The sequence below is a fragment of the Bos indicus genome, chromosome 8 (genome assembly GCF_029378745.1).
Source record: "Bos indicus isolate NIAB-ARS_2022 breed Sahiwal x Tharparkar chromosome 8, NIAB-ARS_B.indTharparkar_mat_pri_1.0, whole genome shotgun sequence".
Lineage (NCBI taxonomy): Eukaryota > Metazoa > Chordata > Mammalia > Artiodactyla > Bovidae > Bos > Bos indicus.
This window is the reverse complement of record NC_091767.1, coordinates 92,621,030-92,909,387: the sequence shown is the minus strand read 5'-3', so window position 1 is coordinate 92,909,387 and position 288,358 is coordinate 92,621,030. Positions and strand designations below refer to the sequence as shown.

The 288,358-nt window shown below is 37.0% G+C and overlaps 1 non-coding gene across 1 annotated transcript; it reads left to right on the top strand.

The window, feature by feature from the left end:
• The first annotated feature begins 166,985 nt into the window (after positions 1-166,985).
• On the top strand, positions 166,986-167,057 carry TRNAC-ACA (transfer RNA cysteine (anticodon ACA)). The gene has a single exon. It is a non-coding gene; the product is annotated as a tRNA-Cys (tRNA).
• Positions 167,058-288,358: the final 121,301 nt, after the last annotated feature.

Sequence of the window (288,358 nt, the reverse complement as noted above, 5' to 3'; positions counted from 1 at the left end):
TTCCCTGGTGGCTCAGATGGTCAAGAATCTGCCTGCAATGCAGGAGACCGGATTTTGTCCCTGGGTTGAGAAGATCCCCTGGAGAAGGGAATGGCTACCCACTCCATTATACTTGCTTGGGGAATTCCATGGGCAGAGGAGACTTGCAGGCTACAGTCCATGGAGTGGAAAGAGTTGGATACAACTGAAGGACTAATACTTTTACTTTTCACTAGGATATACATTTCCATGCTGCTGCTGCTCATGCTAAGTCACTTCAGTCATGTCTGACTCTGTGTGACCCCATAGACCGCAGGCGGCCCACCAGGCTCCCCCGTCCCTGGGATTCTCCAGGCAAGAACACCGGAGTGGGTTGCCATTTCCTTCTCCAATGCATGAAAGTGAAAAGTGAAAGTGAAGTCGCTCAGTCATGTCTGACTCTTGGCGACTCCATGGACTGCAGCCCACCAGGCTCCTCCGTTCATGGGATTTTCCAGGCAAGAGCACTGGAGTGGGTGCCATTGCCTTCTCCATATATACAATCAAAGGAATAGCGTTGTTTTTTTTTTTAAGTGTAATGTTAATGACACTTATAAGTCATGACTGTGTAAAGAAAAAAGGAAATTTATGCCAGTTAATACAGCAAACAGAACTGAAGACAAATAGTAAACTAAGACATAATATATGCAAAACATATAAAATGAGTTAATTGACAATTTGTGTGTTTTAATTTATGCCTGATATTGTTCTAATTGGATGTAGTAGACATAACACACAAGAAGCTTCAACAAAAAAAAAACAAAACAAAACCCTAATGATCCATGTATTGGACATGAATTATAAAGAAAAAAACCAGAAATGGCTGATAATATACAAAAAGTTGCTCAGTCACATCAATAATTAAACATGCAAATAAACAATAGTATGTAGATCTCTCCTTTCATGATTAAAAATTCTCATAATAGCATTATTTTTAACAGTAATAGTATAGGATAAATCAAGATGTTCTTACAAGAACACTGTTAGTTGAAAATAATGAAATAAATTAGGGTTTGAAATGTTTTGTAACTTATCCATCAATGTGAGAAAGTGAACAGAGCATTAAACAAAATGTTGTAAATAGCACATTTTATGTATGTCGTTATGTATATGTAGAGACTTTCGTTCTATATGCAGTATCTCAGATGAATACATACATATCAAATATTGGAAAGGATTCAAATCACAAATATTTGTATTAAACCAAAGATTTTATTTGGAGAATCCAGACATGCTTATTATGAAAATATTCATTTTATAGTAAATTTTGGGCAGGTTCTACAACTACAGAAGAAAATAAAATTATTAATATTTTTGCAAAAGTATGAAAATACTTTCTAAAAAGAATTCTGATTAAGATAACCCTTTTGAAACTTTTATCTCTTATTCAATGTTAATTAAGTACGATTGGGACAGAAATGCCACAACATTAACAAGTATCCTTTCAAAACACAGAGCAGAACCTCAAATCTAAAAGCAGCTTTTCTCATGTTGTCTGTTAATCTTCAAACAAGGAAGACAAAGAAAATGCTAAGCAGGTGGCTCCATTGGGAAACCAACAAGGTAAACAGAAGAACAGATCAGAGCATTTAATTTACATATCTGCAGCTGCTTTAAATGCTATTTGATAGGTATTGCACTTATAAATCTGTTGGAAAGAACTGATTGGTGATCCAGAACATACACACACACATACACATGTCTTATGAATTCCATTCTATGTGTGTGTGTGTGTGTATTTCTGTTAAGTAAAAGAGCTATAGGGTATTTGTGGTTTACAGCAAAGATATTTAAATCCTCTATGTCATTATGTTACCTTCAAAGATATTCTTAGAAAAAAATATTTATGTCCCTTGTACCAAGCTCTAACAGAAAAATGCTGTCACAATTCGGATTGCATAATCCCACAAATAAGTCCAACAGGAGCATTTTACAAAAAGTTTTTTTTTTTTTTTCTTGGCTGCAGCACGAAATCCACCGAACTGTCTCTTTTCTCAAACATAACTTATATCCACACTGATTATTTAGAAACAGATTACCCAGTTTATGGGTTTTCTGGGTGTTTAACTTCTTTCTTCTTACAGTTTTTCTTATTCTTCAAGCGGGTCAATAGCTATGGTACTACCCTTAGAATGCAGCCCAAATGGAGCATACATTTTGAAGGTCAAACAGATCATACTGAAAATATTAACTAGGTCACACATTAGATATGAAACCTTCAACGAACAGTTTTGAAAAGTCCATTGTCTAGGAAATAAAAATAGTGACTATGGACTACTTATTATGCACTGGTCACTCCTCTAAGCCACATTAACTCTTGCATCTTGTGTTTCTTGCCCAGACTCTTGAACAAGTTGAGCAAGTGCGTGGACTTCTGATAAAGCTTTTCCAATATCACTATAATATGAAGGAACCTTGAAAACATTATGTTAACTAAACACCAAAGGACAAATATTGCCTGTTTCCACTTATATGAACTGCCAAGAATAGTGAATTTATAGAGGCAGGTAGCAGAGTACATATTACCAGGGACTGGTCAGGGGTAATGGGAATTACTGTTTAATGGTTACAGGACTTCTGTTTGATGGTGAAAAGTTTCTGGAAATGGAAAGTGGTGATGACTGCACAACATTAAGAATGCAGTTAATGGCAATAAACTGTACACTTAAAAATATTTAAAATGGTAAATTTTGTGTTATATACGTTTTACCACAAAATAATTGCCCCCCCAAAAGTCATTTTATGGATTCCATTCTACAAAACAAATTTTAAAACACCACTTCTACCTGTCATCATTTACCTCCTTACTCCAAGTCACTCTCATCTTTAATCTAAAGTTTTGTATTGACCCCCACTGATTTTTCTATTTCTGTCCTTGGTCACTTCATGCAGCTCCCCACAAAACATCTAGTGCCAGCATTTTAAAGCACAAAACAGATCATGTTATGCTTCTTGAAATCTTCCAGTGACTGTCTGTTTTGCATAAAGTCACCCCCAAAGTTCTTCGCATAGTTTTCAAGGACTTACATAATCTGATTTCCCCATTAACTTTTTGTCATACCAAAGTAAGAGTGATGGAAGTGGTCTGCCCTGAGGACAGGTAAGTTTTGTCATTGACATTGTGTATGGATACATGATGACAGTTGAAAGCTAAGCTGCTTTTAGTCAGTTTTATTACAAGTTATAAATTTTCTACCCCTTTAGGCTTCATCCAGGATTGGGCATCTGCCAAAGACTCCTTGCTATCCCTTCGGACTCGAGCATTTTTCCTTTTTACATTCCACTCTGTCTACTTTCATTGCATTACCTATTGATTTAATTGACTAAACAAGTGTATGACTCAGGGCTATTGCACTTGCTGTTCTCTCAGGTTGGAACACTAGGCTTCTGTTAAAGAGGCAAGCTTCATCATCTACATCAGACATTATTTCACAAATCACTTTCTCTATATGGTATACCTTGACTACTCTTTTGCAAAGTACACTGTCACCATCACGCCCTAAATTCTTTCCATATTCATTTCTTTGCAGGTTTTACCATCTAACATATATCTTTCACTTATTTACTGTGATTATTGCTATCTTGTCCACAGAAGTAAAAACTTTTGAGTGCAAGGATTTTTCACCTGAGGCTTCAATGTTATAAGTCCAACAAAGAAAGTACAACCTGGCTCACACTAGATATGTGATAAATTATTGTTTAATGAATGAGTGAAGGGAAGAAAGAAGGAAGTCATTGGTGTTTAACCATATACCCATTATCTAAATACAGATCAGATCAGATCAGATCAGTCGCTCAGTCGTGTCCGACTCTTTGTGACCCCATGAATCGCAGCACGCCAGGCCTCCCTGTGCATCACCAACTCCCGGAGTTCACTGAGACTCACGCCCATCAAGTCAGTGATGCCATCCAGCCATCTCATCCTCTGTCGTCCCCTTCTCCTCTTGCCTCCAATCCCTCCCAGCATCAGAGTCTTTTCCAATGAGTCAACTCTTCGCATGAGGTGGCCAAAGTACTGGAGTTTCAGCTTTAGCATCATTCCTTCCAAAGAAATCCCAGGGCTGATCTCCTTCAGAATGGACTGGTTGGATCTCCTTGAAGTCCAAGGGACTCTCAAGAGTCTTCTCCAATACCACAGTTCAAAAGCATCAATTCTTCGGCGCTCAGCCTTCTTCACAGTCCAACTCTCACATCCATACATGACCACAGAAAAACCATAGCCTTGACTAAACGAACCTTTGTTGGCAAAGTAATGTCTCTGCTTTTGAATATGCTATCTAGGTTGGTCATAACTTTCCTTCCAAGGAGTAAGCATCTTTTAATTTCATGGCTGCAGTCACCATCTGCAGTGATTTTGGAGCCCAGAAAAATAGTCTGCCACTGTTTTCACTGTTTCCCCATCTATTTCCCATGAAGTGATGGGACCGGAGGCCATGATCTTTGTTTTCTGAATGTTGAGCTTTAAGCCAACTTCTTCACTCTCCACTTTCACTTTCATCAAGAGGCTTTTTAGTTCCTCTTCACTTTCTGCCATAAGGGTGGTGTCATCCGCATATCTGAGGTTATTGATATTTCTCCCAGCAATCTTGATTCCAGCTTGTGTTTCTTCCAGTCCAGCGTTTCTCATGATGCACTCTGCATATAAGTTAAACAAACAGGGTGACAATATACAGCCCTGATGAACTGCTTTTCCTATTTGGACCAGTCTGTCCAGTATTAACTGTTGCTTCCTGACCTGCATACAAATTTCTCAAGTGGCAGATCAGGTGGTCTGGTATTCCCATCTCTTTCAGAATTTTCCACAGTTTATTGTGATCCACACAGTCAAAGGCTTTGGCATAGTGAATAAAGCAGAAATAGATGCTTTTCTGGAACTCTCTTGCTTTTTCCATGATCCAGCAGATGTTGGCAATTTGATCTCTGGTTCCTCTGCCTTTTCTAAAACAACTAAATACAACTACCTCCTTATCCAGAACACATATGAAAATATTTATTATCACTAGCAATTGAAACAAAATAAAGTTAATGATAAGCTTGCATTTTATCAATTATCAAACTGAGAAACATATATAATTGCAAATGGGTTAGTAAAGGGACTTTATCCATCAGCGGGCAGACTGAGTACTCATATCTTTATTCATTAGAGAGCAGATAGAATGAAAACCACAATCACAGAAAACTAACAAAACTGTTCACATGGATCACAGCCTTGTCTAACTCAGTGAAACTGTGAGACATGCTGTGTAGGGCCACCCAAGAGAGAGGGGTCATTTTGGAGAGTTCAGATGAAATGTGGTCCCTTGGAGAAGGGAACAGCAAACCACTTCAGTATTCTTGCCTTGAGAACCCCATGAACAGTATGAAAAGGCAAAAAGATATGACACTGGAAGATGAACTCCCCAGGTCAGTAGGTGCCCAATATGCTACTGGAGAAGAGTGGAGAAATAGCTTCAAAAAGAATGAAGAGACAGAACCAAAGTGACACCCAATTGTGGATGTGACTGGTGAAAGAAGTAAAGTTTGATAATGTAAAGAAAAGTATTGCATATGAACCTAGAATGTTAGGTCCATGAATCAAGTTGAGAGAGTAAATTCTTAGGTAGATTTATAAGAAGCCCAGGGTCCCCAAGGAGGAAAAAGAACGTCTTAAGGAGGAGAAATTGACAAACATTTTTTTCCATTTTGCTTTGTCTTCAGTTAGGTTCAGTTCAGTCACTCAGCTGTGTCTGACCCTTTGCGACCCATGGACTGAAGCACACTAGGCCTCCCTGTCCATCACCAACTTCCAGAGTTTACTCAAACTCACATCCATAGAGTCAGTGATGCCATCCAACCATTTCATTCTCTGTCATTGCCTTCTCCTCCCGCCTTTTTATCTTTCCCAGAATCAGGGTCTTTTCCAGTGAGTCTGTCACTGTTTCCACTGTTTCCCCATCTATTTGCCACGAAGTGATGGGATCAGACCCTTTAATCTTCGTTTTTTGAATGTTGAGTTTTAAGCCAGGCTTTTCACTCTCTTCTCTCACTTTTATCAAGAAGTTCTTTAGTTCTTCTTCACTTTCTGCCATAAGGGTGGTGTCATCTGAATATCTGTGGTTATTGATATTTTTCCTGGCAATCTTGTTTCCAGACTGTGCTTCATCCAGTCCAGTACTTCTCATGATGTACTCTGCATATATGTTAAATAAACAGGGTGACAACATATGGCCTTGATGTATTTCTTCACAATTTGGAAACAGTCTGTTCTTCCAAATTCCAGTTCTAAGTGTTGCTTCTTGACCTGCATATAGATTTCTCAGGAGCCAGGTCAGGCGGTCTGGTATTCCCATCTCTTGGAGAATTTTCCTCAGTTTGTTGTGATCTACACAGTCAAAGGCTTTGGCATAATCAATGAAGCAGAAGTAAGTAGACGGTTTTCTGGTACTCTCTTGCTTTTTCAATGATCCAACGGATGTTGGCAATTTGTTCTATGGTTCCTCTATCTTTTCTAAATCCAATGTGAACATCTGGAAGTTCACAGTTCATGGACTCTTGAAGCCTGGTTTGGAGAATTTTGAGCATTACTTTGCTAGTGTGTGAGATGAGTGCAATTTTGCTGTAGTTTGAGCAATCTTTGGCATTGCCTTTCTTTGGGATTGGAATGAAAACTAACATTTTCCAGTCCTGTGGCCACCACTGAGTTCTCCAACTTTGCTGGAATATTGAGTGCATCACTTAAACAGCATCATCTTTTAGGATTTGAAATAGCTCAACTGGAATTCCATCACCTCCACTACCTTTGATGGTAGTGATGTTTCCTAAGGCCCACTTGACTTCACACTTCAGGATTTCTGGCTCTAGGTGAATGATCACACCATCATAATTGTCTGGATCATGAAAATCTTTTTTGTATAGTTCTTTTGTGTATTCTTGCCACTCCTCTTAATATCTTCTGCTTTTGTTAGGTCCATAACATTTCTGTCCTTTATTGTGCCGATGTTTGCATGAAAGCTTCCCTTGGTATCTTTAATTTTCTTGAAGAGATCTCTAGTCTTTCCCATTCTCTTGTTTTCCTCTATTTCTTTGCACTGATAACTGAGGAAGACTTTCTTATCTCTGCTTGATATTCTTTGGAACTCTTCATTTAAGTGGGTATATCTTTCCTTTTTTCCTTGACCTTTCACTTCTCTTCTTTTCATAGCTATTTGTAAGGCTTCCTCAGACAACCATTTTGACTTGTTGCATTTCTCTTTCTTTGGGATGGTTTTGATCACTGCCTCCTGTACAATGTCACAAACCTCTGTTCATAATTATCAGGCACTTGGTCTATCAGATTTAAACCTTGAATCTATTTATCACTTCCACTGTATTGTCATAAGGGATTAAATTTAGGTCATACCTGAATGGTCTAGTGGTTTTCCCTACTTTCTTCAACTTAAGTCTGAATTTTGCAATAACGAGTTCATGATCTGAGACAGAGTCAGCTCCTGGTCTTGTTTTTGCTGACTGTACAGAGCTTCTCCACCTTTGGCTGCAAAAATATAATCAATCTGATTTTGGTATTGACCATCTGGTGATGGCCATGTATAGAGTCTGCTTTTGTGTTTTTGGAAGAGTGTGTTTGCTATGACCAGTGTGTTCTATTGGCAAAACGCTGAGAGCCTTTGACCTGCTTAGGTCTGTATTCCAAGGCCAAATTTGCCTGTTACTGCAGGTATTTCTTAACATCTTACTTTTGCATTTCAGTCCCCTATAATGAAAAGGACATCTTTTTTGGGTGTTAGTTCTAGAAGGTCTTATAGGTCTTCATAGAACCATTCAACTTCAGTTTCTTCAGCATTATTGCTTGGTGCATAGATTTGGATTACTGTGATATTGAATGGGTTGCCTTGGAAATGAAAAGAGATTATTCTGTCATTTTTTAGATTGCATCCAAGTACTGCATTTTGGACTCCTTTGTTGACTATAATAGCTACTCCATTTCTTCTAAGTAATTCTTATTCACAGTAGTAGATATAATGGTCATCTGAGTTAAATGCACCCATTCCAGTCCATTTTAGTTCGCTGATTCCTAAAATGCTGATGTTCAGTCTTGCCATCTTCTGTTTGACCACTTCTAATTTGCCTTGATTCATAGTTTCCCTGATAGTTCAATTGGTAAAGAACCCACCTACAATGCAGGAGACCCTGGTTTGATTTCTGGGTTAGGAAGATCTGCTGGAGAAGGGAAACTCATATTCTAGCCCAGAGATTTCCATGGACTGTATAATACAGTCCATGGGGTTGCAAAGAGTCAGACATGACTGAGCTACTTTCACTTTCACTCTGTACCTAACATCCAGGTTCCTATGCAGTATTGCTCTTTACTGCATTAGACCTTACTTCCATCACCAGTCACATCTACAACTGGGTGTTGTTTTTGCTTTGGCTCCATCTCTTCATTCTTTCTGGAGTTAGTTCTCCACTGATCTCTAGTAGCATATTTGGCACCTACCGACCTAGGGAGCTCATCTTCCAGTGTCCTATCTTTTTGCCTTTTCATACTGTTCATGGCAAGTATGAAAGGCAAGAATACTGAAGTGGTTTGCCATTCTCTTCTCCAGTGAACCATGTTTTGTCTTAGTCAATATGAAAAGTACCTTGCTTGAGGAAATGCTTCTCTTTAACAAGAACCTTCTGACTAATCTTGTTATATTAAGATATATATTGTGGCAGACCTTTCTATTGTTAGTTCTAATCTTGTTCATTTAAGACACTTGTTGTGGGAGTGGGTCTGTTAAAAGTATATAGCTCCCTTGCTAAGACTAGCAAGGGGGGCACTCTCTGTACCCCTTCTGATGAATATATCAGAAGATTTCTCTGTACTTTTTATACTTTAATACAACTCTGCTACACAGAAGCTCTTGAGTGATTAGGCCTGGTCCCTGGTCCTGAACTAAATCTTCTTTTTTAGAGATCATGAATCTGACATCATTCACTGTAAGCTATCAAAAGTAAATTGGAAGTGATCAAACAGGGGATGGCAAGAGTGAACATTGGTGTTTTAGAAATTAGTGTAATAAAATGGATGGGAATGGGTGAATTTAACCCAGATGACTATTAAGTCTACTACTGTGGGCAAGAATCCTTTAGAAGAAATGGAGTACTCCTCATAGTCAATAAAAGAGGCTGATGCAATACTTGGGTGCAATTTCAAAATGAAAGAATGACCTCTGTTTGTATCCAAGGCAAAGCATTCAATATCACAGAAATCCAAGTCTATGCCCCAGACAATAATACCAAAGAAACTAGAGTTGAACAGTTCTATAAAGACCTACAAGACTTTCTAGAACTAACACCCCAAAAAGATGTCCTTTTCATTATAGGGTACTGGAATGCAAAAGTAGGAAGTCAAGAAATACCTGGCGTAACAGGGAAGGTTGGCCTTGGAGTATAAAATGAGGCTGGGAAAAGGCTAACTGTTTTGCCAAGAGAATGCACTGCTCATAGCAAACACCTTCTTCCAACCACATTAGGCGACTTTACACATGGTCATCATCAGACTGTCAATACCAAACTCAGACTGATTATATTCTTTGCAGCCAAAGATGGAGAAGTTCTATACAGTCAGCAAAAACAAGACCGGGAACTGACTGTGACTCAGATCATGAGCTCCTTATGGCAAAATTCAGAACATAAATTGAAGAAAGTAGGGGAAACCACTAGACTATTCCAGTATGACCTAAATCAAATCCCTTATGATTCTATAGTGGAATTGAGTGGCAAATAGACTCAAGGGATTAGATCTGATAGAGTGCCTGAAGAACTACCGATGGAGGTTCATAACATTGTACAACAGGTGGTGACCAAGACCACCCCCAAGTGAAAAAAAAGGCAAAATGGTTGTCTGAGAAGGCCTTACAAATAGCTGAGAGAAGAAGAGAATGTAAAGGCCAAGGAGAAAAGGAAAGATATACCCTTTGGAATGGAGAGTTCTAAAGAATAGCAAGGAGATATAAGAAAGCATTCCTCAGTGATCAATACAAGGAAATCAAGAAAAACAATAGAACAGGAAAGACTAGAAATATCTTCAAGAAAATTAGAGATACCAAGAAAAACATTCCCTCCAAAGATGGGCACAATAAAGTACAGAAATGGTGCAGATCTAACAAAAGTAGAAGATATTATAAGAAAGCTGTGGTATATATACACAATGGAGTATTACTCAGCCATTAAAAAGAATACATTTGAATCAGTTCTAATGAGGTGGATGAAACTGGAGCCTATTATACAGAGTGAAGTAAGCCAGAAGGAAAAACATAAATACAGTATACTAACGCATATATATGGAATTTAGAAAGATGGTAACAATAACCCAGTGTACGAGACAGCAAAAGAGACACTGATGTATAGAACAGTCTTATGGACTCTGTGGGAGAGGGAGAGGGTGGGAAGATTTGGGAGAATGGCAATGAAACATGTAAAATATCATGTAGGAAACGAGTTGCCAGTCCAGGTTCGATGCATGATGCTGGATGCTTGGGGCTGGTGCACTGGGACGGCCCAGAGGGATGGTATGGGGAGGGAAGAGGGAGGAGGGTTCGGGATGGGGAACACATGTATACCTGTGGCGGATTCATTTTGATGTTTGGCAAAACTAATACAATTATGTAAAGTTTAAAAATAAAATAAAATTAGAGAAGTAAAAAAAAAAAAAAAAAGAAAAGGTGGCAAGAATATATTTTGCCAAAGCCTTTGATTGTGTGGATCACAACAAACTGTGGAAAATCCTTAAAGAGATGTGACTACCAGACAACCTTATCTGCATCATGAGAAATCTGTATGCAGGTCAAGAAGTAACAGTTAGAACCAAACATGAAACAATGTACTGGCTCCCATTAGGAAAGGAAAATGACAATGCTGTGTATTGCCACCTTTCTTATTTAATATATATGCAGAGTTCAGTTCAGTTCAGTTCAGTTGCTCAGTCATGTCCAACTCTTTGCAACACCATGAATCACAGCACGCCAGGCCTCCCTGTCCATCACCAACTCCCGGAGTTCACTCAGACTCACATCCGTCGAGTCAGTGATGCCATCCAGCCAGCTCATCCTCTGTCGTCCCCTTCTCCTCCTGCTCCCAATCCCTCCCGGCATCAGAGTCTTTTCCAATGAGTCAACTCTTCACACGAAGTGGCCAAAGTTTCAGTTTTAGCATCATTCCTTCCAAAGAAATCCCAGGGCTGATCTCCTTCAGAATGGACTTGTTGGATCTCCTTGCAGTCCAAGGGACTCTCAAAAGTCTTCTCCAATACCACAGTTCAAAAGCATCAATTCTTCGGCACTCAGCTTTCTTCATAATCCAGCTCTCACATCCATACATGACCACTGGAAAAGCCATAGCCTTGAGTAGACGGATCTTTGTTGGCAAAGTAATGTCTGCTTTTCATTATGCAGAGTACATCATGTGAAATGCCGGGCTGGATGAAACACAAGCTGAAATCAAGATTGCCAGGAGAAATACCAATAACTTCAGATATACAGATGACACCACCCTTACAGTGGGAAGCAAAGAGGACCCAAAGAGCCTATTCATGAAGGTAAAAGAGAAGAGTGAAAAACCTGGCTTGAGAGTCAACATTCAAAAAATGAAGGTCATGGCATCTGGTCCCATCACTTCATGGCAAACAGGTGGGGAAACAATGGAAACAGTGACAGAATTTATTTGGGGGGCCTCCAAAATCATTGCAGACAGTGACTGCAGCCATGGAGTTAAAAGAGATGCTTGTTGCTTGCAAGAAAAGCTATGACCAACCTAGACAGCTTATTAAAAAGCAGAGCCATTACTTTGCTGACAAAGGTCCATCTAGTCAAAACTATGGTTTTTCCAGTAGTCATGCATGTATGTGAGAGTTAGACTATAAAGAAAGTTGAGTGCCAAAGAATCATGCTTTTAAACTGTGGTGTTGGAGAAGACTCTTGGTAGTCCCTTGTACTGCAAGGAGATCAGACCAGTCCATCCTAAAGGAAAGCAGTCCTGAATATTCGTTTGAAGGACTGATGCTGAAGCTGTAACTGCAATACTTTGGCCACCTGATGTGAAGAACTGACTCATTGGAAAAGAACCTGATGCTGAAAATGATTGAAGGCAGGAGGAGAGGGGGATGACAGAAGATGAGATTGTTGGATGGCATCACTGACTCAATGGACATGAGTTTGAACAAGTTCTGGGAGTTGGTTATGGACAGGGAAACCTGGCATGCTGCAGTCCCTGGGGTCACAAATAGACATGATTGAGCGACAGAATTGAACTGAGATGAATGCCCATAATACACACACACACACACACACATATACATACACACATACATTTTTTGGTGTATGCATGTTTACCTGTGAGCCATGAAGACACTCATTTTCCAAGAGACTCTTCAGAGGCACTCTGTTCATCTTTTATTATATTTCTGTGCATTAATTGGGGCTTCCCTGGTGGCTCAGATGGTAAAGATTTTGCATTCAATGTGGGAGTCCTGGGTTTGATCCCTGAGTCAGGAAGATCCCCTGGAGAAGGAAATGGTAGTTCACTCCCATATTCTTGCTTGAAAAATCCCATGGATGGAGATGCCTGAAGGGTTACAGTCCATGGGTTGCAAAGAGTCAGGCATGACTGAGTGTCTAACACTTGTGCATTAATTATGTGAGGCTATTACTACTTCTTATGAAAACAGATGCTGTATTCAAGAGTAATTTGATTACTTACAAAGGAATCTATGGCTCACTAAATTAGACTTCTGCTGAAGCATGTTTTTGGTTTAGTTGCAAAACAAGAACCTATGAATGATGACATTAAGGGGAAGTTGGACATCTGGAATACTGGAGCATATCTGTGCTTAATGCAGTGTCCTAGACACTACTAAGACCTGATTTAAACATGTGTTTGATTCTCTCAAAATGTTTGAGAGTTTCATATCATGTCGGCATATTTCCCCACATTATTTGGGTATCCACATCCTTTAGTCACTTGATAGTGCTTTCTAAAAGTGCTGCTTTTTTTTTAACCTAGAAGTTACTGAAGCATTTTTAAGCAAGAAGAAACCTTATAAAATTATTTATTTATAGATTCAAATAAAAAAATGTAAATGAACTTTAGGACTAGAAATCTCATATGAAAATGAAAATCATCATTTCAGAAATAAGAATTAAAAAATCCGAGTGTCATATAGGTAAGTATCAAGTAAAATAGGCACGTTGTTGTTCAGTCGCTAAGTCGTGTCTGACTCTTTGTGACCCCATGGACTGCAGCATGCCAGGCTGCCCTTTCCTTCAGTAACTCCCTGAGTTTGCTCAAGCTTATGTCCTTTGAGTCATCGATGCCATCCAAACATCTCATCCTCTGTCACCCCCTTCTCCTCTTGCCCTCAATCTTTCCCAGCATCAGGTTCTTTTCCCATGAGTTGGCTCTTTGCATCAGGTGGCCAAAGAACTGGAACTTCATCTCCAGCATCAGTCCTCCCAATGAATATTCAGGGTTGATTTCTTTAGGATTGACTGGTTTGATCTTGCTGTCCAAGGAAATCTGAAGAGCCTTCTCCAGTATCACAGTTCAAAAACATCAATTCTTTGGCGTTTGGTTTTCTTTACGGGAATAATCTATAAATTAGTGCAAAAGCACTCTAACTCATATTATATCTATAATTATCACTATGGAGTAGCGTTAATTTCATAATTATAAATGGTGCCCACATTACATCATAAAGGTCAAGGAATGGGATCAGTCCCTTCAATATTTCACTAATTTTTAGATAGACTTTGTGTGGCTTAAAAAAAAAAAAAGTACAATACTTACATGACATTGTTTGATAATTTTGCAACATTTCACCTAGAAGCAAATGGTGAACTCAAGTTGAATGAATTAACTGATAATGAGTGAATGCATGAATTCATTAATAATCTAATAACTTCTAATAATAATAATAATAATAAAATTTCTAATAATAATAATAATCTAATAACTTATCTTACCCATTTGGGCTGTTATAACAGAAATATCATAGACTGGGTGGCATATAAACAAAAACATTTATTTCTGAAAGTTTTTCAGGGTGGAAGTCCAGTATCAAGGCACCAGCATGCTTGCATTAGGGACCACTTCTGGTTCTGAGTTTTCACTGTATTTACAAACAACAGAAAGATAAGCTAACTCTCTGGGGTCTCCTTCATAAGGGCACTAGTTCCAACCATCAGAACTCTGTCCTCATAACTTGCTGCTGCCAAGTCACTTCAGTCATGTACGACTCTGTGCGACCCCATGGACTGCAGCCTACCAGGCTTCTCTGTCCGTGGGATTCTCCAGGCAAGAACACTGGAGTGGGTTGCCATTTCCTTCTCCAATGCGTGAAAGTGGAAAGTGAAAGTGAAGTCACTCAGTGGTGTCTGACTCTTAGCGACCTCATGGACTACAGCCCACCAGGCTCCTTCATCCACGGGATTTTCCGGGCAACAGTACTGGAGTTGGGTGCCATTGCCTTCTCCATCCTCATAACTTAATCACCCCCAAAGGTGCCACATATTATCATTTTTGAGTATTAGGATTTCAACATATGAATCTTAAGGAAACATATTCAGATCCTAGCAATAATTTAAAAACCATTAAAAAAAAAAAACCAAATAACTTTTCTCTTACTATACTATAGTATACTATACTATACTCTACTATAACATATAGTGTCACTAGTAAGCTTAATAAAGACTCATCTTCTTTTCTGCTGGGGCTTGGAAATGAATCTCAAAAATATTTCTCAGATAATAAAGTTATTTTGTTGTCATTGTCCTTTTAAGTTATTATGATGATTGTTATATTTCACAAGCTACCCCTATACTCTAGGTGTCACTATTAACATAACATATAATCTTTATATTGTTTAAAGCCATTTTGAGTCATAAACATCATCCAGCTAGAAAACTGTGGCATTGTCTCTCAAATTCCTATTAAACTATTTGAAAACAAGAAATAAATTAAAATTGATAACTCCAAAAGGGAAGTCTGAAAACCAACACAATGCCTGATTATGAGTGGTATTTTCAGTAACTACAGGACAATGGTATTGAAGTCAGAATTCTCAGTGATGGACACAGGCTTTCCCACTGTAAAAAGTTTGCTAGACTTAAAGGAAAATGGGTGCCACTTCATCTTTCTGCCTCTTCCTGATATCTAGTTCAGTCACTCAGAGTCTGTACCAAAGAGATAACTGGGCAGTCAGCCATCTATTTCTCAACCATTGATTCTTCTAGTAGCTAGAGCTTTGTCCTTATATCCTAACAAATACCTTTATTTCTACGTGAATTTACTGCCTGAAGCTCTTCCAAAACAATTGCATAGAAAGTGAAAGAACCAAAGGGAGCAGAGTGGATCCTAAGGTGCTCATGCACAGTGAAGTTTAGTTCTAACAAGCATATAATTTAGGTAGGGTTGAAATTAGGAATACATTTGTTGTGGAATGCAGCTTGAAAGTTTACAAACGTCAGTCACATTTTTCATATAAAAGTATTTAGTAGTTTTAATAATTACCTTTAAGTCATACATACTTTCCAGTAATACATGTTCCAATGTGCTGGCTCCCAAGAGAAAAACTTTTAATAACTCTACCATATTCTCTTCGCTCAGCATGAGTAAAGGTGTTGTTAATCACCTATCTACTTTTTTCAAGTACTTGACATGTTCAAATATTAATTCTTTCCACTTTGTAAATGATATGATCCATATCCAGCATAGTGTTTGGTAAATTTTGTACTAGTGTTAAAGAAAGTACAAGCATTTAAACCTAGCAGCAACTTTCTATAAGGGGGAAAAATAAAGAAGGTGGACCATGAGGCGGGTGTGTGTTGGCACCAAGAAAAGTCACAATTATCATCAGGATAAAATGAGAGATTTGGTGTCCCCATGAGAAAGATAAAGAAGAACTGACAAGAAGGGAAAATAGAAGCATGAAACAATCCAGTGAATTTCAGGCCTCTGCTGCTGCTAAGTCACTTCAGTCGTGTCCGACTCTGTGCAATCCCATAGACGGCAGCCCACCAGGCTCCCCATCCCTGGGATTCTCCAGGCAAGAACACTGGAGTGGGTTGCCATTTCCTTCTCCAATGCATGAAAGTGAAAAGTGAAAGTGAAGTCGCTCAGTTGTGTCCGACTCTTTGCGACTCCATGAACTGTAGCCTACCAGGCACCTCGATCCATGGGATTTCCCAGGCAAGAGTACTGGAGTGGGTTGCCATTTCCTTCTCCAGAATTTCAGACTACAGAGGTTTAAATAGGTATTACAAGTCCTCAGGAGTTTCCCAGGTGATGGTAGGGGTAAAGAACATGCATGCCAAAGCAGGAGATGCAAGAGATGCATGTTTGATCCCTGTGTCAGGAAGATACTTTGGAGGAGGTCGTGGCAACCCATTCTGGTATTCTTGTCTGTAGAATCTCATGGATAGAGGAGCCTGACAGACTACAGTACATAGGGTTGCAAAGAGTTATACACCAATGAAGCAACTTACCATGTAAGTAAGTCTTACCATGTAAGTGACTTACCACACACAAGCCCTCAGTGGCCACACGAACTTCATGAAACAGGTTTGCTAATATTTAACTTGAATGTGTTTATATTTCTCTGATATCAAATTCTCCTTACTGTCTTTTTCCAAATCTTCAATAACATTTAATAAACAACTGCATTTCTTGGGTTAAAGTGATGTGTGTATTTTTGTGTGTGTGCAGGTGGTGGTTTGTTTTGCTTTATTTTTCCTCAGTTGAAAGAGTGACTCATTTTCAAGTCCTGGTTGACAGTATTCTGGTCAGATTCTGCATATATTGCATGGCAAGAAAGCATATAAATCAATGAAGTAAAGAAATCATGAGAATATGAATCACTTTTACCATATTCCAAGCCACTTCAAAATGCTTAGGGCCAATTCTGGAATTCCAGAGCATGAAAATTTCCATTTAAGCCAATCATATCTGGATCTCAAGTGGGAAGGAGGATATAAGACCCATGTAGCATGTGAGTTACAATGAATGAATTGATAAATATTTATAGCATTAAAGAGACCAGTGAAATCAAGAGACCATTTTCTAATTTTACATATAGGAAGGCGAAACAAAAAGAAGTGAAGTGATCTGAATAAATGCATCAACAAGAAAGGGGCAAAACCAAAAATATAACCCAGGATCTCTTCTTTGTAGCATTCAAGGGTATCAGTGCTCTTTCCAATAGTCTAAGATTCTGTGATTCAAATCCCTCTGGTTTAAGACTACATACTCTGAATCTGCTTTAGATAAGGAACAGTCTTCAGATTTCCTATCTTAATGCATTTAGGTGTATCAATGGATTTGAATATAAGGTCATATTTCAGAAATCATGCTCAGAATCCAGTGTTTTTCCCTGTCAGTTTATCCTGGTTTGTATGATACATGCTCAACTAGCATACTAACTTGGATAGAAATTTTCTTCTTTGGGTCTCTTAACATTAGTAGTTTTTTTTTTTTTTTTTTTTTAATCTATAATGCTGAAGAAAACATATAAAATGAAAATAGCTTTTCTAATCTATTGTTTCCTAAGTTTTAATGTAATGCCTCCCTTAGGTAGGAAAGTTATAAGTAGCTGGAAAAAGGGAACTACAATATAAGTTCTATTACTAAGAATACTGAAATACAGACAGAATTGTGCTAGATTCTTTCAGAATTACTCACTTTATATTGTCTGCTTCCATTCTTTTTATAAGCATTAATATCAAGGATGTTGAGAATAGCAGCTACAGCATTTTCTACTAGTAAAAATGGACTGTGTTTCTATAAATAATGCATTTCAAATTAACTAGCTGAAACATCACTGACATGCAAAATCCTTCCTGGATCCAAGTTCCACACATATAAAATATGTATACAATATATAGCCACCACCATCCATTACTACTACAGAACTTTGTTCTCTCCCAGTTGATTGCTACCCAGTTTATACTAAGAAATTATTCAGCTATATAATTTAAATGGCATTCATATTTATATTTTCCAACTTCATAAATATTATAGAATATGAATAATTGTTTCCTGGAGGAAAAAATGGTACCTATTTCTAAAATTATGCAATCCATTTGAAAAATTTTGATACACTGAAAAAGTGAAACAATTAATATAATATAGCTTCTTATACCTCAAATTTAAACTAGTAAATTCAGGAGTTTTTGGTGATAAATATTTGTGATTATATTTACTGGACACTAAATTCTCAGAGACAAGAGCTCAGGTGACTTAGTTATCTTTTAATTTCTTCCTTTCAAAGGTGTACAACCATTTTCTTTATACTTCCCCTCTATATTAACATTATTAAAATATTTGTAATTCTGACTGTGTCCCATATTTCTTATGTAAAATGATAATTTAAAGGGTAAATTCTTATAAAACTTAAGTGTTTTTAAAGTGCCTTAAGCTTAAAAGACGCTTACTCCTTGGAAGGAAAGTTATGACCAACCTAGATAGCATATTCAAAAGCAGAGACATTACTTTGCCAACAAAGGTTCGTCTAGTCAAGGCTATGGTTTTTCCTGTGGTCATGTATGGATGTGAGAGTTGGACTGTGAAGAAGGCTGGGCACTGAAGAATTGATGCTTTTGAACTGTGGTGTTGGAGAAGACTCTTGAGAGTCCCTTGGACTGCAAGGAGATCCAACCAGTCCATTCTGAAAGAGATCAGCCCTGGGATTTCTTTGGAAGGAATGATGCTAAAGCTGAAACTCCAGTACTTTGACCACCTCATGAGAAGTGTTGACTCATTGGAGAAGACTCTGATGCTGGGAGGGATTGGGGGCAAGAGAAGAAGGGGACGACAGAGGATGAGATGGCTGGATGGCATCACTGACTCGATGGACGTGAGTATGGGTGAACTCCAGGAGTTGGTGATGGACAGGGAGGCCTGGCGTGCTGTGATTCATGGGGTTGCAAAGAGTCAGACATGACTGAGTGACTGATCTGATCTGATAAATGATATCTAATTTGATCATTATTATGATATGTATAGATATGATATCATGAATCTTAATAAGAAATATATTGCTAGTCTTTGTTCCTTCTTGGGACTAAACTGAAATTTCTTAAGTGATACAGTTAAAGTTGTCTTTGGACGTATTAATGAGGTGACTTTTGAACAGCACCTACGGATGAAGGCTGGTTACCAGGAGTACCAGTCAAATGATCAGAGGGTTGAACTTTACAGTCTTACTCACTCTGACCTTTCAGAAAGAGCAGAGCTGGAGGTTGAATTTATTGCTCATGGACAATGATGTAATCAATGATTCCTGTGTAATGAAGTCTCAATAGAAATCCAAAAGTACTGGGTTTAGAGAGCTTCTGGGTTGGAACACGTGATGATTTGGGGAGAGTGGCATACTTTGAACATGGAAGTTTTGTACTCTGCCCCATATACCATGCCCCATTCATGTCTATCATCTGACTGTTCTTGAGTTAGATACATTTATAATAAACTGTTGATCTAGTAAGTAAAATATTTCTCTAACTTTTGCGAGCCACACTAGCAAATTAATCTAACCCAAAGCCTTAGAACCTCCAATCTGTAGCTTGTCAGTCAGAAGCACTGGTAATAAATATCTGGGTTTGTCACTGGCAGTGGAAGTGGGGGTCAGAGGGGCAGGTAGTCTTGTAGGACTGAGTCCTCAACCTATAGAAATTGATGCTATCTCTGGGTAGATAGATTTAGAATTAAGTTTAATGGAGGGCACTCCATTGGTATCTGAGAATTGCTTATTGGTATAGGGAACCTCCTTGCCCCCTAATACACACATTGGAATCTCAGGGACCCAAAAGAGCAAGATAATGATTCATAAATGAGTAAATAGTTTTCCAAATTTGTCAGTAAAATTTTAATGACCTTGGAATCTTCTGTTCTTGCTGTTTCAGAAAAAGAAATAAATTTCTGTGATTTTGAATGGTCAAATTCCCACCAGTTTGTCCAGATACACCAGGTTCCTGAAAGAAATGTGTGGAAGAGACACTCAGGGCAAAAGGTCATTTTATTTCTATTAAACTTTGGGAACTCATAACCAAGGTGTATTGGGCTGAACCACATATGAGCACAATAAATGATTTTAAGATTCATTTCTTGAAAACAAACAAACAAACAAAAAAACAGGCTATCCATTCTGTCCTTGAGGCCTTAGTAGAGTTTATATGTAGGTATTCTGAAGGCAGAATCCTACCTCAGGTACTTCCAGGGTCTATGGCCTTGAACCTGTTACAAACTTATTTAGGTTTAGGTTTGCTCTGTATAACCCAAGGATTTGAGGTCAAGGATTAAGAAGATGAGGCTTAAGAAGTGCCTACCATAGAGTGAGACACAGAATTAGGATTCAGTAATAATACTTAATGTTATCATTTTCATTTTTTTATGAGTTCATGAACTCAGTATTTCAATGCTAGAATAAAAATATAAGCAGACAAACTTAAAAAAAAAAAAAAAAAAAAAGCCAGAGACTTCTTAAGACTCAAGCACGGATGAAATAACACACCATTCTCCAGTCATTTGTAGGACAGATCTCAGTTCAGTTCAGTTCAGTTCAGTCGCTCAGTCGTGTCCGACTCTTTGCAACCCCATGAATCGCAGCACGCCAGGCCTCCCTGTCCATCACCAACTCCTGGAGTTCACTCAGACTCACGTCCATCGAGTCAGTGATGCCATCCAGCCAGCCCATCCTCTCTCGTCCCCTTCTCCTCCTGCCCCCAATCCCTCCCAGCATCAGAGTCCTTTCCAATGAGTCAACTCTTCGAATGAGGTCTACAACCAAGCAAGAAACAGTCCCAAACAGTCCTACCGTATGTTGGAGAGCTCTTTGACTTCACATGGTACAACCAAGCTAGTCTGTTTAAATATAGTTCATGGTCTTATCTCCAAATCACTTGTGAAATTTATTATAAATATTAAGTGGCAATGATAATATTATCAAGTTCACCAATGCAAAAGTTTGGGTTTAGATAAGGAATATTTCAAAATTTTATTCTGAATAAATAAGTGGAATATATAAATGCAAAACTTATTTATATCATAACTCTTAACTTCAAACTTGGACAAAATGACAATACACACACAAATAGAAACACATTTAAGTAAACTTAATCACTGTTAATTACTGTATTCAGGTTAATCTGAGTTACATTTGTTACATTATGGACATCTTAGTTATTTAATATGAATCTAATTTACTCCCTCTTCTTTACCCCACTTTAGACTGATTCTATATTTCAATAATAAAATAGCACTGAAAAAGGTCTCTCCAGTCCTAGTTTGTATTCTTTCATCAGGCTGTCATCAGATGAAATGCATGTTATTATTTTGGCCACGATACTTCCATATTTCATAACGTTGGTGACTCTTAATTTTATGCACAATTACATCTAAGCTCCTTAAGCAGACACATAAAATCCAACATTGACCTGGCTTTCTTCTACCTTCTCATTTTCTTTATTTCTCTGCTTCAGTTTCTATCCAGAAACACTGAACTGTTTCATGTTGAAAACACAATATTTTACTGAATCTATGTCTTTGCTGATCTTTCTCTTTCTACTTGGAATAGTTTTATCTTGCTTCTTCGGTTGGCCCATTCTTTTTCATTTTTAAGATTCAGCTCAGGAGTCACACTTAAGAAAATTTTCCTGACTGCCCATCTGGATATACAAACACAAAGGCATACCCCTTTTGAGATGATGCTCCTATTCTGGGTCTCCATGATACTCTGCCATTCACTAATCACAATACATTTTAATTACATTTTAAAGTTTATGCTTTACTGCTTGCTTCACAGGAATATGACTCATGAAGTTGCATACTGCTCAATTCTCAGAAGGGTTCCACATCTAGGTTTCAATGATATACAGTCATTGCTTTGAAAATTTTGATAATTTTATCTTGAATTTGTGTTTTGTAAGTGAAGTCTAATAGGAAAATGAAGTGAGTGCGTGTGTATGTGTGTTGTGGTGGAGAAGGGTTTGGAGCCTTGACTAACAGGTATCTGGCCTCTTATTGCCTTCTACCTCCACTGAATGGGTTCTCTGTCCCCATTCCTCTGCCACCTCTTTCCCTGGGCTTGTTCCCTGGGCCCCACTCCATATTCCCCTCCTCCTTCTATTCAGTGATGACTGCAACTCTGTGCTCTAGGTGAGGCTAGCAACTCTGGGTCAGGTGTATGGCTCTAGAGTGTCTCAGTTGGAAAGTCTCCACCCTAGGCTGGCATATCACTGTGCATTCAGAGTGATTTGTTCATTGCTGGTCCAGAAATCAAACAGTGCTTGAACGGATCACAAGCTCCTGAGTGTAGGCTATCCCTTGGGGGTTGGGTCAGTGAGCTACTGGAAATAAGGACGAAAGAAATAACAAGTTTAAAAAAAATCATGGGTCAAGAATGACACTTTATGTTTTATTACATTTAATGTCACCTCTTTCCTGTTTTTGAAACAAAGATCTCAGCTTTTTTTTTTTTTGCTTTGAGCCCTGAAATTTATAAATTTGTCCCAATCTGTCTAAGACTATGAGCTCCTTAAGTTTGGGACTTTCCTATGGGACCCTGTAACTGCTTCACATAGCCTTGTACCTATTACCTAATGAGAACACAATATATATTTGTTAAATGAAAAGAAAAGAATAATTATTGAAAAATTCATTTCAACATCTCCCACAGGAAGGTGTGGTTGAATAGTTAAGCTCTCTGATGAAGGTCTATTTGTAGAAAACTTTTGATTTGTACATCACAACACATAGTAAATAGCACGTAAAAGTTGTAAAAATGGAAATAATATTTTCTGTACACTAATAAAATTTACTTCATGCCTAGTCTCCTTTCAATGTATAAGAATAAAATCTTTTTGCAAAATAATTTTGCTTTCTGCCACATTTTAGGGGGAAAATGTTCTAAATGTTTTCTCTTTGATTTGGTAGTATGATTAAAGAAGTAATTCTCATTTGCTTTTATCAGTAAAGGGTTTTGTAATTACATCAAGAAGCAGCACACCAGTACTTGGGTAGAAAATGTATTCATAAAAGAAATACATATTTACAAATGGACAGTAGTGATTAAGTAAATCAAGAGATGAACTTTTCAATGTACTCTAGAACCTAAATCATTTGGCAATTTAATATGCTTATGATGCCTATTTTAGCACTATGTATATTGATTTCAGTCCTGTTGAAAAGGGAAGAAAAAGCTTGAAGGTATAGTGGTTTTATAAATAAACATGCCTGCACTATGGCTACTGAAAACTAGGTGAGTATCAATTTGCACTCTTTCAGTATTCTACTACCAGTTGCTGGTGATACAATATTGAAAGGTATTACAGTTGGGTCTTAACTAGAAAAACTCACAAGCATTACAAATGCAGATAGCTGGATAAAATACTTTGAATGTAAAGGGAATTGTGCTAGAAACACTAATCTTTATTTTACAGAACCATTTTCTTGAAAACAGTTTTGTATATCAGGAAATGCATGAGGCACTTCTGACCATTTGTGACTCCATGGAGTATGCCAGGCTTCCCTGTCCTTCACTATCTATCAGAGCTTTCTCAAACTTATGTCCACTGAGTTGGTGATGCTATAAAAACATCTCATCCTCTGTTGTCCCCTTCTCCTCCTGTCCTCCACCTTCCCCAGTGAAAGAGTTAATTCTTAGGTAGGTTGATAGGGAGTCCAGGGCCCACAAGGAGTAAGGGGTCCATGGCCCTCGAGGAGGAGAAGAGTCCAAGACTCTTGAGGGAGAGAAAGGACAAACATTTTTTCCTACACTGTTTTGTCTTATTTACATAAGATATTTTTTCTTAAACTCTGAGTTTCTATGACAACAATCTTTAAGACTAACTTTCTTTGAGTCCACAGCTAATGATTACACAACAAAACAATTCATCTTGCTCAAGGACAGTTACTCCTTCTTAACTAGAACCTTCTGACTAATCCTATTATTTTATGTGGGAGTGGGTCTGATAAGACCTTCCTATTGTTAGTTCTAATCTTGCTAATTTAAGCTGTATATTTGGGAGTGGGTCTGCTAAAAATAAATAGGGCCTTGATCAGACTAGCCAGGGGGGCATTCTCTGTTCCCCTTCTGATGTCTATGTCCTCTGATTTCTCTGTCCTTTGTCACTGTAATAAAACTTCTGCCCCACGAAAACTCTGAGTTATCAAGCCTGGTCCCTGATCCTGAAGCTAAATCTTCTTTTGGAGATCATGAATCCAAAACCTTTCATTGTAAGCTATCACCAGCATCAGGGGCTTTTCCAATGAGTCAGCTCTTTGCATTAGGCGGCCAAAGTATTGGAACTTCAGCTTCAGTATCAGTCCTTCCAATGAATATTTAGGATTGATTTCTTTAGGATTGACTAGTTTGATCTCCTTGAAGTCCAAGGGACTCTCTAGAGTCTTCATCACAACAGCTCAAACTCAATACTTTGGCACTCAGCCTACTATGGTCCAACTTTCACAACTCTACATGACTATTGGAAAAATCATAGCTTTGACAATAAAAAATTTGGTCAGAAAAGTGATGTTCCTGCTTTTTTATATTCTGTAGAGTTTTGTCTCAGATTTTCTTTTCTCCAAAGAGTAAACATCTCTTAATTTCATGGCTGCAGTCACCATCCACAGTGATTTTGGAGGCCAAGGAAATAAAATCTGTCACTGTTTCCACTTTTTCCCCATCTATTTGCCGTGAAGTGATGGGATGGGATGCCATGATCTTAATTTTTTAAGAGTGGTATCATCTTTATATCTTAGGTTATTGATATTTCCCCCAGCAATCTTGATTCCAGCATGTGCCTCATCTAGGCTGGCATTCTGCACAATGTACTCTGCACATAAGTTGAATAATCAGGGTGACAACAGATGTTGGCAATTTGATCTATAGCTCCTCTGACTTTCGTAATGGATTAGATGTAATGTACAAGATGTAATGTAATGTACAATGGATTTCGTAATGTACAAGATGTACATCTTAAAGTTCTTAATTCAGTTCTTAATGTAATTTGAGCATTACACTGCTAATATGTGAAATGAGGGCAGTTGTGAGGTGGTTTCAACATTCTTTGACATTGCCCTTTTTTGGGATTGGAATGGAAACTGACCTTTTCCAGTCCTGTGGCCACTGCTGAGTTTTCCAAATTTGCTGGCATATTGAGTCCATCACTTAAACAGCACCATATTTTAAGATTTAAAATAGCCCAGCTGGAATTCCATCACCTCCACTAGCTTTGCTTGTAATAAGGCTTCCTAAGACCCACTCGACTTCATACTCTAGGATGTCTGACTCTAGATGAGTCACCACACCTTCATGGTTATCTGGATCATTATGGCCTGTTTTGTATAGTTCTGTATAATTTTGCCACCTCTTCTTAATGTCTTCTGCTTCTGTTAGGTCCATTTTGTTTCTTTTTTAATTATTTGCTGTGCCCATTTTTTCATGAAATGTTCCCTTGGTATCTCTAATTTTCTTGAAAGGGAGAAAGGGAAGTTGCTCAGTCATGTCCGACTCTTTGTGATCCTATGGCCTGTAGCCTACCAGGCTCCTCCGTCCATGGGATTTTCCAGGCAAGAATACTGGAGTGCATTGCCATTTCCTTCTCCAAGGGATCTTCCCCACCCAGGAATCAAACCGGGGTGTCCTGCATTGTAGGCAGACGGATCTCTAGTCTTTTCCATTCTATTGTTTTCCTCTCTTTCTTTGCATTGTTCACTTAAGAAGGCTTTCTTATCTCTCCTTGCTATTCTTTGGAACTTTTCATTCAAAAGGGTGTATCTCTCCTTTTCTCCTTGGCTTTTTGCTTCTCTTCTTTTCTCAGGTATTTGAAAGGCTTCCTCAGACTACCATTTTGTCTTGTTGCATTTCTTTATCTTGAGGTTGGCTTTGGTCACCATCTCCTATACAATGTTGCAAATCTCCATCCATTGTTCTTCAGGCACTCTACCAGATCCAATCTTTTGAATCTATTTGTCACTTCCACTGCATAATCAAAAGGAATTTGATTTTGGTAATATATGGATGGCCTAGAGGTTTTCCTTACTTTGTTCAATTTAGGTCTGAATTTTTCAATAAGGAGTTCATGATGTGAGCCACAGTCAGCTCCAGATCTTGTTTTTGCTGATGGTATAAAGCTTCTCCATCTTAGGCTGCAAAGAACATAATCAATCTGAGTTCTGTATTGATCATCTGTTAATGTCCTTGTGTAGAGTCATCGCTTGTGTTGTTGGAAGAGGGTGTTTGCTATGACCTGTGCATTCTCTTGGCAAAACTCTGCTTGTCTTTGCCTTGCTTTATTTTGTATTCCAAGGCCAAACTTGCCTGTTACTTTGTGTAACTCTTGACGTCCCACTTTTGCAATCCAAACTCTATGATGAAAAAGACATTTTTTTCTTTTTTTGCTGTTAGTTCTAGAAGATCTTGTAGGTCATCAGAGAACCATTCAACTTCATCTTCTTCCCCATTAGTGGTTGTGGAATATACTTGGATCATTCTGATGTTGAATTGTTTTCCTTGGAAACAAACTTTGATCATTCAGTTGTTTTTGAAATTGCACACAAGTACTTCATTTTGGATTCTTTTGTTGACTGTGAGGGCTGCTTCACTTCTTCCAAGGGATTCTTGCCCACAGTAGTAGGTATAATGGTCATCTGAATTAACACTCTTGCCATCTCCTGCTTGGCCACATCCAATTTACCTTGATTCAAAGACCTAACATTCCAGGTTCTCTTGGCAAAATTCTATTAGCCTTTGCCATGCTTCATTCTGTATTCCAAGGCCAAATTTGCCTGTTACTCCAGGTGTTTCTTGACTTCCTACTTTTGCATTCCAGTTCCCTATAATGAAAAGAACATCTTTTTTTGGGTGTTAGTTCTAAAAGGTCTTGTAGGTCTTCATAGAACCGTTCAACTTCAGCTTCTTCAGTGTTACTGGTTGGGGCATAGACTTGGATTACTGTGATATTGAATGGTTTGCCTTGGAAATGAACAGAGATCATTCTGTTGTTTTTGAGATTGCATCCAAGTACTGCATTTCAGACTCTTTTGTTGACCATGATGGATAATTCATTTCTTCTAAGGGATTCCTGCCCACAGTAGTAGATATAATGGTTATCTGAGTTAAATTCACCCATTCCAGTCCATTTTAGTTCACTGATTCCTAGAATGTCAATGTTCACTCTTGCCATCTCCTGTTTGATCACTTCCAATTTGCCTGATTCGTGGACCTAACATTCCAGGTTCCTATGCAATATTGCTCTTTACAGCAATCAAATTCAAGCAACCAGAGATCAAATTGCCAAGATCCACTGGGTCATTGAAAAAGCAAGAGAGTTCCAGAAAAACATTTCTGCTTTATTGACTGTGCCAAAGCCTTTGACTGTGTGGATCACAATACACTGTGGAAAATTCTGAAAGAGATGGGAATACCAGACCACCTGACCTGCTTCTTGAGAAACCTGTATGCAGGTGAGGAAACAACAGTTAGAACTGGACATGGAACAACAGACTGGTTCCAAATAGGAAAAGGAGTACGTCAAGGCTGTATATTGTCACCCTGCTTATTTAACTTATATGCAGAGTACATCATGCAAAATGTCAGGCTGGATGAATCACAAGCTGGAATCAAGGTTGCCAAGAGATATATCAATAACCTCAGATATGCAGATGACACCACTCTAATGGCAGAAAGTGAAGAGGAACTAAAGACCCTCCTGATGAGGATGAAATACAAAAGTGAAAAAGCTGGCTTAAAGCTCAACATTCAAAATACTAAGATCATGGCATCTGGTCCCATCACTTCATGGGAAATAGATGGGGAAAAAGTGGAAACAATGACAGATTTTATTTCCTGGGGCTCCAAAATCACTGCAGATGGTGACTGCTGCTATGAAATTAAAAGAGTATTGCTCACTGGAAGAAAAGCTATGACAATCCTAGACAGCCTATGAAAAAGCAGAGATATCACTTTGCCAACAAAGGTCTATATAGTCAAAGCTTTGGTTTTTCCAATAGCCATGTACAGATGTGAGACTTGGACCATAAAGGAGGCTGAATGCTGAGAACTGATGCTCTCAAATGGTGGTGCTGGATAAGACTATTGAGGATCCCTTGGAAAGCAAGGAGATCAAACCAGTCAATCCTAAAGGAAATCAACCCTGAATATCCATTGGAAGGACTGATACTAAAGGTGAAGCTCCAAAACTTTGGCCACCTAATGCGAACAGCCAACTCATTGGAAAAGACCCTGATGTTGAGAAAGACTGAGAGCAGGAGGAGCAGGAGGAGAAGTGGGCAATGAGAATGAGATGCTGGATTGACATCACCAACTCAATAGACATAAGTTTGAGCAAGCTCTTGGAGATAGTGAAGGACAGGGAAGATTGGCATGCTGGAGTTTATGGTGTCACAAAGAGTGGGACACGACTTAGTGACTGAACAACAACAGCAGGCCATGTGTGAGAATCAAATAATTACACGGAAACAGGACATTAAAGTTGTTATTCTATACTACATAATATGTAATCAACAGATTTTACTTTCTTTCTTTATCTAATCATTTATCTTTTAATTCTGTTGATGAACATAGATGAAATTATCTGCTCTTCCATCACATGTAGCATAAAGATTTTATAGCCAAATCAATATATTTTCAAGTTGTATCTGTACTGCTTAGTGGTTGCATAATTGTGCATAATTACATAAATTCTCTGACCATTTATTTCTATGTATTTGAAACAGAAATAATATCCTTCAGAAGCATTGTAAGACCAATTGCATTATATATCTAAAATCAACTAGCAAGTAAAATTTATGTCCAGCAAATTCTTGTTTTCTTCTACTTTCCATTATTATTTATTAGACATTGTGATAGGTATAGTGGAGAAAAATATGAATTAATTATCATTAATTATCATTAATTATCTCCTCATGGAATTGATGTACTCATATGGGGAAATAACACAAATAATTCAAATATATCCTAATATGTGCATTTTTACACTAAGAAAAACATAAAGAGAAAAATAAAGTATAATAAATATTCAAAAAATGAAGTAACTAAAATGAAGAAATAGTATTGTCTTCCAGAGAAAAATATTTTTATGTTTCTGTTTATCTTATTTGTATCAACATTTATTTGTATTATCTTGTTAATAAAATGCAGTTAATTTTCAAGAAACTATGCTTGATTCAAAATAGGGATGTTAGTTTAGTATGGTAAATGTTTTGTTAAAAATAATTTGGTGAATTTAGAATTTAATCACAGAAATTTGTATCCTCATACTTTATATCATGGTTGTCAACTTTATTTTTGATGTTACTGTCAAATAAAAGGGAACTTCAATTTTACCAAAAGGCATTATTTTTCCGTTATTAATTTCAACTTCTACCTATTATATAATATGGATGATCAATACAGTTAAGAACTAAAAATGGTGGAGAAATTACAGACACAATTTTAAGGCCTAAGAGAGCTGTGCGAGCAACAAGGAGTAGAGGGACTAAAAATTTACAGAGGAAAGCAGCATTTAAGAGTAAACTCATGATTTCCAACACCTTTTTTCTTAGCAGGAATTTACTGAATCTTGTGCATTTGGCTTAGCTCTCCTGGAGAACAGAGAAACCAGCAAAGTTCTTGGTAGTCAGAAAGTAATGGAAAGTGGTAAGTTCCACACTTGAAGGGTCTAGGCAACAAGGATACTTCAAATATTCAATATCTGAATAATATTTCATTCTGTTTACAACCCTTGGTTATTCTTATTGTGTTAGTGTTATGTCAGGACAGAAAATCTGAAGGGAGAAGGGGTGAGACACACTGCTTTAAAACGTAAAGTTCTGTTTACTACTAGGATTCAGGCTTCCCTGGCAAGTCTGGCTGCCTAATGTGATAGACCTTTAAAGACCTCTTTGCATAATGGTTAGAGAAAAGTGAAAAATAAGTTATTTTAACCAAAAGGAAGTTGACAGACACTTTGGGTCAACCAATAAAACATTTTTAGTTGTCAGAGAAGAGGGTCTCTTATAATACTTCTATAACTGCAATATACACTATGCAATGAAAGAGGTATTTAGGATTCTATTTTATGGTAAATATCAACCAAGTGATCATTTGTATTAAAGATAGCTGAATAAAATTTTACTCTATATCACATTATCTGAGGAAGGACAAAGCTGGCTAAGAGAATGCTATCTTAGCAAGTGAGTAGAGTAGGCCTGTAGAGAGTGAAAACACCATTATTAAAGGAAACGGTAACACTGTGCAATGCACACTAGAATAAAGAAATATGCCCACAACCAACTGCTAATTAAATTTTGTTAGAAAGTAAATTTCAAGTTTTATTTAGCATCATGCTTTTTCTAATATTTTAATTTTCTGTTAATATTAAAATATTAATATATTGGATATTGGAAACTAAAAACACTTTTCTGATTAAGTACATATCAAGCTCATTCTATTGCTCTGATGAAGATATTGTAGTAAAAAATTTAGACCTATATCATTTTTTTCTTTCCAATCACAGCTATATAAAGTTTTGTATATTTATACAATAAAATGTTATGCGTAAAATGAAATAATGTATTAGGAAAATATATAATGACATTTGGTCTTTAATTTTCCTAGTAGTAGCCCCATCCCATTCCAACCTGAAATGACTGAAATCAAGAAATCAGATGTCAGTACAGAGGTGCAGATGGAGAGAGCTCTAAGTAAAGCCCTCTAGCATAGGCTGAATTGTTGGAGATAAAGCTTCCAAAAAAGAGACTACATTACTGTTCTTGTTTCCTTCCTTCCTTTTTCCTTCCTTCCTTCCTACTCCATTCTTTCCTCCTTCCTCCCATCCTTTCATTCCTTCTTTCTTTCCTCCCTTCCTTCTTTAATATTTTTCTCTATTTCAGCCCCAAGAAACATCATGGGACGGGGGGCAGCATTCAGGAATGTGAACCCAGTGGAGTCAAATTGAGGAAAGCAAAATTTCTTTTCCTTTGATGGAGCTACAGTTCCAAGAAAATTGAGTCAACCTTCCCTATCCTCTTGCTTATTTTCTCTCTGTGTCTTTTTACAACTTAAGAGTCACAAATTTCTGTTCAAAGGAACAAAAAGGGATCCCAAGGGAATCAGAAGATATCATAGAGATTACACAGAAGGATGAGATCAGGAAATATGGACCAATAAGATTTATGAATTTTGGTGCTCACCTCCAAGGTATACATGCACAAATGTGATGCTAACGAACACACAAAAGACACTGAGAAACTGAACTAAGAAAGAGATCATCTTGAGGTTGTTCATTGACCATGAGGTGGAACATGTCCAGGAAAGATTTGAAGAGCTCCACAAAGGCTTTGAGAACTAAACTAATTTTGAAACCATAGCCAAAAAAAGGGGAACTGGTATTTTTGTTCTATAGCTAAACAGGTAACGTTGCCTGAACACACACACAAACACAAAAAAGACATTTTCCATAAGATTTAAATGATGCAGGGTTTCATAGTGTAATACTTAAATAATCTAGAAAACAATCCAAAGTTATTTGGCAAATGAAACACCATCTGCACTTCTGTTCACATAGTTAAAGATAAGCAATGGACATGGATGCATTCTGACAAACAAAGCAGCTATTACAAGCAAGCTCAAATGAGCGACCAGGAACACTCTTAATACCAAGCAATGATAGAATCTTTTAACAATAAATAAATAAATAAAGGATATAAAGAAGAACCAAGTAGAGATTTAGAACTGAAAAAATGCAATACCTAAAATGATAAACTTGCTGGGTGGATTTAATAACAAAATAGACATGGCATAAGAGTCAACTTAAATCTAGATGAGTGCAAATTATCCTATGTCAACAGTAAAAAGAATAAAACAAATAAGGGGAAAAAGTCTTATTTATTTGTGAAACTGAAAGTGTTAGTCACTCAGTCATGTCTGACTCTTTGCTACTCCATGGACTGTGGCCCCTCAGGCCTCTGTCCATGGGATTCTCCAGGCAAGAATACTGGAATGGGTTGCCATGCTCTTCTGCAGGGGATCCTCCCAACGCAGGGATCAAACCCAGGTCTCCTGCACTCCAGGCAGATTTTTTTTACCATCTGAGCCTCCTGGGAAGCCCATAACAAAACTCTAGCATTTTTGTCAGAGAAGGCAATGGCAACCCACTCCAGTACTCTTGCCTGGAAAATACCATGGACGGAGGGGCCTGGTAGGCTGCAGTCCATGGGGTCGCTAGGAGTCGGACAAGACTGAGCAACTTCACTTTCACTTTTCACTTTCATGCATTGGAGAAGGAAATGGCAACCCACTCCAGTGTTCTTGCCTGGAGAATCCCGGGGACGGAGAGCCTGGTGGGCTGCTGTCTATGGGGTCGCACAGAGTCGGATACGACTGAAGTGACTTAGCAGCAGCAGCATTTTTGTAATTGGAATCTCAGAAGTAGAGGGGGAAGTGTCATTCTGAAAAATTATTTGAAGAAATAATGCCCCCGGAAATTTCTAAGGTTAGAAAATACACAAACTTTGAGAGTCAAGAGGCTGAATGAACCTCAAACTTATAATTCCATAGAAATGGAGGGTTAGATATAATATGATCAAAGATAAGAAATCTAAAGACAAAGATAAAATCTTAAAAAACATTTTTTTAATTGGAGGATAATTGCTTTACAATGTTGTAGAAAGATAGAATCTTGAAGCATCTAGAGAAAAAATAATCTATATCCTATAGGAGAACAATGAGTAAAATGACTGCATATTTCTCATCAGATATTGTGGAGTCCACAAGGATGTGACATAACATTTTAAAGGACTGAAGGAAAGAAACCCATAAATCTGTAATTCTACATTTAGTAATAATATTCCTCAGGGATAAAAGTAAAATAATGACATTTTCAGATGAAAGACAGCTAAAACAATTCATATTAAACAGATTGTCTCAATAAATGTTTTCTGAAGGAAATTCTTCAAACTAAAGAACAATGACCAGGAAAGATGCAAAAACAATGGAAAAAGTAAACATCTGGTAAATATAACAGATTTTTCTTATATTTTTTAGTTCTTTAGAATTTTTCTGAAGATTCAGAGCAAAAAAACATAATTTCTTCTGGAGTTTTCAATGTGTAGAATATAATATATGAAGCAAGTATAGAGTAAATAGCCCCACATGGTGGTAATATTTCTACATTAAAATTGAAGTGCTAAAAGATGATAATGCTTAATAGACTATGAAAGGTTAAGTATGTGTAATCCCTAGATTACAATTGAAAGCAATTGAAAGAAAAAAAAATAGATAAGGTAAAAATCATAATAGATAAATTAAAACAGAATACAAGAAAAGGTCAAATAACATTTTCCTCCCCCAAAATGGAAAAGAACAAAAATAATATAGTATATCTAAATCTACACATATCAATAATTATACTAAATGTAAATAGTCTAAACATACTAATTAAGAGACAGAGATTGTCAGAATGGAAAAAAATGAGTCATGTATGTCATATTTACAAAAAACTGACTTCAAATGTAACAGTGAGCTAAATTAAAATAATTGTCCAGGAATAGAAAACTAGAACAAAAGCCCTAAATCTGGAACAAAACCAGCATGCTTAATGATATTTTGCTAAATACATTATAACTGCATTAAGAAACCAGAGTTTATACATGAAAAAAATTTAAAGACAAGTAATTCCAAGTTATGAGATTAGAGAACCATTTTTTATTTTCCTGGTGCTTTTCTCTTTTTTTTTTTTTTTGTATTTTTTTACATTTTCTAAAATGAATATTACTGATTTTTTTCCTGAAAAAATTTTTAATAAATGCTTGAGAGATAAAATGGAGAAACAGATTTCCTTTCTTTTTTTTAATCTGTGGTTAAAAATTTTAAGTATCAATTAAGGAAATTGCATGGAGGCAGGGTTGGGGGGGCGGTAATGGGAATGAGGAAAATTCGTGTTTTAGAAGATGTCAACAGTACATATACTCAAGAACTTATGAGAAAGGATATATGTACTGGAAACTGATAAGCTCAATTTAGAAAACAGTGAGGGAAGCTTTGGACTGAGAAGTTAGTAATAATTAACTGAAAGCTGGAAGTTTAGGTACAAATTTCAAAAATGTTAGAGGTAGAAATATAGCTTGGGAAAATGAACAGATAAGTAGAATATAGCTTTAAAGGGCATGGTTTAAAAATCTGTTTATGAAAAGATAATTTATTTAAATGGCTGAATATATATCATGGAGTTTTATATTCTGAAGCAGTGGCATGAAGAGATTTATTACTAACATTAAGTGGGAATGGTAGATGTTATATCCTAAGGGCAGTGGTGTTAATATGCATATTTATAAGAACAAGAACTTCCTTCTCTATATTTTACCACTTAAGTATACCTCTGATTGCTACAGTAATTTAACCTTCACCTAATTTCACTAAATTACTTGTAAACATCAGCTTGTAAAAGTTAATTGAAGAAAATGTAATTGGATACTTTAAGTATGGCCCTACTACTCTATTAAACAATTCTTTGTGACTGATAGTTTTAATGAGACATCAATTTAAAGAAAAGCTTGGAAATATATATTACTGATTTATGTTACTGGGTTTCAAATGAAGCAAATCCTGATGGGAAAAATAGCTTTATATTTTAGTCAAGAAATATTTATTGAGTATTGGCAAGGAATAAAGCAATCATTCATTAGTAGCCTCAATATAATTTTTTAACATTTATTCAACTACCACTGGTAGTTCAAAATTAATACCAGTATTTAAAAAGGTAATTGATTATGGAGGGGCCAAAATATTGATTATATCAGGAATACCATTTTTATTTAATTGTATAATTTTGGAATATGTCAAGGATAAGAGAAGTGAATGAGTAAGACTAGATTAAAGGCTAGCAATGGAAGGAACATATAGCACAAAGAAATACAATCAATGTAGGTGCTATATTTAGTCTTATATTTGAGCAATTTCAACCAGAGAACTTGATGTCAAACCCTAAACACAAGGAAACAGCTATTCCAATTTATATCTGTGAACCCATAAATGAGATGGTTTTCACAATAGGACCTACAAAAATATAGTGTAGAGGAGCAAAATTTGCCACCCCAATTTTTGTCTGTTTGGTATGGGAGTTTAAGTTGATTATTTTTTAAAACTAGGGTACCCATAAATTATTTCTTTTTAACTCTCTGTTAGCTCTTTAAAGAACTTAAATAAAGGGTCCATTTCTGGAACAGAGCTATTACCAAAAATGTCTATGAATATAGTGACTAGTAACTAGGTGTAGTGAGGGAAACTCAGCAGACCCTAGAGATCAGTGTCTCCTCTGTGTCTCACAGTCTTGGCTTGGCCCAGCAAACATTTTTTTTTACCATCTCCATATGAATTGGTTTCCTCTGAAGTCCCCAAAACACTACCTCAACACCCACTTTTGTCTTTAGATATATAGGTTATTTAATGTGAAGTTTTCAGTCATTTTAGTGAGGTACTCAGTTTTCCTGGGTCTCTCCTAGGTTTACATGTTACTAAACTTTTGTTTGACTTTCTCCTGTTAATCTGTTTCGTGTTAATTTAGTTCTTAGGTCAGCCAGAAGAACCTGGGAGAACAGCAGAAAATTTATTCCTCCTTGACAATGTGAAGCGCACAAAATAAGAACTGCTTCCAAGCTGGATCAAAGAGTTAGTTTTAGTCATAAGTGAAAGACAGTTTCACTATTTCCCAATGAGGAAGGAGCAAAATCACATTCTATTTACTGCTTGATATGTTAACATTTGGCTAAATAAATGTTGCTTTCATTACTTACTAGTGTTAAAAGAAAAAACAAAATAGAGTCATTTGGCCCCCAGGACAGCAAACCTAAGAGCACAACCAGAAGATGACTTTAAACAATCAACTGAAACTTCTTTTTAAATTTTTTTTAATTTATTTATATTTTTAATTGAATACTAAGCACTTTACAGAATTTTGTTTTCTGTCAGACGTCAATAAGAATCAGCCATAGGTATACATATGTCCCCTCCATCTTGAAACTCCCTCCATCCCCTTTCCCATACCACCACTCTAAATTGTTACAGAGCCCCTGTTTGAGTTCCCTGAGTCATACAGCAAATTCCCATTGACTATCTAATTTACATATGGTATTGTGAACTTCCATGTTACTCACTTTATACATCTCACCCTCTTCTCTTCCCTTCCCCTTGTGCCCATAAGTCTTTTCTCTATATCTGTTTCTCCGTTCAGTTCAGTCACTTAGTCATGTCCAATACTTTGTGACCCCATGGACTGCAGCACACCAGGCTTCTCTGTCCATCACCAACTCCCAGAGCTAGTGAAAACTCATGTCCATCGAGTTGGTGATGCCATCCAACCATTTAATCCTCGGTCGTCCTCTTCTCCTCCTGCCTTCAATCTTTCCCAGCATCAGAAGCTTTTCTAATGAGTCAGTTCTTCGCATCCAGTGGCCAAAGTACTGGAGTCTCAGCTTCAGCATCAGTCCTTCCAAAGAATATTCAGGACTGATGTCCTTCAGGATGGACTGGTTGGATCTCTTTGCAGTCCAGGGGACTCTCAAGAGTATTCTCCAACACCTCAGTCCAGAAGCATCAATTCTTTGGCATTCAGCTTTCTTTATAGTTCAACTCTCACATCCATACATGACTACTGGAAAAACCACAGTTTTGACTAGACAGATATTTGTCAGCAAATTAATGTCTCTGCTTTTCAATATGCTATCTAGGTTGGTCACAGTTTTCTTTTAATTTCATGGCTGCAATCACCATCTACAGTGCTTTTGGAGACCAAGAAAATAAAATCTATCACTGTTTCCACTGTTTCCCCATCTATTTGCCATGAAGTGATGGGACCAGATGCCATGATCTTAGTTTTTTGAAAGTTGACTTTAAAGCTTGCTTTTTCACTCTCTTCTTTCACTTTCATCAAGAGGCTCTTCAGTTCCTTTCCATTTTTTTTTGCCATAAGGGTGGTGTCAGTTGCTTATCTGAGGTTGTTATTTCTCCTGGCAATCTTGATTCCAGCTTGTGTTTTATACAGCCTGGTATTTCACATGATGTACCCTGCACAAAAGTTCAATTAACAGGGTGACAATATATAGCCTAGATGTACTCCTTTCCCAATTTGGATACAGTCTGTTGTTCCATGTCCAGTTCTAATTGTTGCTTCTTGACCCAGGAGGCAGGTAAGGTGGTCTGGTATTCCCATCTCTTGAAGAATTTTCCACATTTTGTTGTGATCCACACAGTCAAAGGCTTTGGCATAGTCAATAAAGAAGAAGTAGATGTTTTTTGGGGAACTTTCTTGCTTTTTCTATGATCCATTGGACGTTGGCAATTTGATCTTTGGTTCTACTATCTTGTCTAAATCCAGGTTGAACTTCTGGAATTTCTCAGTTCACGTAACGCTGAAAGTGCTCGGAGAATTTTGAGCATTTCTTTGATAGTGTGTGATATGAGTGCAATTGTGCAGTAGTTTGAACATTCTTTGGGGTTGGAATGAAAAACCCTCTCCAGTTCTGTGACCACTGCTGAGTTTTCCAACTTTGCTGGCATATTCAGTGAAGCAAATTTCACAGCATCTTCTTTTAGGACTTGAAATAGCTCAGCTGGAATTCCATCACCACCACTAGCTTTGTTTATAGTGATGCTCCCTAAGGCCCACTTGACTATGAACTGCAGCATGTTTGGCTCTAGGTGAGTGATCACACCGTGGTGGTGGTCTGTGTCATTAAGATCTTTTTTATATAGTTCTGTGTATTCTTGCCACCTCTTCTTAATGTCTTCTGCTTTTGTTAGGTCCATACCATTTCTGTCCTTTATTGTGCCCATCTTTGCATGAAATTTTCCCTTGGTATCTCTAATTTTCTTGAAGAGATCACTAGTCTTTCCCATTCTATTGTTTTCCTCTATTTCTTTGCATTGATTGTTGAGAGGCTTTCTTATGTCTCCTTGCTATTCTTTGGAACTCTGAATTCAGATTGGTATATCTTTCCTTTTCTCCTTGGCCTTTAGTTTCTCTTCTTTTCTCAGCTATTTGTAAGCCCTCCTGAGACAAACATTTACCTTTATGCATTTCTTTTTCTTGGGGATTGTCTTGATCATTGCCTCCTGTACAATGTCACAAACCTCTGTCAATACTTCTTCAGGCACTCTATCAGATCTAATCCCTTGAATCTATTTCTCACTTCCACTGTGGAATTGTAAGGGATTTGATTTAGGTCATACCTGAATGGTCTAGTGGTTTTCTCTCCTTTCATCAATTTAAGCCTGAATTTGGCAATAAGGAGTTCATGATCTGAGCCACAGTCAGCTCCTGGTTTTGTTTTTGCTGACTGTATAGAGCTTCTGCATCTTCAGCTGCAAATAATAAAATCAGTCTGAGTTCCATAATGACAATCTGGTGATGTCCATGTGTAGAGTCTTCGCTTGTGTTACTGGAAGAAGGTGTTTGCTATGACCAGTCTGTTCTCTTCAAAAAACTCTGTTAGTCTTTGTTCGCCTTCATTTTGTACTCCAAGGCCAACATTGCCTGTTATTCCAGGTATCTCTTCACTTCCTACTTTTGCATTCCAGTCCCCAAGATGAAAAGGACATCTTTTTCTTTTTTTGGTGTTAGTTCTAGTAGGTCTTGTAGGTCCTCATAGAACCATTCTCAACTTCAGCTTCTTCAGCATTATTGTTTTGGGCATAGACTTGTGTTACTGTGATATTGAGTGGTTTGCCTTGGAAATGTACAGAGACCATTCTGTCATTTTTGAGAATGCACTTAACTTCTGTATTTTGGACTGTTTTGTGTACTGTGTGGGCAACTCCCTTTCTTCTAAGAAATTCTTGCCCACAGGAGTAGATGTAATGGTCATCTGAGTTAAATTTGCCCATTCCAGCCCATTTTAGTTCACTGATTCTTAAAATGTTGAAGTTCATTCTTGCCATCTGCTGTTTGACCACTTTCAATTTACCTTGATTCATGGACCTAACATTCCAGATTTCTATGCAATATTATTCTTACAGCATCAGACTTTACTTCCATCACCAGATACATCCACCACTGGGCATTGTTTTTGCTTTGGCTCCTTCTCTTCATTCTTTCTGGAGTTGTTTCTCCACTCTTTTCCAGTAGCATATTGGGCACCTACTTCCCTGAGGAGTTCATCTCTTATTGTCATAAATTTTTGCCTTTTCACACTGTTCATGGGATTCTCAAGGCAAGAATACTGAAGTGGCTTGCCATTCCCTTCTCCAGTGGACCATGTTTTGTCAGAACTCTCCACCATGACCCATCTGTCTTAGATGGCCCTACATGGCATGGCTGTCCTCCAAAAAATTCATCAGTGCCATCTTTCTAGATTCCATATATGTGCATCAGTATACAATGCCTTATCTTTCTCTGTCTGACTTACTTCACTCTGTATAATAGGCTCTAGGTTCATCCACCTCGTTTGAACTGACTCAAATGTGTTCTTTTTTTATGGCTGAATAATATTCCATTGTATATATGTAGCACAGCTTCTTTATCCATTCATCTGTTGATGGACATCTAGGTTGCTTCCATGTTCTTGCTATTGTAAACAGTGCTGCAATGAACATTTTGGTATGTGTGTCATTTTCAATTTTGGTTTCCTCAGGGTATATGCCTAGTAATGGGATTTCTGGGTCACATAGTGGTTTTATTCCTAGTTTTTTAAGGAATCTCCATACCATCATCCATAGTGGCTATATCAATTTACATTCCCACTAGTAATGCAAGAGGGTTCCCTTTTCTCCACACCCTTGCTGACATTTATTGTTTGTAGACTTTTTGATGATGGCCATTCTGACTGGTGTGAAGTGGTATCTCATTGAGGTTTTGACTTGCATCTTTCTAATAATGAGCAGTGTTGAGCATCTTTTCATGTATTTGTTAGCCATGTGTATGTCTTCTTTGGAGAAATGTCTGTTTAGGTCTTCTTCCCACTTCTTGATTGGGTTGTTTGTTTTTCTGGTGAAATTTCTTGGTCAGCACTATTGAAGATGAAAATCTCTGCAAGATAGAGACTCCTGCCCCTTTCACCAAAAGAAAATGGCCTGGCTTGAAACAACCTTTTCTTTTCTTTTGCCAATATTTTGTTGTCTTATCCACCTCCTGCGTATGAAGTCTTCCATTTTGTACAGCTTCTCAGAGCACCTACTTACTACTTGAGATTCTGTCAGTTCATGAATCTTTGAATAAAGCCAATTAGATCTTCAAATGTACTCAGTTGATTTTTTTTTTTAATACTACAAATGAATTACGGTGTGACTCATCATAATATTTATTTTTACTTTCTGACAAATATTTAAGTATTTATTAAAGTTGTCTACATTAAATATCTGTGAATTCAAAGTAATGAAATGTACTGATTAATATAAATAAAGAACTTTCATTATTTTTAAAATAGACTAGGCTTGACACACAATATTATATTAGTTTCAGGTATACAATATTTGATATTTTTTACATTATGAAATGATTACTATATACTTCTAGATACCATCTGTCACCATAAAAAGTTGTTACAATATTACTGACTATATTCTCTATGCTGTACTTCCTGATGACTTATTTATTTTATAGTCAAAAATTTGTACCTCTTAATCCCCATCACTTATTTTTTCAGTCCCCCACCTCTCTCCATTCTGGTAGCTACGTTTGTTCTATGACAATTTTTGTTTTGTTTTTTAGTGAAACATATAAATGAAATCATACAGTGTTTTGCTCTGACTAATTCACTTAATATAATACCCTTCAGACCCATACATGTTGCTGCAAATGGCAAGATTCCCTTCTCTCTTATAGTTGATTAATGCTCCATTATATGTGTATTCATATTTTGTTAAATGTGTCTATATGTACGTACATGTGTTTGTAGCACATTTTCTTTATTCATTCACCTATTGATAGATAGGTGACTCCATACCTTGGCTATTATAAACAGTTCTGCAATGCCCATATGGTTACATCTTTTTGAACAGTGTTTTCATTTTCTTTGGATAAATACCCAGAAATGGAATTGAGGGACTGTATGATTTTTGCTTTTTTTGAGAAATTTCTACACTGTTTTCCATAGTGGCTGCACTATTTACATTCCTACCAACAGTGCAAAAGTGTTCTCCTTTCTTCACATCATTGCCAACACATTGTTTCCTTTTTTGATAACAGCCATTCTGACAGGTGGCTTTGATTTGTATTTGATTATTGATATTGTGCATCTTTCTATTTGTCTGTTGAACATCTATAAGACTTCTTTAGAAAAGTCTATTCAGGTCCTCTGATCATTTTTTAATCAAACTTTTTTTTTCACTGAATTGTATTAGTTCTTTATACATGTTAGATATTACACTTTATTAGATATATCATTTGCAAATATCTTCTTTATTTTGCTTTCCCTTCATCACACAAAAGGTTTTTAGCATACCATATTTTTATTCATTTTTGGTCTTGTTGCCCTTGCCTGAAGCATGTGGGATCTAATTCCCTGTCCAGGGATGAAACCCAGGCCCTCTGCATTGACAGCACAAAGACTTAGCCACTGAACCGCCAGCAAATTTCCTAAAGGTCTTTCAATTTAAAAGTGAAGCTGGCTTGTAACCACAATTCTGCCTTTCCTAAATATGCTTCAAATTATTACTAAAGTCAAAAAAAGGAAAAAGTAGTAAACTCAGGCCAGAAAAAAAATGATGGAATAAAAAAAAAAACACACTTTACATGTATGAATAAAACTCTAAGTAGAAATTTAAACAAAATATTCCTTAAGAGCTTAGACTGCAAAATTCCATCAACAAAAGTTACACTAAGACTTTTCTTTCATAATTTTAAATTACTGAATAAAAGGGAAGTTTCCAATGGATTATGAAGGAGAAATATTATAAACCTAGAACTTTATATTAGCCAACTCTCTTTTCTCTATAAGAGTAGCAGGCTTATAGTTTTGGATATAAACCGTCTTATTTATTCTTATTAAATTGTCATTCAGTAGAGTGAGTCATTAATTGAAAATGAAAATCTAGTCTGTGAGAGTTATAATAAAAAATATCTGGTATTCTCTTAAACCATCATTAACACTGCCACGTAGAACAGTATATCATGAATAACACAAGATGAGGAGTTGATTTCAACTCTATAATTTTAAACAAATTACTTATCTTCACAATGATTTATGCAAGCAGTAGATCAGTATAATCAGCCTCTGTATCAATAGGTTCTGCACTCACAGGTTCAAGCTATTTTGGATTGAACTGAATCCATGGATGGTGAACCTGGATGCAAACAGAGGGTCAGTTGCACTTCTCCATTTTATATGAGACTTTAGCCTCCACCAATTTCGGCATCTGCAGGAGTCCTGAAACCTATAACCCCTGATGCTGAGGAATGACTGTATCATAACCCCTGATACTGAGGAATGACTGTATCACCTTCTTTCTAAGTCCTATTTCAATGTGAAAGAGAGTTAAAATGCTATAAAGATAAACATACTTAAAATGTCAATAAGTAGCAACGATTGTTATAAGTAGTTCATATAATTAACTTATTTAGTACTAGAACAGCACTGTACGGCATGTAGTATTTTTACTGACTACTTTGCAAGTAACAAAAACTGGTACAGAAATGTGAAGTCAGCGAGCATTTAATTGGCAGAGCCAGTTTTCAGGCTTAGGCATTCTGGACCTATATTCTGTGTTTTGAGTCATTATAGAAAGATATTCTTAATACTTAGAAACTTGCAAATTATAAAGTATTCTCTTATACTTTGGTATTTTTTCAGCTTTTTAACCTAGATTTTATACACTTATTTACTTCTTTATAAATGTAGTTGGCATTGTATAAGTTTCTCTATAAACTACTCTGTTAGGTTAAACTACTAAAACAACTATATTTCATATTTATGAAAAACTAAACTTTGTCTTTTTCTCAAATTTTAACCTTTGATCTTTTTTCTCAGATTCTTTTTTTTTTTTTTTTACTGTTCAGAATCTGATCCCAAAACATCTCTGATTTCCTTCTCTCTATAATACAGAAGATGTAGGCTTCTTCTTTTTTCTATGTCTCCCCTATGTCATAGATAGACTTCTCAAATGAACATGAAAACTCACATCTTCTGATGTACAAATTCTGATAATTTCTCCCCTTTGAGTTCAGGAAGAAACTGCACATATTATGGGATACTGTGCTTGTGATTCAGTAACCTTATTATAGCAAAGATGTATCAATATTGCAGATATAATAAAAGGCGCTAATATATTGACTTTCTGGATATCAAAGATATCAAAACAGTCAATCCTAAAGAAATCAACAATAAATATTCACTGGAAGGACAGATGCTGAATCTGAAGCTCCAATACTTTGGCCACCTGAAGCAAAGAGCCTATTTATTGCAAAAGACCCTGATGCTGGGAAAGACTGAGGGCAGGAGGTGAAGAGGGCATCAGAGGATGAGATAGTGGGATGGCATCATCAATGCAATGGACATGAGTTTGAGCAAACTCTGGGATAGAGTGAAGGACAGGGAAGCCTGCTGTGCTACATCCCTGAGGCTGCAAAGAACTGGACATGACTTAGCAACCAAACATAACAAATATATTGACTTTAGGTTAATCAAAAGGGGCATTTCCTGAGTGGGCCTGATCTAATCAGGTAAGTACTTTAAAAGATAATCTAGAGGTTAGCAATGGAAAGAATCAGGGAGAGCTGAAATGAGAGATTCTCCTGCTGAATTTGAATCAATAACCTTCCAAGTTTCAAGAAAACCAAGCGACTGGACTCTAGGCTCTGAAAGTGAGGTCCAGCTAATAACATGCAAGAAAATGTTGACTTCAGATTTTCAACAGCAAGGGAATGAATTCTGCTAACAACCCAGATCAGCTTGCCAACAGATGTTTCCCCATTGATGCCTCCAGATGAGTAGGCTTTGATGTCAGCCTTGTGAGACCCTGAATGAAGGATCCAGATAAACTGTGACCAGACTTCTGAGCCATAGAAATTATATGGTTATAATTTTTTGTTCTTTTAAGCTTCTCACTTGGTGGTAATTTGATATTCAACAAATAAAAAGTCAATATATTCTATATTCTTTTGCTTTCTTGAAGCCCTTTTATAAGTTCAAATGTTTTTTGGTACTGATTGTCTACTATTTTTGGGAGAAGGCAATGGCACCCTACTCCAGTACTCTTGCCTGGAAAATCCCATGGACAGAGGAGCCTGGTAGGCTGCAGTCCATGGGGTGGCTAATAGTCGGACACGACTGAGCAAATTCACTTTCACTTTTCACTTTCATGCATTGGAGGAGGAAATGGCAACCCACTCCAGTGTTCTTGCCTGGAGAATCCCAGGGACCAGGGAGCCTGCTGGGCTGCCGTCTATGGGGTCGCACAGAGTGGGACACGACTGAAGCGACTTAGCAGCAGCAGGAGCAGCAGTCTACTATTTTTATAAAAAGTGTCCATTTTATATTCACTGTTCAATTTTCCTCCACTCAAAAGCCTTTCCTGATGATTTCAAATCACTGGTCTTCCACAATCTTCTTGTAACTTAACAATCTGACATACATAATTATGTATTATGTAATGCTTTTTCCATGATCAAGCGGATGTTGGCAATTTGATCTCTGGTTCCTCTGCCTTTTCTAAAACCAGCTTGAACATCAGGAAGTTCACGGTTGACATATTGCTGAAGCCTGGCTTGGAGAATTTTGAGCATTACTTTACTAGCATGTGAGATGAGTGCAATTGTGTGGTAGTTTGAGCATTCTTTGGCATTGCCTTTCTTTGGGATTGGAATGAAAACTGACCTTTTCCAGTCCTGTAGCCACTGCTGAGTTTTCCAAATTTGCTGGCATATTGAGTGCAGCACTTTCACAGCATCATCTTTCAGGATATGGAATAGCTCAACTGGAATTCCATCACCTCCACTAGCTTTGTTCATAGTGCTGCTTTCTAAGGCCCACTTGACTTCACATTCCAGGATGTCTGGCTCTAGGTCAGTGATAACATCATCATGATTATCTGGGTCATGGAAAAAGCAAGACAGCTCCAGAAAAACATCTATTTCTGCTTTATTGACTATGCCAAAGCTTTTGACTGTGTGGATCACAATAAACTGTGGAAAATTCTGAAAGAGATGGGAATACCAGACCACCTGATCTGCCTCTTGAGAAATTTGTATGCAGGTCAGGAAGCAACAGTTAGAACTGGACATTTAATAACAGACTGGTTCCAAATAGGAAAAGGAGTACGTCAAGGCTGTATATTATCACCCTGCTTATTTAACTTGTATGCAGAGTACATCATGAGAAATGCTGGACTAGAAGAAACACAAGCTGGAATCAAGATTGCCAGGAGAAATATCAATAACCTCAGATACGGAGATGACACAACCCTTATGGCAGAAAGTGAAGAGGAACTCAAAAGCCTCTTGATGAAAGTGAAAGTGGAGAGTGAAAAAGTTGGCTTAAAGATCAACATTCAGAAAAGGAAGATCATGGCGTCCGGTCCCATCACTTCATGGGAAATAGATGGGGAAACAGTGGAAACAGTGTCAGACTTTATTTTTCTGGGCTCCAAAATCACTGCAGATGGTGACTGCAGCCATGAAATTAAAAGACACTTACTCCTTGGAAGGAAAGTTATGACCAACCTAGATAGCATATTCAAAAGCAGAGCCATTACTTTGCCAACAAAGGTTCGTCTAGTCAAGGCTATGGTTTTTCCTGTGGTCATGTATGGATGTGAGAGTTGGACTGTGAAGAAGGCTGAGAGCTGAAGAATTGATGCTTTTGAACTGTGGTGTTGGAGAAGACTCTTGAGAGTCCCTTGGACTGCAAGGAGATCCAACCAGTCCATTCTGAAGGAGATCAGCCCTGGGATTTCTTTGGAAGGAATGATGCTGAAGCTGAAACTCCAGTACTTTGGCCACCTCATGCGAAGGGTTGACTCATTGGAAAAGACTCTGATGCTGGGAGGGATTGGGGGCAAGAGGAGAAGGGGACGACAGAGGATGAGATGGCTGGATGGCATCACTGACTCGATGGATGTGAGTCTGAGTGAACTCCGGGAGTTGGTGATGGGCAGGGAGGCCTGGCGTGCTGTGATTCACGGGGACGCAAAGAGTCAGACACAACTGAGTGCCTGATCTGATATGCTCTGATCTCATGTAATGCTAGTTCTATTTTCTACTTTTATCTATTGCAAAATTGAGAAATTTTTTATTTTATATGAACTTTATTGACTGCTACTTTCAATCTGTGTAAGGCTAATAATGTTCACTGAACACTGTAATAGCATAGACAGTTGTACTGTAAAGTGTTTTAGTGATTTTCACTGTATAAACTATAAACAATGCATTTTTATTAATAAAAGAGGCATCTATTAAACTTACTATAGTTCAGTTATAAAAAGTATAGAAGGGAATGTATATGCATGCACATGAACAAAAGAGATGCTGAATGAATTATCAACAAACTGTTGCTAACAGTTATCAGTACAATGAAATTTTAGATGATTTTTATTTTCTTCTAAATGATAGTAAAGTTCAAATTATTTGTGATAAACCATACATTACTTTATAATCAAAGCAGTTCCCTTGTGAAAAATAGAAAGGGAATTGTGAGAAAATGTGTACTAAAATATTGACAGTGATTATCCTTGATTGATGAGAAAATGAATAGTGTTGTTTTCTATGTTTATTATAGCAATTTAAAATTACAACTTGAATATATACTCTATATAAACAATTTAAACAACACAGAGTACATAGAGTTGAAATTGAAAATATTTACCATAACACTTGCATTTCTATACTCAATTCTAATGTAATGCTTCTTTCAATTTAAATACACTTTTTAAAAAACAGTTTCATTCCTTCACATACAATAGTTGTGGGGGAAAGAATAGCAAATAATCTATATCCTGAGAGGTGGAGAAACAATTTAGTACTATCTTTACATATTTATTATGTAATCAGTTTCTTTGTATTCATCTAGGTCCCAAAAGAAAGGGAGACATGAAAAGAAACTCCTAGGCAAAGCATGCAATTTGATGCATTTTGACATGTATATACATTTGTAAAATCACTGCCGACATGAAGGTACAGAATATTTTCATCACCAAGTGTTTCTTTGTACAATTTTGCAATCTTTGCACACTGTTTACTGTCATTATAAGTTGATTTTCTTTCTCTAATATATATATATATATTAGAGAATGAATATATATATATATATATATTAGAGAATGAATATATATATATATATATATATATATATATATATATATATATAAAATCAGTGATTATAGGCTTTTATTTCTGGCTTTCTTCACCCAGCATAATGATTTTAAGATTCATCATGTTGGTTTTTTGCATCAGTAACATGTTCATTCTTAGTGCTGAGTAGCATTCTTTTGCATAGATATTTCACATTTTGCTTAGCCATACACCAGTTGATGAACATGTGCTGTTTTCAGTTTTTCACTACTATGGATAATAGTTGCTATGAATATTCTTATGCAGTTCTTTGTTAAAAAATGTTTTCATTTCTCTGGAGTATACCTATAAGTTGAATGGCTGAATTTGTGACACGTGAATATTTAACTTTTAAAGAAACCACTGAACCAGATTTCCAGAGTGGTTGTACCATTTCATATTCCTACCAGCAGGGTATTCTCCAGCAAGTTGTTCTCTATCTTCACCAATTTTGGTACTTAATTCTTTTAATTTCAGCCATTCTAAGAGTTGTACATTAGTATCACATTGTGTTCTTAGATTGTTACTCCCTCATGACTAATGATGCTGAGAATGTGTGCTTATCAGACATTTGTATACACTCTTTTATTAAATATCTGTTCATATCATTTGCCAATGTTTCTACTGGACTGATTCTTATTACATAAAAGTTCCTTAATATTATGGATACAGGTCCAGTCTTTTGTAAGATTTATTAATAATATTTTCTTCAAAACTGTGTCATGCTATTTATTTTCTTCATGAAATTCTTTCACGATCAAAGGTTTCAACTATGATAAATTCTGATTTGTAACTTATTGTTTTAATTTTATGCTTCTTCCTTTATACTACTACCTAATAAATATTTGACAATGTTAGTCATAAGGGCTTCCCTCATAGCTTAGTTGATAAATAATCTGCCTGCAATGCAGGAGACCCGGGTTCGATTCCTGAGTTGGGAAGACCCCTGGAGAAGGAAATGGCAACCCACTCCAGTATTCTTGCCTGGAAAATCCCACAGACAGAGGAGCCTGGCAGGCTACAGTCCATGGGGTCGCAAAAATCAGATGTGATTTAGTGACTAAATAATCAAAATCATAAACATTTTTATAGAAATTTTGTAATTTTAGCCTTTATATTTAGAACCATGGCTCGTTCTATGTTTATTTTTGTGTAGCTGCTGCTGCATCACTTCAGTCGTGTCCAACTCTGTGTGACCCCAGAGACCACAGCCCACCAGTCTCCCCCATCCCTGGGATTCTCCATTCTCCATTCTCTATTTTTGTGTAGAGTAATGAGGTAAAGCTTAAGGTTCTTTTTTATTCATATGGCTTTTCAGTTCTTCAGGCACCAATTATTTCCAAATCTTTCCATTCTCCATTTAATCACATTGAAATCTTTAGGGAAAATCAACGAAAGATCCATCCCAATTCTATTTCTATACACTCTATTTTTCTTTTGATTTAGCATCTATCATCTTGCCAAACCACCTTCTCTTAAACAATGAAGTTTTAGAATAAGACTTGAAATCAGGTAATATAAGTTCTACAACTTTTTCTTCTTCTAAAAATACCTTTGAGAGACTTCTAGTATGGACAAGTTCATGTAGAACCATTTTTCACCCCCTCTGCTTATCAAATATAACTATAAAATCCTAGACATGACACAAGAAATAAACATACAAGAATTCTGAAGATAGTAACAGAAAGGTAAGAAGTTGGCTGTTCACAGGAATGGAAGAATAGCATTATTTCAGTGTGTCTGGTGTTTCCCAACAGAGGGAAGCAGTATATTAACAGGTGTCTCCCACACCCAACTTAGCAACATAGGCAGCCCAGGTAAGCTCATCCTTTCCACCACCAAAGACAATTCCCTATGGCAACATCAGGCAAGCTTCACATAACTGTCAAGGGGTGCCAATTGGGAGCTCCACAAAGAAGTGCCCAGGGGAAGCATTCTTGATCCCACTGAGGCTTAAATACTCTTTATTGTCAAGAGATAAAAAGGTGGGAGACTGGACTTGGCAAGAGAATCAGCCACACCAGATTTTGCAGCAATTCACAATCTTGGTATTCTCCTCCCCTGCCCGGGGACATAGGCAGAAAAAGAAACTGTGCCCTAGTCTGGGAGGCCCGTTTATTTCCACAGGTTAAAACTTTTTCTCCCAGCTGGGGATATGAGGGCAGCCAAGAAGCACTTATCTCCATACATGCCTTCTCCACCAAGAGACACTCCTGGTGATTCTGGAAAACCTGTTTTGCCTACTCATGCAACATCAGCAGAGACCAGTTTATCTGGTACATAAGCAGTACCAGATAAACCGAACAGACCAAAATAAGATTTCAAAGGCTTTCAAAATTAAGCTCCCACTGAAAACACAGCCTCCTCTACTCAAATACATAATTTTAAGACTCCAAAGAAAAGGGTGGTATAATGATTCTAAATGTATACACACCAAACAATGGAAACTCAAATGGCATGAAGAAAAACTGATAGAGTTGAAAAAAGAAACAGACAAATCTGAAATTACACTTGGGGACTTTAATCCACCTACCCCCATCTTCAAAAACTAAAGGAACTCTTAGAAAATCAGCAAACACATAAAGGACCTTAACAATGCCAGCAACCAAATTAATATATTATACATATATAGCATATCACCCTTAACTGCATAAGACTGCACATTTTTTTCAAGTGCTCTTGGAACATTCAACAACATTAGCCCTATCCCAGTCCATAAAAAAAAAAAAAAAAAAAAAAAAAAAAACTTCAATACATTGAAAACATACAAAATGTGTTCTCTAACCATAATCAAATCAAATTAAAATTAATTTAAAAAAAGACAACGGTCAGATGACTTTATATCTTGATTATACTGGTAATTAAAATAATCCACAAGGGTAGTAAACTTGCATATTTTTATGCACATATATCAAGCTTAAATACTTGAGTATAGTGTTAAATAAATGGTAGAACAGGCATCATTGTCTTGTTTTTAATCTTACAGGAAAAAACATTAAATATTTCAACATCAAGTAATTATGAGCTTTATATTTCTCTTAAGTGCTGCTGCTGCTGCTGCTGCTGAGTTGCTTCAGTCGTTTCCGACCCTGTGCGACCCCATAGACCACAGTTCACCAAGCTCCCTGTCCGTGGGATTCTTCAGGCAAGAATACTGGAGTAGGTTGCCATTTCCTTCTCTAATGCGTGAGAGTGAAAAGTGAAAGTGAAGTCGCTCAGGCTTATCCCACTCTCAGCGACCCCATGGACTGCAGCCTACCAGGTTCCTCCGTCCATGGGATTTTCCAGGCAAGAGTACTGGAGTGGGTAGCCATTTCCTTCTCCAGAGTGACTTTTACCAAATTGAGAGTTTCTTTTTGTTTGCTGAGTGTTTTTTTTTTTTTTTTTTTAAGAATTAATAAGCAGTGTTGAATTCTGTCAAATTATTTTTTCTGCAGTTATTGAAATAGGTGTTATCTCCTTTGCTAATGATGAATTATATGGATTAAGTACATTCAACTGTCTTTCTATTCCTATTTGCTCAAAAGGTACTATCCTTTTAATTATTGTTGGATTCAATTTGACAATACTACTAATGATTTTTTTGTTTATATTCATGGTGGATATTTGTCTGATTTATTTATTTATTTATTTTGGTATAATTTTATTGTCAGGATGTATATTCAGAGTTGTGAACATGGTAAGTCGCTTCAGTCGTGTCCCACTCTTCTTCCCTCCAAGCAAGATTACTGGAGTGGTTTGCCATCCCTTCTCCAGGGGATCTTCCCCACCCAGGGAGCTAATCCTGGACTCTCAGTCTCCTGCATTGACAGGCGGGTTCTTTACCACTAGCACCACCTGGGAAGCCAGAGTTCAGTTCAGTTCAGTCGCTCAGTCGCGACCCCATGAATCGCAGCACACCAGGCCTCCCTGTCCATCACCAACTCCTGGAGTTCACACTGACTCACGTCCATCGAGTCAGTGATGCCATCCAGCCAGCTCATCCTCTGTCGTCCCCTTCTACTCCTGCCCCCAATCCCTCCCAGCATCAGAGTCTTTTCCAATGAGTCAACTCTTCACATGAGGTGGCCAAAGTATTGGAGTTTCAGCTTTAGCATCAGTCCTTCCAAAGAACACCCAGGACTGATCTCCTTTAGAATGGACTGGTTGGATCTCCTTGCAGTCCAAGGGACTCTCAAGAGTCTTCTCCAACACCACAGTTCAAAAGCATCAAGTCTTTGGCACTCAGCTCTCTTCACAGTCCAACTCTCACATCCATACATGACCACTGGAAAAACCGTAGCCTTGACTAGATGGACCTTTGTTGGCAAAGTAATGTCTCTGCTTTTCAATATGCTCTCTAGGTTGGTCATAACTTTTCTTCCAAGGAGTAAGTGTCTTTTAATTTCATGGCTGCAGTCACCATCTGCAGTGGTTTTGGAGTCCCAAAAAATAAAGTCTGACACTGTTTCCACTGTTTCCCCATCTATTTCCCATGAAGTGATGGGACCAGATGCCATGATCTTTGTTTTCTGAATGTTGAGTTTTAAGCCAACTTTTTCACTCTCCTCTTTCACCTTCATCAAGAGGCTTTTTAGTTCCTCTTCACTTTCTGCCATAAGGGTGGTGTCATCTCAGTATCCGAGGTTATTGATATTTCTCCCGGCAATCTTGATTCCAGCTTGTGCTTCTTCCAGCCCAGCGTTTCTCATGATGTACTCTGCATATAAGTTAAATAAGCAGGGTGAAAATATACAGCCTTGACGTACTCCTTTTCCTATTTGGAACGAGTCTGTTGTTCCAGAGAGGGAGAGTTCCATTCTCTTGTGCTTTATCAGAAAAAAGAAAATAAAAAAATCAGGATTGAATGTTTGTTGGCACTCTCAGTGAAAACATCTATCAAGTTTTCTTTGTGAGAATTTTTTTTTTGATAATTCCCCCTTTTTTACATACATATATATGGGGGAAAGAGAGAGGGAGGGAAGGAGAGAGAGGAGGTCTGCTGCTGCTGCTGCTAAGTCACTTCAGTCGTGTCCGACTCTGTGTGACCCCATAGATGGCAACCTACCAGGCTCCCCCGTCCCTGGGATTCTCCAGGCAAGAACACTGGAGTGGGTTGCCATTGCCTTCTCCAATGCATGAAAGTGAAAAGTAAAAGTGAAGTTGTTCAGTCCTGTCCAACTCTCAGTGACCCCGTGGACTGCAGCCTTCCAGGCTCCCCTGTCCACGGGATTTTCCAGGCAAGAGTACTGGAGTGGGGTGCCATTGCCTTCTCTGGAGAGGAGGTCAAAGATCTGCAAAAGTTAGAATTTGAGCTAGCAAAGATTGATTGCTTGTTAACCATCTGTTGGCAAGAACATGACTTGGCTCTTTCAGCAGCTCCTGGAGCATGTGCAACCACTGATTCACTGGGATTATTAAGTACAGCAACCTGGAGACTCATTAGCCACAAGTCTTGCTGGGATGAGGAAAACAAATTCTGGAAGTTTCCCGAGCCCACCATCATAAAAACCAGTCTCCCAGTAGTTTCAGAAGGGCCACAAAACAAATCAGGCCCCCAAACCTCAGCAACCAACAGCGGCTAATGAGGTGTGCAGGAAGAAAACCACTATAAGAGATTGCTCAGTTGGAGAGACCATGAAAATACTGCCACAACTACTTCTGGTCTAAGCCTGCCAGCCAACCCCAGCCAGCCTGCCTCTGAAGAACCTCAAGTATCACCACCGGTCGCCAGGCCTCCATGCCTGCCACAGCAACAGCTCTGCCATCTACCCACTTAGGCTCCTGAAAGGTGCCAGTCTTCGTCCTTTGCCTCGAGCCCTCAATATTGCTGGGGTCCAGCCCCAGTAGGGTCCAAGGATATCCTCAGGATGACAGTGTCAGCGATAAGAGAGAAAGAGAGAGAGAGAGAGAGAGAGAGAGAGAGAGAGAGAATGACACGGGGAGACCAAGCTTCGGCGAGTGAGGCCCATAACTTTATTTTCAAAAGGAACTTTTATACCTTGACTTGTACATAGAGGGAAATGAAAGATGCAAAGTCATACAGAGTCAGCCCAAACATTACATCTGTTTTGTCTTTATTGAAACCAGGATTTTTTCTGCATACTTTCCCACAAACAATGTAGTGTACATTATCTTCTGGCCTTGGAGGCCTGTGGACATTTTATGACCATTTTTTGATAAAGGCTGCTCAACCAGAAAACTTATTTTCCTTTGAAGTGTTTTTTCTTTATATTTCTAATCTATGTCAGCCTCAGAAAGTACTAAACAGAGTTACATTCTCACAGAGCAAAGGTGCAGTGAGTTACAAGAAAGAAATAACCAATTAGCTCAAAGGTCTGATGTGGTTAATTCCAAGGCTACTACTTGTTTTTCTTACATTCCCACTATGCTAACCAATGCACTCCCAGGTGCACAATGGATAAGGGATATGGGAACTTGGCAGCAAGCATTGGCTCAACAATGAAATCCTACACCAGCACTACTCTAGTAGTTTTTAACTCTTCGAAAGGCTCTATATCTTTAGAATGTTTTAGGCTTCCCGTGTCTCTCACAGTTGGGAGGCTGTGAACAATCACATATGTAGCTGCAAGAGTCTAGATAAACCCATCAGAGTCTAGAAAGCCATCAGAGGGGTTTTAATTGAAACACTCCTATCATGCCCAGGAGACTTATTAACTAAAGCCCTAAGTTGATTTTTTCCAGAGAAAGTTGGTCGGGGATAGCCCCCTGTTAATGTCAGAAGAGTTGGTGAAAGGCACAAAATAGTAAGAGAGACAGATAGATTCTGGTTTTGGGGTAGATGCTCAAGCAGATCCAGGGAATCCCTCAAGGCCTAATCCGCTTGTGCCTGTCAGGTTCTCTCCGCATGACCTTTGTCATGGGTAGGATCTCCCGTGGTAGCTCCCGGCACAACATCACCTTCATGGAGGCCAAGCTAAGGAAGCAATCGCAACTCTGGCAGCCAGCCTCGGCAGGATAGCTGCCTTGAGGCTTCTGTGAGGCTGCAGGCCCATCCCCTGGCCACATAGTGACCCAGAGGCCCGAGGGGGCCCAGGCTCTGGGAAGACACATCCCTCCCATGTTCTGTAGGGAGCCCACCCCTGTCCAGGGTGCGAACCTTTTGGAGGCTGGCCCATGTTCCTTGGAGAGGCCAGTCAGATGTTCAGTACCTGCCATTTGTGCCCACCAGCTGCGGCGTGAACCTCAGCAGACTCAAAGGCTCAGCTCTGCCTCACAGTCTCATACAAAACAGGGGTGAACTTCCACGTGGTTCAAGCGCAGCATCAACTGGAAATCGGGGGTCCCTGACTGACAGGCCTCACATCCTGAAGCAAGCCCTGTGGAGGTACTGGAGGAGGCCTGGAGCCGAGGTCCAGTGCAGCCAGCTCATAGCAGCTCTGTGCCCTCAGGTCTTTGCACTCCAGTCAGCAGCTGTCAACTGCTCGGGTGGGGTTGGGGAGGGCACGTAGTGTCTTCGGTAGCTCTGTCCTCCTACCTCAGATTTTCTGAGTCAAAAAGACAGCTTTTCTCCTTTTTTAATTTTGTATAGAATCTTCCCTTTCTGTTTTATTCATGTGTACTTTTATCTTCATTTTATTTTTCATTTCTACTTTTAGTTTTTATTTTCTTATTTTTTTAAATGCAGAACTTTGTGTTATAAAACCACTGTTTATTTTTTGCCTGCATCGCTTGGCCTGGGGGATCTTAGATCCCCTACAATGATCAAGCCTTCACTCTAAGCAATGGCAGTGCAGAGGCCCAACCACTGGACCACCAAGAAATTAATTCCCTTGTCTCCTTAAGTTTTGTATGCTGTATTTTGTATAACATTAAGATGAAATTATTCTATAATATCTCCTTTGGTTATTGTTGGTTTATCTGATGGTTTTTTAAAAACGGATTTAATTGTAAACATTTAGTTTTTCCACATATGGTTAATAATAAATATCTAATTTAATTATATTGTGATAAGAGTTTTTTCCCATGTTATTTCAATTCTATTAAGTTGATTTAGACTTAGGGCCCAGTTTATGGACCATCTTGGTGAATATGAGTGCTTAAAGAATGTGTATTCTGACATTGTCATATGTAATATTGTATAATAACTTTTAGAAACAAGGTGGTGGATGTTGATTACATTAAAGTTTGTTTGTTTGTTGGTTTAGTTCAGTCAGCTGTTCAAGGGGACTGTTAGTTCCAAAGTTATAGTAACAGATTTTAACTAGTTTTTTCTTTAATACTGTAGGTTTTGCACCATGAACATTATCTTATCTCATATTAAAATATGTAATCCAGTCTTCTTATGCTTATGGTTTGTACTATACATAATTTCTACACATTTACACTCACTCTATCTGAGCTTCATATTTAAATTTCATCTCATATTTAACATAGGTTCTGCTTTTAGTAACTATTTTGTTAATCTGTGCCTTTTAATTAGGGGTTCATCAAAAAACATTGTGTGTCATTACTGATGTCATTTGGTTAGGTTCACCATTTTATTAGGTAATTTCTGAATATATTTTCTATTTTATTACCCTTTTGTGATTTTCTGTTTCTTTCAGTGAATTTAGAATTCCACTTCAGTTCAGCTCAGTCGTTCAGTCGTATCCAACTCTTTGCAACCCCATGAATCACAGCATGCCAGGCTTCCCTATCCATCACCAACTCCCGGAGTTCACTCAGACTCACGTCCATCGAGTCAGTGATGCCATCAAGCCATCTCATTCTCTGTCGTCCCCTTCTCCTCCTGCCCCCAATCCCTCCCAGCATCAGACTCTTTTCCAACGAGTCAACTCTTCACATGAGGTGGCCAAAGTACTGGAGTTTCAGCTTTAGCATCATTCCTTCCAAAGAAATCCCAGGGCTGATGTCCTTCAGAATGGACTGGTTGGACCTCCTTGCAGTCCAAGGGACTCTCAAGAGTCTTCTCCAACACCACAGTTCAAAAGCATCAATTCTTCGGAGCTCAGCTTTCTTCACAGTCCAACTCTCACATCCATACATGACCACAGGAAAAACCATAGCCTTGACTAGACGGACCTTTGTTGACAAAATAATGTCTCTGCTTTTGAATATGCTGTCTAGGTTGGTCATAACTTTTCTTCCAAGGAGTAAGTGTCTTTTAATTTCATGGCTGCAGTCACCATCTGCAGTGATTTTGGAGCCCAGAAAAATAAAGTCTGACACTGTTTCCACTGTTTCCCCATCTATTTCCCATGAAGTGATGCCATGATCTTCGTTTTCTGAATGTTGAGTTTTAAGCCAACTTTTTCACTCTCCACTTTCACTTTAATCAAGAGGCTTTTTAGTTCCTCTTCACTTTCTGCCAGAAGGGTGGTGTCATGTCTGTATCTGAGGTTATTGATATTTCTCCTGGCAATCTTGATTCCAGCTTGTGCTTCTTCCAGCCCAGCGTTTCTCATGATGTACTCTGCATATAAGTTAAATAAGCAGGGTGACAATATACAGCCTTGACTTACTCCTTTTCCTATTTGGAACCAGTCTGTTGTTCCATGTCCAGTTCTAACTGTTGCTTCCTGACCAGCATATAGGTTTCTCAAGAGGCAGGTCAGGTGGTCTGGTATTCCCATCTCTTTCAGAATTTTCCACAGTTTATTGTGATCCACATAGTCAAAGGCTTTGGCATAGTCAATAAAGCAGAAATAGATGTTTTTCTGGAACTCTCTTGCTTTTTCAATGATCCAGCAGATGCTAGAAATTATCAATTTGGATTTTTTTTAGTAATTGATCTAGGATTAAGTCTTTACAGACTTAATTTAATACTTTACTACCTCAAATGATACATAGAAAACCTACAACCATGTGGATCCATTTAGCATAAATTCATCATTCTATGTATGTTAATTATAATTAATGCTAAAAAATGTTATACACAGAAAATACACTCTTAATATTTTTTGCTTTAAATAGTCATGTGTGTGTTAGCTAAACTAAGAGAAAATTATATTTTATCAATATATTTATTACTTATGTTGTTCTTCCCAGATAGTCCCTAGTTTATTTTCCCACTAGGATTTTTTTTTCCAACTGCAAGAAATTCTTTAAGTATTTCTTTTAGGTTCAGTATTGGTGTAAAAGTTTCTTATTCTTTTATTTGAAAATGTCTTTATTTACCATCCATTCTTTGTTTTAAACTTTTTATTTTTTTAACATATAGATTTATTTTAATTGGAGGTTAATTACTTTACAATATTGTATTGGTTTTGCCATACATCAATACGAATCTGCCACAGGTATACACATGTTTCCCATCCCGAACCCCCCTCCCACCTCCCTCCCCATACCATCCCTCTGGGTCGTCAGTGTGCCAGCCCCAAGCAACCAGTATCATGCATCAAACTAGGACTGGCGATTCATTTCATATATAATATTATACAAGTTTCAATGCCATTCTCCCAAATCATCCCACCCTCTCCCACAGAGTCCAAAAGACTGTTCTATACATCTGTGTCTCTTTTGCTGTCTCGCATACAGGATTATCGTTACCATCTTTCTAAATTCCATATATATGCATTAGTATACTGTATTGGTGTTTTTCTTTCTGGCTTACTTCACTCTGTATAATAGGCTCCAGTTTCATCCACCTCATTAGAACTGATTCAAATGCATTCTTTTAATGGCTGAGTAATACTCCATTGTGTATATGTACCACAGCTTTCTTATCCATTCATCTGCTGATGGACATCTAGGTTGCTTCCATGTCCCGGCTATTATAAACAGTGCTGCGATGAACATTGGGGTACATGTGCCTCTTTCCCTTCTGGTTTCCTCAGTGTGTATGCCCAGCAGTGGGATTGCTGGATCATAAGGCAGTTCTATTTCCAGTTTTTTAAGGAATCTCCACACTGTTCTCCATAGTGGCTGTACTAGTTTGCATTCCCACCAACAGTGTAAGAGGGTTCCCTTTTCTCCACACCCTCTCCAGCATTTATTGCTTGTAGACTTTTGGATCGCAGCCATTCTGACTGGAGTGAAATGGTACCTCATTGTGGCTTTGATTTGCATTTCTCTGATAATGAGTGATGTTGAGCATCTTTTCATGTGTTTGTTAGCCATATGTATGTCTTCTTTGGAGAAATTTCTATTTAGTTCTTTGGCCCATTTTATGATTGTGTCGTTCATGGATCGGAAGACTCAATATAGTGAAAATGAGTATACTACCCAAAGCAATCTATAGATTCAATGCAATCCTTATCAAGCTACCAATGGTATTTTTCACACAGCTAGAACAAATAATTTCACAATGTGTATGTTTTAAACTTTTTAATTACATTGGTGTACAGTTAATTAACGGTGTTGTGGTAGTTTCAGGTGGATAGCAAATGGACTCAGTCATACATATACATGTATCCATTCTCCTCCAAACTCCCCTCCCATCCAGCCTGACACACAACACTAAATAGTTTCCTGTACTATATTGTAGGTCCTTGTTGGTTACCCATTTTAAGTATGGAAGTGTGTACTTGTCATTCCAAACTTGCTAATTATCCCTTTCTCCCAGATAACCACAAGTTTGTTCCCTAAGTCTGTGAATCTGTTTTGTTAATAAGTTCATTTCTATCATTTCTATTTAGATTCCTCATATAAAGGATAGCATACAATATATCTCTTTCTTTGTCCTACTTTCTTCTTTCAATATGACAATATCTAGGTGCTTCCATATTGCTGAAAATGGCATTAATTCATTCTTTTTAATGGCTGAGTCATTCATTCAGTCAGTTCAGTCGTTCAGTCATGTCCAACTCTTTGCAACCCCATGGACTACAGCACTCCAGGCCTCCCTATATAACACCAACTCCCGGAATTTACTCAAACTCATGTCCGTTGAGTCGGTGATGCCATCCAACCATCTCATCCTCTGTCATCCCCTTTTCCTTCCACCTTCAATCTTTCCCAGCATCAGGGTCTTTTCAAATGAGTTAGTTCTTTGCATCAAAGGTGGCCAAAATATTGGAATTTCAACATCAACAACAGTCCTTCCAATGAATATTCAGAACTCATTTCCTTTAGGATGTACTGGTTGGATCTCCATGCTGTCCAAGGGACTCTCAAGAGTCTTCTCTAACACCACAGTTCAAAAGCATAAATTTTTTGGCATTCAGCTTTCTTTATAGTCCAACTCTCACATCCATACATGCCTACTGGAAAAGCCATAGCTTTGAGTAGATGGACCTTTATTAGCAAAGAAATGTCTCTGCTTTTTAATATGCTGTCTAGGTTGCTCATAACTTTTCTTGTAAGAAGCAAGCATCTTTTAATTTCATGGCTGCAGTCACCATCTGCAGTGATTTTGAAGCCCCCAAAAATAAAGTCTGTCACTGTTTCCCCATCTATTTGCCCTGAAGTGATGGGACTGGATGCCAGGATCTTAGTTTTCTGAATGTTGAGTTTTAAGCCAGCTTTTTCACTCTCTTCTTTCACTTTCATCAACAGGCTCTTTAGTTCTTCTTTGCATTCTGCCATAAGGGTGGTGTCATCTACATATCTGAGGTTATGGAAATTTCTCCCATAAATCTTGATTCCCAGCTTGTGATTCATTCAGTCCAGCATTTCTCATATGTACTCTGCATGTAAGTTAAATAAGCAGGGTGACAATATACAACCTTGACATACTCCTTTCAAAATTTGGAACCAGTCTGTTTTTCCATGTCTAGTTCTAAATGTTGTTTCTTGACCTGCATACAGATTTCTCAGGAGGCAAGTCAGATGGTCTGGTATTCCCATCTCTTGAAGAATTGTCCACAGTTTATTGTGATCCGCACAGTCAAAGGCTTTGGCATAGTCAATAAAGCAGAAATATATGTTTTTCTGGAACTCTCTTCCATTTTCTATAATCCAACAGATGTTGGCAATTTGATCTCTGGTTCCCCTGCCTTTTCTAAATCAGCTTCAACATCTGGAAGTTCACAGTTGACATATTGTTGAAGTCTGGCTTGGAGAATTTTAAGCATTACTTTGCTAGCCTGTGAGATAACTGCAATTGTGGAGTAGTTTGAGCATTCTTTGGTGTTTCCTTTCTTTGGGGACTGGAATGAAAATTGACCTTTTCCAGTCCTGTGGCCACTGCTGAGTTTTCCAAATTTGCTCACATATTGAGTGCAGCAATTTCACAGCATCATCTGTTAGCATTTGAAATAGCTCACTGGACTTTCATCACCTCCACTAGCTTTGTTTTTAGTGATGTTTCCTAAGGCCCACTTATCTTCACATTCCAGGATGTCTGGCTCTAGGTGAGTGATCACACCACTGTGATTATCTGCATCATGAAGATCTTTTTTTGTATAGTACTTCTGTGTATTCTTGCCACCTCTTCTTAGTATCTTCTGCTTCTGTTAGGTCCATATCATTTCAGTCCTTATTATGCCATTTTTGCATGAAAAATTCCCTTGGTATCTCTAATTTTATTTAAGAAAACAGAAGATGATCAGAGTGAACATCGACATTTTAGGAATCAGCAAACTAAAGTGGACTGGAATGGTTGAATTTAACCCAGGTGACCATTGTATCTACTTCTGTGGGCAAGAATCCCTTAGAAGAAATGGAGTAGCCATCATGGTCAACAAAAGAGTTTGAAATGCAGTTCTTGGATGCAATTGCAAAAACGACAGAATGATCTCTGTTCGTTTCCAAGGCAAACCATTCAATATCACAGTAAATCTAAGTCTATGCCCCAGACCAGTAATGCTGAAGAAGCTGAAGTTGAATGGTTCTATAAAGACCTACAAGACCTTCTAGAACAATACTCAAAAAAGATGTCCTTTTCATTATAGGGGACTGGAATGCAAACGTAGGAAGTCAAGAAATACCTGGAGTAATAGGCAAATTTTGCCTTGGAGTACAGAATAAAGCAGGGCAAAGGCTATAAGAGTTTTGCCAAGAGAACACACTGTACATAGCAAACACCCTCTTCCAATAATAAAAGAGAAGACTCTACTCATGGACATCACCAGATGGTCAATACCAAAATCAGATTGATTATATTCTTTGCTGCCAAAGATGAAGAAGCTCTATACAGTCAGCAAAAACAAGACCGGGAGTTGACTGTGGCTCAGATTATGAACTCCTTATTGCCAAATTGAGACGTAAATTGAGGAAAGTAGGGAAAAACACTAGACCACTCATGTATGACCTAAATCAAATCCTTTATGATTATACAGTGGAAGTGAGATATAGGTTGAAGGGACTGGATCTGATAGAGTGCTTGAAGAACTATGGATGGAGGTTCATGACATTGTACAGGAGACAGGAATCAAGACCATCCCCAAGAAAAAGAAATGCAAAAGGCAAAATTGTTGTTTTAGGAGGCCTTACAAATAGCTGAGAAGAGAAGTGAAAGGCAAAGGAGAAAAGGAAAGATATACCCATTTAAATGCAGAGTTCCAAATAATATCAAGGAGAGATAAGAAGGTCTTCCTCATGATCAATGCAAAGAAATAGAGGAAAACAAGAAAATGGGAAAGAGAGATCTCTTCAAGAAATTTAGAGATACCAAGGGAAATTTTCATTCAAACATGGCACAATAAAGGACAGAAATGGCTGAGTAGCATTCCAGTTTATATATGTACTGCATTTTTAAAATTTATTCCTCTGTTGATTAATGTATAAGTTGTTTACATGTCTTGGCTATTATATTTACTAATCATGCTGATTGATAGTTATACTTCATAGAAAATTCTGTACTTACCTGTTTTCTGCCTTCTTGCCTCCATAACTTTTGATATGGAGTCTGTGGTGATATAAATTATTCTTTCCCTGTGTATAATATGACATTTTTGAGTTAATTTCAAAATTTTCTCTTTCTGTTTGATTTTTAGCAAGTTGATTTGTCTTTACTAATATTTAGTTTTATTTATATTATTCTACTGTGGATTTACTCAGCTTCTGGTTTGTATAAAAGTATGTCTTACATACATTTGGTAAGTTTTTGTCCATTATTTTTCCTTTTTTTTTTTTTCTGTCTTGATGTTGCTTAACTAAAGCTTCTTTTGCTCAAATTATATATAATTTATACTTTTGACATGTCCCACAGGTTCCTGAAGCTCTTCATTTTTTTCCAAACATGTCTTGGCATTCTGAAGATTATATTATACAGTGGAAGTGAGAAATAGATTGAAAGGATTAGATCTGATAGAGTGCTTGAAGAACTATGGATGGAGGTTCAAACCAGATTGACCTTCAAGATTACTGATTCTTTACTCTATCATCTGTATTCTGCATACCCAAAGAATGTTTTATGTAGATGTGTATTTTCTTTGAATTTTTCTTTTTTTAATAATCTTAGATTTTCTAGATTTTTATGAGTACTTCTTCATTTACCACACACATATACCTTCCTCAACACACACACACACACACACAAACATACACATGCCAGCTGCTTTAAAAGTCCTTCTATGATAATTCCAATATCCGGATAATCTAAGGGTTCAGATATGTTGATAATTTTTTCCTGTAAGAATGAGTACCACTTTAAAAAAATATTTATTTGACTGCACCAGGTTTTAGTTAAGATGTGTGATCTTTAATTGTGTCACGTGGGATCTAGTTCCCTGACCAGGAATTGAACCCCAGCTCTGCACTGAAAGCATGGAGTCTTAGCCAGTGGACCACCAGGGTAAGTTCCAAGAATGAGTAACACTTAATTCCTCATACATGGGTAATTTTAACTATATCCCACTAATTGTGAATGTGATGTTATACATGTGATATATTTGCATTACTCATTGGAAAAGACTCTGATTCTGGGAAGGATTGGGGGCAGGAGGAGAAGGGGACGACAGAGGATGAGATGGCTGGATGGCATCACTGACTCAATGGATGTGAGTCTCAGAGAACTCTGGGAGTTTGTGATGGACAGGGAGGCCTGGCGTGCTGCGATTCATGGGGTCGCAAAGAGTCGGACATGACTGAGTTGACTGATCTGATCTGATCTGATCTGATATTCTTAAGAATGGTGATATTTGTTTTGTTTTACTAGGCAATTGGTTTGATTACGTTTAAATTTTAAATATTGCATCTCAACTCTAAGTTCAGTTATTTTAGAATCATCACAGCTACTTTGAGTCTGCACCATACATTTATGGGTTAGGAGCCAGGCAGTCTTGGGTAGAGCTTATACTCATAACTTGGGTTTCCTCCTCTGTGACATTCTCCTTTCCAGAGGTCTCCTCTCAAGTTTTTCAAAATACAGTTGCTTTGAAATATGTCTTCTGGTTTTTCAGGTAAGGAAGTCTGCAGAATTTCTCTAAGAATTATAGTCACTTCACACATTGAAAATGTTTGCCTAACTTTAAAGTATAATAAAAGCCAGGAGAAAAAAGCCATGTATTCACACAGTACCATTCTTTTTTGACAAGTGTCAGTTCAGTTCCTGAATGTACCTGCATTTGATTACTCTCCATTGCTTTCTAGACATTCTTTATTTTTGTTTTTTTGTAGTTTGTCTGGATTTTATAGTTATACACAAGTGGATTGGGTTCAGTAGGAGCTACTTAATCATGTTGGCAGTGGTAGTCCTTGTCTTAATTTTTTTTATTATTTCTTATTTCATACCTCCATGCAGGGAAACAGGAAAAGAGGAGCCAGAAGTTTCAAGAATTGGGGCTGGCATGAGTTTCCTACAGTGAATGATATGTGTCCTCAATTTTGGGCAATGCCGATACATTTGCCCAGATTTCAACAGTTGCATTATATGTGTATGTGTGTGTGTATCTGTGTGTATGTATGTGTGTATATAGGAAAGGAGTTCTGAATTATATCTTACAACATCTCTTTATAACTTTTTATCCTCAATATATATTAATATTATTTCCTGTTCTAAGTGAGAGTAATAGAAGGGTTGTAATTTGAATGTATTTAAATGTTCACAAAATAACAAGGCTTCAAATCAATTATTTTATCATCTCATATTTTATTCCCCTATAATAATTAAGTTAATCATATTATTCCATTATAATAATATAATGGAATAATAATTATAATAATATAATATTGTTATATAATTTTAAATCTTCACTAAGCTCTAAAAATATGGAAATATCTTCAGTGACAGCATATTCTGGATATGTCCAGAAAAATAGCTTGGATTAATTTAGATCCGTAGAATTATCAGCAGAAAACTCAAAATTGCTTTCATAAGTATTCCAGGGGAAGTAAAATCTATATATAATCTTTATATTGCCATTTTATTCTTCAGAAATGCCATATGCTTACTAATGTAAGACAAAGTAGACACCTTAAACTTATTTGTAAGGGAAAATAGCATCTCGGTGTCAGTTCCTATGGTGATTGATTGACGAGCACAAATTAAAGCTCATATCTGTATTAATTAATGACTTGCAATGAATCAATCAAAGATGAATAGGTCAACCAAATAAATTTTTCTAAATATACTGCCACTGGTATGTCATTAGGAAAAAAATCACAGCTATCAAAAAAAATTGGTTCAGACTTCAAATGCTTATTGAGTTATTAAATATTCAAAGATACATCCTCATTTTCAACTCTTATGTGATACAGTGAGGCAACTCCATAAAATTTGAAAATGAGGGAATTAATTTTCATGGACCTCTGAATAGTTAAACAGTGAACAAACATTTAATAGGGGAATTTAGTAAATTCTTAAAGATTTAGGAAAAGTTTATGGATTTCTGCTAGTCAAGCTGTTGGAGTATAGCTTAAGGCCAAATTGCTCTGTAGAAGCAAGACAAGTTTAGGTCATAGAAAATGACATTAATAGTCACAGAGGGAAAATCAATAGCCAGAGAAGATAAAACAACTTAAAGGAGTCTATTTACTGAATATTGAAATATTCTAATAAATGTTTAAAATAATTGTTTTCAGTTTCATTGAAATTGCAATATTCAGTACATATTGAGCATGGTCAGTGTGAAATCAGAAAGTCAAAGAAGATATTATCATTTGTATTCTTATGTAACTGGAAAAAATAGTAAAACGGGTAATAACTGATATGTGTATTAAGTGCTCCCTGTATTTCAGGCTTCACATGCTTTATCTTTCAATGCTAATGGCAGTGCACTGTTTTTCAATTGTTGTTGCTCAGTCAGTCAGTCGTGTCCGACTCTTTGTGATCCCCGTGGACTGTAGCCCGCCAGGCTCCTCTGTCCATGGAATTTTCCAGGCAAGAATACTGGAGTGGGTTGCCTTAGCTTTGTGTAAATTAATAAATTGAATTTATGTTGCCTACTCTGATATTATATACATATATTAGTTTATATTTGTTAGATGAGGCACATAACAGATAGATTTTTTTCTGGGCATTGAACAGTAAGCCTGAACTTTCAAATAACTTTTATAATAGTGAACATGTCCAAAGTAGTTGAGATAATATTTATTGTTGCTGTTTAAATTCATCATTCTACCTCTTGCTCTTTAATTCAGTGACATTAATTCTTATGTAAAAATATATTAAAAGGTATATAAAGCTTAAAATTTGTATATTACTAACAAGCATAGTATGCATTTCAAAAAACATGACTATAATAAAATATAATTTGCCTCTCACAGAATAAGTTAAATGGTGAGTTATGGAACTGCAATAATAGCCAAAATCATCAGCAGTACTATACAGAATACGCAAATTGAAATTAATAGAGGACAGAAAATGTCACAGTGTTGGAGCAATGAAAATAACAAGAATAAAACATAAAACTGGACATATGCTGAGCTGTTAGCCCAAGAAAGAGATTTTGAAATGCAAGGGAGTAAGCCTAAACTGTCTCATGAGGGAAGATAGAGGAAAGGAGCTTGGCTGGAAAAAAGGGTGAGATTCTGGGTATTGCATTCAGGTTAGAAACTTGTTTCCTTTAGTGATGAATGATTGTTTCTCTTTCTGGGTAAATTTAGGATTTTTTTTGTCATAAGGAATAAAAATTTTTCCAATTAGTTAAATATACTATAGCATATACAAGAATTTTATTCATGTAGAAGGAAGAAGCTTACTTATATTTTTCAATGGTTCCTGTTTGAATAAGTACAAACTTCTATTATTGCTGCTAGATAATTTAAAATTCATCCATGAGAAATAATATTTTTTCATATTTTATATTTATGCAGGTGTGTATATTTATGCACTGTAAGAAAGACTGATTTCTCCCAGATTACACACTTATCTAGAATTCATATTGAATGCTTCTGACTTTGTCTGCTTTTCACTTCTTTATAATGCATTTGCAGTGTTAGGTTGGGTGGTCCTTGATTAGGAGATGAAGTATATGTCCCTTCCAGGCTTGAATTCTTAATTTTATATATATATATATATATCTTATCAGAGGGCTTCAGTATTTATAATTTCATCATCTGCAAAAAGCAGGTGCTGTTATTGCTAATCTTTTGAGTATTTGAGAGAATTTTTATTTCATGCTGGAAAAATATAGTTGGATTTATATTACTGGTTTGTAATATATTCATATCAAGGTATATTAACATGTATTTCATTTTATTTTTGACTTTAATGTTGTAGAGGCAAATTCTGAAGCCAGTTTAACAGCTGTTGCTTTTTTGCATGTGACTTGTTTTTAGGACATATTTAGTAATATTGTTAGTTGATTGGTTGTTTACCTTGCTTTGTTCCTTTTCTTTTTGTCTTGTTTTTATTTTTCTGATTTTGCCCTCATTTCTCCTTAAGATTATAGTGCTTGCATTAAACCTTCATAAATTTCAGGACAAGTTTTAGTTGGTACTCAAATGTATACATTTGAATACATTACATTGAATACATTACAATACAATACATTACATACAAAATAAATAAATAAATAAATTAAGTAAAACAAACCTCTCTGAAATTAAATTGTTTGCAGTTAACACATAGATTCCTTACATTTTGTCCCAAATAAAAAGTTGTTGATAATCAGGAATTATACCAAACCATTTAAAATATCTCAAGAGCATTGTTCTTAATTAATGTATTTGTGTATCTATGTATGCATACATAATCTAATTTAAAATAATTGAAAATGTAAAAATATGAGATTAGCTGACTCTTTTGTGATTCAAAGTGAGAGAGGAATATAAAGCGGGCATATGTTTAACAGTAAGTTATTAACAAAGGTACAAATAAAGAATTATGGATGCCCAAAGGAGAGATTGTTATTTACTCACTTGAAATGAGTAATTAGTTGCATGTCTTCCATAACTGTTTTAATATTCCAAAAACAAAAGGTCCTTCATAGGAAATCCATATAATCCATTTACTTATTACAAAACTTATATATTACTATTCTAGAACTAATAATTTTTATTTGTATGTGTCAATTAAAGATTTAGGTTAATTACTATAATTTGAATGATCTGTATTTTTGGTTGAAAATAAAGATTATATATGTGTTATTTTAACTTTTTAAATGGAAATTTTAAATAATGCCATAAAGAAGGGATGTATATTAAAGTTTCTTCCTTCAAAATAAATCCTCCTATAGAGAAAAGAGAAGGAAAGGAGGAAATATTTTCTTCTTTTCTTCTTAGTTTAGGTCCTCAGTCTAGTCATACTAACCTGGTCTTACAAGATGCTATTGCTTATATGTAGGCACAAGTATCATCTTATTGGTAGAACTAACTCAGAATTTAATATGAATTCATATATTTATTACTTTTAAAAATTTTCCTCATTTCTTTAATTATTATCATCAATTTATTAAGAAATCACATTAAAGTATATGATGAATATAAATCTAGATGTTTTCTTTGTCCCTAATACATTAAGTCTGGTTATAAATAGGAAAAGGAGTATATTTTGCTTCCAATATACAAGGCTATATATTGTCACCCTGCTTATTTAACTTATACACAGAGTACATCATGAGAAACACTGGGCAGGAAGAAGAACAAGCCAAAATCAAGATTGCTGGGAGAAATATCAATAACCTCAGATATGCAGATGACATCCCCCTTATGGCAGAAAGTGAAGAACTAAAGAGCCTCTTGATGAAAGTGAAAGAAGAGAGTGAAAAAGTTGACTTAAAGCTCAACATACAGAAAACAAAGATCATGGTATCCAGTCCCATCACTTCATGGCAAATAGATGGGCAAACAGTGGATACAGTGTCAGACTTTATTTTTTGGGGCTCCAAAATCACTGCAGATGGTAATTGCAGCCATGAAATTAAAAGATGCTTACTGCTTGGAAGGAAAATTATGAGCAACCTATACAGCATATTAAAAAGCAGAGACATTACTTGGTCAACAAAGGTCTGTCTAGTCAAGGCAATGGTTTTTCCAGTAGTCATGTATGGATGTGACAGTTGGACTATAAAGAAAGCTGAGCACCAAAGACTTGATGCTTTTGAACTGCGATGTTGGAGAAGAATCTTGAGAGTCCCTTGGACTGCACGGAGATCCAATCAGTCCATCCTAAAGGAGATCAGTCCTGGGTGTTCGTTGGAAGGACTGATGCTAAAGCTAAAACTCCAATACTTTGACCATCTGATGCAAAGAGCTGACTCATTGGAAAAGCCCCTGATGCTGGGGAAGATTGAAGGCAGGAGGAGAAGGGGACGACTGAGGATGAGATGGTTGGATGGCATCACCGACTCAATGGACGTGAGTTTGGCTGAACTCCAGGAGTTGGTGATGGACAGAGAGGCCTGGCATGCTGCGGTTCACGGAGTCACAAAGATTCGGACATAACTGAGCAGCTGAACTGAACTGAATACATGAAGCCAAATGGTTAAGATAAAATGTTTATCCTCATTGTAGTTCAATGAAAAACAAAGTATCAAAAAGTGGTATATAGTACCAAATGTATATTCTGTACCCCAGTTACCAGGGAATGTTTTCCCACAATAAGCTAAGCTCTGATACTGTCTGGGTGTCCTGTGAACTCATTCACCGTGTCTGACTTTATGAGACCTCATGGACTGTACCCTGCCAAGCTTCTCTGTCCATGAGATTTCCCAGACCAGAATACTGGAGTTGGTTCCTATTTCCTCCTCCAGGAAGTCTCCAGACCCAGGGATCAAACCCACATCTACTACATCGGCTGAATTGACAGGCAGATTCTTTACCACTAAGCCACCTGAGAAGCGCCCGTGGTGTCCTACAGTGCAGCTCAATTCTGGCATTGCATCCCAGAGATAGCATCAGATCCCACAGGTTAAAGACTGTCCCTTAGATTGTAACCTGTCCTAACCAATGGACTATAAATCAGAAGTTCCTATAACTCCTTCCTTGGATCGATTAAAGTAGCACACAGAACTCAGAAGTATTTTACTTACTAGGTCTTCAGTGTATTATAAAATAATACAATTCAGAAACAGGTAGATGAAAGAGATGTATAGGGAAAAGTATGTGGGAAAGAACGCAGAGCTTCAATGCCTCTCAGCATTTTTCTCCCTAAATCTGCACATATTCACCAACCCTAATATATGCAGAACCTAGTCCTTTTAAGTCGGAAGAAACACAAGCTGGAATCAAGATTGCCAGGAGAAATATCAATAACCTCAGATATGCAGATGACACCACCCTTATGGCAGAAAATGAAGAGGAACTAAAAAGCCTCTTGATGAAAGTGAAAGTGGAGAGTGAAAAAGTTTGCTTAAAGCTCAACATTCAAAAAATGAAGATCATGGCATCTGGTCCTATCACTTCATGGGAAATAGATGGGCAAACAGTCGAAACAGTGTCAGACTTTATTTTTCTGGGCTCCAAAATCACTGCAGATGGTGACTGCAGCCATGAAATTAAAAGGCACTTACTCCTTGGAAGGAAAGTTATGACCAACCTAGATAGCATATTCAAAAGCAGAGACATTACTTTGCCAACAAAGGTTCGTCTAGTCAAGGCTATGGTTTTTCTTGTGGTCATGTATGGATGTAAGAGTTGGATTGTGAAGAAGGCTGAGTGCCGAAGAATTGATGCTTTTGAACTGTGGTGTTGGAGAAGACTCTTGAGAGTCCCTTGGACTGCAAGGAGATCCAACCAGTCCATTCTGAAGGAGATCAGCCCTGGGATATCTTTGGAAGGAATGATGCTAAAGCAGAAACTCCAATACTTTGGCCACCTCTTGAGAAGAGTTGACTCATTGGAAAAGACTGTGTAGCTGGAAGGGATTGAGGGCAAGAGGAGAAGGGGACGACAGAGGATGAGATGGCTGGATGGCATCACTGACTCGATGGACGTGAGTCTGAGTGAACTCCGGGAGTTTGTGATGGGCAGGGAGGCCTGGCGTGCTGCTATTCATGGGGTCACAGAGAGTCAGAAACGACTGAGCGACTGATCTGATCTGATCTGATGGAGAGTTGTGTTACACTGACATTTCGGATTAAATCACAGGCCATTGGTGATTGATTCAACCTCCAGCCCTTCTCCACTCCCAGGAGATGGAAGTGATGATGGGGAGACTGAAAGTCCAAACCCTCTTGTCAGGATCACATGGTCTGCTGTCCAAGTAACCAGCCCCACCTCATGAAATACTAAAGACACTTTTCTGGTCTTGTCACTTGGGAAGTTATAGGAGTTTTGGGAGCTCTGTGCCCAAAATGGAAATGAAGGTCAAATATATATACATATATATATATATTAAATTGTGTATATATATATATATATATATATATATATATAATTTTTTACTATAAATCAGAATATCACAGTACTATTTCAGCATTCTGGCTACAGATGTGTAGTAAAAGCATGTGTTAGGAGCCAGACAAACTATGATTTTAAGGTCATAATTTACTTCTGTGACCTTCAGCTTTCTTACTTCTGAAGACTAGCTTCCTGAATATGCTGTTGTATTGATTAAAACTATTAAAAATAGAGTGATTAGGAGAATGAATTAGTAGTATTCTGAATGCTTCAATTATAGAGCAAGGCCAAATCCACTGTGAAAAATGGAGGTTCTTTTAGACTTTAAAAAAAAGAAAGTATTCATAGATTATTGATATTAATTATTTGTTCCCTTCTGGAATATTTTTAAAGTTTTTGTGGAGTCATTTAACTTGTATTTGTTTAGCTGGAACTCTATCAACAAAAGAAAAATCTACTGTAAATGGTGCAACTGATTTTCCATGCTTCTTTTATGGAAAATATGAGCCAATCTGTCACCCACTTATGGTAGATAAAAAGGATATTAGGTTTTTGTTTATGCTTGATGCTTTAATCCTGGCTTCATCTGCTAATCCTCTGTCATGGTGGTGGGATTTTTAAGCCACTTAAACTCTGCTCCAATTAGCTTAAGCTGCATGAACTTAAGTTACCTTAAATCCCTAGGTCTGATTTTCTATGTGATAGAATAGAGTTAAAGGTATCTAATTGAAGAGGTGTGTGAGGATCAAAATATATGATGTATACAGAGTACATGCTAAAGTGCCTAAAATTATGCTAAAATTAGATAATCACTATTGCAGACAAGCAAAGGCTCACTACTCAACTGGAATAGAAGCCAATGCCATGGTACCAGCTTTTAAGATATTAAAAAGCTTTATTTTGAGGTCAACTGACAAAGACATGGAGAGGGGAGAGCTAATATCTGTCTCCTTGCTCTGGCTTTTGGTCAAAATTAAATGAGTTAGGGCAAGAGAGTGGAGATGTAATAGCACTGGCAGGGCAAGTTTCCATTGGAGAGCTTGGGAACTTAGCCATTTATAGTAAGATATGACAATACCATTATACAGTGGAAGTGAAAAATAAATTCAAGGGATTAGATCTGATAGAGCACCTGAAGAACTATGGAAGCAGGTTTCTAACATAGTATAGGAGGTGGTGATCAAAACCATCCCCAAGAAAAAGAAATGAAAAAAAGGTAAAATGGTTGCATGAGGAGGCCTTACAAATAGCTGAGAAAATAAGAGAAGCTAAAGGCAATGCAGAAAAGGAAAGATACACCTGTCTGAATGCAAAGTTACAAAGAATAGCAAGGAGAGATAAGAAAGCCTTCCTCAGCGATCAATGCAAAGAAATAGAGGAAAACAGTAGAATGGGAAAGAAAAGCAATCTCTTCAAGAAAATTAGATACCGAGGGAACATTTCATGCAAAGATGGGCATAATAAAGGACAGAAACGGTATGGACCTAACAGAAGCAGAAGATATTAAGAAGAGGTGGCAAGAATACACAGAAGAATTATACAAAAAAGATCTTAATAACCCAGACAACCATGATGGTGTGATCACTCACCCAGAGCCAGACATCCCGGAATCTGAAGTCAAGTGGGCCTTAGGAAGCATCACTATGAACAAAACTAGTGGGGGTGATGGAATTCCAACTGAGCTATTTCAAGTCCTAAAAGATGATGCTGTGAAAGTGCTGCACTCAGTATGTCAGCAAATTTGGAAAACTCAGCAGTGGCCACAGGAATGGAAAAGATCAGTTTTCATTCCAATACCATAGAAAGGCAATACCAAAGAACGTTCAAACTACCACACAATTGCACTCATTTCACATACTAGCAAAGTAATGCTCAAAATTCTCCAAGCTTGTCTTCAACAGTATGTGAACCAAAAACTTCCAGATGTTTAAGCTGGATATAGAAAAGGGAGAGAAACCAGAGATCAAATTGCCAACATCCATTGGATCATAAAAAAAGGCAAGATAATTTCAGAAAAACATCTACTTCTGCTTTATCGACTACATCAAAGCCTTTGACTATGAGGATCACAACATAATGTGGAAAATTCTTTGAGACTGGAATACCAGACCACCTTACCTGCCTCCTGAGAAATCTGTATGAAGGTCGAGAAGCAACAGATAGAACTGGACATGTAACAATGGAGTGGTTCAAAATTGAGAAAGGAGTATGTCAAGACTGGATATTATCACCCTGCTTATTTAACTCTTATGCAGAGTACATTATGTGAAATGCTGGGCTGGATAAAGCACAAGCTGGAATCAAGATTGCCAATAACATCAGATATGCAGATAACATCACCCTTATGGCAGAAAGCGAAGAGGAACTGAGGAGCCTCTTGATGAAAGTGAAAGATGAGAGTGAAAAAGCTGGCTTAAAACTCATCATTCAAAAAATGAAGATAATGGCATCCTGCCCCTTCACTTCATGGCAAATAGATGGGTAAACAATGGAAACAATGGCAGACTTTATCTTCTTGTATTCCAAAATCACTGCAGATTGTGACTACAGACATGAAATTTAAAAATGCCCCTTGGAAGAAAAGCTGAAACAAACCTAGACAGCATTTTTAAAAGCAGAGACATTGTTTTGCAGACAAAGGTCCATCTAGTCAAAGCTATGGTTTTTCCAGTAGTCATGTATATATGTGAGAGTTGGACCATAAAGAAAGCTGAGGGCTAAAGAACTGATGCCTTTGAACCGTTGTGCTGGGGAAGACTCTTGAGAGTCCCTTGGACTGCAGGGAGATCCAACCAGTCAATCCTAAATTAAATCAATCCTGAATATTCATTGGAAGGGTTGATGCTAAAGCTGAAGCTCCAGTACTTTGGTCACCTGATGGATAGAGCTGACTCCTTGGAAAAGACCCTGATGTTGGGAAAGATTAAAGGCAGGAGGAGAAGGGGACAACAGAGGATGAGATGGTTGTATGGCTTCACCAACTCAATGGAAATGAGTTTGAGCAATCTCCCAGAGATGGTGAATAACAGGGAAGCCTGGCATACTGCAGTTCACAGAGTTGCAAAGAGTCAGACATGACTGAGGGACTGAACAACAACAATGATAATCAGACTTCAACACTGGAGCTTTCCTGGTAGCTCAGTTGGTAAAGGCTCTGCCTGCAATGCAGGAGACCCGGATTCAATCCCTGGGTTTGGAAGATCCCCTAGAGAAGGGAAAGGCTACCCACTCCAATATTCTAGCCTGAAGAATTCCATGGACTGTACAGTCCATGAGTCACATACAACTTGGCAAATGGTGCCATAATAATTATGGCATCACTGATGTAATGAACATGAACTTGGGCAAACTCCTGGAGATGGTGAGGGACAGGGGAGCCTGGCATGCTGCAGTCCATGTGGTCTCTGAGTTGGACTTGACTGGGCAAGTGAACAACAACAGTAATAATTATGTATATTTTAGCAACTTATTAATTTATATTCTTATATTTGTTTTTATGTAAGAAACCCTATATTCGAGAACTAGTTAAGACATAAATGAATAAATAAACTCAATGTTGCAATGATTTTACTTCCTTCAGTTTGACGTTACTCTAATTTTGAAGTTAGTCATTTCTCTTTTACCTTCCCTATATTAATATTCCTAATTTCAGATAAAAACATCAGAGATCAGTTTTTTGTTTTTTTTTTTTTAGCTCAGCATCCAAGCCTTCCCTGATCCCTCTGCTCTCTAAATTTGAATAAGGCAAACATTTCTTTCTTTTCTTTCCAAGTATTGAAAGCTAAATCTCGGAATGAAATAAAATGGAAACTAAATGAAAAGCCAAACTAATTTTACTTAAGCAGTTACAGCTTTCACAGTGAATGATTTGAAACTCTTCAGTGTTACTTAGTGAATGTAATCACATGTATTTGTCTTGTTGAGAATTATATTGTGACATATGCATGGTAAGCGGGACTGCTATTATATAAATTTCCCAAGATTTATCGCTTGCAGTTGCAGAGTACAAAGTGAAAGCCTGCTTGAAGTTTTCTTGACAAAAATATTTTCATTATTTAAAGAAACCTTGTGTATGTAAGTTGTTAACTAATTAATAAGACTAATAATCTCATTAAATTTAAACATTATTTGAATTCAGTGATAGAAATGCCTAAAATATTTAGTAAGTGAAATAGAAGGGGAAAATGGGATGGTGTTCTGAAGTGCAGGCTGCTGCTGCTGCTAAGTCGCTTCAGTTGTGTCCGACTCTGTGCGACCCCATAGACAGCAGTGCACCAGACTCCTCTGTCCCTGGGATTCTCCAGGCAAGAATGCTGGAGTGGGTTGCCATTTCCTTCTCCAATCTGAAGTGCAGGACAGCATTCAAAGTTCACTGGTGGCAAAATATAATAGTCTATGATATACTTTTCCCTTCTTTTTTTCCCTAGTTGTTTTAATTCATCTATTTTTTTTTTCCAGCATACACTGTTACGTGTCTTCTTATATTTTCTTCTTATTGCATTTCTCCTATTAGGATTACATTTCCTTTCAGTTGATACTTCAGTATTATTCCTTTTGTCTTCTTGAAATGGCAGCTTTGCATGCAAACAGAATGAGAGGAATGTCATGAGGTGAATGATTTGGATTGAAGTAAACAGATAAGGGGGCTTCCCTGGTAAGTCAACTGGTAAAGAATCCTCCTGCAATTCAGGAGACCTCAGTATGTTTCCCGTGGTGAAAAGTTCCCCAGGAGAGAAGGGATAGGTTACCCACTCCAGTATTCTTGGGCTTCCCTAGTGCCTCAGATGGTAAAGAATCTGCCTGCAATGTGGAAGACCTAGGTTCAATCCCTGAGTTGGGAAGATACCCTGGAGGAGGGCATGGCAACCCACTCCAGTATTCTTGCCTGGAGACTCCCCATGAACAGAGGAGCTTGGCAGGCTGCAGCCCATGGGGTCACAAAGAGTCAGACACAACTGAGCAACTAAGCACAGCATGTCACAGACACATAAGGAGATAGCATATTAAAAAGCAGAGACATCACTTTGCTGGCAAAGTTCCCTATAGTCAAAGCTATAGCTTTTCCAGTAGTCATATACAGATATGACAGTTGGACCGTAAAGAAGGCTGAGCACTGAAGAACTGATGATACTGGAGCAGACTCTTAAGAGTCTTTTGGACAGTAAGGAATTCAAACTAGTCAATCCTAAAGGAAATCAACCCTGAATATTCATTGGGAGGATTGTTGCTGAAACTGAAGCTCCAATAGTTTGGCCACCTGATGTGAAGAGCCAACTCATTAGAAAAGACTCTGAAGCTGGGAAAGATTGAAGGCAAAAGTAGAAGAGGACAGCAGAAGATGAAATGGCTAGATTAAATCACTGACTCAACGAACGTGAATTTGAGCAAACTCTGGGAGATGGTGAAGGAAAGGAAAGGCCAGTGTGCTGCAGTCCATGGGGTCACAAAGACTTAGTGACTGAACAACAACAAGCACATAAGGAAAGAAATTCGGCTCAAATCCATGTTTGGTAGAAACCCTAGGATACATAAATCAGGAAAAAGGCAATGGTGAAAAGAGGCCTCTATTTATGGTCTTTCAACTGATTTATTTTTTCTCCAGTGGTTAAATATTTGCCATTACTGTTCATCAGTGCCACAGTTGGTTCCATAATTATTTGAAGAATATCCAGAATTCAGGTAAGCAATGAGCACTAGCTTTATATTTTTTAAACTAATATTGTGATTAAAGAAAACATTTCTGTTTTATTTTACTCCCAAATAACTTAAATGAGTAATTAAGAATCAGTAAATACTTAACTAACAGTAAGATATTGTCTTGAAACTGAGTTTATTTCTACATTTTGGCTAGTAAATTCTTGGGGTCATTCATCCCATATAAATTCAATTTTATCTCCATAATTTAATAAGAGTGTAGCTTTAGGATATCTACTGCTTAGGGGAAACAATTTCATTGTTAATATTATCTTAGAATAGAAATTAATTTCTAACTATGTACTGAGAAACAATTCCTTAAAAATCCTCTGAAATAAGGTCAATATTATTTCCAAAGATGAAGCTTTAATTGCTGCTTTGTCATTTAACCTATTTTACTGGCAAGACTCACTGTATATGAGTTGAATGATTATAACATTTTATCTGTACTCTATTTCATACTCATAGGCACCCTATGTTCAAGATAGGCTAGTAATATTATTTCTACTTTTAATATGAACGAATAATATCTTAGTAGCCCACTAGCATAAATCTAAAATATTCAGTTCAGTTCAGTCGCTCAGACATGTCCAACTTTTTGTGAAACCATGAATCACAGCACGCCAGGCCTCCCTGTCCATCACCAACTCCCAGAGTTCACTCAAACTCATGTCCATCGAGTTGGTGATGCCATCCAGCCATCTCATCCTCTGTCATCCCCTTCTCCTCCTGCCCCCAATCCCTCCCAGCATCAAAGTCTTTTCCAATGAGTCAACTCTTCGCATGAGGTGGCCAAAGTATTGGAGTTTCAGCTTCAGCTTGGTAGGCTATACATAAAACATAGGTCTTGTAACACCAAATAATACGTATGTCTTTCCTAGCAAAAAATACTTTGTCTATTAGTAGGGATTTGTTTTCATTTTAGAAGATATATTTTTCAGCACTCTGTTTAAGAAATCAGTTTATGGTTGTATTTGTACACGTTCTGCAAACCAGTTGGAAATACATCAAATGATCACTTTTATAATGTGAAATTATTTTTTAAAATGTTCACCATTTTTTATTTTGCTATTTACTAGCCATGTGACCTTAAACGTTGCTTAACAGCTCAGAGTCTGTTTTCTCATCGCCCCAAAAATGCAAATAATAATTTTACTAACCGCAGATAGTTTCTTTGTAGATTATATGAGCCAATATATTTAAAGTACTTAGCATAGGGCCTGGCACACTGTAAATGCTATATAAATGTTACTTATTAATAGCATCATCATCATTAATCCTTTTTAAAATATGGCATCAATACTTGGATGAGGAATAAAATTTGCCAGTGTGTTTACATGATCTTTTAAGACAAAGAATAAATGTCAAAGTTATGTAAGTAGTGAACAAAATTGGTTCTAGGAAAAGAATAAGAAAAGTTATAATTAAGGAGTAAATCTAGGTCCCAACTTTCTGTCAGTAAATCAAAAGTAGGAAACATAAATTGTATGTTTGTAGATAACTGAATAATAGAACAAAGTCTAGATTTAAAATATAGCCATTAAAGAACCTATGTGAGGACTATTACACAGTAATTATTGGAGATTTTCCTATGTATGTTAATATTGGTTGCCTTCAAATGTCACCTGAGATGAACAGTTATTAATCAGGATATTAATAGGAAAATGGTAATTCAGTATGGTGCTTCAAACACTGATCCTCATTCTCATGGTGATATAGTGATGTAGCTAGAGATGCAGAAAGTGGTATAGTTGATCTTAAATCTATAAAATAATTAAAAGATTAGCACAGTTCAGTTTAGTCGCTCAGTCATGTCCAACTCTTTGCGACCCTATGGACTGTAGCACACCGGGCTTCCCTGTCCATCACCAACTCCTGGAGCTCACTCAAACGCATGTCCATTGAGTCAGTCATGCCATCCAACCATCTCATTCTCTGTTGTCTTTGAAAATGAATAAAGAGGATTATAGACTTCAGTGTTCAGTTTGAATGTAGTCATAATCAGCTGTGGCCTCTTTTTCAGCTATAGTTACAAAGTGGCCTTGAAAGTTTATCTTCTTGGGCACATGGCAATGATAACCAAAATTCCCAGTAAGTTAAGTCCTGTGGCAATAGTTGGATTAGGAATAAACCTTTGCAACTTCAGTACTTTTGTGGAAAGGAATTCAGAGATATGGTCTGCAACTGTTCAAGAAATTCCCAGCTTAAGGAGCAGTGTAGAAGATCCTAAGTGAGTGAAAAGGTACAGTAAAGAAAATAATTATAGTGAAGTTGAGCAGAATTCAGTAGGGAATCTTAAATAATACAAAAAACAAAATGTGCATGAAGAGTTCTTAACCCTGACTTTCCAGAAAAGAAAAAAAAAAAAAACAACTTAGTTCTAGCTATGGGCTATGTTAACAGTTAATTTATTTTTCAGATTATTTTCTCTAAATATTACAGATAGATCTTTAGGGAGATAGGTACAATTGATATTCTCTGAGAGTTGCACGTGTACCTTCTCTTGAGTTCAAGAAAACATCTTGTATTCCTAGCTTTTGATCTATGATCTTCCCAATTTTGAATCCTTTTCTAGTAACCAGATCAAATATTTTAGTGATATTATTCAGAATTTTGGCAAAGTTTTAACTATGACATATAGAACTCTGTGTAATTTTTATGTTCCTCTTATGAATTAAAGTGAGACCTAAGTAAGGCAGATAACAGCATTCTAGTAATCTGTGGATAAGGATAATCAGATTGTCTAAGTTTATATCTAGTTCTTAGTATTCTTTTTCCAAAGTTTAATGCTTTTAATAAAGTGAAAACTGTCTTATTGTAGTCTGATCTCTGACATTGACATTGTAGTAAGAGGTTTGCAAATCTTTAAGAAAAATTTGGTGATACTGAGATCATAATATTGCTCAGAATGAACAAAAATAAAAAGTTCTGTATTTTCCCTTTAAAAAGATTTGGGTAGTTATTTCTTTAATTCATGGCCAGGTAGAATATTCCAACTGTAATAAAGGTGGCCTGAAATATGTTTTAAAAGGAGGATATTAAGATAGTATAAGAAAGTACAATTTTTATAGTCAAGAAAATATTTTTCAATAGTTTTTTTTTTTTGCCTTTATTACACATTATTTCCCTGGATATGTACTCATAGGTAAAAAATGTTTTGGTTCTTGTTCTCTATCTGCTCAGGGCTTTGCAAACATTTTAGTGATTTATATTTTTCTTAGACATGAGTGAGATTGAAAACTTTCCTGCAGTACTTCTACTGTTTTTAGTTCCAGTTTTCCATATATTTCCAGTTGATCAATTTGTTTAAGAAGTTTGCCACCTCTTCAAATAAATGGATTTTCAAATAGATCAACAAGTATTGCATCAATTTCCCAGACAGCATCAGACAGGGAGAATACACAAAGCATGTTTTAGCAATCAATGCTCACACACACACACATGATCATATATTTGTCATATATATTATGCATTTATATTTTACACATAATTCAACAGAGTAAATAATGTATTATTTATTATATAGGTGTTTCGTAAATCTGACTAAACAGCAGCATTCAAAACCAGTTATAACTCTTCCTTCAAATTGGTCATTGGACATGATATTGGTCTGTGAAATAGCATATATATTTCATATATGTGGCTCATATTTCTCTTCATTAGTAGCACATACAAAGATATGAACCCAATCACATTAATAGTAAAAATTCCATTAAAATAATTCTTTATTCACTGTGTGTTGTTTATGCTCATGACCATTCATTATTGGAAAGGAAGGAATTAGCACTAGGCCTACCCAACTTAATCATTCTGATTATAGAAGTTCTGATAAGTATACCATTAGGGCTTAGTAGAAGGAATGAGCTTTTCTATGAAATGCTTTTAGCAGTATGTACCTGTCTGCATGTATCTTACCTGTCAAACTTTGAAACCCTTCTGAGTTATGAAAAGGAAGAAGCATTAGCAAGTATGCTGTTATTAGTCACCCTGTGGGTGACCCATATATCTGAGCTAGAAAAACCCTACCATGGTGGGAAGTATGTGGATCCAGAGAAGGGATAAATTATGGAAAACAAAGGATGTTCATTAGTGAATCATGAACTTAAATAAGAATACAATCAAATTATTTACATAGGAGTACCTCAGAGCAAGAGAAGATTGCTAACTATCTCTGTCCAATCTGGCATTCACTAGTGGCAGATGCTGGAAGAAACCTCTGAATCTGTTTTTCCCAGAAAAGAAGAATCCGGCTCTTGATGATTTATTGACTTTGCCCCAAAACTCCACCTAGATAATTTGGTGAAAAGAAGTGACATAGTACCCTTGATAACTCAGCTTATCACTAGCCACCTACTACCATTTGATTCATGGTTTATAGTCTATATTTGCCATTCTGGTTATTTTTCTGATTACCCGGGGAAAATACTACCAATGAATCAAAGAGGGTGGAGAATACTGAACAGCAGAGCTTCTGTCATTTTGTGGGGCTGTTAATCAAAGTGATACATTGCTGAGACAGCTGCCTGGGTGTGACAGAAAGCAGATTGCTCTGCCTTCTCAACATGTCAGAAGTTTGTTTGCTACTTTGAATATATGGAATGTCAATGTCAGTGGAATGCATTTAAAGAAGGTGTAAATGAAACCTGAAGAGCCTCAAGAGAGTTTGCATGTGCTTTGGTCTCCTAATTATACCAACAATACCCTCTGGAGTTATATAAGGGATATTTACATGATACCTTATATCACAGAAGTTGGGGATACACTAGGGGGTCAATATATCTAAGAGTTTCACAGGGCACAGTGTTTTAGGGAATGTTGTTACCAAAAACAATAAACAAAATGTAGTGAACAAAAACAATAAAATATAGATAGCAGTAATATATATTTTAGATTGATAGACCTGACCATCCAGCCTAAGATAATCTGTGAAAGATTTAAGGAATTAATCTTGTAATACTAAGTGTGGCCAAAATGAGACTACTAAGATTTGTCATTAGGTGCCAAAGACTTGCTAAAACAAATAAGAACACTAGTGAGAACTAGAGGGATCTCTATTTCGGAGAATGACCATGACTGGAAGATTTAATAAAGATATAAGCAAATGGATAAATTGAATAATAATTCTCATGGAAAATCAATAGCAATGTTGGAAGAAATCTTGTACTTTCATATAGAAAGGACACGTGGATATTCTAATATTTATTAGAATATAGTATTTTTAAAAGTCAATGGTTGAGAGTGCTAGAGGGGAACAGGAAGTTGTATTGGTGGGATATGTTGCAAGTCTAAATTAAGGCATGTTGTCAGTGGAAATTGTGGCAAATACTATTCTCTCATGCCATTGTTCACAAAATAGCACTGAACTTTTCTTCTCTATGATAAGTTGATTGGAATTAGGTAGATCAAACAATGGCACTTTTTTCCTATTACAATATTGCATAATGGCACTTGGAAGCCAGTACTTGTAAAACCTATATGATATATTAGGAATATGGTTATGACCACCAAAAAGATGAAGTCCAGAATTTACTGAAATAGGAGTGTACCAATTAATGAGGGTTTTGATACATAAGAATCTCTGTTGCAAAGAATAATTATGCTATATATTTTTTCTTTTAATGAAACCATTGGGGAAAGGGCAGTAAGCCCCATAAAACACAATACAAAGATGAAGACAAATTGCCCCTAGAGAGAGAATTAAAAATAACCTCTATAGTCAATAGAGAGGGGAAGGAAACCAGCTGTGTTCATATCATTAGACATCTCCTACCACTGGGGAAGGGTTAGAAACTATGAAAATCTCAACTTCTTAGACCCAGGGAGATATATAGATATAGATAGATGTATGGAGAAGGAAATGGCAACCCACTCCAGTATTCATGCCTGGAAAATCCCATGGACCGAGGAGTATGGTGGGCTATACAGTCCATGGGGTCACAAAGAGTTGGACACGATTGAGTGACTTCACTTCACTTCATATATATTCGTATATATATATATATATTTTTTTTCTTTTTTACCTGTTTGCTATCACCATCTTAGCAAATCTGAAGCAACTGTCAAGAACTTAGCTGAGCCTGGTAGAGCTGAGCTGCCAAGAATCAGAGTGGGCAATACAGATAACAAGCTGGAATGAAAGTAACATTGAAGCCCTTAATCTCTTACTGCAATAGTGTAGAAAGAAGTTAAACTGGAGAAAGCAGCTCTCTGTTCCATGTCCTCATATGGAATGGCTCAGCTGCTGAAAGTTGAGTCAGCACAGATATTTTGGCCATCTCACTGTAGGGTAGGGACCCTGAACAAATAGTGCTTGCAATCTGATGGACCTGAATGCTAGAAGAGGGATAGAGAAAAGGACTAGAAGTGGATAAATACTGAGTCAGAGCAGTGTCTTTAACATTTCCTTTCTTTCCCTAATAAAGAGGCCTCAAAACAGGCTTTAGGAAGGTGTTTGCCAAATGGCCCAGGTAAAGAAGCTTCTTATGAAACAAAACTAGTGGAGGTAACAAAATTCCAGCTGAGCTATTTAAAAGCCTAAAAGGTGAGGCTATTAAAATGCTGTGCTCAGTATGTCAGCAAATTTGGAAAACAGCAGTAGTCACAGGACTGGAAAAGGTCAGTTTTCATTTCAGAAGAGCAATCTCAAAGAATGTTCAAACTACCATACAATTGCACTCATTTCACATGCTAGCAAGGTTAGGCTTGAAATCCTTCAAGCTAGACTTCAACAATACATGAACCAAGAACTTCCAAATGTACAAGCTGGGTTTAGAAAAGGCAGAGGAACCACAAATCAAATTGTCAACATTTGTTGGATCATGGAGAAAGCAAAGAAATTGACTTCATTGCTTCATTGACTATGCTAAAGCCTTTGTCTGTATGGATCACACAAATTGGAAAATTCTTCAAGAGATGGGAATACTAGGCCACCTTACTTGTTTCCTGAGAAACCTGTATCAGGTCAAGAAGCAACAGTTAGAACCAGACATGACTCAATGGACTGGATCAAAACTGGGAAAGGAGTACTTCAAGGCTGTATATTGTCACTCTGCTTATTTAACTTATATGCAGAGTACATCATGCAAAATGCCAAGCTGGATGAATTATAAGCTGGAATCATGATTGCCTGGAGAAAAAGTCATTAGAGTTGTTACATACCATCTTACAGAAAAATCCAAACAAATTTTTTGGCAAACCCAATGATTAAATAGCAGAGATTTCTTTTTTTGGCTTTCTCTTGAATCTGAAGTTATCAAGATTTGCCCTTACTTTAAAAATAAAAAGATTCTTGAAAAAAACTAGAAATACGATACTCTTGATAAAACAAAAGGTTAAAAATGATATTACTAATATAAATCAATAAAACTACTGAGAAAATGCATTCAAAACAAAAAATTCACTTCTATGAATTTTCCAGGTTTAAAGAGTAAACTATAGTGCTGAAGGAATGGTGCTAAAGATCTTAAAAGTATATCAGGAATCTCAGTTTTGCTATTGTAGACATTATAACCCTAAACTTGTGAAACTTTGCCAGCAAAAATACTTAATATATTTAAAATCATAGTTACAATCAGCTTTAAGAGTATGAAACACTCCTCAAAGAACATTTCTTTTATTCATGACACTTAAAAAGCAATTTATTTTCCTGTAAAGATATGAGCAGATCACTCAAGCCTTTTATATACGCAGAGTTTCAAAGTTGGTATATACATTGTCACCCTACTAATTTTAGCATGATGGTAGTGATGATTCCCAAATGGTGCGGTGGTAAATAAAGAATACGCCAGCCAATGCAGGAAACACAAGAGACACAGGTTCAACTCATAAGTTCAGAAGATCTCCTAGAATAGGAAATGGCACCCCACTTCAGTATTCTTTCCTGGTAGCTCAGTTACTGAGTTACCAGTGATTGAGCAGGTAGCTCAGCTGCCTGCAATGCAGGAGACCCTGGTTCAATTCCTGGGTCAGGAAAATCCACTGGAGAAGGGATACACTCCCCACACCAGTATTTCTTGGGCTTCCTTCGTGGCTCAGCTGGTAAAGAATCTGCCTGCAGTGCAGGAGACCTGGGTTTGATCCCTGGATTGGGAAGGTCCCCTGGAGAAGATAATGGCTTCCCACTTCAGTTGTCTGGCCTGGAAAATTCCACGGATTGTATAGTCCCCGGGGTTGCAAAGAGTCGGACATGACTGAGCCACTTTAACTTTTTCCAGTATTCTTGCCTGGGAAATTTGATAGGCAGAGAAGCCTGGTGGGCTACAGTCCATGGGGCCACAAAGAGTCAGGCACGACTATCTGAGCACAGAGCACAGAGTTGATTTACATTGATAGTATTGACCAATTTGGTCCTGAGAATTTTCTTTAATGTTACTTCATTTAGTTTTTCTTTAACAAGGAAGAATAGGAGTTAGTCACATGCCATGTGATGTTGGAGAAGACTGGAAGTTCCCTTGGACTGCAAAGAGAGTCAATCCTGAAAGAAATCAACTCTAAATATTCATTGGAAGAATTGATGCTGAAGCACCAATACTTTAGCCACCTGCTGTGAAGAGCCAACTCATTAGAAAAAGCCTTGATGCTGGGAAAGATTGAAGGCAGGAGGAGAAGGGGACAACAGAGGATGAGATGGTTGGATGGCATCACCATCCAACTGATATTAATGGATATCAGTTTGAGCGAACTCCGGGAGATGGTGAAGGACGTGGAAGCCTAGCATGCTGCAGTCCGTGGGGTTGCAAAGATGGAGCAACTGAACAACAACAACAATAATAATCCTTATAAAAGTTAACTTTCCTATCAGTGTCTTCTTCCCAGGAAACTCAACCTAAGATAATTGATATCAGAAATGGATCAAAAAAACTAGGTGATAGGGTGATGTGTTATGGCTGGATTGCTTGCTTCCAGACTGGCAATAAGGACCTTTCACTGATGATTCCTATTGGTGGACACAGATCCTGGCACAAGATAAAAAGTGCAGTTGTTAAAATTTTCATTTTTGGCAAACTGCAATGGTATTCTGCTGAGAAGAAATGTGCTAGTTGTTATGAAGTATGCAGCATTTGAAAATATAAGAAAAATAGTAAATGTAAGGTCAGTGGTATTAGGTAGTTATTACTAAGCACTGTTAATGTTGCAAGTGATCAAATGATGAGAGAAATTTTTAGGCAAATAAAATTTACATGTAAAAGTCACAGAGTCTCTGTAGTTTAATTTTGTATGTCCATCATCCCTTTCAAGGGAGAGCAGAGAAAACTGAAGACTTGTCTCAGGGATAAACCACCAGATTAGCTGAGCTTCCAATGAGATAGGTCTGATATGCCAAGGCCAGGGTCCTGTTTGGGGTAGAGAGGGACCTCGATCTGTGAGATAGGAAATTTGAATTGGTGCACTGAAAAGTCTGAGAAGTCCATGTTCTTCAAACTCTCTGATCTTGTATAAATGGCCCAGTGTGTGCATGCTCTCAGTAAGTTATGTCTGAGTCTGTGACCCTGGGGACTGTGGCCTGCCAGGCTGCACTGTTCATGGGATTTCCCAGGCAAGAATACTGGAGTGGGTTGCCATTCCCTTCTTCAGGGGATCTTCTCATCCCAGGGATTGAATCCACATCTCCTGTATTGGCAGGCAGATTCTTTACCACTGAGTCACAAGGGAAGCCCCAAATGTCCCAGTATTTCCTGTTAAATTCTATCACTGCGACTTGGTTGAAGAACTCAAAGAAACTTCTCCCTAAGAAAATATGCATCTCTCAAGATATGTACTCGGTTTCCCACCTTGACTAAATACCAGTAAAAAGAGTTGAATTACAACTGGTTTATTTAAGGATAAGCAGGGTGTCATTAAAAATGAAAGGAACTATAACTTCAAAAAGTTAGACTTAGCTAGTGCATACTAGCAGAAGCTGGGAGAATGTGCAGAGGATACATTTCTGAGTGTGTTTGATCAAGGGATGTTGAAACTAAAGTTGAACTAAAGCTTATTAGCCTATGGGTGTCTTCTGGAATACAAGATTTAATATACTAACAGAACCCTAGGAAATGATATAAACGTGCTACTAAGGTGGCTTTTAAAAGAATGAGAAAAATGGCCCTGTAACATAATTCAATTACTAGTTTTGCCAGGTTATTTTGTAGATTAACTTGGATTTTCTACCTCCACATTTTATGTAAATAATGATAATAACTGCTATTATTGTTAATTGATATCCAAATTATATTTCATGACCCATCAAATTTATCATGAGCTTGTCAAGACTAAATTCTCTTTACTGTCACTCTAAATTATTCATCTTCTTCATGTTGTTTGAATTGGGATTCCTAATGTCCTAATTCTTCTGTCACACCTAACTCCTATCTTATATTTATAACTTAACTTCTCTTTGTTTCTCTTTGTTGTTGTTTAGTTGCTAAGTCGTGTCCGATTCTTTGGGACACTCATGATCTGTAGACCGCCAGGCTCTGTCTATGGGATTTTCCAGGCAGGAATACTGGAATGATTTGCCATTTCCTTCTGCAGGGGATCATTATCTAAGACTAATCATATCATATTAGAAAAGGCAGAGGAACCAGAGATCAAATTGCCAACATCTGCTGGATCATCAAAAAAGCAAGAGAATTCGAGAAAAACATCTATTTCTGCTTTATTGACTATGCAAAAGCCTTTGACTCTGTGGATCACAATAAACTGTGGAAAATTCTGAAAGAGATGGGAATACCAGACCACCTGACCTGCCTCTTGAGAAACCTATATGCAGGTCAGGAAGCAACAGTTAGAACTGGACATGGAACAACAGACTGGTTCCAAATAGGAAAAGCAATGTGTCAAGGCTGTATATTGTCACCCTGCTTATTTACCTTATATGCAGAGTACATCATGAGAAATGCTGGACTAGAAGAAACACAAACTGGAATCAAGATTTCCGGGAAAAATATCAATAACCTCAGATACAGATGACACCACCCTTATGGCAGAAAGTGAAGAAGAACTAAAGAGCCTCTTGATGGGAGTGAAAGAGGAGAGTGAAAAAGTTGGCTTAAAGTTCAGTGTTCAGAAAACTAAAATCATGGCATCTGGTCTCATCACTTCATGGCAGATAGATGAGAAAACAGTGGAAACAGTGGCTGACTTTATTTTTTCTGGGATCCAAAATCACTGCAGGTGGTGATTGCAGCCAAGAAACTAAAAGATACTTACTCCTTGGAATGAAAGTTATGACCAACCTAGACATCATATTAAAAAGCAGAGACATTACTTTGTCAACAAAGGTCTGTCTATTCAAGGCTATGGTATTTCCAGTGGTCATGTATGGATGTGAGAGTTGGACTATAAAGAAAGCTGAACACCAAAGAATTGATGCTTTTGAACTGTGGTGTTGGAGAAGACTCTAGAGAGTCCCTTGGACTGCAAGGAGATCCAACCAGTATATCCTAAAGGAGATCAGTCCTGGGTGTTCATTGGAAGGACTGATGCTGAAGCTGAAACTCCAATATTTTGGCCACCTGATGCAAAGAGCTGACTCATTGGAAAAGACCCTGATGCTGGGAAAGATTGAAGGCCGGAGGAGAAGGGGACGACAGAGGATGAGATGGTTGGATGGCATCACTGACTCAATGGACATGAGTTTGGGTAAACTCCGGCAGTTGGTGATGGACAGAGAGGCCTGGCATGCTGCGGTTCATGGGGGTGACAAAGAGTCAGCCACAACCGAGTGACTGAACTGAACTGAATCATATCATATGCTTGGAACATATTGCTTCTTGCATAGAGATTACCTCCTCAGTCTTCTGAATATTCAACTACTGTTTCTGAAATGAATATTTCCCTTTGGGTTTTCAGTACCCTTAGCACTCTGCCCTTTGAAAAGAAAATTTTAAAATAATAAAATTTTATTTCTTCTATTGTACTACCATCTCAAGATGATATCCTGTTTTTTTTTTTATATCTTTTCCATTCTAGCAAAACTTTTAAAAAGTATTTGAAGTATTACCTCCACTTATTTGTTATTTATTCAGTCTTAAAATTACTATAATTCTAATTCAAAAAAGTATCATCTACACAAATTGTTCATCTCAAGTCAGCAATAAGCTATTACGTAACTAAGTACAGTAGACATGCTTTATTATTTATCCTTATACAGCCTTGATACTTGAAACTTTTTCTTCCATGACTTAAATAAGAAACCAATCTCCTACTTTTCCTCTTGTCTTTCTAGAAGCGTGTAATTCTTTATTCAGATGTGAAATACTTGAGTTCCTCAATACTAGTCTTCTGTTCTATCCCTCTTTCCTTACTTGATATCCCTGGGAAACCTTATTCATATCCAAGATGAAATTGCCACTTATAAAAAGAAGCCATCATAACTTCCATGCCTGCGATCTATCACTTCTCTGAGCTTGAGTCTTATATTTAATTGTTTACTTGAATTCTCCTTTTGGATCCTTAAAAAGCAGGTAAAATTCAACATGTCTAAAATTGAATTCTTGAGTTTTCCATCCAATTAATAGGGTTATTTGTATTGTTTTTAAAGTTCACTAATAGCACTGTCATCCAACTATAATGTATATAAGTAGTGCAAATATAGGCATTATTCTATCCACCTACCTACCTCTCCCATAACCAGTGTATTATATATAAAACTTTGGTAGATTGGATTATAGTTCCAATTCTTCAGTTCCCTAGAATAGGGTAATTTATTCATGCTATTTCTCATTTTATTTATAACATTTGCCTCATACTTCCCCACTCTATGGATGTGATTAATTTTTCCCTCTTGTACTTTTGTGAACACAATTAAAATAGCATGTTCCAGGTAGCTGTACGTCTTTATCCCTAGCCTCGGAGGAAAGGCACATAGAACAGACATGAACCCAGCCAGTAGACCTGCAGTCCCTTGTCTCAGACAAGTCCAGTGGAGATAAAATAAATGCTGGTTAATTTGCATGCCTGCAAATCTATAATCTATAAGCATGAAAATGTTTGTTGTAAGCCAGAAAGATTGTCAAGCTTTTTTTTAAAATAATATTCCATAGAACCTGATGATTAAGATTATCAGTCTTAATTGTACCTCTTCAATATCTCTTGAACTGATCTAATTTTTGCATTTCTTTCCTCTAATCAATTACTATTATCTCTTAAATACTAAAATGATTTCCTAATGACTCTACCTGTGTTAACTGTCTCATCAAGTATTTTTATAACATTGTTCCCAGTGCTATCCTTTGGAGATATGAATTTGATCAAAATACCTTCGTTTTCTTCCAAAACTCCTTTATACTTACACACTTCAAATGGTGTTTTTCTTCCTTTTAATAAAAGAGACAAAATTTTTGAAAGCCTTTTATGATCGGGCTTGTTGCTTACATTTTCTCCCAGGATGCCCCACCCCTTTACTTCAAACTGACTTTGTTTTGTTCCTTTATACTTGCATTTTATGGACATTGGAATTGTACCATGTTATTTCTTCTGACTGGCATATTTATCCAGTTACTATTTTTCTAGTTAACTCTTTGCTTCTGTTCAGATTTCAAGTAAATTATCCTTTTTTCAAAAAATAATCCACGTATTTCCTGACCAGATCAAACTATATCATACCCTCTCATTACATTTTATAGTGCCTTTAACACTTGAAACGGAGAAGGCAATGGCACCCCACTCCAGGACTCTTGCCTGGAAAATCCCATGGACAGAGGAGCCTGGTAGCCTGCAGTCCATGAGGTTGCTAACACAACTGAGCGACTTCACTTTGACTTTTCACTTTCATGCATTGGAGAAGGAAATGGCAACCCACTCCAGTGTTCTTGCCTGGAGAATCCCAGGGATGAGGGAGCCTGGTGGTCTGCTGTCTATGGGGTTGCACAGAGTTGGGCATGACTGAAGCGACTTAGCAGCAGCAACACTTGAAAATGTATATTTATGTATCTTATTTTTATTTCTATTTTATCTAAAAATGTAAATTATTGAGAGCATGATTTATGGACAATGCCTGGCCAATAGGACAATGCCTGGTGTATAAATTTCCTCATTGAATACAAATAAGATTTTGTTTCAAACATTGCCTCCAGAAGCAGTCACACCAAAACTTACTGCTAACAGCTTTTTCATTGATGTCTCACTTAGCCACATCTCACTTATTTTGAACTGAGACATCTTTGTTGAAACTGTTGCTTGGTTTGTAGGCATATATAGTTGCTACATCTGATCTTGCATATATGCAATCAAAGTTTTTTCACTTTGGAAATCAGTCAATTATATTTTATTGTTACCATTGATTGCGTTAGATTACAGTTACTCATTTTTAAAAGAATTTTTTTTTTGATCTCTTAAAATATGGCTCAGAGTGAATGCTAAAATGAAGTTAAAGCCTGGTTTATTCTATTTTATTTCTGTACTTGTCTCTAAATAAGCTTTAACTTCTAAAATGAGGACTTTTTAACTTTATTATTTCTGACATTTTTGAGCCTTATATAATTTCATTCATAAGAGAAAAAAAATTAAAAGGAAATTAAGAAAATTTGTGAAGAACATGCTAGAAATCTATTCAAATTTTTAAGTAGATGCCCTGCAATTTTTTTTTTTTTTTTTTGTCTTTTCACTGTTCAAACAATGGTTAAACCTTCTGGAGAAGGGTTACTATAAGCCATTTAGCTTTGACTGTCATTTAAAATTATTTTTTACTTCCCAGCAAAAATTAATGTCCATTTTTTTCAGATAAGAGGTTCAAAATTACTTTAGCTCACTTGAGCATAACAGTCCATCTCCTCATTCTTACAAACTTGAAAAATCACTGTTGTTATAAACTATAGGATATGGAAAATCATACATGGCATAAAATGTCCCATTAAAACCAGAAGAGGAAGGAGAAAATCCATTTTTTTCCTGATCCGAAAAGAATGGGCCAGAATGAAAGGAAATAGAACAGGAGCAAAGAAATAGAGCATGGATATACCCACCTCTTTAAGCCAAAGTCCAACATGGGAAATATGTTAGAAAGATGAGGAGAAAACTGAAAGTAGAACAGATTTTCACCTGTTCCTGTTTGGAACCCTAAGAAGAAAATCACTGCACAAGAAAGTCTCTTGTCTACATAATACTAGTGAAGAGTCATAAAAGAGCAACAGCAGAGGAGGAAAGCTGGATTATCAGTGTTGCTTTTTGGTGTTTAGGGGATCAAAACACCTCTTTGCACTCCAGTGAGAGGAAAGAGAAGTGCAAAGAAGGCTATTAGACAGTCAAAGGTGTAGTGTACATCCCAGGTTTTAGTCTTAAAAGTTTTAGTCTTAAAATCATGTTCATAACCTGAGAACACTTATTATTAGCAATAGACTTGATAAATAATTTGAATAGTTTGCATTTAAAATGTAGCAAGACTTCCAGTTTCAGCCTGATACATAAATAACATAGACTTCATTACTCCCTTCCTCACAAGAAAAACCTGAACAAACTGAAAATCAAAAACTCTTTTTTGATCCATCACATAAAGTCACAAAGAAAATCACTATCCCCTAAACTAAAAAGGTAGATGAATACAGAGAATCATGTCTTAAGTTGAGTAGCTGCTGGAGCCAAAAACTTATAGGAGAACTTAAAGATAATTTCTGATTTATGGAAACTGAGGCCTGTCAAGTTTGAGAGAGGAAACACCTGAAAGCCCAACTTTAGGAGGAATTCAATACTATTCATGACTTTTAACTCTGGAAGCCCCACTATGTTCTCAGAGTGAAGGTTGGAGAAAAATCCTCTCTACCCTCCAAGAAAAGGAGGAGAAAAGTAACTTTTTTTTAAAATTAAATTTATTTATTGTAATTAGAGGCTAATTACTTTACAATATTGCATTGGTTTTGTCATACATCAACATGAATCCACCATGGGTGTTCACCTGAAGCCCCCTCCCACCTCCCTCCCAAGCAGGATACAGGAAGCTTGGGGCTGGTGCACTGGGAAAAGTAACTTTTTGAAATATGCTCAGATACTTCTGTCTCCTAAACACCCGAAGTCTGCCATTAGAAGAAACTGTGTTACCAGGGCCCAGCTATCTTGGGGGAAAGGAAATATCTGACTACAGACTCCTCTCACTTTAAATATAGAGAAGGAGAAAACCCAGCTCTAATTTTACCAAGCTTTCCTATTTCAACTAAAGGGAGGGAAAAAACAAAACAAAACTGAAAAGCATTTGTGAAGGTCCATAGCCTGGTGGCACAGACTTACTAGAGATTAAGATTTAATTATAGAATTTTAGAATGCTTCACCTGTTGCATTCCTTACCATCACATTAATACTGTTTCTTTATAATGGCAGGGGTTAGAAAGGAAATAACTGCAAAGCTCAGACCTTATTTAACAAAGAGTCTCTTGAGAAACCAAAGACCATAGGGAAGACAAAAACTAGAGAAATTTTAGAATTTGATACTATATCTAAAACAAACATGAGCCACAGTCTAACTTCTAGGCAAACAAGCATAAAATAGCACACTGAAGACTTGTTTATATGCATTGAGTGCATGCTCAGTTGTGTCTGAATTTTTGTGACTCCATGGACTGTAGCCCACCAGTCTCCTCTGTTCACGGAATTTTCCAGGCAAGAATACTAGAGTGGGTTGCCATTTCCTACTCCAAGGGATCTTCCCAACCCAGGGCTCAAAGCAGCATCTCTTACTTCTCCTGCAGTGGCAGGCAGATTCCTTTCCATTGGGCCAACTGGGGAGCCCGTAAAGACCTGCTTGCTTCAGTTTTTTTTTTTTTTTTTTTAACCAATGTATCATGTTGAACTTACAGTGGAAAATCACAAGACATAATGAAAGACAAAAACACAATCTGAAAAAACAAGATACAGCACTGAATATATATATATATTAAAACAGAGATTTTGGAATTATCACAAAAGGATTTAAAGCAACTGTGATACAGAGGATGAGGTTGTTGGATGGCATCACTGACTCAACGGACATACTGCTGCTGCTGCTGCTGCTGCTGCTGCTAAGTCGCTTCAGTCATGTCCAACTCTCTGTGACCCCATAGACGGCAGCCCACCAGGCTCCCCCGTCCCTGGGATTCTCCAGGCAAGAACACTGGAGTGGGTTGCCATTTCCTTCTTCAATGCATGAAAGTGAAAAGTGAAAGTGAAGTCGCTCAGTCGTGTCCGACTGTTCGAGACCCCACGGACTGCAGCCTACCAGGCTCCTCCATCTATGGGATTTGCAAGGCAAGAGTGCTGGAGTGGGTTGCCATTGCCTTCTCTGTAATGGACATGAGTTTGAGCAAACTCCAGGAGACAGTGAAGGACAGGAAAGCCTGGCATGCTGCAGTCCATGGGGTCACAAAATTTGACATGACTTAGTGAGTAAGCAAATGATTAAAATGTAAAGAATGATCATGGAAAATGTAGATTTACAAGAACACATAGGCAATGTAAGCAGAGAGAAGAAAATTCTAAGGAAAGAATCAAATAATAATTCTAGAAATGAAAAAACCTGTGACATAAATGAAAAATGCCTTTGATGGTTTCATCAATAGACTGGACACAACTGAGACTCAGAGAGCTTGAAGACAGGTCAACAGAAACTTCCATACTGAAAAGAGAAGTGAAAAAGTACAAGAAAAGCAACAGAATATTCAGGAGCTGTGAGATAGTTACAAAATGTTCCATGTGCTTAGAGAAAACACAAGAAGAAAGAAACAGAAGAAATATTTGAACTTGTAATAGCTGACATAATTTTTAATTTTCTTCCAAATATATGACAGACAACAAACCCCAGATGCAAGAAGCTGATAGATCACAGACTAAGGTAAATGTAAAACAAAAACAAAAAAAAACACCTAACAGTAGGCATATCATATTCTAACTGTAGGTAATCAAAGATAGAAAAGTTGGAAAAAAAAAAAAAAAGCAGTAAAAAGAAACACCTTATCCTATAGAGAAACAGAGAAAAGAATTAGGCCAAATTTCTCATGACAAACCATACAAGCAAGAAATGAGTGGAGTGAAATATTAAATATTGAAAGAAAAATTAACCTAGAATTCTCGATGAAATTCTAGTTCAAAAGTGAAGAAGAAATAAAGACTACATCAGAAAAATAAAAATTAAGAGAATTAGTTTTCAGTAGACTTGCCTTGCAGGAAATACTAAAAGCTTTCTGAAAAAGAAAAATTACATAGGTCGGAAACTCAAAGCTACATGAAGAAAAGTGTTAGAGAAGGAATATATAAAGGTAAAATAAAATATTTTCTTATTCTTAATTGATATACAATTAAATTTGTTCAAGTTAATAATAGCAATGATGTATTTGGGTTTTTATAACCTATAAAAAGTGAAATGTGTGACAATACTGTTATAAAGTATCAAGAGAAACAAATAAAAAATGCTTTTCTCTAAGGTGCCTGCATTAATGTGGAGTGATATACTGTTATTTGAAATAGACTCAGATTTATTTTAAGTGTATATTACAAACTCTATGGCACCACTAAGAGAAAAAATATGTGTTAACAGAGGAGAATCTGTTCATTGAAAAAGCAAGAGAGTGTCAGAAAAAACATCTACTTTTGCTTTATTGACTACACCAAAGCCTTTGACTGTGTGGATCACAACAAACTGTGCAAAATTCTTAAAGAGATGGGAATACCAGACCACCTGACTTGCCTCCTAAGAAATCTGTATGCAGGTCAAGAAGCAACAGTTAGAACTGGACATAGAACAATAGATTGGTTCCAAATCAGGAAAGGAGTCCATCAAGACTGTATATTGTCACCCTGCTTATTTAACTTATATGCAGAGTACATCATGTGAAATGCTGGGCAGAATGAAGCACAAGCTGGAATCAAGATTGCCAGGAGAAATACTAATAACTTCAGATACACAGATGACACCACCTTTATGGGAGAAAGCAAAGAATTAAAGAGCCTCTTGATGAAAGTGAAAGAGAAGAGTCAAAAAGTTGGCTTAAAACTCAACATTTGGAAAACTAACATCATGGCATCTCATCCCATCACTTCATGGAAAATAGATGGGGAAACAATGGAAATAATGAGAGACCTTATTTTTGGGGGCTTCAAAATCACTGTGGATGGTGACTGTAGCCATGGAAACTGCAAAGAGGTCCAACCAGTCCATCCTAAAGGAAATCAGGCCTGAATACTCATTGGAAGGGCTGATTCTGAAGCTGAAAGTCCATTTCTTTGTCCACCTAATACAAAGAACTGACTCCATGGAAAAGACCCTGATGCTGGGAAAGAGTGAAGGCGGGAGAAAGGGACGGCAGAGGATGAGATGGTTGGATGGCATCACTGACATGATTGACATGAGTTGAAGTAGGCTCCAGGAGTTGTTGATTGACAGGGAAGCCTGATGTGCTGCAGTCCATGGGGTCACAAAGAGTTGGACATTACTGAGTGACTGAAGTGAACTGAACAGAGGAGAAAATATGGAATTATGTAAAATGATCAGTCAAAATCAGAGAAGGCATATAAAGAGCCAAAACAAAAGGAAACAAAGAACAAGGGTAGTTAATAGAAAACAGTTACAAACATAATCAGGATTAGTTCAACTAAGCACTTTAAATGTGAAAGGTCTAAATATAAAAATTTCAAGTTACTGTCTAATAGGGTGGATAAAAACAAATGCAAATATGTCTAATGAAGCTCATTTAAAATATAAAGATCCAAAGGTTAACAGCAAAGGGATAGAGAAAAGGATAGAGACAGATATACCATGAAAAATAAAAGTAATCTGGACTATTAATTTCAGATAAAGCTGATTTCAGAACATGACAAATTGTCAGGGATGAAGATGGCATTAAATATTGATAAAGGATACTTTACTTGAAAACATAGCAATCCCTAATATGAATGGGTCTAACAAAGAAGTGTCAAAATACATAAGGCAAAATCTGAGAAAAGAAGTAAGGAGAAACAGAAGAATTCACTATTATTGTTTGTTACTTCAACAATCAGCAATTTACAGGTCCATCAGGCAGAAATAATACAGAATATACATGAGCTAAATGACACCATGAAATAATTGGATATTATTGACATTTGCAGAATATGTTATCCAAGAGAAGCAGAACACACCTTTCTTAAACTCACAGAAAAACATTTGCCAATATAAACCACAGTCTAGAACACAAAACACAAAATACCTATTTAAAGGAATACAAAGTATTGCAAAGTACACACTCAGGCTACAATGGGATTAAAGTAGAAATCAAGAATAGAAAGATAGAAAATATAATTAAAAAATAAGTAAAACCCTTTTAAATAATACATGGGATGAGGAAGAAGACTTAAGAGAAATTTAAACATATTTAACTAAATAAAAATGAAAAGTTAATTTATTAAGATATGTAGGAGTAAACAATCAGTGCAATAGTCAATTAATTTATTAGGAAAAAATATAAAATAATATGTGCTTCCACCTTATAAAACAAGAAGAAATGAAACAAAAGTAAGCAGAAGAAAAGAAAAACCAAAAAGATGAAATCAAGAAAATCGATAACAGGAAATCACTAGAGAAAATCGATGAAACCAAACAGTGGTTCTTTGAAAAGAACAGTAAAAGTAATAAACCTCCAACCAAGCTAACGAAGGCATGGGGGGCGGGGGGCGGGGGTGGGGAGGAAAGACATAAGTTAATAATATCAGAAATGAAAGGGGTGTCATCACTACTGATCTGAGGGATATTAAAGGGTAAGAAAAGAATACTATGACCGTCTCTATGCCCACAACTTGGTATCTTAGTTGAAATGTACTACTTCCTTGAAAGATACAGCACCGAAACACACACAAGCAGAAGTAAGGTACTCTCAATAGGACAGAAGGAATGAAGAGGCCGAGTCAAAGTGGAAATGACACACAGTTGTGGATGTGTTTCGTGGTGGATGTAAAGTCCAATTCTGTAAGGAACAATATTGCATAGAAACCTGGAATGTTGGGTCCATGAATCAAGGTAAATTGGTAGTGGTCAAATAGGAGACAGCAAGAGTGAACATGGACACAACTATAATTTAGACATGAATAAAGCAATGTATATGAATTGGAAGAATAAATATTGTAAAATTAATTTTCCTCCAAGTGATGCATAATTTCATTGCAATTACATCAAACCCCAAGTAAATTCACTCTGGTATTTTCTCTGGTCACTGATATATTTTGATTCATATTTTTTATCTTAATATTTTGTGCATAAGTTTGTTGCAGAAATATAATTAAACCCCAAATCCTCCCAACCCATAAAGCCTCTTCAGGAAAGTAGAATACAATTTTATTGTTAAATACTGAATCAGAAAGTAGTATGCATCACAGGCAACCTACTAAAGGAGTGCGGACAGAAATGTCACCCATTTATACAGTCAAGCAGATATAACTCCTTGCACACATGTTCTCAAGATCAAGTAACTCGCTCAAGTAACTAGCTCACAAGTATGAATGGTGATGGTGGTTAAGTTGCTAAGTTGTGTCCAACTCTTGCAACCCCATGGACTGTAGCCTTCCAGGCTCCTCTGCCTATGGGATTCTCCAGGCAAGAATACTGGAGTGGGTTGCCATTTCTTTTGAGGACTTTAATAACACCATGTGTCACATATAATTCATCCTAAATGTATTTGGTAGTTGAGGTGATCATCTGTATTAGCTAATTTTCTTTATCCAAGAAAGAACGCTTTTCACAACTTGAACTGAGACCCACTGAAGTTAGGCTGGTACACTCCCACACAAACTGGAGATGGGACACTATCCTTGATAATTGCATTTCAAATGGTTGCTAGATGCTTAAGGAAAATAATCCTGGGTTTCATAGCTGTCAAGAGACTAATTTGGCTTCTTAAAAGATTTATAAGGTTTCAAAAATAGGAAGAATTTAACTTTTCTGAAATAAATACTCTAATACAAATGGGATAAGTAGGGATGGATAAGTAGGGATGGAGGGTGAGTCTCTTCCCTTGTTTTCAAGGGAATTGTCTTATATTTAAGTTGTATTTGCCCTTAAAATATTCTTTCTGCATTAATGTAAAATAGTAACATTACAATTTTGAAGCTACCTCCATTGTGGTTTCTACCTTTCCCTGGGTAAATCTGAGCCATCTAAATATCCAGTAGGTCCATAGTAAAGAAAAGCAACTATCAGAATTATCAGTTCAGTTCAGTTGCTCAGTCGTGTCCAACTCTTCATGACCCCATGGACTGCAGCAAGCCAGGCTTCCCTGTCCATCACCAACTCCCAGAGTTTACTCAAACTCATGTCCATCGAGTTGGTGATGCTATCCAACCATCTCATCCTCCATCGTTCCCTTCTCCTCCCACCTTCAATTTTTCCCAGCATCAGGGTCTTTCGCATTGACTCAGTTCTTTGCATCAGGTGGACAAATAATTGGAGTTTCAGCTTCAGCATCAGTTGTTCCAGTGAAAATTCAAGACTGATTTCCTTTAGGATGGACTGGTTGGATCTCCTTGCTGTCCAAGGGACTCTCAAGAGTCTTGTCCAACACTGCAGTTCAAAAGCATCAGTCCTTTGGTGCTCAGCTTTCTTTATAGTCCAACACTCACATCCATACATGACTACTGGAAAAGCTATAGCTTTGACTAGACAGACCTTTGTTCATACAATAATGTCTTTACTTTTAATATGCTGTCTAGGTTGGTCATAGCTTTTCTTTCAAGGAGCAAGCATCTTTTAACTTCATGGCTGCAGTCACCATCTGTAGTGATTTCGGAGCCCAAGAAAAGAAAGTCTGTCACTATTTCCATTTGTTTGCCATGAAGTGATGGGACTGGTCACCCTGCTTATTTAACTTACATGCTGAGTACATCATGAGAAATTCCAGGCTGTAGGGAACACAAGCAGGAATCAACATTGCTGAGAGAAATATCAATGACCTCAGATACGCAGATGACACCACCCTTAAGGCAGAAAGTGAAGAGGAACTAAAGCACCTCTTGATGAAAATGAAAGACTGTGAAAAAGCTGGTTTAAAACTCAACATTCAAAAAACTAAGATCATGGCATCTGGTCCCAGTCGGTCTCAGTCAGACATGACTAAGCAAATGAACTGAACTGAATGTTGGGCTTCCCTGGTGACTCAGACAGTAAAAAATCTGTCTGCAATACAGGAGATCTGGGTTCAAACCCTGGGTCAGAAAGATCCCCTGGAGAAGGGAATGGCAGTGAAATCCAGTATTCTTGCCTGGAAAAGCCCATGTCCATGAGGTCGCAAAGAGTTGGACATGACTGAGTGACTTTCACTTTTTTTCTTTCACCAATATTAATTACTCTAGGAAACTTAGATTTTAAGACGTTAGTAGGAAACACAGTCCAGTTCTCCTGAGGTGTGACTTCACATGAGAAACATAAAGCCTGATGTTATTTTGTCCGCCTTTTTTTTTTTTTTCCCCTGGTGATCGGCAGGAGTTCTCCCAGTTAGTGACAGACTTCCTTCCTGCAGAACACTTTTATATTGATGAAATATTTTAGTTAGTAGCAGTAGCAGACTTTGTTCCAGAAAGTCCTTTCAGGTTCTTACTATGTTTTATGTCTCAGAATTTCCAGGGAAGAGAGAAGCTGTTTTATGTATTGAATATAATTATGAGAAAGTGAAAGGTGAAAGTGAAAGTTGCTCAGTTGTGTCTGTCTATTTAAAACCTCATGGACTATACAGGAATTCTCCAGTATTCTGGAGTGGGTAGCCTTTCCTTTCTCCAGGGGATCTTCCCAATCCAGGGATAGAACCAGGGTCTCCCACATTGCGGGTGGATGCTTTACGAGCTGAGCCACAAGGGAAGCCCATGTGAAGACTCATCATGGTCTCAGACTCAAATTCATAAGCCTGTCATGCACAAATATAAAAGGTGACATTCCATGCTTGTTTCTTTAAAAAAAAATTATTGAGGTATAGTTGATGTGCAGTGTAAGTTTCAAATGAATAACATAGTGATTCAAATTTTTAGAGATTATATTGGCTATGGAGTATAATATATTTTATAACTATAAAATATTGGCAATATTCCCCTGTGTTGTATAATTTATCCTGTAGCTCATTTATTTTATGTATAGTAGCTTGTACCTTTTAACCTCCTACTCCTAACGTGCTCTTCCGTGCTTCCCTCTCCCCACTGATAGCCACTAGTTTATTTTCTTTATCTGTGAGCCTCTTTTTTCTTATATTCACTACTTTTAGTTTTTACATTCCACATGTATGCAATATCACACAGTATTTGTCCTCCTCTGTCTGAGTTGTTTCACTAAGCATAATACCTCCAAATGCATCAGTGTTGTTGCAAATGGCAAAATTTCATTCTCTTTTTATGGCTGTGTGGCATTTCATTGAGTGTATTTATGTATCTCTTTAAGCATTCATCTCTTAATGAACACTTAGGTTGCTCCTATATATTGGCATTTGTGAATAATGCTGCTGTGAGCATCGGGGTGAATATATCTTTTCAAATTAGTGTTTTCATTTCTTCAGACATATATCCAATAGTGGAATTGCGGTTTTAATTTGCATTTCTCTGGTTATTAAAGATGTTGAGCATTTTTGTTTGTTTGTTTCACTTGCTTGTTGGCAGTCTGTATGTCCTATTTTGAAAACTGTCTATTCAGGTCTTCTCATTTTTATTAGTTTTTTTTTTTTTTTTCTAATTTTATTTTATTTTTAAACTTTACATAATTGTATTAGTTTTGCCAAATATCGAAATGAATCTGCCACAGGTATACATGTGTTCCCCATCCTGAACCCTCCTCCCTCCTCCCTCCCCATACCATCCCTCTGGGTCGTCCCAGTGCACTAGCCCCAAGCATCCAGTATCGTGCATCGAACCTGGACTGGCAACTCGTTTCTTACATGATATTTTACATGTTTCAATGCCATTCTCCCAAATCTTCCCACCCTCTCCCTCTCCCACAGAGTCCATAAGACTGTTCTATACATCAGTGTCTCTTTTGCTGTCTCGGGTTGCATGAGATGTTTATATATGGATGTTAACACCTTATTGGTCATATCACTCCATATCATTTGCAAATATGTTCTCTTACTAAGTAGACTGTCTTTCATTTTGTTGATGATTTCCTTTACTGTGCAAAAGCTTTTAAGTTTAATTAGGACCTGTTGGTTTGTTTTTGCTTTTATTCTTTTGCTTTGGGAGACAAATCAAAGAAAATAATACTATGGATTTTGTCAAAGAGTGTTCTGTCAGTTCTTCTAAGAGTTTTATGGTTTCCAGCCATACATTTAGGTCCTTAATCCATCTTCAGTTTATTCAGAATTGAAGAGTTGTGTTCATCTCCCTACCTTTAACATGAGGGGAGGAAGATGTAGCCACCTAATGTTTTTTCTATTGCAGTGATTTTCCCATGGTTCCAGTTTTAGTTGACCTCAGAATAATTCAGTTTCCTTTGTCTGAGTCTGTTGCTTCTTCAGAAATATAAATTTAGATCCCATGACATATGAATCTCAGGTTTACATTCCACTCTGAAGACACACAGGATTTCTGAGCTATGACAGGTTTCCCAGACACTTTCTAAGCTGGTAGAGATTTTTATTTTTTGTTTATTTATTTAAAATTATTTCTTTACAAAGTCAAGTCAGCCTTTTTAAAAGTTTCCAGTTAAGGATCTTTAGTTCCATCAATATGCTTTACCTGAGTTTAATTCCATCATTTCTATGTTCTAATGGGAATTATGGTCTATCTTCTAATGTCATTGTTTGAGCTTCCTGGGACACCATAGAGTCAAATGATAAGTTAACACCGACTTTCAGCTCTCTTCATTTATGGTAACTTGAGATGTCCTTTTCTTTTTTTCTCCCCCAAATCTAATTGTGAGTTAAATGTTTTACCTTTAATTTGTGATTTAATGTGTGTGTGTGTGTGTGTGTGTGTGTGTGTGTGTGTGTGTTTACAGTGAGGATAGTAGGAGGAAAGGGGAAGGATGTCTATAACATCTTGATAGGTCATGGAGTTAGAAGAAACTGTAAGCCATTTTCTGTAATGTTGTTGTTATTCAGTTACGCAGTTGTGCCCCACTGTTTGTGCCATCCTGGATTGAAGCACGCCAGGCCTCCCTGTCCTTCACTATCTCCTGGAGTTTTCTCAAATTTATGTCCATTGAGTTGGTTATGCCATTCAACCATCTCATCCTCTATCACCCTCTTCTCCTCCTGCCATGAATCCTTCCCAGCTTCAGAGTCTCTTACAATGAGTCGAATCTTCAATTCAGGTGGCAAAAGTTTTGGAGCTTCAGCTTCAGCATCAGTCCTTCCAATAAATATTCAGGGTTGACTTCCTTTAGAATTGTCTGGTTTAATCTCCTTGGTGTCCAAATGACTTTCAAGAGTCATCTCCAGCACTACAATTCCAAAGCATTGGTTCTTCAGTACTCAGCCTTTTTATGGTACAATTTTCACATCTGTACATGACTACTGGGAAAACCATAGCTTTGGTTATATGGACCTTTGTTGGCAAAGTGATATCTCTGCTTTTAATACACTGTCTAGATTTGTCAAAGCTTTTCTTTCAAAGAGTAAGCATCTTTTAACTTCATGGCTGCAATCACTGTCTGCAGTGATTTTGGAGCACAAGGAAATTAAAATCTGTAACTGTTTCTACTTTTTCACCATCTACTTGCCATGAAGTGATGGGACCAGATGTCATGATCTTAGTTTTTTGAATGTTGAATCTTAAGCCAGCTTTTTCACTCTCCTTTTTCACCTTTATCAAGAGGCTTTCTAGTTCCTCTTCAACTTCTGCCATTAGAGTGGTATCATCTGCATATCTGAGATTGTGAATATCTCTCCTTGATTCCAGCTTGTGATTCATCCAGCCCAGCATTTTTCATGATGTACTCTGCATATAAGTTAAATAAGCAGGGTGACGATATACAGATTTGATGTACTCCTTTCCCTATTTGGAACCAGTCCGTTGTTCCACGTCCAGTTCTAATTGTTGCTTCTTGACTTACATACAGGTTTCTCAGTAGGTAGATAAGGTGGTCTGTATTCCCATCTTGTGAAGTATTTTCCATAGTTTGTTGCAATTCACACAGTTAAAGGCTTTGGCATGGTCAATGAAGCAGAATTAGATCGATTTCTGGAATCCCCTTGCTTTTTCTATGATCCAACAGATGTTGGCAATTTGATCTCTTATTTCTCTCCTTTTTCTAAATCCAGCTTGTGCATCTGGAAGTTCTCTGTTCATGAAGACACCTAGCTTGAAGAATTTTGAGCATTACCTTTCTAGCATTTTCTGCATGACATGAGATAAAGCTTTAGAACTCCTGTGGAGGGGACTGGTTCTTGATACTTGAGGGATAAGTGAAGGTCTGTTAAGCAAATAAAACAGAAACTATTATTAAAAGGGGATGAAGGAGTATGCTTGTAAGGGTTTAAATGTTTTGTGTAATAATGAAATTGCTTGAATATGGTGTGTTGGTGTTCTTTACATACTATATACATTTCCTCAGAAGAAATACTTCTTCAATAGCATAGACTTTAGGTTGTTCTGTGCCTGTGACAATATACAGCCTTGACGTACTCCTTTTCCTATTTGGAACCAGTCTGTTGTTCCATGTCCAGTTCTAACTGTTGCTTCCTGACCTGCATACAAATTTCTCAAGAGGCAGATCAGGTGGTCTGGTATTCCCATCTCTTTCAGATCTGATCTGATGTGCCTGTGAAGTCATATTTATTTTTCTGGAGAAGTATTTGCTTTGTGTCATTTTGTTTATGAATACCTTCAAAAGACTGCAGGATAGTGCAGCAGGTCTTATTTCTGAGAGAATCAAGTTGGAAAGATTTATTGAAGTATCTGGATGGAACTTAATAAGTTCTGTCTTGGATTTAACAGATAGTTTTCTGAATTTTATTTTACATGTGTTTTTAAAGAATGGGACATGTAACTGGGGTTTCCCAGTCAATAATTTGGAAAGAGTTTTAGATAGATACTATTATCTTGTCCTTCAAAAAAAAAAAAAAAAAAACCTAATTATATGTAGTTTATCTCCTTGGATCTTCTTGCTAATTTAGAAACTGGATCATTACAGAAAAAAAAATCATTCTTTCAAATATTTTTGAGATAGGATATATGATCTGGGAAGTTGGTCAGTCTTTTGAGTTGAGAAGTAAGTCTTTTCCCTTCTAATGCTTTATTCTCTGAACTGGATTCTGAGCATATTATATATGCTCAAGAGCACCTTGAGGTGAATCTGAATTTTGACACAGAAAGAGTGGCAGGAAGAGAGGAAACTTTTTGACTTGTTAGAAAGGCATCTAGGAAAGTCTTCCTGCTCAAGGCATGGTAAGGAGATCCGCAGCATCACCAGGAACATGTGGCCTACCTCAGACTGACTACACAGTCTCTATCTAGATAAGTTTCCCAGATGATTTATAATGAACATTCCAGTTTAAGAAGCCCTGTGGTTAATGAATTGAACAAGATGTGTCAGAGCTACATATTTTAATTTCTGTCATATCTGTTTGCTAATTTTAATTATTTGTATAATCTGTTTAATACCATCCATTTATTATCCTCGAATCTTTAGTAAAGAGCTATTGAACTATTTCAATCTAGTCTGTTTACAGAAGCAAATTAAGTCATGCATGTGAATCTGCTTTGGGTCAGAGTGACAAAATAGAAATAAGTGCCCTGAGAGGTCACTGTGATAAGAAACATGAACTTTAACACATTAAGTGTTAAGTACTCCAAACTGCAGAAGATACTGAGAGGCTGCACGGTTAGTAGCCTATAGATAAATTAGCTCTTGCGATTCACAGGTAGTGGCACAGACAAGATCTGATTTGACTCTACACTGTGTCAGTGGTTGGAACTGGATAAATATTTGTTGAATTAAGTTGAATATAGTGAATAAAAGCTTCTTGTCATGCAGATTATTTCATTATTTATTCATCAATGTAATTATGTTAAGCCTACCTCTCTGAATCTTCTGCAAATTAATCTTCATTCTGCCCTCTAAAACTTTATACAAGGAACTTATGTTCTTATATAAAAGCAGCCCTTCAGTATTTGAAGCTCTCTGTTATGATATTCCAAGCTCAGGTACCCAATACTTTATCTCTTCTACAGGCTAACCACACACACATTTTTCAAATATCTTCCCTTGGATTCATTTATCCAGACCCTTCATTATTATAACCACAGTACTCTTATCAAGCATTAATGTTTTTGTGTCTCTTTTGAAAAAGAGATACAAGAATTAGATAGACAAGGGAGAGACTGTTTTCCTCTTCATATCCAAAGTATATTCTGAGGATGTCAGAGTTCTAAAGAGTTGAAAGAATTAAGCTGAAGAAAACTCATCTGAAGTGTTTGAATAGACAAAAATCAATGACTGCTGGTTAAATGAGAGGCACATAGAAAATACACTGTAAAATGAATTAAATGGTAATTGAAATACCTGCAGAAAATCTGATTAGAATCTGGGGAATCTCAAAGGTAGCTAGATAATAAGAAATGCATTTCCAAAGCCCATTTAATTCTGTCCGTGTACCTTAGTCAGTAAATTTGCAGTTAGTTTCATTAAATGAATTAATTTACATACATCAAACTTTTCATATTAAAGGTAGTGTTGCAGGAAACTTTTGCATGCACCTGGAGTTATCTTCCAAGTGGCTCTACAGGGATAGGTTGTTTTAACTAATTTTTAGAAGTTTAAAAATGTTTTATTAAACTCAGTCTTCCATACTTTGCAAAATTTATAAACTTAGAATGCCATTTATTTTACATGAATTCAAATTATAAACCTATAGATGTTTCGGGCATAGTATACTTTCTCCTATACTCTAGGAGAGTATTCCAAAATATTATCTTGAAGTTTCATGTTATTATATCATTTTAGTTTGTCAAAAGGAAGAATCAGTTTTTGTAAAATATAAATTCAAGTGTGTATATAAGTCAATAGAAAGAACTTTTAAAATATTTAGGCATGAAATAAGAAAGTCAAGGACTGGAGAAGTAGCTGAGAACTTCCAATATATTGGGTTGGTCATAAAGTTCATTTGGATTTTTCTGCAGCATTTTACTTTTTGATCAATCCTGTACTTGGATATAAGCTAAAATAAACTAACCAATATATGTTAGTAAATCTATTTTTATATGCTCAGTGAGAATATTATTAGGACTCAAATGATCACAAAATAAAATAATTGTTTCCAACATAATGAAATTAAAGCTTATTTGATGTAATAATAAACCCTCAAGGACAGGGACAGAAAGAGCAGAATAAACTGAGAATCAGAGACCCAGGATAAAGAATCAAAATTACAATCTTAAGAGACAACATAAAGCAATGTAATAATAACATAGGAGGTTCAAGAAGACAGTTTTTATCAGTGGTCATTTTTAGATGGATTTGGATACCTGGAAATCTATTATTAGTAGTGAAGATTCAAAGAATGAAAAACAAAATCTTAGAGTAACATATGGATTAATATGTATAGTTGAATTGTGATCAGGTTTAGTAGCCAGCAAATCAGGGTTTACACAGCAATATATAGAGATTAACATTTAGGCTCTAAATGTGGGCACACCTGATTTAGTTGTGAGCTGTGCCTTTAGAGAATACAGGCATGTGGATTAAAGAAAATAATGATTTTGCTTAAATAGTATCACACTGTTCCTGTCCTTGTATAGAAGAGGAAGATAGGGCATACAGAACACTGAGGGTGCTACCTGTGTTAAATAAATTGCTACAGATTTTAATTGTAATAAGTATAGAAAGAGACCAAGGTAAGCAATTGCTACTGGAAAAAAGATAGAAGTTGACTTGGTCATTCAGGGATCTTTGAAGAATGCACTTTCAAGCTGTGTCTCTGTGTGTTTGTTCTAGATAGCGCTGGTATAAATCTTAGCTTGGCCATCTAGATACCTGTGTGGCCTAGGACATGTTACTTAATTTCTCTGTACAACTGCAGAATAAGAGTATAAGTTGTTTTGTCATTATGTTGTAGCTTTCTCATTTCTTTCACTAAAGAATTAAAATATTATATGGAAATAAACTTGAAAATGGTTTTTATTTTTTAATATGTTGATATGTTCTACTATACACCTGGTTTCAAGCCACAGTCTTTAATTAGTTCTGTAATGACATCAGAGCGCTTCCTTGGTGGCTCAGTGGTAAAGAATCTGCCTGCCAACATAGGAGACGCAGGTCCAATCCCTGGGTCTGGAAGATCCCTTTGGAGAAGAAAATGACAACCCACTCCAGTATTCTTGCCTGAGAAATCCCATGGACAGAGGAGCCTGCAGGCTACAGTCTATAGGATCAGAAAAGAGTAGGACATGTCTTAGCAACTAAACAACAAATTATATCAGAGGGGATATGATATAATGTGTACAGGGAGTTATAAAAATGAAACACTGCTGTTAATCTTCATCTTGAAACTCTCAGTCTCTTATGAATCATATTGTCATCTGTAGTGTCCTATGAAGTCAAGAACTCTATTCCACAGTAAGAGAAAATATCTTGAAGAGATTTGCTAAAGGTCACTGAAGATTAAGGCTTTTAGCATCCAAGAGGCTAGGATTAAAAAAAAAAAAAAGGATACAGAGGACTACTTTGAACTCAGATTAAGTATGGTTTATTCTTTGGGAAGAATCTTGTATAATTATGGGCCTGAGATAGAATGCAAACATACGTTTGAGCATGAAATATATTAGACTTCAGAGCAAGATGTTAGGTTACTTGGTTGAGAGAAAATGATGTGATGAATCAGGATATGGTGTGTATTTGACTGTGTGAATGAGAGTGAGGGAATAATATTTTCTATGATTGTGTCAAATTATTACATTCTATAGAAAGAATGATTCAGTGTCAACCAGAGCCAGTAAGAACAACTTAAATCCCACAAAAGTATTAGTGTAAGCAATAATTAAAGTTTTGTTTTTACTTAGGTGGGAAATTCCAAGGCTTCAAGCTTGGAAATAGCTAGCATAGAAATAATTTTTTAAAAAACATAAAGTGTCAATAAGCCCAGGTATTATATAGTACTGGAGAGTCTAAAGGTGGCAATGTAAAGGACAGTAGCTAAAATGAGTGTGAAAACAGAAGCCAGATATGTTTAGAAGTACAAATTTGGAAAGACATATCTTCCGTGGTGGCTCAGTGGTAAAGAATTTCCTGCAATGTGGGAGACATAGGTTAGATCCTTGGGTGGGTAAGATCTCCTGGAGAAGGGAATGGCAATCCCTCCATATTCTTGCCTGGAGAATCCCATGGATAGAGGAGCCTGGTGGGATACCGTCCATAGGGTCACACAGAGCTGGATATGACTGAAGCTACCTAGCACACACACACACATGCATCACAACATAGAAATTCTTGCATGAGAAAAAGTAGATTGATGTGTCCATACTATAGTTTCCAGCATGATCGGTACTGTAGCAATCTTAGAAATAAAAATGCATTCCTGAAGTTAAAATTTTATTCCTTATATGCAACGTTCAGGGACTTACCAGGTGGCTCAGTGGTATAGAATTTGCCTGCCAACGCAGGAGAAATGGGTTCCATCCCAGGCTTGTGAAGATCCCGTGGAGAAGGAAATGGCAACCCATTCCAGTATTCTTACTGGGAAAATCCCATGGATAGAGAAGCTTGGTGGGCTACAATCCATGGGGTCACAAAAGAGTCAGGCATGATGCTGTTTAGTGACTAAACAACATGCAATCCCCAAGGGACATATATCTGATTCTTTTAACATGAAGATAGAGGCTCTTTAAGCTTGTCAATCAGCTTTTTTAAAATTCCCTCTTGATTCCTTTGAATTCATGGATTCCGCATTGACATAACTATCATTGCTTATTTTACTAAATTATATTTACATGTGGTTTTTATATTATATGTTCAAATGATGAATATTTCTAGAGTAGGAAGTGCCTTTTGGAGACAAGCCTAGCAGGGATTGTGTTAAATTTTCTGTCATTTGTGACAAAAGTTATTTGTTAATGCTGGTCAAAATATCTGTGGTTTTTTATTGAATCGTTAGAGGTAAAACATATATAATATATGTTTCCAGCTTGTTAAGTTATAATTTTTCTTTCCACCCCTACATTTAAGGCTTTAAGTTCTGGTATTAAATTTACTTTGTTTAAGTTCCAACTCCAATACTGAGTAGTTTCATGACCTTAATGGAATTATTTCTTCTCTCTATGACTCTGTTTTCTAATCTGTAAAGTTGTGTATCTGCTTCAAATGGTTGTTATGAGGATTAAATGGAATATTACTGTAAATTGATTAGAAGAGTGCTTGGCACATAATATGCATACAACAAATGTTTGATATCATTGTCATTTTGGCAATCAAAAGGAAAAAAATACTCATGAAGTGAAACTAAATATTTTTCACAGTTATGTCAATGCCCTAAAATAAAATTTAAGTAGCCATAAAAGTGAATGCTGATTAAACTACATGGCTTACTAAGATTTTCCTTAAATTTTATTTAAAAATTGATATCTTACAATTGCTGCTGTCATATTAATAAATATCATACAATGCTTTGAATTTTTATATCCCACCTTTACTTTTTGGGCTTCCCTGATAGTTCAGTTGGTAAAGAATCTACCTGCAACACAGGAGACCCGGGTTTGATTCCAGGGTTGGCAAGATTTTCTGGAGAAGGGATAGGCTACCCACTCCGGTATTCTTGTGTTTCCCCTGTGGCTCAGCTGGTAAAGAATCTGCCTGAAATGTGGGAGACTCTGGTTCATTCCCTGGGTTGGGAAGATCCCCTGGGGAAGGGAAAGGTTACCCACTCCAGTATTCTGGCCTGGAGAATTCCATGGACTGTATAGTCCTTGGGATTGTAAAGAGTCAGATAGGATTGAGTGACTTTCACTTTCACTTTACCATTTATCATTTCCTGTGGAAAGCAATACAAAACAAAATTTAGATCATGTTTAATAATTTACCTTAACTAAAATCCTCTGACTATGAAGATAGAGTCTTTTAGTATTTTCAGAGCTGTAGAACTCCAGGTGGGCAATTTAAAATTAACAACACTGGCTACAGATACAATTAAGCACAAACTATTACACTCAGTACAGTCTTGCTCTCTCTGACCATGTATATGCCAGTGCATTTGCACATGCACACATTCTCTGTATACCTTTCTCCTTTCTCACCTCTTCTAAATATTATCAAGGAAAATAAGTACTGAAATAATTAACTATTTTTTCAAGTGATTTTATAATTTACAGTTTTCTTTCCACAGCTGCAGTTCATTGGCATATATGGAACTGTTCACTACTGAAATGTTTCCCTCAGGTTATCTTTGTATATTCAGATATAAGCAGCACTGCATATGATTTTTCTTGTTGGGTGTCAGTAAATATTTTGAGAAATTTCTAGTGTGCAGTACAAAACAAAATTAATTATCATATTTAACAATATTCATTAAAGGATATATTATATTTAAACCTGGTTAAGTTCTGACATACAACAACACTAATTTACAATTGAAATTAATCTTTATGTATGTATTAAAGGAGGCATAACCAAATATATGTGGTTTTTATTGTTGTGATTCCTATTTTTAGTTTTTTTCTTAAACTAATAAACTTTATAGGACTTTTAGGTTGACTGCAGAATTAAGTGAAAAGTGCAAAGAGTTGCCTTATACACTCTATGAACCGCCCACACCCCCAACACACACACATAGGATTAGCATCCTACATAGCACTGGTACATTTGTTATAATCAATAAACCTACATTGATACATCATTATCACCCAAAGTCCATAGTGTACCTTAGGGTTCACTCTTAGTCTTGCACACCATTGTAGCATTTTAGTTTTGATGAATAAAATAACTTTTAACATTCACACCTGTATCTTTATCCATCTTCTTAAGACTTTCTATATGCCCTGAAAATTTACCCTTCTGCCACCATTTTTAGCAAACAAGTATTGAAACCATATCTATACTTCTCAGGCCAAAGGAACTCCAATAGGATTACAGTTTTTATTAATCCCAGAACACAAATAAGTAAAAGTAGTAACATCCATCTAGTCAAGGCTATGGTTTTTCCAATAGTCATGTATGGATGTGAGAGTTGGACTGTAAAGAAAGCTGAGCACCGAAGAATTAATGCTTTGAACTGTGGTGTTGGAGAAGAGTCTTGAGAGTCCCTTGGACTGCAAGGAGATCCAACCAGTCCATTCTAAGCGAGATCAGTCCTGGGTGTTCGTTGGAGGGACTGATGTTGAAGTTTAAACTCCAATACTTCGCCCACCTGATGCGAAGTGCTGACTCATTTGAAAAGACCCTGATGCTGGGAAAGATTAAGGGCAAGAGGAGAAGGGGATGACAGAGGATGGGATGGTTAGATGGCATCACGGACACAATGGATATGGGTTTGGGTAGACTCTTGGAGTTGGTGATGGGCAGGGAGTCCTGGCATGCTGCTTTTCATGGAGTCGCAAAGAGTCAGACACGACTGAGTGACTGAACTGAACTGAACTAACTGTATTCAAAGTCTTATAACTTCAGTAAAGTATGTTTTAGATATTTAATGCATTACTTCACATAAAAAACTCTCAATTTTGTTATCATTCCCAAGGTGGAGCAAATATGCACATTTGGACACATCACAGAAGATGCTTTTGAAAATAAAATACTTCATGTAATATGAGATGCCATCAAAAATGGTTTAAAATATGTTACTGCTGCTGCTGCTAAGTCACTTGAGTCGTGTCCAACTCTGTGCGACCCCATAGATGGCAGCCCACCAGGCTCCCCTGTCCCTGGGATTCTCCAGGCAAGAACACTGGAGTGGGTTGCCATTTCCTTCTCCAATGTATGAAAGTGAAAAGTGAAAGTGAAGTCGCTCAGTCATGTCCGACTCTTCGAGACCCCATGGACTACAGCCTACCAGGTTCCTCCATCCATGGGATTTTCCAGGCAAGAGTACTGGAGTGGGGTGCCATTGCCTTCTCCGAAAATATGTTACTAAGATGATCTAAAATGTTACATCTTTTTGCAAGTTACTATGTGTTCATTTTAACACTCATACACCATGCTTGATTTTGGCTTCACAGGTGACACTTTGATAAAGAACCTGCCTGCCAACGCAGGAGACACAGAAGATGTGGGTTCGATTCCTGGGTCAGAAAGATCCCCTGGAGGAGGGCATGGCAACATACTCTAATATTCTTGCCTGGAAAATCCCATGGACAGAGGAACTTGGTAGACTGTAGTCCATGGGGTTGCAAAGAGTTAAACACAACTGAAGTGACTTAGAATATTGAACTTAATTGCTCAGTCATGTTGGACTCTTTGTGACCCCATGGACTGTAGTCTGCCAGCCTCCTTTGTCCATGGATTTCTATAGGCAATAATACTGGAGTGGGTAGCCATTCCCTTCTCCAAGAGATCTTCCCAACGCAGGGATCGAACCCAGGTCTCGTGTACTGCAGGCAGATTCTTTACCTCTGAGCCACCAGGAAGCTCTTAACATTATATATATATATATATATATATATATATATATATATATATATAAAATATTTTAAAGATTTACTTTATCTTGAATTAGTAATGAATATATTGGTAGATATGTAGATAAATAATGATATTTAAAACTTTTAACATCTTAAAGATATACAGTTATTAAGAGTGCAAGTTCTAGAGTAAGGTTGTCTGGTTTGGAATCTCAGCCAAACATGTAGTATTTGTATAATTTGGGGCAAGTTGTTTTTCACCTTTAAGTTCAGATTAGTCATCTGGAAAATTAGAACAGCCATGGCAACCACAATATAGCATAATTCAAGTGGTAAATCAAAGACTTCCCTGGTGATCCAGTGGTTAAGAATTCACCTTGCGATGCAAGGGATGCTGGTTCAATCCCTGGTGGGGAACTAAGATCCCACATGCCATGGAGCAACTAAGCCAATGCACCACAACTCCTGAAGCTCATGCATTCTGGAGCCCTCACACCATAATTAGAGAGTCTGTGTGCCACAATAAAAGACGCCGTGTGCCACAACTAAGACCCAGTGCAGCCAAACAAACAAATAAATATTTAAATAAAAGGAGTAAACCAGATAACTTGTGTCAAGATCTAATCAGAGTGACTAGAACTTAAGCTGTCAGTCATTTCTATCTGATTTTTATTGTTATATCTGCATTTATTAACTCTCAGTTTAAAGTGTGTGAATTCTGTATCTCCAAAGAGGTAAAAAGATATGTGAATCTCTAATATTAGATGTAAAAATAACTTAAGATGTGCACATATATATATACATATATATATATATATACTTGTATACATTTTTTCTTCCATATCATATTTGGAAGAGTCCAGTGATTATGTGCTAAGCTAATTATATGGATTAAGCAGTAGTACTTGACAGGCATTGAATTTTTGAATGATGACAGCATGCCTCAGGTGGCATTAAAACATACCAAGCTGAAGGCTATCAATTTTACCACCTGAGAGGTGTTCTAATTAACCAAAAATGCAGAACCTAGAGTGGCTGTTCCATTACTGTCAATAAGAGCAAACAGTTGGATCCTTAGATTTATTAGCCTGCAAATTGCTGACTGTCAGTTCCAAAATACCAACTGTGCTTTCCATTTGCAAATTTTTTTCTAGTGTTTTGCTGAAGTATACTGTTAATTGTAGAAGAACAAATATTAAGTGGTAACAGAAGGGCCTGGGAATCAGGGGCAAAGTTACCTGCTTGAAAATGTATCTTTCCCACATTTTGCTATGTGACCTTGGAGAATTAATTAATTACAGCATATTTCCCTATATATGCATTGAAGATGGATAATTTCTTTATAAATTTTAGCAAAGTTTAGTGAAAATACACTTAATGTGTCTGCAATAGTTTTGAACTGTAATAATCACAGATGCTATTTTTTCCTACTTTTGTCTCTCATCCTTCATAATATACCCAGGAATTTAGTCAAACAAATGATTCCATTTAGACAACTGCATGTTTTAGTCTTATTTTTTTTTAACTTATCAGGGGATAAAATTGCCCAGTCTGTAATAGTACAATGTTATTTATTCTGTGTAAAGCATAACTATTTCCTCAAATTCACATTTTTTCCCCTGAAAGCATTAACAGGTTAATAGCAGCAGCAGCAGCAGTGTATCTGTTCATGGGTAAGGAAATCAAAGTTTTCCAAAGAGAGAGACCATTGCTTTTATAATAAAAGTTCTAATTTACTCAGCAGACAAGAAGAATACATGTGATTTCAACCCTACTATTGCATCTAAATGTTTACAGTGACACAGTGACATCTTTACTTCTTTGGTATTTTCAATGATCCATACTGTAGAACTGCTTTAGAGAAGAGCATGGTTTAAAATGTTTCTAAATCAGTAACCAAATCCTTTCCTTTGAATGAAAAACAAAGTACATTTAATTCTATGCTGGATTATTCAGGATGATGAAGGCAGTTTTATGAAGTGTTTTAAGTTTATTTGATAATCAGGAAGCCCTTTGAAATAATAGTATAAAGTGTAATCCTCATAAAAAAGTGAGAAGCAAAAATGTGAACTTATATTAGGAACATGGTTACTATAGTCTTCAGATAAAATAATCAGCAATTGATAAGGATTTTTATCAACTTTTTTGTGATGATATTGTATAGCTTTAGGTCTGCATTCATAGTTCCAGTATACAATTTTTCTCTGGCTGGAGCATGAAGTTATATGTGTGTAGCCATGTGAAAGCTACCCACTCTAACTTCTGAGGCAGAATACAGATTCTCACCATCCCCATTCTTGCCCTAGCTGAATAAGGACATTATCAAAAGGCAAAAATATAGGACACTGAAAGATGAACTCCCGATGTCAGTAAATGCCCAATATGCTACTGGAGATCAGTGGAGAAATAACTCAAGAAAGAATGAAGAGACAGAGCCTAAGCAAAAATAACATCCAGTTGTGGATGTGACTGCTGATGGAATTAAAGTATGATGCTGTAAAGAGCAGTGTTGCATAGGAACCAATGATAGGTCCATGAATCAGGGCCAAGTTGGGAGTGGTCAAACAGGAGATGGCAAGAGTGAACATCAACATTTTAGGAATCAGAGAACTAAAATGGATTGGAATGGGTGAATTTATTTCAGATGACCACTATATCTACTCCTGTGGGCAAGAATCCCTTAGAGGAAATGAAGTAGCCATCATAGTCAACAAACGAGTCTGAAATGCAGTACTTGGTTGCAATCTCAAAACTGACAGAATGATCTCTGTTCATTTCCAGGCAAACCAATCAATATCACAGTAATCCAAGTATACGTCCCAACCAGTAATGCTGAAGAAGCTGCAGTTGAACAGTTCTATGAAGACCTACAAGACTATTGAGAACTAACACCTAAAAAAGATGTCCTTTTCATTACAGGGGACTGGAATGCAAAAATAGGAAGTCAAGAAATACCTGGAGTAACAGGCAAATTTGGCCTTGGAGTACAGAATGAAGCAGGGCAAAGGCTAATTAAGTTTTACCAAGAAAATGCACTGGTCATAGCAGTCATAGCAAAAACCCTCTTCCAACAACACAAGAAAGATTCTACACATGGACATCACCAGATGATCAATACCAAAGTGAGACTGATTATATTCTTTGCAGCCAAAAATGGGGAAGTTCTATAGAGTCAGCAAAAATAAGACCAGGGGCTGATTGTGGCACAGACCATGAACTCCTTATTGCCAAATTAGGGCTTAAATTGAAGAAAGTAGGAAAACCACTAGATCAGTTAGGTATGACCTAAATCAAATCCCTTACAATTATACAGTGGAAGTGAGAAATAGATTCAAGGGATTATATCTGATAGACAAAGGGTCTGAAGAACTATGGACAGAGGTTCCTGACATTGTACAGGAGGCAGGGATCAAGACCACCCCCAAGGAAAAGAAATGCAAAAAGGCAAAATGGTTGTCTGAGGAGGACTTACAAATAGCTCTGAATAGAAGAGAAATGAAAGGCAAGGAAAAAAGGAAAGATATACCCATTTGAACGCAGAGTTCCAAAGAATAGCAAGGAGAGATAAAAAAGCATTCCTCAGCAATCAATGAAAAGAAATAGTGGAAAACAATAGAATGGGAAAGTCTAGAGATCTCTTCAAGAAACTTAGAGCTAACAAGGGAACATTTATGGAAAGATGGGCACTATAAGGGAAAGAAATGGTATGGACCTAACAGAAGCAGAAGATATTAAGAGGAAGTGGCAAGAATACACAGAAGAACTGTACAAAAAAAGATCATCACGACCCAGATAATCATGATGATGTTCACTCTAGGTGATCACTCTAGGTGATCACTCGCCTAGAGCCAGACATCCTGGAATGTGAAGTTAAGTGGGCCTTAGAAAGTATCACTACAAACAAAGCTAGTGGAGGTGATGCAATTCCAGTTGAGCTATTTCAAATCCTGAAAGATGATGCTGTGAAAGTGCTGTACTCACTATGCCAGCAAATTTCGAAAACTCAGCAGTGGCCACGGGACTGGACAAGGTCAGTTTTCATTCCAATCCCAAAGAAAGGTAGTGCCAAAGAATGTTAAAACTACTGCACAAACTGCACTCATCTCACATGCTAGTAAAGTAATGCTCAAAATTCTCCAAGCCAGGCTTCAACAGTATGTGAACTGTGAACTCCCAGATGTTCAAGCTATATTTAGAAAAGGCAGAGGAACCAGAGATCAAACTGCCAACATCCTTTTGGTCATTGAAAAAGCAAGAGAATTCCAGAAAAACATCTATTTCTGCTTTATTGACTATGCCAAAGCCTTTGACTGTGTGGATCACAATAAACTGTGGAAAAATCTTCAAGAGATGGGAATACCAGACCACCTGACCTGCCTCTTGAGAAAAATGTATGCAGATCAGGAAGCAACAGTTAGAACTGGACATGGAACAACAGACTGGTTCCAAATAGAGGAAGGAGTACGTTAAGGTTGCATATTGTCACTCTGCTTTTTTAACTTATACGCCTAGTACATCATGTGAAATGCTGGGTTGGATGAAGCACAAGCTGGGTTCAAAATTGCCAGGAGAAATATCAATACCTCAGATATGCAGATGACACCACATTTATAGCAGAAAGTGAAGAAGAACTAAAGAGCTTCTTGAGGACAGTGAAAGAGGAGAATGAAAATGTTGAATTAAAATTCAACATTCAGAAAACTATGATCATGGCATCTGGTCCCATCACTTCATGGCAAGCAGATGGGGAAGCACTGAAGGATGGGGAAGCAGTGTCAGACTTTATATTTTGTGCTCCAAAATCACTGCAGAAGGTGAATATAGCCATGAAATTAAAAGACACTTGCTCCTTGGAAGAAAAGTTATGGCCAACCTATACAGCATATTAAAAAGCAGGGACATTACTTTGCCAACAAAAGTTCATCTAGTCAAATTATGGGTTTTCCAGAAATCATGTATGGATGTGAGATTTGGACTATAAAGAAAGTTGAGCACCGAAGAATTGATGGTTTTGAAGTGTGGTGTTGGAGAAAACTCTTGAGAGTCACTTGAATTGCTAGGAGATCCAACCAGTCCATCCTAAAGGAAATCAGTCCTGAATATTCATTGGAAGGACTGTTGAAGCCAAAAGTTCAATATTTTGCCCACCTGATGCGAAGAACTGACTCATTGGAAAAGACCCTGATGCGGGGAAAGATTGAAGGCAGAAGAAGAAGGGGATGACAAAGAATCAGATGGTTGGATGGCATCACCGATTCAATGGATATGAATTTGAGTAAACTCCTGGAGTTGGCCTGTTGCGCTGCAGTCCATGTGGTGACAGAGTCAGACGTGACTGAGGGACTGAAGTGAACTGATCCAAATAAGGATGTATTTTTCAAAGTAGTGAAAAGTGAAAGTGTTAGTTGTTCAGTTTTGTCCAACTCTTTGTTACCCCTTGGAGTGTAGCCCCCCAGGCTTCTCTGTCCATTGAATTCTCTAGGCAAGAACATTGGATTGGGCAGCCGTTCCTTTCTCCAGGGCATCTTCCCATCCTAGGGATGTACCTTGATCTCCTGCATTGCAGGCTGATTCTTTACCATCTGAGCCACCAGAGAAGCCCAGCAGGTGAAATAAAAAGACAAATAGTTCTATGGGAAGATCAAGTGTATTTTTCCTGTATTGTTTTTGTTTTGTGTGTCTGTGTTTTCCTACATGGTATGTTTTATCAAATCTATTAAAATTCTACCCTAAAGTGGGATAGCAGCAAGGAGGGAAATTATTGCTTTATGGTAATATAAAATGCATGCTTTTTCTAAGTTTTATTGTGCTGTAGAATACACTTACCACTAGCTATATCTGACCATTGAACACTAAACATCTAGATACAAGTTGAGATGTGATATTAATTTAAAAATAGTACACTGGATTTCAAAGATCTTTATTTTAAAAAAATGGTTAAAAATAGCTCAAATGATTTTCTGTTGATTCCATAATATTTTAGTAAATAAAACATTTTATTAAAATGTTTTGCCTATTTTTATTTACTTCCTTAAGTGTGGCTTCCTGAAAAATTAAAATTATATATGTGGTACATACACATATACACATACATATATGTATCAGATCAGATCAGTCACTCAGTCGTGTCCAACTCTTTGTGACCCCATGAATCGCAGCACGCCAGGCCTCCCTGTCCATCACAAACTTTCGGAGTTCACTGAGACTCATGTCCATCAAGTCAGTGATGCCATCCAGCCATCTCATCCTCTGTTGTCCCCTTCTCCTCCTGCCCCCAATCCCTCCCAGCATCAGAGTCTTTTCCAATGAGTCAACTCTTCGCATTGGGTGGCCAAAGTACTGGAGTTTCAGCTTTAGCATCATTCCTTCCAAAGAAATCCCAGGGCTGATCTTCAGAATGGATGGGTTGGATCTCCTTGCAGTCCAAGGGACTCTCAAGAGTCTTCTCCAACACCACAGTTCAAAAGCATCAATTCTTCGGTGCTCAGCCTTCTTCACAGTCCAACTCTCACATCCATACATGACCACAGGACCCCTCGTCCAAGGTAAGGAGCAATGGCTGCGCTTTGCTGGAGCAGACGTGAAGAGATACTCCACGCCCAAGGTAAGAGAAACCTGAGTAAGACGGTAGGTGTTGCAAGAGAGCATCAGAGGGCAAACACACTGAAATATGTATGTATACATACATACATATCATTTAGGCTTCCCTGGTGTTTAAGACGATACAGAACCTGCTTTCATATAGGAGACTGAGCTCAATCCCTGGGTCAGGAAGATCCCCAGGAGAAGGAAATGGCTACTGATGCCACTGTTTTTGCCTGGAGAATTCCATGAACAGAGGAGTCTGGTGGTTCTACAGTCCATGGGGTCGCAAAAAATCGGAAAAAATTGAACTACTAAGCACTATATATATATATATATACCAACTACAAAACAACTATATATTTAAAATCTGTAAGATGTATAAATAAAGTATGTTTCTAATGCATAACATTGATGCTGCAGGTCACATGCAGTTATGTGAATAGCATATTTAAATTATTATCAGAAATGGCCCACGGATGTGTTTTGTTAGCCTAAAACAACAAAACAGCCAAATATTTTTACTAGCAAAATGGATTTATTTGGGAGGATCAGAGAACTGCAGTTCATCCTCTGCTACCATTGGTGAAGCACAGCATGTCTGGTAGAGCAAAGTAGAGGAAACTCTTTCATAGAGAAGGGGAAGTTGGGAGGGACTGTTATAAACAAAATGTCCATTGGAGGAAACAGAATTCAAGGTATGGGGCTTTTTATTGGCTGAATTATGACAGTCTCTCATTGGTTAAGCTGTTACTAAGCAAAGAGAAAATCTATTTTTCTTCTAGATTGGCAACAATTCTAAACATATGCACAACATGAATAGCAAGCTAATTTGTTTACCTAAGAAATTTTTATTTGAAGGTAAAGGAGTAAGGGTAGTCATAATATTCATAAAATTAAGTGAGACTTTTTTTTCCTTTAAATTGTGAAGCTTGTTATAAAGCAATAGTAAATTAAGAGAGTGTGGTATTGGGGAAAAGAGGAATTAGACTACTCAGCTGTATATTCCACATTTAGAGGGAACTTTGTAAATGGGAGAGGTGTCACTGCACAGAAGAAGGAGAAAAAGCTAATTTATGATGAAAGTGAAAGACGAGAGTGAAAAAGTTGGCTTAAAGCTCAACATTCGGAAAACTAAGATCATGGCATCTGATCCCATCACTTCATGGCAAATAGATGAGGAAACAGTGGCTGACTTTATTTTTCTGGGATCCAAAATCACTGCAGATGGTGAGTGCAGCCATGACATTAAAGGCTGTCAAGGAGTAATCCATGCTTACTCCTTGGAAGGAAAGTTATGACAAACCTAGATAGAATATTAAAAAGCAGAGATATTAATTTGCCAACAAAGGTCTGCCTGGTCAAGACTATGGTTTTTCCAGTGGTCATGTATGGATGTGAGAGTCGGACTATAAAGAAAGCTGACCACCGAAGAATTGATACTTTTGAACTGTGATGTTGGAGAAGACTCTTGAGAGCCCCTTGGACTTCAAGGAGATCCAACCAGTCCATCCTAAAGGAGGTCAGTCTTGGGTGTTCATTGGAGGGACTGATGTTGAAGCTGAAACACCAATACTTTGCCCACCTGATGCGAAGAGCTGACTCATTTGAAAAGACCTTGATGCTGGGAAAGATTGAGGGCAGGAGGAGAAGGGGACAACAGAGGATGAGATGGTTGGATGGCATCACTGGCTCGATGGAAGAGGGTTTGGGTGGACTCTGGGAGTTGGTGATGGACAGGGAGGCTTGGCGTGCTACGGTTCATGGGATCACAAAGAGTTGGACACGACTGAGTGACTGAACTGAACTGAAAATGGTGTAATGGTGTAGAAAAATATTCTTTTTCCACAGGGAAAAGTGAAAGTCGATGTCTGTATAATAACAAGCTGGTATCAATTCCATATAAATAAGGGGCTTTAGTATAAAAGAAAAAAACTTTAAAGCAATGTTAGCTATTAGTAGTGTCTATGAAACTGAAGTAGGAAAATGTTTCAAGCAAAGATACATATATACTTATTCCTGTAACACATATAATAGTAAACTTTAAAGTAAAATATTGATAAATTTGACTACTTTAAAATTAACTTCCATTTATTAAAAGAAGCCATAAAGTAAATTAAATGACATAAATTGAAAGTGCATATTTTCAATCCATCAAACTAACAAAAGGTTAATATAATATTGGCATGGAAATCAGCTAGAGATTGCAGGAAAGAAGAAAGAATCAACCTCAAAAGAACCAGATGGAACTTTGTATGAGGATGGAAATGTTCCATATGTTCATTTTTTGTATTGGGTATGTGAAAAATATACATTTTCTAATAGAATTGTATAAATTTAAAAAGCTGTCTATATAAATAAAACTGACATTAAAGAAAACTGAAGAGAATTCTGTGACCTTCCAGCAGTTAAGACTTAATGTTTCCACTGCAGGAAGGCACAGGTTCAATTCCTGGTCAGGGAACTAAGATTTCCCATGGGCCAGCCAAACTAAACTAAACTAACTAACTAAATTCATGTTGATATATGGTAAAACCAATACAATATTGATTGTATGATATATGGTAAAACCAATACAAAAAAAACAATATTGTAAAGTTAAAAAAAATTAAGCAATCTAAAACAACAAAAAAAATAAAATGTATGAAGTAAATAAATGCATAAAACAACTAAAATACAATATTCAGGAGGTATGTGTATGTAATCAAATCATAAATACAAAAGAATTATAAGCCTATATTTATCATGATAGTAACTGATGTGAGGAATGAAAGGAAGATGGGGCTCAGAGAAAACAGTGATTTTAAAGTTATGTTTGAGCTCCATTTCTTAAGGCTGTTTTTTATGAAATTGTATTATTATTACTACTACTACTACTACTATTAAAATTGTATTATATGTATGAACTACATATCACCCATAATGATATGAACTGTAATATATATATATATATATATATATATGCAATAATTAGGATGGAGTTAAACATAAAAATTGAGCACTTTTTAAAAACTACACAACTATTTATTTATTATCCAATTAGTGAAGAGATGAAGCAAAGTTGTTCAAAAATTTGACCTAAAATAGATATAGCAGTACACATCTATGAGAATGACTTAAAGGATGAATACCAGGTATTAGCAAGGGTAATAAAGGAACTCTTTTTTTTATTCCATTATCGTATAAAACACAGAGAATGAAATCTACCCTATTCATAAATTCCAAGTGTACAGTATTGTTGCACAATGTTGTATAGCATTCTCTAGAATTTTTCCATCTTGCATGACTGAAACTCTGTGCCCATTGCAAGGCAACTCCCAGTTTCTCTTCTCCACAGGCGTTGGCAACCATCATTCTACTTTCTACTTACATGAAATTTGACTACTTTTCATATCTTATATAAGTGGAATCATGTAATATTTGTACTCTGTGATCAGCTTATTTCAATTAGCATGTAGCCTCAAGATTTATGCATTTTGTTGTATGTAACAGGATCGTCCTTTTAAAGGGTGAATAATATTCTGTTGTGTGTACATGCCACGTTTTCTTTATTCAGTTCAGTTGAGTCACTCAGTCATGTCTGACTCTTTGCGACCCCATGAACCGCAGCACGCCAGAACTCCTTATCCGTCAGCAACTGCGGGAGTCCACCCAAACCCATGTCCATCGAGTCGGTGATGCCATCCAACCATCTCATCCTCTGTCGTCCCCTTCTCTCCTGCTCTTAATCTTTCTCAGCATCAGGGTCTTTTCAAATGAGTCAGCTCTTCGCATCAGGTGGCCAAAGTATTGGAGTTTCAGCTTCAACATCAGTCTTTCCAATGAACACCCAGGACTGATCTCCTGTAAATGGGTGCACACAAAAGTTTTTTTCACCTCTTGGCTATTGTGAATAATGCTGAAATGAACATGGGAGTGCCAATAGCTCTGAAATTCTGTTTTCAATTCTTCTGGATAAATAGTCCAAAGTGGGATTTCTAGATCACATGGTAGTTCTATTTTTAATTTTTTTGAGTAATCCCAATACAGTTTTCCATAGCAGCTATACCATTTTACATTTCTACAAACAATACACAACAAGGGTTGTTTTCAGACACTCCTTTTAACATTATATTTTAAATAATGAACATTCTAAGAGGTATGTGATGATACATAATTTCATTTTTTTTAAAATTGTTTTTCTTTAATGGTTAGTGATATTAAACATACTTATTGGCCATTTGTATGTCTTTTTGAATAAATGCCTATTCAGTATTTGCCCATTTAAAAAAATTAGGTTATTCGCTTTTTTTTAATTGAGTGGTATGAGTTCCTCGTTTATTTTGGAAAGTAATCCCTTACCAGATATATGGTTTGCAAATATCTTTTCCCATAAATAGGTTGTCTTTTTAAATGTATTTTTATTTATTTGACTGTGCTGCGTCTTCATTGTTGCACAGGCTTTTCTCTAGTGTGATGTCTTCAGCTTTGTTCTTCTCGATTATTTTGGTTATTCTGGGCCTTTGGTGGTTGGTTCCATTTGAATTTTAGGATTTTTTTTTTTTTTTTTCTATTTCTGCAAAAAAAAAAAAAAAAATCCCATTGGGATTTTGATGAGGATAGCATTGAATCTATAGATGACTTTAGTAGTATGGACATTTTAACAATATTAAGTCTTCTCATCCATGAACACAAATGTCTTTCCATTTATTTTTGTCTTCTAGTTTATTTCAGCACTGTTTGGTAATTTTCATTGTATGTGTCTTGCTTTCTTGGTTAAGTTTATCCCTAAGTTTATTCCTATAAACAAGGAAGAGGGCCTTCACTAAGAAACATACTGTGCTGGAACCCTGAATCCAGACTTTCAGTCTCCAAAACTGTAAGAAGTAAATGTTCATTTATACCACTCAGCCTGTATTTTTGTTGTTGATGTTATAGCACCTTGAACTGGCTAAACAAAGGGTACTTGTTTTATTTGTTCATGTTTTTTTTTTAAATACTATCTAAAAATATGATATAACTGAACAATTACAGAAGGTGAGATGTAATAAGGTTTCACTGCTAATTTATGCAACTAAAGTAACAGGATATCAAACTGTCTAAAAATGAAAGATTGAATAAAGGAAATTAAAACAGACTATAATATCTGTAAATTCATTGTAGTCAAATTTCTTAACTTTAGAAGATCTTTTCTATTCTATTCTATTCTATTCTAATACCCCTAATTGTAATGTAACCATTTATATGAAATGGAACAAATTTCTCTATTTCTCTATTTCAGTTAAATGTTACCTTTATCTATAAAATTAAATTATTTTTAATATATTTAATAGCACTTCTATTCATAAAAGTTATTTTTTAAATTTTATTATTAAAAAGTCTATTTTTCTATCTGTGTATGAGAATGAAGAGAATCTTAGCTTATTTATTTTTATTTACTGAACTTTTTCACATTCTTAAAAATATGCATATATACACACATATGAACATACATATATATGTACATATTTATTTAAATTAGCTATGAAAATAATAATTTGTGCAAGGGCATTGGGTAGACTTATTTTAAAATAGTCTGTATCTTTAATTCTGTAGTTTTAGGTGGTTATCTGCATAATTCTATAATAACATCAGATTATAAAAGAGAATACACATAATCACCAGTACTTAACACATAAATACTGTTTAGTGATGCAATATGACATTCTTTTATACAGAACATCTTTTCACCTAGGTTCTTAATACTGTTTATGAAATCAAATATATTACTTTGTAAGCTCTCACACAAGGTGTAAGAATCTTTACATATTTACTTTCTTCTTGAGTTTTCTCTATTCATTTTATTTGTGATGAATTTCAAGATTTACTTTAAGACTCTGCTCAGATAAAATCTTCTTTCAAGCTTTTCCAAACTTCGTTGTTGAATTAATCATTTCTCCTTTCTATTTCCAAAAAGCTTTATACTTAACTTCTTTGACTGTAATGAAATATGTGCGGTGTCTAGCCAATAGCAGGTCTTAATAATGACAATCATCTTTTGTGTTCTCTACTATGGTACTTTCCCAATACTAAATTGTTAAAAGATCTTCACTGCACTACTGTGACTTCTTAATGTCAGTCTTTTTATTTCCAGTGTTCAACTTAACGCCTACAACATAGCTGATTATTCAATAAATGTTTGCTCAAAAAAATGTTTGCAAAAAATAATGTGTTTAGAGCGACAAAAGAAGAAATGTTCAGAAAAATGAATCATCTGTGTTAAATGATTCCCCATTTGGGGAAGAAATCTGATGCAGAAAAAAATTACATTAAAGATGAGCCTTTTATAAGTATGTGAATAACAAGTATGGGGAAGAAAACTTTTACAAAAATAAAGACTATGAAATTCACAGTTTTTAACAGCATTAAGTAATATAATCTGAGTGCTGTTTTAGTCAACTCAGCTCAATTCTGTAAAACTTAATTGATCTCCATTGCTGCTGCTACTGCTAAGTCGCTTCAGTCGTGTCTGACTCTGTGCAACCCCATAGATGGCAGCCCACCAGGCTCCCCCGTCCCTGGGATTCTCCAAGCAAGAACACTGGAGTGGGTTGCCATTTGCTTCTCCAATGCATGAAAGTGAAAAGTGAAAGTGAAGTCGCTCAGTCGTGTCCTACTCTTAGCGACCCCATGGACTGCAGCCCACCAGGCTCCTCCTTCCATGGGATTTTTCCAGGCAAGAGTACTGGAGTGGGGTGCCATTGCCTTCTCCAATTGATCTCCATACACACACACACACACACACACACACACACACACACACACATCACACTGTGTTGGTGGTGTGATATTTTCAAAGTTGAACAAAATGTGTCTTAAAATTTCTACTACTACTTAGGGAAAAACATAAATGTAGAAAACAATAAAGAAAAACAAAGTACATTATTTCTGTTTTCTATTTATTGGAACACAAGTTTATCTGTGAATTCAAAGAAAATCAGGCATAGACATTTCCCTTAAGTGACATTTTGTATATCTTATGACAGTTTTTTAAGGGAAGTGGGATTAGAAAGATTACATTATTTATTCCCACTTCCCAGGTAATAAATAAATAAATAAATTGAATAGCTTCTACCTTAGATAGTTCTATCAAGAATGAGAAGGATTCTTACATGGGGATTCATCAGAATGTGCAGGCTCTACAGCCATCTGATTACAGTAGCTGAAGCAATCCCTCTAATGCTACTACTTTCAGATTCTTTTTTATGCCTAGAAGTCTTCCCAGTACATTATATGAATTAATCTGTTCAAAGGCTACTCACTTAACCCTCTCCCACTTAGATATCTTCAGTGCCTTACTATGTAGATATTTTATTTATGAACAGAAAGTAGATACATGTTTAGCTATATCTTGAATGATATATCAAAGTTATTAAAGATGAAGTAACCATATGTCTTAACTTGCCCAGAAAGATTCTGATATATGCTGTCAAGCTGATGTAAATATTAATAGCACCACTTTTTATTTTCCAAAGTGTCTCAGTTTGGACAATAAATTATATGGTCACTATCCTTACAGACCTACTAGTATTTCAGCACTTCTGAAACACTTCTTAAGCAGTGAGAAAGGCTTCATATATCATGACTTGACTAATTCAGAGTCATTCTTTCTGGTCTAATTCCAAAGATTCCTACTCATATATTTTTGCACCTTGTTACAAAATTAGTAAATCTGAATTAAAATCTGATCATGCCACTCTTCTGCTGATAAAGTGTAAAAGACTCCACAAAATCTACAGGATGAAAGTTAAAACTCTTCTCTGCATGGAAGATATAAATAATCTGATAACATCAAAATGTTTCCTTCTCCTTTCTTAATACTTACCCGTACTTACTGAACTCTAGACCTATTAAGTTTCTTGTGATTTGTCAAGTATGCCTCTTTCTGATGCTGCTGTGATTTTGCTCTTGCTGATCCCTATATCTGAAATTGATTTCAGTTCTTATTTGTCTACATTCTTTCTCATTTTCATTTTTCTCATTCTCATCAACCTAGCTATAAGATTGTCTTTTTTGTCGAGAGTCAAGTACCCCCTCCTCCTTAGACATAGTGGCATTAGGTACATATTTCTAAGTTTAGTACTTATAATGGGCTCTTCCCTGATAGCTCAGTTGGTAAAAAAATCCACCTGCAATGCAGGACACCCCGGTTTGATTCCCGAGTCAGGAAGATCTGCTGGAGAAGGGATAGGCTACCCACTCCACTATTCTTGGGCTTCCCTGTGGCTCAGCTGGTAAAGAATCTGCCTGCAATACCAGAGACCTGGGTTTGAGCCCTGGATGGGGAAGATCCGCTGGAGAAAGGAAAGCTACCCACTCCAGTATTCTGGCCTGGAGAATTCCATAAACTGTATGGTCCATAGGGTCGCAATTAGTCAGACACAAATGAGCGACTTTCACTCACTCACTCAGTACTTATAATATCCTTGAATTTAAAACTTAGCACTTCTGTTTTTCATTCACAATGGGAACATTGAAGGACTATATATTATTGTTAATGTTTTACTTTGCCAGAAATCACTGATATCTTTGACATACCAAATACTTAATAAACAGTTCCAAAGAGTGAATAATTCTCTTTTTCTATTCCACTGATGGAGTTTACCATCTGCTCTTCAGGTGGCCTGCATTTCCAAGCAGCAGGACTCCCAAGATGATGAAAGCCAGGGGTCTCTGTTGGCTTCAGACCTTCCATCAGAAGGAGTTGGGTTTCCTAGCAGCGCTAGTTCCAGGCAGTAGATGTTCCCTGTGCTATATTTCCAGACTTGCATCGCCTGGCAGGAATTTAGTTCTGACTCTTTGTTCACTCCACGTTACTGAGGGAATCATTAGTATATTTTCCCCTGCTGACTAACATGCTTAGATTCAGTGGGTTGCCTCGTCTGATTTGAGGTGGTGAGACAAATATGTCTACAATGACCAAAAGATAATTATTGAAAGTTAAGAAATAAGTGAATGATATTACACAGTTGTATTGAATTGTTTCCTTTAATATGAACTGAAATATTAATAGAAATAGTTTATATACAGAAATAACAGAAATTTTCTTGTAAAATTTCATGAAAAGATGATTTATTGATTTTGGAGTTGGAAAAACATATAAAAAACCAACTAATTGCTTAGGTTTTTGATACTTCTGGGTCTTGTTGGAGGATAAAAAAACTTTTGAAATTCTTCAGTTTTTCTCTTCTCTGTTAATTTTTCTAAGTGAACTTGCAGTACCAGCTCTAACTGTATTTTACACACTCCAATTTTAAATTAAAAAAAATTCTTCAAAAGTCACAAAGCAGTCAGATCTCATATATTGGAAGGTATGTTTTGAGCTATGTTGGAGTATATATAGTATATATGGAATTCCTAGCTTCTTAGTCATCCAAGATAAAAACCAAAATCAAACATCCTTCTCTCTTGGTTAAAAAATATTTTTATCTGTAATAGAAAACTTACAACTAGAACGTACTTGGTAAACCTGTAAACATTCAGACAGGGAAGCTAAGTGTTATCAGAGTAAAATTGGCAGAAGGCTGCCGAGCTACGTATAGCATTAGCGCACTGTCTCATCTCTGTAACACTGAACTACTGGCATACCCAAAGAGATAAGAAAACATTTTCACAACTGTCAGAGTCCATGGCCATATAAATAGGGAAATAATTAAAAACCACTTTGCAAACTGCCAATAAGAAGGCACTTAGGAATTTTTAGTTTCTTCCTTAATCAACCCCCTTTTCAGACAATTATTTTCTTGATGGATGTCAAAGCAAATAGTTAAGGGCTGGATAATGGTCATGTTGTAATGATTAACTTTCAGTTTATATATTTTGATACTTAAATAAACAAGTTATTAAGAAGCACTAAGTATATTTAAAATTTTTGTAACCACATGATTGTAGTTTATTTCATAAGACTTATGATTTTCTTCAAGGAATTTATACCTATCCAAAAATATCATCAATCTTATTTTCTCAGTAGACAAGGAACTTGAGTAAAAATAAACAATCTGAAAAAATATGAAGTAGGGAACACAGAGGAGACAGAAAATTTATTGATATCCTCAAACTGCCTCAAGGCTGGCTTTAGCTATCACTTGTAAGTTTGAGTGCCACACTTTGCTTTTGAGAAACTAACAGCAGATTCTGAAAGTGCTAAAAATAAGAGATTACATTTAATCTACAAGAATTGGTGCTAATACTGCAGGCCTGATTCTTCCATTGTTCTTCAAATCATAGGCTTGGTATCTACCGTAGAATCTGGGAATTATTGTTTAATTATTGATAGGGCCTACATGGGACTCATTGTTAAAATGGCTCATTATGTTAACCTCGCAAACAAAGGATAAAATTACAGTGACCCTTGAGACTTTCCAAATTGCCCAAACTTCTGTTTTCCTGCCGGTGCCTACCTTCTCAAGGCTACAAGACCAGCAGATTTCAGACCTCCTGCTACGTGACTGCAGGACTCAAGCTACAGGCTAAAAATTCACGATCCCTTCATTTAATTTTTCATTGGCAGAATATAAGAAAGACAGTCAGAAAGGGAGGTCGCCGGTTCTTTTCAAGGGCTAGTCACCCTCCCGTTTTCCCTCTAATAAATTTCCTTTTCTCACCTGACTTCCCGGCTCACTGTTTCTCCACACTTGCCTTAAAATTATATTCTCTAGCCTTGACATAACACTGACATTAGTGTAACTAACTTGTTTTTCTTCTGTTGACCAACCCCAGCAAAATGTCCTTGAGCTAATGTAAAACAGAGTGTATGATTATATGCTCACATCTATAATAATGAGTCTGGTGTTTATCAAGTTAACTTGATTTTTCTAAAACTTTATGGAAATTTCCAAACTTTCTCTTTCTTAAACTAATTAGGTAGCATGATACATTATTGCAGGTTATTATGAGTATGTGGAATTAGTATGTTCTATTCCTCTGTGATTTAAATTCCTAATATTATGGAACAGTATCTGAATTTACACTGATGTATAATAAATCCTTTGCACATGAAAATCTTTCATGTTTGACAAGTTATTCTTGTTGCCAGAATTATTATTGAAGTGGTAGGAAAAATGTGAATCAAACTTTTTGAAACCTTTTCTAGGCAGACATTTATTATATATACTTTGGAACTACACTGTATAAGTTTCATAAATGCAACTTTTATAAGTCATACAAAAGTTATAACACACTTTTTTCTACGAGAAATTTACCAGTTTCAAACAGGGATTGGATGATAAACAATTATCTTTGATTGTTGTGCATGAGTCTTCTGGACATATTTCAACTTTTAAAAGAGAAATATAGTTTTATGTATTTGCATAGTGTTTCAACTTATTTTTCAAAGTAATCAGGCTATATAATATGTAAGTTAACTATAGAGAGATATGTTTGAACATCTTATTCATCTCTGGGATTGTAATATATAGCATATATTTTGCAAATGTACATGCTCAACAATAATTTGTTAAATTTGTGATGGCTTGAAGGAACATGATTTTTAATTTGTATATAGTAGAGAAGCACAACAATTAAATAGTTTGATAACATTTTTGTGAGAATTTTATAAGGGTGGAATTTTAGGGGGAAATCAGTGGGAGAAGACATCAAAGAAGCTCTTGAAATGATGTAAATGCTAGATGAAGAGAATCTAGATTAGATATGTTGTCCAGAAATATGAATATGGATATGAATTCCCAAAATATGGCAAGGGATTGTCAAGCAATTGGATAGAAAAGCCAAAAAGAAGTCTATTAAATGTAAGTTAAATATAACAAAAGATTGGCAATTAGTATTCCTTTTCTACTCTATGGTAAATCTGAAGAGTATGGAGTTTTTCTTGCCTGGAAAATTCCATGGACAGAGGAGCCTGGCTGGCTACAATCCATGGGGTTGCAAAGATTCAGACATGACTGAATGACTGAACATGCATGAGCACATGTACAAGGAAATTTTCTCCATCACCCAAAGCATAAACTGTTTGAGTGCAAGGACTTTGTTTTCCCATATCTATTATCATGCATGTCTTATAATAGTTTCTCACTTATTTTTCAATAAATATATGAATATATATATAAAAAAAAACTATAGAATGTCTCAGGGACAAGAATAGAACTCAGAACAATTATGTTTTAATGTTTGAGAAAATCCTTGAAAAAGCAGCAAAGTACCACTTATATAGGCACAAGGCTTCTATGCCAACAGTGTTAAAAATAGCTTTGTTTATGTACTTCAAAATGTTCAGCAATCAGTATCCAGTGATGGTGGAGCCATTCTTCCTCATTCCTGCTTGGCACATGTCTTATATCTGTGGAGTTATGAAAGAAAAATCAACATTCCATTTTAATTAGCAGCTGAATGTAGTTGTTTTAAGGAAACTCAGAATGTTGCACTGTTCCTGCATTTTGAAAATTGCCCATACCTGAATGAGAACAATAAGTAGACATGAAAGGTGCTTATACAATCCTCAGCTGATTAATCGACTTAGAGTTTGAGACAGCTGTGCAGGCAAACCGTTTTGCATCTGAATATAGCATTTTATGAGACTACATATTTTTGGTAAATAAACCTGAAGAAATGATACACCTGTGCTCTGAGAATGTTGTCAAGATTCTTAGACAGCAGTTCATTTTGATTAAAATGTATCATTCCAAACTTGAGACAGATTGTTGCCTTGGCATTGTCCCACGTGTTTGGGAAGCATAAAATGCTCAAATGAAGTGTTCACCAAGTCTTGAAAATGATAATGACAGAAAAGAAGCATCACAAAATTTGGGGAGAAAGATAGGAAGATATTTTGTTGAAAAAAAAATTCAGTACACAGAGTGAAAGTGCAATTTTTGTAGTATTGTGAGGTTGTTAAATTAACATTTGTTCAGTAGAGCCTCAAAGTCTCTGCAGTTCAACAAAAGACCACAAGGAATTGAAACATAAGTTTATTACAGGTTCTTGGAGGGGGTATACACAGCACAGTCTGAAGGGTCACAAGTAGAGAGAGTGCTGCAGGACCTGTGCATTTTATTAAGGTCTGTGAGTAGAGTGCTTTGGGGTTCCTAGGCTAAGGCTGGATTGGTCAGTACAAACCAAAGAGCAGGTTTTGCTAAGCTACCATGAGACATGCAAGAGGAAGACCCTGGGAAATGGAGGAGACTGCTTATCACAAGGACTACTGTGTGAGTCCTATTAGGGACTTCCATTACTTGTGACTGTGGGCTGTTATCTGGAGAATGTGCTTGAGGTGGAGACTAGTGTCACTTCAAGGCCCCTGCAAGGCCTCTTGGCCACACTAAGTGGGTGTACTGAGGCAAGAACATTATGAAATAATTTAGGTAAACTCTCATAAGTAGGCTTAAGCAAGTACATTGAAGGCGGGCAAAGTGATGTGGATCTAGAAAGTATGCCTGGGTTCAGGAGTTAACTAGGTTCAGACACCTCCAGTGCATTTCTTTCCCTTGTGACCTCGACCAAGTTCATTTATCTTTTCTCTAAACTTTTCCTTTTTATCACTAGTACCATAAATATACTCACTGTGAAGATTTTATATTAAATAAAACAATGTGTTAAGTCTCTGGCTTACTGTGGTCCAAGTATGTCTAACATAATCTCTTAAGCCCCTTAAAAGCATAGAGATTTTTTTAGCTAGTTATAGAAAGGGAACCCAGATTCAAAATGTGAGAGGGATTTATGTGAAGGAGGCTCTCCATCGGTGGCTTTGATCAGGAGGATTCTGTAAAGTAAGGACCTAGAAGCTGAGAACAGTCCCTGATTAAGAGAAAATAGAGACTTTAATGCTAAAATACCAAATAATTGAATTCTGCCAATAATAGAAATAAGCATGGAAGTAAATTCTTGCATAGAGCATAGCCTTGTTGACACCTTGATTTCAGTTTGATAGAGGCAGAGAAACTAGTCAAGTCTGCCTGTACATCTGACCTGCCATGCTATGAGATAATAGGGCTTCCCTGGTGGCTCAGAGGTTAAAGCATCTGCCTCCAATGCTGGAGACCTGGGTTCAATCCCAGGAGAAGGAAATGGCAACCCACTCCAGTATTCTTGCTTGGGGAATCCCATGGATGGAGGAGCTTGGTGGGCTACATACAGTCCATGGGTTGCAAAGAGTCAGACATGACTGAGCAGCGACTTCACTTTACTTTATGAGATAATAAATAGGTATTGTTTTAAACATCTACCTGTGGTAATTTGTCATGAATCAAGAGAAAACTAACATACCTTTTATAAGTTTCTATTACTGTTAAATTCCCATCTTGTCTGTATTTATCTTTAGATAATCATTTTCTTCTAAACTTTGAAGATGTTTCATTTTGTGTTTTGCTTTTTGGCAGAAATGGGTTTATTTGCCTTCTGTTTTAAGAGGTTGAGTTTGGAATTTTTTTGTGTGTGTGATAAGTGTATGATTTTATTGACATGATTTTTGACTGGTAGTCATATAGGCTCAAACACATCCTAGGGGCAAAAAATAAAATCTACATTTTCTTACTCTCCCCCCCAACATCTTATCATTTTGATGTCCTCTTTTACATTTTCATGTTCATCCTTTTGCTGTCCATTGTGGTTATCGTCACTTACACAGAAGTTTTTTTTTTTTTTTTAATCTGTGTACAGGATTATTGAAATGATTTACTTTCCAATTATAATTTTCTCTTTCCTGTAGATTCTTCTATTTAGAGAAGATCTTTCAATATTTCCTTTACAATAGGATAGGCTTAGTGCTGCTGCTTTGTTTTAGTTTTTGCTTGTCTGAGAAATTCTTTCCCTCTCCTTCTATTCTAAATGATAATCTTGCTGGGTAGAGTGTCCTAGGTTGCAGATATTTCAATTTTATGACTTTGAATATATCTTTATACTGCCATCTGACCTGCAACATTTCTGTAAGGAAATAAGCAGATAGACTTCTGGGGATTCTTTTGTGCTTAACTCTTTGTTTTTCTTTTGCTACCTTTAGAATCTTCTGTTTGTCTTTAAGTTTGCCATTTTTATTATAACATGTCTATTTGTGTTTATCTTGTTTGAAACCCACTGTGCTTTGTTGTGAATCCATGCAGGCAATGTCCTGCCCTCTGTGAGTGTGAGCACAGGGAAAAAACGCTACAGTATGCGTCCTGTCTCTCCCCTTGTGCATCCCCATGAAAATGGCAACTAGGCTCTAAGGCTGTCCAGTCTTCCTCTGCATACATCCTCAGTTGCAGCCACACTTAAGCTTGGGAATTTCTCTGTCACAACATAATAAATAGCTGTACTGTCTCTAAGTGCTGACTTTTTAAAAGAAGGGGAGTTTTCAAATTGAACTTAGTTTCATGGTCATTTCCAAGGTTTTGCTTATTGTTCATTATCCAGGCAAAATAAATGAAGGATCAGATGAGTAGCGATTGGTATGCATCTAAAAATCTATGCTATTATATTTACTTTTGGTATGTGAGGGCATCATGTGGTTTTTTGTTTTTGTTTTTTTGCATCTCTATGATAATTTTATAAAAACTATTTTCTTAAATATTGTTTCAATAATTTTTGTATTGTTTCCACATGGAGAGTTTTTTAAGATACCCAGTTTTCTGAGCAGATATATAAGTAGAAAATGTCTTGAATATGATTTAATTTGTAAGGTATGTGATGCAGGAGCAATGAAGACAGTAAACGTAATGAATAGCAATCACATTTGCATTTTTAAGTTATTCTTTCAGTAGTGTGGGGAGTAAATTGAAAGATGTAGCACACTAAGGTGAGAATGAAAGTCTCAGCTAGAAAAACAGGATTATAGACAGAAAACAAAGGAAGATACAGGAGAATCTTGAGTGCTAAACTCAACAAGAATTTGTAAATTGTTGGACTTAAAGAGAAAAGGAGGTAGTTAGATTTTAAATAATTTCTTACTTGTATTAGAAGTTTGATAGATTTTCTTCTAATCAACACAAAAAAAGATTCAGAAAGAGGTAGACTGAGGGATAGTAGTGGCACAGAAGTAACTATTTTAGTAGGAATGTTTTGAGATCAGTTGCATGGAGACATAACAGTTTAACTAGACATTGGCATTGCTGATTTAAAACTCAAAAGAGATTATAGCCAGAGATATATGTATTAAAAAAAGAAAACTATTAACAAAAGAAAAACTTCGCTTTATTACTGGGTAATATTAAACAGGCAGAGTTTATAGCAAACAGAGAAGAGGAAAAGTGTGGGTCAGATCAGTTAATTGTTATATTGCAGAACAGGGATTAGACTTGGGGAAAATGACAACTTTCAATAATATGCTCATTTCATTTCTGCCTACCAGTTTCTCTTTTCTAAATGCCATTGATAATGGAGAAAAGCCAAATTCCCTACATTGTTATGTCACTTATTGTTGTTCAGTCAACTCAGTCGTGTATGACTCTTTGTGACTTAAGGGACTGCAGCATGCCAGGCTTCCCTGTTTTTCACCATCTCCCAGAGCTTGCTCAAACTCATGTTCATTGAGTCGGTGATGCCATCCAATCATCTCATCCTCTGTCATCCCCTTCTCTTCCTGCCTTCAATCTTTCCCAGGATCAGGGTCTTTTCTAATGAGTCAGCTCTTTGCATCAGGTGGCCGAAGTATTGGAGCTTCAGCTTCAGCATCAGTCCTTTCAATGAATATTCAGGGTCGATTTCCTTTAGGATTGACTGGTTGGATCTCCTTGTATTCCAAGGGACTCTCAAGAGTCTTCTCCAACACCACATATAAAAGCATCGCTTCTTAGGTGCTCAGCTTTCTTTATGATCCAAATCTCACATCCATGCATAACTACTGGAAAAAAAACCATAGATTGGACTATAATGGCCTTTGTTGGCAAAGTAACATCTCTGTTTTTTAACATGCTGTCTCAGTTTTTCATAGTTTTTCTTCCAAAGAGCAAGTGTATTTTAATTTCATGGTTGCAGTCACTGTCCTCAGTGATTGCAGAGCCAAGGAAAATAAAGCCTGTCACTCTTTCCATTGTTTCCTTTTCTATTTGCCATGAAGTGATGGGGCTGGATGCCATGATCTGTGTTTCTGAATGTTAAGTTTTAATCCAGCTTTTTCAGTCTCCTCTTTCACCTTCATCAAGAAGCTCTTTAGTTTCTCTTCCCTTTCTTCTCTAAAGCAGTGTCATCTATGTATCTGAGGTTATTGATATTTCTCCCAGAAATCTTGATTCGAACTTGTGCTTCATCCAGCCTGGCATTTTTCATGTGTACTCTGCATGTAAGTTAAATAAGCAGGGTGACAATATACAGCCTTGATGTACTCCTTTCCCAGTTTAGAACCAGTCCAATGGCCCATGTCCAATATAAACTCTTCCTTGTTGACCTACACATAGGTTTCCCAGGAAGCAGGAGAGATGGTCAGATATTCCCATCTCTTTAAGAATTTTCTACAGTTTGTGGTGGTCCATAACTGTCCAAGGCTTTAGCATAGTCAATGAAGCATAAGTAGATGATTTTTCTGGAATTATCTTGCTTTTCCTATGATCCAATGGATATTGGCAATTTGATCTCTCATTCTTCTGCATTTTTTAAATCCACCTTGAACATCTGAAGTTCTTGGTTCATGTACTCTTGAAGCCTTGCTTGGAGAATCTTGAGCATTACTTTTCTAGCATGTAAAAAGATCGCAGTTGTGCATTAGCTTGAACATTCTTTGGAATGGCCCTACTTTGTGATTGGAATGAAAACTGACCTTTTACAGTCCTGTGGCCACTGCTGAGTTTTCCAAATTTTTCTGCATACTGAGTGTACCACTTTTACAGTGTCATCTTTTGGATTTTAAATAGCTCAGCTGCAATTCCATCACCTCCATTAGCTTTATTTGTAGTGATGCTTCCTAAGGCCCACTTGACTTCATACTCCAGGATGTCTGGCTCGAGGTGAGGGATCACACCATTTTGATTATTTGGGTCATTAAGATCTTTTTTTCTATAGTTCTTCTGTGTTTTCTTGGCAGCTCATCTTTATATCTTCTGAACCTATTAGGTCCATACATTTTCTGTCCTTTATTGTACCCATCTTTGCATGATATGTTCCCTTGGTATCTCTAATTTTTTGAAAAGAGCTTTAGTCTTTCCCATTCTATTGTTTTCCTCTATTTCTTTGCATTGATCACTTAAGAAGTCTTTCTTATCCCTCCTTGCTATTCTTTGGAACTCTGCATTCAGATGGCTATATCTCTCCTTTTCTCCTTTGCCTTTAGCTTCTATTTTTTTCTCAGCAATTTGTAAGACCTCCTAAGACAGCCAGTTTTCCCTCCAGAGTTCTTCAGGCACTCTATCAGGTCTAATCCCTTGAATTTGTCACTTTCAATATATAATCATCAGGGGTTTGATTTGGGTTATACCAGACCACTTGACCGGCCTCTTGTGAAACCTCTATGCAAGTCAGGAAGCAACATTTAGAACTGGACATGGAACAACAGACTGGTTCCAAATAGGAAAAGGAAATGTCAGGCTGTATATTGTCATCCTGCTTATTTAACTTATATACAGAGTACATCATAAGAAATGCTGGGCTGGAGGAAGCACAAGCTGGAATCAAGATTGCCAGGAGAAATATCAATAACCTCAGATATGCAGATGATACCACCCTTATGGCAGAAAGTGAAGAGGAACTAAAAAGCCTCTTGATGAAGGTGAAAGAGGAGAGTGAAAAAGTTGGCTTAAAACTCAACATTCAGAAAACGAAGATCATGGCATCTGGTCCCATCACTTCATGGCAAATAGATGGGGCAACAGTGGAAACAGTGTCAGGCTTTATTTTTGGGGGCTCTAAAATCACTGCAGATGGTGACTACAGCCATGAAATTAAAAGATGCTTACTCCTTGGAAGGAAAGTTATGACCAACCTAGACATCATATTAAAAAGCAGAGACATTACCGTGCCAACAAAGGTCCGTCTAGTCAAGGCTATGGCTTTTCCAGTGGCATGTATGGATGTGAGAGTTGGACTGTGAAGAAAGCTGAGCACCAAAGAATTGATGCTTTTGAACTGTGGTGTTGGAGAAGACTCTTGAGAGTCCCTTGGACTGCAAGGAGATCCAACCAGTCCATTCTAAAGCAGATCAGTCCTGGGTGTTCTTTGGAAGGACGGATGCTAAAGCTGAAACTCCAATACTTTGGCCACCTCATGCGAAGAGTTGATTCATTGGAAAAGACTCTCATGCTGGGAGGGATTGGGGGCAGGAGGAGAAGGGGGTGACAGAGGATGAGATGGCTGGATGGCATCACCGACTCGATGGACATGAGTTTGAGTGAACTCCAGGAGTTGGTGATGGACAGGGAGGCCTGGTGTGCTGCAATTCATGGAGTCACAAAGAGTCAGACAGGAGTGAGTGAATGAACTTAACTGAACTGAACTGATACCTGAATGGCCTTAGTAGTTTTTCCTACTTTCTTTAATTTAAGCCTGATATTTGCAATAAGGAGTTCATGATCTGTGCCACACTCAGCTCCCAGTCTTGTTTTTTCTGACTATATAGAGCTTCTCCATCCTTGGCTACAAAGAATATAATCAACTCATTTCAGTATTGACTGGTGATGTTCAAGTGTAGGGTCGTGTCTTGTATCATTCAAAGAGGGTGTTTGCTATGATCAGTGTATTCTCTTAGCAAAACTGTTAGCCTTTGCCCTGCTTCATTTTGTACTCCAAGGCCAAACTTGTCTGTTTCTCCAGGTATCTCTTGACTTCCTACTTTTGCATTCCAGTCCCCTATGATGAAAAGGACATCTTTTTTTTGGTGTTAGTTCTAGAAGGTCTTGTAGGTCTTTATAGAACTGTTCAATTTCAGCTTCTTCAGCATTACTGGTTGGGGCATAGACTTGGATTACTGTGATGTTGAATAGTTTGCCTTGGAAATGTACAGAGATTGTTCTGTCATTTTTGAGACTCCACTCAAGTACTGTGTTTTTTTAATTGAATAAAAACACATTCCACAATTTAATTTAAAATATTACTGTATTCCCTGGGAAAAACTTAAGGTTGTCAGTTTTAAAATTTGCAACCTGGTCTCCCTTAAGAACATTTTACACCTAAATAATCTTTGGAAATATATTCTACCTGATTACTCAGATGGTCAGTTCTTTTTCTCACACTGAAATAAAATTGTACATTCCTGTGGACAGTTATATTTGATTTCATTTATATATATGTGTGTGTGTATATATATATGTATATATATATATATATATATATATATATATATATAAACACCAAATATAGGATGTTTTTCATAGAAACACTTTGATTCCATACTTGTTATAAGTTCTGCAACACAGAATTGCAGATTTTGCACAAGAAGCAGAATAATTCACCCAAGTGCTAAAAATACATTGAAGGCATATTCCCCATCCATAATTCATTAGAAATAGTATTCAGAAAATATTGAAGCTATGAAATGAGGTACATATTATAATGTTATGTTAAAACTGTAGGTGACCTAATTCAGATAGCAATATCAAGGATTTCTCTTATAACATATGTTTTGTTTTCTTTTATGGTACACCTTATTTGCAATATTGCTTGGAGGATACTTTAGAATAAAAGTGTAAAAGCTTCCTTCTGCTCTGGTCTCCAAATCTTCTTTGTATGCACCCTTTGTGAAACCTTAACTATTCACATATTTTCACAAAATCTTCCTCTGCTTATCATGTTCCAACTGAAGATATTTTATACTGATGAATGAAACCTTCTTTCATGAGTAACAATGGTCAACTCACCGTAAACAGTTAGGTGAAGAAATACCTATATGTATCATTGTAAACTAAGAACAGTTGAATTTACAAATGTCTTTTACAATACAAATCTTTTATCACTACATACTTTTTTGGTCTTCAATATGATTTGGTGGTATATTTCTGATTTGCTCTGCAGTTGGTTAGAATTAATTTCTGTTTATTAACTACAATGAGTTTAATCAAGAAGGAGATCCTTGAGAGAAAGATGAGAGTACAAGTTTCATGTTTGATTCCAAGTACACTGTTAGAGATATGTGCAAGTAAAACAACCCAGGAAAGTAGTCAATAAAGGGTGATTATCAAATCAGTTACCACTGGGGACAAAAACTCAATTCAGCTTCGAAATTCTGGGAAACAGTAAAGAACATGTCCTAAAGTTAGCAGAAATAGAGAACATGTGGAGATCTGTCTATATCAGACAACTCTCCTTCTGTCATATGTTGAGACATGCTTTCAAAAGAAATTTCAAATTCCTGCACTTCTAGGTTGCCTTGCTCTGGTTTAGTGTGCTCCTTTAACACTTGGTTGGAGAGTCTCAGGTTTTCTAATAATCCCCATGATTATGTAAGGGTGAATGATGAGACGATCTGGGCAAGATACTCGCAGTATTTCCTGTATGTGCATGATTGCAAGTACATCTGTGCCTCTTTTTTATTAAACAGTCACTCATTTTGAAATTTTATAAATCAAGAATAAAAATCAATACTATCAGTAATTGCTGTAACAAGCAAAAGAATACATCAAAACTATACCTTAATAAATAGACATAAATTTTAAGAAGAAGAGGATGACAGAGGAGAGATGGTTGGACGACCTCATCGACTTAATGGATATGAGTTTGAGCAAACTCTGGGAGATAGTGAAGGACAGGGAAGCCTGGTGTGTTCCAGTCTATGGGGTTGCAAAGAGTCAGACATAACTGAGTGACTGAACAACAATCCTTCACTACTCACTACTGGAGTAGGGATAGGCTACCCACTCCAGCATTCTTGGGTTTTCCTTGTGGCTCAGATGGTAAAGTATCTGCTTGCAATGTGGGAGATCTGGTTTAAATCCCTGGGTTGGGAAGATCCCCTGGAGAAAGGAAAGGCTACCCACTCCAGTGTTCTGGCCTGGAGAATTGTATAGTCCATGGGGTCCCAAGGAGTTGGATGTGACTGATTGACTTTCACTTTTTTCACATTCACCATAGCCAGTGACCAGTTTTCTTACTTCTTCCAAAGTCAGTTATTGGTCACTATATACCTAGTCAGTTCATACACAAACAGCAAATAATATAGTAATAAACCCATGTGATTTTTTTTTATTTTAATAAAAGTGGCTAGTTAAAAGAAGGATTGGCCAACAAAGATGAAAGTGCAGCAAGAAACTAAGTGTGATAAAGCCGAAATTGAAGTTGGAATTGAACATAAATGAAGTTCATCAATGAAACAGATGACCATGAGAACATTGGCCCTACCATAGTTTGAGAGGCTCTAGATACAAGGATAGAGGAACTTAAAAAAGGAAATAAATGAGAAAGTGCTTGTGTGAAAAAAGAGAAGACATCACAGAGGAAGGGATGCCAATAGAAAATTTCACAGTAAAATAATTCTTGGAGATATTTCTTGACATTCAAAGTGGAAAGAATAAAATGTTGGAAGCTAATCAAAAGTTAGGAAGACTGTAATAATTCACTAAGACATAGAAAAGATGTTCACGTTTATCACAAGTTATACAATGAAAAGGAGGCAAGCACTCCTCAAACTATTCTTAATAAGTTTTTACAAAGAAATAGAATTTTAATTATAAATGTTTCTAATATTTGAAATTACAATGTATAAGATAAAATATTAGGGCTTTCCTGGTAAGTACTGGTGCCTCAGCAGTAAAGAATCTGCCTGACAATGCCAGAGATGTGGGTTCAATCCCTGGATTGGGAGAAGGAAGTGTCAAACCACTCCAGTATTCTTGCCTGGAAAATCCCATGGACAGAGGAGTCTGGCGAGCTATAGTCCATAAGGTCATAAAATAATCATATATGACTTAGTCACTAATCAAGATAAATAATATTTTTACTATGTTTATTTTCCTATACGTGTATAACTGACAATAAAATATTTTTAATGCATTGACAAACAATTTCGAAGTTCATGAAACGATTATGAAATTTTCCATTTGCTATTAAGGTTTCTTCACTTGACTTAACTTTGTACCATTATTTTTGTGGTACTACACTCATATCCAGCAATGTGCAAGTGTCTGTGTACATGTTAAGTCACTTCAGTCATGTCTGACTCTTTGCAACCCTGTGGATTGTAGCCTACCAGGCTCTTCTGTCCATGAAATTTTCCAGGCAAGAATACTGGAGTGATTACCATTTCCTACCACGGGGGATCTTCTCGACCCAGGGATAGAAACTGTGCCTCTTAAATCTCCAGCTTGGCAGGTGGGTTCTACTACTAGTGTCACCTGGGAAGCCCTGTGCAAGTGTCTAAGTATACATATATTGTTATATGTTTGTCTTCTATACATATATCGATATTCATATATAAATGAATGTAAAGTTAGGTCTAATTATTTTCCATCTAAATAACTTTCAAACTCAAATGTCTTTTGTAATCAGTTTTTAATGGCTTAGCATTTTGGGGGCTTCCCAAGTGGCACTAGTAGTAAAGAACCTGCCTGCCAGTGCAGGAGACACAGGCTCAATCCATCCACTGGGAAGATCCCCTGAAGGAGAGCAGAGCAACCCACTCCAGTAGTCTTGCCTAGAGAATCCCATGGACAGAAGAGCCTGGCAGGCTATAGTCCATAGAGTTGCAAAGAGTCAGACACAACTGAAGCAACTTAGCACACATGCATACATGGTGTTGCACATAATTTTCATGTCCATATGAACATATAAGCATGTATTCAAATACATTATGGCTTATATTTTTTTACTGGTAACAATTCTACTACTCAAAATTTTTAATAAAATCTTTGTTCTCGTTGTTCAATTGCTAAGACATGTCAAACTTTTTGTGATCCCATGGAACTGTTGCCTGCCAGCTTCCTCTGTCCATGGGATTTTCCAGGGAAGAATATTGGAGTGAATTGCCATTTCCTTCTCCACGGAATCTTCTCAACCCAGGGTTCAAATCCCTGTCTCAGTCATTGGCAGGCAGATTCTTTACCGCTGATCCACCAGGGAAACCATTTTATATATAGCAGTATGTATATGTTAATTTAAAACTCCTAATTTCCACCCCTCCGTTTCCCCTTTGGCAACTGTCTGTTTGTTTCTTAAGTCTATAAGTCTGTTTCTGTTTGTAAACAAGTCCATTTTTTTATCATTATTTAGATTCCACAGATAAAAGATATCATATTGTATTTGTCTTTCTCTGTCTGACTTATTTCACTTAGTATGATAATATGTAGGTCTATCAGTGTTGCTACAAATGGCACCTTTCATTATTTTTTATGGCTAAATAATATTCCATTGGATATAGGTTCCATATGTTCTTCATCCATTCCTTTGTTGATGAACATTTAGGTAGCTTCCATGTGTTGGCTATTGTATACAGTGTTACAATAAACATTGGGGTGTGTGTATCTTTTTGAATTATGACTTTCTCTGGGTATATGCTTAGGAGAGTGATTTCCATACAAATTTAAACATTTTTTTCCTCTAGTTCTGGGAAAAAAAGCCACTGATAATTTAAGGGATTGGAGCTGTAAATTGCTTTGGGTGGTATAGTAATTTTGACAATACAGATGCTTCTAATCTAAAAATATGGTCTTTCCATCTGTTTATATCATATTCAGTTTCTTTCATCAGTGTTGTAGGGCTTTCAGAGTACAGATACATTGCCTCCTTAGATAGCTTTTATTGTTGTTGTTCAGTTCTCAGTCATGCCCGACTCTTTGTGACCTCATGGACTGCAGCACTGCAGGCTTCTTTGTCCTTCACTGTTTCTTGGAGGATGTTCAAACTTCTTTCCAGTGAGTTGGTGATGCCATCCATCTATCTCATCCTGTTGTCCCCTTCTCCTCCTGCCTTCAATCTTCCCAGCAGCAGGGTCTTTTCTAATGAGTCTGTTCTTCGCATCATTGAGTCAAAGTACTGGGGTTTCAGCTTCAGCATCAGTCCTTCCAATGAATATTCAGGAGTGATTTCCTTTAGGATTGACTGATTTGATCTCCTTGCAATCCAAGGGACTCTCAAGAGTCTTCTCCAACACCACAGTTCAAAAGTATCAATTCTTCAGCACTTAGCCTTCTTTATAGTCCAACTCTCATATTCATATGTGACTACTGGAAAAACCATAGCTATGACTATATGGACCTTTGTTGGCAAAGTTGTGTATCTGCATTTTAATACACTGTCTAGGTTGGTCATAATTTTTCTTTCAAGGAGCAAGTGTCTTTCAATATTATGGCTGCAGTCACCATCTGCAGTGATTTTGGAGCCCAGAAAAATAAAGACTGTCACTGTTTGTATGTTTTTTTTTTTCCTGTCTACTTACCATGAAGTGATACGACTGGATGCCATGATGTTAGTTTTTTGAAAGTCGAGTTTTAAGCCACCTTTTCAAGGTCCTCTTTCACCTTCATCAAGAGGCTCTTTAGTTCTTCTTCGCTTTCTACCATTACAGTGGTGTTATTTGCACATCTGATATGCAGATAGGTTTATTCCTAAGAATTTTATTATTTTTTGATGAGATGATAAATGGGATGGTTTCATTAAATTCTCTTTTTGATCTTTTGTTGTATAGTGTGTAGGAATGCAAGAGGTTTTTGTTATTAATTTTGTATCCTGTGACTTTACTGAATTCATTGATGAGTTCTAATAGTTTTCTGAGAGCATCTTTAGGATTTTCTATGTATAGTATCATGTCATCTGCAAATAGTGACAGTTTTACTTTTTCTTTTTTAATTTGGCTTCCTTTTATTTCCTTTCCTTCTCTTATTGCCATGGCTAGGGATTCCCAAAATTATCTTGAATAAAAGTGGTAAAAGTGGATATGCACAGATTTTTTCTTATCTTAGAGGAAATGCTTTAAGCTTTTTACCATTGAGTATGGCACTAGCTATGGGCTTGTCATAAATGGTCTTTATTATGTTATGTTCCCATTATTCCCAAATTCTGGAGAGTTTGTATTATAAACAGTTTGTATTTTTGTCAAAAACTTTTCTGTGTCTATCAAAATGACCATATGGTTTTTATTTTTCAATTTTTTAATGTGGTGTGTCACACTGATTGACTTATGAATATTGAAAAATCCTTGCATTACTGGGGTAAATACCACTTGTTTAGGATGTATGATCCTTTTAATGTATTGTCAGATTTGGTTTTCTTATATTTTGTTGAAGATTCTTTATTTATATTTATGGTGTATTTGCCTGTAATTTTCTTTTTCTGTGACACAATTGTTTTGGTATCATGGTGATGGTAGCCTCATATAATTAGTTTGGAATTGTGCCTTCCTCTGCAATTTTTTAAAATAGTTTTAGAAGGATAGGCATTACTTATTTTCTAAATGTTTAATGGAATTTTCCTGTGATGCTAACTGGTCCTGGACTTTTGGTTTATAGGAAGATTTTTACAGTTTCAATTTCAGTTTTGTGATTGGTCTGTTAATACTTTTTGTTTCTTCCTGGTTCAGTCTTGGAAGATTGTACTTATATCAATAACCTCAGATATGCAGATGACACCACCTTTATGGCAGAAAGTGAAGTGGAACTAAAAAGCCTCTTGATGAAAGTGAAAGTGGAGAGTGAAAAAGTTGGCTTAAAGCTCAACATTCAGAAAATGAAGATCACGGCATCCGGTCCCATCACTTCATGGGAAATAGATAGGGAACCGGTGGAAACAGTGTCAGACTTTATTTTTGGGGGCTCCAAAATCACTGCAGATGGTGATTGCAGCCACGAAATTAAAAGACGAAAGTTATGACCAACCTAGATAGCATATTCAAAAGCAGAGACATTACTTTGCCAACAAAGGTCCATCTAGTCAAGGCTATGGTTTTTCCAGTGGTCATGTATGGATGTGAGAGTTGGACTGTGAAGAAGGCTGAGTGCTGAAGAATTGATGCTTTTGAACTGTGGTCTTGGAGAATACTCTTGAGAGTCCCTTGGACTGCAAGGAGATCCAACCAGTCCATTCTGAAGGAGATCAGCCCTGGGATTTCTTTGGAAGGAATGATGCTAAAGCTGAAGTACTCCAGTACTTTGGCCACCTCATGTGAAGAGTTGACTCATTGGAAAAGACTCTGATGCTGGGAGGGATTGGGGGCAGGAGGAGAAGGGGATGACAGAGGATGAGATGGCTGGATGGCATCACTGACTCGATGGACATGAGTCTGAGTGAACTCCTGGAGTTGGTGATGGACAGGGAGGCCTGGTGTGCTGCGATTCATGGGATCGCAAAGAGTCGGACATGACTGAGCGACTGAACTGAACTGAACTGATGAATTATTCTATTTCTTCTTCTGCTGCTGCTGCTGCTAAGTTGTTTCAGTCGTGTCCGACTCTGTGAGACCCCATAGACGGCAGCCCACCAGACTCCCCAGTCCCTGGAATTCTCTAGGCAAGAACACTGGAGTGGGTTGTCATTTCCTTCTCCAGTGCATGAAAGTGAAAAGTGAAAATGAAGTCGCTCAGTCATGTCCAACGCTTAGCAACCCCATGGACTGCAGCCTACCAGGCTTCTCTGTCCATGTGATTTTCCAGGAAAGAGTACTGTAGTGGGGTGCCATTGCCTTCTCTGCTATTTCTTCTAGATTGTCTATATCATTGGTATATAGTTGCCAGTACTAGTTTCATATGATCCTTTGTATTTCTGTGTTGTTTGTTGTAACTTCTCCATTTTCATTTTTATTTCTATTGATTTGAGCTCTCCCCTTTTCAGTCTTACCAGAGATTGTTGTATTTTATAACAATTTTCAAAGAATCACCTTTTTATCACCTTGAACTTTTTTTTTCTCTTCTATGAGTTTCTCCTCTTATGCTTTTATTTCATACTTTCTAATATATTTGACTGTTTTTATTCTTTAAAAAGTTTTTTAAAATTCCCTAAGGTGAATATGTTCGAAGTACTGCACAGTTGCACTTATTTCACACACTGGCAAAGTGATGCTCAAAATTCTTCAGGCTAGGCCTCACCAGTACATAACTTGAGAACTTGCAGGTGTTTTCAAGTAGCCATGTATGGATTTGAGAATTGAACCATGATGAGGGCTGAGCATGGAAGAATTTAAGCTTTTGTACTGTGGTGTTGAAGACTCTTGAGACTCCCTTGGAATACAAGGAGATCCAACCAGTAAATCCTAAAGGAAATCAGTCCTGAATATTCATTGGAAGAACTGAAACTAAAGCTGAAGTTCCAATTCTTTGGTTACCAGATGTGAGGGACCAATTCATTGGAAAAGACCCTGATGCTGGGAAAGATGGAAAGCAGAAGAAGGGGACGACAAAGAATTAGATGGTTGGATGGTATCACTGACCCAATGGATATAAGTTTGAGCAAGGTCTGGGAGATTGTGAAGGACAGGGAAGCCTGGTGTGCTGCAGTCCATGGGGTCACAAAGAGTCAGACATGACTGAGCAATGGCAACAGTGGTGGATACTCACCCTGAAAATTTTCAGTATTTTTTTTGTAATTTATTCATGTTAAGATATACAGTTTGCTTTCTTTAGCTGTGGTATTTTTTTTTTTAAACTTTACAATATTGTATTAGTTTTGCCAAATATCGAAATGAATCTGCCACAGGTATACCTGTGTTCCCCATCCTGAACCCTCCTCCCTCCTCCCTCCCCATACCCTCCCTCTGGATCGTCCCAGTGCACCAGCCCCAAGCATCCAGTATCATGCATCGAACCTGGACTGGCGACTCGTTTCATACATGATATTTTACATGTTTCAATGCCATTCTCCCAAATCTCCCCTCCCTCTCCCTCTCCCACAGAGTCCATAAGACTGATCTATACATCAGTGTCTCTTTTGCTGTCTTGTACACAGGGTTATTGTTACCATCTTTCTAAATTCCATATATATGCGTTAGTATACTGTATTGGTGTTTTTCTTTCTGGCTTACTTCACTCTGTATAATAGGTTCCAGTTTCATCCACCTCATTAGAACTGATTCAAATGTATTCTTTTGAATAGCTGAGTAATACTCCATTAATTTGTAATATTTTTATTTAGTTAAAATATTTTTAAAAATCCAGTGTGTTTTGTCACTCTATAGGTTACTTATGATTATAATTTTAATTTTCAAACATATCATGAACTTCTAGGTATCTTTTGGATATGATTCCCAGTATATTTGCATTGAAGATAGAATATACACCAACGTGTAAACCATTTATTTTAGCATGCTTATCTTCCCATTTGTGTGATCTCCTTTCAAGAAAGTTTCTTCACCAACACATCTGATCTTGAGCAACTAGTAACCAGTCTCTGTAGATTTGTCCTTTTCCAAAGTTTCACAAGAATGAATTACAAAATACATATGCTTTGTGTCTGACTTTTCTAGGTATTGAGTAGTTTATCTGCCACAGGTTACTTAAATTCAGAAAAAGTTGTTCTCCTTAATAATTTTGAATGTCCCTTTGATGGCTTTAAAGTTTAAATTACATACACTATAAAATTCTTTCATTTTAAGAGTACAGACTGGTGTGTATTAACAATACTAACACTTATGTAACCAATTCACAATTTAAGTAATAAAAATTTTTCATCACTTACAATGCTCCTTTAAAGTAAATCTTCCCATCCCTAGACACAAACATTGTGGGTCTGCTTTATGTCACTTTGAAGCAGTATTTATTGTTTTTAATTTCATTTACATTTCATTTCAAGTTAATTTGTGGGAATGCTTTTTTAATATTTAAAAATATTTAAATTTTATTAATACTAAATTGTATTGACTTAAAATATTATTTTATTAATATTTTTTATTAATTAAAATATTTTTAATGCTTAAAATATTTTTTTAAATTCATTTGTTTAAATACCATTGTCCAGAGACTATTTGGTCTTTGTTGAAGTAACTTGATATTTTGTCAAAAATCTATTCTGAAGTAAATATTCTATTCCATGTGATCTACAAACCTATATTTACATTATATGAAACTCTTGAATGTTTCTTTCTCCCCAGTCTTGAAACAAAGACCATTTAAAAAATAATTTATTGTTTTTACAATTGTAGATATTTTGCAAATGCCTTTTACCAGGTTGAGTGAGTTTCCTTTTTTGAGGTGATGGGATGGAAAATATTTAGCATTCAATTTTCTGGATGTAGAGTGAAGGCCATGATATGTAGCATTTGCCAGTTTCCATGTTACCAATATGACATTAATTGAAATGCAGAATTGCTGAAAGTTTAAGAGTTAGCTCTTGGGCTAGCTCCTTCATAGCACTGATTCCTAGGTTACTGGAAACTTTTATTACTTACTCTCACTGAATGCATCTATATTTAGAAATGGTACATCTTTTTAAAATAAGTTGACCTCTTCTTACTATGCAATATCACTCTTTATCTTTTCAGATAATCACTTGCTTTTATGAATCATTATCTCAGCCAATTTTCTACAGTTCAATTTTATTTCTACTTGCATCTTGATTTCTTATATGCTAAACATTTGTAAAGCTTAAAGATATTGGGAGTATTTATCAGATCACCAAAAATACACAGAAGAAGAAGGGTGACCATTTATTCATTAATTTTCAGTATATGCCTTTTAATAACTAAAGTATTATGACTATACATTTTCCTCTGACTATAGCTTTTACTGTTACACATTTCTCATCATAAACCCATTAGTTTGTAAAGTTTAGTTTTTATTTCCTCTTTGGGAGAAAGTCCACACAGCAGCAAGATTAAAACCTGGGAATGTTGCCTGAATATATTTATCCTTATTAAATTTGCTTTATGTTTTCCTTATGTCTACATTGAACATTTTTCTACATTTTCTGTGGTAAAGATCATTAGTTTACTCTGTAGTACAGGAAAAAGTGAGTGGTTTATACAGAGCTAGATGTATGATTGGCTCATTGAATACATTGTTTCCTTTATCCAAACATATTTATTTACTAGATTTGATTGATTCTGATTAAGGGAAATTAACATATTTCACCCTGATTATTTTTAAATCAAGACTAATGTATATTTTTGACATATTTTGCTTAATATTTCCCTAGTATATTATTTGATTTATTCAATTTTAAGATTTTTAGAGTGGCTTCATGTCCTTCTGAATTTCAAAAGAGCCTCTTATACATTCAGCATGTATATAATTTCCAAAGAAGTATGATTTACTTTGCCTATGTTTGTCAGACTACAGCCATGTTCTAATCTTAACTACATCCTAGAGTGTCTCTTCCCTTGATAGTGTATTTTAATCCTTTGCAGGTGGTGAGGATTGCCAGCCAAGTTGTGGACTTGTCATGTAGTTGATGCTCTAAAATATAATTGTGTTAAGGAGGAAGAAAGTATGTAATACATTATTATAATCTTTTTGTAAAAATACTATCAGGCACTTCTGGATACAAAATGTGCCTAATTCACAATTTTATTTTCCTCTTCTCAATATTTCCTAATGTTTTGCTTTTCTCTAACTTTTCCTTCTTAATAATTTTGTTAATATTTTTATTGATTTTTTATAGTTAGATCATCCTACATCAAGTTGTTCTAGAAAATATTTTGAGTACAAGGATCTGTAAGCAAAATATTAAATTAAGGATCATTCTTTAAAGAGTAAAATTTTGTGGAAATCTCAATTTATTACTTATTACACAATGGATCTCCTTCTCAAGAACATAACTCCCCTATTTGCCAGGAATTTTAGAATAAAACAAGATTTAATTTGACTATATACACCTATCTAACATATTTTTAGATGAGAAATATTTAATGATCTTTTATTGGTAAAGTATTAATTTTCTCAGATGTCAGGATAATTTTGAATCAAAGATGGGGAGGAACTACTTGTCTTACCATACCTGATTCCCTACAGGGTCAGCAACACAACTAAAGTTGCCATTGCAGAAAATATTTTTTAAATGACCTTCTAAATTTTCTTGGTAATTGTTTGATTAAGCAAGTACAGTGATTATACTTTTCTCTGTTGATCAGGGAAAAGGCTGTTTTTGATGGGGAGAAGAGGTATAAAATATCCAATCTGCCACATTTATACTTTTATTCACTATGTTTTTTTTAAGTTTACTTTTTTACAACTTTCACTCAGAGGATTTTGCACTGTGTTTGGTATTGGCAAAAGCTTGATAATTCCCCAGCAGTTTTGGAAGTACAAAATAATGCTTCCAACCTTTAAAACCAAACACTTTGGTAAATACCGCAGATGCCAAATTACTCTAGCAGGTGCTAAATTGCTACTAGTGTATCACCTTGGGATATGATGAAGATAAATGGAGACTATGCATTTCCCCAGTATTCCACAATTACTGGAACACCTGTGCTAAATGATGTGGTGCTAATACACCATAAAGATCCTCACAAGGCACAGAGGACCTTCTAGTTTCACATTTCAACTTGCTAAACAGGCCTCAACTTAATGTGGGTGTTTAAAATGTATCACCTATACTTGACATTGCAACTGTATAGTGAGTATCAGTATCATGTCACTGACAGCTGACTTGCTTCTCTCTCTCTCTCTTTTAATACCCTTACCTTATTAACCTTAATATCTTATTCTGTACATTCTTATCTCGTTTTTGCTGTAAGAATATGTATGTTTTTCTTTGCTTCAAGTGAATCATCTTCACACCTTTGCTTAAATATCAGAGATCAATACCATTGTCAGCAATACTGGATGTCATTAGCACTAAAGTTCTAGGACCTCTGCTTTTTTAACAAATCATCTTTCACACATATAAACCCTCATATGCAATATAAAGGTTTTAAAGATGATATGCTAAATGGAGATGTCTACAAATATATAGCATCAGATATGGACCTAAGTCTATTTTTACCAAATTAAACATTAAAAATCAAACAGCTATGTGTGTATGTATCAATGAGTTTATGATAGCATCCATAGTTATTGGGAATTAAGATTCTCCTAGTCCTGAGGGCAAGAGGAGAAGGAGGCGACAAGGGATGAGATGGTTGGATGGCATCACTGACTCAATGGACATGAGTTTGAGCAAACTCCAGGAGATAGTGAAGGACAGGGAAGCCTGGTGTACTACAGTTCATGGGATTGCAAAGAGTTGGACATGACTTTGCGACTGAACAACAGTTCCTGTTATAGACTATGTTTAACAGCTTTATTGACATGCAGTTCACATAACATATAATTCAACATTTGAATGTATATTATACAGTGTTCATAATATATTTACAGGGTTGTATGGCTATTACCACAATCTAACTTTAGAGTAGTTTTGTCCCCTGAAAATGGAAATCCTCTGCCTCCTTGCAGTTGTTTCCCATTCCCCCCACACGCTGACACCTCCTGTCTAGGCAGTCACTTATCTATTATGTGTGTCTATAAATCTGCCTTTCCTTTCATTGTTTTAAAGAGTTTATCTTTTACTCTTCAGCGGTTTTAACTTTATGCGATTAAATGTGGATTTCCTTGTTTTGACACCCTTCCAAACTTGGATTCATAACATTTTATAATTTATAGCCGTATATTTTGTCATGTTACAAAAGTGAAAGTGAAAGTCGCTCAGTCCTGTCTGACTTTTTGTAACCCCTTGGACTATACACTTCATGAAATTCTCCAGGCCAGAATACTGGAGTGGGTAGCCTTTCCCTTCTCCAGGGGATCTTCCCAACCCAGGGATCAAGCCCAGATCTCCCACATTGCAGGCGGATTCTTTACCGGCTGAGCTACAAAGGAAGCCAAAGAATATTGAGGTGGGTAGCCTATCCCTTCTCATGTTACAAAAACTATCTTCAATTATTACATCTGCCCCACTTGCTCACTCTCTCTTTTAAACTACATCTGCTTTGCTACTATGTGTGTATACCTTCATAGAGCTCATTAAAAAAATATATATATATTTTTATATATTTATTTACTTGGCAGCACAAGGTTTTAATTGTGGCATGTGGAATCTTTTAGGTGGGGGCATGCGGAATCTTTATTTGTGCCATGTAGGATATAGCTTCCCAACCAGGGATGAAACCTAGGCCCCTTGCATTGGAAGCCCAGAGTGTTAGCCCCTGGACAACAAGGGAAGTCCCACTCATCTTACACATTGAGTTCCCATAGTACATTTTGTATAGATCCTATAACTATATTTACATTTTAAGTTTCAGTCTTGAGATGTGTCCTATATTTAATATTCTGTCTGGATTAGCAGTAGTTGGAAAAGCAAGGGGAAATTCTGTGAAACTGTACGTTTTGTGTAGCTCACAGTCCAAACCATTTTTTATGGATTTATTTGAATAACTTTCACAGTTTTCAACCTACTCTGAAATGACCACAAAGGGATCACTAATGAATCTGGAGCATATTAAGCTCTTATCTCCAAAAGTATATATTTTGATCATTTATTTATTTATTTTTGAATCTTGATTAGAAAATAAGAAGTTCTTGTGACTTTCCATAAAAAAATAAACATGTAGAAAGGCATGAATAATGACTTCCATTGCCTTTGAAATCTGAATTAATTCTTGTAATGGATTCAGAAGTCATTTAAGCTTATCCAGGAAGTGATGATTTTTGAAAAATGATACAGATTAGTGGCAAGGTTAAAAAAATCTTTTTTTTTAAACTTAAAAAGTATCATTCTGAATCCATAGATATGGACCCAACAGACCCTAATATGGGCCACAATTAAAAAGTAACTTTTTCAATATTATTTTGAAAAATTTGCTAGTGAACTATAGTACCTGAAACTTTAACTGTAAATTTGCCATTTAAAATGAAGAATGCTGAGATGGAAAGTTTATTATAATTAGGTTTTTTTTTTCTTTATATACCTATAAGGACATAGAATAGTATGAAATATTCATAAAAAAAAGTTTAATAGAATTTTGTTTGAATAAGGTATTTACTTGTATTTGCTTGAAGGCGAACACTCTTCTCTCTATAAAATGAGTAATAAGGTCAGTGTCATAATCTCAAGTTTAAAACAGTAGATAAAGAGGAAAGCTTACCCATCCACTTTTCCTCACCCATCCATTCACTCAACAGATGTTTACAGCAAGACCTAATGACTAACATTTTAACATCCAATCTATTATATGAAATTATTGGTTTGGGGGTCATATAAAGGTCTATAAACAAACAAGTAAGAGACTATGAGCTGAGCTGTCAGAACAAAACCAACAAAACTATCCTGCATTTTATCATCATAGTGCTGCTTTTTTATCTGAAAAAAAGTTCCATTAAAATTCTGAATGAATTTCAATGGTGCAATCATGCTAAAAAAAGACATGACTCAAAATAACCACCTCAGAATGTTAAACATCTTCGACTAAAACAGTAATGAAGTGAAAATAAGTGGAGGATTCAATTCTAGCCTGGGATGTAAGCCCAAGATTTTAATAAATGAATAATGAAAGTGTTTGCCTAATAATAATCAATTCTTCCAATAACAGGTTTGCTGTCAGTATATAATCATTTTGAGTAACTAAATTTCAATGAATTCAGTTGTTAACTCAGGCATATGCTTTGCGTTATCAATATGGCCAGGAATCTCTCCTAGGTACCTTCCTTGAGCCATTTTTTCTGGGTTAGATTAAAGGAGTTTCTACACTGATTGCTACAGTTTCCTTCTGTAGAGGCTTGGCTCATTAGGTCAGTTATTAACCAGTGCCTGCTATGAGAAGAGAAGGAGGTAGGAGCCAGGGCCATGTGTGCCACACTGCCAAATCACAGATCCCTGCCCAAATACGGATACCTAGTTCTGTATTATGGTTCTGGATAAAGTAAATAATGTCCTCTTATAATCTTCCTCTTTTCTCTACCAGGGTCTCCTCAAGCTTCCACTTTCAGAGTAATTTAGTATTCTGTCTCTCCATCCATCCCGTCTCTTCCCCTCTCCTTGTCTCTGTCTCTCTCTCATACACATATTACTTTTTGTCTCTTGTTACCATTATAATTTAGAATAACTCTCAAATTATGATAAACCTAGACAACATATTAAAAAGCAGATAAATCACTTTACCAACAAAAGTCTGTATAGTCAAAACTGTGATTTTACCAAAATTCAGGTACAGATGAGAGGATTGGAGCATACAAAATGCTGAGTGCCAAAGAATTGTTGCTTTTGAATTGTGGTGCTGGAGAAGACTCTTGAGACCCTTGGACAGCTAGGAAATCAAACCAGTCAATCATAAAGGAAATAAACCCTGAACATTCATTCACTGGAATGAATGAATGATGCTGAAGCTGAAGTTCCAATACTTTGGTGACTTGATGTAAAGACTGACTCATTGAAAAAGACCTTGATAGTAGGGAAGTTTGAAGGCAAGAAGATGAGGGGGCAACAGAGGATGAGACAGTTGGATGACATCACTGACTCAATGGACATGAGTTTGAGCAAACTCCAGGAGATAGTGAAGGACAGGGAAGCCTGGTGTGCAGCAGTCCATGGGGTTGCAAAGAGTTGCAAAGGTTGTTTTAGAAGAAACTGACTTCAGTTCAGTTCAGTTCAGCCACTCAGTTGTGTTTGACTCTTTGCAACCCAATGGACTGTAACAGGCCAGGCATACTAAATAAAGCAGAAGTAATAAAGATGGGATAGATCCAATAAAGCAATAAAGATGCTTTTCTGGACCTCTCTGGCTTTTTTGATGATCCAATGAATGTTGGCAATTTGATCTCTGGTTTCTCTGCCTTTTCTAAATCCAGCTTGAACATCTGGAAGTTCATGATTCATGTACTGTAGAAGACTGGCTTGGAGAATTGTGAGCATTACTTTGCTAGTGTGTGAGATGAGTGCAATTGTGTGGTAGATTGAGCATTCTTGGTCATTGCTTTTCTTTGCGATTGGAATGAAAACTGACCTTTTCCAGTCCTGTGGCCCCAGCTGAATTTTCCAAATTTCTGGCATATTGACTGCAGCACTTTCACAGCATCATCTTTTAGGATTTGAAATAGCTCAACTGGAATTCCATCACCTTGACTAGCTTTGTTCATAGTGATATTTCCTAAGGCCCACTTGGTTTCACATTCCAGGATGTCTGGCTTCAGGTGAATGATCACACCATCATGGTTATCTGGGTCATGAAGATCTTTTTTGTACAGTTATTCTGTGTATTCTTGCCACCTCTTCTTAATATCTTCTGCTTCTGTTAGGTCCATACCATTTCTGTCCTTTATCAAGACGATCTTTGTATGAAATGTTCCCTTGATATCTCTAATTTTCCTGAAGAGATCTCTATTCTTTCCCATTCTATTGTTTTCCTCTATTACTTTGTGCTGATCATTGAGGAAGGCTTTCTTATCTTACCTTGCTATCTGGTGAAACTCTGTATTCAAATAGGTATATCTTTCCTTTTCTCCTTTGCCTTTCCCTTCTCTTCTTTTCACAGCTATTTGTAAGGCCTCCTCAGACAACCATTTTGCCTTTTTGCATTTCTTTTGAGGGACGGTCTTGATCCCTGCCTCCTGTACAATGTTGCAAACCTCTGTCCATAGTTCTTCAGGCACTCGTGTCTATCAGATCTAATCCCTTGAATCTATTTCTCACTTTCACTGCATAATTGTAAGGGATTTGACTGAGGTTGTATCTGAATGATCTAGTGGGTTTTCCAACTTTCTTCAGCTTAAGTCTGAATTTGGCAATAAGGAGTTCATGGTCTGAGCCACAGTCAGCTCCTGGTCTTGATCTTGCTGACTGTATAGAGCTTCATCATCTTTGGCTGCAAAGAATATAATCAGTCTGATTTTGGTATTGACCATCTGGTGATGTCCATGTGTAGAGTCTTCTTGTGTTGTTGGAAGAGGGTGTCTGCTATGACCAGTGTGTTCTCTTGGCAAAACTCTTATTAGCCTTTGCCCTGCTTGATTCTGTGCTCCAAAGCCAAATTTGCCCATTACTTCAGGTAATTCTTGATTTCCTACTTTTGGATTCCAGTCCCCTATAATACAATGGAAATCTTTTTTAGCTGGTTAGTTCTAAGTGGTCTTGTAGGTCTTCATAGACAGTTCAACTTGAGCTTCTTCAGCATTACTGGTTGGGGCATAGATTTGGATTACTGTGATATTGAATGGTTTTCTTGGAAATTAACAGAGATCATTATGTCATTTTTGAGACTGCTTCCATGTACCGCATTTCGGTACTCTTGTTAACTGTGATGGCTACTCCATTTCTTCTAAGGGATTCTTGCCCACAGTAATAAATATAACGGTCATCTGAATTAAACTCACCCATTTCAGTCCATTTTATCTCACTGATTCCTAAAATGTCAGTGTTCACTCTTGCCATTTTATTAGTTTCAGGTGAACAGCACTATATATATATATATATACACACACACACACACACACACATATACATATATATGTATACATACGTATATTCAAATATATATACATGGAACAACAGACTGGTTCCAAATTGGGAAAGAGTGTGTCAAGGCTGTTTATTGTCACCCTGTTTATTTAACTTATATGAAAAGTACATAATGCGAAATGTCAGGCTGGATGAAGCACAAACTGGAATCAAGATTTCTGGAAGAAATATACTCAGATGATACCATCTCTATGGCAGAAAGTAAAGAGGTGCTAAAGTGCCTCTTGAGGAAAGTGAAAGAGGAGAGTGAAAAATCTGGTTTAAAACTCAACATTCAAAAAACTCAGACCATGACATCTGGTCTCATCACTTCATGGCAGACAGATGGGGAAACAATGGAAACAGTGATAGACTTTAATTTCTTGGGCTCCAAAATCACTATAGATGGTTACAGAAGCCATGAAATTAAAAGACATTTGCTCCTTGGAAGAAAAGCTATGACCAACCTTGTCAGCTTATTAAAAAGCAGAGACATTACTTTCCTGACAAAGTTCCATCTAGTCAAAGCTATGGTTTTTCCAGTAGTCATGTATGGATGTGAGAGTTAGACTATAAATAAAGCTGAGCACTGAAAAATTGATGTTTCTGAACTGTGGTGTTGGAGAAGACTCTTGAGAGTCCCTTGGACTGCAAGGAGATCCAACCAGTCCATCCAAAGGAGATCAGTCCCGAGTGTTCATTGGAAGGACTGATGCTGAAGTTGAAACTCCAAGACTTTGGTCACCTGATGGAAAGAACTGGCTCATTTGAAAAGACCCTGATGCTGGGAAAGGTTGAAGGCAGGAGGGGAAGGGGACTACAGAGGATGAGATGATTGGATGGCATCACCAGCTCGATGGACATGAGTTTGAGCAAGCTCCAGCAATTGATGATGGACAGAGAATCCTATTGTGCCACAGACCATGGAGTTGCAAAGCGGTGGACACAACTAAGCAACTGAACTGAACCAATACGCACCCACCCACACACACAACCACCCATATATATAAAGTGAAGTGATCGCCCCACCAAGTCTAGCTAATGGGCTTCCCTTGTAGCTCCGTTGGTAAAGAATCTGCCTGTAGTGCAGGAGACACGAGTTCAGTCCCTGGGTTGGGAAGATCCCCCTAGAGAAGGAAATGGCAACCCACTCCAGTATCCTGCCTGGAAAATCTCAAGGTCACAGGACCCTGGTGGGCTGCAGTCCATGAGGTTGCAAGAGTCAGGCACGGCTAAGCGACTATCACTTTCTTACTACATATGGTTACATTTTCTTTACTTGGGATGAGAACTTTCAACATCTACTTCTTTAGCATCTTACAAATACACAGTATAGTATTATTAAATATAGCCACTGGATTTTACATCCAGGATTTTTGAGGCTCACTCTTTCTAGATTTTTTTCTCTTTACTCTCTAATTGTGGGCCTGCCTTAATCTGTGTTCTCTAGTAACTCAATCCAACATACTTCAGTGTAATTGTTGAGGGTTATGTGTGGTGCTGACTGAAGTCAGCCCTCATTTTATAATCCATAAAAACATGAAACACATTTTAGAGTGTATTTCTTCTTTCAAGCGAACATTTCTATTACTGTCAACTGGTTTTGGTCACTATATATTTCACAGCTGTGTATTACATCCCAAGTCTTACTTATTTTGTAACTGGAAATCTGTACCTTTTGATCACTTTCAATCATTTTTTTCCTATTTCCTACCCACTAGCTCTGGCACCGATCAATCTGTTCTCTGTATCTATAAGTCCACTCTTTTTTTTTTCTTTATTGATTCCATATATATAACGAGATTTTACAGTATTTGCATTTCTCTATGTGACTTATTTCACTTAGAATGATGCACTCAAGGTCAGTTTGTGTTGCCACAAATGGTAGAATTTCCTGCTTTTTATGGTTAAATAATATTCTGCTGTGTGTGTGTGTTTGTGTTTGTGCACACATGCACACACAAATTTTCTTTATCCATTCATCTATCAGTGAACACTTAGGTTGTTTCTATGTCTTGGATATTGTAACTATTGCTGCAATGAACATGGTGTACAGAATTTTTTTAAGGTAGTATTTGTGTTTCTTTTGGATAAATGCCCAGATTGGGCATTTATTGGTAGCATTGTTGGTTCATATGGTAGTTCTATTGTTGATTTCTTTGAGGACACTCTATAGTGGTTTCCAACAATTTAATTTTCCATATATACAAGATTTTTGACACTCACTCTTTCTGACTTTTTACTTTCTAGTATTTTTCTCCTTACTTTCTAATTGTGTCCTCTAGTAACTCAGTCCAATATCCCGTTCCAGTTCCAGTTCAGTCATTCAGTCCTGTCTGACTCTTTGTGACCCCATGAATCGCAGCACTCCAGACCTCCCTGCCCATCACCAACTCCTGGAGTCTACCCAAACTCATGTCCATTGAGTCAGTGATGTCATCCAGCCATCTCGTCCTCTGTGGTCCCCTTCTCCTCCTGCCTCCAATTCCTCCCAGCATCAGAGTCTTTTCCAATGAGTCAACTCTTCACATGAGGTGGCCAAAGTATTGGAGTTTCAGCTTTAGCATCAGTCCTTCCAATGAACACCCAGGACTGATCTCCTTCAGAATGGACTGGTTGGATCTACTTTCAGTCCAAGGGACTCTCAAGAGTCTTCTCCAACACCACAGTTCAAAAGCATCAACTCTTTGGCGCTCAGCTTTCTTCACAGTCCAACTCTCACATCCATACATGACCACTGGAAAAAAGACAGCCTTGACTAGATGGACCTTTGTTGGCAAAGTAATGTCTCTGATTTTGAATATGCTATCTATTTGTTCATAACTTTCCTTCCAAGGAGAGAGCGTCTTTTAAATTCATGGCTGCAATCACCATCTGCAGTGATTTTGGAGTCAAGAAAAATAAAGTCTGACACTGTTTCCCCATCTATTTCCCATGACGTGTTGGGACAGGATGCCATGATCTTAGTTTTCTGAATGTTGAGCTTTAAGCCAACTTTTTCATTCTCCTCTTTCACTTTCATCAAGAGGCTCTTTAGTTCCTCTTCACTTTCTGCCATAAGGGTGGTGTCATCTGCATATCTGAGGTTATTGACATTTCTCCTGGCAATCTTCTGTGTAATTGTTGAGAGCCATGTGTGATGCTGACTGAAGTCAGCTCTCATATTATAAGCCATACAAACATGAAGCACATTTTAGTGTGTACTTCTTCTTTCAAGAGAACGTTTCTATTAATATTTTCTTAGTTTTGGCCAGTATATGTTTCACAGGTGTGTTGTTGTTTGTTTGTTTTTGTTATTGTTTTCCAAAAAGCTAACTAGTTATTATCTGTGATAGGTTTGGTCTAATTTGGTTTGTCTACCATCAGAAGAAGTAGAAGCATTTTCTGTTAAAATTAAACTTGTCTATAATTGAAAACTGAATAATCTTATCCTGAAAGTTATATGAGAGGAACAGAAATACTCATAGGAGATTCATCTTAATAGTTAAAATTGTAAGCCATTCAAATTAAATCAACAACAGGGTGAATGAACACATTTTGACATATGAAAGATAAGAACAAAGAAATTATTACAGATGCACTTAACAACATAGAGAACTTTAAAAAGATACTTTAATGAAAGAAAATGATTCAAGAAAGTATACTGCTTGATTCCACTCATAAAAATCCAAAAAAAAATTAGGAAAAAAAGAAAATATGAGCTGTAGCCAGGGTTTTTGTAACTTTAGAGAAACATGAAGGCCACTGTAATTCTGAGTGCCATAAGAGGTGCTTCATCTTTGTACATTTTGTGATGACAAGCTGAACTCACGTTGACTTATTTTTGAATTTTATATTTGCCTATTTCTTATATATGCAATGTAGAAATTAAAAATAAGTGAAAACTTAGAAACACAAAGAAGCCATAATACTATATATAAAATGGAAATTAAATAATTTGATAGAATTAGAGAAATCTCCCAAACACATTGTTGATTTAAAAAAAATCCAAATACAGAACAATGAGTATGCATTAGTTCAGTTCTGTTCAGTCACTCAGTCTTGTCTGACTCTTTGCAACCCCATGGACTGCAGCACACCAGGCTTTCCTGACCATCACCAACTACCAGAGTTCACTCAAACTTATGTCCATCTAGTCGCTGATACCATCCAACCATCTCATCCTTTGTCATCCGCTTCTCCTCTTGCCCTCAATCTTTCCCAGCATCAGGGTCTTTTCAAATTAGACAGTTCTTCACATCAGGTGGCCAAAGTATTGGAGTTCAGTCCTTCCAAAGAATATGCAGGACTGATTTCCTTTAAAATGGACTGGTTGGATCTCCTTGGAGTCCAAGGGACTCTCAAGAGTCTTCTCCAACACCACGGTTCAAAAGCATCAATTCTTCAGCACTCAGCTTTCTTTATAGTCCAACTCTCATATCCATACATGACTACTGGAAAAATCATAACTTTGACTAGATGGACCTTTTTTGGCAAAGTAATGTCTCTGCTTTTTAATATGCTGTCTAGGTTGGTCATAGCTTTTCTTCCAAGGAGCAAGTGTCTTTTAATTTAACGGCTACAGTTACCATCTGCAGTGATTTTGGAGCCTGAGAAAATAAAGTCTCACACTGTTTCCATTATTTCCACTTTTATTAGCCATGAAGAGATGGGACCAGATGCCATGATCTTAGCCTTCTGAATGTTGAGTTTAGTTCTTCTTCACTTTTTGCCATAAGATTAGTGTCATCTTCATATATGAGGTTATTGATATTTCTTCTGGCAATCTTGAGTCTAGCTTGTGGTTCATCCATCCCCTCATTTCACATGGTGTACTTTGCATAAAAGTTAAATAGGAGTGACCGGTTGGATCTCCTTGGAGTCCAAGGGACTCTCAAGTGTCTTTTCTAATACCACAGTTCAAAAGTATCAATTCTTCAACACTCAGCTTTCTTTATCCTCCAACTCTCACAGCCATACATGACTACTGGAAAAAACATAGCTTTGACTAGACGGACCTTTGTTGGCAAAGTAATGTCTCTGCTTTCTAATATGCTGTCTAGCTTGGTCATAACTTTCCTTCCAAGGAGTAAGTGTCTTTTAATTTAATGGCTGCAGTCACCATCTGCAGTGATGTAGTATCTGCAGGGATGTAGTATAATTAGCAGTATTGTACCAATGTCAGCTTTATGTTTCTGATATTGTCTTACAGTTATATATAGCATGTAACTGTTGTGAAGAAACTTAGTGAAGGGGTCATAAGAAGTACATAAGAACCCTTATGTACTATTTGTGCAACTTCCTTTAGTCTATAATTATTTCAAAATAAAACATTAAAAGTAAAGACTTGAGACTTATACTTTAAGTTGTTTATTTTCTACACATAGTATTAGAGAATATATGATTTATACACTTTGGCATAAGTAAATGACAATATTGACTAGATAAAGTAAGAAATAAGTGATGTGGAAAATTAAAGTCTATTGACAAATAATCATGGGTCATTTTTCTAAAGGAAAAAAATATATTGGATTAGGAACCAAGAAGGGTATTTTCTTTAATCTCTATTAACTGAAATTCTCCCTTCTACTCCACCATCTGCACATAGAAAAGCATTTTATTTCTATGATTTCAAATTATTTTCATACTGCACAATTAATAGGACTTCTCCACATATTTTTTTCCTGTTTTATGATCTAGTATGTCTACTTTATGAGTATCATCCCTGCCTTTATATTTGATCATTTTGAACATAATTATTCAAACCTTGAATATATAGGCTTCTCCATATTCTGTAGGGGAATATCTTCCTAGTCTCAAGGCCCTAAGATTTCTATTGTATTTAGGTGAGGAGAAATAAATATGAATTTCTCCCCTAAAATATACACGATATTTTATTGTAATATTTGCAAACATGTTTAAAATAATAATGTTGAGGGTCAAAAATGAAAGAGAAAACCAGAGCAAAACCTATCAGAAAACTTTAGGTCTTTCAGGTGTCAGATGTATATTTTATACTATACAGATTTGCCAGAGGATACATTATATTGAGATTTACTAGAGAGATATTGTGATACTTAATAAATAAACTGAAAGAAGGTAAAAATATTTAAATACATATTACAAATCTTTATTATTTCATGTTAAATTAAGTCCCTATCATGTAGATCATTTAAATTATTATATTGAATAGAAGCAGTACTATTGGCTGCAATTGTCTGGATCCTCTTAGGAAAACAAAACAAACTAATGCTGTGTGTCTTATGCTTATACATCTGTAAAATGTAATTATCATTTACTGTATCTTTTTTTCAGGAGTGATACTCTTATCCATAGGGCTCATGAAATTGTTTTTACAATCATATGCATGGAAAATGAATACAGTATTTATCAATATTTAAATTATTTTAAAAGGTATACAATTTAAGAATGGAGAAACCTATATATTCCATTTCTCTACTGAAATGCTAACCTAGATAAGCAGCTTTTTTTCACCATTTTCCTAAATTATACATTTTCCAATATCTGTGACATTAATATATTTACTGATTTAAAAAACATTCATTTGTACTCTTAGAATATTTAAAACAATATATTTTCATTTTACATCGGTGTATCAAGTTACGTATTAAGCCAAATGTAACATTCCTGGACTAGGTTAATATGCAATTTAATTTTAATGCATAGGAGGAAATTTGATATGCTTATTACAGTTTTTTTTTAAGAAATGTGTTAATATATTTTTATTCAGTCACTCCAAATCATTCTGATTACTACACAAAAACAAACAGAATTAAATTATGTACAAAGTTTTTGTAATTAATATTCTAATTGTACTTAAAACATAAATCTAGCTTTTTTCCCTAACATTTTGTTTTTTTTTTTTAGAAAGCCATTGACTAAATCTGATGTTGTCATCGTTGTTCAGTCTCTAAGTCATGTCCAACTCTTTGCATTCCGAGGCTCTACAGCATGCCAGACTCCCCTGCCCTTCACTGTCTCCTGGAGTTTCCTCAAAGGTGTGTCCTTTGAGTCAGTGATGCCATCTCATCCTCTGCTGCACCGTTCTATATTTGCCTTCAATCTTTCTCAGCATCAGGGTCTTTTCCAGTAAGCTGGCTGTACACATCAAGTCGACAAAGTATTGGAGCTTCAGTTTCAGCATCAGTCCTTCTGCTGCTGAATATTCAGGATGAATGAATGTTCAGGGTTGATGTTCTGTAGCTTTGACCGATTTGATCTCCTTGCAGTCTAAGGGACTCTTATGAGTCTTCCCTGCCACCACAGTTTGAAAACATCAATTCTTTGGCAGTCAGCCTTCTTTATGGTCCAACTCTCACATCTGTATATTACTACTGGAAAAACCATAGATTTGACTATCTTGACCTTTGACAGCAAAGTGATGTCTCTGCTTTTTAGTATTATTTCAAATCTGATGAGATAACCATATTGTTTGCTTTAAACACTGTTTAAAGCAGTTCAAAAGTTTAAAACTGTTTAAAAGTCTGTTTAAAAGTCAGTTCATATCTGACTTTTTCCTTACATTGTACACACCTACACACAAGCTTAAGCTGTATTATAATACCTTAATCTTTCAGGGTTTAATTGTATTATCTTCTGATATTTCTTGGTAGCAGCATTATTTTTCATTTAGGACTAAAAGTTGATTTCAATTCTTCAATTTGCATAGAAAAATGTATTAGATATACTTTTTTCTCTTTCTCCTAAGTATATCTGGAAATGCCCTGGACATTATATGCAAAGCAAACGTAAGTAGACCCTGAAAGGTAGAGAGAAGACAGACTGGCTAAGGACTTGAGGACATGAGGAATAGCATGATGATAAGTTCTTTGAGCTTCATTTTGGTCTGTTGTACTGCAGTGTATGCTAAGTCACTTCAGTCATGTCCGACTGTTTGTACCCCTGTTGACTAGAGCCCACCTTGAAGCTTAAGAAGCTGGAAACTGGAAATGTTATTGAGTGACAGTATCCCTCTTTCCAAAAAAAAAAAAAGCCCCAGCAGAAACCTACAGTTATCTCAAAAATTCTATAAAAAGTTTAAGGTAAAAAAATTAATTAGGCTCATTTAAATATTTGACTGAAAAAAAGTTAATGTCTCATTTTACTTGTTTGTTTCCATAGGTCTTATTAAACAAAGTATTTGGTGTCAACAAAACAATGAATTTGTTCAATTAACATTTTATTGAAAATTATATTGAGATAATTTTAGATTTACATGATAATAATACATAGAGATGCCATGTACTCTGTAGCAGTTTTCCTCAATGGTAACATTTTATAAAACTATAATGTAACAAAGATGCTAACATTGATAACATCCACTGATCTTTTTCAGATTTTCTCAGTTTTATTTGTACTCATGTGGGTATATATTGTTTAGTTTTATATAATTATATAATGTTAATCACATATCTGCATCAAACTAAAGATATTGAGCAGTTCAGTTGTCACAAGGGTCCCTCATGTTACCCTTTTATAATTGCAATCATCTTTCTTCCCCTATCCAGATTCTAACACATGGCAATCACTAATCTCTTATCTATTTCTAAAATGTTATCATTTTTTAATATCATATAAATGGAATACTACAGTAGTAATCTTTCATATTGGCATTTTCCCCCTCAACATAATTCCCTGAAGATTTATTAAAGTAGTTATATGTGCAATAGTACATTCCTTTTTACTCCTCTGTAATATTCTATGTTATGTATATATGTATTGAAGGTCATCTGGTTCTTTCCAGTGCTGAGTTATTAAAGCTAAAATTTCTATGAACATTTGCGTACCTAAGTTTTACTTCCTTGTGGAAAATGCCCAAGAGTATGACTGCTGAGTCATCGGATGGTTTCGTATTTATTTTTATGCAAAACTGCCCAATTATCTTCCTGAGTGGCTATACAATATTACATCTCCATCAGCAACGTATGAGTGATTCAGTTTATCTGCATTCCTGCAAGTATGTGATGTTCTCACATTAAAAAAAAAAAAAATATATATATATATATATATATATAGACATTCTGAAAAGTATGTTGTAATAATCTTATAGTTTTAATTTGTATTTCCTTAGGGTATTTATTTTTCACTTAAGTCTATAATCCATTTTGAGTTAAATTTTATGTAAATTTATGAGAGTTAGGTCAAGGTTCTTTGTTTCTCTAATATATATCCAATTGCCCCAATATCAGTTGTGCCGACTATACTCCCTTCATTAAATTGCTTTTGTATATTTGTCAAAGCTCACTTGAGCATATTGGTAGATAGTATAAGCCTTCCCTGGTGGCTCAGACGGTAAAGCATCTGCCCACAATGCAGGAGACCCAGGTTCAATCCCTGGTCAGGAAGATCCTCTGGAGAAGGAAATGGCAACCCACTCCAGTATTCTTGCCTGGAACATCCCATGGATGGAGGAGATTGGTTGACTACTGTCCATGGGGTCGCAAAGAGTCGGACATGACTGAACGACTTCACTATTCACTAATTTCATAAATACTTTTAATGGTGTCAGAATTATATAAGATGCACAGGATATTGAGGTGAGCCAGTCATAATTTTTTTTCTTCAAAATACTCAAAGTGTTATAGGGGCAAGGAACTTAAGAAGACGTGACAGAATATAAAAGATTCTGCATTTGAAATTTGTATCATTATATTTTGGGGCTAAATGGAGGAAGGAGACAGTACTGTGTAAAGAGGGAACTTTCAGGAAGGGCACTGATGAACCTGCTAAAAAAATAACCAGTAAGTGGATAGAGAAAGCACTTCAGGTATAAGAAGAAAACAATATTTATAAAGGGTTTAAATATGAGAACTTAGAACTTTAACATTATCTGGGGCATTAGGAGAACTGCATAAAGTTTGGAATGGCCTAAGCATAGAGTGCAAGAAGACCGGATGAGATGTGAGACTGGAAACTTAAGAAGATAGACTATGGAAGACTTGCTTAACATTCTAACAAATGTGGCAAAAGGGAAATATTAAAAAATTTTAAGCTAGTGAGTGACATAATCAGTATAAAGAAAAGTATTATATAGACGTATTCTTTTCTTAAAAATCAATTATGCTTATATTTGTATTAGTCTCTCTGCACCTTCTCTTTCAATTTTTACAAATAGATTTATTTAGCTGCTACACTTTCTGATTCAGTTCATACAAATAATATTCTACACATAGCCGTGATAATGAAGGCCTTACAAATTATAGATAAGAGAAGAAATGGCTGTTGGTTCGGGTGCAAAAGAACAAAGGATTCAAAAAATTACAACCATTTAAAGAATGTTTTAGGTAAAAATAGAATGTGAAAGTGTTTACAAAAAAAAAAAAAGTGTTTACAAAAAAGGAAATCCTGTTCTGTAACTAGCAAGAAGGACTGATGCTTAAGCTGAAGTCCAGTATTTTTGTCATCTGATGTGAACAGCTGACTCATTGGAAAAGTCCCTGATGCTGGGAAAGATTGAGGGCAGAAGGAGAAGAGGGTGTCAGAGGATGAGATGGCTGGATGGCATCACTGATGCAATGGACATGAACTTAAACTTACAGCAATGATGAGGGACAGGGAGGCCTGGTGTGCTGCAGTCCATGGGGTTGCAAAGACTGGGACATAACTAAACAACAACAATTAGCAACCATGAAACAGTCTATGTAAAGTTATTGTATGGTTCCATTTTATGGTATCTTCAGTTTAGTCAGTTCAATTCAGTTGCTCAGTCGTGTCCGACTCTTTGTGACACCATGAACTGCAGCAGGCCAGGCCTCCCTGTCCATCACCAACTCCTGGAGTTTACTCAAACTCATGTCCATCGAGTCAGTGATGCCATCCAGCCATCTCATCTTCTGTGGTCCCCTTATCCTCCTGCCCCCAATCCTTCCCAGCATCAGGGTCTTTTCCAATGAGTCAACTCTTTGCATGAGGTGGCCAAAGTACTGGAGTTTCAGCTTTAGCATCAGTCCTTACAGTGAACATCCACGACTGATCGCCTTTAGAATGGACTGGTTGGATCTCCTTGCAGCCCAAGGGACTCTCAAGAGTCTTCTCCAACACCACAGTTCAAAAGCATCAGTTCTTCGGTGCTCAGCTTTCTTCACAGTCCAACTCTCACATCCATTCATGACCACTGGAAAAACCATAGCCTTGACTAGATGGACCTTTGTTGGCAAAGTAATGTCTCTGCTTTTCATATGCTATCTAAGTTGGTCATAAATTTCCCTCCAAGGAGTAAATGTCTTTTAATTTCGTGGCTGCAATCACCATCTGCAGTGACTTTGGAGCCCCCAAAAATAAAGTCTGACACTGTTTCCACTGTTTCCCCATCTATTTCCTGTGAAGTGATGGGACCAGATACCATGATCTTCGTTTTCTGAATGTTGAGCTTTAAGCCAACTTTTTCACTCTCCTCTTTCACTTTCATCAAGAGGCTTTTTAGTTCCTCTTCACTTTCTTCCATAAAGGTGGTGTCATCTGAATATCTGAGGTTATTGATATTTCTCCCAGCAATCTTGATTCCAGCTTGTGCTTCTTCCAGCCCAGCGTATCTCATGATGTACTCTCCATAGAAGTTAAAAAAGCAGGGTGAAAATATACAGCCTTGATGTACTCCTTTTCCTATTTGGAACTAGTTGTTGTTCCATGTCCAGTTCTAACTGTTGCTTCCTCACCTGCATACAGGTTTCTCAAGAGGTAGGTCAGGTGGTCTGGTATTCCCATCTCTTTCAGAATTTTCCACAATTTTTTGTGATCCACACAAAGGCTTTGGCATATATATTGTATATAAAGTACCTCATTTATAATTTTGTCTTCCTTTCTTGTCTATTAATTAATGTTTTTGAATATAACTAATCAAATGGATGCACATAAATTCAGAAAAGTTATTTTGATGACTTTTACTACTCTACTTGTATTTTTATTGTGTGTGAAGTTTCATTCATTTGTTTGCCTTTGATCTCTTAATACAAAATACTAACAAAGGTGCTTATTCTGAAAGAAATTTGAAAAATAAAAGCCATATGATTATTTCAATAGATGCAGAGAAAGCCTTTGACAAAATTCAACATCCATTTATGATAAAAACTCTCCAGAAAGAAGGAATAGAAGGAACATACCTCAACATAATAAAAGCTATATATGACAAACCCACAGCAAACATTATCCTCAATGGTGAAAAATTGAAAGCATTTCCCCTAAAGTCAGGAACAAGACAAGGGTGCCCACTCTCACCACTACTATTGAACATAGTTTTGGAAGTTTTGGCCACAGCAATCAGAGCAGAAAAAGAAATAATAGGAATCCAAATTGGAAAAAAAGAAGTAAAACTCTCACTGTTTGCAGATGACATGATCCTCTACATAGAAAATCCTAAAGACTCCACCAGAAAATTACTAGAGCTAATCAATGAATATAGTAAAGTTCAGTTCAGTTCAGTCGCTCAGTCATGTCCGACTCTTCATGACCCCATGAATCGCAGCATGCCAGCCCTCCCTGTCCATCATCAACTTCTGGAGTTCACACAGACTCACGTCCATTGAGTCAGTGATGCCATCCAGCCATCTCATCCTCTGTCGTCCCCTTCTCCTCCTGCCCCCAATCCCTCCCACCATCAGAGTCTTTTCCAGTGAGTCAACTCTTCACATGAGGAGGCCAAAGTACTGAAGTTTCAGCTTCAGCATCATTCCCTCCAAAGAAATCCCAGGGCTGATCTCCTTCAGAATGGACTGGTTGGATCTCCTTGCAGTCCAAGGGACTCTCAAGAGTCTTCTCCAACACCACAGTTCAAAAACATCAATTCTTCGGTGCTCAGCCTTCTTCACAGTCCAACTCTCACATCCATACATGACCACAGGAAAAACCACAGCCTTGACTAGATGGACCTTTGTTGGCAAAGTAATGTCTCTGCTTTTGAATATGCTACCTAGGTTGGTCATAACTTTCCTTCTAAGGAGTAAGTGTCTTTTAATTTCATGGCTGCAGTCACCATCTGCAGTGATTTTGGAGCCCCAGAAAATAAAGTCTGACACTGTTTCCACTGTTTCCCCATCTATTTCCCATGATTGATGGGACCAGATGCCATGATCTTCGTTTTCTGAATGTTGAACTTTAAGCCAACTTTTTTCACTCTCCATTTTCACTTTCATCAAGAGGCTTTTTAGTTCCTCTTCACTTTCTGCCCTAAGGGTGGTGTCATCTGCCTATCTGAGGTTATTGATATTTCTCCCGGCAATCTTGATTTCAGCTTGTGTTTCTTCCAGTCCAGCATTTCTCATGATGTACTCTGCATATAAGTTAAATAAGCAGGGTAATAATATACAGCCTTGATGTACTCCTTTTCCTATTTGGAACCAGTCTGTTGTTCCATGTCAGGTTCTAACTGTTGCAGAAATATAATCAACACACAGAAATCCTTTGCATTCCTATACACTAATAATGAGAAAATAGAGAAATTAAGGAAACAATTCCATTCACCGTTGAAACGAAAAGAATAAAATACTTAGGAGTATATCTACCTAAAGAAACTAAAGACATATATATATAGAAAACTGTTAAACACTATAGAAAGAAATCAAAGAGGAAACTAATAGATAGAGAAATATACCATGTTCATAGATTGGAAGAATGAATATAGTGGAAATGAGTATACTACCCAAAGCAATCTATAGATTCAATGCAATCCCTATCAAGCTACCAACAGTAATTTTCACAGAGCTAGAACAAATAATTTCACAATTTGTATGGAAATACAAAAAACCTCGAATAGCCAAAGCAATCTTGAGAAAGAAGAATGAAACCGGAGGAATCAACCTGCCTGATTTCAGGCTCTACTCAAGGCCACAGTCATCAAGACAGTATGGTACTGGCACAAAGACAAAAACATAGATCAATGGAACAAAATAGAAAGCCCAGAGATAAACCCACACACCTATGGACACCTTATCTTTGACATAGGAAGCAAGAATATACAGTGGCGAAAAGACAATCTCTTTAACAAGTGGTGCTGGGAAAGCTGGTCAACCCCTTGAAAAAGAATGAAACTAGAACACTTTCTAACACATTACACAAAAATAAACTCAAAATGGATTACAGATCTAAACATAAGACAAGAAAATACAAAACTCTTAGGGGAGAACATAGGCAAAACACCTTCCAACATACATCACAGCAGGATCCTCTATGACTCACTTCCCAAAATACTGAAAATAAAAGCAAAAATAAACAAACGGGACCTAATTAAAATTAAAAGCTTCTGCACAACAAAAGAAACTATAAGCAAGGTGAAAAGTCAGCCTTCAGAATGGGAGAAAATAATAGCAAATGAAGAAACTGACAAACAACTAATCTCAAAAATATACAAGCAACTCCTGCAGCTCAATTCCAGAAAAATAAACGACCCAATCAAAAAATGGGCCAAAGAACTAAATAGACATTTCTCCAAAGAAGACATACAGATGGCTAACAAACACATGAAAAGATGCTCAACATCACTCATTATCAGAGAAATGCAAATCAAAACCACAATGAGGTACCATTTCACGCCAGTCAGAATGGCTGTGATCCAAAAGTCTACAAGCAATAAATGCTGGAGAGGATGTGGAGAAAAGGGAACCCTCTTACACTGTTGGTGGGAATGCAAACTAGTACAGCCACTATGGACAACAGAGTGGAGATTCCTTAAAAAACTGGAAATAGAACTGCCATACGACCCAGCAATCCCACTGCTGGGCATACACACCAAGGAAACCAGAATTGAAAGAGACACATGTACCCCAATGTTCATCTCAGCACTATTTATAATAGCCAGGACATGGAAGCAACCTAGATGCCCATCAGCAGATGAATGGATAAGCAAGCTGTGGTACATATACACAATGGAGTAATACTCAGCCATTAAAAACTGATACATTTGAATCAGTTCTAATGAGGTGGATGAAACTGGAGCGTATTATACAGAGTGAATTAAGCCAGAAAGAAAAATACCAATACAGTATACTAACACATGTATATGGAATTTAGAAAGATGGTAACGATAATCCTGTATGCAAGACAGCAAAAGAGACACAGATGTATAGAACAGTCTTTTGGAGTCTGTGGGTGGGGGGGAGATGATTTGGAGAATGGCATTGAAACATGTATAATATCATATAAGAAACGAATTGCCAGTCCAGGTTCGATGCAGGATACAGGATGCTTGGGGCTGGTGCACTGGGATGACCCAGAGAGATGGTATGGGGAGGGAGGTGGGAGGGGGGTTCAGGTTTGGGAACACATGTACACCCGTGGTGGATTCATGTTGATGTATGGCTAAACCAATACAATATTGTAAAGTAAAAAAAAAAAAAAAAAAAAGAACAACAAAAAAAGGAAAATTAAAAAAAAAAAAGCTTAATTGATGTTCGATGTTGGCACAGGTTCAAATATACTGGAGAATGTTTTTCCCTTGACTCACAGCTGTGTTAGCTGCAGGTAATACTTCTCAGGAAAAAAATGTAATCTTTCCATGAAAATAAGTACTATTTAGTAATTCAAACTTTCATTAAATGTACATCTATTGTGAAAAAAAATTTTGCATTAAATATATAATTGGCATAATTTTATGTATATATCTGGGTTTGTGTGGCATAAAAACAGGTAAATATAATGAGGGTACTGACCGTTTAACAACATCTCTTCCAACATATGCAAATAGGTACGGATATTATAAGGATGCTTTTGAACTGTGGTGTTGGAGAAGACTCTTGAGAGTCCCTTGGACTGCAAAGAGAGTCAACCAGTTCATCCTAAAGGAAATAGGTCCTGAATATTCACTGGAAGGACTGATGCTGAAACTCTAATACTTTGGCCACCTGATGCAAAGAATCAAGTCATTGGAAAAGACCCTGATGCTGGGAAAGATTGCAGGTGGGAGAAGAAGGGGACAACAGAGGATGAGATGGTTGAATGCCAGCACCAACATGATGGATATGAGTTTGAGCAGGCTCTGGGAGTTGGTGACTGACAGGGAAGCCTGGAGTGTTGCAGTCCATGAGGTCACAAAGAGTCAGACACGACTGAGTGACTGAACTGAAACTTTAGACCAGAATGAAATTAAAAGATTCCTGCAAAATTTTTGTGATTAACAGGAGATAAATTAATATGGAATGATAGTATACTAGATGTGTGAGTAGATGCACAATGTATTCTAGTTACTCCCAGGGTGATGTTTTGGAGTAGTTTTTGACAGTGATTAACTCCTTTATTGTAGTATTGTGGTAAAAATCATACTAGACAACATGACTAAAATATATGCCATTTAATAGCTACTAAATAATTCATAATTTTGATTAAAGTGAATTTCATATACCTGGATTCTGGACTGCCAGCCTCACATGTATTTTTAACACTGCCATTACTGCCTCCTTTTTAGCTTTAGACATGCTCAAAGCCAGCAACTTTAACTGTTGCCTCTACATTTGCCTCATTTCCTGTTTGTACTCTGGTGAAACACTCCTACAGCTTACCTACTTAAGTAGCTTTTATTTCTCACTGTTTTCTACTGGATCATCTTCCCCTATCTGCCCTTTAAATCTTGGCTCTTCTCCCAGTTGTATCTCTGGACAAAATTTCTTCTACCTTTATGCACACTCTCTCTCTCTCGGAAATTTCATCCATTCTCATTGTCTTAACTATCATAAACTTTCTGATAGTTATATTCTTGTCCCTGAGCTCTGAAGCCATATATCCAACTGTTAATAAACATTGAAGAGATGATGGTTTAAAGCAGTTTCATTGACAGCTTGAATTTTCCATTTGCTAGCTGCTGCACTATCATATGAATAAAATGAATAACAACAGTTTTGCAAAAATCAGCTTCTTGGAACAAAGGCATAGCTATTAGTACTCTCATGAGCTTATTCTATGCCTATAGACAAGCTTGACTGTGTTTGTTGTTGTTTTTGCTGTGCTTAATCAAGAGAAGATTGAATAGGCATGATGGCAGCAGATAAGAAATATTTAGGCAATCAGTTTCAATTTCCTGAAACTATCATTCAGTTCAGTTCAGTCGTTCAGTCGTGTCCGACTCTTTGCAACCCCATGAACCACAACACCCCAGGCCTCCCAGTCTATCACCAACTTCCGGAGTCCACCCAAATCCATGTCCATTGAGTTGGTGATGCCATCCAGCCATCTCATCCTCTGTCGTCCCCTTCTCCTCCTGCCCTCAATCTTTCCCAGCATCAGGGTCTTTTCCAATGACTCAGCTCTTCACATCAGGTGGCCAAAGCATTGGAGTTTAACTATCATACAGGTGGCTATTAAAAAAATATCACTGATAGAATATGTACAGAAATGTGCACAAATTCTAAAGTGCAACATAGTTATCTATGTGTAACTTTTTCTCAGATTAAGAAATTTAATATTATTGGAATCCCATAACCTCCATTATTGCCCCCTTACAATTATTACCTGTTTCTTCCTGTTACTGTTTCAAAAAGAACATGTAGACTTATGACAACACTTGGAAAACCCTCAGGCAATTGGTTTCAAACTTTTGAGTGCTACACATAGGCCATCATCAGTTCAGATGTGCTGAATGTAAAACACCATTGTAGGTTCAAGTTCAGTGGAGATAAAGGTAACTTGGGAAACAGGGTTATAATTTTTCCCCATCAAAATATATGGACCTTCCTCTTGAGGAAGTATATGTAGCAGCAAGGACAACTAAAATATTACAAGGTCTCCATTAGATTTCTGTGTCTACCGGCTAAGGAGCCTACAGGCAGAGTAATGATATTGGACTTGCTCTCTAATGAGAATGCTAAGGTTGTCTCATGAATTCCTAAGCATTAACTATACAGTGTGGCCTGTGAAGCCCTCAAGTATGTAACTTATGAGAAAAACTAAAATTAAAATTTGGCTCTGGAGACTGATGCGTATTAAAACCAAATTTTGTAAGTTGAAATTGATTTTGAAATGGTTCTTTTGCTGAAACCATACAGACAAAAGAAAATTTCAATTAATGTGGTCCAATTACCTGATTGTCCCATGTGATATATATTTAATCAAGATAATAAAATATATCTTTAGATTTTCTACTGGGGAAAAATAATAAGTTTTACTAAGCCCTGTAATCCATTCCTTTCTATTGAATGCTTGGTAAAGCATCATGCTTTACAATCAAGTGCAAGAAAAAATCTGATCATGAACATCTCAATGTATTAATAGCAAGTCTCATATTGTATCTTAGGCAGTGCTCAGAGGTATGAAAGGTTGTTCACATGTCCAAATGTAGTCAGAAAAATCTAGCCTGAAAATGTCTACATGGAGGCTTACAGATATCAATATCCTGTGTAAGAAAAATGTATATCCTGCATAGGAGAAACGTATACAAACACAGGAAAATTTTTAGTTACATAGCAGTCTGGAAGTTTCTCTTCAGTGTCCAGATAATAAAAAGCTTCATATGGTGACCAAAGCCTTTTCAAAGTTTGAAGTAAAACTTTCTTATCTTAAGCACCATTGCACATTCATGCCTAAAGAGCACACTAACTGTAAAAAACTGTACTTCCATAATCACTTCTTTATGAAGTACCCTGGAGTAGATCCTGGGTGATTTTGAATATATACCAATGTTGATTATATTTATTTACTAGGCATTAGAGAGTACTGAAAAACTCAGATTTATGAAAGTATAGAATCATTTGTGTGTTTAAGGAAATAGCATTATGCAATCAGTTCAGTTCAACTGCTCAGTCATGTCTGACTTTTTGTGACCTCATGGACTGCAGCACCCCAGGCCTCTCTGTCCATCACTGACTCCCAGAGCTCATGCAAACTCATGTCCATTTAGTTGGTGATGCCATCCAACCATCTCATCTTCTGTCATCCCCTTCTCCTCCCCACTTCAATCGTTCCCAGCATCAGGGTCTTTTTCAGTGAGTCAGTTCTTTGCATCACTTGGCCAAAGTATTGTAGCTTCAGCTTTAGCCTCAGGCACGCCAGTGAATATTCAGGACTGATTTCCTTTAGAATGGACTGATTGGGTCTCCTTGCAGTCCAAAGAACTCTCAAAAGTCTTCTCCAACACCACAGTTCGAAAGCATCTATTCTTCTGCATTCAGCTTCCTTTATGGTCCAAGTCTCCCATCCATACATAACTACTGGAAAAACCATAGCTTTAATTAGAAGGAACTTTGTTGCGAAGTAATATCTCTGCTTTTTAATATGCTGTCTAGGTTGGTCTAGGTTTCTTCCAAGGATCAACTGTCTTTTAATTTCCTGGCTGCAGTCACCATCTGCAGTGATTTTGGAGACCTCAAAAATAAAATCTGTCATGGATTCCACTGTTTCCCTATCTATTTGCATATAGTGATGGGACCAGGTGCCATGATCTTAGTTTTCTGAATGCTGAGTTTTAAGCCAACTTTTTAACCCTCCTCTTTTACTTTCATTAAGAGGCTCTTTCATTCTTCTTCATTTTCTGCCATAAGGGTGGTGTCATCTATATATCTAAGGCTATTGATATTTCTCCCTACAGTCTTGATTCCAGCTTGTGCTTCATCCAGCCCAGCATTCTGCATGGTGTACTTTGCATATAAGTTAAATAAGCAAGGTGACAATATACAGCCTTGATGTACTCCTTTCCCAATTTGGAACCAGTCTGCTGTTCCATGTCCTGTTCTAATTGTTGCTTCTTGAACTGCAAACAGATTTCTCAAGAGGCAGGTAAGGTGGGTTGGTATTCCCATCTCTAAGAATTTTCCACAGTTTGTTGTGATCCACACAGTTAAAGGTTTTTGCAAAGTCAATAAAGCAGAAGTGGATGTTTTTCTGGAACTCACTTGCTTTTTCTATGATCCACTGGATGTTTGCAATTTGATCTCTGGTTCCTCTGCCTTTTCTAAAACCAGCTTGAACATCTGGAAGTTCACAGTTCATGTATGTTGAAGCCTGACTTGGAGAATTTTGAGCATTACTTTACTAGTGTGTGAGATGAGTGCAATTGTGCACTATTTTGTGGGCAAGAATCCCTTAGAAGAAATGGAGTAGCCCTCATAGTCAACAAAAGAGTCTAAAATGCAGTACTTGGATGCAACCTCAAAAATGACAGAATGATTTCTGGTCATTTCCAAGGCAACCAATCAATATCACAGTAATCCAAGTCTATGTCCTGACCAGTTATGCTAAAGAAGCTGAAGTTGAATTGTTCTATGAAAACCTACAGGGCCTTCTAGAACTAATACACCAAAAAGATGTCCTTTTCATTACAGGGGACTGGAATGCAAAATTAGAAAGTTAAGAAATACCTGAAGTAAGAGATAAATTTGGCCTTGGAATACAGAATGAAACAGGACAAAGGCTAGTAGAGTTTTGCCAAGAGAACGCACTGGTCATAGCAAACACCCTCTTCCAACAACACAAGAGAAGACTATGCACATGGACATCACCAGATGGTCAATATCAAAATCAGATTGATTATATTCTTTGCTGCCAAACATGGAGAAGCTCTATACAGTCAGCAAAACAAGACTGGGAGCTGACTGTGGCTCAGATCATGAACTCCTTATTGCCAAATTCAGACTTAAATTGAAGAAAGTATGGAAAACCACTAGACCATTCAGATATGACCTAAATAAAATCCCTTACAATTATACAGTGGAAGTGGCAAATAGATTCAAGGAATTAGATCTGATAGACAGAGTGGCTGAAGAACTATGGACTGAAGTTCGTGACATTCTACAGGAGGCAGGGATCAAGACCATCCCCAAGAAAAAGAAATGCAGAAAAAGGTAAACTGGTTGTCTGAGGAGGCCTTACAAATAGCTGAGAAAAGAAGAGAAGGGAAAGGCAAAGGAGAAAAGGAAAGATATACCCATTTGAATGCAGAGTTGCAAAGAATAGCAAGGAGAGATAAGAACACCTTCCTCAGTGATCAGTGCAAAGAAATAGGGGGAAAAATAGAATGGGAAAGAATAAAGATCTCTTCAAGAAAATTATACATACCAAGGAAACATTTATGCAAAGATGAGCACAATAAAGGACAGAAATGGTACAGACCTAACAGAAGCAGAAGATATTAAGAGGTGGCAAGAATAAACAGAAGAACTTGCAAGTTAACCATATATTATTATCTATATGATTCTAATTATGAGAAAATTGCGGTATAATATAAGCTTTGGTTATACCTACATAATTTCTATAAGAGAAACACAATTGGTAGATCTGATGAAAGAAAATTCCTGGTCCTGATAGTAATAATACAGTACTATGTTTCTGGGGAATATAATTCTGGTTTAGAGGGAGCCATAATAAAGTTTTAGTCAGATGTCATAATAAAATCATGTCACAAATTTGCAGTTGTCTGTATTCCTGTGAGACTTCCTGAGTTAAGATCCGTATACTCAGAAGTAAAGATTCATAGGATACAACAAGGGATGAAACCTAAAACATGCTTTTGAAAAACTTTTTTGGAAAGAGTTGTACACATTTACAAAATCATTTTGTTGATTCACTAAAATTCCAATATAACAGTAGAAGTTTAGCATCATGAATTTTATTTACAGATGGTGATTGCAGCCATGAAATTAAAAGACAGTTACTCCTTGGAAGGAAAGTTATGACCAACCTAGATAGCATATTGAAAAGCAGAGACATTACTTTGTCAACAAAGGTCTGTCTAGTCAAGGCTATGGTTTTACCAATGGTCATGTATGGATGTGAGAGTTGCACTATAAAGAAAGCTGAACACTGAAGAATTGATACTTTTGAACTGTGGTGTTGGAGAAGACTCTTGAGAGTCCCTTGGACTTCCAGGACATCCAACCAGTCCATCCTAAAGGAGATCATCCTGGGTGTTCATTGGAGGGACTGATGCTGAAGCTGAAACTCCAATGCTTTGGCCACCTGATGCAAAGAGCTGACTCATTTGAAAAGACCCTGGTGCTAGGAAAGATTGAGGGCAGGAGGAGAAGGGGACAACAGAGGATGAGATGGTGGGATGGCATCACTGGCTCAATGGACATGTTGCTACTGCTACTGCTAAGTCACTTTAGTCGTGTCTGACTCTGTGCGACCCCATAGATGGCAGCCCACCAGGCTTCCCCATCCCTGGGATTCTCCAAGCAAGAACACTGGAGTGGGTTGCCATTTCCTTCTCCAATGCATGAAAGTGAAAAGTGAAAGTGAAGTCGTTCAGTCATGTCCGACTCTTAGCGACCCCATGGACTGCAGCCTACCAGGCTTCTCTGCCTATGGGATTTTCCAGGCAAGAGTACTAGAGTGGGGTGCCATTGCCTTCTCCGCAATGGACATGGGTTTGGGTGAATTCTGGGAGTTGGTGATGGACAGGGAGGCCTGATGTGCTGTGGTTTTCATGGGGTCACAAAGAATCGGACATGACTGAGTGACTGAACTGAACTGATTTCCTACATGTTTATCTGAGAGAAGAGGTTAGGTTGATGGTGACTTGAACTTCAAAAATGTGCAGTTGGCCTTTTATCTGATATAAATTATTTGGAAAAAACCAACTTGATCACCAAGAATAAGAAAGATTAAGTGAGGCATATTTTGTAAGCTTTCTTTATTAAAATGAAGACTATGCAAACATTCTGTCTTTCATATTAGCTAAGTTAACTGGATGATTGATTGCTTTCTTTTCTAGGATATTAATGCACAATATGTTTTTCTTTATAATCCCCCATAGTTCTCAATATTTAAGTAGGAATTATTCTCTTTCAAATTCAATCGCAGTGACAAAAATTTCAGCTCTACAACACACTGAAAATAGAATATCATTTATGGAAAAATAATGTAAATATTTAATCTTTATTTTTCTTTTCATCACCACTTTCCCATCTTTTGTATTTTACAAAACAGTTGTCTAGTATATGACTCAGTCTTTCTTTCCTTCAATTATTCATTCATTAACAATCAAACATTGACTGATCAGTTACTCTTTGGCAGATTTTGCTCTCCTATCTACACAAAGGCTTTGACATTCTGTTGGAAATAATATTTAGGAACTACTTCATTTTCCCTTGATTGGCACCTTCATTATTATACTCCTGCTCTTTTCTCATACTATATCTAAAATCTACAAGTGACATGTCCTAAAGATGCCAGTCCTTCCCACCTTGCTATATGGCCAAAAGTGGCATTACCAGAAGTTTAACATTTTCTGGATTTAGATGAAAAAGTACACCACAAAATATGGAACCTGACATTCTTCTTCTTCTGCTGCTGCTGCTAAGTCGCTTCAGTCGTGTCTGACTCTGTGCGACCCCATAGACGGCAGCCCACCAGGTTCCACAGTCCCTGGAATTCTTCACGCAAGAACACGAGTGGGTTGCCATTTCCTTCTCCAATGCATGAAAGTGAAAAGTGAAAGTGAAGTTGTTCAGTCTTGTCCAACTCTTAGCGACCCCACGGACTGCAGCCTACCAGGCTCCTCCATCCATGGGATTCTCCAGGCAAGAGTACTGGAGTGGGGTGCCATTCCCTTCTCCTGACATTCTGAGGATCTTCAAATGGGTCAACTGATGGAATTCTGAATAGAAAAGGAATCATTCCCCTATAGGTTGAACTTTCAACAGGTGGAATGAGGAGATACATTTCCCTCTTTTCTCTCTTCAAATACCAAAGTGTATAACAAAGAATAGTTCACCCTCCTAGTCCAATCAGAAAAATCCTGCATTTATGATGTGCAAGACTGCTGACAACAATATCTCCAAATCCTCCTAGGGGTTAAATGATCAGTTCAGCTCGGTCGCTCAGTCGTGTCCAACTCTTTGCGACACCATGGACTGTAGCACGCCAGGCTTCCTTGTCCATCACCAACTCCCGGAGTTTATTCAAACTCATGTTATTGAGTCGATGATGCCATTCAACAATTTCATGCTCTGTTGTCCCCTTCTCCTCCAGCTTCAATCTTTCCCAGCATCAGAATCTTTTACAATGAGTCAGTTCTTCACATCAGGGTGAGAAAATATTGCAGTTTCAGCTTCAAATCAGTCCTTCCAGTGAATATTCAGGAATGATTTCCTTTGGGATGAACTGGTTGGATCTCCTTGCAGTCCAAGTGACTCTCAAGAGTCTTCTCCAACACCACAGTTCAAAAGCATCAGTTCTTCAGTGCACAGCTTTCTTTATAGTCCAACTCTCACATCCATACATGACTATTGGAAAAATGATAACTTTGACGAGATGGACCTTTGTTGGCAAAGTTATGTCTCTGCTTTTTAATATGCTGTCTGGGTTGGTCGTAAGTTTCCTTCCAAGCAGTAAGCATCTTTCAATTTCATGGCTGCAGTCACCAACTGCAGTGATTTTGAAGGCCCCCAAAATAAAGTCTGTCACTGTTTCTGCTGTTGCCCCATCTATTTGCCATGAAGTCATGGGACCAGTAGCCATGATCTTCATTTTCTGAATGTTGAGTTTTAAGCCAAATTTTTCACTCTCTTCTTTCACTTTCATCAAGAGGCTCTTTAGTTCTTCTTTGCTTTCTGCATATCTGTGGTTATTGATATTTCTCCCAGCAATATTGATACCAGCTTGTGCTTCATCCAGTCCAGCATTTCTCATGATGTACTCTGCATATAATTTAAATAAGCAGGGTGACAATATACAACCTTGATGTACTCCTTTCCTCATTTGGAACCACTCTGCTGTTCCATGTCCAGTTTTAACTATTGCTTCTTGACCTGCATACAGATTTCTCAGAAGGCAGGTGGTCTGCTATTCCTATCTCTTTAAGAATTTTCCACAGTTTGTTTTGATCCACACAGTCAAAGGCTTTGGCACAGTCAATCAAGCAGAAGTAGATGTTTTTCTGGAACTCTCTTGCTTTTTTGATGATCCAAAGATGTTGGCAATTTGATCTCTGGTTCCTCTGCCTCTTCTAAATTCAGCTTGAACATCTGGAATTTCACAGTTCACATACTGTTGAAGCCTGGCTTGAAGAATTTTGAGCATTAGTTTACTAGTGTGTGAGATGAGTGCAATTGTGTGGTAGTTTGAGTATCCTTTGGCATTGCCTTTCTTTGGGATTGGGATGAAAACTGACCATTTCGAGTCCTGTGCCCCTGCTGAGCTTTCCAAATTTGCTGGCATATTGAGTGCAGCACTTTCACAGCATCATCTTTAGGATTTGAAATAGGTCAACTGGAATTCCATCACCTCCACTAGCTTTGTTTGTAGTGATGCTTCCTAATGATAGCAAGACTAGTAATGTTGCATCAATTTGTAATGCTTCCTGTCTTTCTTCACATCTTATGCCTGTCTTGTTCACTACTAATCTTTGAATACCTAAGACTCTGTCAGGCATACACTAAATAAATACCTGTCACTCACAGTTTTCTCTTTACCTTACTGCTGTACTGTATTAATTATTTTGTATTTGTATAACACCTTTCTTGGTATTAAAATTTCATTTTTGCTACATCTATGGAGATCAGTGTTGCCTGCAAAAATAAAAACTCATATTGGGCCATAATGAAAATCACTTGCTAAAATAGTGATGGTCAAAATTATTTTGAAAGAAAACCCCAAAATTTAAACAATTTACAGATACTCATTGATTTGATTCACAAAGGATATACCCATTCAATCTAAGGACTGAAAGCAAGCACCATTTTTTATTTATTCTCCCACATAATGCTTCCCTGGTCCACAGGGCAAATCTCACAGTGGTAGCTGACCCACAGAGAGACCAACAAATTTCATCTGCTGAATTATCAGCATGCCTCATTCTTTTAATGAACTGTAACAACTGCAGTAAATCAATTGGTTATGAGGAGAGAATGCCCTGTGGGTGAGCAACAGAGCTCATGAGAGTGAAATCTTTAAATGAAGTGAAATCTGCCTTTAAAGTTTATTAACAATTTGAAGAAATAGCAGTTCAAAAAAAATCAGAGAATATTTCATGACTCAAGTAAGTTTTTCATAAGTTTATATCTGAGATTTAAGTAAAAAGGTAGGTTTCTTTCTTTCTTTTTTTGTAAAATAGCTTTCAGTTCAGTTTTTATCCTCTGGCAAAATACAAACCAACACTTTGTGGAGAGAGGAGAAGAGGAAGGCAACACAGTCTAGCTCTATGGCACATTTAGAAGAGGAAATGAGATTTAAAAGCCTCACTCCACTGCTTGCCCAGTTGAGAAAAAGTCACGACCCTAACACCCACTTATAAGTATCTTATTATATGAAAAAAATAATACATTTCCAAGGCCCACCTGACTGCCCCTGCACAGAAACGGTTAACCTTCAATATTTGATATCAGGGCGCCTGGGATGGAGGTGGTAAGAAGAGGCAGATTGAGAAGAAGGAGATGCAGAAAGAGATGGACAAACCCATGTGTCACTGGGGCCCTCTGAAATATCTTTTCTTTGGAGGGCACCTGTCAGAGACTGAAACCAGTGTTATTCCAGTGGTTGTCTCACTCCTGTCCTCAGGGCTTAATGCTCTGGGGTGATCTGTCCTTTCAGACACTCCTGTGAGGTTTCAAGATCAGGATTCATCTTCCCTTCTCAGTCCCAGCCCATTCTGCTCACCACCCAGCTTTTAAGGTCTTAACAGGGAGCAGTTCCCTCCCCAAGTAAGAAGCATGGGGAAAGCTGGAGGTCCTGCATTTGAGGAGATAATATTCTGGGGGGTGAGCCACTTTTGGGGTCCCCCTTCAGTCCCTGGTCAGGTAGTAAATGTGTGCAGCCCCCTCTGCCCCCCACGCCCCTGGCCCCCCCTCACTGGTGGAGGTCTCAAAAACGTGGATGGTGCAGAGCAACAGTTTCTTGGTGTCTCTGTTTGTCACCACCTGGAGGATGGTGAAGTTCTCCAGGATGCTGTTCATCATATAACACTCTGGAAGCTTCCTCAATTTGTGCAGAAAATTCACCAGGTACTTCTTGGAAGGAAAGTTATGACCAACCTAGACAGCATATTAAAAAGCAGAGACTTAACTTTGCCGACAAAGGTCCATATAATGAAAGCTATTGTTTTTTCAGTAGTCATGTATGGATGTGAGAGTTAGACTATAAAGAAAGCTGAGCACCCAAGAATTGATGTTTTTGAACTGTGGTGTTGGAGAAGACTCTTGAGAGTCCCTTGGACTGCAAGGAAGTCCAACTAGTAGATCCTAAAGGAGATCAGTCCTGAGTTTTCATTAGAAGGACTGATGTCAAAACTGAAATTTCAATACTTTGGCCACCTGATGTGAAGTACTGACTCATTGGAAAAGACCCTGATGCTGGGACAGATTGAAGATGGGAAGAGAAGGGGAGGACAGAGGATGAGATGGTTGGATGCCACCACCGACTCAATTGACTTGAGTTTGTGTAAACTCTGGGAGTTAGTGATGCATAGGGAGCCCTGTTGTGCTGCAGTCCCTGGGGTCGCAAAATGTCGGACATGACTGAGGGACTGAACTGAACTAAATTGAACTAATGTGTGATGTTCTGTGGAATGAAGAATGCTAATATCTTCCATTTTGGGGGGAGAGTGTGGGGGTGGGTTACAGTTCTGTAAAGTTCTCAAAGATATTATTACATGTATCCCTTCGGGTGGAACCAGAACACTGCCCTAAGGCCACACTGTTGTTTCTTGGCTACTCCTCCCTTGACTCTGCATTCCCTGCCTTCCCTGATTAGCAACTGTTTCAAAGGCTTCCATGCCCAGGACCCCCACAGCATCCTGGTCAGGTTTCGACATCATGAGCCTAATTGATAGATTTAAGAAGTTTTAGAAACCCTAGTCCATAGATTTAGTCTGGGCTTTTGTATGTGTGTGCACAGAGATAAATTTAATTGAATAAGGTATAAAAAGAAGTATATACTAATAAGATTGATAGTCTTAGTTATAATGCCAATAAAAGTTATCAGCAATATAATATTTCCATTGTAATGAAAGAGGGTTAATAATTTTCTCATAATTTCATCTCTCAATGATTAATGTCCCAAATAAAAAATTGATTGTAAAAGATTTGTCATGTGGTTACACATTTGGGCAAAGAAGAAGAGGACTTATCTTCTTGTTTTTGTAATTTTTTTCTTTTAAAGTTGGGCTAAAATTCACATAGCATAACCTTAACCAAAGAATTCAATGACATTTATTATATTCATGATGTTGTTCAACCACCATTTCTATCTGATTTTAAAATATTTTCATTGCCTCAAAATAAAACCACATACATATTAAGCTATTAATTGACTTTCTTCCGTTACCAGAGCCCCTAACAACTGACAACTCACTTTTTGTCTCCAAATCCATACAGACCCCTTGTTAAAATATGTATCAGTGTTTCTTTTTTTCATAGAATAATATTACAATATGGAATAATATTCCACTTACCTGTATATATATATTGTAGTTTGTTTATTCATTCATCTATTGGACATTTGAGTAGTTTCCATCTTTTACTATTGTGAATAGCACTGCTATGAATTCTAATGTATAAGTATTTAGTTTGTATTTTAAGATCATAGGGCTGTATATTTAGGATGAGATTGCTGTGTCATGTGGTAATTCTGTGTTTGAATTTTTGAATAATTACCAAACTTGTTTCTACAGTGACTGTAATCATTTTATATTTGCATCAGCAATACACTTTGAATTATATATATATATATATATATATATATATATATATTCACATGCACATACTGCATCTTGGACAAGACGTGTTTTTCAAAGTGTGAAATAGTATCTAACAACTTTGATTTACCTGTCCCTAATGACTAACGCAATCTCAAAAATGACAGAATGATCTCTGTTCGTTTCCAAGGCGAACCATTCAATATCACGGTAATCCAAGCCCTTGCCCCAATCAGTAATGCTGAAGAAGCTGAAATTGAATGGTTCTATGAAGACCTACAAGACCTTTTAGAACTAACACCCAAAAAAGATGTCCTTTTCATTATAGGGGACTGGAATGCAAAAGTAGGAAGTGAAGAAACACCTGGAGTAACCCGCAAATTTGACCTTGGAATACAGACTGAAGCAGGGCAAAGGCTAATAGAGTTTTGACAAGATAATGTACTGCTCATAGTAAACACCCTCTTCCAACAACACAAGAGAAGACTCTACACATGGACATCATCAGATCGTCAATACCAAAATCAGACTGATTATATTCTTTGCAGCCAAATATGGAGAAGCTCTATACAGTCAGCAAAAACAAGACCGGGAGCTGACTGTGGCTCAGATCATAAACTCCTTATTGCCAAATTCAGACTTAAAGTGAAGAAAGTAGGGAAAATCACTAGACCATTCAGGTATGACCTAAATCAAATCCCTTATGATTATCCAGGGGAAGTAAGAAATAGATTTAAGGGACTAGATCTGATAGATAGAGTGCCTGATGAACTATGGATGGAGGTTTGTGACTTTGTACAGGAGACAGGGATCAAGACAATCCCCATGGAAAAGAAATCCAAAAAAGCAAAATGGCTCTCTGAGGAGGCTTTTACAAATAGCTGTGAAAAGAAGAGAAGCAAAAAACAAAGGAGAAAAGGAAAGATATAAGCATCTGAATGCAGAGTTCCAAAGACTAGCAAGGAGAGATAAGAAAGCCTTCCTCAGTGATCAATGCAGAGAAATAGAGGAAAACACCAGAATGGGAAAGAGTAGAGATCTCTTCAAGAAAATTAGAGAGACCAAGGGAACATTTCATGCAAAGATGGTCTCGATAAAGGACAGAAATGGTATAGACTTAACAGAAGCAGAAGATATCAAGAAGAGGTGGCAAGAATACACAGAAACTATACAAAAAAATCTTCACGACCCAGATAATCATGATGGTGTGATCACTGACCTAGAGCCAGACATCCTGGAATGTGAAGTCAAGTGGGCCTTAGAAAGCATCACTACAAACAAAGCTAGTGGAGGTGATGGAATTCCAGTTGAGCTGTTTGAAATCCTGAAAAATGATGCTGTGAAAGCGCTTCACTCAACATGCCAGCAAATTTGGAAAACTCAGCAGTGGCTACAGGACTGGAAAAGGTCAGTTTTTATTCCAATCCCAAAGAAAGGCAGTGCCAAAGAATACTCAAACTACCACACAATTGCACTCATCTCACACACTAGTAAACTAATGCTCAAAATTCTCCAAGCCAGGCTTCAGCAATATGTGAACCATGAACTTCCAGATATTCAAGCTAGATTTAGAAAAGGCAGAGGAATTAGAGATCAAATTGCCAACATCTCCTGGATCATCAAAAAAGCAAGAGAGTTCCAGAAAAACATCTATTTCTGCTTTATTGACTATGCCAAAGTATTTGACTCTGTGGATCACAATTTCTGAAAGAGATGGGAATAGCAGACCACCGACCTACCTCTTGAGAAACCTATATGCAGGTCAGAAAGCAACAGTTAGAACTGGACATGGAACAACAGACTGGTTCCAAATAGGAAAAGGGGTACTTCAAAGCTGTATATTGTCACCCTGCTTATTTAACTTCTATGCAGAGTACATCATGAGAAATGCTGGGCTGGAAGAAGCACAAGCTGGAATCAAGATTGCTAGGAGAAATATCAATAACCTCAGATATGCAGATGACACCACCCTTATGGCAGAAAGTGAAGAGGAACTAAAAAGCCTCTTGAGGAAAGTGAAAGTGGAGAGTGAAAAAGTTGGCTTAAAGCTCAACATTCAGAAAACAAAGATCATGGCATCTGGTCCCATCACTTCATGGGAAATAGATGGGGAAAAAGTGGTAACAGTGTCAGACTTTATTTTTGGGGGCTCCAAAATCACTGCAGATGGTGATTGCAGCCATGAAATTAAAACTCCTTGGAAGGAACATTATGATCAAATTGATAGCATATTGAAAAGCAGAGACATTACTTTGCCAACAAAGGTCCATCTAGTCAAGGCTGTGGTTTTTCCAGTGGTCATGTATGGATGTGAGAGTTGGACTATGAAGAGAGCTCAGTGCCGAAGAATTGATGCTTTTGAACTGTGTTGTTGGAGAAGACTCTTGAGAGTCCCTTGGACAACAAGGAGATCCAATCAGTCCATCCTAAAGGAGATCAGTCCTGGGTGTTCATTGGAAGGACTGATGCTGAAGCTGAAACTCCAGTACTTTGGCCACCTGATGCGAAGAGTTGACTCATTGGAATAGACCCTGATGCTGGGAGGGATTGGAGGCAGGAGGAGAAGGGGATGACAGAGGATGAGATGGCTGGATGGCATCACCGACCTTCATGCACATGAGTTTGGGTAAACTCCGGGAGTTGGTGATGGACAGGGAGGCCTGGTATTATGGGATTCATGGTTTCACAAAGAATCGGACATGACTGAGCAACTGAACTGAACTGAACTGAATGACTACTGTTGTTAAGTATCTAATCCCATGCCTGTGGGCCTTACTATATCTTCCTTAGAAAAATGTCTATTCAAGTTCTCTGCCCATATTTTATTTGGATTGTTTGTATTTTTTTGTTAAGAATAGGGCATCTTCTGTGTAGCCAACAAAGGAAGACATATGAAGGAAAGTGAAATATTATTAGCTAAGTAAAGGCAAATGGATTTTAACAACCAAAATATGTGTGTCATAATACAATGGAGCAAGACTCTATGGTCTTTGTCCACATGTCCTCTGCCTGTATTTTGTTTGTGGGAAAACTTTCACTAAGGAATAAGTTTAATTAGAGAAGTGAGAACATGCAGAAAGAAAAGAAAGCAGTCAAAGGAAGCCAATAAATAATAGTTTAATCATTAAGCATAGGCAAGGACCTTTAACTCCTTCTCAAAGGCTATAGATAATATTCTGAACCATATCCTGTGAGCTATCTTATAGATACTGAAAGCCCAAGCATGTGGAAGAAGTTGACTACATAGTGACAAGACTGTAGCCATGCTATGTGAAGTGAAGTGAAGTGAAGTCGCTCAGTCATGTCCAACTCTTTGCGACCCCATGGACTGTAGCCTACAAGGCTCCTTTGTCCATGGAATTTTCCCGGCAAGAGTACTGGAGTGGGTTGCCATTTCCTTCTCCAGGGTTTTATCACAGCCGTGACATAAGCTGCCACAATTCCAAGAACAGGGCTCAGGGGAATGGGAGAAAGCAAAAGTTAACTGTACTTAAAACAATCAAGATGCCACTGATCAGACTTGTTGTTTAGTCACTAAACTGTGTCTGACTCTGCAACTCCATGAATTGCAGCACACCAGGCTTCCCTGGACTTCATTATCTCCCAGATTTGCTCAAACTGATGTCCATTGAGTCAGTGATGCCATCAACCATCTCATCGTCTGTCGTCCCCTTCTCTTACACTCAGTCTTTCCCAGCATCAGGGTCTTTTCCAAGGATTTAGCTCTTCACACTAGGTGGCCAAAGTATCAGAGCTTCAGCTTCAGCATCCATCCTTCTAATAAATATTCAGGGTTGATTTCCTTTAATATTGACTGGTTTTATCTCCTTGCTGTCCAAGGGACTTTCAAGAAGCTTCTCCAACACCACAGTCCAAAAGCATCAATTCTTCAGTCTTCTTTATAGTCCAACTCTCACATCCATATGTGACTAGTGGCCAAACCATAGCTTTGACTATATGGACCTTTGATGGCAAAGTGATGTCTCTGATTTTTAACACCCTGTCTAGGTTTTTCATAGCTATTCTTCCAAGGAACAAGTGTCTTTTAATTTTTGGCTGCAGTCACCATCTGTGTTGATTTTAGAGACCAAGAAAATGAAATCTGACACTGTTTCCACATTTTCCCCATTTTTGCCATGAAGGGAAAGGACTGGATGCCACGATCTTAGATTTTGAATATTGAGTTTTAAGTCGGGTTTTTCACCTTCATCTAAGAGACTCTTTCACCTTCATCAACAGGCTCTTTAGTTACTCTTCAGTTTCTTCCATTAAAGTGGTATTATCTGCATATCTGAGGCTGTTGATGTTTTTCTCTGCAATCTTGATTCCAGCCTGTGATTCATCCAGCCTGGCATTTCACATGATATATTCTGCATGTAAATTAAATAAATAGGGTGACAATATACAGCCTTGACATACTCCTTTCCAATTTTGAACCAATCCATTGTTCCATGTCCAGTTACAAATGTTGTTTCTTATCCTGCATACAGGTTTCTCAGGATGCAGATAAGGTGATCTGATATTCCCGTTTTATTAAGAATATTTCACAGTTTGTTGTGATCCACACAGTAAAAGGCTTTAGCATAGTCAATGAAGCAGAAGTAGATTTATTTGGTGAATTTCTTTGCTTTTTCTCTGATCCAACATATGTTGATAATTTGATCACTGGTTAGCAAAAAGGCAAAGGAGAAAAGAAAAGATATAACCATCTGAACTTAGATTTCCAAAGAATATAAAGAAGAGATAAGAAAGCCATCCTAAGTGATCAATTCAAAGAAATAGAGTAAAGCAATAGAAAGGGAAAGCCTAGAGAGCTTTTCAAGACTATTAGAGATACCAAGGGAACATTTCATGGAAAGAGGGTCACAATAAAGGACAGAAAGAGTATGGGCCTAACAGAAACAGAAGCTATTAAGAAGAGGTAGCAAGAATACACAGAACTATACCAAAAAGATCTTCAGGATAATCATGATAGTATGATCACTCACCTAGAGCCAGACATCATGGAGTATGAAGTCATGTGGGTCTTAGGAAGCATGACTACGAATAGAGCTAGTGGAGGTGATGGAATTCCACCTGAGGTATTTCAAATCATTAAAGATGATGCTCTGAAAGTGATGCATGCAATATGCCAGCAAATCTGGAAAACTCAGCAGTGGCCACAGGACTGGAAAAGGTCAGTTTTCACTCCAGTCCCAAAGAAAGGCAATAACAAAACATGTTCAAACTAACACACAATTGTGTTCATTTCAGATGTTAGCAAAGTAATGCTCAAAATTCTCCAAGCTAATCTTCAGCAGTATGTGATTTGAGCACTTTGAGATGTTCAAGCTGGATCTAGAAAAGGCAGAGGAACGAGAGATCAAATTGCCAAAATCCACTGGACCATAGAAAAAGCAAGAGAATTCCATAAAAAACATCTACTTCTGTGTTTGACTGTGTGGATCACAACTTTATAAAATTCTTAAAGAGATGTAAATACCAAACCACCTTACCTGCCTTCTGAGAAATCTGCATACAAGTCAAGAAGCAACAGCTAGAACCAGACATGGAAAAATGAACCGGTTCCAAGTTGGGAAAGGAGTATGTCAAGGCTGTATATTGTCATCCTGCTTATTCAATTTATATGCAGAGTACATCATGCAAAATGCCAGGCTGAATGAAGCACAAGCTGGAATCAAGATTTCTGGGAGAAATATCAATAACCTCAGATATGCAAATGACACCACCCATATGGCAGAAAGTGAAGAGGAACTATAGAGCCTCTTGATAAAGTTGAAATAGGAGAGTGAAAAAGCTGGCTTAAAACTCAACATTCAAAAAACTAAGATCACGGCACCCAGTCCCATCATTTCAGGGCAAATAGATGAGGAAACAATGAAACAATGATAGACTTTCTTTTCTTGGGATCCAAAATCACTGAAGATGGTGACTGAAGCCATGAAATTACGATACTTGTCCTTGGAAGAAAATCTTTGACAAACCTAGACAACATATTTAAAAAAGCAGAGTCATTACTTGCCAACAAAGGTCTGTATAGTCAAAGTTGCAGTTTTCCTAGTAGTCATGTACGGATGTGATAATTGGACCATAAAGAAGGCTGAGTGCTGAAGAATTGATGCTTTTGAACTGTGGTATTGAAGAAGACTCTTGAAAGTCCCTCGGATTGCAAGGAGATCAAACCAGTCAATTCTAAAGGCAATTGATCCTGCTGGAGGGGCTGATGTTGATGAAACTCTAATACTTTGACCACCTAATCAGAAGAGCAGACTCCCTGGAAAAGATCCTGAGGCTGGGAAAGATTAAAGGCTAGAGGAGAACAGGATGACAGAGGACAGGATCATTGGATGACATCACTGACTCAATAGACATGAGATTGAGCAAGCTCCAAGAGATGTTGGAGGACAGGGAAGCATGGTGTGCTACACTCTATGGGGTCACAAAGAGTTGGACACAACTGAGCAGCTAAACAACAACAACAGACTACTGATTAACAATTTCAAGATGACTGTCAGAGCTTACTCACTGCTCCTACATGTAATTCCCTCCCTCAGCCTATAAAAGCTCTTGCCCAGTGATTGTCAGTTGGGAGGGAATTGGCTTTTAGATAGGCATCACCCTTCTACTCCCAATTGCTGGTATACAAAATCAGGCAAACTTTTCTTTCCACCAATCTGGCCTCTTTATTGACTTTTGAGCTCTGAGCCATTGGATCCCACTTTCGGTTACAATGATATCTTTAAGTTTTTCTGCCTCACACAAGAGGGGACATAGTTTGGCATTTATTGCATTTAATTTATTTTTTTTTTCTTGGAATTTGAAGCATGTTATAGGTAAGGACCACATATCTTTCATAGTTATATTGATTATTACACAATATTTGTTGAGTTATTTTTTAATTTATCATGACTTATTTACTCAATTTGGTGATTATCAAGAATATTTTTCATAAAGATATTTTGTCACGTGGCTGAAAATATGAATGCACATATCCTTTCTACAATGTCTACTTCTAGGTTGAAATACTAGTTACATAGTAGGTCTGATGTGAACACTTTCAGCAAATAAGTGATTATACTTAAAAATTATTTTTTGGTAATTAGTAGGATGCACTTTTAACTCAATGAAACTTAGCCATGCCCTGTGGGGCCACCCAAGACCGGTGGGTCATGGTAGGGAGGTCTGACAGAATGTGGTCCACTGGAGAAGGGAATGGCAAACCACTTCAGTATTCTTGCCTTGAGAAACCCATGAATAGTATGAAAAGGCAAAATGACAGGATACTGACAGAGGAACTCCCCAGGTCAGTAGGTGCCCAATATGCTATTGGAGATCAGTGGAGAAATAACTCCAGAAAGAATGAAGGGATGAAGCCAAAGCTAAAACAATTCCAGTTGTGGATGTGACTGGTGATAGAAGCAAGGTCCAATGCTGTAAAGAGCAATATTGCATAGGAACCTGGAATGATAGGTCCATGAATCAAGGCAACGTGGAAGTGGTCAAACAGGAGATGACAAGAGTGAACGTCGACATTCTAGGAATCAGCAAACTAAAATGGACTGGAATGGGTGAATTTAATTCAGATGACCATTATATCTACTACTGTGGGCAGGAATCCCTTAGAAGAAATGAAGTAGCCATCATGGTCAACAAAAGAGTCCAAAATGCACTACCTGGATGCAATCTCAAAAACGACAGAATGATCTCTGTTCATTTCCAACGCAAACATTTCAATATCACAGTAATCCAAGTCTATGCCCCAACCAGTAACACTGAAGAAGCTGAAGTTTAATGATTCTATGAAGACCTACAAGACCTTTTAGAACTACCACTCAAAAAAGATGTCCTTTTCATTATAGGGGACTGGAATGCAAAAGTAGGAAGTCAAGAAACACCTGGAGTAACAGGCAAATTTGGCCTTGGAATACAGAATGAAGCAGGGCAAAGGTTAATAGAATTTTGCAAAGAGAAAGCACTGGTCATAGTAAACACCCTCTTCCAACAACACAAGAGAAGACTCTACACATGGACATCACCAGGTGGTCAACACTGAAATCAGATTGATTATATTCTTTGCAGCCAAAGATGGAGAAGCTCTATACAGTCAGCAAAAACAAGACTGGGAGCTGACTGTGGCTCAGATCATGAACTCCTTATTGCCAAATTCAGACTTAAATTGAAGAAAGTATGGATAATCACTACACCATTCAAGTATGACCTAAAAGAAATCCCTTATGATAATACAGTAGAAGTGAGAAATAGATTTAAGGGACTAGATCTGATAGAGTACCTGATGAACTATGGATGGAGGTTTGTGATTTTGTACAGGAGACAGGGATCAAGACAATCCCCATGGAAACGAAATCCAAAAAAGCAAAATGGCTGTCTGAGGAGGCCTTACAAATACCTGTGAAAAGAAGACAAGCGAAAGCAAAGGAGAAAAGGAAAAATATAAGCATCTGAATGCAGAGTTCCAAAGAATAGCAAGAAGAGATAAGAAAGCCTTCTTCAGCGATCAATGAAAATATATAGAGGCAAACAACAGAATGGGGAAGACTAGAGATCTCTTCAAGAAAATTAGAGATACCAAGGGAACATTTCATGCAAAGATGGGCTGGATAAAGGACAGAAATGGTATGGACCTAACAGAAGCAGAAAATATTAAGAAGAGGTGGCAAGAATACACAGAAGAACTGTACAAAAAAGATCTTCATGACCAAGATAATCATCATGGTATGATCACTCACCTAGAGCCAGACATCCTGGAATGTGAAGTCAAGTGGGCCTTAGAAAGCATCACTACAAACAAAGCTAGTGGAGGTGATGGAATTCCAGTTGAGCTATTTCAAATCCTGAAAGATGATGCTTTGAAAGTGCTGCACTCAACATGCCAGCAAATTTGGAAAACTCAGCAGTGGCCACAGGACTGGAAAAGGCCAGTTTTAATTCTAATCCCAAAGAAAGGCAATGTCAAAGAATGCTCAAACTACTGCACAATTGCACTCATCTCACACACTAGTAAAGTAATGCTCAAAATTCTCCAAGGCAGGCTTCAGCAGTACGTGAACTGTGAACTTCCTGATGTTCAAGTTGGTTTTAGAAAAGGCAGAGGAATGAGAGATCAAATTGCCAACATCCGCTGGATCATGGAAAAAGCAAGAGAGTTCCAGAGAGGCATCTATTTCTGCTTTATTGATTATGCCAAAGCCTTTGACTGGATGGATTCCAATAAACTGTGAAAAATTCTGAAAGAGATGGGAATACCAGACCACCTGATCTGCCTCATGAGAAACCTACATGCAGGTCAGGAAGCAACAGTTAGAACTGGATATGGAACAACAGACTGGTTCCAAATAGGAAAAGGAGTACTTCAAGGCTGTATATTGTCACCCTGCTTATTTAACTTATATGCAGAGTACATCATGAGAAACGATGGGCTTGAAGAAGCACAAGCTGGAATCAAGTTTGCCAGGAGAAATATCAATAACCTCAGCTATGCAGATGACACCACCCTTAAGGTAGAAAGTGAAGAGGAACTAAAAAGCCTCTTGATGAAAGTGAAAGAGAAGAGTGAAAAAGTTGGCTTAAAGCTCAACATTCAGAAAACAAAGATCATAGCATCTGATTTCATCACTTCATGGGAAATAGATGGGGAAACAGTGGAAACAGTGTCAGACTTTACTTTTTTGGGCTCCAAAATCACTGCAGATGGTGACTGCAGCCATGAAACTAAAAGACACTTACTCCTTGGAAGAAAAGTTATGACCAATCTATATAGCATATTGAAAAGCAGAGACATTACTTTGCCAACAAAGGTCTGCCTAGTCAAGGCTATGGTTTTTCCTGTAGTCATGTATGGATGTGAGAGTTGGACTGTGAAAAAGCTGAGCGCAGAAGTATTGATGCTTTTGAACTGTGGTTTTGAAGACTCCTGAGAGTCCCTCGGACTGCAAGGAGATCCAACCAGTCCATTCTGAAGGAGATCAGCCCTGGGATTTCTTTGGAAGGAATGATGCTAAAGCTGAAACTCCAGTACTTTGGCCACCTCATGCGAAGAGTTGACTCATTGGAAAAGACTCTGATGCTGGGAGGGATTGGGGGCAGGAGGAAAAGGGGACGACAGAGGATGAGATGGACGAATGGCATCACCTACTCGATGGACGTGAGTTTGAGTGAACTCTGGGAGGTGGTGATGGATAGGGAGGCCTGGCATGCTGCGATTCATGGGGTTGTGAAGAGTCAGACACGACTGAGCAACTGAACTCTACTGAACTGAACTTAGGATGCACTTATTTGAAAAAGTATTGTGTGGAAAAAATATTGAGGTTTTAGGTTATGGTTTTTGTACGATCAACATAATAGGATTCATTGGACAGAGGACTGAGTTAGAAGGACTCTTCTGTGCTTAGTCAGTTGTGTCCAACTCTTTGCAACCCCATGGACTTTAGCCCACAGTTTCCTCTGTCCATGAGGATTCTTCAGGCAAGAATAAGACTCAGTGGGATATCCTCCTCCAGGGGATCTTCCCAACCCAGGGATTGAATCCAGTTCTCCTGTATTGCAGGTGGATTCTTTAACAGCTGAGCTACCAAGGATGACCCAGAAAGACTCTAGTCACATAGTGTACTGAGCTATTCAAGTAGTTTGAAAATTAATTACCAGGGCCATTTTGAAGAATAAAATACTTTAAAATGAATTTATATTGAATAAAAAAGGTTTTGAAATGCCCATCTGTGACAAGTACAGAAAATATAACATTGAAGTTAACCCAATTCTCATGATGCAATTTGCCGAATTCGCAAAACTCCCGTGTCAGTCACCCAAAGAAAATCCTTAGTCCATTTAATAGGCCTGTATTTTTATTTGTATATATCTTTATTCTCTCAGTGTTGATAAGTGAATGAAATAGACTGGTACATTTCTTTTGTGGCTGTCATTATTAGCCTGAATATAATTAGGCTAGTGAAAGCAGAGACATTACTTTGCCAACAAAGGTCCGTCTAGTCAAGGCTATGGTTTTTCCAGTGGTCATGTATGGATGTGAGAGTTGGACTGTGAAGAAGGCTGAGTGCCAAAGAATTGATGCTTTTGAACTGTGGTCTTGGAGAAGACTCTTGAGAGTCCCTTGGACTGAAAGTAGATCCAACCAGTCCATTCTGAAGGAGATCAGCCCTAATATTTCTTTGAAAGGAATGATGCTAAAGCTGAAACTCCAGTACTTTGGCCACCTCATGTGAAGAGTTGACTCATTGGAAAAAGACTCTGATGCTGGGAGGGATTGGGGGCAGGAGGAGAAGGGGACGACAGAGGATGAGATGGCTGGATGGCATCACTGTCTCGATGGACGTTGAGTCTGGGTGAACTCCGGGAGGTGGTGATGGACAGGGAGGCCTGGCGTGCTGCGATTTACGGGGTGGCAAAGTCGGACATGACTCAGTGACTGAACTGACTGACTGAGTGAAAGCAGTTTCATTTTTTATTGTTAAAATGTAACTAGTGATGCAGTTATGATATGTATGTGGCTACTTAAAACTGAAATATCTCCCAATGAATCCTAAGATTCTAGCATGCTTGAGAATTGAGATAGAAAACCATTTGTTTTATTCCCAATTCTATATATGACTTCGTAAATGTTACAAATAAGCCCAGCAACTGGATAATATCCTATGAACAAGTGGCTAATATCCCTTACCAGGTGGTAAATTAGTACAGTGTGCTTGTGTGAAAATTCTTATTTTCTACCTACACATTTATTTGTTCAACGAATTGCTTCTTACTGATTAATAAGTGAAAAATCTCGTACTTCTTAAATAGAAAGACAGCAATAAAAGAACATCGTATCTTGAATGTGAGAGTTTTACATTTAAATTCCTAATCTTACATTTTTGTAGCTTTGTGACTTTGACAAATTATATAATTTCCTCAATTCTCTATCTTTGTTTGATTAGTAACTTTAACTTACATATTATTAATTATTTTTTCATTGTCTACTACATTGACCACACAGGCAACTCTTTTTAGAAGTAATTCATGCCATTATGATGCTAGCAATTTAGATTATTTAGTCAGGTAGAATTTTATCTTCTGTCTCAGATTCAAGGGACGATTCATGACCCTTTGGTTTACGTTTATGACTTGGATATTTACATGACTTTGTGGTTTCTTGTTCTAATGATGAGTATTTAATTGCCTTTGCTTTTATTTTTACACCTATAAGATTGATTTTGATATTAGAACATCAGATCAGATCAGATCAGTCGCTCAGTCATGTCTGACTCTTTGCGACTCCATGAATCACAGCATGCCAGGCCTCCCTGTCCATCACCAACTCCCGGAGTTCACTGAGACTCGCGCCCATCGAGTCAGTGATGCCATCCAGCCATCTAGTCCTCTGTCATCCCCTTTTCCTCTTGCCCCCAATCCCTCCCAGCATCAGAGTCTTTTCCAATGAGTCAACTCTTCGCATGAGGCGGCCAAAGTACTGGAGTTTCAGCTTTAGCATCATTCCTTCCAAAGAAATCCCAGGGCTGATCTCCTTCAGAATGGACTGGTTGGATCTCCTTGCAGTCCGAGGGACTCTCAAGAGTCTTCTCCAACACCACAGTTCAAAAGCATCGATTCTTCAGTGCTCAGCTTTCTTCACAGTCCAACTCTCACATCCATACATGACCACTGGAAAAACCATAGCCTTGACTAGACGAACCTTTGTTGGCAAAGTAATATCTCTGCTTTTGAATATGCTATCTAGGTTGGTCATAACTTTCCTTCCAAGGAGTAAGCATCTTTTAATTTAATGGCTGCAGTCACCATCTGCAGTGATTTTGGAGCCCAGAAAAATAAAGTCTGACACTGTTTCCACTGTTTCCCCATCTATTTCCCATGAAGTGATGGGACCAGATGCCATGATCTTCGTTTTCTGAATGTTGAGCTTTAAGCCAACTTTTTCACTCTCTACTTTCACTTTCATCAAGAGGCTTTTTAGTTCCTCTTCGCTTTCTGCCATAAGGGTGATGTCATCTGCATATCTGAGGTTATTGATATTTCTCCTGGCAATCTTGATTCCAGCTTGTGTTTCGTCCAGCCCAGCGATTCTCATGATATACTCTGCATATAAGTTAAATAAGCAGGGTGACAATATACAGCCTTGAAGTACTCCTTTTCCTATATGGAACCAGTCTGTTGTTCCATGTCCAGTTCTAACTGTTGCTTCCTGACCTGCATACAGATTTCTCAAGAGGCAGATCAGGTGATCTGGTATTCCCATCTTTTTCAGAATTTTCCACAGTTGATTGTGATCCACACAGTCAAAAGCTTTGGCATAGTCAATAAAGCAGAAATAGATGTTTTTCTGGAACTCTTTTGCTTTTTCCATGATCCAGCGGATGTTGGCAATTTGATCTCTGGTTCCTCTGCCTTTTCTGAAACCAGCTTGAACATCAGGAAGTTCACGGTTCACAGATTGCAGAAGCCTGGCTTGGAGAATTTTGAGCATTACTTTACTAGTGTGTGAGATGAGTGCAATTGTGCAGTAGTTTGAGCATTCTTTGACATTGCCTTTCTTTGGTATTGGAATGAAAACTGACCTTTTCCAGTCCTGTGGCCACTGCTGAGTTTTCCAAATTTGCTGGCATGTTGAGCGAAGCACTTTCACAGCATCATCTTTCAGGATTTGAAATAGCTCAACTGGAATTCCATCACCCCCACTAGCTTTGTTTGTAGTGATGCTTTCTAAGGCCCACTTGACTTCACATTCCAGGATGTCTGGCTGTAGGTCAGTGATCACACCATCATGATTATTTGGGTCATGAAGATCTTTTTTGTACAGTTCTTCTGTGTATTCTTGCCATTTCTTCTTAATATCTTCTGCTTCTGTAAGGTCCATACCATTTCTGTCCTTTATCCAGCCCATCTTTGCATGAAATATTCCTTTGGTATCTATGATTTTTTGAAGAGATCTCTAGTCTTTACAGTTCTGTTGTTTTCCTCTATTTCTTTGCATTGATCGCTGAAGAAGGCTTTCTTATCTCTTCTTGCTATTGTTTGGAACTCTGCATTCAGATGTTTATATGTTTGCTTTTCGCTTCTCTTCTTTTCACAGTACTCAAATATAATTCATTCATTTCTCATTAAAAATGTTTATCATTTTAGTTGCTGAGTATGGGATATTATAGAGTCAATGCATTTTTTTTGTTTTTTAATGGGAGATTGAGGAAACAATTGTGTCCTGTGAACTGGAAACTCTATCTCATTTATATCCTAGCATCCAGAACAGTCTTATTAATAACATTTTAAATTTATTTTGATAATTGACATTTATTGAATATTTTCTATGTCACATAGTGATTTAAGGGGTTTACCTATATGTCACTTAATCCTTAAAACCCTGTAAGCTTAATACTAATAGTATCTTCATTTTTCATATAGTACAGAGACTTAATACATCCAAGTCACCATATTAGTGAAATGTTTTACCTTTCTGACTAATTATTACTCAGTATGAGTAAACTTCTATTTCTTTAATACCTGAAAACATATATAATAAAAACTCTCAAAACCTAAGTAAAAAATACCTAGAATAATTTCAATTTCATGCAAATGGTCTACAGGGAATATTTTGATGTAACACTCTTCCCAGTCATATCACACTGCACTAGAAAAACTCTAAAGACAGACAAGTTGATCAAGAGCATATACAAAAATAAGAAAGACTTGGCATACTAATTATTTATATTTGGTTTATCCATTGCAGGTATAGAGAATGTAGGTAACATCTAGAGTTGTGTAAAACAACATATGTTCATAGTTTGGATGTGTATAGTCTTACCAAACTATAGCCAGTTTTGCATTTTCTGTTTTTTTGCTACCATGGAATCAAACTCTGCTTGCATTTTTACATGATATGATTTCATCAGTATACTTAAATGCATATCATAATTCTGGGAACACTTTCCCTAATGCCCACTCTAGTTTAGTCTAAAATGTTTTATTATATATATATATACATATATATGTATGTATATATATATGTGTGTGTGTGTGTGTGTGTGTGTGTGTATTAATATCAAATCAGGCCAACATTTAAAAAATCAAGACCTTCCCAATAAAGATCTGTCCTCCTTTGTTTCTTAGGAAAGTGACCAGAAGATTTGGAAGCATTGGACCAGAATTTAGCAGGAGTTGATTTGCAGTTGCATAATTCAGACAGGATGCATACTTTCCAGTTCAGCAGAATACCCATCAATTTATTATCTCCTTGACAGAAAATCTGAAAGTCATCTATAGATCATCATCATTTGCTGTTGCTTTTTTTTTTAAAGAGTAAATAAATATTTCCTTGCTTTTGTATCTCTAAAAATGATGTGCAAATGAAAAAAAATAAATCTAGGAGAGCTTGTATTTCAAAATAACAAGAAATAATTGGTATTTCTTTGTGGAAATAAACATTATTCTTATAATTTACTGTAAAAACAAAGTATTTATTTAATATGTAATATGTATCTTTGGTCTTATACCCATGTTTACTCCTATAGATATTTGAGTTTGTGATCCCTGGTCTAGAGATATGCAACAGTAGAAACACTTTTGAATTTTGGTTTCTATATTTCTATCAGTTGTAGTGGTTTTTAATAGCACATGCATGGTTCATCAGTTTAACCGTTTTCAGGATAGGAATGTCAGAGGAATGCATCTGTCACCGAAAATTAAGAAACAGCCATACCGTACCTACTGGCCTAAGAAGCTTAATCTGTTACCCAAATCACTTGACTTATTGTCTAAGATTTTTTTTTTCCCTCCTACTGAAAATATCAAGATCAATATCATTCCTCAGACTTCAAATGAAATCAAATTGTCTGTTCTTTCAAACATAAATCCAATAATTAATATTTGGTTGTCATGCTCTTATGGATTGTTTCTTAAAAACCAAAGATGATAATTGAGTTTAAAATTCTGTGCTTAACATTTTAGGGTGCTACATAGTGAATGCAGTGGAGAGTTTCTTCCTGTCAATGTGGATATCTCAATGGAAATTCACTTAAATGAGGGCTTATCAGTTTGTAGTATATTGTCTCACCCTGGTTCAGACCAAACTTCATTGAACACATGCCCACACCCTACACATAATAAATTGCATGTTGGTAATGCAATTCTTTTAAATAAATATTTTCTCTTTTTAATTTTAAATAAGCCTTTAGCATCTGTTATGTCCTTTAGTTGCAAATGCCAAAGAACATAACTTACTATTGTGGCCCTTACAAACTTCAGACAGAGAAGTGACTTAGTGTTTGGCATATCCTTGTTCTTAATTCTACAGTCAGTATTTGTTTTCCTTTTCTTATGCTTCAGATATAATGAGGAATATTACTCTGTTCTGACATGTTCAAATCTTTTCTAGAAAAAAGGGAACACAGGGAAGGAAAATGATTAATTGAAAGACTTAACCAAGGTCATATCTATAGAAACGTGATGTACCTGAGGATTATAATCACATAAGGAGGACATTAACCCTAATTATATCAGGCAGATACAATACAGACTGCATTGTAGCCAATACCCTGTTATACTTGACAGGGATCTTTCCAAAGAAACAAAGAATTAAAGCTTGCATTCATCCAGTCTACATCTTTTGAAAAGCTACACAGTCTGAGAACATAGAAAAAATTACCTGGACATTAGAAAGGCAAACACTAAAGAGGAAAGTCATGTATTAATTCTGGTTAATGTGTAAAAGTTATATTCAATTTATTGTTAATCAAGCCCTTTCCTTGAACAAATAACATAGAGGCACCTAGCTGAATATGTTCATAATGAAAGTCAGAGCTGCTGTTTAAAAACAAAAACAGGGAAACCTTGTATGATGTTTATATTAATAATTCATAAGGAACTAATGTCGTTAATAGGAAAATGTTGATATTCTTCAAAATCAGAACACTTGAGCTTTCATTCTTGGCTACTTTGATTAAAAAAAAAGGCTTCTTAGGCTGTGACTAGGCACAACTTTAAGAGATTTTTTCCCTGTATTGCTTTCCCAACTCTACATTTTAGAGCTGTCAGACAGTGGACTCAGCTGTCTATAATACTGGACCTTGGCCAAGACCAGACTTAACTGAGTTCCCTGGTATATGATTCAGACCAAATATTATGAGTCAGTAAAATTAAAACCATAGACATGCCAAAGACCTCTCAAGCATTGTTGCCCAGAAATATGTCTAGTTTGTTGTAATCCTTCTTAGAGCTAAAGTCAGTTCTCACTTTAAGCTCTTTAAAGGTAATCATCACAGGTCATGCCATCCATTCTGCCTTTTCCCTCTGCCAAAACTGTATCTCCCTTTCTCCTACTGTATTAACTGATATTGTAGAAAGATAAAAATTGCTCATTAAACCTAAATGAAATTAGAAACCTACAGATACCTCAGCTGTTTAAAAGAAGTAAAATAAATTATACATTTTTTTCTGTTTGATATCAATATAGTAGATCTATCAGTAACTTTCCTTATCTTGTAAAATTACCCAAAGAAACAATGAATTAGAAATAGAATTCAGATAGTAGAAATATTGTATCACCTATCTACACAATGAAGTAAAAAGCTAGAAGTTGAAACTGAAATCAGAAAAAAGAAGTTCTATCATCTGGATATGCTGACAGACCAAAAAAAAAAAAAAGAAAAGCCCACTTTCTTTCTAATTATTGAATCAAAGATAAAACCTAAAATGAAACTTTAATTAACCTAAAATATAACAATAATAAAATATTATTATATATAAGAAAGCATAAGGTATAGAGCTAAAACAACTCTCAAAGGGAAATTAATAATATACATGCATACATGAGAAAAATGAAATTTAATTAAACGTGGTTCAGAAATGAACAATAACATAAAATAGAAGCATAGGAAAGAAATAACAATAGTTAAGCAGGCAACAATGTATTAGAACAAAAGAGTAGAGCTCACAAATATAAAAAGCATCAGTTTCTTTGGGAAAAATAATATAATAGCTAATCACTAGCTAATCTGGAGAAAATGAGAAAAGACCCAATGTGCAAAATAAATAACTACAAAAACAAACAAAGTGAAAAGACTGATAAGAAGCTGCCTTGCACAGTTCTATGCAAATATACATGGAAACTTGGATAAAATTTATTTTTAGATATTTTAATTTATGAAAACTAATTTTAGAAGAGGAAGGTAGTCTAAATAGAAGGATTCTTATGGAATAAAGAGTTAATAATTCTCTCCCAAGTATATGTGGTTCATATGATTTAGAGAAGAATTTCAATGCAAAATTCTGTAAAAAAAATTCCAGTGATACTTAAATAGTTTCAGAATATTGGAGGGTAAATGAAAACTTGTTAATTTTTATTTTAAGAAAATATAGTAAGACACTGATATAAATGACAAAGAAAATTAAGACCAGTCTACTTTATGAATATTAAGGCCAGAATGTTAATTTTAGTAAATAAAACAGCATAATAGTAAAACAATACAAGATAATAAATAATATAATTTATCATGTTAATGCATCTACCATAAGTTCATATGATTTTTTTCTATAAGAAGTAAGCAATTGATAAAATATTTCTGTTCATTTTTTTAAATCAATTTATTTTTTATTGAAGGATATTTGCTTTACAGATTGCTGTTTTCTGTCAAACCTCAACATGAATCAGCATAGATATATATGGGATTAATGTTTAATGATAAATAAAATGAAAATAAAATAGAGATTAGTCCTGTTTAGTTTATAAAATATGTTCATTAACTCTATAGCATTTTAAGGAAGTTAAGAAATATTCACTAATGTGGTTATTACTTAACATTGTACTGATAGTTGTAGTCAGTGCAATTAGAGTAGATAAAGGAATTGGAAACATATAAACTGTAAAATGTGAATAAAATATTAGTATTCTCCTCGCTCTGCTTTATATACTCAGAAAAATTAAACAAAATGAACTAGAAATTTTCTAAGTATATGCTAACTTGTAGAAATAACATAGTACATAATTAATATGTAGAAACACTAGGTCCCATGTATTTCAGTAACAGTTGTTTAGAAGATATCATACAGGATACTACTCCTTTTAGATTAGCCAGAAAAGATAGAATTTTTGTTGTTCAGTCACTCCATCATGTCTGACTCTTTGAGACCCCATGAACTGCAGCACGCCAGGGTTCCTTGTCCTTCACTATTTGTTGGAGGTTGCTCAAACTCATGTCAATTGAATCAGTGATGCCATCCAACCATCTTCATCCTCTGTCATTCCCTTCTCCTGCCTTTAATCTTTCCCAGCATCAGGGTCTATTCCAATGAGTCAGCTCTTCACATCAGGTGGCCAAAGTATTGGAGCTTCAGCTTCAGCATCAGTCCTTCAAATGAATATGATGGGATTTCTTTTAGGATTGACTGGTTTGATCTCTTAGGGCTTTCATGGTAGCTCAGCTGGTAAAGAATCTGCCTGCAATGAGGGAGACATGGGTTTGATCCCTGGGTTGGGAAGATCCACTGGAGAAGAGAGATGCTTCCCACTCCAGTATTCTGGTCTAGAGAATTCCATGGACTGTAAAAGGTTTGATCTTTTAGGAGTCTCCTCCAACACCATGGATCAAAAGCATCAGTTCTTCAGTGCTCAGCCTTCTTTATGGTCCAGCTCTCACATCCATACGTAACTACTGGAAAAACCATAGCTTTGACTATACAAACAAAGTTCAGCAAAGGAATGTCTCTGCTTTTTAATATGCTGCCTAGGTTTGTCACAGATTTTCTTCAAAGGAGAAAGCATCTTTTAATTTCACGGCTGGAGGCACTGTCCTCAGCAATTTTGGAGCCCAAGGAAATAAAGTCTGTCACTGTTTCCATTGTTTCCTCATCTATGTTCCATGAAGTGATGGGACCAGATGCCATGGTCTTAGTTTTTTGGATGTTGAGCTTTAATCTGGCTTTTTCACTCTTCTCTTTCACCTTCATCAACAGGTTCATCAAAGATAGAGTACTAGGGATAAATATCTGTGGAAAGAACTATATTTGAAAAGTACTGTGTAAAATTTGTTTTATTATTTTTTTTAAATTTTTTAAATTAAATTTATTTATTTTAATTAGAGGCTAATTACAATATTGTATTGGTTTTGCCATACATCAACATAAATCTGCCACGGGTGTACAAGTGCTCCCCATCCTGAACCCCCTCCCACCTCCCTCCCTGTACCATCCCTCTGGGTCATCCCAGTGCACCAGCCCCAAGCATCCTGTATCCTGCATCAAACCTGGACTGGTGATTTGTTTCTTATATGATATTACACATGTTTCAATGCCATTCTCCCGAATCATCCCACCCTCTCCCTCTCCCACAGAGTCCAAAAGACTGTTCTATACATCTGTGTCTCTTTTGCTGTCTCGCATACAGGGTTATCATTACCATCTTTCTAAATTCCATATATATGTGTTAGTATACTATATTGGTGTTTTTCTTTCTGGCTTACTTCACTCTGTATAATACGCTCCAGTTTCATCCACCTCATTAGAACTGATTCAAATGTATTCTTTTTAATGGCTGAGTAATACTCCATTGTGTATATGTACCACAGCTTGCTTATCCATTCATCTGCTGATGGACATCTAGGTTGCTTCCATGTCCTGGCTATTATAAACAGCGCTGCAATGAACACTGGGGTACATGTGTCTCTTTCAATTCTGGTTTCCTTGGTGTGTATGCCCAGCAGTGGGATTGCTGGGTCATAAGGCAGTTCTATTTCCAGTTTTTTAAGGAATCTCCACACTGTTCTCCATAGTGGCTGTACTAGTTTGCATTCCCACCAACAGTGTAAGAGGGTTCCCTTTTCTCCACACCCTGTCTATCATTTATTGCTTGTAGACTTTTGGGTTGCAGCCATTCTTACTGACGTGAAATGATACCTCATTGTGGTTTTGATTTGCATTTCTCTGATAATGAGTGATGTTGAGCATCTTTTCATGTGTTTGTTAGCCATCTGTATGTCTTCTTTGGAGAAATGTCTATTTAGTTTTTTGGCCCATTTTTTGATTGGGTCGTTTATTTTTCTGGAATGGAGATGCAGGAGTTGCTTGTATATTTTTGAGATTAGTTGTTTGTCAGTTGCTTCATTTGCTATATTTTCTTACATTCTGAAGGCTGTCTTTTCACCTTGCTAATAGTTTCCTTTGTTGTGCAGAAGCTTTTAATTTTAATTAGGTCCCATTTGTTTATTTTTGATTTTATTTCCAATATTCTGGGAGGTGGGTCATAGAGGATCCTGCTGTGATTTATGTCGGAGAGTGTTTTAAATAAAAACTTTTGAATTCTGCAGAGCAACTAGAAAAAAATAATAAATATAAATGCATTCAGTGTTGCTGCTTAAAAAATCAGAAGAATGCCAGTATTAAAAGTCTTATATGGCTCTTTTATATGCCTTAGGTATAGTATCTCAAATTATTGAGAAAAGGGATGTCATTTAATAAATGAATTTTGAACAAGTGAAGAACAAGTTAGAAAAATCATTTGACATTCATACTTCAGGCCAAGTAAGAGAATATGTTTCAATGAATGAAAGATTTAAATATAAGAAAGCTATAGAACTACTGGAGAAGGCAATGGCATCCCACTCCAGTACTCTTGCATCGAAAATTCCATGGGCAGAGGAGTCTGGTGTGCTGCAGTCCATGGGGTCGCGAAGAGTTGGACATGACTGAGCGACTTCACTTTCACTTTTCACTTTCATGCATTGGAGAAGGAAATGGCAACCCACTCCAGTGTTCTTGCCTGGAGAATCCCAGGGACGGGGGAGCCTGGTGGGCTGCCATCTATGGGGTCACACAGAGTCGGACACGACTGAAGTGACTTAGCAGCAGCATAGAGCTACTAGAGAAAATGTAGCATAACTTTTTACTAACTTTGTGATGCAAAGATTTAACTGTGAAAGAGGAAAGATTCAGAGACTTGACAACATAAAACATTTTCATTTAAAAATAATGAGTCAAAAATAATTGAAAAAAATGGAAAATATATATGAATTTTAATGTAGAAAATCTACATATAGAACTTTTCTTCATATAGATTTATAAAGAACAAAAGACTATAAAACTGGCAAAGACTGAACACAAAATTTCTAGAAAACTGTTTTAAAAAGCTTCTAAAACATTGGAACTGCTAAAAAGTTGATTACAACAGGAAGTTCAATTAAAACTTGACTGAGATGTTAAATTTCATTTACTGTATTGTAAAATATGTCTAAATTTTGATACTAGAACCCAGTATATATTCCTTGGGCAGTATAATTTGATACAGTTTCTATGCAGGTCAGATTGCCATCATTTAGCACTTTATCAATTCATCTATCCTTTGATGCAGCAATACCAGTCTGAGAATCTGGAAATTTTTCCTGGAGATAAACAAATACAATGCATTGAAAATGACAAATGTTATTTGCAGTCATTTTAGAAAACAGAAAATAAACAACACCACCCCCCCCCCCAGCAAAAAAAAAAAAAAAGAAGTAGGGAAATTTACATTCATAGCCTACAAGTCCGTCATTGGTAACCATTTAAATAAGTGATATTTTAGTCTATAAACTGGAATATGATGAAACTGATGGTGGGAGGGGGAGAGAGAGAGTGAGAGAAGTCTATTTGCCTTGATATGAAGCATTCCAAAATATGCTTCCTTGATGGTTCAGTGTGAAAACTTTCCCTGCAATGCAGGAGACCTGGGAGATGTCTGGGTCAGGAAGATCCCCTGCGTGTGAAAGTGAAAATGTTAGTTACTCAGTCATGTCTGACTCTTTGTGACCCCCATGGGCTGCAGCCCCCCAGGCTCTTCTGTCCATGAACTTCTCCAGGCAAAAATACTGGAGGAGGTTGCCATTTCCTTCTCCAGGGGATCTTCCTGAACCAGCGACCAAACCCAAGTCTCCTGCACTGCAGACAGATTCTTTACCATCTCAACCACCAGAGAGCCCAAATCTCTGAGTTTCATGTAGAATAGTAAAGTGGAAACAATAATATCTGCTGTACCAACAATATGGAATTGTTATAAAACATAATGAGAACAGATTTTGTGAAAGAACTTGGTAAGCTAAAAAGGATTTAGTGGATCTAATTTTGCATGTTTTACTACAATATTAATTGGAATATATTACAAAATGAAACCATATCTCCCTCCACATATATAATTCATACTATGTTATACAACCATGCCCTAAAATTGTGATTATAAACAGTTGACTAATACAGTTGCTGTTATTATAGACTTTAATAGGAAGATTATGCATATGCAGAAATTATTTTTCTTGCTAATTAAAAAATGATTTATAAGGCCTATGTTCTTTTATCTACTTTGCTATAAAATTTTCAAACCCACCTGTTTAGTTTATTAAAGGAATTAATTGCTTTTTCCATCTTCCATTTCTCATTTCTGCTACCAAGTAACAATTTTTTGGTTTTTGTTACTATATTTACGGTTTCTCCTTAGCAATTGGGAAGATTCCCAAAGAATATCTGAACCATGGCATGTAAGAGTATTTTAAGTTTCCACATTTATTAGGATAAATCTTTTGAGATTTTGCAAATATTATAGGTATTGTGAAAGCTAATTAAAAATTATATGAATCCACTTTAATGTAAAATTTCTCAGAAATTTTTTAGACTTTGAAACATGCAGGAAATCAAAATAACTCAAAATCTTGCCTTAAATGCTAACTATTTCTCACATTATCTTTTGAATGTTCAAAGCACTGTAGAACATCTGAAGCAGACCAGGGAATAAAGACCTTGGTCCAAAGCTTCCTAGGTCTTATATTGTTTTATGTTTTGTTTTCTGAAGTTCAGTTCCTCAGTTCCTCTGATTTACTATGCTGTCTTTTGAAGGTTCTGTTAAGAAACTCTCAGTCCTACCACTATCTCTCAGTGTCCCTTGGATTTATTCATCTTCATTTCACAGCTAGATGACTTGTACAACGTCAGCTGAGGACTCTATTACTTCTATATTTCTGACCAATGGGATCCCCAGCACTTTTCAAAATCCATTGCTCAAAGAAGTCCCTCAAATAATAGTTTTCAGAAAAATCAAGTTGAATACAATTCTAATTAAGTAGAAAAGAAAAAGAAATGAAGTCAAAATCTTAGGAGAAAATTGTCAAAAGTGACTAGGGTAAAAACAGTGTCCGGAAAACTGTAAACATTAATTTAAAACCTGTTGAAAGAACACAAGAAAAAGTGAATAAATATTAGGCTTATTTTTGAGCACCCACTTTAAATTTTAAAGAGGAAACCTACAAATCAGATTATTAGTGAATTTGGCAACATGGATATCTGGAATATTAGAAGTTATTTCACATTTGTTTTGTTGCTACAAAAGAAGCAAATACTTAGTGTAAAGCTGACCAAAACTCAGACAAATAAATATCTTGACATATCAATGTGCTGGTGATCAGAGGAAGAGAAAGTGATGGAGAAATAGTACTTCTCTAGAAATATCACTGAAGCTGAAACCTGACTGATTTGTACAGCAGTATGTGAGGAGCACTTGTTACAGATTGGAGTATATTATACTTATATGATCCAGGTATTGCAAAGTGGTATGAAGAATTTTTTTAAAAGAAGACTGAAAATCTTACCCCAAAACTCTATGAAATATTTACTTAAGTAATATAGCCTTTGTATCAGAATTTAGAATGTTATTTTTATTTTATAGTAAACTGAGAGTTTCATGCAAATGTAAGGAACATGGTTTCAGAGAAATCTCCCTAGAGACTCACTGAGAATGATTAAAAGGTTATACATAAAAAGTGCTCTTTACAGTGTTCTCTACAAACAAGCAAGAAAATAAATATTTGAGAAAGACAGCCTAATTGATCATATTTCTTTCAAAAATATTGAGCAAAAGCTAATTACAGTAGATCCAAGTGTCTTTTAATTTGTATTTCTAGATAAACAAAAGCTATTGTGCATTAATCAGTGTGGGAAGTTATAATAAAGAACTCACAGGTTTTTGGAGAGGTGAGGTGAGGAACATAAGCTATTACATGCAAAGCCTTTAGAACTGGGTCTGGAATATAATAAACCTCTGTACACAATAGCTAGTAGTAGATGTGGTAATCGTGGTGGTGGTAGTAAAGCTACTATCCCTATTTTAGCTATGCCTAGCATAACAAAAAGTTCATTCAATTTATATCATAAAGCTAAGACTTTCTCATGAAAAAAAGCAAGAAGAAATTAAAATATACAGTTCAGTTCAGTTCAGTCGCTCAGTCATCTCCGACTCTTTGCAACCCCATGAGTTGCAGCATGCCAGGCCTCCCTATCCATCACCAACTCCTGGAGTTCACTCAAACTCATGTCCTCCAAGTCGGTGATGCTCTTTACTAGAGAATAAAGAAACCCTAATTAATAAAAATAATTTTCAAAGACAGGAAGTGTTGTCAAGGATACTATCACTATATGTATGCCTTATGTACTATTTTTAATAATGTACTTTGTATCTGATTCTACAGCATACTGCAGTTCTCTATATTTGTGTCAGTTTCCATTTGTATTCAAAGTAGTACGCTGATATAATCTATGTACTATGGAAAACATTTGTCATTAATAAAAAAATAATGCAAACTTGATTCAGTTTTACAGTATATTAAAGGTAGATATCTATCACAATCTTTAATAATCTGTTTCTAAAGTGTAATAAGGTCTTCCCTGGTAGCTTAGCTGGTAAAGAATCTACCTGCAATGCAGGAGACTGCAGTTTGATTCCTGAGTCTGGACATTCCCCTGGAGAAGGGATAGGTTTACCCACCCCAGCATTCTTGGGCTTCCTTGGTGGCTCTTATGGTGAAGAATCCACCTACAATGTGGGAGACCTGGGTTCGATCCCTGGGTTGGGAAGATCCCCTGGAGGAGGGCATGTAAGCCCATTCCAATATTTTTTCCTGGAGAATCCCCATGGACAGAGGAGCCTGGCAGTCTATAGTCCATGAGATTGCAAAGAGTCTGACACAACCAAATGACTAAGCATAGCACAAAGTGTGAAAAAACCTGTAACTATATGAAGTAAGCTTTTCATTTGAGTTTTTGGGGTTGGAGAGAGCACAGCTTATAAACTCTGCAAGTGAGAATGGAATTCAGATGATGATCAATGTATTTTGGAAATCTATTACAATATGAGTCTTTCTGTGATGCTGGGTCCATCACATCCTAGAACACTCTACCATCAAAGCTAAAAGGCCAGATACATTATATATGTGGGCAGGAATCTAAGCTTGGCCAATCTGAACGCCCCCTCCCCCCACAAGACTGTAATGAATCAGTGTAAAAAGTAGACAGAGACAGTTTAAAATTCATTCTTCTGATGATACTGATGATAACAGTAACATCTCAGTGGTGTCCAGTGGTGGGGCCACCGAACCAACTCATTTTTGAGTTCTTTCTCATGAATTCATATTTGAGTTCTTTTTCTTTCTCATGCCTAGAAACTCTTGACTCTTGATAGTATTCTGAGATGAATTTTCTAGCGCTTGTTTCTGTGAGCAATCACAGAGCTTTTCTAATAAATTTGATTTCCATATAATTAGCCAGAGTCATTTGAAAGCATTTGCACCTAAAAGTTTGTTTGTTACAGGTAATAACATCTACATGTAGGGAATTTAAGTGAGTTGGTTATCTTGAATATTTGAGGCTAGAGGAAGCACATATTTAATAATCAGAGTTTGGATAAATGACACATAAGAATAACCAAATAATCATACATATTTATCTGGAAATAATTACCCAATAAAAATAAATGGTTGAGGATAGAATTACCAATATCATAGAAGAGTATGACAGGCAGAAGGAATGTCAGGGTGAGATAGCTGCTAATATTGAACTTGGATAGCTCTAAAAAGGAAATGATCAGTTCAGGTAACTAACATCCTGAGGCACCAAAAGGATCTTCAGGATTTTTATTTCTTTCCAAAATTGATCTCTTATACTCTGATGCTGCAAGGTGAAGTAACTGAAAATATAATGTGAAGTTTTATCGTTTAGGTTACTGAATTTTAATATTACTTATTTTGTAATCTTTTTCTGGTTCTGTTCTAAAATTTAAGGCATTTATTATTTGTGTGGCATATACAAATAATTGGACATAAAATAGAATTTAGAAATATTTAAATCTCTCCAAATCTCCAAAATGTTACTTAAAACCCTTTGTAACCAAAGTACTGTTTTCCCCTTGCTGATGAGACAGATTTTTTTCTTAATTAAATAAATTGCAATGTCCTAAATGAAGGGAATTACAAGGGAGATAAGACATATTCCTCTTATTTTGGCCTCACATTTGTTCCTCTTTATCTCTGCAATTATATCTAGAATCAATTTCAAACATGCTGTTGGGAGTAGAGGAACAATTGCAAAATACAGAATAAGTAAAATAATTATATTTTATATTTTATAAATATTTTTATATTTATATTTTGTTAGGAAGATTTGTCTAATATATGTATGTAAACTATTTTGAAAATATTTGTGGGGATAAAGTCTGATAGTGCTTGACTAATAAGACAGTAATTATATTTTGAATAAAGCTAAACTGAAGAAAATCTGGATTAGTTTTGTTAACCCTAGCAATAGGGCATTGTTCATATTTTCACACACTTCTTGTTTGAAAATTGGATTCAGCAGTAAAGAAAGGTGAGGTACCAAAATTTGCTTGGTTTTGTACTGGGAAATGAATCCAATAATTTAGGGAAATAGAAGTGATGCAGTGAACTTTAAATATTTAACTCACCCACTACACCTCTTATCCTAGGGAACCCCATAAACCATTCTGTACTAAAGCCTGCGAATATATATTTGTGTTTAGGAAGGTCCTGAGACCATTCGCAGATTCAGTGATTCACTAGGAGGAGTCATAGGATGCAGCATTTAGTTGCACTCAGGGCTGTGACTTATCATAACAAAAGGGTACAAAGCAGAGTCAGCAAAGGGAAAATGTGGATTGCAGGGATGTCCAGAGGAATCCAAGCTCAAGTTTCCAGGAGTCCTATCCCGGTGGAGTCACATAGGACCTGTTTAATTCCTCTAGCAAGGAGTTGTGACAATATTGTGAAGTGTTGTCTACCAGGTATGCTCATTAGAGATTCCATGCTCCGTGTTTTCAGTGGGATCTGGTCACATAGGTCCTTCATAGAAGGTCCACATAGAAGTGGGTCCTTCTTCTTAGAAAGTACCAACTTCACTATTTCAGACTTCCAAACATAAATCAGGTATTCAACATAAACCATATTGCTTATACAAACTGTCTAGGCATAGTGAGTCTGACTTGTGAGAAAAGTGAAAGTCCCAGGGCTATACAATCCATGGAATTCTCCAGGCCAGAATACCGGAATGAGTAGCCTTTTCTTTCTCCAGGGGATCTTCCCAACCTAGGGATCAAATTCCAGTCTCCCGTATTGCAGGTGGATTCTTTACCAGTTTGAGCCATAAAGGAAGGCCAAGCATACTGGGGAGGGTGGCCTATCCCTTCTCCAGAGGATCTTTCTGACTCAAGACAAACCAAGGTCTCCTGCATTGCAGGTGGATTCTTTACCAACTGAGCTATCAAGAAAGGACTTGTGAGAACTCTTCTAAAGTTTAGTCCCTAGAAACCAGCCAGGTTCCAATCCCACAAGTAGGCCTTTCTAAGGAAAACAGTTTCAAGCCTACTAAATTCATTCTTTTCTGTCCAGTTTGTGAGAGGAGTACAGTATCTTTGAAAAATGCTCAGTGTCTCTGAAATGAAGCTCTGCCTTCTGATGTGAAATTTTATAGTTGAAAAAGGACCTTTATTTTAAGTGGGGATGAAAGGTAGCAGGGTGACAGCTGAGAAGCCTCAGCACTTAGCTTCCGCTTGTTCAGAGTCCAAATGAACATGGTTTATCTCAAGAAGCAAAAGAATAAACATGGTAAATAAAATAGTCTGAGCCTAAAGGATCTTTCTTCATGGCTGCTGTTCATGGTGTCCTTATGAATAGCAGATGAACAGATAAGGTGATACTTGGGCTTCATAATCAAAAGAAATGCAAAATTTTCAGTTCTAGTGAATTTAGTGAATTCATATAACCATTAAAAGAGTGAGTTACAAACCCTCACCCAGTTATCAGTTTAAGAAACTGAGTATTTTTGGATGAAGGGAGACTGGACTCACTTAAGGAAGGATAATCTAGTCAAATAATAGATAATTACTATGATTATCCCTCTAACCCTGCCCTAAATTGATCTGCCTCTTGTTCCAAGTAACAGTGTGAATCATAAAGGAAGGTATGGAGATCATGGACTTATTAGACACTTCTATGGCAGGTTTGAAAACCTAACATTGCCTGTTACTTACTTGGTTTAGTCACTAAGTCGTGTCCGACTCTTGTGATACCATGGACTGTAGCCCACCAGACTCCTCTGTCCATGGGTTTTCCAGGCAAGAATACTGGAGTGGGTTGCCATTTCCTTCTCCAGAGTTACTAGCTTATTTATGTTAATTTTAAATTCTATATTAAAACCCTAACTTCTTTAAGCCTGTAGTGCTTTTGTGTGGTATTTAATTGACTCCTGACTGATGAACTTCTGAGAATTTCATGGTTCCTTTGGTATAAATTTGTCACTGAAGCCCATTGGGAAATGTGTCAGCGGCTTGTAATGGTAAAGTAATACCACTGTTAGGCTAATCAGTCTTATGTTGGCCCAGTGGAGCCCATCCATTGTAATGTTTCCCATTTATGAGTGAAGAGTAGGAATGCATCTTCTCAATTAACAGATATTCTAATACTTGCTTTCTTATATGAGGGAACTCATGATTTAAAAAAAGACCAACTGAAAGTTCCTAGAATACTTCTCTATGCCAACACTGAATCAAAAGCAACACTATATCCCTATGGGAATCACATATCATAAAACTAGAAAGTTTCAGAAGTGGTCACCCCAGTACATTCCCATGTATCTCTTCAGTCTGGCTGAGACAACAAAGAGATTTTTTTTTTTTTCCTGAAGAATTATAGAGCTTTATCATGAACTTAATTAGATGATTTTTTTCCCATTGCAACTATTGTTCCAAATATGCTTTGCTTACTAAAGCAAATCAATATAGCCCCTGGCATCTGGTATGCTCTTATTGATCCAGAGATAGCTTTTTTTCCTCTAAACCAGTAAACAGCAAACATAAAAAGCATTCTGCTTTCACCTGGCAGGGACAGCAGCTCAGCAGGGTACTCCTAATTTAAGTCACCATCTAATTTTGAAATATCTTGGAAAATAGGAAGTAGAAGTTATCTCTGTAAAAGGTATTGGTAAGAAAAATTATTTTCTAAGAACATATGATAAAGTCCATGAAAATACAGAGATTTTTTTTTTTTCCTCTTGCTAACCGTTCTACAAATATAGTGATTTGCAGCATATTGGGATATCCCCTTCAAAGGGACAAATAAATGCATGCATAGTAGAACCAATTTTACTAAGAATAAGCTAAAACACTAGTGAGTTTTAGTAAGAATCTATATCCAATTCAAATTATATTTGAGTGTGCTACTCCAATTCATTTAAGTGTTATTGAATAGCTTTTACCTTTACATTCTTTACCTAACCTTTAGATTTTATTTTATTTTTTATTTTATTTATTTATTTTTTTTTGAAGGAGCAAAACTGGGGAATTAGTGATAAAGATGCCTCATGAATAAGTAGGTGACACAACCTCACAATATTTGTAAAATATCAGTTTCATATACATATTCACTATATGTCCTACACTGGAGGAAGTTTTTAATGTCAGATGAAAAAGCACATTTAATTGTATGAATCAGTAACCTGTAGGTGAGTTAAAATAAGGCATTGTTGAATATGACATAGAACAGATAAAAGAGTCACAACTTTAAAAACTTAGGTATTTTTTACTCATAGGAAACACTTTGGACTATATAATCCATGACTGTTATGGTGGCTTCATATTTTTAAGTGAACTAGTTCCCTTCTAATTACTGTCTGATTATTTTATTACCATGTCTTTCGAGTTCTGCTCATGGTACACAATTGTTGCTGGAGTTCAACCCATCCTTTTTGTGTGCCAAGAAACAAGAATGAGGAAAGGCTGGAATACAAAAGGATCCATATATCAGCTAACTGGATCACTTTACACAAAATGTTTTGGAACTCTTACACAATGTTTTTTATTTTTGTGTCATTGACCAGAACTTAGCCATGTGATCTCACATAAATGAGAGACAAAGAAATATAGGCTTTTACCTAGACACATTGCTGTGCTAGATAAAACTCTGGATTCTGTTACTAATAATGAAATAGCAAAGGTATATTCAGTGGCAACTAGTCCTGCTTCAACCTGTTTTACTTGCCATTGACACTTGATTAATATCTTTATTGGGAAAAAAAAAAAAAGCTATTTTGGCAGAGATAAACACTACATGTAGAAGCAACAACATGGATATCTATATTGCAAAGGCTTGCCTTACCACCACCACAGCTGAATGTCTTACTGAAGTTTGCAAGAACAGGAAAACTAGGGTGAAATCAGTAATAAATATGTACTCTTATTTAGGTATTAATATATGGTTTATTTCTTCCTTAGTGAAAGTTACAGATCTGGGAACTGTGAGGTTGGGATGATATGTGTGACCGTCACACTCAATTACTTATACATAGGAAGTTCCCAGGTCACTGTATCTTCCCTTTTTTATTGAATTATAGTTAATTTGCAATGTTGTATTAGTTTCAACTGTAAAACTGATTCATATACATGTATATATATATATATATATATATATATGAATGTTATTTTTCAAATTGTTTTTCACTATGGGTTATTACAAGAATAATGAATATAATTCCTTGTGCTATACAGTAGGTCATTGTTGTTGATCTATTTTATTTATAGTAATATTCATATGCTAATCCCAAAACTGCTAATTTATCTCCACCACCCACCCTCTGCTCTCCCATTTAGTAACAAGGTTTGTTTTCTGTATATGTGTGAGTCTATTTCTATTTTGTAAATTAGTAAATATATATTGTCACACTGCTTATTTAACGTATATGCAGAGTACATCATGAGAAATGCCAGGCTGGATGAAGCACAAGCTGGGATCAAGATGGCTGGAAAAATATCAATAACCTCAGATATACAGATGACACCATCCTTATGCCAGAAAGCAAAGAACTAAAGAGCCTCTTAATGAAAGTGAAAGAGGGGAGTGAAAAAGTTGGCTTAAAACTCAACATTTGGAAAACTAAGATCATGGCATCTGGTCCCATCACTTCACAGCAAATAGATGGGGAGACAATGGAAACAGTGTGTGACTTTATTTTTTGGACTCCAAAATCACTGCAGATGGTGACTGAAACCATGAAATTAAAAGATACTTACTTATTGGAAGAAAAGCTATGACCAACCTAGACAGCATATTAAAAAGCAGAGACATCACTTTGTCAAAAATGTTCCGTCTAGTCAAAGCTATGATTTTTCCTGTAGTCATATATGGACGTGAGAGTTGGACTATAAAGAAAGCTGAGCACTGAAGAATTAATGTTTTTGAACTGTGATGTTGAAGAAGACTCTTGAGAGTCCCTTGGACTGCAAGGAGATCCAACCAGTCCATCCTAATGGAAATCAGTCCTGAATATTCATTGGAAGGACTGATCCTGAAGCTGAAACTCCAATACTTTGGCCACCTGGTGTGGAGAGCTGAAAAGACCCTGAAAAGACCTCATTTGAAAAGACCCGGATGCTGGGAAAGATTGAATGCTGGAGGAGAACGGGAGGACAGAGGATGAGATGGTTGGATGGCATCACCGACTCAATGGACATGAGTTTGAGTAAGCTCCAGGAGTTGGTGATGGACAGGGAGGCCTGGTATGCTGCAGTCTGTGTCCAAAGAGTTGGACACAACTGAGCAACTGAACTGAACTGAACTTAATCACAGAAGAAAAAGAAATAAAAAGAATCCAAATTGCAAAAGAAGTAAAACTGTCACTATTTGCATATAACATGATACTATATATAAAACATCCTAAAGATGCTACCAGAAAACTATTAAAACTCATCAATAAATTTGGTAAAATTGCAGGACACAAGATTAATACACAAAAATCTCTTGCATTCCTATACACTAACGATATAAGATAAGAAACAGAGATTACTACCACATTAAAAAAAAAAAAAAAAAAAAACCTAGGATTGAAGCTACCCAAGGAACCAAAAGATCTATACTCAGATAACTGTAAGATACTGATTAAAGGAAAGATAACACAAACAAATGGAGATATAGATATACCATATTCAAGGATTGGAAGAATCAGTATTGTGAAAATGACTATATTACTTAAAACAATCTACAGAGTCACTGTAATCCCTATTAAATTACCTGACTTTGTTCACAGAATTTGAACAAAAAATTTTATAATTTGTATGGAAACACAAAATACTTCAAAAAGCCAAACAAGCTTGAGAAAGAAACATGGAACCAGAGGAATTGTTCTCCCTGACTTCAGACTACATTATAATGCTACAGTAATCAAAAAGTATGGTTGTTGTTGTTGTTCACTTGCTAAGTTGTGACGGAAACCTTGTGACTCCATGGACTGCAGCATGCCAGTCTTCTCTGTGCTTCACTATCTCCCAGAGTTTTCTCAGACTCATGTCTTTTGAGTCGGTGACGCCATCCAACCATCTCATCCTATGTCGCCCCATTCTCCGCCTGCCTTCAATCTTTCCTAAAATAGAAATATAGATCAGGGGAACAGTATAGCAAGTCCAGAGATAAAACTTGCAACTATGGTCACCTATCCTATGACAACTACAGTCACAGAAATCTAATGAAACAGATCACATGGACTCCAGCCTTGTCTAACTTAATGAAACTATGAGCCATGCTGCATAGGGCCACCCAAGACAAACAGGTCGTGGTGGAGAGTTCTGACAAAACGTGGTAAAATGGAGAAGTGAATGTCAAACCACTTCAGCATTCTTTCCATGAGAACCCCATGAACACTATGAAAAGGCAAAAAGATATGACAATGAATGATGAACTCCCCATGTCGGCAGGTGCCCCAAACACCAGAAACAATGAAGAGAGCCAAAGCAAAAGTAACACCAAGTTCTGGATGCATCTGGAGATGGAAGTAAAGTCCAATGCTGTAAAAGAACAATATTGCATCAGTTCAGTCACTTGGTCATGTTGGACTCTTTGTGACACCATGGACTGCAGCACACCAGGCCTCCCTGTCTACCACCAACTCCTGGAGTTTACCCAAACTCATGTCCATTGACTCACTAATACCATCCAATTATCTCATCCTCAGTTGTTCCCAACTCCTGCCACCTTCAAACTTTCCTAGCATCAGGATCTTTTCAAATAAGTCAGTTCTTTGCATCAGGTGGCCAAAGTATTGGAGTTTCTGCTTCAGCATCAGTCCTTCCAATAAATATTCAGGACATTACTTTTAGGATGGACTGGTTGGATCTCCTTTCTGTCCAAGGGAATCTCAAGAGTCTTTTACAACCCACAGTTCAAAAGCATCAATTCCTCGGTGCTCAGCTCTCTTTATAGTCCAAATCTCACATCCATGCATGACTACTGGAAAAACGATAGTTTGACTACATAGAACTTTGTTGGCAGAGTAATGTCTCTGCTTTATAATAAGCTGTCTAGGTTGGTCATAGCCTTTCTTCCAAGAAGCAAGTGTCTTTTTAATTTCATGGCTATAGTCACCATCTGCAGTGATTTTGGAGCACAAAAAAGTAAAAGCTCTCACTACTTCCACTGTTTCCCCATCTATTAGCCATGAAGTGATGAAACCAGATGCCATGATCTTAGTTTTCTGAATGTTGAGTTTTAAGTCAAATTTTTCACTCTCGTCTTTCATTTTCATCAAGAGGCTCTTTAGTTCTTCGCTTTCTGCCATAAGGGTGGTGTTATCTGTATATATGAGGTTACTGATATTTCTCTTGGCAATCTCGATTTCAGCTTGTGCTTCATCCAGTCCTGCATCTCTCATGATGTACTCTGCATATATGTTAAATAAGCAGAGTGACAATATATAGCCTTGACGTGCTCCTTTTCCAATTTGGAACCAGTCTGTTGTTCCATGTCCAGTTCTAACTGTTGTTTCTTGACCTGCATACAGATTTCTCAGGAGGAAGGTGAGGTGGTCTGATATTCCCATCTCTTGAAGAATTTTCCACAGTTTGTTGTGATCCACAAAGTCAAAGGATTTTGCATAGTAAATAAAGCAGAAGTAGATGTTTTTTTGGAACTCTCTTGTTTTTTGATGACCCAAGATGTTGGCAATTTGATCTCTGGTTCCTCTGCCTTTTCTACATGCACTGGAGATGGGAATGGCAAACCACTTCAGTATTCTTGCCTCGAGAACCCCATGAACAGTATGAAAAGGCAAAAAGATAGGACACTGAAAGATGAACTCCCCAGGTTATTACGTGCCCAATATGCTACTGGAGATCAGTGGAGAACTAACCCCAGAAAGAATGAAGAGATGGAGCCAAAGCAAAAACAAAACCCTGTTGTGGGTGTAACTGGTGATGGAAGTAAAGTCCGATTCTATAAGCAGCATTGCATAGGAACCTGGAATGTTAGGTCCATGAATCAAGGCAAATTGGATGTGATCAAACAGGAGATGGCAAGAGTGAACATCGACATTTTAGGAATCAGCAAACTAAAATGGACTAGAACAGGTGAATTTATCTCAGATGATCATTATATCTACTACTGTGGGCAAGAATCCCTTAGAAGAAATGGAGTAGCCATCATAGTCAGCCAGAGTCTGAAATGCTGTTCTTAGATGCAATTTTGAAAACAACAGAATTTTTGTTTCCAAGGCAAACCATTCAATATACAGTAATCCAAGTCTATGTCCCAACCAGTAATGCTAATAAAGCTGAAGTTGAATGGTTCTATGAAGACCGACAAGAACTAACACCCAAAAAAGATGTCCTTTTCATCAAAGGGGATTGGAATGCAAAAATAGAAAGTCAAGAAACACCTGAATTAACAGGCAAATTTGGTCTTGGAATGTAGAATGAAGCAGGGCAAAGCATAATAGAGTTTTGCCAAGAGAATGCACTGCTCATAACAAACACCCTCTTCCAACAACACAAGAGAAGACTCTACACATGGACATCACCAGATGGTCAATACCAAAATCAGAATGAGTATAGTATTTGCAGCCAAAGATGGAGAAGCCCTATACAGTCAGCAAAAACAAGACCGGGAACTGACTATGGTTCAGATCATGAGCTCCTGATTGTCAAATTCAGACTTAAATTGAAGAAAGTACGGAAAACCACTAGACCATTAAAGTACGACCTAAATCAAATCCCTTACAATTATACAGTGGAAGTGACAAAAAGATTCAAGGGATTACATCTGATAAACAGAGTGCCTGAAGAACTATGGACAGAGGTTCATGACATTGTACAGAAGGCAGTGACGAAGACCATCCCCATGAGAAAGAAGTGCAGAGAGGCAAAATGGTTATCTGAGGAGGCCTTATAAATAGCTGTGAATAGAAGAGAAGTGTAAAGCAAAGGAGAAAAGGAAAGATATATCCATTGAATGCAGAGTTCCAAAGAATAGCAAGGAGAGATAAGAAAGCCTTCCTCAGTGATCAGTGCAAAGTAATAGAGGAAAACAATAGAATGGGAAAGACTAGAGACTTGTTCAAGAAAATTAGAGATACCAAGGCAAATTTTCATGCAAAGATAATCACAATAAAGGACAGAAATTTTTTGGACCTAACAGAAACAGAAGATATTTAGAAGAGGTTGCAACAATACACAGAAGAACTATACAAAAAAGATCTTAAAGACCCAGATAACCATGATGGTGTGATCACTCACCTAGAGTCAGATATCCTGGAATGCAAAATCAAGTGGGCCTTAGGAAGCATCACTATGAACAAAGCTAGTGAAGGTGATGGAAAACCAGATGAGCTCTTTCAAATCCTAAAAGTTTATGCTGAGAACATGCAGCACTCAATATGTTGGCAAATTTGGAAAGCTCAACAGTGACCATAGGACGGGAAAAGGTCAGTTTTCATTCCAATCCCAAAGAAAAGCAATGCCAAAGAATGTTTAAACTACCTCACAATTGCCCTCATCTCACACACTAGCAAAGTAATGCTCAAAATTCTTCAAGGCAGGCTTCAACAGTACATGAACTGTGAAATTCCAGATGTTCAAGCTGGATTAAGAAAAGGCAGAGGAACCAGAGATCAAATTGCCAACATCTATTGGATATTGAAAAAGCAAGGGAGTTCCAGAAAAACATCTACTTCTGCTTTCTTGACTATGCCCAAGACTTTGACTGTGTGGATCACTAGAAACTGTGGAAAATTCTTAAAGACATGGGAATAACAGACCACCAGACCTGCCTCCTGAGAAATCTGTATTCAGGTCAAGAAGCAAGAGTTAGATCTGGTCATGGAACAACAGTCTGGTTCCAAATTGGGAAAGGAGCAAATCAAAGCTGTATATTGTCACCCTGCTTATTTAAATTATATGCAAAGTACATCATGTGAAATGTCAAGCTGGATAAATCACAAGCTAAAACAAGATTGCCAGGAGAAATATCAATAACCTTAGATGTACAGATGACACCACCTTTATGGCAGAAAGTGAAGAAGAACTAGACAGCCTCTTGATGAAAGTGAAAGAGGAGAGTGAAAATGTTGGCTTAAAACTCAACATTCAGAATACTAAGATCATGGCATCCAGTCTCATCTCTTCATGGGAAATAGATGGGGAAACAATGGAAACAGTGTAAGACTTTACTTATTTGTGCTCCAAAATCACTGCAGATGGTGACTACAGCCATGAAATTAAAAGACACTTGCATCTTGGAAGAAAAGCTATGACCAAGCTAGACAGCATACTAAAAAACAGAGACATTATTCTGCCAACAAAGATCAGTGTATTCAAGGCTATGGTTTTTCCTGTAGTCATGCATGGATGTGAGAGTTGGACTATAAAGAAAGGTGAGCACTGAAGAATTGGTACTTTTGAACTGTGGTCTTGGAAAAGACTCTTGAGAGTCCCTTGGACAACAAGGAGATCCAACCAGTCCATCCTAAAGGAAATAAATCCTGAATATTCTTTGGAAGGACTGATGCTGAAGCTGAAACTCCAATACTTTGGCCTCCTGACACGAAGAACTTACTCATTTGAAAAGACCCTAATGCTGGGAAAGATTGAAGGAAGGAGAAGAAGGGGACAACAGAGGATGAGATGGTTAGATGGCATCACCCACCCAATGGACATCAATTTGAACAAGCTCCAGGAGTTGGTGATGGATAGGGAGGCCTGGTGTGCTGCAGTCCATGGAGTCACAAGTAGTCAGACATGACTGTGTGACTGAACTGAACTTATTCTATGACAGACATGGCCAGAATATGCAATAGAGAAATAGTTTCCTCTGCCCCATTAAAATTGATTTCCATGATCTGAAAATTTTCAAGCTGTTTATAATTTTTAGGAGTTACTTGAACTTATAAAACAAATGACAATCAAAAGCTCTAGTCTCTTCCAATACAATATAAAAACTTGGATTATTTAACTCTTAATTGTCTTTTCCTTATGTCCTGTCTTTTGCCAATATCTTAATACCACCTTCCTCAACTATGGACTTACTCATTATTTAATTTTATTTGCCCTGTCTTTAACAATCTGCGATCGTTTTTATTGTGACCCCAACAACTGAAGCCTTCCAGGCTCCTCCATCCATGGGATTTTCCAGGTAGGAGTACTGGAGTGGCGTGCCATTGCCTTCTCCTCTTAATCTTAAGTGTTAAAGAACTCTAATCCCTTCAGGTTATATTCGTTTTGTTTTAGTTTAGTTTGATTTTCTGTCTTCAGTCCTTTGATGATTAAGCTTAATATTTTCTTGCTTTTTTTTGTTGCTGATGAGAAATATACTATCTACTTGTCATTGTCTTATTATATCTATAATTTTTAGAGTAATATCACGATTATCTGCCTATTTTAAATGGTATTTTCTTTATTTGCGTAACTGAATTCTTCTTTTTTCTACTTATGAAATTGCTGTGCTGCTTCAATTTGAGGATTCATGTATTTTCTTAATTTGGAAATTCCTCATCCATTATCTCACATAATTATAAATCTGTAAGTTTCCTTATAGTTTTCTTCCTGTGGAACTTTACTGCATGGACATTAATTTTAAAACTCTCTCTTATAAATCTTGTCCATAGAGAAGTATGATTTAATTTCATCTTTTTCTCTCACTAACTGGGTGATTATGTGGACTTGGTTAACCATTATGAGAATCTGTGTTCTCTTCTGTAATGAAGAATCTTAATGGTATCTGATTCTTTTTTGAAAACTAAATGACATAGGCCATTGTATAGATTTTCTATTCCTACTATAAAAAATAGCCATAAATAAAACTTCTTTACTTTTTTTTTTTTTTTTTACGATTTTATAATTCTGTAAGTCAGAAGTCAAGTATGAATATCACTGGACTAAAAGGAAGGCATTTATAGGATTCTTTCTGAAGAATCTAGGGGTGGATATGTTCCTGACCTTTTATTTCCTGTAGAAGCTCTGTATTGCTTGTTTTTGGCTCTATTTCACCTTCTTCATGGAGAAGGCAATGACAGCCCACTCCAGTACTCTTGCCTGGGAAATCCCATGGATGGAGGAGCCTGGTGGGCTACAGTCCGTGGGGTCTCGAAGAGTTGGACACGACTGAGTGACTTCACTTTCACTTTTCACTTTCATGCATTGGAGAAGGAAATGGCAACCCACTCCAGTGTTCTTTCCTGGAGAATCCCAGGGACGGAGGAGCCTGGTGGGCTGCCGTCTATGGGGTCGCACAGAGTTGGACAGGACTGACGCGACTTAGCAGCAGCACCTTCTTCAAATCTTGCAATAACAGGTTGAGTCCTTCTCATGGTGCCACATCTCTGACCCTTCTTCAATGAGTACCCACTTCTTCTCTCTCTTTCCGTAACCACAACTGGGAAAGGTTCTTCATTCTTAAAGACTCATGTGTTTAGACTCGACCCATCTGGTTAGACTTGGGTACTCTCCCCATCTCAAGGTCTGCAATTTTAATCACATCTGTAAAGTCCTCTTTTGCTATCATATGTAACATATGTATTCCACCTTTGGAGGTGTGTATTTATTTTGCCTCCCACAGCATATAAAGGTCTTGACAGCTATTATACATTCACAAAATGTTATCCTCTATTTTTTAAAAATAGCTTTGAGACAATACATCATTTGCTTTTTCTCTCTGAATCCCTATTAAAAAGGAAGATACATTGATACCAAAGAGAATGCAGAAGATACCTGATATACTATATATTTGAAATATTTATAATTTGCTTCTATATTTATTTAAATTGTACTATATAACTTTTATTTTAGGAATATCAAGGATGGTAGTTAGAGACTAGAGATAGGATAGATTTCAAAAGTCAATTCTATGGCACACTAGTTGTTACAATTGCTTAGTTGCTAAGTTGTCTGACTCTTTTGTGACTATAGCCCATCAGGCTCCTCTGTCTGTGGGATTTCCCAGAAAAGAATACTAGAGTGGGTTGCCATTTCCTTCTCAAGGGGATCTTCCCAACCCAGGGATTGAACTTGTGTCTCTTGTATTGACAGGTGGAGTCTTTACCACAGAACCACCAGGGATTAACCACACTAGTAAATTAACCACACTAGTTAGTTTATTGCATAAAGAACACTTGCTTGTTTGCTCACTCTCTCTTTTTCTGTGTATACGTGTGTGTATGTGTACATGCTGTGCTGTGCTTAGTTGCTCAATCGTGTCTGACTCTTTTGCAACTGTAGTCCACCATGTGTGTACATAAATATATTTTTGTTCATTGTGCTTGATTATGACAGGAATGAGAGCAATAACTCATAGCTGGTAAGTATAACAGATGTCAAGAGTAAAGAAGGCTAAATATACTGGGATTGTATCTGGAACTAATGGGTTCAATTAAAAAGTTGTTTGACTTCTTGATTTTTGTCAGCTGTTTCTTATCTCAGTAATTAAACAGGACCTGGTGTCTTTGTGGTAGAACATTTATGTTAAAGAGCATGAGGTTCAGGTGTTGGCCAAACTCTGAGTCAAGCACTAATGTGGCACAGGGGTTGGTATCCACTCTTTCATCATTTTGTGCCTGTGTCAGTCAAGGTTCAGTTAGAGAAGCAGAACCAGAACAGCCTGGATCCACAAACATAAGCTAGAATACATAGATATGCATAAAAATTCACAGCAGTTCTTGTTGCTCTGACCTTGGTTGTATGGGTGTCTTATAGGAGCCAGGATACTTTCCTCATCAAGCCAAACCTGCAGACCTGGCCTTGAGGTCAGAAAAGAGAAGGAAAATCCTGAGCAGGCTCTGCAACTTCCTTCTGCCAAAGAAGTGAGCCAACAGGTAAGTGGCAACCTGTGTGTGCTGTTTAATGGCTGCTGCTTTACTTTGCCTTTCATAGAAATCTCTTGTAAACAGAAACATACAAGAAGGCAAATTTGGGGAAATGTAGTTCAGCCTCCAGTGCCGAGCAGCAGAGGAGGCTGAACTACATTTAGAGATTAGAGATACCAGGGGACATCTCATGCAAAGATGGGCCCAATAAAGGACAGAAATGCTATGGAAGTAACAGAAGCAGAAGATATTAAGAAGAGATGGCAAGAATACACAGAAGAACTGTACAAAAAAGATCTTCATGACCCAGATAATCACAATGGTATGATCACTTACCTAGAACCAGACAACCTGGAATGTGAAGTCAAGTGGGCCTTAGGAAGCATCATTACAAACAAAGCTAGTGGAGGTGATGGAATTCCAGTTGAGCTATTCCAAGTCCTAAAAGATGATGCTGTGAAAGTGCTGCGCTCAATATGCCAGCAAATTTGGAAAACTCAGCGGTGGCCACAGGACTGGAAAAGTTCAGTTTTCATTCCAATTCCAAAGAAAGGCAATGCCAAAGAATGCTCAAACTACCACACAATTGCCCTCATGTCACATGCTGGCAAAGTAATGCTCAAAATTCTCCAAGCCAGGCTTCAACAGTACCTTAACCATGAACTTCCAGATGTTTAAGCTGGAATTAGAAAAGGCAGAGAAATCAGAGATCAAACTATCAGCATCCATTGGATCATCAAAAAAGCAAAAGAATTCCAGAAAAATATCTACTTCTGCTTTATTAATTATGCCAAAGCATTTGACTGTGTGAATCGCAACAAACTCTGGACATTTCTTCAAGACATGGGAATACCAGACCACCTGATCTTCCTCCTGAGAAATCTGTATGTAGGTCAAGAAGCAACAGTTAGAACTGGACATGGAACAACAGACTGGTTCCAAATAGGGAAGTGAGTACATTAGGTCTGTATATTGTCACCCTGCAGAATCGATCATGGGAAATTCCAGGCTGGATGAAGCATAAGCTGGAATCAAGATTCTCAGGATAAATATCAATAACCTCAGATATGCAGATGACACCAGTCTTATGGCAGAAGTGAAGAAAAAACTAAAGAGCCTCTTGATGAAAGTGAAATAGGAATTTTAAAAAGTTGACTTAAAACTCAACATTCAGAAAACTAAGATCATGGCATCCAGTCCCATCACTTCATGGCAGATAGATTGAGAAATAATGGAAACAGTGACAGACTTTATTTTTTTTTTTGTTCTCCAAAATCACTGCAGATGGTAACTACAGCCAGTCACGAAATTAAAAGACGCTTGCTCCTTGGAAGAAAAGTGATGACCAACCTAGACAGCTTATTAAAAAGAAGAGACATTACTTTGCCAACAAAGGTCTGTCTAGTGAAAGCTATGGTTTTTCCAGTAGTGATATATGGATGTGAGATTTAGAGTACAAAGAAAGCTGAACCCCGAAAAACTGATGCTTTTGAACTGTAGTGTTGGAGAAGACTCTTGAGAGTCCCTTGGACAACAAGGAGATCCAACCAGTCCATCCTAAAGGGAATCAGTCCTGAATATTCATTGGAAGGACTGATGTTGAAGCTTAAACTTCAATACTTTGGCCACCTGATGTGAAGAACTGACTCATTTGAAAAGACCTGATACTGGGAAAGATTGAAGGCAGGAGGAGAAGGGCATGGCAGAGGATGAGATGGTTTGATGGCATCACTGACTCAATGGACATGAGTTTGAGTGGACTCTGGCAGTTGGTATGGACAGGGAGGCCTGGTATGCTGCAGTCCCTGGGGCCTCAAGAGTCAGACAAGACAGAGCAACTGAACTGAGTTCAGTTTAGTGAAGTAGATACTTTACAAAGGTACCACACAATACTTATGAGTACTTTGGGAACTTTTAAAATTTATTTTAGTTTGCATACAGTTTACTGCTAATAAAAGTCCAATGTAATTATCAGGATTAAATTTATCAAGTATACAAAGGATCAGATCAGATCAGTCGCTCAGTCGTGTCCGACTCTTTGCGACCCCATGAATCGCAGCACGCCAGGCCTCCCTGTCTATCACCAATACCCAGAGTTCTCTGAGACTCACGTCCATTGAGTCAGCGATACCATCCAGCCATCTCATTCTCTGTTGTCCCCTTCTCCTCCTGCCTCCAATCCCTCCCAGCATCAGAGTCTTTTCCAATGAGTCAACTCTTCGCATGAGGTGGATATATTTCAGTGATTGATTCAGTAATAGTATTCTTCCTTGAATCTGTAGTTAACACTAATCATTTCATCCATTCTTTTGTAAGAATCAAGAAAAATCTTAACAACTAGAATTTTATAGTTAATATCTTAAAGAAATGTACACAGTACTTATATTTTAAAGATGTGGTAATGAAAGACATCTATGGACATTATTAAAAATGAGAAAGAGAAAACAAGTTTGCAAATATGTCTAAAATTTAAATTATTCATTTATGAATAAGCAAGTATATATTTCTTAAGATATTTAATTCTTTGCTTTAGGTTCTGTACACATGATATTTATGTTTAAAAATGTGTAGTATTTATCCTGAATATTGTTCCCCCGCCCAACTCCTTCTCTTTTTCCCATCACACAAAAGCTTGATATTCTGGATTTAAATGGGTATAATAAAGTTGTTATTTCTACTTTGAACCAGAGTTACCATAAATTAATAAAATGCTAAGAATAATAAATATATGGACATTCACTTTACACTTGCATTTATTTTCCATTTATTTTATTTTTGTAATATATATATATATTATGTTATAATAAATATGCAGATGACACCACCCTTATGGCAGAAAGTGAAGAGGAACTAAAAAGCCTCTTGATGAAAGTGAAAGTGGAGAGTGAAAAAGTTGGCTTAAAGCTCAACATTCAGAAAACGAAGATTATGGCTTCTGGTCCCATCACTTCATGGGAAATAAATGGGGAAACGGTGGAAACAGTGTCAGACTTTATTTTTTGGGGGCTCCAAAATTGCTGCAGATGGTGACTGCAGCCATGAAATTAAAAGACGCTTACTCCTTCGAAGAAAAGTTATGACCAACCTAGATAGCATATTGAAAAGCAGAGACATTACTTTGCCAACAAATGTTTGTCTAGTCAAGGCTATGGTTTTTCCAGTGGTCATGTATGGATGTGAGAGTTGGACTGTGAAGAAGGCTGAGCGCCAAAGAATTGACGCTTTTGAACTGTGGTGTTGGAGAAGACTCTTGAGAGTCCCTTGGACTGCAAGGAGATCCACCCAGTGTATTCTAAAGGAGATCAGCCCTGGGATTTCTTTGGAAGGAATGATGCTAAAGCTGAAACTCCAGTACTTTGGCCACCTCTTGCAAAGAGTTGATACATTGGAAAAGACTCTGATGCTGGGAGGGATTGCGGGCAGGAGGAGAAGGGGGCGACAGAGGATGGGATGGCTGGATGGCATCACTGACTCGATGCACGTGAATCTGGGTGAACTCCGGGAGTTGGTGATGGACAGGGAGGCCTGGCGTGCTGTGATTCATGGGGTCCCAAAGAGTCGGACACGACTGAGTGACTGAACTGAACTGAATGTTATTACTTTGCATATGATATTATTTAACTTAGAATGCTGCTGCTGCTGCTGCTAAGTCGCTTCAGTCGTGTCCGACTCTGTGTGACCCCAGAGACGGCAGCCTACAAGGCTTCTCCATCTATGGGATTCTCCAGGCAAGAACACTGGAGTGGGTTGCCATTTCCTTCTCCATAACTTAGAATAATTTAATATAAAACTATCAAATATCTACTCACTTTAACAATGTAATTTAAATGTCTGTGTGCATGTATCTGTGGTTTATTGTTTTTAACTAACAACAAAATCATCCCCAAACATTAATTTTTATATTGAAATACAAAGCATTATCTGTTATGTTTTATTACCCTTATCTGTCCATCAGATTTCTTCTTAGGTCAGAAAAGTTAATGTTCTTCTTATGTGCAAAGCTCATACAAATTGATAAGAAAAATACAGTGTTAGGAAAAACACCTTCAATAGTAAATTCATGGAAGATTTTAAAATATTAAAAACTGAAAAAGTTCAATCTCATTTATAATAACTTGACCCATATGAAATTGCCAGTTTTGTGTATCAGAATCAGTCTATAATGACAATTTAACATATCGCAACCTACTAATTTAAAATGTTAAAATTAAATGAAAAGAAATTTTATTTGATGCTTCAAAACACCCAATATCACAATTATTATAACTAGCGCTGACATAAATGGGGAGGGATGTGGCATTGAGCAGTCTAATCATGGTGAACACAAATAGCACTACCTTCCTCAAAGGTTTGAATTTGAAAGCCTGTATTAGCAAGTTTAAATAATTATTTAAATAGAGAACAAATCTTTTAATAGAGAACAGGACATAATATGGTGTATATATATTATGTGTATATATATATATATATATGGAGAAGGCAATGGCAACCCGCTTCAGCACTCTTGCCTGGAAAATCCCATGGATGGAGGAGCCTAGTAGGCTGCAGTCAATGGGGTCACGAAGAGTCGACATGACAGAGTGACTTCACTTTCACTTTTCACTTTCATGCATTGGAGAAGGAAATGGCAACCCACTCCAGTGTTCTTGCTTGGAGAATCCCAGGGACGGGGGAGCCTGGTGGGCTGCCATCTATGGGGTTGCACAGAGTCGGACACGACTGAAGCAACTTAGCAGCAGCATATATATATAGAGATATCCTGGATTCAAATCTATAATTGACTATTTATTTTCTGTTTATTTTTGATAGGTTCCTTAACCTCTGTATGCTTTCATTTCCTCATCTGTAAAGGAGAAATAATTATGAGAATTAAATATGATGATGCAAATGAAAATATGGCAGAGTGCCTCATATAACAAATGATAAGTTACTGGCCGCATTCTAAGTGAGAAGCAATAAAGGAATGTTTACAGTTTATACACTAAATTAATTGATAAAGAGCCCTCTATACCTTGATTTTTTTAACATATTTCCAATTACATTAGATAATCCTTGATATGAAGCTCAGTTACATCATGACATAATCATCATGTGTATAATATGATTTCAGTATTCAAATCTGATTTTAAATAAGGTTAAACTGATTTAAAAGACTCAAAAATCCAACTTGATTCAGACAACTTGGAAATGCCACAAAAATATTCATAAGCCAGGATACTTTAGATAGACTAAATAGATAAATATAAAAAATGAAACTATAGTTTCATATAGTTTTCAGCTAGAAAAAACTCCAGTAAATATTTCTGTGATAGCAATATATTAGTCTGGGTTCTCCAGAGAAATTGAACTAATAGGAAATGCTTATATCTTATTACATATATATAAGTATTATAAGAAATTGGCTCATGTGATTACAGAGGCTGAGAAGTTACAAGATCTGAAGTCAGCAAACCGGAGACCAGGGAGAGACAATGTAATAGTTATCATTGTGAGTCTGAAGGCCTGAGAACCAGTAAAACTGATGGTCTAAGTCCTTTCCAGGTTGTTGTTGGAAACTAACAAGTCTGTATATAGGAGAAAGGGCAAAACTGTATTCTTGGTGTGTTGCCTCGTAGACTGTAGTGTGTATCTTTGCCACAAGAATAACATGGACTGAAGTTTTTAAAAAACTTTATAGGATGACCCAGAGGGATGGTATGGGGAGGGAGGTAGGAGAGGGGTTCAGGATTGGGAACACGTGTACACCATGGCGGATTCATGTTGATGTATGGCAAAACCAATACAATATTGTAAAGTAATTAGCCTCCAATTAAAATAAATAAATTCAAAAAACTTTATAGATATATCAGTCCATTAATCTGTGAATATATTTCACTTGGGGAAACTTCCTAGCAATATCTACTGAGTGTTAGATTTTGAAAGAAACAAGGAATGATTTAAAGGAAAGAATAACCTAAAAGTCTCTTGAATTTAGATTTTCTGGCATTTCAATTTGTTTTTAACTCTCAACTCAAGATTACTGTGTTTAGTTCTCATAAATCAGATTTATAGGGCCATCTGTTGTTATTATACAGCAGATAAGGCTTGTCTAGTATTTTTTTTTCCTTACATTGTTTCAATAAAGAAATACACACTGCTATGATTTATTGACAAAACACCTTGCATCATGCAGGGTTATTTTATCATGTGAACAAGTTTAATGCTGATCATTAACTTAACTGCCTGTTTTATAGGTAAACTGAGTGATTAATATTAATGTATCAATAATAGTATCTTAGGCCATACTTCGGAGAAGGCGATGGCACCCCACTCCAGTACTCTTGCCTGGAAAATCCCATGGACGGAGGAGCCTGGTAGGCTGTAGTCTATGGGGTCGCTAGGAGTCGGACACGACTGAGCGACTTCACTCTCACTTTTCACTTTCATGCATTGGAGAAGGAAATAGCAACCCACTCCAGTGTTCTTGCTTGGAGAATCCCAGGGACGGGGGAGCCTGGTGGGCTGCCGTCTATGGGGTTGCTCAGAGTTGGACACGACTGAAGCGACGCAGCAGCAGCAGCAGCAGCAGGCCATACTTGCAGCTATAACAAAATGCCATAGACCAGGTGGCTGACAAACAGGAGACATATTTTATTCACTGTTTTGGAGACAGCAAGTCCAAGATCAGGGTGCCAGCATGGTCATATTCTGGGGAGGGCTTTCTTCCATGTTGCAGACTGCCAACTTCTCAAGTATCTTCACATGGTGGGAGTTGGTGAGAGAGTGATCTAGACCTCTTTTATAAGGCTACTATCCCAATTCATGAGGTTTCTCCCTCATCACCTAATTCAGTTCAGTTCAGTTCAGTCACTCAGTTGTGTCTGATTCTTTGCCACCCATGGACTGCAGCACACAATGCCTCCCTGTCCATCACTAACTCCTGGAGTTTACTTAAAATTATGTCCATTGAGTGAGTCATGCCATCCAACCATCTCATCCTCTGTTGTCTCCTGCTCCTCCCACCTTCAATCTTTCTCAGCATCAGGACCATTTCAAATGAGTCTAAGTCCTTTCCATGAATATTCATGACTGATTTCCCTTAGGATGGATTGGTTGGGTCTCCTTGTTGTCCAAGGGACTCTCAAGAGTCTTCTCCAACACCACAGTTCAAAAGCATCAATTCTTCAGCACTCAGTTTTCTTTATAGTCCAACTCTCACATCCATACATGACTACTGGAAAAACCATAGCCTTGACTAGACAGAACTTTGCTGGCAAAGTAAATTCTCTGCTTTTTAATATGCTGTCTAGGTTGGTCATAACTTTTCTCCTAGGGAGTAAGCATCTTTTAATTTCATGGCTGCAATCACCATCTGCAGTGATATTGGAGTCAAAAAAAATAAATAAATAAAGTCTGCCACTGTTTCCCCATCTGTTTCCCATGAAGTGGTGGGACCTGATGACATAATCTTTGTTTTCTGAATGTTGAGTTTTAAGCCAGCATTTTCACTCTCCTCTTTCATTTTCATCAAGAGGCTTTTTAGTTCTTCATTTTCTGCCAGAAGGATGGTGTCATCTGCATTTCTGAGGTTATTGATATTTCTCCCAGAAATCTTGATTCCAGCTTGTGTTTCATCCAGCCCAGTGTTTCTCATGATTTACTCTGCATATAAGTTAAATAAGTAGGGTGACAAAATACAGACTTGACATACTCTTTTCCCGATTTGGAACCAGTCTGTTGTTCCATGTCCAGTTCTAAATATTGCTTCTTGACCTGAATACAGATTTCTCAGAAGACAGGTCAGGTGGTCTGGTATTCCCAACTCTTTCAGAATTTTCCAGTTTATTGTGATTCACACAGTCAAAAGTTTTAATATAGTTAATAAAGCAGAAATAGATGTTTTTCTGGAACTCTCTTGCTTTTTCAATGATCAGCGGATGTTGGCAATTTTATTTCTGGTTCCTCTGCCTTTACTAAAACCAGCTTGAACATATGGAAGTTTATGGTTCAGGTGTTATTGAAGTCTGGCTTGGAGAATTTTGAACATTACTTTACTAGCATGTGAGATGAGTGCAAATGCGCAGTAGTTTCAGCATTCTTTGGCATTGCCTTTCTTTGGGATTGGAATGAAAACTGACCTTTTCCAGTCCTGTGGCCACTGCTGAGTATTCCAAATTTGCTGGCATATTGAGTGCAGCACTTTCACAACATTATCTTTTAGGATATGAAATAGCTCAACTGGAATTCCATCACCTCCACTAAATTTGTTTGTAGTGATGCTCCTAAGGCCCACTTGACTTCACATTCCAGGACGTCTGGCTCTAGATGAGTGATCACACCATCGTGATTATCTGGGTTGGGAACATCTTTTTTGTATGGTTCTTCTGTGTATTCTTGCCATTTTTTCTTAACATGTTCTGCTTCTGTTGGGTCCATACCATTTCTGTCCTTTTTTGAGCCTATTTTTGCATGAAATGTTCTTTTAGTATCTCTAATTTTCTTGAAGAGGTCTCTAGTCTTTCCCATTCTATTGTTTTCCTCTATTTCTTTGCAATGATCCCTGAGGAAGTCTTTTTTATCTCTTCTTGCTATTCTTCGGAACTCTGCATTCAAGTGGGTATATCTTTCCTTTTTTCCTTTGCTTTTTGCCTGTCTTCTTTTCACAGCTATTTGTAAGGTCTCCTCAGACATTTTGGTTTTTTGCATTTCTTCTCTGTTGGGATGGTCTTGCTCCCTGTCTCCTGTACAATGTCACGAACTTCCGTCCATAGTTCATTAGGCATTCTGTCTATCAGATCTAGTTCCTTTAAATCTATTTCTCACTTCCACTGTATAATTGTAAGGGATTTGATTTAGGTCATACTTGAACGGTCTAGTGGTTTTCCTTACTTTCTTCAATTTAAGTCTGAATTTGACAATCAGGAGTTCATGATCTAAGCCACAGTCAGCTTCCCATCTTGTTTTTTCTGACTATATAGACCGTCTCCATTTTGGCTGCAAAGAATATAATCAATCTGATTTCAGTTTTGACCATCTGGTGATGTCCATATGTAGAGTCTTCTCTAGTGTTGTTGGAAGAGGTGTTTGCTATGACCAGTGCATTCTCTTGGCAAAACTCTATTAACCTTTGTCCTGCTTCATTCTGTACTCCAAGGCCAAATTTTCCTGTTATTCCAGGTATTTATTGACTTCCTACTTTTGCATTCCAGTCCACTATAATGAAAAGGGCATCTTTTTTTAGGTGTTAGTTCTAGAAGGTCCTGTAGGTCTTCATAGAACTGTTCAACTTTAGCTTATTCAGCATTACTGGCCGGGGCATAGACTTGGATTATTGTGGTATTGAATGGTTTGCCTTGGAAACGAACAGAGATCATTCTGTCATTTTTGAGTTTGCATTCAAGTACTTCATTTCAGACTCCTGCTGACTATGATGGCTACTCCATTTCTTCTAAAAGATTCTTGCCCACAGTAGTAGATACAATGGCCATCTGAGTTAAATTCACCCATTCCAGTCCATTTTAGTTCTCTGATTCCTAAAATTTTGAAATTCACTCTTGCCATCTCCTGTTTGACCACTTCCAATTTGCCTTGATTCATGGACCTAACATTCCAGGTTCCTATGCAATATTGCTCTTTACAGCATCGGACCTTGCTTCCATCACCAGTCACATCTACAACTGGGTGTTGTTTTTGTTTTGCCTCCATCTCTTCATTCTTTCTGGAGTTATTTCTCCACTGATCTCCAGTAGCATATTGGGCTGCTAATCATCTCCCAAAGGCTCCATCTCCAGTACTATTATCTTGGGTATTAATATTTCAACATATGAATTTTAGATAAATGCAAGCATTCAATATATAGCAACTGATATATAATGTATTAATGTATTCTCACATAATTATCTAAATAAATTGTTCTTAAACATAGAGCCATGCTTATAGACAGCCATGAAATCACCTGTCATTTTATGCAAGTTTGAAAGGTTGAAAATAAAAACAATTCTATTGTAGATACATCTTGTTTCATTTAAAACATTATTCATTTAGACAGTGAAATTATTAACCTACTAGTGAAAATGTCTGCCTTAGAAAATATGCCCTGTGGCTATATAATTTGTGGCAAAGTCTTAAGAGTAGTTCTTCAAATAAAATAGTTGAACAGAATTTGAACTTTACTTAGTCCCAATTATTACCTACTTCCATAGTGTACAGTTGTCACTGGAAGGCTGCCTATTTGTATCTTTCTTGTACTTAGGAATTTTCATGTGACTGAGTTATGGTCAATGGAATATAAATAGTAGTTATGTGTATCAGTGGCAGGCCTAGAACACTGAAATTCCCTTTTATTCTCCCATGTCCTTTCCCCTTCTGGCCAACTTCAGTTTGAATTCCCAGGCTGATCTTAAAAATGTATACATTCAAAATGGCAGAGTCTGTCAACCTAGCTCCCTGAATTCATGTGTGGATGTGGGTAATCCAAAACCTGGTCATTTTCTCAGTCATTTTTGTTAGCCATAAATGATTTTGTGTGTCTGTACATATGCAGATGTTAAGGCACTGAAATTCTGTGACTACACAAATTCTGCTTGTATTTTGCAGGCCTCAGTTAAACAGTATCATCATGAGAAGTATTACTTTTAAGTTTCATGAGTGCCAGAACTTGCCATTCACACTATAAAATTCAACAAACATTTAATAAGAATAATTAAAGGATAGAAACCTCTCTAGCTCTAGAGGCAAAATGATCTGATTTAAAAGTCTAGCTTTAGTCCTATCCCTTAGGTGTCTTTGTACAAAGTATTTTACTTTAGAGAACCTCAGATTTCATATCTATAATTATAAAATGTTATTTCTTTGTTGAATATGTGTGAATTCAAAATAATCTAAATTATAATTGTTCCCTTTAGTATTTGATATATAATTTAAATATATAATTTATGGATGTATTACATATGCAAATATATATTAAACATACATGTGTATGTGTATGCATGTAAGACTGTACTATGTTATGGGACCTATGCATATATAACAGGAAAATAAGTACAGGGTTCCAACCTTATACAATATCTTTATTTGAGTAATTACCTCATCTATTATACTGTTCTGCCAAAATGACATCAAATTCTGCCTTTAGTTTTTATCCACATTGCATAATGAAAAGTACAAACATACATGAAAAATCTTATCCCTAAGAAGAATAATAAAAACATTTTTCCTTTTAAAATTCTTCTCTCCTTAAACATGAAAGCAAATTAGAAATTTTACAACTTATGTGGGCCCCTCATCTGTTTCACTATAATATGAAGATTAAGAAATCTTTGATAAGATGACCAATCCAATTCAGGACGACTAAATACTATATTTTGAAATCCACCTATTCAATGGACAAACCCTATAATTTGTGTTGAAAAAGTGGTGTGCTTTTTAATAATGATAGTGGTCTATTATTATAAAGGAAATGTCTTTGCTATTCCAAGAAGTAATCAGAGAGAAATGATAGGGAGTGAAATTTGTGCAGAGAGATTTAATATGTTAGAAAAGCAAAAGAAATTGAGTGAAAATAAAACTTTATTGTTATTAGATCTATTGTAACTGAGTGCTAAGACAGTCTGAATTAGAAATGAGAAGAATTACTGAGCAAAGGGAATAATTCCTTACTTCACAGTAGTCTCTCCAGAAATGAAAGCTGTTAACAGAGGCTTGATCTACACTTCTGATGTCAATTCACTGTTACTTTTTTATTTTATATTAGTAGAGACACTGCAGCTAAGTGGAGGGTTGATATTCTCATCCATAGGACTTGACTTCTTGAAGAGAAAGCTTAACCCAAGGCAGACATGGAAGAAGAAAGGACTTAAGGATGAAAATATGGGGATAAACAAAGGGCCATCACTTTTTCCTTCGATCAACATTACAAATGGAAAATCTTTGATTTTATAATAAATTCCTTCTAAGAAAATATTTAAATGTATGTTCAGTTGCTAAATCATGTCTGATTTTTGTGGCACCATGGACTACAGCACACCAGGCTTCCCTGTCCTTCACTATCTCCTGGTGTTTTCTCCAAGTCATGTTCATTGAATTGATGATGCCATCCAACCATCTCATCCTCTGTTGCCCACTGCTCTTGCCCTCAGTCTTCCCCAGCATCATGTTCTTTTCCAATGAGTCAGCTGTTTGCATCAGGTAGCCAAAGTTTTGGATATCATCATTTAAATATACCCCTATCTGCATTTTTTTTAAACAAATTCACTAGAATTTAGTGTTGTTCTGCTTGTCCCTTTAAGCCTTATGTTTATTGCAATAGTTACTAAGTAATTATTTTATCCATACTTGTATAAGAATAACATAGGAGAGAGGTATCTATCATCTGCTGATGGGGACAACTTTATCAGGCTTTTATATTTCTTTCTGCGTAAATTAAATAGAAAATTTCAGTGAACTCTAAGGAAACCAAATTATTTTGGGAACAATCCTCCTCTCTTCATCATTGACCTTATTTGTGACAAGTACTTGCACTTTTTTTTCTTTAAAACATAGCATCATTTTATTTGGCCTTACTGCTTTGAGCAAAAGAGACATAAATATATAACCCCAGAAAAATACCTCAGGAATGTATAGAGCTGATCTTAGGGTGTCTGTGGTAAAACTTAATTGTTCAGTCATGTTCAACTCTTTGTGACCCTTATAGACTGCACCCCCCGCCTTACTCCTCTGTCCATAGGATTTTCCAGGCAAGAATACTGGAGTGGGTTGCCATTTCCTCCTCCAGGGGATCTTCCTGATCCAGAAATTAAACACATGTCTCCTCTCCAGTGTTTCCTGCATTGCAAGGAGATTCTTAACTGTTGAGCTACCAGGGAAGCCCCAAGACTTAATCAGAAGTCCACAAACTTCCTAAGAGGAAAGGATGGATAAATGGTAACAGGCAGACAGATTTCAGGTTGAAATAAGGAATGACTTTCTGACAGTGAAATATGTTTGGTTCTAGTAATCTGGAAAAGTTTTTAGGTTGTCTTATGTTTGATAAAAATCATATCATTGGTTATCTTGAGGAAACAATTGTTTCTATATCAGAGTTCTGTGGATTCTAAGATATTTCATGACTCAGAAAAGCAAGTTTACTTTAGCCCTTTTGATAAAAATAAATCTCATACTTCCTTTGGAAAGACCAATTTGCATAATTTGGAGAGCCTGCCTTAGCATGTATTTTGTTCATCTCTGATAATTCTGGTTTACATTCAGCCCACCATGGATTGCTTCCCCGGTATCTCAGCTGCTACAGAACTTGCCTGCAATTCAGGAGACCCCAGTTTGATTCCTGGGTTGGGAAGGTCCCATGCAGAAGGGATAGTTTGCCCACTCCAGTACTCTTGGGCTTCCCTGGTGGCTCAGATGGTAGTGAATCCAACTGCAATGTGGGAGACCTGGGTTTGATCCCTGAATTGGGAAGATCCTCTGGAGGATCTTCTCAGAAACTCGAAAGAGAATATTCTCTTCTCAGGAGAATACTGGAGGCAATCCACTCCAATATTCTTGCCTGGAGAATCCCCATGGACAGAGGAGCCTGGTGGGCTACAGTCCATGGTATCACAAAGAGTCAGACAGGACTGAGCAACTAAGCACACAGCACCATGGATAGAAACACATTACAAATGATATATTAAAGTTCATTATACTGTATTGATGTTTTTCTTACTAATGCATATATATGGAATTTAGAAAGATGGTAACGATAACCCTGTATGCGAGACAGCAAAAGAGACACTGATGTATAGAACAGTCTTTTGGACTCTGTGGGAGGGGGGATGATTTGGGAGAATGGCATTGAAACATGTATAATATCATATAAGAAACGAATTGCCAGTCCAGGTTTGATGAAGGATACAGGATGCTTGGGACTGGTGCACTGGGATGACCCAGAGGGATGGTATGGGGAGGGAGGTGGGAAGGGGGTTCAGGATTGGGAACACGTGTACACCCGTGGCAGATTCATGTTGATGTATGGCAAAACCAATGCAATATTGTAAATTAATTAGCCTCTAATTAAAATAAATAAATTAAAAAAATAAAGTTCATTATATATCCTTTGTATGGCCAATTTTGGGGCTTCCTCTGTGGCTCAGCAGTAAAGAATCCACCGTATTTATTTGGCACCATTGAGAAAGTGTTGTAGTATTTTATTCAATGTTCTTAGTACTGCTGGTTCCAAAGCCAAAGGTGGCTCTGGGGAGTTCACCTGCAGCAGTTTGAAGATCGTCATTCTTGTGTTCTGCCATTGACATGATTCAGCTCCATTTTGTTTATTTCTTTCTGGCATGCTGCCAACAAGCATGTCCTGACTCCCAGGTCAAGTCCTGGGGAACGTATTTTATTTGCTCAGCTAGCTTGGCACTGACTTTTACTCCAGGACACATCTTAGATCATTGATCATCCTACAGCTCAGTCAGCCTTGGTCTACTCTGATGATATAGTTCAGTGTCAATGTCCCCTTCCATACACAGATTTCTTCAGAAAGTAAAGCAATTTACAGGAGGAAATCATATAGTAAATAATGACATAATTTAGTTGAGTGAGCTATCCTTTACCTTACATGAAAATCGTTCATTTAATAAACACAGACTTTCACTGGTGCCAAGATCTATGTACATTTCCCCTAAAATCCGTTCTATCCTTTAATATCATAGTAATAGAAATCATATTCAATAAGCATTTGACACATATGCCTCAAAGGTGGAAGAAGTACCTGCAATCTTATCTCGGTTGTCAGTTGGACCCTAAATGTGTGTTTCAAAGCACTGGCAATAGTTTCAGCAAATAACATATTTTCCCCTTTCTTATACTTGAACTCAGTAAATAAACATAATTTGACTCAACCATGGGAAGGAGAAGAGTTGAGTTACCTGGATAAAGAGGTAGTATGTTGATGTCCTGTATTGCACATTCTTAAGATAGAACTCTATGTACTTATTATTAACCCAGGAACAAGATGGTCCAGTAAATTCTTTATTCAGGCATCTAGTACACTGCAGGATTCTCTCTCTCTCTCTCTCTTTTTTTTTTTTTTTCATAGTAAAAAAACTTTCAGTTGCTTCTGACCCAACCTGTGGCTGAGACTCAAATTTGTTCCACAAAAGAAACATCTTCGTAAGTTGTATACATTTGGAAAACTAGATGGTTCATGAGGGTAAATATTACAGAGCTTAAAAAAAAAAAAAAAAAACTAAGAAGAAGCATAAACATGAGGTACTTCTATAACCAGTATGGAGAGATTGGGGTTGATTTAACCACATTCTTACACCAAAATAATGATATTCATTCTGTTAGAGTTACATTGCTCTTCGATTTATAGAAGAAATTTACTAATGTGAAACTGTTATAAATTCTTCACCATCATGGTCAACTCATTTTAAAAACATAGGTGATGTTTCTTAAGATTTGTAAATTTGATCACACATTCATCACAAAATGGGACTCTTATATTCCTTTTATTTGTCCTTGTATTATGAGTATTAATATAGATGTCATAGTCACTTTTTAGTGACTAGTGGCTAAAAATTATTAGCCACTTTTTAAAGTAATGAAACAAAGCTTAGAGAAATTAAACAGTCTGCCTGTAGTTTTGCAGCACAGTGCTTGTATTCAGGGCATATTTGTTGAATAAATGAACAAATATTTATGAATCAAAGTTGTGATTTAAAGCAAGGCCCAACTGTATAAGATTCACGCTCTTCAACTGTAACTTACAGTTGACATTTTATATTCTAAGATATTTCTCTGTGTTCCTTAAGATTGATAATTACCATTAGGATTGCTCTTCCATTTAATTCACAGGATCTTCAGACATTGGCATTTTTTCCCACAAGGTATCTGCTCATATCCAGTATGGGAAATTTTGCATGCATGAATAAAGTCATGAATTTCATTTCAAAACTGCCGTTAAAATCATCAAGAATGTCTGAAGTCTAAAATGTGCCAGTGAACATTTAGGGAAAATATCAAAGTAAGCCTTTTGGAGCAATAACTTCATGAATAAGGAACATATTTAAAAGCATACTCTAATTTATAAATGGTTAGAATTATCATGTACTTCCCAAATATTATGTGGTTATTTGAATATAGCATTAATCATATCAAACAACTGGAGAAAACCATAGGGATATTTGCTTCTGCTTTTGGTTCTACACATGCTAATCTTTAGAGTTTATCTCTTGAATTAGTGATTTTGAAATCACTTTGACATTTGCAATGATTAGAAACTGCAAGAGAGTTTTGTGAAAATTAATACAAAAAATATTTGTGTGGTGATCAATAAAGTCATATATCATCTCACCTTTCTTGATTTCACTTGAAGGTGGGACCCCAGACCCATTATATCTGTGCAACAGCAAAAGAGAAATTTCTCAAAGGGGATTTATTGTGTGCTGAGTGGTATCTGGCAATCTTTTTGTGTGTTTTTTGGAGCATTTTATCACTGTGGTTAAGAGCAAAAAGAGATCTGATTTTTGTAATGATAGTTTCTCTTCTTTCCAACAAGTCAATAAAGAGTAAAAATGAACTTACATATACACATATATCGGTGGCTCAGTAAAGAATCCATGTGCAATACAGGAGAACACCTGCAATGCAGGAGATGGGGTTCAATCCCTAGATAGAAGGCTCCAGGGGAAGGATTCCCCTGGAGAAGGAAATGGCAACCCACTTCCATATTTCTGCCTGGGAAATTCCATGGACAGAGGAGCCTGGCGGGTTATAGTCCATGGGGTTGCAAGAGTCAGACATGACTTAGGAACTAAACCCACCACAACCACCACCTTACAAGAGAAAAAAAAAAAAAAAGAGAGAGAGAGAGAAATAATTAAGATGTAATACAAGAATCAAAATTTTTGGGTTTGGGCAGAAACTGTAAGTAGGAGACTATTCTTTTGATGGGCACCACCACCCCCGCCCCCCGACATATCCATTTAATCCCCAACAGATTCCATTCTCAGTGAATATGTTACCAATTAGTTTACTAGATGATTACTAGTTACCATTCATTTTCCTTGTGGGATTATAGTTACTCAACATTTATCTTCCTTTCTCACACATTTAAGAGGGACTATATTATTGGATATCATCCAATAGAATATGAGTTGTCCTGGCCAAGAAAATGGATTTTAAGCATTGGAAGAGGAAAAGGTCCTAGGGGTCCTCATTACTGAACATATATTTTATAAATATCAATAAAATTTGATTCTTCTGTTGGAAGTAGATAAAAACAAGGAGGAGACCCACTGTAGACATGAACAAGTAGAAAGAATCAAGACTCCATGTGGTTGAGCTTGAATTCAAATATGGGTGGTATTCATTCTCCAGAATGTTCAAGCCCTGGGTTGGGAAGATCCCCTGGCGGAGGGCATGGCAACCAACTCCAGTATTCATGCCTGGAGAATCCCCATGGGTAGAGAAGTCTGGCAGGCTAAAGTCCACAAGATAGTGAAGAGTCCGACAAGACTGAGTGACTAAGCACACAGCACAGCAAACTTTATTATTTATTTATTTTATTATGTTCCAAATACTTGGCTAAGTATTTATAAAGATTATATAATTTAATCCTTACAACAGACTTATTAGAGGTAAGAGATATTAAAAGAATTTTAAAAATGTGCCTGAGTAGAAGAAAGAATCTAACAGAAATTCCAGACAGAATTAACAGAATGGGTACAGGATCAGGTTTTAGGCACCTGCATGAATCAAAGTTTTGATAGATAATTAGAGAGAAGAACAGATATAAAAATATAATTCCCCAACACTTTTTGTATGTTTTAAGCTTAGCTATTTAACTATATTATTCAGATAATTTTGGAACTGATATATAATAGAGTAGATAATAACAAATTCATCTGAAACTTTGGAATTCTTTGACACATTAAGCTTTCTCTTTAATAAGTATGGCTCAGGCAAAAGTTTGGAACCAGAAAATTAGTACAGTGAAATCTTTGCTAATTCTCATGTTCTATTACTCTTCCCCACCAACTCGAGGGACGTTAGTTTGAGTGAACTCTGGGAGATGGTGATGGACAGGGAGGCCTGGCGTGCTGCGATTCATGGGGTCACAAAGAGTCGGACACGACTTAGTGACTGAACTGAATTGAATCTGTCAAAACATCTTAAAATCAAATTTCAAGAGTTTCTTTGGAAGGTTTTCAGTGCTGATACATTCTCTGCTGTGTTCTTGATACCTGTGAGAGTGGTGAATTATTGAATAAAATGAGGTGCCGACACCCACTGATCTGTTGAAAGAGCCATCCTCAAATACAGATAATTACCATACAGAAGCAGACACCCCAGTTGGTGCTAGTGGTAAAGACCCTGTCTGCCAATGCAGGAGATTTAAAAGATGTGGGTTCAGTCCCTGGGTCAGAAAGATCCCCTGGAGAAGGGCATATCAACCTACTCCAATATTTTTGCCTGGCGAATCCAATGGACAGAGGAGCCTAGTGAGCTGCAGTCCATGGGGTCACAAAGAGTCAGATATAACTACTGAGTAAGCACAGCACAGCGCCATACAGAGACATAGAAATCGCACATTGAATACTGTAACATAAGAGTGAAGAATGTATGAATTTCATCTTAGGGAGTAAAAGTATTGTCAGAAGATTCTACCAGCTGAATATGATAGTTTGTTGTTGTTTAATCACTAAGTCATGTCCAATGCATTTGAGACTCCCATGGACTGTAGCCCATCAGACTCCTTTGTCTGTGGAGTTTCTAGGCAAGAATATTGGAGTGGGTTGCTGTTTCCTTCTATAGGGGGTCTTCCCAACCCAGGGATCAAACGTGTGTCTTTGGTATTGGCAGGCAGGTCCTTTTCTGCTGAGCCACCAGGGAAGCCTGAATATGACAGTTACCCTGTTTAAATTGTACATTTGTACCCTTTGAAGAAGGCAGGTATAAGAAGGCAATAACAAACTTGCACTCTTATTACTTTTAATAAATATATTTTCAATTCCCTCTAAGTATACTTATTTCTCATTCAAATATCTTTAGGATGTAGATGTGAGACTACGATGCTTATTGATAAATTATAAGATTTGTGAAGGTCACTCAGTTGTGTTCGACTCTTTGCGACCCATGGACTATACAGTCCATGGAATTCTCCAGGCCAGAATACTGGAGTGGTAGCCTTTCCCTTCTTCAGGAGATTTACCTGACCCAGGGATCTAACCCAGGTCTCCCACATTTCAGGCAGATTCTTTACCAACTGAGCCACAAGGGAAGCCCAAGAAGACTGGAGTGGGTAGCCTATCCCTTCTCCAGGGAATCTTCCCAACCACAGAACTGAAACGGGGTCTTCTGCATTGCAGGTGGATTCTTTACCAACTGAGCTATAAGGGAAGCCTTCTATAAGAAAGAGAAAACTGCCCTCATCTGACTTATAAGCATAAAAGGCCCGATCTACCTATCTGGCTATTATTTTTTCAGTGTCTTGATTTGCCTTCCCTTGTACTTTCTCCCCTACTACCACTAGCACCATTTTAAAAATAAATAAATAAACATGTAGAAGTCATGAATAGGGCAAGTTATGTAAAATATGTATTCCTTGTGAGGTTTTCAAGTCATTCCCTCCTAAGTGGGTGGCGGATGCCTCCCAAGGCTTTCTGGCTTTTTCTTTTCATCATCCTCCTTAGTTGTGTCCCAAAATCTCTCTATAGTTTTAAATGGGAGAGGAAAGCTGGGGTACTCTCCTGGCCTTAACAAATTAATTTTTTTAATGATATTTCCTCTACTTTCATTGTTATATGTGGGAACTGTCCTAGAATCTTAACTATTTTTTCCTTAAAATTGTATTTGCTACAATTGTCATTCCTTATAATCAAGTATTCAATGCATGCTTCAGAAAGGTGGTTTAAGTAGGCAAACTTTAAGGCTCTTTCCAACCCCAACATTATTTAATTCCATATGATTTTCTCTGAAAAGGAAGAACTCCAGGGGATTGCGTGGAGGGGTTGGTGGGTGGGAAAGCTTTTACAATTAATTCCCATTAATTTTCTCTGGGTAAGTGCAATGTCAGAAAATGATGACTGAGCTAATCTGTATCCTAAAGGAAGGAAAAGGAAGTAATGTTTTCATGCTTCAGTGAAAAATTATGACCTAGTTTTAAAATGGATATAGTAGAATGTTACCAAGATAATTACAGTGTTTACAATAAAATTTCTCTGTAAATATCTCATTTGCATATAATTTTTTTTTCCCCAACATAGACTAATGTTAACAGCTTACTTACATGCTTTCTTAAATATCTCTAAATAATTTATCACTTAAGGGAAAGTACGACAATTTAGTATTTGACCTGCTTTTAATGTAGAAGCAAACCATTGACTGAGCTAAAGATTTAATATTGGTTCATTTAATTTGAGATAAAAGATAAGCTATTTCTTTCCATCTACACCTTCTTCAATTTCCTAATTTTAAAAACATAGATAATAATTAGAATGTTTTTATTTCTCAGAAATGTTTGAAAGTTAGAGGGCTAGTTGTTCTTTTCACATTCCATACACAAATACACATACACATCACACACCTAAATGGTATATATTAGGGACACTTTTTTTTAATTGCACAAAAGCATTGAAGAAACAAGGTGCATTAAAATATCAGGTCATGTTTTTAAATCATTTGCATTTGAAGGAATTTTAGGAGCAAAATAGAGTTCAGGTTTCTTGATAGTTCTTTAATAATCTCTGTATCACCTGGAGACTTGCTACTATAGACCTGCAGCCTAGGAATAGATAGATGTAGATATATCCATCTCCAGGGTCTCAACACAACTTCTGATTAAGCTCTAGGAAACAAGTTACTCTTTTGTTCACACTGTTGTAAGAATCACTGCTGTAATATCCTATTTTTTTGGTTTCAAAGATTGTGCCCTCCAGAGTTTTGAGAGAAGTCTTACTAATATAAGTGTTTTTCTGTGGAATACAGCTTTTGTCAGATCCTCAGGTCACTTTCAAAACTCCTATATATTTAAAAATAACCCTGCTAGTGAAAAGTATATGGAATGAAAATGATACTTAGCTGGATTTGGTTCCAGGGCCTGCTGTTACTACCTATGCAAGTTTAGGAAAATTATTTAACACACCTATGAGTCACTCATCTCACACGATAGTAAAGTAATGCTCAAAATTCTCCAAGCCAGGCTTCAGCAATATGTGAACTGTGAATTTCCAGATGCTCAAGCTGGTTTTAGAAAAGGCAGAGGAACCAGAGATCAAATTGCCAACATCCGCTGGATCATGGAAAAAGCAAGAGTTCCAGAAAAACATCTATTTCTGCTTTATTGACTATGCCAAAGCCTTTGACTGTGTGGATCACAATAAACTGTGGAAAATTCTGAAAAAGATTGGAATACCAGACCACCTGACCTGCCTCTTGAGAAACCTATATGCAGGTCAGGAAGCAATAGTTAGAACTGGACATGGAACAACAGACTGGTTCCAAATAGGAAAAGGAGTACGTCAAGGCTGTATTTTATCACCCTGCTTATTGAGCTTATATGCAGAGTATATCATGTTATTTTTCTATGGACCCAGGGTAGGAGTGGGGCTGATGGTTTCCAGATGATTTAAGTGCAATAAAATCCCTGCTCCTCCAAGAATCTAATACTCCAACTAACCTGACAGGAAGTGGAGTTCAGGCACCGATGTGAGCAATGGTGAGTGTCCATTAATAGAGATGAAGCTTTGCTTACTTGCTTGCCTGCCGCTTACCTCCTGCTGTGAGGCTTGTTTCCTAACAGTCCATGGACCAGTACCAGTTCACGGCCCCAGGACTGAGAATCCCTGGTCTAAAATAATAGAATTAAATAGTTAGAACAGATTCCTTTTGACTCACGGAGCCTAAAATATTATGTGGCTCTTCGCAGAAAAAAAAAAAAAAAAAGTTTGCTGACTCCTGATTAAGAATATAGGAACTCATGCCATAAATACCTTCTACTTCTCTGTGAAACTATTGTCATATTGTTTTGCTTGTAAAGCAATTTCTTCACTGATTAAGCTTCAATTATGCATAGACTTAGGAGTATGGGACTTTAGCAAGTTAGCAGTGTTTAGTTATCTAGTCTTTTTGAGTCATATGGCACACATCTTCCTTTAAGGGAAAAATGGACTACATCTTTGGTCTTCAATCTTACAGAAGAGAATAACAGATAGGTCGGTACAGCATGAAAAACATGATTTATACATTGCTGCTGGTACTTGGAGCCCATGGAACTGATCTCAGTCATTCAAATGCCAGTCATATCCCCTCTCTCTTGACATTCACAACTCCAGCAAAGTAACTCTTTTTATTATGTAACATTAACATAATAAACTTATTCATTTAAATGAATACAGTTTGTCTCAAGCCCTCAAATTCCCTGCATGGGGAAAGTTAAGTCTTAGCCTCTGAACCACCAGGGAAGTCCCACTTACTTGTTTCCTAATCCAAGAAAATGATATTTAAGGATTGTTCTCATATGGGTACATTTAAAAGACTTAGCCATCCTCTTTATCAGAAGTCTATTTCCTTGGATTCTGTGAAAATAGCAACAATATTAAATTTTTCCAAAACACTAATTAATAATTTATAATGTGTTAGGTACTATTCAAAAAACTACTAATGCAATGACCAGTACACCAGGTCCCCATGCATAGACAGCTCATAACAACCACCACTGCCACGTTTATTCCTCTAGCATTTCAGTTCAGTTCAGTTCAGTCGCTCATGCAATGATATGGAAGCAGCTTGCCAGGCTTCCCTGTCCATTACCAACTCCTGGAACTTACTCAAACTCATGTCCATAGAGTTGGTGATGCTATCCAACCATCTCATCCTCTATCGTCCCCTTATCCTCCTGCCTTCAATCTTCCACAGCACCAGGGTCTTTTTAAATGAGTCAAAGTATTGGAATTTCAGCTTCAACATCTGTCCTTCCAATGACTATTCAGGGATGATTTCCTTTAGGATGGACCGGTTAGATCTCCTTGTTGTCCAAGGGACACTCAAGAGTTTCCTCCAACACCACAGTTCAAAAGCATCAATTCTTTGGTGCTCAGATTTCTTCACAGTCCAACTCTCACATCCATTCAAGACAACTGGAAAACCATAACTTTGACTAGATGGGTGATTGTTAGCTAAGTAAATGGCTCTGCTTTTTAATAAAGCTGTCTAGGTTAGTCATAGTTTTTCTTCCAAGGAGCAAGGTCTTTTAATTTCATGGCTGCAGTCACCATCTGCAGTGATTTGGGAGCCAAAAAAAAAAAAAAAAGTCTGTCACTGTTTCCATTGTTTCCCCATCTATTTGCCATGAAGTGATGGGACCGGGTGCCATGATCTTAGCTTTCTGAATGTTGACCTTTAAGCCAACTTTTTCACTCTTCTCTTTCACTTTCATCAAGAGGCTCTAGTTCTTTGCTTTCTGCCATAAGGGTGGTGTCATCTGCATATCTGAGGTTATTGATAATTCTCCCAGCAATCTTGATTCCAGCTTGTGCTTCATCTAGCCTGACAGTTCTTATGATGCACTCTGCACCTAAGTTAAATGAGCAGGCTGACAATATACAGCATTAATTTACTGCTTTACCAATTTGGAACCAGTCTGTTGTTCCATGTTCAGTTCTAACTGTTGCTTTCTGACCTGTATACCGATTTCTCAAGAGGCAGGTCAGGTGGTCTGGTATTCCCATCTCTAAGCATTTTCCACAGTTTGTTGTGATCCAAACATTGAAAGGCTTTGGCATAGTCAATAAAGCAGAAGCAGATGTTTTTCTGGAATTCTCTTGCTTTTTTGATGATCCAACACTATTGGCAATTTGATCTCTGGTTCCTCTGCCTTTTCTAAATCCAGCTTGAACATCTGGAATTTCACAGTTCACGTACCTTTGAAGCATGGCATGAGGAATTTTGAGCATTACTTTACTAGTGTGTGAGATGAGTGCAATTGTGTAGTAGTTTGAGCATTCTTTAGCATTGCCTTTCTTTGGGATTGTAATGAAAACTGACCTTTTCCAGTCCTGTGGCCACTGTTGAGTTTTCCAAATTTGCTGGTATACTGATTGTAACACTTTCACAACATCATCTTTTAGGACTTGAGATATCTCAACTGAAATTCCATCACTTCCACTAGCTTTGTTCGTAGTGATGCTTCCTAAGGCCCACTTGATTTCAGATTCCAGGGTGTCTGGCTCTAGGTGAGTGATTATATCATCGTGGTTATCTGGGTCATGAATATCTTATGTGTATAGTTCTTCTGTATATTCTTGCCACCTCTTCTTAATATCTTCTGCTTCTGTTATGTCCATACCATTTTTGTCCTTTATGGTGCCCATCTTTGCATCAAATCTTCCCTTGGTATCTCTAATTTTCTTGAAGAGGTCTCTAGTCTTTCTCATTCTATTGTTTTCCTCTATTTCTTTGCATTGATCACTGAGGATGGCTTTTTTTTTTTTTTTTTATCTCTCTTTGCTATTCTTTAGAACTCTGGTTTCAAATGGGTTTATATTTCCTTTTCTCCTTTACCTTTCACTTTTCTTCTTTTCTCAGCTATTTGTAAGGCCTCCTCAGACAACCATTTTGCCTATTTACATTTTTTTTCTTGGGGATGGTCTTGATCACTGCCTCCTCTACAATGTCACAGGCCTCCATCCATAGCTCTTCAGGTGCTCTGTTTATCAGATCTAATCCCGTGATTCTATTTGTAACTTCCACTGTATAATCATAAGAAATTTGATTTAGGCCATACATGAATGGTCTAGTGATTTGCCCTACTTTCTTCAATTTAAGTCTGAATTTGGCAATAAGGAGTTCATGATCTGAGCCATAGTCAGCTTCCCATCTTGTTTTTGCTGACTGTATAGAGCTTCTCCATTTTTGGCTGCAAAGAATATAATAAATCTGATTTGGGTATTGACCGTCTGGTGATGTACATGTGTAGAGTCTTCTCTTATGTTGGTGGAAGAGGGTGTTTGCTATGACCAGTGTGTTCTCTTGGCAAAACTGTTAGCCTTTGACCTACTTTGTTTTATACTTCAAGGCCAAATTTGCCTGTTACTCCAGGTATCTCTTGATTTCCTACATTTGCATTCCAGTCTCCTATAATGAAAAAAACATCTTTTGGAGGGTTAGTTCTAGAAGGTCTTGTAGGTCTTCATAGAACCGTTCAGCTTCAGCTTCTTCAGCATTACTGGTCGGGGTGTAGACTTGGATTACTGTGATCTTGAATGGTTTGCCTTGGAAACTAACAGAGATCATTCTGTTGTTTTTGAGATTGCATCCAAGTACTGCATTTTGGACACTTTTGTTGACTATGAGGGCTATTCCATTTCTCCTAAGGGATTCTCACCCACAGTAGTGGATATAATGGTCATCTGAGTTAAATTCACCCGTCCAGTTCATTTTAGTTTGTTTATTCTTAAAATGTTGATGTTCCCTCTTGCCATCTCCTGTTTGACCACTTCCAATTTGCCTTGATTCATAGATGCAACATTCCATGTTCCTATGCAATATTCTTCTTTATAGCCTTGGACTTTACTTCCATCACCAGTCATATCCACAACTGGATTTTGTTTTTTGTTTTGGTTCCATCTCTTCATTCTTTCTGGAGTTATTCCCCACTGATCTCTAGTAGCACATTGGACACCTACCAACCTTGGGAGTTCATCTTTCAGTGTCTTAACTGTTTACCTTTTCATACTGTTCATGGAATTCTCATGGCAAGAATACTGACATGGTTTGCATTCCCTTCTGCAGTGGACAATGTTTTGTCAGAACTCTCCACCACATCTCTTCTGTCTTGGTGTCCCTACATGGCTTGGCTCATTGTTCCATTGAGTTAGACAAGGCTGTGGTCCTTGTGATCAGATTGGTTAGTTTTCTGTGATTGTGGTTTTCATTCTGTCTGCCCTCTGATGGAGAAGGATAAGAGGCTTATGGAAGCTTCCTGTTGGGAGAGACTGACTGAGGGGGATACTGGGTCTTGTTCTGATTTGTGGAGACATGCTTGGTAAATCTTTAATTATTATCTCTATATTTAATTATTATCTCTATTTTACAGAGGAATAACTTAAGTTATGAGAAGTTAATTAACTTGGCTAAGGCTCAACAACTAATTATTAAGTCACAGGGTCTGGATCATGATCTATCTAATACCAAGTCCATGCATTTAATTTTCTTTTTGCAAAAGCATTCTCTATTTTTTATTCTCAGTTTTCTGGCATATATAAAGATTTGCCTGTAGCATGATCACTATTAGCTTCTATACTTTGCATATGCTGTTTCTGCTATTTTGAATAATATTTTTTCCAGCTATTTATATGCTTAGTTGTAACTTACTTTATGTCTTCTTCTGAATATCCTACAATGGTGACTCTCCCATGTGTTCCTATGTCCTTCAAAAGAACTTTCACTAACTGTAGGATTTACTAAAGGACAACTTAATGGTCTGTTTATTAATCTCTATTCCTGCAATACACTGTGATTGATAACTGCAATGGCTGACACTTACTGAAGTACTTTGGTTTTCAATGAGTGAATGATTTTTTTTTTCAAGTAGTATTACCCTCTCATATTTTCAAAATACCTTCTTAATTGACTTAACCTTTCTTTCTAACCATTTTTTCAATAGTATTTAAATCTGTCTGTGCTCCTACAAGGATTTCTTTTTTACTTTCCATAAAATATTCTTTCCATACCTAGTCCAGCTCTTGAAATCTTACCCTTTAAGACTTTTCTCAGATGTGAACTCTGCTATGAATCCTTTTGTAGCCCTCCATTGTTTATGCAGGTGGAAACATGATGTTAAGTCTTATCTTTTATTTCCTCTGGTTCCTTTTCTAAATAGTGAAGTCTTATATTCAACCAGCTTCCCCAGTGGCTCAGTGGTAAAAGAACCCACCTAAATGCAGGAGCCCCAGGAGACCCAGGTTTGATACCTGGGTTGGAAAGACCCCCTGGAGGAGGGCATAGCAACCCACTCCAGTATTCTTGCCTGGAGAATCCCAGGAACAGAGGAGTCTGGTGGGCTACAGTCCATAGGGGCACAAAGAGTCAGACATGACTGAAGCAACTTAGCACACACACAGATATTCACCCTTATGTAATATCCAAAGTCCTTAACATAATCATTGAACTACTTTCTTAATAAATCATAACTACAATTATCTCTCAGAATCTTTAGTACATCAGTTCAGTTCAATTCAGTTCAGTCACTCAGTCGTGTCTGACTCTTTACAACCTCATGGATTGCAGCACACCAAGCCTCCCTGTCCATCACCAACTCCCGGAGTTCACTCAAACTCATGGCCATCGACTCAGTGATGCCATCCAGCCGTCTCATCCTTTGTTGTCCCCTTCTCCTCCTGCCCCCAATCCCTCCCACCATCAGAGTCTTTTCCAATGGGTCAACCCTTCGCATGAGGTGGCCAAAGTACTGGAGTTTCAGCTTTAGCATCAGTCCTTCCAATGAACACCCAGGACTGATCTCCTTTAGGATGGACTGGTTGGATCTCCTTGCAGTCCAAGGGACTCTCAAGAGTCTTCTCCAATACCACAGTTCAAAAGCATCAGTTCTTTGGTGCTCAGCCTTCTTCACAGTCCAACTCTCACATCCATACATGGCCACTGAAAAAACCATAACCTTGACTAGATGGACCTTCATTAGCAATGTAATGTCTCTGCCTTTTAATATGCTCTCTAGGTTGGTCATAACTTTCCTTCCAAGGTGTAAGCATCTTTTAATTTCATGGCTGCGATCACCATCTGCAGTGATTTTGGAGCCTGAGAAAATAAAGCCTGACACTGTTTCCATTGTTTCCCCATTTGTTTCCCTGAAGTGATGGGACCAGATGCCATGATCTTAGTTTTCTGAATGTTGAGTTTTAAGCCAACTTTTTCACTCTCCTCTTTCACTTTCATCAAGAGGCTTTTTAGTTCCTCTTCACTTTCTGCCATAAGGGTGGTGTCATCTGCATATCTGAGGCTTTGAAACAGTTACACAAGCTAATTTTAATTTTGTGACTGCAAAAAATATTTTCCCAAATATTTTTAAATGCTCTCAGACTCTAGCTTGCTAACCTACCAAACATTTTTTTGTGATGGTTATTTTGCTCTGTGTATCATTAAAAGATGTTTATATTACTTAAAGAAACATGGTAGAAAGATGGCTTATCATTTTGCAGATATTCATCACTAATTAGTAAAAATTAACCACTTTTTTGAGATTGGCAAATTATTTCCAGTTGTTTACAGAGAAACAATGCCAATATTCATGTCTGGGTGAATGGAATAAATGATTCATATATAAATAAATGTTATTTTCAGTTGTGGAAGACTTTGTCCTTTCCAGCATAGGTGTACATACACTGAAATATTTAATAAAGAATTTTAAGTATATTGAAAAAAGAAAAACTGTAAGTTCCAAGTAAGTTATTATCAAGGATAACTTTCTTGAATCACTTTTTTTAAAGATCTTTATATAGAAATTAGGCAATATTTAGTAGACTTTGGATCACATTCAGCATTCATTTTGCTCATATAAAATCTTTATTATTCAATATTATGATATTACCTTCACAAGTTATAAAAAAAATAAAATTTTGTTCACTTTCTTCTTGTTTGTAGAAGACTATTTTAGGAAGTTTTGAGGGTTGGCACAAGGGAAAAGGCAAGCATAAATCGTGGTTAGAGAGTAATGTTTTGGAATCAAATTGTTTTGTATCCAATCCCTCTTCTGTAGTGTACTAGCTGTATAATACTCAATTTTTAAATCTTTATATTATTTATGTTATCTATAAAATAGAGATACCAAAGCTAGATCTTTATGATATTAAGAGACTCAAATGAAGGAATGCATATAAAGTACAAATATCTGGTAACAAGTAAGTTCTCAAAAACATTAGGCAAAATTGTTATTAGCACTGCTGTTATTTTTATCACCATTATTACAAATGTTACAGTTTGCAGTTATCCTTTAATTAATGGTTGCTGATTATATTTTGTTTTGGCTAATTTAATATTCTGAATACAGAGCTTAAATAAATTATATCCAGTAATCAAATGTTGTTGCTGTTGCTCAGTTGCTAAGTCATGTCCAACTCACTGTGACCCCATGGACTGTAGCCTGCCAGATTCCTCTGTCCATGGGATTTCCCAGGCAAGAGTATTGGAGTGGGTTGCCACTTCCTTCCTGGACCAGAGATCCAACTCGTGTCTCTTGCATTAGCAGGTGGATTTTTGCCACTGAGCCACCAAAGTAATCCAATTGATTGAGTAATAACATTTAAACGTATGAAATGAGAATCACCTGCTGATTTACTTATAGAAATACCTTAAGAATGGTGTCATGGTTCTATGTCAGAGTGAGACTGAAACACATCTCATAGGTAGATACGTCTTGTAGATTTTATTTGCTTATTTTCAAAAATTCTAATGATAAAACCAGTGATAAAGTGAACTTTAAAGATGATATGACAATAATTAATTGTATCAAATATATCATACCAATACATGATGCTATTAGTAGGGGAAATGTGTATAAGGGAGAGACAGTCTCTGTACTGTGCTCAATTTTTCTGCAAATTTAAAGCTGTTATACATATAAAGTCTATTAATTCACTATAAAAATTATTTCAGAAATGTGTGGTAAATTTGATAATGTAAATGAAGAAACTTAAATGTATCCAATATACTTCAAGAAAAAATAGACCTTTAATGACCCCTTCTTTTAGAAAATAACTCAGAGAGATAAATAATTCAAAATTATTTATTTTGTAATGATTTCAATAAAGTGAAAGTATATAGTCATTTGTATATTTATTTACTTACTTGCTTTATTATTATTTTTCTTTAATTTTTGGCCTCATCCCATGGCTATCTTGCCTATCACAATACCAAATATTAATACCAGAAATAGTAATAACAATAATTATAGTTGAAATTGATAGCTTTATAAAGTTATGCCTGATAAAATGATATGAAAGCCAGGACCTGATATTAACTACCAAGAGTTTGGAAAATTCTATTTCATTCTAAAATTCTACCTATCACAGTTCTTTGATCCATTTTGTCATCTTAATTGTATTACAGTTTTTATTAAGATTATTGTAAAGGCTTCCTAATTAACTTACTTGCTTCAGTTTCTAATGTGTTATCAGTTTTGCAGATTAAATTATTTCCTTCAAGGCCTTAAAATTCCCTGTAGGAAAAGGTCAAAATACTATAATATCCACAATGATTTTGCATTATTTGATCCAAATCTAATTTCTCTATATGAAATCTCTCACTGTATGTATTTCTTTACAAGACTTATGTAGACCGTGCCTTCTTCCATAACCACAGGGTAAAATTTTTCTCTTTTGCTTTTTTGTTTTTCTGCCTGGCACTTTTCCCCTCACCTCAGAAATGTTAAAATAACCATTTTTTCAGACCAACTAAAACATGTGCTTATTTATGAACCTCTCTTCAGCCAGAAAGAGTTGGTCCTTCCCATTTTCTAATTCTGTGAGACTATTTTACCAGCATATCTAAACTGTCTTCAAGGCAAAAAAAAAAACACCATGATACTTATATTTTTATTTACCAATACCACTTACCAGTATTTAGTCTGACACATATCAGATACTCAATAAACATTTTTAGTAAAAGTATGTAAGCATAATAAATAAACAGCCAGATAATGTAACTGTCTCTCCACAAGTTTATAAATAGATCTATTTTTGAACTTTACAATCCAATGTTGTGATTTTCAATTGTAAATTTTGATTAAGTTCCAGTCCCAATTTTCAGTTTACTTTAAAAGCACTGATTGTCATTTCTACTTAATTTGATTTGGACTTCAATCTAATTATAAAATAACAAAACTACAATAATTAAGTTTCAATTAGATCAAAAACATTAGTAGAAATATCAATGAAGTTACATTTAAAATACTGTGAGGGCTAAGTAGCTTCTGAATTGTATAGGTGATGATAAATCAATATGTGATGACTGAAATGGAAGGCAGTTGACTGATACTGAAGATCATTTTTTTCTCATGCAACTGTTGACTACTATTAGACATAAAAGGTAAAGAATTAGTATTTAAAGAAATTTTACCAAATGAAAAATACAGACATATTCACAGAAACTCACTTGGCATTACTTAACTATTTATTTTAACCTCAGGTATGAGTCTTTATGACGTACATGCCCCTGGTGACTTTAAATCATCTTAAATGAGACCTTTATAAAGATAGTAAGTGCTTACAGCAGGAGCCTAGTTCCAGAAGGGTCTACAGAAGCACCAACTTTAAACATTTTAAACTAGCAAACTCAGACTTTATTAAGTTTTTGATTATTAACTGCTATTGTTAAAAAAAAAAATAGAATGAATTCTATTGTGCATCTTTAATTTTTAACTTAGATACTCCATAACAGAGCTACTTAATGCTGAAAATACATTATATTTACAGTAAAAATAACTACAACTACAACTAACAATATATGTTGGCAAAGTACTTTGCCAACAAAGGTCTGTCTAGTCAAGGCTATGGTTTTTCCTGTGGTCGTGTATGTATGTGAGAGTTGGACTGTGAAGAAAGCTGAGCACAGAAGAATTGATGCTTTTGAACTGTGGTGTTGGAGAAGATTCTTGAGAGTCCCTTGGACTGCAAGGAGATCCAACCAGTCCATTCTAAAGAAGATCAGTCCTGAATGTTTTTTGGAAGGACTGATGCTAAAGCTGAAACTCCAATACTTTGGCCACCTCATGAGAACAGTTGCCTCATTGGAAAAGACTCTGATGCTGGGAGTGATTGAGGGCAGGAGGAGAAGGGGACGACAGAGTATGAGATGTTTGGATGGCATCACCAACTCAATGGATGTGAGTCTGAGTGAACTCCAGGAGTTGGTGATGGACAGGGAGGCCTGGCATGCTGCAATTCTTGGGGTTGTAAAGTTAGAAATGGTCAGCCATATTAGTAAGTTGAGTTACTAATAACTAAAGTCCAATGTAAGCAATTTGTATAATGAGCTTCAAAAAGGATTATTTCTTTTGATTTGTCCATCCTAAAAAAGATCAGTCCTGGGTGTTCTTTGGAAGGAGTGATTTTGAAGCTATAACTCACACTTTGGCCACCAGATGCAAAGAGCTGACTTATTTGAAAAGACCCTGATGCTAGGAAAGATTAAGGGCAGAAGGTGAAGGGGATGACAGAGGATGAGCTGGTTGGATGCCATCACCGATTCAATGGACATGGGTTTGGGTGGACTCTGGGAGTTGATAATGGACAGGGAGGCCTGGTGTGCTGCAATTCATGGAGTCTCAAAGACTCGGACATGACTGAGTGACTGAACTGAACTGAACTGAACTGATGCTGGGAAAGATTGAAGGCAGGAGGAGAAGGGAATGTTAGAGGATGAGATGGGTGGATGGCATCACCGACTCAATGGGCATGAGTTTGAGTAAACTCCGAGAGTTGGTGATGGACAGGGAGGCTTGGCATGCTGCAGTCCATGGGGTCGCAGAGTCGGACAAGACTGAGAGACTGAACTGAACTGATTGACATGTATTTTGGACTTTTCCCTAAATAAAAGTTTTAAAGTAAATAAGCCATGTGCATGAAGAATACATGATCAATCTGTAATTGCAAAATAAAAAATATCCAAATATTCATCGATAGGGCAGTAGTTAAGAAAAGTCCACTTAATAGAATATTACACTTATACTTTTTAAGTGATAATTTTTAAATAGGTAAAAATCCCTACTATCCAAATATAAGATGAACTAATGCCAATTATTTGATTTTATATATTAATTAACAAGGGAAACAGTAAGTTATTAAAAAGTAGTTCAAAGGAGATTCAAGGAACAGGCACTTACATGGACATAAATGTCTTATGTATATAAACTATAGATATGACAGAAATAAAAATAAGCTGCTTAAAAATAAGAATAAAATGATATAAGAATTAAATAAAATTTTAATAGTAAATTAAACATTGTAAAAGGAAAAGTAAATTAATTTGAAATTGTAGCAATAGAAACTACCCAAATTAAAATTCAGAGGGAAAACAGCTCCAACAGCAACAAAAATGAACTGAGTATCAGTGAGTCTTGTTGAACTGAGTATCAGTATCACTCTTGAGTATTCATTGGAAGGACTGATGCTAAAGCGGAAGCTCCAATACTTTGGCCACCTGACTCATTGGAAAAGACCCTGATGGTGGAAAAGACTGAAGACAGGAAGAGAAAGGGACAACAGATGATGAGATGGTTAGATGGCATTACCTGTTGGATGGCCATGAGTTTGAGCAAGCTCCAGGAGTTGGTGATGGACATTCAAGTCTGGCGTGCTGCAGTCCATGGGGTCGCAAAGAGTGGGACACGACTGAACAACTGAACTGAACTGATCAGTGAGTTGTTGGACAATTTCATATTAGTATAAATGTTCCTGGAGTCTCTAAAAGGAGGAAAGAAGACAAAAATAAATTGAATAAGTGATGAAAAACTTTACCCAGTTTTGAGTAAAACCATGAAAATACATCTACACAAAGGTCAAAATACTCCAACCTCAAGAAGCAGAAGGATTATTTAAATTTGTATTGTAAAAATTGTTTTAATATTAATGAGAATACTACTTCAAGCATAAAAATCTCAAGAATTCATTATCAACAACTCATTATCCTTTAATCTGTTGATGGACTTTTTTTGTGTGTGTCATGTATTTTGGCTATTGTGAATAATGCTGTGATAAACTTGGACCACATATATCTAGTTGAAATCCTGTTTTCATTTCCTTTCATATTGCCCCAGAAGTAGAAATCTGGATGATACCGTGAGTCTATTTTTAATATTTTGAGAAATCGCCATATTGCCTTCTGTACTAGTCACACTGATTTGCATTTCTTCTTTTTTATTTTATTTTATTTTTAAACTTTACAAATTGTATTAGTTTTGCCAAATATCAAAACGAATCCGCCACAGGTATACGTGTGTTCCCCATCCCGAACCCTCTTCCCCCCTCCCTCCCCATACCATACATCTGGGTCGTCCCAGTGCACTAGCCCCAAGCATCCAGTATCGTGCATCAAACCTGGACTGGCAACTCATTTCATACATGATATTATACATGTTTCAATGCCATTCTCCCAAATCTTCCCACCCTCTCCCTCTGCAACAGAGTCCATAAGACTGTTCTATACATCAGTGTCTCTTTTGCTGTCTCGTACACAGGGTTATTGTTACCATCTTTCTAAATTCCATATATATGCACTAGTATACTGTATTGGTGTTTTTCTTTCTGGCTTACTTCTAACAATAATGTATAAAGCTTCTCTTTTCACCACATCCTTGATAGCACCTGTTATCTCTTGTCTTCTTGATGGTAGCCATTCATCATGTGTGAGGTGGATGTCTCATTGTTGTCTTGATTTCCATTTTCCTGATGTTTAGTGATGTTGAGCATCTTTTCATATCTCTTGGCCATTTCAATGTCCTTCATGAAGAAATGTTTATTTAATTCTTGTTGTTGTTTAGTTGCTAAGTTGTGTCCAATTTTTTGTGATCTCATGGACCATAGTCCATGGATCCTCTGTCCATAGCATTTCCAAGAGTGCTGGAGTGTGTTGTCATTTCCTTCTTTGGTTTAATTCTTATGTATGTTTTTTAATTCGATTGCTTTTTGGTGTTGTTATTGCGTTGACAGTTCTGTATATAAGCTTAGTTCAGTCGCTCAGTCATGTCTGACTCTTTATGACCCATGAACCACAGCACGCAGGCCTCCTTGTCCATCACCAACTCCCGGAATCCACTCAAACCTATGTCCATTGTGTCGGTGATGCCATCCAACCATCTTGTCCTCTGTTGTCCCCTTCTCTTCCTGCCCTCAATCTTTCCCAGCATCAGGGTCTTCAAATGAGTCAGCTTTTCACATCAGGTGGCCAAATTATTGGAGTTTCAGCTTCAGCATCAGCCCCTCCAACGAACACCCAGGACTGATCTCCATTAGAATGGACTGGTTGGATCTCCTTGTAATCCAAGGGACTCTCAAGAGTCTTCTCCAACACCACAGTTCAAAAGCATCGATTCTTAGGTGTTCAGCTTTCTTTATAGTCCAACTCTCACATCCATACACAACTACTGGAAAAACCATAGCCTTGACTAGACAGACCTTTGTTGGCAAAGTAATGTCTCAGCTTTTTAATATGCTGTCTAGGTTGGTCATAACCTTTCTTCCAAGGAGCAAGCATCTTTTAATTTAATGGCTGCAATCACCATCTGCAGTGATTTTGGAGCCCAGAAAAATAAAGTCAGCCACTGTTTCCACTGTTTCACCATCTATTTGCCATGAAGTGATGGGACTGGATATTTTGGATTATAATGTCTAATCCAGTATATAATTTGCAAAAATGTCTTCTAATCTCTAGATTGTCTTTTCATTTTGCTAATTGTTCCATTTGCTGTACAGTTCTGAGTTTGATGTAATCCTATTTTTAATTTTTTTCTTTCACTATTTGTGTTTTTGACATAGTGCCCCCAAAACTTATTGCCAAGACCAATAGTAATTAACTTTTCCCCTATGTTTTCTTTTAAGAACTTTATGGTATCATATCTTTTATGCTTAAGTCTTTGACTTATTCCCAGTTAATTTTTGTGCATAGTGTGAGATAGGGGCCCCATTTCACTGCTTGCAGATGTTTCTCCAGTTTTCTGAACACCATTCCTTGAAGAGACTATCTTTCTCCCATTGGTTGTCCTTGTTTCCTTCATCAAAGTGACTGTGTATGCCTGGATTTAATTGTGGGCTCTCTATTCTTCTCCAGTGGTTGATGCATCTATTTTTGTGACAGAAACATACTATTTTTATTATTATGGCTTTGCAGTGTAGTTTGCTATCTAGAAATGTGATGCCTCCAGCTTTGTTCTTTTTCCTCAGAATTGCTTTGGCTCTTCAGGATCTTTTGTGGTTTAATGCAAATTTTAGAATTATTTCTTCTATTTCTATGAATAATGCCTTTAGTATTTTTATAGGGATTGCATTGAACCTGTAGATGGCTTTGGGTATGGTGGCCATTTTAACAATATTAATGCTTATGATCCATAAATATGGGGTATACTTACATTTGTTTATGTCTTCAATTTGTTTCAGTGAAGTTTTATATATTTTTGTCATTATTTGCTGATCATATTATCCTGTATATAGAAAATTAAAAATAATCAGTCAAAAACCTGTTGGAATTAACTTTAGTAAAGCAGCAAGATACAAAATCAACACAGAAATCAACTTTATTTCATACCACTAATGGTAAAGCATCTGAAAAAATAAAATAAAGAAGTCCCCCACATTCATAAAGCACCAAAAACAATAAAATACTTCAGAATAAATTTAACCAAGCAAAGGAAAAATCTGTACAATCAAAACTACAAAAATATGTAAATCTTTTCAAAAGCTGAATAAGCCTTTTTCTAGAGCCTCCGGATTTCACTGCTAAAATGTACTGAGCTCCTACCATGGGTCAATCCTTATCTTGATCTCTTGTTGCCTAGCGATAATATCCTCACAGCTACAGCTGTCTTTCTGTGGGACCTGAAAAACATCTTTTTGAAATGTGGTCATCAAGGAAGAGAGGGCACCTATTTTTCAGTTTCTAAGGAGGGTAGGAACCTAACTTAAGCAGGCACCTCAGCCAAAGTGGCAAAAGTGCCTACTGTCATAATGACATGAGAAGTTTATTTTTACTTTAAATAAAGCCAATTAGCAAGCACAGGTGACCAGTCTAACTGTCTGGTGAAATGGGGATGGACCACATGTGACACACAGTGCTGTCAAGTCGTTTTGCCTGAGGACCAGTTATTATATATTTTGAGAACATTTGTGAAATGGGTTGTTATCTGACTGAGTATAAAAAAAGGGTGAGATTTATTTCTGTCTTTGCAATTTCTTAGCAGATTGCCTGTGTTCTACATCACATTCTACTTTAATGCTAACTCAAAAATAAAACTGGTGGGAGGGATTAATTAGGAGTATTGGATTAACAGATTCACACAACTATGTATAAAATAGATAAACTACAAAGATTTACTATATGGCACAGGAAAATATATTCATCATATTGTCATAATCTATAATGGAAAAGAATCTGTTGAACAATATGTATATTTATATATATATATATATATATATATATATATACATATAATTGGATCAGTTCAGTTCAGTCACTCAGTCGTGTCCAGCTCTTTGTGACCCCATGGACTGCAGCATGCCAGGCTTCCTTGTCCATCAGCAACTCCCGAAGTTTACCCAAACTCATGTCCATTGAGTCGGTGATGCCATCCAACCATTTCATCCTCTGTTGTCCCCTTCTCCTCCTGCCCTCAATCTTTCCCAGCATCAGGGTCTTTTCAAATGAATCAGCTCTTCGCATCAAGTGGCCAAAGTATTGGAGTTTCAGCTTCAACATCAGTCCTTCCAATGAATACCCAGGACTGATCTCCTTTAGAATGGACTGGCTGGATATCCTTGCAGTCCAAAGGACTCTCAATTATATACATATAATGGGATAGACAAAGATTTAGTAGATACAACACCAAATACATGAAATACCATAAAATAGGAAAAGTTATGATGAGTAGAAAATCATCAAAGTTAACATTTTCTGGTCTTTGAAAATCACCATTAGAAAATGAAAGACAGACGATAGACTAGGAGAAGATAATTGGAAATCATATAGGTATCTTCATCTTATTGTGCTTTGCTTTAATGAGTTTCTTAGATACTTCTTTCTTTCTTTCTTTTCTTTTTTTTTTACAAACTAAAGGTTTGTGGCAAGTGTGCATCCAGCAAGTCTACCTGTACCGTTTTTTCCAACAGTATTTACTTGTCTGTGTCTCTGTGTTACATTTCAGTAATGCTTGTGCTATATCAAACACTTACATTACTGTAATAATTGTTATAGTGGTCTGTGATCAGTAATTTTTGATGTTAGTACCAAAAGAAAAATTGTAGCTTTCCAAAGGCTAGATGTTATTTAGCATTTTTAGTAATGTGGCAGGCATGCATTTAGTGTGTGGCATAAATGCATGCTCAGTTGTGTCCAACTCTTTGCAACTCCATGGAGTGTAGCCTGCCAGGCTCCTCTGTCCATGGACTATTCCAGGCAAGAATACTGGAGTGGGTTGCCATTTCCTACTCCATGGGATCTTCTCACTCCTGACCCAGGGATCAGCCCCTGTGTCTCTTGTGTCTCCTGCATTGGCAGGCAGATTCTTTACCACTGCACCACCTGGGAAGCCTCATTTTTAGTAATAAACTATTTTAAATTAAGGTAGGTACAGTGGTTTTGGGCTTCCAAGGTGGCTCAGTAGTAAAGAATCCACCCGCAATGCAGGAGATGCAGGTTGGATCCCTGGTCGGGAAGATCCCCTAGAAAAGGGAATGGTAACCCACTCTAGTATTCTTTCCTGGTAATCCCATGGACAGAGGAGCCTGGTGGGCTACAGTTCATGGGGTCACAAAAGAATTGAACACTACTTAGCGACTAACCAACAACAGCAAAACAGTGCTTTTAGACATAATATTATTGTATACTTAATAGGCTACAGTATAGTGTGAAAATAAATTTCATATGCACTGGGAATCAAAACATTTCTGACTTGCTTTATTGTAATATTTATTTTATTCTCGTGGTCTAGAACTAAAACCACAATATCTCCAAGGAATGCTTATGCTGGAATTAGGTGAATTAATAACCCCACTGTGGCCTCAGTGTTTAAGTGAAAGGACTATTGCTTTATGTCACTTATTTTAAGGATCTCACTGTAAGTCAAAATCCAGAAGTGATAAGCTTAGTGATGAAAGTATTTTGAAAGATGAACTAGCCTAAAACCTGGGCCTCTGGTACCAAAGAGTTAGCCAAGTTTTGAATGCAAAGGAAAAGTTACTGAAGCAAATTAAAAGTGAAGCATCATGTGTCCTGATATGGAGAAAGTAATGGTCTGAATAGAAGATCAAACCAACCACAACATTCCCTTAAGCCAGTGCCTAGTTCAGAGCAATTCCATAACTTTCTTCAATCCTGTGAAGGCTGAGCAAGGTGACGAAGCTGCAGAAGACAAGTTTGTAGCTAGCAGAGGCTGGTTCATGAGGTTTAAGGAAAGAGGCTGTCTCCATCATGTAAAAGTGCAATGAGAAGCAGCAAGTGCTGATGGAGAAATTCAGCAAGTTATCCAGAATATCTAGCCAAGACACTCAAATGAGAGTGACTGCAGTGAATGTAGACCAAGCAACCTTGTATTGGAAGAAGATGTCATTTAGGACTTTGATAGCAAGGGAGGAGAAGTTAATGCTGGCTTTAAAGCTTCAAAAGAGGCTGATTCTTCTTTTAGGGGCTAATTCAGTGATGATTTTTGGTTCAGGCCAATGCTCATGTACCATTCTGAAAATCCCAGGGCCATTAAGAACACTATTTATACAATGTATAAAATAGATAACTAATGGGAACCTACTGTATAGCACAGGAAACTCTACTCAATACTCTGTGGTGACCTAAATGGGAAGTAAATCCAAAAAGGAGAGCATATATGTATAGCTAATTCACTTTGCTATACAGTAGAAACCAGCACAACCTTGTAAAGCAACTATATTCCATTAAAAATAAAAATATAAAAGAAAATAAAAATTATGTTCACTTCTAACAAAATGAGATAAATTGCCTTAATTGAAAAAAAAAAAAAGCAAAACTATGCTAAATCTATTCTCCCTATGATCTATAAAAAGAACAACAAACCCTGGATGATAGCACATCTCTTGACAACATGGTTTGCCAAATATTTGAAGCCTGCAGTTGAGAATAACTGCTCAGAAAAAAAAAATCAAAATATTACTGTTCATTGACAGCACACCTGGTCACTTAAGAACTGTGATGGAGACATACAGAAAGATCTATGTTGTTTTCATGCCTGATGACACAACATCCATTCTGCAGTCCATTGTTCAAGGAGCAATTTTGCCTTTCAGCCTTATTAATTAATAAATATATTTTATAAAGTCATAGTTGCCATAGATTGTAATTCCTCTGATGTATCTGCGGAAAGTCAACTGAAGATGCTATTGAAAGGATTCACCATTCAAGATGCCCATAAGTACAATAATGATTAACAGGAAAAGGTCAAAATATCAACATAAACAGGAATTTGGAAGAAGCTGACTACTAGCCTCATGGATGACTTTGAGGAATTCAAGCAAATGCAGATGTGGTGGAAACAGCAAGAGAACTCAAAAGTGGAGCCTAAATATGTGACTGAATTGCTACAATCTCCTGAGAAAAATGAATGAGGAGTTGCTTCTTAATCATAAGCAAAGAAGGTGGTTACTTGAGATGGATTCTGTTCACAGTGGAGATGCTGTGAATATTGTTGAAATTACAGCAAAGGATTTAGAACATTACATAAACTTAGTTGATAATCAGCTTTAGGTTTTGAGAGGACTAGCTCCAATTTTGAAAGAAGTTCTACTGTGACTAACATACTATCAAATAGCTTCTCATGCTATAAAACAACTCTTCATGAAATGAAGAGTCAATTGCTGGGGCAAACTTCATCGTTGTCTAATGTTATGAGATTTCTACAGCCACCCCAGCCTTCAGCAACATTCAGAAATGACCATTCTGATCAGTCAGCAACAATCAATATCAAGACAAGACTCTCTACCAGCAAAAATATTATGGCTTTCTGAAGCTTCAGATGATGCTAAATCTGTTTTAGCAATAAAATACTTTAATGAAGGTATGTACATATTATTAGATATAATGCTTTTATATATTTAGATTATAGAGTGGTATAAGCATAATCTTTACATGCATGGGGAAATAGGGAAGGGGTTCCAGGTGTGAGGTTTATGAGAACTTCCCGAATCATCTTTGTAATTTTTTGTTTTTCTAAAACTATTTATATTTAAATGGTCTTTATATAACTTCCATATGATCCAACCATTTTACTCCTAGATAAGAAGGAAATGGCAACCCACTCCAGTATCCTTGCCTGGAAAATCTCATGGACAGAGGAGTCTGGTTGGCTGCAGTCCATGGGGTCGCAAAGAGTTGGGCATGACTGAGCAACTAACACCACTACTACTAAATCATTCAATATAAATTGAAGCATATACCAAAAACTGTATACGTATTTTAGCAACTTTATTTGAAATAGGCAAAAAGTGAAAACTGTAAAAATATCAATTAACAAGTGAATAAATAGAGTATGGTCTAGCTATACAGTACAACTCAGCCACTCAAAAGGATGAACTATTACTACATGCAACAATATTAATGAAAGTAATTATGCCAGTGAAATATATTATATACTGTATGATTCTGTATGGGGGAATTCTGTAAAATGCACACTTTGTCTAGAGACAAAGCAGATTAGTAAATACCAAAGGACTGTGCATAGGGATAGGAAGCAAGAGGAACAAATTGCAAAAGGATAAATGGAAGTTTTGGGAAGTAGCAAATATGTTTTTAGTAATGGTTTAACATTTTTATAGACATATCAAACTTATCAAACTATATAATTTAAATACATGATATTTATTGTATGTGAGCTATGGCCCCCAGTAAGTCTATAAAAAGTGAAACTAAAGAGCTGATAGAACTCAAAATCTGGGCTAAAAATATAATTGTATAAATAACTGATCATTTCATCTCAACTGAAAATCACTTAAAGTTTTATTCTCCCAAATTTTTGCTTACTGTATTTTATTTTACCTAGATTAAATGGAGAATTTTTGCCTAGATTTTTGGAACATTTTTATTAAAATGACTACAAACAGGAATTGATTTCTCTAAACATATTTTTGAAATAATTTGTCAGTAACATTTCTCATTCAACAAACACAATCATATCTTTCCAGAGAACTTCACTTAAAGTACATTAATATTCATAATCTATTTGAAATCACAACAGTAGTCATTTCTTCTACTAAGACATTTTATTTTCCTTTTTAAATGCAAGTATATTATTTGAGAGGATGAGGGCATTAAGTCATTAGCAACATTAGAAATATGGTTCAATTAGCTCAGTAGTCTCCTTCCAGAAAGAATTAGGTTGGCTGATGGTATAATGGAGTTGGTAGTCAGAACAAGAAGTAATTAACTTAGAAGAATAAGCTTACCTTAAGCATTTTGGTAAACAGCCGAATGGGAGGCATCAGCAAACCTGATTATTTACCAGGGTGGGTACCAAAGAAATTAAGAACTAATCAAAATCTTATATAAAACATCCTAGACCATGATCTTAATTTGGACATTCAGGTTGTTTCATGTTTAGCCTTTTAAAAATATATACATTTTCTTTAAAGTGTAGAATTTTTAAACATTTGAAAGCATAACTGTTATATCAAATCTGTAAAGTTTACACCAGTAACATGCATTTTTGGTCCTCTACCTGTGAATATAAATGCTTTAGTTGCCAGGTTAGAAACATTCAGAATTTTTATATTATAGAGCTTAAAAAATTCTCTCATGCCATTTTAGGTTTGAGGCAATATCCTCATTCACGTTTTAGTCAATATATTTATAGAATTTCTATTCTGCTCCAGGACTAGGGTAATAATGGAGAAATAAATTTAAAGTACTAAGTTTTTGTTTCAACTGTCATTTGATTTGTGTATTCAGTTTCATAATTTTAATTGCAAATCAGACCTGAAACACAAAATGGCCTTAAATTGGATTTGGTGTTAACATTTGAAATGTGTTATTATGTTTTAATGTATTTTAAACCAGTGTTATATTTGATACAGGAAAATATAGTTTCTAATCACGAGTTCCACAAAAATTGACAGAACTAGTAAGGATTAAAACCTCTAGTAAAAGAAATGTATGATTCCTAAAAGTAAACATAATTGGATAATTAATTTTAGTTTCTTTTTTTTCTACTTTAATTTTTTGCTCTTATTCTGGAATACAAAATTGTGTTTTGAAAACCTAAGCAATTGGTTTGTAGGAAGTGATCTGCATCTCATTCACTGACAACAGATGACATTCTTGGACACAGTTCCTGTCGATTATGGATATATTCCCAGTGAGATTTTTAAGATAGACAGGGGTCTCAGAGAGTAGTAAGTTTCTGTGTAAATTTCAAATAACAGAAGCAAAAGAGTTTTTTTTTAATGGAACAAAGATTTTCTTAAATTTATGAATATTTGTTTATGATAGCAGGTGCCAGATATGTTTAGCAACTTGTTATGTAATTAAGCTGAATGATGTACAGCAGCATATTTCATTTGAAGAAAAAGAAAAAAATCTATATGCATGCTGATAATAGAAGATGAAGTGTTATATACAGGAATGGTTAACCAAGTTGAAGAGTACACACATACACACACACAAACACACACACACACTTACATATATATATATATATATACATAAAAGTGCATCTAAAATACATATATGTAGATATACACTTGAATTTTGGTAGGAACAAATATAAATTAAGAGTAAGAGACTTAATTCTGCCTGTTGCAAATAAATTCACTTAGTTTTATTTCATCATGTGGATTATTTTCACTGGATATAGAATTCCAGTTTGGTGGTTCTTTTCTTGAAGTATTTAAAACGTACTTTGCCTCTTCTGGCCTCCACAGTTTCCTTTGAGAAATTCTCTGTTTTTTAAATTGGTTTCAGGTTAGATATCAATTCTCTGCCTGCTTTCAAAGTATTTCTTTTGCCTTTCATTTTTCAAACTACAACTCTGATGTGCCTTGCAGAGAATCTTACTGTGTTTATTAAAAGTTTAGCTTCTTGAATCTGTAGATTTATGTCTTTTGCCTAATTTGGGAAGTTTAACCCTTTATCGCTTCAAGTACCTTTTCAATTTCACCTTCTTTCTCTTATTGTTGCTGGAATCCAATAAAGTAAGTGTTAGGTCTTTTGTTATATTTCCCACAGATTCCAAAAAGTTCTGTTTACTCTTTTATTTTTTTTTAATTGATTTCCTGACTCTTGTTTGGATTGGGTAATTCACTGTTCTCTTTTAATAGGTCTCTGATTTGTTCTTTGCGCACCATTCTGCTGTTAAAGCCAGCATTTAATTTGTATGAGCATGTGTGGAGGGGTATTGTATTTTTGGTTTTAAATTTTCTGGTTTTAAATTGGTTCTTTATTATGTATTATATTTCTTTGCTGACATTGTCTTTTTGCTGAAACCTTAATTTATTTCATGTATATTCACAATTGCTTGTTGAACACTTTTGTGATGGGTTTTTAAAAACAATGTTATATAATTCAAAATTTCTATTATCTAGGTTTTGGGTCTTTTTCATTCAAGTTGTCAGTTCAGTTAGTTCAGTCGCTCCGTCATGTCCGACTCTGCGATCCCATGAACCGCAGCACGTCAGGCCTCCCTGTCCATCACCAACTCCCAGAGTCTACTCAAACTCATGTTCGTAGAGTCGGTGATGCCATCCAGCCATCTCATCCTCTGTCGTCCCCTTCTCCTCCTGCCTCCAATCCCTCCCAGCATCAGAGTCTTTTCCAATGAGTTAACTCTTCACATGAAATGGCCAAAATATTGGAGTTTCAGCTTTAGCATCAGTCCTTCCAAAGAACACTCAGGACTGATCTCCTTTAGAATGGACTGGTTGGATCTCCATGCAGTCCAAGGGATTCTCAAGAGTCTTCTCCAACACCACAGTTCAAAAGCATCCATTCATCGGCGCTCAGCTTTCTTCACAGTCCAACTCTCACATCCATACATAACCACTGAAAAAACCATAGCCTTGACTAGATGGACCTTTGTTGGCGAAGTAATGCCTCTGCTTTTGAATATGCTATCTAGGTTGGTCATAACTTTCCTTCCAAGGAGTAAACATCTTTTAATTTCTTGGCTTCAATCACCATCTGCCGTGATTTTGGAGCCCCCCCAAAATAAAGTCTGCCACTGTTTCCCCATCTATTTCCCTTGAAGTGATGGGACCAGATGCCATGATCTTAGTTTTCTGAATGTTGAGCTTTAAGCCAACTTTTTCACTCTCCTCTTTCACTTTCATCAAGAGGCTTTTTAGTTCCTCTTCACTTTCTGCCATAAGGGTGATGTCATCTGCATATCTGAGGTTATTGATATTTCTCTGGGCAATCTTGATTCAAGTTGTAATTTTCCTTAATTTCAGTAATACAGGTGATTTTCTTTTCTCACTTTGAGTATTATAAGACTGGCATTTATTACACATTGCATTTAATCTGTCTTTCTCTGACAGTTTTGGCAGGGAAAGGGAATAGGAATTGAAGTCCAAGTTTCTCACTCTGCCTCTGTTGATTGATACTTGTCAAGAGTGATGGAATCTTCATTACTGCTGTGCTAGGGAATGGTAGAAGTTCTGGCACATTCCTAGACTTTTGCAGATACTACCCTGACTGGGAAGGTTAGGAATGTCTTGTTACTGCTCCCCTTACGGCCTCTTCTGACATCATAGGGACTTTTTTGTTGCTTGACAAGGATGAAAATCCTTACATTCCAGTAGGCCTCCTCTGAAGCCAAGTCAGCATGAAAGTGGAGGAGCATCTCCTTATTGCTGGGTGACAGTAGAAATCCAAGTTATCTTCATGGTATCAACTGATACAGGAGTGGGAAGAGGTTATTATTGCCCAGTGACAATGAAAAGTTCAGCTTCTTACTGGGCATTCTCTGATACTATTTCAATGGGAAAGTGGGTGGCTCATTATAGCCAGGCAAACATGGAAGTCCAGACTCCCTAGTTGGCCTTTACTGGTACAGGTGGAATGGGGCTATGTTTGGTAAGTGTAGAGAATTTATGGTCTAAACTTTCTCTGTCTTGCTAGACTATCTCTTTCCTGTTCTTTTAGCAGGAGAAAGAAGATTTTTACCATTTTATTCTTGATGTTGTTTGCTCATTTTTTTTGTCTCTGCCCATTGGTATTTCTGGTTTGCAAGCCAGTTTCTTCAAGTCTAAACCTAGGATAAATGAGGCAAAGTGAAAATCCAGGAAACTCATCATTGTATTGTTTCTTATGTCTTAAGGTCCTTAGGTTGTCTTCTTTCTTCTTTTTAACTTTCAGATCCTTATTATTATTGTTTTATATATAATACACAAGGGCCTTAGTTGAAGATAACTTTAAAAATAGAAGAACAAGAATTAACTTCACCTTTCTGTCAGAGGAAATCGATTGTGTTCTTTTGAAATAATATTTTTTACAGTGTATGGTGCGTTACATATACTGGCAGTTATTTCAATGCAATGGACATTTCACTCAATATGAAAATTTTCATAAAATTTAGACTCTTTTGTCTGTGTGCATACGTGTGTGTACTGATGAGAAAGAGAATCAAAATTTCTAACCAGATTACTCGCTGATATCTAGACTATTTGATTCATCCACAAAATTTATTTTTTCTTCACTATCAATGTACTACCATTATCTCAACTTTCAAAATCATATTGAACTGATGTCTAGATAAATATCTTTTTAATCAGTATTTCTTTCAGACTGCAAGTTGAGATTATCCAAATTAAACTTTTGTTAGTTTAATTTTAAGTTTATTATCATACTTTTTCTATTCTTTTTGTTCTTTGTTGATACATTTGGCATGCCAGTTGCAGTGTAGAAATCCCATGATAGGGACTTGTTTTATTTGCTAGCTACATAGAAGCCTTGGTTGGTACAAGGTCATTCTCATTTTTTTTTAAGAATCAATATTTGGTTTATAGTGCTTTTAATAGAGAGCAAATACACTGAATGAGATTTTATATTATTATAAGGTTATAGTATCTTCAATATATTTATATCAGAATATTTAATTGGTTATGTCTTTGAGCTATAACTCAAATACATAAACCTTTCCTGGATTATTTTAAAAATTACTTGGGTAAAAAAATAAATATATGAACATTCCTTGAATAAAACTAGTCCTCATCGGACACGACTGAGTGACTTCACTCTCACTTTCCACTTTCACGCATTGGAGAAGGAAATGGCAACCCACTCCAGTGTTCTTGCCTGGAGAATCCCAGGGACGGGGGAGCCTGGTGGGCTGCTGTCTATGGGGTTGCACAAAGCTGGACACGACTGAAGCGACTTAGCAGCAGCAGCAGCAGTAGCAGCTCTCTACAAGTGACATGCTTTTTCAGAGACCAAAAGTTTTCTCATTCAATCACTAGTTTATACAAAAAGGCATGTATTGATCACAAGGAATACACCCACTCTTAAGTTAAACGTGGATAAACTGTTGGAAATTACAAGGTGATCTTCTCACTATTCAAATAAGCAAAGGGAATCATGGAATCTTAAACAAAATTGAGAACATCATCCATCTAACTGTTGGTATTAGACTTGATATCCCTATCCTAAAGATGTACAAAAATATCAAGTAAATGCTTGTTCCTGTGAATTTAATTTCAATTACATTCTGAAAATGAAATAAGAGCATTTTCTTTTCTAACTTCTATCTTTCTTATTTAATAAAATTGTTGTACTCTGAACTTCATTTTTCATGATTTTGTAAAGAAATTTAAAGTACTCTTGTTGACTTTGTAGAAAGATGATTTAAATAATTATTAAATGTGCTTAATGATTGTATAGATCATGGCATCCGGTCCCATCACTTCATGGGAAATAGATGGGGAAACAGTGTCAGACTTTATTTTTTTGGACTCTAAAATAACTGCAGATGGTGACTGCAGCCATGAAATTAAAAGACACTTACTCCTTGGAAGGAAAGTTATGACCAACCTAGATAGCATATTCAAAAGCAGAGACATTACTTTGCCAACAAAGGTCCATCTAGTCAAGGCTATGGTTTTTCCAGTGGTCATGTATGGATGTGAGAGTTGGACTGTGAAGAAGGCTGAGCGCCGAAGAATTGATGCTTTTGAACTGTGATGTTGGAGAAGACTCTTGAGAGTCCCTTGGACTGCAAGGAGATCCAGCTAGTCCATTATGAAGGAGATCAGTCCTGGGATTTCTTTAGAGGGGATGATGTTGAAGCTGAAACTCCAGTACTTTGGCCACCTCATGCGAAGAGTTGACTCATTGGAAAGGACTCTGATGCTGGGAGGCATTGGGGGCAGGAGGAGAAGGGGACGACAGAGGATGAGATGGCTGGATGGTATCACTGACTCGATGGATGTGAGTCTGAGTGAACTCCGGGAGTTGGTGATGGACAGGGAAGCCTGGCATGCTGCGATTCATGGGGTCGCAAAGAGTCGGACACGACTGAGTGACTGAACTGAACTGAATGATTGTATGATTTGATAAAATATGGTCTGGTTGAATAATACACATTTCTTGATTGCTTTTGCATATCAGTAATTTTCATAAAATATATTAGCTCAGTTAATTTTTAAAATAATTCCATAATATAAGAACATGATTATCTCAGTTTTACAGAAAATAATCAGATTTCTATAAATGAAGTAACTTACCCAATATTAAACAGCTAGTATTTAAAAAACCCAACCCATGTTTGTATTGTCCCAGAGTTTAAATTTTTTTTTAAAACAGTAATTAACATTTTATTTTATGTAACTAGGTGCATATAACCTAAATTTTTAATTCGTTGGCATACGTAGAAAATGTCCCTTATGAAATGTATGTGTTTATAGTGAAAATAGTTTCCCATAGGTCTAAAACATAATTAAACATAAATAATTTGGAGACAGCCACTTCTGTACTTTTTGAGTACCAATCCAAAGGAATTACTATAGAACTTTGTTAAGGTATTTTAAGGTATTCACTTTAAAGTGGGAAAATGAAGTTCTGGGGTATTAGACATAGTTACAATTTGTCCTTCAGCACAGGTTAGAGTCTAATTTACCATGGGTCATGTAAAATACCTAGAAATAAAAACCAACCTAGAGCTATAAAATAAAAAGTGACCTTTAAAATCTGATATTACAGACAAACAACTTTTACCTCTGGAGGCTGTTGAAGGACAAAATAGGGATAGGAAAATTCATTCATATGTCCCCATATACATGTCACTTTTTCTAGCCAGCCAACAGCCACTAGAATTAAGAGGTTAGAGCTGCTGAAAATAGAATGCATTTTCTATATTTCTGAGACTTCAGAAAGCCACTTAAACTTCTATACATTGGAAAAGACTAACAGAAACCAGCAGCTTCTAATAGTGGTCTCACAATGAAGACAGTCAGTAGACGATTTCAAGACACTCTTCATCCATTCTTTTTCCAGTCCTTTCACCCTCTGAAATAAAACACTAGGTTTCAAGAATAAAACCATTAACATTACAAGAAATCTAATTGGAATGACTATTGAAAACTACGTTAATTACAACACAGAAAAGCTGCTGCCTGTACTTTGAATCCTAATTTAATTAATGCAGTTAATAGCATTTCCCATATAATCACTGAAATAACAGAGGAACCAATATGAATTACCATAAGTTATCTCAGCATACTGACCAGATTTCCAAATTGTCTTGGTCAGAAACCATCATATTCACGGGCATTGGGAAATTATTGTACATGCAAATTTCAGGCGTATACTTTGGAAATTTTAGTTTCAGAAGCTTGGGGTAACACCCAAGAATGAGATTTTTTAACGAGTATAACAGCTGGTTCTATGCAGATGTTAGAGAACCATATTCTGAGAAACATTTTCCTGGAGCAGGGTCTAGGCAGATGACTTTCCTTTGATTGGTTATGCATATCTAGATATATTTTCATAAATGTAACATTTAAATTTCTAAATTAATAGTTTCTTTGCAAGTATACAATGTTATGTTATAATTATAAAACCACATATAGAGACCATCAGTATTGCTTTCATTGAAATGCTTGCCTTATGTACCAGTCTGGTCAGACAAGTAAGTTGATCATAGACCCACTTGATAATTTCAACTAACTGTGTATATGTTTACAGAGTGTAGACAATAGAAAGGGGTTAGAGATTACTTCTTATATCCCTTATTAAAATGGAATACCAATATTACAGGCATGTTATTAATGTGTTCACCATTGGAAAAGACTAACAGAAACCAGCAGCTTGTAATAGTGGTTGCAGAATGAAGACAGTCAGTAGATGATTCCAAGACAATCTTTATCCATTCTTTTTCAAGTCCTTTCACCCTTGAAATAAAACACTAGGTTTCAACAATGAAATCATTAATATTATGAAATCTAATTGCAATGACTATTGAAAACAACATTAATGACAACACAGGAAAGCTGTCACTTGAAATAAATGTAATAAAATATTTTACTGAAAGCTACCACCAAACTGAGAAGAAGCATAAAGGTGTGAAATCTGGGTCCAAACATGTTTGTGAAATATTTGAATATTCTACAATTACTCGTGAAATATATTGAAACTCTGTTCTAAAACACCTGACCACAACCAAGCTTTTATCATAAGACTTATTTGTACTGTGTCCTTCTAAAATAATGCCTGCTTAACAATCATAACTGTAACAAGTTTTTCTATGAAACAATTATAACTAATTTTATTGTCAAGAGGTACTTTAGTTCCTCTTAAGTTTCTACCATTAGGTATCATCTGTATATCTGAGGTTGTTGATATTTCTCCTGGCCAGCTTGATTCCAGCTTGTGCTTCATCTAGTTTGACATTTTGCATGATGTATCCTGCATAAAAGTTAAACAAGCATTTCAATTCAGTTGCTCAGTCATGTCAGACTCTCTGAGACCCCATGAATCGCAGCACGGAGGCCTCCCTGTCCATCACCAACACCCAGAGTTCACTCAAACTCATGTCCATCAAGTCAGTGATGACATCCAGCCATCTCATCCACTGTCATCCCCTTCTCCTCCTGCCCCCAATCCCTCCCATGATCAGAGTCTTTTCCAATTAGTCAACTCTTCCATGAGGTGGCCAAAGTTTTGGAGTTTCAGCTTTAGCATCATTCCTTCCAAAGAACACCCAGGACCGATCTCCTTTAGAATGGACTAGTTGGATCTCCTTGCAGTCCAAGGGACTCTCAAGAGCCTTCTCCAACACTCAGCTCAAAAGCATCAATTTTTTGGCACTCAGCTTTCTTCACAGTCCAACTCTCACATCCATACATGACCACTGGAAAACCCATAGCCTTGACTAGACGGACCTTTGTTGGCAAAGTAAAGTCCCTGCTTTGGAATATGCTATCTAGGTTGGTCATAACTTTCCTTCCAAGGAGTAAGTGTCTTTTAATTTCATGGCTGCAGTCACCATCTGCAGTGATTTTGCAGCCCCAAAAAATAAAGTCTGACACTGTTTCCACATCTATTTCTCATGAAGTGATGGGACCAGATGCCATGATCTTCATTTTCTGAATGTTGAACTTTAAGCCAACGTTTTCACTCTCCTCTTTCACTTTCATCAAGAGGCTTTTTAGTTCCTCTTCACTTTCTGCCATAAGGGTGGTGTCGTCTGCATATCTGAGGTTATTGATATTTCTCCCGGCAAACTTGATTCCAGCTTGTGCTTCTTCCAGTCCAGCATTTCTCATGATGTACTCTGCATAGAAGTTAAATAAGCAGGGTGACGATATACAGCCTTGACGTACTCCTTTTCCTATTTGGAACCTGTCTGTTGTTCCATGCCCAGTTCTAACTGGTGCTTCCTGACCTGCATATAGATTTCTCAAGAGGCAGGTCAGGTGGTCTGGTATTCCAATCTCTTTCAGAATTTTCCACAGTTTATTGGGATCCACATAATCAAAGGTTTTGGCATAGTCAATAAAGCAGAAATAGATGTTTTTCTGGACTCTTGCTTTTTCGAAGATCCAGCAGATGTTGGCAGTTTGATCTCTGGTTCCTCTGCCTTTTCTAAACCCAGCTTGAACATCTGGAATTCACAGTTCACATATTGCTGAAGCCTGGCTTGGAAAATTTTGAGAATTACTTTACTAGTGTATGAGATGAGTGCAATTATACGGTAGTTTGAGCACTCTTTGACATTGCCTTTCTTTGGGATTGGAATGAAAACTGACCTTTTCCAGTCCTGTGGCCATTGCTGAGTTTTCCAAATTTTCTGGCATATGGAATGCAGCACTTTCACAGCATCATCTTTCAGGATTTGAAATAGCTCAACTGGAATTCCATCACTTCCACTAGCTTTGTTCGTAGTAATGCTTTTCTATGGCCCACTACACTTCACATTCCAAGATGTCTGGCTCTAGGTGAGTGATCACATGATTGTGATTATCTTGGTCATGAAGATCATTTCTGTATAGTTCTTCTGTGTATTCTTGCCACCTCTTCTTAATATCTTCTGCTTCTGTTGGGTCCATACCATTTCTGTCCTTTATCGAGCCCATCTTTGCATGAAATGTTCCCTTGATATCTCTAATTTTCTTGAAGGGATCTCTAGTCTTCCCCATTTTGTTGTTTTCCTCTATTTCTTTGCATTGATCACTGAGGAAGGCTTTCTTATCTCTTCTTGCTATTCTTTGGAACTCTGCATTCAGATGCTTATATCTTTCCTTTTCTCCTTTGCTTTTCACTTCTTTTCACAGCTATTTGTAAGGCCTCCCCAGACAGCCACTTTGCTTTTTTGCATTTCTTTTCCATGGGGATGGTCTTGATCCCTGTCTCCTGTACAATGTCACAAACCTCCATCCATAGTTCATCAGGCACTCTGTCTATCAGATCTAGACCCTTAACTCTATTTCTCACTTCAACTGTATAATCATAAGGGATTTGATTTAAGTCATACCTGAATGGCCTAGTGGCTTTCCCTACTTTCTTCAATTTAAGTCTGAATTTGGCAATAAGGAGTTCATGATCTGAGCCACAGTCAGCTCCTGGTCTTGTTTTTGCTGACTGTATAGAGTTTCTCCATCTTTGGCTACAGAGAATATAATCAATCTGATTTTGGTGTTGACCATCTGGTGATGTCCATGTGTAGAGTCTTCTCTCGTGTTGTTGGAAGAGGGTGTATGCTATGACCTGTGCATTCTCTTGGCAAAACTCTATTAGCCTTTGCCCTGCTTCATTCTATATTCTGAGGCCAAATTTGCCTGTTACTCCAGGTGTTTCTTGATTTTCTACTTTTGCATTCCAGTCCCCTATAATGAAAAGGGCATCTTTTTTGGGTGTGAGTTCTAAAAGGTCTGGTAGGTCTTCATAGAACCATTCAACTTCAGCTTCTTCAACATTACTGGTTGGAGCATAGACTTGGATTACTGTGATATTGAATGGTTTGCCTTGAAAATGAACAGAGTTCATTCTGTCGTTTTTGAGATTGCATCCAAGTACTGCATTTTGGACTCTTTTGTTGACCATGATGGCTATTCCATTTCTTCTAAGGGATTCCTGCCCACAGTAGTAGATGTAATGGTCATCTGAGTTAAATTCACTCATTTCAGTCCATTTTAGTTTGCTGATTCCTAGAATGTTGATGTTCACTCTTGCCATTTCCTGTTTGACCCCTTCCGATTTGCCTTGATTCATGGACCTAACATTCCAGGTTCCTATGCAATATTGCTTTTTACAGCATCAGACCTTGCTTCTGTCACCAGTCACATCCACAACTGCGTATTGTTTTTGCTTTGGCTCCATCCCTTCATTCTTTCTGGAGTTATTTCTCCACTGATCTCCAGTAGCATATTGGGCATCTACTCACCTGGGGAGTTCCTCTTTCAGTATCCTATCATTTTGCCTTTTCATAATGTTCATAGGTTCTCAAGGCAAGAATACTGAAGTGGTTTGCCATTCCCTTCTCCAGTGGGCCACATTCTGTCAGATCTCTCCACCATGACCCGCCCATCTTGGGTGGCCCCACAGGGCATGGCTTAGTTACACTGAGTTAGACACGGCTGTGGTCCATGTGATTAGATTGACTAGTTTTCTATGATTATGATTTCAGTGTGTCTGCCCTCTGATGCCCTCTTGCAACACCTACCGTCTTACTTGGGTTTCTCTTACCTTGGATGTGGGCTATCTCTTCATGGCTGCTCCAGTAAAGCGTAAGCGCTGCTCCTTACCTTGGACTAGGGTTTCTCACCGCCGCCCCTGCTGATCTTGAAAGTGGAGTAGATCCTCTAGGTCCTCCTGCTCCCACGCAGCCACCGCTTCTTGGACATGGGGTAGCTCCTCCCAGCCGCCGCCCCTCTCGGGGGTGGGGTCCTCCCAGCTTCTGCCCCTGACCTAGGATGTGGGGTACCTCCTCTCAGACATGCTTGTGTGTCTTGCAGCTGCCCATTAACTCCTAAAGCTTACTCAAACTCCTAGTGCATTGGTTCGGTGATACCATCCAACCATCTCATCCTCTGTCATCCCCTTCTCCTCCTGTCCTCAATCTTTCCCTGCATCAGGGTCTTTTACAATGAGTCAGTTCTTCACATAAGGTGGCCAAAGTATTGGAGTTTCAGCTTCGGCATCAGTCCTTCCAATGAATATTCAGAACTGATTTCCTTTAGGATGGACTGGTTGGATCTCCTTGCAGTTCAAGGGACTCTCAAAAGTCTTCTCCAACACCATGGTTCAAAAGCATCAACTCCTCGGCGCTCAGCTTTCTTTATAGTCCAACTCTCATATCCATACATGACTACTGGAAAAATCACAGCTTTGACAAAACGAACTTTTGTTGGCAAAGTAATGTCTCTGCTTTTTAATATGCTGTCTAGATTGGTCATAGTTTTTCTTCCAAGGATCAAGTGGTTTTTTTGTTTGTTTGTTTAATTTCATGGCTGCAGTCACCATCTGCAGTGATTTTGGAGCCGCAAATCATAAAGTCTTTCACAGTTCCCATTGTTTCCCCACCTATTTTCCATGAAGTGATGGGACCAGGTGCCACAATCTTAGCTTTCTGAATGTTGAGTTTTAAGCCAACTTTTTCAATCTCCTCTTTCACTTTCATCAAGAGGCTCTTCTTCATTAAGAAGATGAAGCTCTTCTTTGTTTTCTGCCATCAGGTTGGTGTCATCTGCCTATCTGAGGTTATGGATTTCTCTGAGCAATATTGATACCAGCTTGTGCTTCATCTAGCCTGGCATTTCTCATGATGTACTCTGCATATAAGTTAAACAAGCAGGGTGACAATATACAGCCTTGACATACTCCTTGCCTGATTTGAAACCAGTCTGTTGTTCCATTTCCAGTTCAAACTGTTGCTTCTTGACCTACATACAGATTTCTCATGAGGCAGGTCAGGTGGTCTGGTATTCCCATCTCTTTCAGAATTTTCCATAGTTTGCTGTGGTCTACAGAGTCAAAGGCTTTGGCATAGTCGATAAAGCAGAAGTAGATGTTTTTCAGGGACTCTCTCACCTTTTTGATGATCCAAAAGATGTTGGCAATTTGACCTCTAGTTCCTCTGCCTTTCTAAATCCAGCTTGAACATTTGGAAGTTCACGTTTCACATATTGTTGAAGCCTAACTTGAAGAATTTTGAGCATTACTTTACTAGTGTGCAAGATGAGTGCAATTGTGCAGTAGTTTGAGCATTCTTTGGTTTGCCTTTCTTTGGAATTGTAATGAAAACAGATCTTTTCCAGTCCTGTATCCACTTCTGAGTCTTCCAAATGTGCTGGCATACTGAATGCAGCACTTTCACAGCGTCATCTTTTAGGATTTGAAGTAGCTCCATTGCAGTTCCATCACCTCCACTAGCTTTGCTCGTAGTGATGCTTCCTAAGGCCTACTTGATTTCACATTCCAGGATTTCTGGCTTTAGGTGAGCGATCATACCATCCTGATTATCTGAGTCGTGATCTTTTTTGTATAGTTCTGTGTATTCTTCCCTGGTGGCTCAGACAGTAAAGCATCTGTCTACAATGTGGGAGACCTGGGTTCCGTCCCTGGGTCAGGAAGAGCCGCTGGAGGAGGAAATGGCAATGCACTCTAGTACTATTGCCTGGAAAATCCCATGGACAGAGGAGCCTGGTGGCTACAGTCCATGGGGTCACAAAGAGTCGGACTGAGCGACTTCACTTTCACTTTCCTTTCCTTTCTGTGTATTCTTGCCACCTCTTCTTAATATCTCTGCTTCTGTTAGGTCCATACCGTTTCTATCCTTTATTGTGCCCATCTTTGCATGAAACATTCCCTCCCTTGGTATCTCTAATTTTCTGGAAGAGATCCTTAATCTTTCTCATTCTATTGTTTTCCTCTATTTCTTTGCATTGATGACTGAGGAAGGCTTTTTTATATCTCCTTGCTATTTTTTGGAAGTCTGCATTCAAATGGGTATATCTTTTCTTTCCTCCTTTGCCTTTTGTTTCTCTTCTTTTCTCAGGTATTTGTAAGGCCTCCTCAGACAAGCATTTTGCTTTTTGCATCTTTTTCTTGTGTATGTCTTGATCACTGCCTCCTGTACAATGTCAGGAACCTCCGTCCATAATTCTTGATGATACCATAGTTCTTGATGATACCCCATCATTTGAGATATTATAATTTACAATACAAGATTTTGTATTATGTAAAAATAAAAGAAAATCTATCATCGAAATTATAACAGTCCACATTTGTAAAGAGAAGTGAAAGTCACTCAGCCATGTCCGACACTTTGTGACCCTATGGACTATACAATCCATGGATTCTCCAGGACAGAATACTGGAGTGGGAAGCCTTTCCCTTTCCCAGGGGATCTTCCCAACCCAGGAATCAAACCCAGGTTTCCTGAATTGCATGGGGATTCTTTACCAGCTGAACCACAAAGGAAGCCCAAGGTTACTGGAGTGGGTAGCCTCTCCCTTCTCCAGGGGGTCTTCCAAATCCAGCAATCAAACCAGGGTCTCCTGCATTGCAGGCAAATTCCTTACCAACTGAGCCATCAGGAAAGCCCCATCAATTATAAAACACAGTCCAATATTAGAGTTTTTAACATATGAAAATTTGTGCATCTTAAAATCAATATAATATTTTTAAATGGACTTTAGAGTAAATTTGCGAGCTATAATATGTGCATAAAACATAATTTTATCTTAGAAAAAATAACAGCTTTTAGTCATCTTATGTTGAATTATATAGTGTGCAACTAAATATATTCTATTCTTTCCTATCTCTCACTGAAGTTTCTTAGAGGTTAATCTAGATTTAGCACCTTCTCATTAAGATTATCCCTATGTATTTATATAACTTTCACCTTGTATTGTGTTTTCACTCTATTAAAAAAAAAAAAAATCCTGGTATATACTACTGATTTTCTAATTTTATGTTTTATCACACTCCAATTCCTTGAGGTGTTTTTATAGTTTTATTTCTCTTTATTCTCTTGTGTTTTTAAAGTGTGCTGCTAAGTCACTTCAGTCGTGTCCGACTCTGTGAGACCCCATATGGCAGCCCACCAGGCCTCTCCATCCCTGGCATTCTCCAGGCAGGAATACTGGAGTGGGTTGCCATTTCCTTCTCCAATACATGAAAGTGAAAAGTGAAAATGAAGTCGCTCAGTCGTGTCCAACTCGTAGCGACCCACCAGGCTTCTCTGCCAATGGGATTTTCCAGGCAAGAATACTGGAGTGGGTTGCCATTGCCTTCTCCATTATTAAGTGTATGAGGCTATTATCTGAAAATATTGATATTGTCTTTTCTCTTTTTTTTTCTTTTTTTTCTAATTTTATTTTATTTTTAAACTTTACATAATTGTATTAGTTTTGCCAAATATCAAAATGAATCCACCACAGGTATACATGTGTTCCCCATCCTGAACCCTCCTCCCTCCTCCCTCCCCATACCATCCCTCTGGGTCGTCCCAGTGCACTAGCCCCAAGCATCCAGTATCGTGCATCGAACCTGGACTGGCAACTCGTTTCTTACATGATATTTTACATGTTTCAATGCCATTCTCCCAAATCTTCCCACCCTCTCCCTCTCCCACAGAGTCCATAAGACTGTTCTATACATCAGTGTCTCTTTTGCTGTCTCGTACACCGGGTTATTGTTACCATCTTTCTAAATTCCGTATATATGCGTTAGTATACTGTATTGGTGTTTTTCCTTCTGGCTTACTTCACTCTGTATAATAGGCTCCAGTTTCATCCACCTCATTAGAACTGATTCAAATGTATTCTTTTTAATGGCTGAGTAATACTCCATTGTGTATATGTACCACAGCTTGCTTATCCATTCATCTGCTGATGGACATCTAGGTTGCTTCCATGTCCTGGCTATTATAAACAGTGCTGCGATGAACACTGGGGTACACGTGTCTCTTTCCCTTCTGGTTTCTTCAGTGTGTATGCCCAGCAGTGGGATTGCTGGATCGTATGGCAGTTCTATTTCCAGTTTTTTAAGGAATCTCCACACTGTTCTCCATAGTGGCTGTACTAGTTTGCATTCCCACCAACAGTGTAAGAGGGTTCCCTTTTCTCCACACCCTCTCCAGCATTTATTGCTTGTAGACTTTTGGATCGCGGCCATTCTGACTGGTGTGAAATGGTACCTCATAGTGGTTTTGATTTGCATTTCTCTGATAATGAGTGATGTTGAGCATCTTTCCATGTGTTTGTTAGCCATCTGTATGTCTTCTTTGGGGAAATGTCTATTTAGTTCTTTGGCCAATTTTTTGATTGGGTCGTTTATTTTTCTGGAGTTGAGCTGTAGGAGTTGCTTGTATATTTTTGAGATTAGTTGTTTGTTGGTTGCTTCATTTGCTATTATTTTCTCCCATTCTGAAGGCTGTCTTTTCACCTTGTTAATAGTTTCCTTTGATGTGCAGAAGCTTTTAAGGTTAATTAGGTCCCATTTGTTTATTTTTGCTTTTATTTCCAATATTCTGGGAGGTGGGTCATAGAGAATCCTGCTGTGATGTATGTCGGAGAGTGTTTTGCCTATGTTCTCCTCTAGGAGTTTTATAGTTTCTGGTCTTACGTTTAGATCTTTAATCCATTTTGAGTTTATTTTTGTGTATGGTGTTAGAAAGTGGTGTAGTTTCATTCTTTTACAAGTGGTTGACCAGATTTCCCAGCACCACTTGTTAAAGAGATAGTCTTTAATCCATTGTATATTCTTGCCTCCTTTGTCAAAGATAAGGTGTCCATATGTGCGTGGATTTATCTCTGGGCTTTCTATTTTATTCCATTGATCAATATTTCTGTCTCTGTGCCAGTACCATACTGTCTTGATAACTGTGGCTTTGTAGTAGAGCCTGAAGTCAGGTAGGTTGATTCCTCCAGTTCCATTCTTCTTTCTCAAGATCGCTTTGGCTATTCGAGGTTTTTTGTATTTCCATACAAATTGTGAAATTATTTGTTCTAGCTCTGTGAAGAATACTGTTGGTAGCTTGATAGGGATTGCATTGAATCTATAAATTGCTTTGGGTAGTATACTCATTTTCACTATATTTATTCTTCCAATCCATGAACATGGTATATTTCTCCATCTATTAGTGTCCTCTTTGATTTCTTTCACCAGTGTTTTATAGTTTTCTATATTTAGGTCTTTAGTTTCTTTAGGTAGATATATTCCTAAGTATTTTATTCTTTCCATTGCAATGGTGAATGGAATTGTCTCCTTAATTTCTTTTTCTGTTTTCTCATTATTAGTGTATAGGAATGCAAGGGATTTCTGTGTGTTGATTTTATATCCTGCAACTTTACTATAGTCATTGATTATTTCTAGTAATTTTCTGGTGGAATCTTTAGGGTTTTCTATGTAGAGGATCATGTCATCTGCAAATAGTGAGAGTTTTACTTCTTCTTTTCCAATTTGGATTCCTTTTATTTCTTTTTCTGCTCTGATTGCTGTGGCCAAAACTTCCAAAACTATGTTGAATAGTAATGGTGAAAGTGGGCACCCTTGTCTTGTTCCTGACTTTAGAGGAAATGCTTTCAATTTTTCACCATTGAGGATAATGTTTGCTGTGGGTTTGTCATATATAGCTTTTATTATGTTGAGGTATGTTCCTTCTATTCCTGCTTTCTGGAGAGTTTTTATCATAAATGGATGTCGAATTTTGTCAAAGGCTTTCTCTGCATCTATTGAGATAATCATATGGTTTTTATTTTTCAATTTGTTAATGTGGTGTATAAATAAAATTGACAAACCATTAGCCAGACTCATCAAGAAACAAAGGGAGAAAAATCAAATCAACAAAATTAGAAACGAAAATGGAGAGATCACAACAGACAACACAGAAATACAAAGGATCATAAGAGACTACTATCAACAATTATATGCCAATAAAATGGACAACGTGGAAGAAATGGACAAATTCTTAGAAAAGTACAACTTTCCAAAACTGGACCAGGAAGAAATAGAAAATCTTAACACACCCATCACAAGCACGGAAATTGAAACTGTAATCAAAAATCTTCCAGCAAACAAAAGCCCCGGTCCAGACGGCTTCACAGCTGAATTCTACCAAAAATTTAGAGAAGAGCTAACACCTATCCTGCTCAAACTCTTCCAGAAAATTGCAGAGGAAGGTAAACTTCCAAACTCATTCTATGAGGCCACCATCACCCTAATACCAAAACCTGACAAAGATGCCACAAAAAAAGAAAACTACAGGCCAATATCACTGATGAACATAGATGCAAAAATCCTTAACAAAATTCTAGCAATCAGAATCCAACAACACATTAAAAAGATCATACACCATGATCAAGTGGGCTTTATCCCAGGGATGCAAGTATTCTTCAATATCCACAAATCAATCAATGTCTTTTCTCTACATTTATGATCTTATTTTGTAATTTAGTGTATTTTACCAGATAAATTCATTTATTTTTTACTCTAAGTTATTATCTGATGTTTATAAAGTCCAGTGCTAGCACTTTCTGACACTTAGAGACAG